The 266,822-nt window shown below is 40.6% G+C and overlaps 6 protein-coding genes, 4 long non-coding RNA genes, 5 other non-coding genes and 7 pseudogenes across 71 annotated transcripts, besides 18 other annotated features; 13 read left to right on the top strand and 9 right to left on the bottom strand.

The window, feature by feature from the left end:
• The first annotated feature begins 25,010 nt into the window (after nucleotides 1-25,010).
• LOC107986586 (uncharacterized) lies at nucleotides 25,011-26,947 on the top strand. Its single transcript, XR_001744073.2, has 3 exons — nucleotides 25,011-25,096; nucleotides 25,576-25,665; nucleotides 26,808-26,947. It is a non-coding gene; the product is annotated as an uncharacterized LOC107986586 (long non-coding RNA).
• Nucleotides 25,452-26,034: an enhancer, noted in NCBI's record as "H3K27ac-H3K4me1 hESC enhancer chr6:28511751-28512333 (GRCh37/hg19 assembly coordinates)". NCBI's record gives its function as "activates a minimal SCP1, AML or CMV promoter by ChIP-STARR-seq in primed H9 embryonic stem cells {active_cell/tissue: H9 hESC(primed)}" and the evidence as "EXISTENCE:reporter gene assay evidence [ECO:0000049][PMID:30033119]".
• On the top strand, nucleotides 26,822-26,894 carry TRR-TCG5-1 (tRNA-Arg (anticodon TCG) 5-1). Its single transcript has one exon. It is a non-coding gene; the product is annotated as a tRNA-Arg (tRNA).
• A 5,377-nt stretch (nucleotides 26,948-32,324) lies between the features above and the next one.
• Nucleotides 32,325-32,418, bottom strand: TRI-TAT3-1 (tRNA-Ile (anticodon TAT) 3-1). Its single transcript has 2 exons — nucleotides 32,381-32,418; nucleotides 32,325-32,360 (listed from the first exon to the last, which is right to left on the bottom strand). It is a non-coding gene; the product is annotated as a tRNA-Ile (tRNA).
• Nucleotides 35,053-44,127, bottom strand: GPX5 (glutathione peroxidase 5). Of its 3 annotated transcripts, NM_001509.3 has the most exons (5): nucleotides 43,908-44,127; nucleotides 40,404-40,557; nucleotides 38,113-38,230; nucleotides 37,588-37,687; nucleotides 35,053-36,047 (listed from the first exon to the last, which is right to left on the bottom strand). In NM_001509.3, exons 1-5 carry the CDS (start codon nucleotides 43,992-43,994, stop codon nucleotides 35,841-35,843), a joined length of 666 nt encoding a protein of 221 aa, NP_001500.1. In that variant the 5' UTR covers nucleotides 43,995-44,127; the 3' UTR covers nucleotides 35,053-35,840. The 3 variants fall into 3 exon arrangements, 2 of the variants coding, with proteins under 2 accessions (NP_001500.1, NP_003987.2); NR_144470.2 differs by lacking the exons at nucleotides 38,113-38,230; nucleotides 43,908-44,127 and adding an exon at nucleotides 41,400-41,682; NM_003996.3 differs by lacking the exon at nucleotides 38,113-38,230 and having other exon boundaries at nucleotides 35,057-36,047; nucleotides 43,908-43,996.
• Nucleotides 54,215-66,712, top strand: GPX6 (glutathione peroxidase 6). The gene is made up of 5 exons (NM_182701.1): nucleotides 54,215-54,351; nucleotides 59,104-59,257; nucleotides 63,579-63,696; nucleotides 64,206-64,305; nucleotides 65,510-66,712. Exons 1-5 carry the CDS (start codon nucleotides 54,265-54,267, stop codon nucleotides 65,714-65,716), a joined length of 666 nt encoding a protein of 221 aa, NP_874360.1. The 5' UTR covers nucleotides 54,215-54,264; the 3' UTR covers nucleotides 65,717-66,712.
• Nucleotides 66,950-67,150: a silencer, noted in NCBI's record as "peak5745 fragment used in MPRA reporter construct". NCBI's record gives its function as "represses an SCP1 promoter by STARR-seq MPRAs in K562 erythroleukemia cells {active_cell/tissue: K562}" and the evidence as "EXISTENCE:reporter gene assay evidence [ECO:0000049][PMID:32103011]".
• Nucleotides 79,021-80,278, bottom strand: LOC124901295 (uncharacterized). Its single transcript, XR_007059538.1, has 2 exons — nucleotides 80,055-80,278; nucleotides 79,021-79,636 (listed from the first exon to the last, which is right to left on the bottom strand). It is a non-coding gene; the product is annotated as an uncharacterized LOC124901295 (long non-coding RNA).
• Nucleotides 80,279-80,517: 239 nt separating this feature from the next.
• LOC124901294 (uncharacterized) lies at nucleotides 80,518-84,579 on the top strand. Its single transcript, XR_007059537.1, has 2 exons — nucleotides 80,518-80,644; nucleotides 84,297-84,579. It is a non-coding gene; the product is annotated as an uncharacterized LOC124901294 (long non-coding RNA).
• TRT-CGT1-1 (tRNA-Thr (anticodon CGT) 1-1) lies at nucleotides 80,942-81,015 on the top strand. Its single transcript has one exon. It is a non-coding gene; the product is annotated as a tRNA-Thr (tRNA).
• On the bottom strand, nucleotides 89,210-89,282 carry TRMEP1 (tRNA methionine elongator pseudogene 1; annotated as a pseudogene).
• On the top strand, nucleotides 91,304-91,385 carry TRL-AAG4-1 (tRNA-Leu (anticodon AAG) 4-1). The gene has a single exon. It is a non-coding gene; the product is annotated as a tRNA-Leu (tRNA).
• On the bottom strand, nucleotides 91,354-91,435 carry TRNAL47P (transfer RNA leucine 47 (anticodon AAG) pseudogene; annotated as a pseudogene).
• TRT-TGT1-1 (tRNA-Thr (anticodon TGT) 1-1) lies at nucleotides 95,383-95,456 on the top strand. The gene has a single exon. It is a non-coding gene; the product is annotated as a tRNA-Thr (tRNA).
• Nucleotides 113,851-114,478, top strand: OR2E1P (olfactory receptor family 2 subfamily E member 1 pseudogene; annotated as a pseudogene).
• COX11P1 (COX11 pseudogene 1) lies at nucleotides 122,378-123,088 on the bottom strand (annotated as a pseudogene).
• Nucleotides 126,208-126,718: an enhancer, noted in NCBI's record as "H3K27ac hESC enhancer chr6:28411067-28411577 (GRCh37/hg19 assembly coordinates)". NCBI's record gives its function as "activates a minimal SCP1, AML or CMV promoter by ChIP-STARR-seq in primed H9 embryonic stem cells {active_cell/tissue: H9 hESC(primed)}" and the evidence as "EXISTENCE:reporter gene assay evidence [ECO:0000049][PMID:30033119]".
• Nucleotides 126,335-126,414: an enhancer, noted in NCBI's record as "active region_24359". NCBI's record gives its function as "activates an Ori minimal core promoter by ATAC-STARR-seq in GM12878 lymphoblastoid cells {active_cell/tissue: GM12878}" and the evidence as "EXISTENCE:reporter gene assay evidence [ECO:0000049][PMID:35858748]".
• Nucleotides 126,517-148,608, top strand: ZSCAN23 (zinc finger and SCAN domain containing 23). 6 transcript variants are annotated; one of them, XR_007059226.1, is made up of 7 exons: nucleotides 126,517-126,609; nucleotides 129,801-129,933; nucleotides 133,665-134,149; nucleotides 134,401-134,548; nucleotides 134,930-135,556; nucleotides 143,603-145,665; nucleotides 146,168-148,608. XR_007059226.1 is itself a non-coding variant. In XM_047418384.1 (5 exons), the coding sequence occupies exons 2-4, from the start codon at nucleotides 133,742-133,744 to the stop codon at nucleotides 135,541-135,543; spliced, it is 1,170 nt and encodes a 389-aa protein (XP_047274340.1). In that variant the 5' UTR covers nucleotides 126,517-129,933; nucleotides 133,665-133,741; the 3' UTR covers nucleotides 135,544-135,556; nucleotides 137,957-142,946. The 6 variants fall into 6 exon arrangements, 2 of the variants coding, with proteins under 2 accessions (XP_047274340.1, NP_001012458.1); XR_007059224.1 differs by adding an exon at nucleotides 143,293-143,404 and having other exon boundaries at nucleotides 126,517-129,933; XR_007059223.1 differs by having other exon boundaries at nucleotides 126,517-129,933.
• Nucleotides 126,585-126,634: an enhancer, noted in NCBI's record as "active region_24358". NCBI's record gives its function as "activates an Ori minimal core promoter by ATAC-STARR-seq in GM12878 lymphoblastoid cells {active_cell/tissue: GM12878}" and the evidence as "EXISTENCE:reporter gene assay evidence [ECO:0000049][PMID:35858748]".
• Nucleotides 145,632-146,831: an enhancer, noted in NCBI's record as "BRD4-independent group 4 enhancer chr6:28390954-28392153 (GRCh37/hg19 assembly coordinates)". NCBI's record gives its function as "activates an origin of replication core promoter dependent on BRD2, P300/CBP, MED14 and CDK7 cofactors, and independent of BRD4, by STARR-seq in HCT116 cells {active_cell/tissue: HCT116}" and the evidence as "EXISTENCE:reporter gene assay evidence [ECO:0000049][PMID:35650434]".
• Nucleotides 152,600-153,100: an enhancer, noted in NCBI's record as "H3K4me1 hESC enhancer chr6:28384685-28385185 (GRCh37/hg19 assembly coordinates)". NCBI's record gives its function as "activates a minimal SCP1, AML or CMV promoter by ChIP-STARR-seq in naive H9 embryonic stem cells {active_cell/tissue: H9 hESC(naive)}" and the evidence as "EXISTENCE:reporter gene assay evidence [ECO:0000049][PMID:30033119]".
• Nucleotides 153,101-153,601: an enhancer, noted in NCBI's record as "H3K4me1 hESC enhancer chr6:28384184-28384684 (GRCh37/hg19 assembly coordinates)". NCBI's record gives its function as "activates a minimal SCP1, AML or CMV promoter by ChIP-STARR-seq in naive H9 embryonic stem cells {active_cell/tissue: H9 hESC(naive)}" and the evidence as "EXISTENCE:reporter gene assay evidence [ECO:0000049][PMID:30033119]".
• Nucleotides 159,552-159,738, bottom strand: RNU2-45P (RNA, U2 small nuclear 45, pseudogene; annotated as a pseudogene).
• On the top strand, nucleotides 160,758-161,783 carry ZNF968P (zinc finger protein 968, pseudogene; annotated as a pseudogene).
• On the bottom strand, nucleotides 165,725-170,189 carry LOC105374998 (uncharacterized). The gene is made up of 2 exons (XR_926659.2): nucleotides 170,101-170,189; nucleotides 165,725-166,879 (listed from the first exon to the last, which is right to left on the bottom strand). It is a non-coding gene; the product is annotated as an uncharacterized LOC105374998 (long non-coding RNA).
• Nucleotides 169,878-170,127: an enhancer, noted in NCBI's record as "active region_24357". NCBI's record gives its function as "activates an Ori minimal core promoter by ATAC-STARR-seq in GM12878 lymphoblastoid cells {active_cell/tissue: GM12878}" and the evidence as "EXISTENCE:reporter gene assay evidence [ECO:0000049][PMID:35858748]".
• Nucleotides 170,261-191,187, top strand: ZSCAN12 (zinc finger and SCAN domain containing 12). 18 transcript variants are annotated; one of them, NR_136510.2, is made up of 7 exons: nucleotides 170,261-170,351; nucleotides 171,535-172,004; nucleotides 176,928-177,106; nucleotides 178,266-179,590; nucleotides 183,772-183,853; nucleotides 187,399-187,817; nucleotides 189,137-191,187. NR_136510.2 is itself a non-coding variant. In XM_047419596.1 (6 exons), the coding sequence occupies exons 2-5, from the start codon at nucleotides 171,603-171,605 to the stop codon at nucleotides 187,517-187,519; spliced, it is 1,815 nt and encodes a 604-aa protein (XP_047275552.1). In that variant the 5' UTR covers nucleotides 170,261-170,351; nucleotides 171,535-171,602; the 3' UTR covers nucleotides 187,520-188,040; nucleotides 189,137-191,187. The 18 variants fall into 18 exon arrangements, 8 of the variants coding, with proteins under 8 accessions (XP_047275552.1, XP_047275553.1, XP_047275555.1 ...); NR_028077.2 differs by lacking the exon at nucleotides 183,772-183,853 and having other exon boundaries at nucleotides 176,962-177,106; nucleotides 178,266-179,412; NR_136509.2 differs by lacking the exon at nucleotides 183,772-183,853 and having other exon boundaries at nucleotides 176,962-177,106.
• Nucleotides 171,139-171,208: a silencer, noted in NCBI's record as "silent region_17045". NCBI's record gives its function as "represses an Ori minimal core promoter by ATAC-STARR-seq in GM12878 lymphoblastoid cells {active_cell/tissue: GM12878}" and the evidence as "EXISTENCE:reporter gene assay evidence [ECO:0000049][PMID:35858748]".
• Nucleotides 186,338-186,437: an enhancer, noted in NCBI's record as "active region_24356". NCBI's record gives its function as "activates an Ori minimal core promoter by ATAC-STARR-seq in GM12878 lymphoblastoid cells {active_cell/tissue: GM12878}" and the evidence as "EXISTENCE:reporter gene assay evidence [ECO:0000049][PMID:35858748]".
• Nucleotides 191,188-200,835: 9,648 nt separating the features above from the next.
• ZKSCAN3 (zinc finger with KRAB and SCAN domains 3) lies at nucleotides 200,836-220,130 on the bottom strand. Of its 10 annotated transcripts, NM_001242894.2 has the most exons (7): nucleotides 219,941-220,061; nucleotides 219,620-219,736; nucleotides 210,020-210,483; nucleotides 208,537-208,684; nucleotides 206,623-206,705; nucleotides 206,193-206,316; nucleotides 200,836-204,582 (listed from the first exon to the last, which is right to left on the bottom strand). In NM_001242894.2, the coding sequence occupies exons 3-7, from the start codon at nucleotides 210,419-210,421 to the stop codon at nucleotides 203,723-203,725; spliced, it is 1,617 nt and encodes a 538-aa protein (NP_001229823.1). In that variant the 5' UTR covers nucleotides 210,422-210,483; nucleotides 219,620-219,736; nucleotides 219,941-220,061; the 3' UTR covers nucleotides 200,836-203,722. The 10 variants fall into 10 exon arrangements, with proteins under 10 accessions (NP_001229823.1, XP_006715278.1, XP_047275331.1 ...); XM_006715215.3 differs by lacking the exon at nucleotides 219,620-219,736 and having other exon boundaries at nucleotides 220,044-220,130; XM_047419375.1 differs by lacking the exon at nucleotides 219,620-219,736 and having other exon boundaries at nucleotides 210,107-210,483; nucleotides 220,044-220,130.
• Nucleotides 212,690-213,594: an enhancer, noted in NCBI's record as "H3K27ac-H3K4me1 hESC enhancer chr6:28324191-28325095 (GRCh37/hg19 assembly coordinates)". NCBI's record gives its function as "activates a minimal SCP1, AML or CMV promoter by ChIP-STARR-seq in primed H9 embryonic stem cells {active_cell/tissue: H9 hESC(primed)}" and the evidence as "EXISTENCE:reporter gene assay evidence [ECO:0000049][PMID:30033119]".
• Nucleotides 213,737-245,271, top strand: ZSCAN31 (zinc finger and SCAN domain containing 31). 24 transcript variants are annotated; one of them, NM_001135215.1, is made up of 8 exons: nucleotides 213,737-213,962; nucleotides 214,334-214,685; nucleotides 216,056-216,146; nucleotides 228,213-228,262; nucleotides 233,065-233,218; nucleotides 240,294-240,705; nucleotides 242,475-242,625; nucleotides 243,154-245,271. In NM_001135215.1, the coding sequence occupies exons 6-8, from the start codon at nucleotides 240,325-240,327 to the stop codon at nucleotides 243,840-243,842; spliced, it is 1,221 nt and encodes a 406-aa protein (NP_001128687.1). In that variant the 5' UTR covers nucleotides 213,737-213,962; nucleotides 214,334-214,685; nucleotides 216,056-216,146; nucleotides 228,213-228,262; nucleotides 233,065-233,218; nucleotides 240,294-240,324; the 3' UTR covers nucleotides 243,843-245,271. The 24 variants fall into 24 exon arrangements, 20 of the variants coding, with proteins under 20 accessions (NP_001128687.1, NP_665916.1, XP_024302289.1 ...); NM_145909.3 differs by lacking the exons at nucleotides 213,737-213,962; nucleotides 214,334-214,685 and adding exons at nucleotides 215,804-215,877; nucleotides 232,115-232,252 and having other exon boundaries at nucleotides 228,216-228,262; XM_047419255.1 differs by lacking the exons at nucleotides 213,737-213,962; nucleotides 214,334-214,685 and having other exon boundaries at nucleotides 228,216-228,262; nucleotides 240,230-240,705.
• Nucleotides 213,874-213,943: an enhancer, noted in NCBI's record as "active region_24355". NCBI's record gives its function as "activates an Ori minimal core promoter by ATAC-STARR-seq in GM12878 lymphoblastoid cells {active_cell/tissue: GM12878}" and the evidence as "EXISTENCE:reporter gene assay evidence [ECO:0000049][PMID:35858748]".
• Nucleotides 215,421-215,920: an enhancer, noted in NCBI's record as "H3K4me1 hESC enhancer chr6:28321865-28322364 (GRCh37/hg19 assembly coordinates)". NCBI's record gives its function as "activates a minimal SCP1, AML or CMV promoter by ChIP-STARR-seq in primed H9 embryonic stem cells {active_cell/tissue: H9 hESC(primed)}" and the evidence as "EXISTENCE:reporter gene assay evidence [ECO:0000049][PMID:30033119]".
• Nucleotides 219,767-220,126: an enhancer, noted in NCBI's record as "active region_24354". NCBI's record gives its function as "activates an Ori minimal core promoter by ATAC-STARR-seq in GM12878 lymphoblastoid cells {active_cell/tissue: GM12878}" and the evidence as "EXISTENCE:reporter gene assay evidence [ECO:0000049][PMID:35858748]".
• Nucleotides 234,195-234,314: an enhancer, noted in NCBI's record as "active region_24353". NCBI's record gives its function as "activates an Ori minimal core promoter by ATAC-STARR-seq in GM12878 lymphoblastoid cells {active_cell/tissue: GM12878}" and the evidence as "EXISTENCE:reporter gene assay evidence [ECO:0000049][PMID:35858748]".
• Nucleotides 250,138-250,348, top strand: SMIM15P2 (SMIM15 pseudogene 2; annotated as a pseudogene).
• Nucleotides 258,035-258,534: an enhancer, noted in NCBI's record as "H3K4me1 hESC enhancer chr6:28279251-28279750 (GRCh37/hg19 assembly coordinates)". NCBI's record gives its function as "activates a minimal SCP1, AML or CMV promoter by ChIP-STARR-seq in primed H9 embryonic stem cells {active_cell/tissue: H9 hESC(primed)}" and the evidence as "EXISTENCE:reporter gene assay evidence [ECO:0000049][PMID:30033119]".
• Nucleotides 258,535-259,036: an enhancer, noted in NCBI's record as "H3K4me1 hESC enhancer chr6:28278749-28279250 (GRCh37/hg19 assembly coordinates)". NCBI's record gives its function as "activates a minimal SCP1, AML or CMV promoter by ChIP-STARR-seq in primed H9 embryonic stem cells {active_cell/tissue: H9 hESC(primed)}" and the evidence as "EXISTENCE:reporter gene assay evidence [ECO:0000049][PMID:30033119]".

Here is a 266,822-nt window from a genome sequence, read left to right as displayed (position 1 = left end):
GGAATATTTGTCTTTCCTCCCTTACCTCCCTGTTTTATTGTCTCACTGTAAATTTTTTTAGGGCAACAGCTTTATTGAGATTTTTATTGAGATCATGAAATCTTACTGCCTATTCTTAACGTGAATTTGATGACTAGTGATTCTGTAGATAACCTGATTTTCTCTTCCTATTTTCTGCTTGTTTTGCAGCAAGTTCACATGTCTATAAACGTGGTATATGAATACAATGCAAAGGTATCTTTATTTGTGTATACTTACAACTACTGTATGCAGTACTGTTTATTTCCATCTATCATGTATATATGTGCTGGTTTTAAAAAATTGTATTTATGTATAACAGGAGGTTGTGTTGGGCTTTTCCTATTACTCAAAGAACAGCAACTAGGGAGGAGTCAAAGATGGGTCAAGGGAACGCTAAGTACTTCACTTTTTAAAGAAATCTGACAATGACTAGAATCAGAAAACCCCACCACCCACTGCCTCCATGCACACACCCAGACCTAACTTGAAGGATGATTAAGAAGTCGTAGAACTAGCTCCCAAAATTGTGCTTTCTGCCAAAGGAATCACTGGTAGTGATTGAAGATGCCTTCAGGAAGGAAAGACTTGTATTTTATTTCCAGATTGGGTGTTAATTTAGGCAGCAAACTTGTTCATCTGCTTTCTGCCTACTTTATCAGGAAAATAAAAGGGAAGGTGGGGTGGGGAGGGGAGGCGATTAGACTTGCAGTAGTTCAGTCTGTAGTCTCACAATTTGGGGTGGCAAAGATACGCAAGTTTCCTGTGGGTCAGGTGACACCAAGGAATGTAATTAATTCTGACCTCTCGGCTAGTGTCACATTCAGGAAAACTGTCCTTCAGCCTGGAGAACTCTCCAACAAAGCCTGTGGGCATTTATAGCTATGGACAGATGAAGGAGGTAAAAGCCATTATCTATCTATTTATATATTTGTGGGTAAGGCCCCCACAAATATCTTGGAGAATTCTCACATGGTCCCCATGAAAGAATGAGAAAGCTTGAATTCTGGGGCTTAGAGGGCAAATTACAAATTTACCCTTGGTACCCGTATGTGTGCGCGCGTGCACATATTTTGAAGTCTTTGGTCTAGCCCTGGTTTGAGGAAGCAGGATACAAGAGGGAATTGCAGCTAAGGGGCCTGATGGCCTTTGCAACCTTATACCCAGATTCCTCTATATTACCCCAGCCACCTGGATGAAAGACCACTTCTCCTTCAGCTCTGCTGGTGAGAAACTTGAGAAAGAACCAAAGTGAGGGGAAACCCAGGGTGGGGCTTTTATGGCAGAGAAAGGAGGGTAGAGATTACTTGAGTGATCTCAGTGGTGCAGTCAAACTCTGGGCTTTTGGAGTTTGGCTGTTCTGGTTTGGCTGGCTGCTTAGATATTTCAAAGACAAAAGAATCTTGAGTCAGGTTCTAAAAGGATCCCTGTTAGAAAGTGTCCCTTCTCTGATATATGGCTGTGTACTTTCTGCAGTGAATCTCTCCTGAATAACTCCCAGAATGTCTTTGCCAGTGTTCACCAAGATAGAAAGATTGTGAAAGTTTCAAACATTATACAATTAGAAATTATTATGATAAAGAATAAGACATTTATTTACTGGTTCAAAGAACATACTGTGTGCTTTGTATTCTGACATATGTGTGTTAAATTGAATTTATGATCAATTTGTTATGATTGAGAGAGTAATAGGAGTTATAGTTGTTTTAATAATCAAACCTTCGGCTCATTAAAATTATATAAAGGTGAAAAGCCTGAGGTTGTTATGGATTGCATGACTTCTTTTTTTTTCTTTTTTTTTTTTTTGAGATGGAATCTCACTCTGTTGCCCAGGCTGGAGTGCAATGGCATGTTCTCGGCTCACTGCAACCTCCATCTCCCGGGTTCAAGTGATTCTCTTGCCTCAGCCTCTAGAGTAGCTGGGACTACAGGCATGCGCCACCAAACAGGCTAATTTTTGTATTTTTAGTAAAGACAGGGCTTCACCATGTTGGCCAGGTTGGTCTCGAACTCCTGACCTGGTGATCTGCCCGCCTCAGCCTCCCAAAGTGTTGGGGTTACAGGCGTGAGCCACCATGCCCGGCTGGATTGCATGACTTTTAAGAGTTTATGCTGAAATAATGATGTGCTTTATTTTAGGATTTAAATGCAAATGAATTTGTGGCTGAAATCTCTTTGGGAGAGCAAATTTTTCAAATTGCCATTTTCTTCTTCCACTTGAAAGCAGAAAAACCTTCTTTCAGTTGATTTGAGGAACCAAAACTGAACTCAGAGTGACAGGAGCACAAAGAAATGCAAGATGATGTAGGTTGGAAAAAGATGGCCAGAACAGAAGCTGGTTCATAAAGATGAACCAAGTTGAGGAGTTTAGCCATAATCTTGGGGGCACTGGGAAGTCAATAAAAGATTGATAAGTAGAAGATGACTTGAGTTACATTTTAGCAAAGCTTTTCCAGGTACAATGTAAAAAATAGATTGGAATGCTGAAGGACAGCAGGACACTAGGAAGAATTTTGTAATGGAATAGATTTATGATAATGGTGTGAACTGAATAAATGGGAGTAGGGATTCAAGAAAGTGGATGTAAGGGAGGAGACCACCCCTCATATTGTCCTATGCCCAATTTCTGCCTCCAAAGAAAGAAGTAAAAACTAAAAGGCAGAAATGAAATCCACAAGCAGACAGCCCAGTGCCACGCCCTGGGCCTGGTAGTTAAAGATCAACCCCTGACCTAATCGGTTATGCTATCTATAGATTACAGAAATTGCATAGAAAAGCACTGTGAAAATCCCTGTGCTGTTCTGTTCTGTTCTAATTACCGGTGCAGGCAGCCCCCAGTCACGTACCCTCTGCTTGCTCAATCGATCATGACCCTCTCACACGCACCCCCTTAGAGCTGTGAGCCCTTGAAAGGGACAGGAATTCCTCACTCCGGGAGCTTGGTGGTTGGAGATGTGAGTCTTGCTGAAGCTCCCAGCCGAATAAAGCCTTTCCTTCTACAACTCGGTGTCTGAGGGGTTTTGTCTGCAGCTTGTCCTGCTACAGACATATCTGAAAGGCTCCATATTATAAAGGTGCCAGTTAGCAATTGTATTGAAAATACCAGTAGAGGCCAAGTGAAGTAGCTCACACCTGTAATCCCAGCACTTTGAGAGGCTGAGGCAGGAGGATCACTTGTGCCCAGGAGTTTGAGACTAGAGTGAGATATGATTGTGTCACTGTACTCCAGCTTGGGCTACAGAGCAAGATCCTGTCTATCCCTCAAATTTTTTAAATTAAAAATATTTTAAAGATAAAATAAATATGTAGTAGGATGGGTCGCAGACAAAACCTCTCAGACACCGGATTTAGGAAGTAAGAGGCTTTATTCGGCCGGAAGCATCAGCAGACTTGCGTCTCAAGAACAGAACTCCCTGAAGAAAAAGTTCCTGGCCTTTTTAAGGGCTTACAACTTTAAGGGGTCCACGTGAAAGGGTCATGATTGATTATGCAAGCGTGGGCTACCTGACTGAGGGCTATATGCATCAGTGGTGAGGGCTAGCAGAACAGAACAGAAAGTTTCACAATGCTTCTCCATACAATGTCTGGAATCGACCAGAGCTTAACCGCACATGCGGTTAGGGTGGGGGTTAATCTTTTACATTCAGGCCTGGTCAGTGGCGTCAGTCAGTCTGGCCACTGACCCTACTTCTGTTATTTTTCAGCTTTTACTTCCTCCTTTGCAACTCTACCACAGGAGGCAGAGGGAAAATCCAAGGAAAATGCTCTCTTTCCTCAAATACACCAATAGAGGTTTCATACTATGCTACAACTGTGTCTAGAATAAGAGCAAAAGTCAATACTTGCTTAGAGACATTTAAAAACAAAAACAGGAGAAAATTTGCATTATCAGATAACAAAACTTATTATAAAGCTATAGTGCTTAAGACATGATATTAAGACAGCAATTGATAAACCATTAGAACAGAATAGGGAATCCAGAAACAATCTTGTGGGTATAAGGAAACTTGGTATATAACAGAAGTTTGCTCCTCAGTGAGGAAGAGAAAAAATTGATGGTCCATTTAGAAGAAAATGAAATTGGATCCCTGCATTCTAAATATTTTAGACTTAAATGTGAAAGTCAAAGCTATAAAACTTTTTGAAGAGAAAGTGGGAGAATGCGTTTTTGAACCTGAAGAAGGAAATAGTTTCTTATGATGCAAAAACACAAACTATAAAAAAGAAATCTAGCTGTATTAAAATGATTAACTTCTGCCTACCATAAGACACCATCAAATGTGAAACCATTAATCAAAACTGGAGTGTATATCTGCAACACATATGCTTGACAAAGGATTATTATTGAGAATATAAAGAATTACTATAAATCAATGAGAAAAAACAAGCAACTAAATAGAAAAATTAGCAAAATAGGCACTTCAAAAAAGAAAAAGTCTGTATGCCCAACAGACATATAAAAATATATTTGAAACCAGGTTGGGTGTGGCGGCACATGCCTATAATCCCAGCACTTTGGGAAGCCGAGGAGGGTAGATCACCTGAGGTCAGGAGTTTGAGACCAGCGTGGCCAACATGACGAAACCCCATCTCTACTAAAAATACAAAAATTAGCCATGCGTGGTGGCACACGCCTGTAGTCCCAGCTGAGGCTGAGGCAGGAGAATCGCTTGAACCCAGGAGGTGGAGGTTGCAGTGATCCTGGGCAACAGAGTAAGACTCTATCTCAAAAAATAAAAAGATATTCAAAATAATTTGTAATCATAGAAATACATATTTAAATTACAATTACACTCACCAGACTGACCCAAATTAAAGTATCAAGTGTTGGCAAGAATGTGAATCAAACTCAAGCTCTTATACTCTGAATTTTATGTACATGTTGGTACAAGCATTTTAGGAAACAATATGACATTATCTGGTAAAGTTGAAGATGTGCATGCCCTACAATCTTTCAAATCCACTCTTATTTACATGCATTGTGAGGAGCCATGTCTTTGAGTGTTTATAACATCAATATATAACCCATATTGGGAACAACCCAAATGTTTATTCACAAGACAGTTGTAATATATTTATTCAACAACTAAAATTTGTACTATATTCAACAACTAGAATACAGTAGCAAAAATGAATGCTTACTGAGAATCTTGGGGGGTAATGAAGTGGACTATATCTTGATTAAGTAGTGGGTATATATATATGTAAATGCATATATGTTAAAAATCATCAAAGTATATAAAATGGGTGCATTTATTCTGTGTAAATTATACCTCAATAAAGTCAACTTTAAAAATAAATGACCTACATTTACATGCATCAACATGGATTAAATTTAACAATACAATATTGAGAAAGAAAACCAAGTTGCAGAAGAATCACAAATATTGTACCATTTATATTAAAAAACTTTATAAAAATTTTATATATGTGAAGAAACTAAACAGCATAAATTAGAGATGCTACGTGGTAAAACTATAAAGCAAGAGAAAGCCCACAAAATACAAAGAGAGAATTTTGGATAGGGATTATCTCTCTTGGGTGACAGAAGAAGGGAGGGATTGTGATTTTGGCAGAGCCACTAAGGTCATATTGTTTCTTAACATGAGTGGGGGGAACAAGGATGTTCAGCTTATTATTTTTTGTAAATGGCTTATAAATATGTTATAAATATTATTTTATATGTTTTTGAAGTTTAAAATATAAAAGAATTAGTTAAATATAAATCTGACAAAATTATGCTGAAAGCAGAATAGAAAGAATAAAAAATAATGAAAGAAGTAAAGTTATCAAGGAGAAACCAAAGTGTTCCAATATCTGCTCCTAAGGAGAGAACAGGGAGAAGTAATTGTCAAGATAAAGGATAAGAATATTCTAGAATTGATCAAAGTAGTTTAAACCATGAACACATATTTTATGTCACAAGATAAAGTGGTCTGAACATTATTTCAATGGCCGAGAAATGTATGTCAGCAGGGACAGAGTGTTTTTGTCCTGTTTTCTCTTCCTTCCTCCATCTGTTGGCCTTTGCCCTCAGGTTCATCATTGGAGGTCACAAGTGGGCTTTGTCACCCGCAGTGTTAGCTACTCACAAAACAGTAATTAAGAATGGGAGTGTCATGAGGCAAAAGAGCTTTTTCTTGGAACTCTCTTCCATCAATTAGGAAAAGTCTTTTTTAAAAATCTCTAGCAGATTCCCCCTTCAGCTAAGTAGCCTTAATTGCCTCACATAATTTACCCTACACATGTTTACTTAAGGGGAATAAGATTGCCATGAAAAATACCTTAGAAAAATCATGATTCACCCCCTATGCCAGGGTACTTTACCATGCAGTAGGAACCCTGTTTCCAAGAAGAGTAGAAAATAGCTCTCGGGTTGGCAACCCTCAGTGTCTGTCAACATTGATAAATATGAGGGCAAACATTTTCTGGATACTTGCTGGAAAGAGTAAATTTTTACAGCCTTTCAGGAGGATGATTTAGAAATAAGTACAGAAAAGTTTAAAAACAGTTGGCCAACTATAATTGTTAGAATTATATAATATATATACAAATCTAATTATGAGATTAAAACATTAGGATAGTTTATATTAGTCTAAGACAGAGAAGGAAACCATCTAGACAGGCCAACTTTAGAGGAACTGCTTACTCAAGTAGTGTTTCTTTCATATATTTAAATACTAAGCAATCCTAATAATAAAGATTTAGATGCATTTTCTTCCATGAGAAGCTGGTCAAAATATTGTGTTGACTGGGACAAAGAGATTATAAAACAGTTTACATAGAACAATCTTAATTTGGAAATTGTATTCTATGTGTATTAAGAATATCTGAAAAGTTATTTCCCAAAAATGACAACAGTGCAAATCAAGACTGAGATAGTAGTTTGCAAAATCATTAAGTGATGGATGGGTCTAATGAATATACATTTATAGGCTTAAAATACTCTAATTCAGCCAAGTGCTGTGGCTCACACCTGTAATCCCAGAACTTTGGGAGGCTAAGGCAGGCAGATCATGAGGTCAGGAAATCGAGACCATCCTGGTGAAACCTCGTCTCTACTAAAAATACAATATTTAGCTGGGTGTGGTGTTGTATGCCTGTAGTTCCAGCTACTTAGGAGGCTGAGGCAGGAGAATTGCTTGAACCTGGGAGGAGGAGGCTGCTGTGAGTCCAGATCACACCACTGCACTCCAGCCTGGGCAACAGGGCGAGACTCTGTCTCAAAAAAAAACAAAAAACAAAAAAAACTGTAATTCAACTTTGATTAAAATAAAATTTACTTTTAAAACTATAATTACAATGAGTTTAAAAATCTTGAAAGTGAAAGATGATTGTTGACTCAAGTGCTTTTGAAAAAACAGTCATTTATAAAAACACTCTTTGTTATAAAGAAAGGGGAGAAGTTAGGGAAATATTTATATCCTAATTGTCACAAAAGTATAGTGCATTTACCAGGTGAGGTTAAAGTCATACTTAAGTTTTATGTATATAGTCCTCATGAAATTTAATTTCTGGCTAACTTATTTGCTGAGATGAACAAGAAGTTTTTATGTAAAATTTAAAGATTTTAATATTAATTGCCTTCAGTATTTGTTAGTAAAATGTTTTATCACAGGAAACTGTTTGTTAAGGATACATGTTAAAGAATTTTGAGATTTTTCCTTAAAGTTATAAATTATGCTTTTTTCATGAATTTCCATGCTAATCCTGGTTAACTAACCTTCTACGAACTTACTGATAGTAGTATAATTAATTTTACTATATACAAAACCAAAAATTATCTTGTGGGTTAGGAAAAGTATACTGTCTAAACCCTTGACATAAATACTGATCTTTCATTTTTTAAAGGAGAAGAAAATTTTCTTTGTGTTGAAAGAGGATAAGCTGAAACAAGTGTCACAGAGATGAAAATCTACTTCACAAAGAAAATATCTGTAATTATATGTATAAGTGATCTCTTTTTAAAAGCTTCAAAATATCTGCTTTTTTAACATGGATACTTCCATCATACCAGCATAAGAATTTTGCCTCGTCCTTATGATGGCCTATATTTTACCTCAGTGCAGTTATAGTTGCTATTTCACTGATTTGGGATCAGAGAACAAGGGAGGAATTGATAGAAGACAGTAATCTTGGCCAGGAGCAGTGGCTCATTCCTGTAATCCCAGCACTTTGGGAGGCTGAGGCAGGTGGATCACAAGGTCAGGAGTTCAAGACCAGCCTGGCCAAGGTGGTGAAACCCTGTCTCTACTAAAAATACAAAAATTAGCCAGGCGTGTTTGGTGGGCGCCTATAATCCTAGCTACTCGGGAGGTTGAGGCAGAGGACTGGAATTGCTTGAACCCGGGAGGCAGAGGTTGCAGTGAGCTGAGGTCGCACCATTGCACTCCAGCCTGGGCGACATAGCAAGACAGCAAGACTCCATCTCAAAAAAAAAAAAAAAAAAAAAAAAAAAAAAGAAGAAGAAGGTAACCTTTTTCTGACTTGATGAGTTTGGAGCGTTTGCTGGGAAATTCAGGTCTCCAATCAGTCTACATCATGAGTTTGGAGCTAGGGTGAAAATTTTTGGTTAGCATGAAACTGAATAAAATAATCTAAGAGAGAATGTATGAAGTGATAGAAGAAATATTCTAGGACCAAACACTTGGTAACACCACATATAAGGTTCAGACAGAAAAAGAGGACTCAAAAAAAAAAAAAAAGATACAGAGAAGAAAATGGTAAGAAGTCAGAAGACAGCTGGGAAGTAATAATTTAATGGTAGCCACGAAATGAGAGACATGCATGTGAGTAATTGTCAACCATATAAAATCCTTGATAAGATAAAATCTTGGTAAGATGGGTCTAAAGGGAACTTGGACAGCCTCTTCAGCAATTCTCCTGCCCTTCTCCTGGGAACCCTTATTTTCTCCTACGTACCCCAGCCACATCCTCTTGGATACTTTGGCAAGTACCTTGATCTTACACAAATCCACCGACCTGACCAGAATTGATTGTTTCATGTTGCACAGCTGATATAAGCTAGGCTTGCGATGGACTTCCAAGGATTTTGGATGTGAGGGCAAATAAAAGGATCAGCATACATTCTGTCTCTTGGCTTAAGTCAAGATGTAAAGCTTGAGAGTTTCTTTTTCATGTTAAGACAGCGATTCTGTAGAGAGTACAGAATAGAGATAATTCAAGAGACAGAGTAAAGCCAACTTGCAGAAGGAAGTAGATATAATAGAAAGCCCTTGACATCACTAGAGTTCCAGGTTTCAATTGTCACCAAGAATCAGCTATATTCTTGTTCTTTCCAAAGTTCAATTATTTGAATTTTCCTTGGATTCTATCAATAGGACCTAGTAAATTCTCCTTTTTGCTTAAGCTAGTTTAGGATTTGTGCCATTTGATACCATAAGTTTTAATTAATACAGTTTATCAATTTGGTAAAAACAGAGGTCATTGATTACTCTGTTCAATTCAAAGTGGTTTCAGTGGAGTAGTAGAAATGAAAACATTACAGTGAATCGAATTATTAAGAAGTAAGAAAGAGGTAACAGCTAGTGTAGACAGATTTTAGCTTTGTTCATTTCCTTAATAAATATTTATTGAGGGCTTACTATATGACTTTACCAGGGATAAAGATGAATCAAAAGATGAGTATGATATAGTCTTCTATTCAAGAAACTCTCAGCCTTTTGAAGGAAGCTGATAAGAAGGTATTTTCAATGCAGTGTATAAGAGTATGGCTCAGAGAGGAAGGGGAGAGAGAGAGAATGACAGGAAGAGACTGGAGACAGAAATAGGGGTTACTGATGGATTTAGACTTCAAGGAGGCAAGTAAAAATAGAGTTAAAATCACAAGTGGACAGATTTACCTAGATGATGAAAAAGGACCTTCTTTTGAAAAAGGAAGTCTGAGTCTAAGATGGCATTTAAAAAAAAAAAGGAAAAAAGGAAAAGGAGGGAAGCAAGGATACTTGGAATCCACTGAGGATCACTTTAGAGACTATATTCTCTGCAAAAGTTGCTGTGGTAATTAATCCTACTTTTATGTCTTATGAAATGGCTGTTCCTCTTCCTAAATAAACTGTCCTCAATCCTGTGAGCACTTCTACCCAGGTAGCTTGCCTCGTTATGTGCAAAGGGAAGGAGAGAGCAGAAAACAAATACTTCCTAATATTCCAATACTGAAAACCAGGAATAACTTTTTCATATTCACATGACAGTATACTGTCACTAAGAGCAGAATCTCATACTTTCCTCTACACCATCTATCACATTAGTAGCAATACCATTCAGTAAGCACTCAACAAAAATTTAATCTAGTGATATCCTGTGGATTAAAAAAATTTAAGTAATACTGGTGGAATGAATGCCCCTTCTCAGAAATCCTTGTCTTTGCTGCCAACTTCCTATCCAGATGTTAGAGCTCAATTATCTGTGTGGAAATGGGTAGAGACCAAGGAATGGGGTGACGAGGGTCACAAATACACTGTTTCAATAGGATCATGATTCTCAAAGGGTGATCCCAGATCAGTAGCACTTGGAAATTTGTCACAGATACAAATTCTTGGGCCCCACCCCAGGACCTAATGAATCAGAAACTGCAATATTTGTTTTTAAAAGCCCTCCAGGTAATTCTGCAGCATACTGCCTTGTCTGTTCCGGCTGGTATAACAAAGTATCTTTGGGTAATTTATGAACAACAGGAATTTATTGCTCATATTCTGGAGGCTGGGAAGTCCAAGATCAAGAGGCCAGCAGATTTGGTGTGTGGTGAGAGCCTGTTCCTCACAGATGACACTTCCTATGTGTCCTCACGTGATGGAAGAAGCAAACAAGCTCCCTCAGGCCTCTTTTATAAGGGCACAAATCCCATTTATGAGAGTGGAGCAATCATGACCTAATCACTTCCCAAAAGCCCCATCTCATGATACCGCCACACTGGGCATTAGATTTCAATATATGAATTTTGTGGGAATGCCAACATTCAAACCATAGCACACATCAAAATGTGAGAACCACTGTTTTTGGGCAGTGATTCTTAACTGTAATGGGTGTATGAATCACCTGGGAGTTGTTGAAATGCACATTCTGATTCTTTTGGTCTGGATGGAATTCAATATTTTGCATTTCTAACGTTCTCAAATGGTGTCAACATTTATTTTCCGCAAACCATGCATTGAGTAGCAAGACATGAGGACCCGGAAGTGGGGAGGGCAGTTCAAAGCCAGGAGTAGTGACAAGGCTGCTGCTCAGCAGCAACTGAGGTACCTATTGGCTTTATGCAAAGTTGTCAAGCAAGGTCTCAGATGGGGATGCAGCTGGGTGTACATGGGACAGCTGCCAAAACAACCTTCTTTTTATTCCTCTTAGTTAACTGCAATTCCATTTTTTATCCTTTCTTCTACTCCTCATCCAAGACACATATCAACAATAGATTTTGTTGACTGAATTTCCACAGTGACTGCACTAGCCCAGTTTATCAATTTATAAAACTGATACTCATATTTTCCAAACTACAAGCTTAAAAGCCCCAAAATTGAGTATCTTTAAACACAGGGAGATGAAAAAAGGTAAAAAGAGGCTGGGCACAGTGGCTCATGCCTGTAACCAAGGCTCCACTCATTAACTAAAATGCCATGATTTCTTTTCAAACATTTTTCCCCTGGAGTATGTTGGTAAGAATTAATTACTTTGAGAACTGCCAGTGGAGAAATTTCCTAGAACTCAATTTTGATAAATGTCAGGTTGCTATTCAAGGACTTGTTTTTTCAATGACAAATTGTAGTGTTGGAAAAGAGCCCCAAATCCTCTGTTTCAAAAACGGATTTAGATTTATTTGAGCATCTCTGAGCTCACTGTGTTTGCATGGCTTTGCCCAGCTGCTGTACTTCTTGGGCCAACTATGGTTTAATAGTATTTTTTATTTATTTTATTTCATTTCTTCTTCTTTTTTTTTTTTCTGAGACGGAGTGTCGCTCTGTCGCCCAGGCTGGAGTGCAGTGGCGCGATCTCGGCTCACTGCAAGCTCCACCTCCTGGGTTCACACCATTCTCCTGCCTCAGCCTTCCGAGTAGCCGGGACTACAAACGCCCGCCACCAAGCGCGGCTAATTTTTTTTTTTTTTTTTTTTTTTTTTTTTTTTTTTTTAGTAGAGACGGGGTTTCACTGTGTTAGCCAGGATGGTCTTGATCTCCTGACCTCAGGTGATCCGCCTGCCTCGGCCTCATAAAGTGCTGGGATTACAGGCGTGAGCCACCGCGCCTGGACTTCATTTCATTTTTGAGATGGAGTCTCGCACTGTTGCCCTGGCTGGAGTGCAGTGGCGCGATCTCGGATCACTGCAACCTCCTCTTCCAGGATTAAAGTGATTCTCCTGCCTCAGCCTCCTGAGTAGCCGGGATTACAGGTGGGTGCCACCATGCCTGGCTAATTTTTTGTATATTTTAGTAGAGATGGGGTTTCACTATGTTGACCAGGCTGGTCTCAAACTCCTGACCTCGTGATCTGTCCGCTTCAGCCTCCCAAAGTGCTGGGATTACAGATGTGAGCCATCACCCCTAGCCAGCAGTATTTTAAAAATTGTCTTCTAAGATAGGCCATTGATAATATTCAGTCATATCCTGTACCTCATTTGGGTATCCAGGTGGCTGTTGTCCAACCAGATTTTAGCATTTTCCCCCAAATCTTCCATGTCATGCTCTAATCAGTTAATAAAAATAGGAACCACAATGCCACTCCCATTTGTATTGGCATCTGTGATTCTAGAGTATTATAAAAAGATCTGAGTCAAGAAGAGTCTTTGTAAAGAAAATCCTAACATCCTGTAGGATCTGGGCCTCTTCCTTTATTTCTCTGATTTCATCTTCTATCCTACACTCCTTTACTCCACCCCAACCTCAGTGTCCCTTTGGGGTTCCTTGGACACTGCAGGCTCAATTCTTGCTTCAGAGCATCCTCACTTTTCTTCCCTCTGCCTAGAATTCCCTTTTCTTAGATATCTTCATGGCTGGCTCCTCTATTTTTTTCAGTCTTTATTCAAAAAATCATCTAAATGAGGCTTTTCCTCATTTAGATAAAATTTCCTCATTTAGATAAAACCACACTAGATAAAATTTCAAACCTCTCAACATATCTTGTCCCTCTTTTCTGCCTTTTCTCTTTAGAATTTATTATTATTTAACATAATATATTTCATTTTTATCTGATTTATTTATTGTGTCTTCTCCACTAGAATATCAGCTCCACGAAGGCAGGAAATATATCATTCACTTCACCCTACTATTGTATCTTTAATGTCTAGAAAAATGTCCAGCACATAGTTGGTGCTCAATAACATTTACTACTGAATGAATATATTAAATGAAAAAGTAAGGTACAGAGAAGTGTAAATAGCACTCTACCATTTGTGTAAACGTGGGGAAAATAATATACAAGTTTGAATTTATATGCCAAAAATTGCCCTGTAAGGAGACACCTGAACCTGATACTAGTCAACTGAGGTCTTAAGAACCCAGGACTGGCAAGGGCATTGGGATGGGGGTGAGAGGAAGACATGTTACTGAATATTGTTTTACATTTAAAAAAATTGTAAACTATGTCATATTATCTATTCAAAACATTAAAGTTAAAAACAATAAGAAAGAAAATAATTTCCCTGGCCAGGTGTGGTGACTCATGCCTGTAATTCCAGCACTTTGGGAGGCTGAAGCAGGAAGACCACTTGAGCCCAGGAGTTCAAGAGCAGCCTAGGCAATACAGTGAGACTCTGTATCAACAAAAAATTTAAAAATTAGCCCAGCATGTGTAATCCCAGCACTTTGTGAGGCCGAGGCAGGTGGATTGCTTGAGGTCAGGAGTTTTCAAGACCAGCCTGACCAACATGGTGAAACCTCGTCTCTACTAAAAATGCAAAAATAAGCCCAGCACAGTGGCGGGTGCCTGTAATCCCAGCTACTCTGGAGGCTGAGGCAGGAGAATCGCTTGAACCCGGGAGGCGGAGATTGCAGTGAGCTGGTATCGTGCCACTACACTCTAGCCTGGATGACAGAGCGAGACTCCATCTCAAAGAAAAAAAAAAAAAAAGAAAAGAGAAAAAAAATAGCCCAGCATGATGGTGAGTGCCTGTGGTTCCACCTACTTAGAGGCTGTGGTAGAAGGAACGCCACTGCACTCCTGCCTGGGAGACAGAGTGAGACTCTGTCTCAAAAAAAAAAAAAGAAAAAAAAGAAAGAAAGTAATTTCCCTTTGGACTCAATATAGTACCCTTTGATATGTAAGAGAGGAAGAGATTGTAATAGATTATTTCCCTTTGAATTTTTTAAATGTATACGTAATAGATGCACCTGTTTTCAGGATACATGTGATAATTTCATGCCATTCATATAATTGGTAAAGATCAAATCAGTGTATCAATTAATTATTTTAGAAAATATGTTCCAGGAAACTTTTTAGTAATCTCATAGCAATAAGAGTGCCAGGAGCAGCACAAATGAAAAGATAAATCTAAGCAACCACATCACCTCACTTTCTATGTCTCAGGTAAGCCTCGGTTCCTGAGACATTGGCTGGAGGCTGTGGTGAGGACCTCTTTGACAGTCCTGTTTATTTACTCCCAGAGTGTGGGAGAACTAGGGTCATGCTTGCTCAGGAGGAAAAAAGAACAACACATTATCCTCATAGGGCAGGCCAGCTGATTCAGAGGTCGTTTTTACCAGCTCCTGTGTGTTTCATCTGAAAAGGGGGTGGCATATCAGCAAGACAACTCTCTTTCATGAGCTACTTTCTTTCATTTCACTCTAAAATTACTGATCACCTATTACACACAAAAAGAGGACTTCATCTCCATGGGCATCAAATAAAAGAGAAAATGATCCTATCCTTTGTAAAGTTAAGGAGCTGAACTAAGATAACTCAGATTCACACACTGTGGCTGTATTCTCAGAAGGAGGCTGAAAGATTCCTTCTACGGACTTGATTCTGATCCAAAGTCAGAACATTTTCCATCAAGCTGTATGGACCCACACTAATCACTTCAACTTTCTACTCTATTTCTTTTGCCCTCCCTTTCATTTTTCCTTTTCTCCCAGCTTCCTTCTCTGTTATCCACTACTTAATTTAATCAGTTAAGATCTAGTCAGAAGGCAGAAACCGCATGGCAATTTGAACAAGAAATGTTCAACTTAAAGAATTATTAACTAGTAGCAGGATACTGTCTAGTAAGAGTAGAGAACTCTCCAGAGCAGCCACTGCCTCTAGGCCTGAGGCAGAGCATCCAAGACAGGAACAAAGCGGAAAAAGCACTTCCCACTGCCACTGGCTGAAAAGTTCTCTGTGCCAGAGGCTGGAGCTGGCATGCAGGCAATCACCCATTATGAGAGTGTGGAATGAGCTCTCTGGGGAGCCGCCTGCTAGGGCTTGTGTAAGGTTCGTTGGAAAGTCGTCAGCCGGGAGTTTCACAAACTCGCTGGGGATGATCATCCTGGGTGTCCCACAGCCCCACCGCACACAGCAGTGTTATTGACCTGGTTTGTTCTGCCCACGCACAGAAAATCAATCACTGTGATAAGCAGTTTGTGCAAAAGAGAAAAGATTTATTCACAGGGCTGCCCAGGGAGAAGGCAGAAGAGCAGCTCTCAGATCCGTTTCCCGGAAGAGAAGTCTTAGGGATAATTACGAGTTAGGGAAGTGGGGTGGTCTAAGGTGTGGGGAAAAGTGATTGGCAGTTAGGGAAAATGAAGTAACAGGTTCGTTCTGCGCAAAAGTTCATGGTATTGCATTGGACATAATGTACAGAAAATGGCGCCGTTAGTATGATTTGAGGGTGGAGTTTTTGGCCACCTCTTGGGCACTTGCGTGGGTCCAGTTGAAAGGTCGGTAGTCTCAACCGGTTTAAACTGGACAGGAGTTGCCCCAGGTTCCTGAAAAACAACTGAAGCGACCGTTACCATGGTGACTTATAGACGTTATCTACAAGGTCGCCGGTGAGGGTTAAGTTCTAATGTTCAGCGGAGCAGCCCTCAGCTTCACAGGGGGAAAAAATCACAAAAAGACAGCGGCCAAAAGCAAGCAGGGCAGGCTAAGTTTGGCATACCCGCTCAGATTAACATCTTGGTTTCAGCAGGAACAAGCAGAAAAATCATGGGGTCCAGAGGCCCCTTCCTCTTGCAGTGTACTCCCCTAGCACAGCTTAAACATTACCATTTTGCCAAATAGAAATGTTTTCAGGGTCCACCTCCAGTATCATAGAGCAGGGCACGGAAGGGGCGATTTGGAGCTGGCAGCCAATACATTGATAACTGGGCACACTGTCTTTCCCTTTGTTCCTCTTTCCTCCCTTTTCTTTCTGTCTCATCCCTCTCGCCCTCACTTTGTTCTCCCTTTCCCTCCTTCTCTCTCTAGCTCCCCGCCTTCTCCTTCTTCTCTCCCTTGCACTCTGGCTCCAGTCATCGCTCTCACTGTCCCTCTGTGTCCTTTTCTTTCACTATCTCACCCTCTTTTCCTTTATCTCCCTCTCTCTTCGTTTTCCACTTTGATATCAAAACTTTGTGTTTCACCTTGACTCTCCTCCTCTTTTTTCTATATGAGCTTACTGAATTAAATGATAATCTATTGCGCTTCACCTTTTCAACCCTCCTCCCCTCCCCACAAACTCCTGGCAATCAAGAATCATTTAACTATCTCTGTAGTTTTGCCTTTTCAGAAGGTCAGTGGTCATATAATTGGAATCATAGTCCGTAACCTGTTCAGGCTGACTTTTTTTTTCACTTAGCAATATGCACTTAAGGTTTATCCATGCCTTTTCATGGTTTTATGGCACATTTTAAATTTCTGTATAAAATTCCAATGTATGAATGTACTACATCTTGTAAATATATTTGCCCATTGAAGGACATCTTATATGCTTCCAGTTTTTGAAGAATACTATGAATCTTATGAATAAAGCTACTATAAACATTCATGTATAGGCATTTTGTGTGGACAAGAGTTTTCAAATCAGATGGGCAAATACCTATCTAGGACTGTCCTTTTTTCCATTGAATTATATTTGCTCCTTTGTCAATGATCACGTGGCTATATTTGTGGGGGTCTATTTCTGGAGTCTCTATTCTATTGTTCTACGTGTCTATTCTTTTACCAATACCACACTGTCTTGATTACTGTAGTTTTACAGTAATTCTTGAAGTCTGGTAATGTGAGTCTTCTTACTTTTTTATTCTTCAATATTGTGCAGAATCTTTAAGAGCTAAAGAGAATGATTTACCAAACAAATCTTTGTTTCACTTATTTTCAATTTCACTTTTGAACATTGGAGTTTCTGTAAAGCTCCCAAAGATGAGACAGGAATCCACATAGGTGACTTCCTGGTGTTTACCCAACTCAGCAATAGGAGGTGTGGACAGCAGCGATGGGGAATTCAGCTCCGTGGGATAGGGCAGGGATCAGAGTGGGGAGGACAAGGGAAGCTGTCTCACTATTGTCCTATTCAAGTGGTACCTATGCATCAGGAAAAACATCTAGGACACCTTGTGCCTTAGAACTGCAACTGTTCTTCCTCTTCCTTCTCTTTGTCTTATCTCCTTGTGTCAGAAATTTTTTCTTTCTGCCCACTACCATTTCCTCAAACTGTGACAGCTTAACAAATATGACAAAGCTAGTTTATACAAGAGAAATTAATGCTCCTATACCAAAGTTCTTTAAAACATTTCAATTTGAAACCTCATCTCTTTTCTCATAAACCCAGATTCATCTTTATAACTTTGTTTGCTTATAATCAATATATTTATTGCTAGAGCGGGAAGGTGACTTATAAATCAGTTATTTTAATATCATCATTGCATAACTGATAAAACAGAGATAATGTTAACTGCTCAATGGTATCATCTCCTGTCATATTAAATGGAATATATCACTCAAAAGAATATGTGTTTGTGTGTGTGTGTGTGTGTATTACATAAGTAACACTTGCTTATTCTTCCCTAAATCCACAGCATGTCTCTCTAGGGCCACTCTTTTAAAGGCAACCATATTCAGCAGTTCCTTGGTTTTCTTTTCTGAGATTTTTAATTTATATATTAAAAAGTATCTGGGTATATATAAGCTCGTAAAAGATTCTGCTTATTGCTTAAGAAGATAAAAGTAGAAGGGCTCACACTACCTGACTTCAAAAATTATCATAAAGCTACAGGTAGAAAGTTAGGTCACTGATTTGACATCTTTCTTCTTTTTTGATACAGGCATTTACAGCTATAAATTTTCTTCCAAGCACTGCCTTATCTGCATCCTATAAGTTTTTGTATGTTGTGTCTTCCTTTTAATTCATCTCAAAATATTTTCTGGTTTCCTTTGGTATTTCTTATTTGACCCACTGGTTATACAAGAGTGTTGCTTAATTTCCACATATTTTTGTGTTTTGCACATTTTTTCCCTGCCATTGATTTATAATTCCATTACATTATGGTAAGAGAAAATGCATCGCATCATTTTTACCCTTTTAATTTTTTGAGGTTTGTTTTATGGCCTGGAATGTGGTCCTCATGGTGAATGTTTCATGTGTACTTGAGAGGAATATATCTTCTGTTCTAGGCAACTCAACAGGAGAATGTCTGTACCTGCCAAAACCAGTCTATAAGATTGGAAGAAGTTTTTCTTCCTTCAAATACACAGACACCAATGCAATGCCACACAGATCGTGAAGAATTAGTCAAACATGATTTCACTGAAGAAAACTATTAATACTTCAGTAACTGAACTGTAAGAAATAAAGATCTACATATTACCTGATAAAGAATTCAAAATAATCATCTGAAATAAGCTCAATAAGCTATAAAAGAATGTATATAGACAACTAAATAAAAATGAGGAAAACAATGCATGAACAAAAGGAGAAGTTTAATAACTAGAAACCATGAAAAGGAACCTAACAGAAATACTGCAGCTGAAGAATACAATGACAGAACAGAAAAATTAAATCAAGGATTTCAATAGCAAACTCAATCATGCAGAAGAAAGAATCAGTGAACTCAAAGACAGATTATTTGAAATTTGCCAACTAGAGGAATGTCTTAATCCATTTTGTGTTGCTATAACAGAATATCACAGACTGAGTATTTTATAAAGAAAAGAAATTTTTTTTCTTACAATTCTGGCAACTGGTAAATCCAAGATTGAGGGTGCCACATCTGGCATGGGCCATTGTGCTGCATTATCTCATGGCAGAAGGCAGAAGGGCAAAAGAGTATGCACGTGAATGACAGAGAGTCAAACTCACTTTTATAACAAATTTACTCTCACCATAATGAGCCCACTCTTGGAATAATGAGCCTACTCCTGTGATAATGACACTCATTCATTCATGAGAGCAGAACCCTCAAGACCTAATTGCCTTTTAAAGGTTCCATCTCTCAACAGTATTGCACTGGGAACTTAAGTTCCCAACATGTGAACTTTAGGGGACACACTCAAACCATAGCATTCCACCCCTGAATTTCAAAATTTATGTCCTTCTCACATGCAAAACACATTCACTCCATCCCAATAGCTCTAAGATCTTAACTCCTTCCAGCACCAACACAAAACTCCAAAGTATCATCTAAATAAGGTGTGGGTGAGACTCAAGGCATGATTCATCTTGAGGCAAATTTCCTACAGCTGTGGGCCTATGAAATCAAAACAAGTAATCTGCTTCCAAAATACAGTGGTGGCCCGGGTATAAGATAGATGTTCCCATTCCAAAAGGGAGAAATAGGCAAAAATAAAAGAATAACTAATGCCAAGTAAGCCTAAAACCCAACAGGAAGAGCACATTAAGTATTAAAGCTCCAGAATTCTTTTCCTTGACTCCATGTCCCTCCATCTGGGCACAATGGGGTGGTGGTTAGGTCCCAAGGCCTTGGGCTGCCCCACCCCTATGGTTTTGCTGGGTGCAGGCCATGTCACAGCTCTGACATGTTGGAGTCTCATGCTTGAAGCTCTCCCAGGCTGGAGTTACATGCTGGTTGCTCTACACCTCTAGGGTTTTGGAGGCAGTCCTGATCCCACAGCTCCACTAGGTTTGATCTAGTGGGAACTCTCTTTGGTGGCTCTAACCCTACAACAAGCTTCTGTCTGGGCCCCCAGGCTGTCCATTTGAAATCTAGGTGGAGGCCCCACATCTCTTGTACTATGCATGTCTGCAGAATCAGCAACATGTAGACATCACCGAGGTTTACCATTGTGCCCTCCAGAGCCATGGCTGGAGCATCCAAGGAGCTCTGTGCCAGAGTGTGGCAAGCAGCTTCCTGAAGCAGCCCTGGGCAGCAAATGCTGAAGTCTCCAGAGCACCTCTCTGGAAATTTTGCCCTCAAGGCCCTGCTCTGGGCCTACAATGGGAGGACAGACTCTTCCACATGTTGGGAAGATAGCACATCCCAACTTCATGGGAAGGAAAGCTCTTGTGCTCTGGACCCTTTCAGATCACACCCTGTTTATCTCTTTATCTGGCTGTTCGTTTGCATCCTTTATTATATCCTTAATAATCAACCTGTAAACATAAGTGTTTCCTTGAGTTCTGTGAGCTGCTCTAGCAAATTAATCAAACTCAAAGAGGGGGTCATGGGAACCCTAATTTGAAGCTGGTTGGTCAGGAGTTCTGGAGGCCCAGACTTGTGGCTTGTGTCTGAAGTGGGGGCAGTTTTGTGAAACTGAGCTCTCAACCTGTGGGATGTGAAACTATTTCCAGGTGGATAATGTCAGAATTGAACTGGGTTGGAGGATGCTGAGTTGGTTTCTGCTACAAAATTGATTGCTTGTTTGGTGTGTGGGGTACACCCCCCTACACAGAAACATTTGGTCACAAAAGACGTTGGTTGGTGTTGAGGCTGCTGGGTGAGAGAATAGAAAAAAACAACACTTTGAGTGTGTTTTTTTTCCACTGACAAATATGAAGGATTGTAATACACTTTCAATAATTATATGCCAACAAATTGGATAACTTAGAAGAAATGGATAATTCTTAGAAACATACATTCTGCCAAGACTGAACCATGAAAAAATAGAAAATTTGAACAAACCAATAACAAGTAAAGAGGTTGAAGCAGCAATCAAAACCTCCCAACACAGAAAATCCCAAGACCTTATGGCTGCACTGCTGAATCCTACCAAACATTTAAAGAACTGGTAACAATCCTTCTCAAACTCTTCCAAAAACTCAAGGAGGGGGAAATACTTCCAAACTGTTTCTATGAGGTCAGCATTGCCCTGATACCAAAGCCAGACAAGGACATTACAAGATAATTGCAGGCCAATATCCTTGATGAAAATAGATGCCAAAATCCTCAATAAAATAGTAGCAAACTGAATCCAACAGTACATTAAAAGGATCATGCGCCATGATCAAGTGGAATTTATCCCTGGAGTGCAAAGGTAGTTAAACATATACAAATCAATAAATGTGATATATCACATTAATGGAATAAAGGATAAAATAATATGATAATGTCAATAAATGTAGAAAAAGTATTTCACAAGATTCAACAACTTGCATGATAAAAACTCTCAGTAAGTTAGGTATAGAAGGAATGTACCTCACAATAACAAAGGCTATATAAGATAAGCCCAGAGCTAACAAACTCAATAGTGAAAACCTGATTTTCCTCTAACATCAGGAACAAGCTGAGGAGGCCCACTCTCACCATTTCTATTCAATATAGTACTGGAAGTCCTAGCCAAAACAATTGGGCAAGAAAAAAGAAATAAGATATCCAAATCTGAAAGGAAGAAGTTAAGTTTATCGGCAGATGACATGATCTTAGTATTTTTTTTTATTTCAATAGGTTTTTGGGGAACAGATGGTCTTTGGTTACATGGATAAGTTCTTTAGTGATGATTTCTGAGATTTTGGTGCATCCATAACTCAAGCAGTGTACACTGTACCCAATGTGTAGACTTTTATCCCTTACCCTCCCCCCACACCTCCTGAGTCCCCAAAGTCCATTATATCATTCTTATGCTTTTGCGTCTCCACTTAGCTCCCACTTATAAGTGACAACACATGATGTTTGGTTTTCCATTCCTGAGTTACTTCACTTAGAATAATGGTCTCCAACTTAATCCAGGTTGCTGCAAATGCCATTATTTCATTCCTTTTTATGGCTGAGTAGTATTCCATGGTGTATATTTAATACATAACACATTTTCTTTATCCACTTGTTGATTGATGGGCATTTGGGCTGGTTCCATATTTTTGCAATTGCAAATTGGGTGGCTATAAACATGTGTATGCAAGTGTCTTATTCATATAATGACTTACTTTCCTCTGGGTAGATACCCAGTAGTGGGATTACTGGATCAAATGATAGATCTACTTTTAGTTCTTTAAAGAATTTGCATACTGTTTTCCATATTGGCTGTACTAGTTTACATTCCCACCAGCAGTGCAAAAGTATTCCCTTTTCACCATATCCACGTCAACATATATTATTTTTTAATTTTTTTATTATGGCCATTCTTGTAGCAGTAAGGTGGTATCACATTGTGGTTTTGATTTGCATTTCCCTGATTACCAGTGATGCTGAGCATTTTTCACATTTGTTGGCCATTTGTATATCTTCTTTTGAAAATTGTCTATTCATGTCCTTAGCCCGCTTTTTGATGGGATTATTTGTTTCTTTCTTGCTGATTTGTTTGAGTTCCTCATAGATTCTGGATATTAGTCCTTTGTCGGATATATAGTTTGCAAAGATTTTCTCCCACTCTATGGGTTGTTGGTTTACTCTGCTGATTACTTATCTTGCTGTGCAGAAGCTTTTTAGTTTATTTTACTCTGCTGATTACTTATCTTGCTGTGCAGAAGCTTTTTAGTTTATTTATCTTTGTTTTTGTTGCATTTGCTTTTGGATTCTTGGTGATGAACTCTTTGCCTAAGCCAATGTCTAGGAGAGTTTCTCCGATGCTGTCTTGTAGCATTTTCATGGTTTCCAGTCTTAGAGTTAAGCTTTTGATTCATCTTGAGTTGATTTTTGTATACATGATCTTATATATAGAAAACCCTAAATACCCCACCAAAAAACTGTTAGAACAATTCAGTAAAGTTGCAGAGTACAAAATCAACATGCAAAAATCAGTTGCATTTCTATACGCCAACAATGAACACTATCCAAAAAGGAAATTAAGAATCCCATTTACAATAGCATCAACAAGAATAAATGCTTAGGAACAAATTTAACCAACTATTGACATTGATGAAATTAATTGGTGAAGACACAAATACATGAAAAGATATTTCATGTCCATGGATTGGAATAATTAATAATGTTAAAATGTCCACACTACCAAAAGTGATCCATAGATTAAATACACTTTCTTATAGGCTGACCTAAATGTGAGGCAGATAGATCAAAGAGAATAATGGGTTTTGAAAGCTGTCAGCAAACATTAAAAATCGATTTATTCTCTTTATTTTAATACCCAGTAAAACTTGTGCACATATATGCCAAAAAAAAAAAGCAAGTCCAAGAGTTTTCCTACAGGTACGGTTTATAATATCCCCAAACTGGAAACAACCCAAACATCCATCACCAGCAGAATGGGTAAACAAACATAAAAAATTGGTATATTCATATTGCGGAATATATACACAGCAGTGAGAAAGAACAATTGTTAAATGCAACAACATGGATGAATTTCACATATTCCTGCATAAAAGAAGCCAGGCATAAGAGAGTATTTATTATATAATCCTATTTATATGGAGTATGAAAATATGCAAAATTCAAAGATGATATTAGATGTCAAGAAAATGGTTATCCTTATGGAGAATGTGATTAAGAGGGGGCATGAGGGTGGCTTCTGGAGGGACTGATAATTTTCTATCTCTTGACACAGCTCAAGTGACAAAACTTAGTTCTGGGATCTTATTTGATGGAAACAGTGGCAATACATTGAAACAGAAGATCTGGGTGGGAGTTCAAAGATACATTCTCTTCATATACATTCAATGATCTATATATACTTGTATTTGGGCACTTTTCTGTATGTTTCTTATACTGCAATTAAAAATTTTCTTAAAAAATATGAAGTCACATTAAGAAAGACAGCATTACCATTATTTTAGAAACTCCATTTACCCCACTCTATAGTATATCTCTCTCATTCTCATGCTGATATAACCACTATAATAATGTTTGAAATAATCATTCTCTTGCTCTTATTTGTTAGCTTTACTAATTATATTTGTATCCATAAACAATAGATATTTTAGGATGCTTAGTTTGTAGTTTCTATAAATGAAATTATGCCATATTTTTGTGTTTTTTTAATTGAAATATCAAAATATCTCATTTCCTGTGACTTCTAGGTTTTTCTGCATTGCATGTCATTGCTTTCATAAATTGTTACAGCTATCAAGGGAAAATGTGTTAAGACTCTTAATAATATAATAATTTAATTTTAAATTTGTTAATTTTGCACACAAACAATCTGTTAAAGAAAAAACAGAAAGAAAAGATAGTTCTGTTTCTTCCTTTCTAAGAATTATAACTTTTTAACTTTCCTTTTGTCTGGGAAGGAATGGAAGTCGCAATTCCTGGTATACCACTTGTAGTCCCAATCTCAAGTAAAGTGTTTTAAACTTTTTACCTTTAAGAGTTGTTTTTTGTAGATTATTTTTATCTTTTAAAAATTAAGTAAAAGAAATTTCCTTCTATTTCTAGATTGTTAACAGTTGCATTGTGAGCAGACAGTGAAATTTATCCAATGTTTTTCTGCCTCTTTTGAGGTGAACTTATTTTTTTCCTTTAATTTCTTAATGTACTGAATCATAACACTGTTCTTCTCACGTTAAATTGACATCCTGCTTTTGGTATAAATCTGGATTTGTTATGATTTTTAAACATTGGTGGATTCAGCTTTTTTTTATTATTATTATTTCTGATTTTATGTTCGTTAATGAGATTGACCTGTGATTTTTCTTTCTCTCATTGTCTTTTTCTGGTTTGGTATTAGGATGAAGGTGAAAATGAGGTGAAAAGTCTTCCCTCTGTCACTACGTTTGGAAAAGTTTGTATCCAATTGAAATTATTCTCCCTGGATTGTTTTGAAGAACTTTCAGGTGAAAATATCTGGGTTTAGGACTTTCTCTGTAGGACAATTTTTGACTATTCAATTTATGTAACAGTTACTTGCTATTTCCTCTTGAATCGAATTTCATAACTGATAACTTTTGCAGAATTTACTGTTTTAATTTTCAAATTAATTGGGCAAAATTTTTTATACCATTGCACATACTGATCCATCTGCTGGATCATCTATTTGGCTTTTTTTTTTTTAAGAGAGAAGAGAGAGAGAAGTTTCGCTATGTTGCCCAGGATGGTCTCAAACTCCTGGCCTTAGGCAATCCCCCCCCGCCCCCCGCCAATTCCCCCCTCCAACTCCCCCCTCCAACTTCCCCCTCCAACTCTCCCCTCCACTCCCCCACCCCCCTACCGCGTCTTGGCCTCCCAAAGTGTTGGGATTACGGGCGTGAGCCACAACGTGCAGCCTCTTTCTGCACTTTTTTTCTTTTGAAACTAATTCTTTCTTATCTTTTAGGTCTCAAGAGTAAGTTTGGTTCCTAGGTGTTCACTGAACCCCTTCAGGCTGGGTTAAGAACAGATCCCTGCAAGCTGACACTTTGACCAGGTGGGTGAGAGAATCCGGGTGGTGCTTTCGTGGAGGGCAAGAGAAAGAGAGCGCAGCCTCCTCAGGATGCAGTTGCTGAATAGAAGAGCTTTTCAGTAAATATATGTTTCTCCAGCCCTTCTGGAATATGAAAAATCTGTGTAACAGACTTTGAGAGAGCCGGAAGCCAGGATGAAGAGGGAGGTCCCATAAAGACTCAAATCAGGCTCTCAAAGAGTTCCCAGTAATGGGGAATGAGACCACCAAATGCACCCCGTTGCTTTCACCACGCCTCCGGCACTCACAGGAGGGTGTCCACGCAGGCGTCGTTCGTTCCGGGGGCAGGCCTCGCGCGCGCCTTTCCTTCCTGTGTGTTTCCCACCGGCACATCACTAGTGGGAGGTCAGAATGCTGCCAGTCAAGGATGGCTGGGTCAAATGAAGAACTGAAATGAAAACAACCACTACGAAGTGGTTCGAACTGCAACTTTCCGGGCCTAAAGCCTGGCTCCTGCCCCCTCTACCACTCAGCGCCACCACCGAGTGGTTGCACAAGATGATACGCATTTTCTACATTATTCTCTAAGTGCCCGCTATACTCTTGGGCTTTTAACAAACGTCTCACTAGAGACTATTCAGCAGGGCCTAGTTTTGGTTACCAAGCGGAGCCAGGCCTAGGAAGATGCCTCTATTTAATGCTAATTGCAGCTGTTGCAGCTGAATTGGACGCCAAGCTGAGAAGGTCGCCTGAGGGGGTCTTTCTCGTTCACCTGGTGATTTTCATTTATTTCCAGAGGGTCTCAATGCTGAATGCAAACTGATCATGTGTAGTAGTGATTATAGAGAGACATTCAATGCTTTTCTTTTTCCCTTTCTTTACAACTTTTTGTCACCAGCTGAGAGAAGCAACGTGGTGCATGTGCAAAATTTGGTGTAACATTTGGTGTCAAGTTAAGGGTAGGAGTTTGGAGAAAATCCAAATACTCACTTTGCATTACCTTGTTATTGTGTGACACTGGCAAGTTATTTAGCTTTTGTATAATTTACACTATCTTTGAAATTAGGTTAACAACAGAAATCATGTCATATAAGTAGAACCATACAATATATATATAAAATCCAGGTTAATAGCCAATCTTACAACATTTCTCATATTTTTTGCAGTTGCTAAGCCATGGGACCACGTGGCCTAATGGATAAGGCGTCTGACTTCGGATCAGAAGATTGAGGGTTCGAATCCCTTCGTGGTTGATTCTCCCTTTTTCACTCTAAAACAAGACTGCACAACCTCCCACACCACAAAATTATAGCATCCAATTAATTTCCGAAAGTGAACGTGAATTCTCTGCAGTCCTTTCCCGTGGAAATGGGAAGTTGCATCACACACCTCTTTGGAGTTGCGAGTGATTCAGGTGGGGCCAGCACACCACCTTTCAGCTGTTTGTACTTTGGAGGAAACGCTTGGCCAGGCTGGCACACAGGTGCCTGGAGTCCGGGGTGGGATGGAGAAAGCGTGAGCCCTGGTCCGGGAGTATCCTCTTCCCGCCTGTTGAATGGGCTCAGGGAACTCAGTTGAATGCATCTTAAGGAGCTTTATTCACCTGGTCCCGCAGGGGGCGACCATCACGTTTCCACTGGTCCCCAGTAGGCGCTACAAGTTTGACTCGCAGACACACAAAAGAGTGTAACTTGAGAGCCTTGTCTTTTTGAGGTCAGTTTAAATATCGCCCCCTTTCTAAAATTTAGAGGAGCTGAAGAAACACACGCCTTAAAACCTGCTCATGATTCAGGTGGATGTGGTCGTTGACCGGAAGCTTCTTTCTCTACCGGAGCCCGCTCCTGGGTTCTCCCTCACGTCGCGGGGCGAATTAGACTGTCCGCAATATCTGAGGAACCAAGGTGTTAACAGAGACCTGAAAACAGGAGAAGAGGCGAGCCAGGAAAAGATCTTGAAGAAGAGGAAGCAGTTTCTCCAAAAGGCGAAAGAGAGCCTTTGTAATGCCCTTTATAATAAACCAGTGAAAGTCAAAACAATTGTCTGGTCAGGAAGATATAAAAAATAGAACAACAAAAAAAATTAAACCAGTAAACGTTAAAACAAAACAAAAGGGGAAAGAATCTGGCCAAATACATTTGAATACTTTTATGAAATGGAGAAATTATTAGGACGACATGACTATTAAGTACGATTCAAGAAGGAATAGCAATAATGAATAGTTAAACTACGAAATAAATTGAAAAAGTTGTCAAACATCTTCCTACTGAGAAAACCCCATGTCCCATCACTTACCCAGGGTTTACGAGGTCAGGAAACTGAGACCATCCCGGCCAATATGGTGAAACCCTTTCTCTACTAAAAATAGAAAAAATTAGCTAGCTGGACGTGGTGGCGGGCGCCTGTAATCTCAGCTACTGGGGAGGCTGAGGCAGGAGAATCGCTTGAACCCGGGAGGCGGAGGTTGCAGTGAGCCGAGATCGCACCACTACACTTCAGCCTGGCGACAGACTGAGACCCCTTCTCAAAACAAAAACAAACAAACAAGAAATCCAACAAGACACGATCTCCTCCATAGTATAGAAAAAAGAAAAAAGAGGGAAAAGACCCACAACTATACTTGCAGAATGGCTTCATGATATTTTTCCAGACAATGTACTCTAAACAGTTTTATTGAGGCATAATTCCCATGCAATAAACTGCACAAGTTTAAACTATGTGTAAGTTTTACACATATATGCAATCATATATGTATAACATGTGTAATCATGAAACGACCAGTACAATAAAGATAATGAACATAGACATCACCCCCAAAAGCTTCCTCCTGCCCTCTTGTAAGCCCTGTTCCCCTCTTACAACCAGATATGCTTTCCATCATTACATGTTCATAGTTTTCAGAATTTCATGTGAGTGGGATCATACAGTATGGACTCTTAAAAAAATTCTTTCATTCATTATCATTATTTTGAGGTTCAAGCAATTCTCTTGCCTCAGCCTCCTGAATAGCTGGGACTACAGGCACCCACCACCGTGCCCAGATAAGTTTGTATTTTTAGTAGAGACAGGGTTTCACCATGCTGGCCAGGCTCGCTTCGAACTCCTGACCTCGTGATCCACCCGCCTCAGCCTCCCAAAGTGCTGGGATTACAGGCGTGAGCTACTACGGCCAGCACTTTGCCAGAGACTTTTAAATGGTTGATTTGAAAAAAATAATTTTCACCAGTTTCACTTGGAAGCTGGTCTGCAGAGCTCTTTTCACTTCATGTTGAAAGTCAATCTCTGGAGGTACCTCTCATACATTACTCATCCCTGCATATATATTTCCCCTCCCTCATCCTTCCTACTTAATTTCATCATAATTCTAAATTCAGGGTTTATTGGTTATAAAAAATTATTCACAGCTGTGCTATATAGTACTATGATTATATTTCTTATGTGCCTTTTAGTTTTCTGCAAAGTTATTAACTGCCTTTTACTTTTTCTTTATCTTTTATGATCATGTAACCAATTCATTCTCAACTGATTTTCCTTGAATTTAAGCAACTCTCAATATAGTGAAATACCTCAAAGAACCTATCAATTTTAATATTTTCCTTAGTGGTCTCCTCTCTGGAGCCTTTGTATCCCTGCTTCAATCTGGACTGGTTGTTCTCTAGGCATGTTACACAGGTGTCTTCTTGGGGCTTTTCTTCCACCGACCTGGGATATACTTTGCCTTCTTCCTGTTTTGGACCCTTATGTTTTCCTTTTTTTAGTGTTGTATCATTTTGATGGAGAATAACCTCTAGGAATTTTCTGAGAGGGTGACTCTGTCTACAAATGGCTTTATAACATACTCAGTTTTGATTGATAGTTTGACTAATAAATTAGACAGGAAATTCTTTCTGTCATAATTTATGACATTGTTCAATTGTCATTTTCAACTCTTCCTTCTATCAAAGGAAACATTTCTAAATAAAATACACAGATGCTGCTTTCTGTTCAGATTTAGTTTAAAATCCAAAGCAAAAAAGAAAATTTTTTTTGCCTGATTCTGGTATCTTGCCTGGTGGGAAGCTACTCAGGAATTTCTGGAAAACAGAACTGTATACTCTGCTTCTAGCCACCATGATGACAAGTATGTGACACATAAGAATTGTCCGTTATGGAATTTTCTTGAAAAAAATATTAGGCAAACTGGAAACAAGCTACCAAGTATGACTGTCTGGCATCTCTAAACTACTACAATTATTTAAAAATAAATATTCAAATGTCTCTCAATATGGATATCAAACCCTTTTCTCCTTGTCACGGGTGACAAGGCAAATCAGCACACCTACCAAAAGAACAGCCAGCACTAGGAAAATGCAGCTAGAAAGGACTGTGGACTCTGCAGTTTAGTTTACAAAATCAGGCAAGGACTGTAGGACACCTCTATCCATTCATACCTCAACTCACTCTAGAGATCTGGAAGCTCTAGGTCTTTCAGAGCAGGAACTCTGAGCTTGGTGCAAGGACACAAGGAGTCAGAAGCTTACTCCAAGGATCAATTTGAACAACCCAGGATTCCAAACAATTCTGGAGTTTCCGTGTTGTGGCAAGAGGAGAGAAGACCCACTTCTTGGGGCAATGAGAAGATCCCCAAAAGTCATAAACTCCTAACTTACCCTAGGCTCTTACTTTGTGCTCAGAACTGTGCTTAGTGCTTATATCCATCATTTATATCTGTGTAACAAACCTTACTCAAATTTAGTGGCTTAAAACAACAATTGTTTCTTCTGTTTATAATTCTTCAGGTCAATGATTGGAGCTGTGTTTAGCTGGGCAATTCTTTTGTTGATTTTGTCTTGGGTCACTCATATGACTGTAGTCATCTGGCAGCTTGACTGAGATTGGATGGTCCAAGATGGTCCCACTAACATGTGTGGGGTGTCAGCTGGACTGCCTGGGATGGCTGAGATAGCTGAGACTCTTTCTCCATGTGGTCTTCCACCTAAGATGCTTGATGAGGTTTCCAGCATCTTGTACCAACTTGGTATGAAGGTTCTAAGAGGTGAGTGACAAGGTTTCTTGAGGCCTAATTTTAGAACTCCTACACCACCATTTCTACATCATTTCACAGAATTCTGTTGGTCAAAGCAAATCACAAAGTCAACTCACATACAACAGGGAGGGAAACAGACTTGGCCTCTTGATGAAAGCTGCTGCCAAATCACATTACAGACCTGGTGTGCTGGCTCACGCCTGTAATCGCAGCACTTTGGGAGGCTGAGGCAGGCGGACCACTTGAGCTCAGGAGTTCAAGAACAGCCTGGGCAATATGGCGAAACCCTGACTCTACTACTATAAAAATACAAACATTAGCCATGCATGGTGGCGCATGCTTGTAATCCCAGCTACTTGAGCAGCTGAGGCACAAGAATCGCTTGAACCCAGGAGGTGGAGGTTGCAATGAGCCAAGATTGCACCACTGCACTCCAGCCTGGGGGACAGAGCAAAACCCTGTCTTGAAAAAACAAAACAAAACAAACACACATACGCACACACATTACAGAGGGATATGCATACAGGGATGGGAGGAACTTGCAGCTGTTAATCAATTGTTAATTTATTATCAAACAACACGGTGAATAGCCCTCCTATTGATATGTTCATTGTACATCTTGTTTAAGTAAATTATCCACTATCACTTTTTTTTTTAAACAAGTGTTAATTCAAGTTGGTCTGTAGGTCTTGTTTTGAACCCACTTTTACCTGGTGGGCAGCTCAGGATGGGACCAGGGAGAATGTAAACATTTCAAAATGCAGCAGCAGCTAGAAAAGAACAGGTAGTGCTGAGCATTTGCACATGGGCAGTCATAAATCTGTGAAGAGGGAGAGCTGTATTGTGTCTCCAGGATGTCACAGATGTTTAAGATCCAGAGGGTGAGATTAGTGGCCCACATGTAGGCTTCCTGCTCAGCTCGGAGGCTGTAATGGTTTGGTTTATTTTTTGAGACTCAATACCTGTGTCTCTGTCATAACTGCAGACATCATAGGCTCATTAAGAATCCCAGAGGAATGAAGAAACTGAGGTAGGGAAAGCAGATTCAGAGACAAGAAAATTCCCACTAATACAGTGATTTTAAAAACCTAAGATCGTCCTTGTTTCACAGAGTTGAAAAGTCACACAGAAGTACTAGTTATGAATTTTTATATATGCCTGATCTATCTGGGCCTGAGACTGTGAAGGTCAGGTTTCTTTGTTTGAGACAGGGTCTCACTCTGTCACCCAGGAACCACAGGCACGCGCCACCACGCCTGGCTAAATTGCATTTTTTTGTAGAGACAAGGTTTCATCATGTTGCCCATGCCTGGTCTTGACCTCCGGGCTCAAGAGACCAGCTCTCCTCAGCCTCTCAAAGTGCTGTGATTATAGGTGTGAGTCACCACACCCGGTCAGTTTCTTATTGAAATGAATACTGTGAAGAGCTGTTTTAGCGACTGTCATACACTTGTTGCCGAGGTATTGGACAAAGGCAAGCATCAAAAAGGACCGTGTGACGACGTTTATCACCCATGACCTTAACCAGGGAATTTTAAGTCAAATCACGCGAGGGTTCTGAGTGCAGTCTAAATCTGAGTACATACATCGCTGAAAGAAATCTCAGGCGCAATAAGCTCTCCCTGTTTTTGAATTTCTACAGGTCGGAGAATAGTAAAACTGCTCCAGGTGAGGCTTGAACTCACAACCTCGGCATTGCTCACAGGTGCACTGTCTTATAAGTACCGCGCGCTAACCGATTGCGCCACTGGAGCCACAGAAATAATAAGGATTTGGAAAGGTATAAGAGAAGATGCTCTTACAGATTGACGATGAACTCTTTAAACATTGTTTTTTAAGGTATTAAATAATATGAACTTTAGGCACCTTCTAATACAGGACTTCCACGAATGGGATGAAAAGCAACAATCAAGAGAACCCTGGAATTAGCTGATCCGGAGCCCTTTTCCTTCCAACTCAGAGATGCCCTAGGGACTCAGGGTTGACGTCACCGGTACCTTGAATTTCTGCTCAGATTTTCCCACGGCTTCTCTAAAGTCAGACAATAATTTAAAAACATTTGAATGAAAGTCACATCGGTTCACCAAAAGCAGGAAGCTAAGATGGCTGCATGTAAAATAGACGTGTCAATCACTACATTCGGAGTGAAGTTTCCACCAAGAAGCGCGTATTCCGCCTGCACAAAACCAGCGAGAGCATTTTCCATTGTTTCGGAATCCCGCGGGCTTTTCATTTTCGCCATTCTACTTCCTGTCTCTCCACTCTGCGTTCGGCTACACTATTTGCTGCTTTACATGAAATGCCAACCTCCCACTCCCATCCAGACACTCGCTGATTTTAAATCTAATAATGTTAAAATACTTTGCTACTCGGAAACACTCAGAGAGCGAATATTTCCTTTACAAAAATCACTGTTTTCGACGTATAGATGCAACGCAGGCTAAGTAAATGCAGAAAAACAGTAATATAATTATTTAAAAATTTGCCAAAGTCTCATATCTTGAGAAATCCATTGTTTACATTTGTTATATTTCATGTCGGGCTTTTTCTATGAAGGTTTAACAGAGAAAGATTAAATATTTTTAAAATTTTTGTTAAAGTAATTGAACAACATAACAAAATGGCCCCTCTCACCAGCACATTCCTTTTTTGTTTTTTCAAACTGAATGTCCTTTGGCCTTCCTGTGATGTACAGTTATCTAGTGGGGTTCCCAGCACTGCATGGTAAACCACTTGAACCTGCCCACTTTTCTGAACTTTTGATCCCCTATTTCTACCACCTGCTGAAACAGTTCTGGTGTTTCTACCACATTGAGAGAGAGACATTTTTCTTTTTTTCCGAATAGGAGCCATCCGAACAGTGTGTTGGTTTCTTGACAGAGTGTAAAAATTCTGTATTCAGGGAGAGCGCTCCCATATCAGTGAAGTCTCCTTATCTAACTTTAGGTTGCACTCCCCTTCTTCACGAACTCTGAGAACCTAGTTTGACATGAGGCAGATTCTGAGTGGGAGCAGAGGCACATAATATTTGGCCAGACAGAGTCATCTGCATTGTTTTCAAGCAAGAAGGATATGCTAACCCTCAATAAGAAGGGATGGGCCACTTCTAAAAGTTTTGGGGGTCCTGGAAAATTTGGAGATTTGGATATTCTAATACATCAAACCAGATGTCTCCATGTTGAGATCTCAGCTCACTGCAGCAGCCTTGACTTCTGGGCCGAAGTGGTCCTCTTACCTCAGCCTCCCTAGCAGCTGGGATCATGGGTGTGTGTGCCTCTATGCCTGGTTCTGTTTCTTATTTTGCAGAGATGGGCTTTCCCTATGTTACCCAGGCTGATTTTGAACTCCTGGACCCAAGAGATCCTCCCGCCTCTGCCTCCAAAAGTGCTGGGATTACAGAAGTGAACCACCGTGACAGCTGGAAGCTAACTTCTTTTAGAGTTGTACATACTATTCCTATGATTAAGTCTTGAGCCTGAACTTTCGGTTTTGCTGCTGTTAAGTTGCAGATAGGAGAGGTCCTTTATACATCCCATGGAGAAACACTTTCACAGTTAGCCTTAATTTAATAATATATCATCCTCAGTCTTTAATTATCTCTCTCCAAAACATCAATTTCCTCTGGCAACGACCATCCAATTCTATTACGTTATAATTACCATTCCCCTCATGTTTCTCAAGCACCTAAAACTTCATGTCTGCTAGTGCATATTCTTCCACCAGTTTACCATGCCAGTTCAGGTTTGGCAAAAGTTTTGACAACTGCACTGCTACTTGTGCCAGTAGTTGTTTGTGCTCCACCCATCTTCTCATCATCAACCAGACGGTGAATAATTCAGCTTCAAAAATCTCCTCTTAGTATCTTCTTTCTCAGATCATATTTGGTACCAATAATTACTGGTTGGATTCTCTAGACAGTAGACTCTAAGATGGATATTTGCATTCAGAAAGTTTACTAGGGCATTAACTGACAATCAGTGTGGAGGGTTGGGGGGGGTGGCAAAGAAGAGGAGCAGAATTTGTCAGAGGGAAAAACTGGGGTGCAGTGCAAGCACAAAATGCCACCGGCCTACCCCTTGTGCATGTCTAGAGCTAGTATGGCCCTTCAAAGTTGTGCTAAGTTGAGCAGTCAGGGTTTGGCCTCTATGCCTCTCAGGGATGAGTAACTGGATACAGGCTGCCCTGGAAAGGGGAAAAACTTAGGCTGAGGCAATTCCTGAAGAGGAATGACAACTGAGAGGCATTAGGTGACAACCTTCCAAACATAAATCTTTCTGTCTGGGGGGCTCAGGTCATGTGGGCAATACATCATTTGTGACAGAGTAAGAAGGAGGAGGGAGATAAAATGAGTTCAAGCACCAGACAGGATTTTAAAACCACCATAGAGATTGTCGATGCTGCAGAAAACATTTTATTGGAGACAGTGGCAGGGCTCGTTCTGAAGGTGAGGAATCCAGGGTTGAGATGGGAAATCCCATCCTTCAAAAGATAAAGGGCATTCCTCTCCAGGTGCCATAACCTGAATGCACTAAAGATCAGACAATTAGGAAAACTTTTGTAGGGCCAGAGATAGGTTTTGGGTCCCACAAGCATGGAGATGCCCTCTCTTCTTTTGAAGCAATGTTCTTGCTCCCACAGGAGAATGGCTGGTAGGGGGAGGTGTCATGGATGAAAACTGAGCCAAAACAGTTGGAAACTGATGATACACGTTTGTCCTAGGAGACAAAAAATGTTATGAAGTGGAACCTAAATTGTGTGACTGTGACCCCATTGCTATTTCTACACCTCCAGGGTAGAGAGAGATGGAAGAGTCAGAATGTCTAGGAATGTTCTTCAGGATGTGATGGCCGACTGAACCATTGTCGTGGAAGGATGATTTCCCTCTGGTGGATATGAATGATTCAACCTGTAACAGAGGTCTGGGGATTTTAGGTTTCCATTTGTTTCAGTCTTCACCCACATACTCTTGAGAGGCAAAAGAGCAGTAGCCTTCCAAATATAAATCTAGTTTGTGGAGAGTGGGAATTCTGGCAGTATGTGGCGGTGATTTACTCAGGTGGAGCCCATGCAGGAAGAGAGTGTGGTGAGAAGATGGGTATTCCTTTTTTTTGGAGGGGTGGGGAGAGCAAGTCATTAGGTGAGAAGTAGGGTTGCTCCTGCCCTTAACTCCACCTTCCTATTTGGTTTTGAATTGCTTCAAGTACGCCAGGATGTCTGTCTTGACTGAGCTGACCGTAGCCCGGTGGGACCAGCGCATGACAGGGATTCCATCAGGCCCCACCAGGAACTTTTCAAAGTTCCAACGGATGTCATGGACCTTTACAGGGTCCCAGGATATAGATTTGAATGTGCCCAAAATCTCAGAGGGATGAGGACAGGAGTGCTAAACCAGAGAGATGGAAAAGAGAAACAATGTTATTTCTGCTCCTGGATGATCCAGGCTATTTTTACCCACAGGTAATCCACCCCCTCCTATACCTAGATATTTTAACTTCCTGATATTCCTAAAAAACTCCATAAATTCTTGAATCACCACTATGCCAACTACCAAGAATATTATAGATATTATAGCAAAATCTGCTCTCTTTCGGTTTCTCCCCATAGCCCCATAACAAAATTTTGCTGCCATGGATAAGACATGTTACCTTTTATGCTTTTGGTTTCCTTTTCTTCAAAGTAAATAGCTTGGATTGGAATGTGGTTTTCCAGGTCTTAGGGTTCCATGGGCCACTAATATTTCAATAATTGTCTTTTGGGACCAACACTGAATTACTAATATTTTGTCAAATAACAAAAATTTTTAAAACACCATCATTTTGTCACTTAATTTAAAAAGACCATTGGAAGAATAAACTGCGTGTGGGTCATAATTTGTGAATAAAGGGAAGTCCTATAAGTTAGACGAGTTGAGTTTATAAAAAACTTCCCACACTGTTCTTTTTTGTTTTTGTTTTTGAGACAGAGTCTCGCTGTGTCGCCCAGGCTGGGGTGCAGAGGCATGATACACTGTTCTATTGTCTTCAATTTATTGAGGATATATAAAGTCTTAACATGGACTGGTCTTGGTTCACAGTCCAGCATTTAGGAACAATTCACTTTGGTAATCTTTAGGGTTGTTTCAGCTCTGGCATTCTCTATGTCTAAAAATCAGTGTTTCATAAAAGGTACCTACTACACTGTATCATACCTGTTGGTTTGTTACTTTTTTTGTTTTTGTTTTTTTGAGACAGTGTCTTGCTTGGTTGCCTAGTGTGGAATGCAGTGGCACAATCATAGCTCACTTCAGCCTCCAGCTCCGGAGCTCAAGCAATCCTCTGGCCTCAGCCTCCCGAGTAGTTGAGACTACAGGTACGTGCCACCACACCCAGCTAATTTTTTGATTTGTTTTGTAGAGACAGGGTCTCACTATGTTGCTCAGGCTAGTCTTGAACTCCTGGCCTCAAGCAATTCTCCTGTCCTGCCTCAGTCTTCCAAAGTGCTGGGATTATAGGCATGAACCACCACCCCAGCTACATAGCTAATGGTTTCTAACTCTCTCTCCATTATAAACTCATCAAGAGTACAGACTATGCCTTATTCATCTTTATATCCTTATTATTTAGATTGCTTTATAAGTAGCGGGCATTCATCAAGTGTACCTGGAATGAATTAATGAATGAATGTCAATGAGCAAAAGAGGGTGGTCCTAGTAAAAGTTGCCATTCCACACAACTTTCTTCACCACACAGAGTTAGAGCCCCATAGATACTCACAGATTAATCTCCAGATCAGCATGTGCAATGTGGAATGCTGATCTGGAGATTTTTCTCCACAAAGACCAATCCCACCTCTGGGCATGAGCCCTTGGATCCATTTCTGCCACACCAACTCTATGTTAGCAATATTAGAAAAGAGGAGGAGGCTTATGCCAGGAATTTACTCACCTTCAAGAAACTGAAGACTTTCTGTTCTTTTTCACCATTCACATCCCCTTTCTCAAAAAGCTGGAAACTAGGTACAAATCCTCCCCCTGGACGGACATACCTGCAACAAGCCATAATGTTCCCAGGAAGCTCCAGGATATGCAAGTAAAGATTATAATGGGACACTAGGATTTGAAGTCATGAGAAAGGGGAGAAAGAGGGAAGTATCGTTGTGGGTGGGGAGGAATATGGCCATGTTTTGACTTTGGGCTCTCTGACTCACTTTATTTCTCTCTATCCCATGACTTGTCTCTTTTCCTCCATCCCTTCTGTCCTCCATAGTCCATCCAAGTCTCAGCCAGGGATGGAGAGAGAGTCTGGAAACTGCCAGACGCTCATCACGGTAGGCCAAAGTTAAACTCTGCTTGTAATGCCCCTGAGCCTATTAATCCATACCTCCCCAGAAAGTTCCTGAGCTGGAAGGGCCTCTGGAGACTGAGGAAAGGTACACAGGCGCCTCCTATTGGATTTCAAGAAGACACGTACTTGAGCCCAGGAAGAATCTCTTTGTTATCTCCTGGTTCTTGCTTTCCAAATTGGTTGCAGGGAAAGCCCAACACAACTAGACCATAGGGCTTCAGCTCCTCCTGGAGTGCATTTAGTTCTGCAGTTAGAGGAGGAACAATTTTGGTCTAGGTAGAGGTTCTGCCTTGTGCAAGGATGATTCCCTGGGGTTACCCATTTTACAGAGAAGGAAACAGAGGCCCAGGGAGGGAAACAGCTCTGCATCAGAAGGGCTGTTAGTAGCATAGCTGAAGTTAGAGGCCGGATCTTCAGACGTGCGCTCAAAAGCCCTTTGTCATGGTGCAGTGTTTTCCATACCTGCAGCACATCAGAATCAGCTGAAGGCCCTTTCCTAAAAATAGGGATGCCCAGGTCCCATTTCAGAGAGTTTTCTGTTCCTCTGAAATGGGGCTTAGTCTTCTTTATTATTCAAAAGTTCAACAGGTGACTTTTCTTTTCTTTTCTTTTCTTTTCTTTTCTTTTCTTTTTTTTTTTTTTTTTTTTTTTGAGACAGATTCTCACTCTGTCGCCCAGGCTGGAGTGCAGTGGCGCGATCTCGGCTCACTGCAACCTCCGTCTCCCAGATCCAAGTGATTCTCCTGCCTTAGACTCCCGAGTAGCTGGGACTACAGGCACTTGCTACCATGCCCAGCTAATATTTCTGTATTTTTAGTAGAGACGGGGTTTCGCCATGTTAGCCAGGACTGAGCTTCTCTCCTCTGTGCAGCCTGGCTCACCCTGAGTGGAGTGGAAGTAAAACTGACAAAGGCAAAGACAAACAGAGAAATCTGAAATCAACAATCCTAACATTTTTCAACAGTCCTTAAGATGCTGAAGATGCATTCTTACTAAAAATCCTCAGTAATATGCTGAAAAACAAGCTTCAGCTGCCTTCGTCCACTACCAGGAAGTTTTCCAACTTGTCTGCTCAGACTTTTATAATCATCTTCTTTGTTAACCCTTTCTGAGCCAGATGCCTTTAGTCCCTTGACAAACACTAACCAGTCCCACTCAGATTCAGCTCAGCCAACTGGTACCTCCTCTAGGCCTTTTTAAAAAACAGAGATTGCCTTCCTGTTTTCACAGGGTTCCTCAGTACCCCTCCCTATGTCCTTCTGTTATCTGTTATTTGCAGGGTGGAAACTGAATAAATCGATTCTTAAAGTCCCTATAAACTGGGAAAATAAATTGTGGTCCAATAAATATTATTCAGTCTTAAGAAAGAATGAGGAAATGATCTGAACTCAAATGTATTTTATTAATTAAAAAATCAAGGCAGCAAATAGTATTTATTGTGTGTTATCAGCTGGGGAGGGGGGAGCAGAAACAAGAATATCTATGTATTCTGTAAACAAGATAATATTGGTCTACTGAAGGGAGGGGAAGAAGGTGGAAACCTTTGGTTCTAAAGTTTTTTTCTTTTGAACTTTGAGACTTGTGAATATAATGCTTATTCAAAACATAATTAAAAACAAAAAATGAAGGTCTTATTACTTCAAATATAAGAAGTACATTTGTCTCTGGTATAATCCATCCTGATTGTTATTCACTGATTTTTAAACCACATGCCCTAAAATATGAGAAAATTCTTCCCTGAATAATGTACAAAAAGGGAGGAAAAACTACATCCTAAAAAGGGGTTGAGGTTGGAGAGGGAGTATTTGCTTCTATTACAGCCTCATCCGCCAGCCCTCACTCTAATCAAATGCAGTTCCAGGTATAAAACTCCTTTTTCTTGTCATTGTAAGTTACCTGTAAAACCTTGCAAAAGTCTCAAAAACATGGGTCTTCTGTCCTGTATTTATCAAGAAGACTTCTGGAATCTTCTGAGAGGCTCCTAGTTCTCAAGTATATATTGATTCCCCTGGAAATCTCAGGAAAAAGCAGAGGCAGGGCATGGGGAGGGGGTTAGCACATTTTTTCTGTAAAGGGCCAGATAGGAAATATTTCAGACTTTGTGGGCCACATGGTTTCCATCATCACTACTCCTACAACTACTAACCTCTATTTTACAGCATGAAAGCAGCCATAGGTGATGTGTAAATGAACGGGGACGGCTGCATTCCAATAAAACTTTGTTAACAAAGCCAGGCTGACCAAATTTGGCCTGTCCACCCAAGCTTGCTGACTTCTGATATGGAGGATGAAGTCACTTGATTATGAGTATTTATTTTGGTACATAATTATAATTAAAATATAATTCCAAGTATAATTTAGAATATGATCAGCTGGAAAATTTAGTCCCAAAGAGAAGTAACTATGAATTCTCTTACCAGGATATTGCGCTGTCAGACCACAGTAGGTGGCCACGTTGACGAAGAGGATGTGCTTGCCCACATACTGCTTGAAGGAAACATATTCATTCTTATTAAGTGCGATGGCCTCATAGTCATAGATGGTGCCTTTCTCGTCTTTGTGGCAATCCATCTGGAAGATTTTTTTTAAGTGATAATACTGGTAACAATAATTCCTGGCATCTGTGTAATCTTTCAAAGAAGTCAAAGAATAGTTATGTTCTAACCAAGATCTAGAAAACAAATAAGAGTTGTCTAAAGTGTCAATGACAAGACTGAAACTTGGTTCTTGTAACTTGGAAATAAAAAATCAAGTCTCATAAGCCAGGCAGAGAAAGACAAGCATTGCATGTTCTCACTTATTTGTGGGATCTAAAAATCAAAACAATTGAACTCACGGAGATAGAGAGTAGAAGGATGGTTACCAGAGGCTGGGAAAGATACTAGGAGGGTGGAAGGGAGGTTGGGATGATTAATGAGAAAAAAAAAAGATAGTTAGAAAGAATAAATAAGACCTAGTATTTGATAGCACAACAGGGTGACTATAGTCAATAATAACTTAATTGTACATTTTAAAATAACTAAAAGCATATAATTGGATTGTTTGTAGCACAAAGGAGAAATCCTTGAGGGGATGGATACCCCATTTTCCATAATGTGATTATAACACATTGCATGTCTGTATCAAAACATCTCTTGTACCATATATATATATATATATATATATATATATATATATATATATATATATATATATATATATATATATACACACATATATATATATACACATATATATACACACTTACTATGTACACTCCCCCCTCCACACACACACATAAGAATCAAGTTTCCTATTATTTTGAAAGCTGTGAGATACCAGGAAATACACGGATAATGGAAAAGGATATTGATTCATAAGCTGGGATGGTAGGAGCTGGAAGTAAGTGGGGCCGAAGAGAAAAGCACACTTGCCTTACATGCTTCTGTAAAAAACAGGCTACTCCTTGGCTCTGGATTGAAGGCCTCCTGTCTGGACTCTCTGAGAAGGGAGGGTTTTAAATTGCTGAACTATTTTTAGGATATCTTAGTTGCTTATCTTTCCCCAGGTCTTCTGACCTCTTACTCCACTCATCAGCAGGTAGAGTAGAAAGAACACTGCCCTGGGAATCAGAAGCCAGCTCCATTGTTAAATTCCTTTGTGAACCTGGGCAATTCCCATCCCTGGCCTTCAGTTTCCCCATGAGTAAAATGAAGATATTTATCTAGATTCTTACTAGAACTCCAAGTGGGCTTCCATGTTTAACATTCTAGAATCTAATATTATCCCCACCTTGAATAAATTTCTCCTGTCACTCTCTTACTAACATGGTGGTCATGTAAGCCAATACTCTGAAATCCCAGCTTTTGGTAGCTCTCAAGAAAGGAGATGGAGAACCCTAAAGTCCATCTGCAAGTGAGTCCCTGAAATCTGTTGGGCAGCATCACCCAGCTCATCAGCCCATTGTGCTCTAGGTGTCTAATATCCACTTTCATATTCCATTCCACCTATCCCATTCCTTCTCAAATCTCATGAACATATTAATATTTGAGCAGACTTCCATGCAACATTTGTTAAGTTCCACTTAATATAAATTAGCCCTGCCTGAAATTCTCATTGCATGTTCTTTTATTAAATTCCTCTACAAGGCAGGTCTCATCTTACTCCTCCTCTGTCTCTACCCTTACAGTGTTCATGCAGTACCCCAAGTGTACCGATGCCACAGTGCTCACCAGCACATGCTGATCCCTTTTCTTATACTGGGGAAGCTGCCACAAATTGCTCATGGAATACAGAATATATATGACAGGAATATGAAAAGGAAGCTCTATGTCCAAACCATCCGGTGAGAAAAAGGTGGAAAGGAACTGGCTGGAGAAAAGAGAGAAGGGCATTATTTGATAAGGAATGTCCAGACAAACTAGGATTAAACTAGACTTCCTGGAAATGCAGTAGTCTAGTAAGGATTTTGGTTGAACATCATCTGCCCCCCATTCAGAGAAGGAGTAATGCAAAACAAAGCAAAACAAAACACAACTTTTTTCTAGTCCTGTTATCCCACTGATTTTATCACCAGCATACTAGGTTGTAGCTACTCACTTCTTACTCTTGAGGAAAAAGATATTTTTCTATGCAGGTTTTTACACCTTTCCCTAAATTTATACATATATACATGCACCAGCAAAATTGAGGGATCTATAAAGAGAATATTGTGTAAAAGTATCTGTTTCTATCTCCATGTTACCTAGTTTCAAGTTAAACATTTGCAAGAATTTGCCTTTTTTTTTTCTTTTGCTACTGCAATGACAATCACTCACAGTCATGTTGGGTACCAGTATGCAAAAGCTTAGAGAGACTCTCAATTTGAAGACTTCCTTTAGTCCAGTTTACTTCTGATATTGACTGCTGTTTCAAATTTATTGAAGTCCATATAACGTGTCTCAATTATCTCTAGACGCAGCTTTTATTAAGCAAATTCTGCAGCCCAGAGTCTCCACACTCAATTAAGCACCACAGGTAACATAAAAACCATATCAATTCTCAAAATAGAAGTTCACCCAGGATGTTATCTAGTTAATTTTAGAGGCGAGGGATGGGGAGATGTTATTAGAACTGCATTTTGTAGAATGTATTATATGCATAATAATTGTTATTCACCCACCCATAAGGTAGTTACTGTTACCCATAAATTTACAATGAGATAACAGAGGTTAATTTGTCCAAAGTCAAAAGTGGTAACCCATTATGTAAATGAAAGTTTGCCTTTACCTAACTTCATGATTATTTTCTGCCTCCAAGTTATCGCATTCATTATTATCCTTTCCTAAACTGCCCCTTCTGCTGCCAGACACATGTGTCTTATCAATAAGGTAACGAGCCATGAATTGGGCATAGAACTGAGGCCAGAATCCAAGATGCCTGACTCCAAATCCAGTTGTTTTAGGGCTCTGATTTTTTTTTTCATGTTTTATGTTTCTCTGATAACTCTCTGATTTTATCCATCCTTAAAACTTCCACATTCGTTTTTTCCTCCTCTTCAAGGGGTTGTTGCTGAGCTGTGTCTGAGACAAGTCCACTCAGCTTCTCCTCCAAACCCCAGTCCCCACCTACTCTAAAGCCCATCGCTGTCCCAGCCTCAGACCCAGCTCTGAAGCAGAGACTGATGTGGCCAGAGAGGTCTCCAGGGGACCTCCACCTGAAGAAGGTATGGAGACCCTTTCTTCCCTAGTCATATGGAGACCCTTTCTTCCCTAGTCATATTCAACGCAAGGAATACCCATCCATAGGAATGAAGAAGATTCAAGGAGAAAAAAAAGCAAGGTTTAGGGGAACTGGCAAAGAAGAAGAAAGCAGGAGTTGGAGTCTTACAAGAAGGAGTGGAGGGCAGGGTCTAGAAGTAGGACAGAAGAGTAACTACCATGCCCTCTCTGAAGCTCACTCACCTTCATCTTCTCCTGCTTGGGACTTGTTTGCACAAAGCAGGCTAGGAGAAGGGGAAGCAGATGGACGACCCTTAACTGTGTAGTCATGACTAGTGTTTGTAGATTGCTAGTCTGGGGGCCTGAGGTCTTTGCCCACCTCTGCAGTCTTTTGGTATCTTGGCAGGGACTTAGCCCAAGCCCCCACAGGCCAGTCACAGGGCTGCAAGGATTCCCGACGCATGAGGTCGGGGTGAGGATCACAGAACTCAAACCACATCCTGTCCCACACACACCCCCGTGAGCACTCAGCGCTTACCACTGCAATGAGGACCTGGGACTCATAAGTTCTGGGAAAATTATAAATGGGTGATAGCAAGCCCTCTGAGGTCCTTAAACACGGCTGTCTGTTTTTCCTCAATGTATGGAAGTGTCTAGATGCTGATGCAACCTCCCAGTAAAGTCACTGCAAAAGGGTTGGTCTAGACATTTCAAATGTTATTTCTAATATTATTTGAGCTTAAAAATAAATCAAAGAATGGGCCGGCCATCTAGGATCTCTCAAAAAGAGTTAGGAGGAAACTGGCTCGAGGAGGGGAAATAGTCACAATGTATGCGAAGGACAGCAAATTAATACAAATCCTTAGAAATGATTTCAAGTGCTTATATATCAGTAAGAAAAAACTACCAGACCAACAGAAAAAAATGGGCATGAGGCAGAAAATCAAATGGCATCTGTGGTAGGATACAGTGTTCTCTCTCACCAATAATCAAAGAAGTATAAATACGAAAAGACACATTCCACACTTATCAGATTGGCAAAAGTTAAAAGGAATGGTGATTCCCAGCCTGGGCTCCGTCTGGTATAGGAGTCTCTTACACGATGGGTGGGGGAATGGCGAATACTAATGTTGCCAACTTTCTGGACAATAATCTGACATTCTGAATGCAGTGCTTTAAAAAAGTAAATAACTTTTAAAAAATAATATATTTACAAAAATTGCAAGCATTCCTCTTTTTTTTCTATTTTTTTTAACTTTTATTTTAAGTTCAGGGGTACATGTGCAGGTGTGTTATATAGGTAAACTTGTGTCATAGGGGTTTGTTCTACAAATTATTTCATCACCCAGGTATTAAGCCTAGTGCCCAGTAGTTATTTTTCCTGATCCCCTCCCTCCTTCCACCCTCCACCCTCTAATAGGCCCCAGTGTGTGTTGTTCCCCTCTATGTGTCCAGGTGCTCTCATCATTTATCCTCCACTTATAAGTGAGAACATGTGGTATTTGGTTTTCTGTTCCTTCATTAGTTTGCTAAGGATAATGCCCTCTAGCTCCATCCATGTCCCTGCAAAGGACATGATCTTGTTTTTTTTTATGACTGCATAGTATTCCATGGTGCATATGTACCATATTTTATCTAGTCTATTATTGGTGGGCATTTAGGTTGATTCCATGTCTTTGCTATTGTGAATAGATAGTGGCAAGTACTACTCTTAATAGCCTGGAAGCCCAGAGCCCAAGAAGAATCATGGAAATGAGACACAAGTCCCTCTAAAAATAAAGTTGCTTTGCCTTTCAACTGGTATACAAGCCCCATTCATTCAGCAACAGTTTCCAATGACCTCTCAGTAGTCTTGGCTAAAATTTTAGACTATATGAATTGATGAATGCAGGCCTGGAGCCCCGGGAATTTCTGGGTTTCTCACATAAATAACATAGTTAATCACTGCTGACTTCACAGGAGATGGACCAAGACATTCTTCCCTTTTGTCTACCATACAGTTTTAATTTTTGGACCCCTAGCACTAATATTTAATTAATCATGCTCCTAAGTTCACAATCATTTGTCCTTGCAAGTCCCCTCTCTTGTTTTATTTATTATTTATATCCTTTGCTTCCCAAACTCCACTTTCCTTCCCCTCACTATCATAAGTGTATTTAATATGTTTAATATGCATATTATTTGTATTCTTGAACAATTTATATATTCCTCATTAGATTATTAGCTCTTTAAAATTAAAAAAAATTAGTTACTCATTTTTTCCCCCTATTTGGACCTGAGTTTCAAAGGGTTGAATTATACTCTTAAATTTATGGCATTTGTCGTCATTAGGCTGTGCAGGGATTCTCTCACATTAATTAAAAAAATTTTTTTGTCCCCAATCCACTGGCATTTTCCTACCTTTTAGAGAGAAGGAGTGGCAAAGGAACAGATATTACAGACTGGAAAGTGTTGGTGCGTTGGCTGTTTCTAATGCTTTGAAACTACAAGAAAGGAGTGAATTCAGGAACTTAATGGGCTCTAATGAGATAAAGAAATGCTGAAAAATCTGTGGATTAGTGAAAAGGCTCAGGGTTGTTTCCCTCACTGCTCTTCCCACACATCTCCCCTCCTCCCATAAGATTGGCACTGCCAGCCCAGCTTTGCTGAACTTTCATGTTTAGGAAATGATAAATTCTTCCTCTCCAGTTCTAAGTTTGTTTCCAACCAGCCCCCTCCACCAGCCCTGCCTCTTCCAGGTTCACACAAAATCCTGCCTCCACCTCCTTGTAACTGAAGTCTAAGTGAGGTTTAATTCTTGAAGTCTCACTGGGTTTAATTTTCCACCAGTCTCGGGGAGTCTGGGCATTCAAGAGCTCTCTTGGAAAACAGAAGCTTTTGGTTATCTCAGATTTCTGATCTCTTCTTAGAGCCCTTTAATCTAAGAGCCCTCTAATCTAAGGGGAGGAGCCCATGCAATGCCTCACCCTGCCACAAAACACCCCAAGCCCTTCAGGTTTCCTGCTTTGTGGTACCTCCTGGCCCCAGATGCTGACTCGCCTGCCCGTCTCCCCTCTATCACAGTTCAAAGAACTGTGGAGATCAAAATATCAAACCTCATTCCTTCCCAAGTTATGTGACTTTGGGCAAGCTGCTCTCTGTGCCTCTGGCCCTCATCTGTAAAACTGCTAGAATAATATGAACTTCATAGGGCTAATTTTAGGGGAAAAAAAGAGATTAGTTTAAACTTACCACTGGACCCAGCCCAAGAAAAACACCCAGAGTTAATTCAACAGATGAACAAACAGGTGCTCAAATAGAAAATCTGATTTACCCAAAGCCTGTGTTTAGAGATGGCTGCTCCTCCCTTGCTATTATAAATTCCTTACTTTCCTCACCACTTTATCTTTGCTTGTCACACAATAACTAACTTCTAGAGCAGAAGAGAAACTTTCATCATAAACTATGCCTCAATGGTCAGATCAAATGGCCTTCTCAAGCCCCTTGTTCCATTGTTTCAGTTTCCCTGGAGGCAAGATCTCTGTTCAGGGAGCTCATGCTCAGCAGGAGGCCACATGGAGGGACTTCTTGTCATCATCCCCTGATTGTCTCACATAGTAGCTGCCTCCCAGCCAGAGCCACATATCAAATCCCTGTTGCCTCTTTTCTGGAATGCTGAAATCATCTCCTACTTGTCTTCTCTCTTCCAGACTCTTCCTTTCTACAGTTTTTCCTTTACCCTATTGCCACTGGAAACTCTAAACACCTATCTGATATCTTTCCCCCTAAAAAGAGCCAGCGATGCTAACCAGTTTATTATAGCATCAAATCCAGAATCTCCAGCAAGGTATTCGAAGCTCTCCTGATGTGCTCTTAACCTCCTTCTAGTTTTCACTCCCAGTAGCTCCCTATGTGCATCTCTCAGACAGCTACAGTCTTTCCATTCTTCAAAACACACCTCCTTGGATTTAGATTTTTGACCTTGGAGGTCAATGGTGCTGAGAACATTGAGATCCCACCTCCCCTGGTCCAAATTATATACATTACGCAAATTATACATACATATAAGTAATTTGACAGGAGAAGGAATTCCCACTGAAAGACAGGAAATACAATTTTATCAAATTTTACCTATCAAGATTTTTTTTTTTTTTGAGACACAGTTTTGCTTTTGTTACCCAAGCTGAAGTGCAATGGCTTGATCTCGGCTCACTGCAACCTCTGCCTCCCGGGTTCAAGAGATTCTCCTGCCTCAGCCTCCTGAGTAGCTGGAATTACAGGTGTCCACCACCATGCCTGGCTAATTTTTTGTATTTTTAGTAGAGACAGGGTTTCACTATGTTGGCCAGGCTGGTCTCAAACTCCTGACTTCAGGTGATCCACTTGCCTCGGCCTCCCAGAGTGCTGGGATTATAGGTGTGAGCCACCACGCCCGGCCTACCTATCAAGATTTTAGGTGAAAATGTTTGTAGCCTGAGCCATAGATTAAGGCTGAAAAGCCAATCCAGGCCTAAATTAAGCTATAAGGTCTGTCACTTCCTGACTTTAAAAATCCTATAATTACAAGCAGTTCATGATCTTAAACGTGGTGGGACACCTGGGTGGGAAAAATCAATGTCTCAATTGCTGCCTAGTTTTCTCAACCAGACTCCAATTTTTCCTTGAGGTCGTATTCTTATGAGAATAAGTTTTCTGCCCAAGGTCACGTAGTTAGTGAGTGGCAGTTTACAAATTGAAATGAGGGCTTTCAGACTCCCTGTCCTAGTTTCTGGTAATGACTTAATCCTACCTGAAAGTCAACATCAAGTTTTTTGTTTTTAGTTCCTTTGATTAGAAAGGAAATAGGTTTGATTCTTTCTCAGGGACAGTACACCTCTTTATTCAGATTCAAACCATAGCCTCTGAAACCACCCAAGTCTAACTTAGAGAACTCTGTCCACCCTTTGGTTTTACTTGACTATTTTCCGTGAATTAGAAAATCTCCCTTGGCATCTGGCATCTCCATTCAGGCCTCCAGGATTTTTCTTACTCTAGTTTTGTAAGCATGAAGCATAGGATCTACTCCAAGTCTGCCATTTTAAGTTACTATTACTTAAGTTTATACAGAATTTATAGTTTACGAGCCTCTTTCACATCCATAATTTCATTTAGCCCTCACAATCAGCCAGTTACAGAGGTAGCATGGGCATCTTCAGCTCAAATTCGCAATGGAAAAGTAAGTTCAGAAAGGAAAGGCGACTTGGCCAAAGATTCACAATAGTGTAAATGTAGACCATAAACTTGAGTTTCAATTTCAAATCCGCTAGTTGCTTCACCCTCAAGGCTCAATTATTCATAATGTATGTGTTTGGAAATGGAAGCAAATTCTAGAGAGATCACTAAATGTCCTTTGGCATTTAATTTTCATTCTCACGTGTTCTTAACTTTCTGATCTTCCCCAAACATGATGAAGTTTGGGACTCACCTATGGTTGAAGCTGGCTCTGGCCCTAAACCTGAGCCTTCACTGAGGCAGCTGGCCCTGACACGCAGACTTCCTGAAGGGTCTCTTGTTTATGCCAAGCTTTCCTCCTCCAACATGCTCCAGGAAGAACTCTGCTTCTTGGAGGCTGGGGTGGGGAGGTGGTGAGAGAAATAATGTGCACTCCCCTAGATGGTGTTCCTATTACTCCTGCTTTAATGGATCCGGAAGGACGTTGGGGAGAGAGCACTGTGTCCTTGCCCACACACAGGAATTTGAGTGACCCACACCATTCCAAACCAGATGCCCTCACACCTGGAAATTCTGCAGTCTATGACTCAGATCCTTACTGCTCCCCAAGAAAGAATAAATATGCCTCACATCACCAGCACACACTGCAGACCATCACCAACAACTCAATAGAACTGTGGAACATGGAGAATGCCGCTCCTCTACAGGCCTGAATTTACCTATTTGCACAAAGCGGGAGTTGGATCAGAAAAATCACCAAATTCCCTTTTAAGGCAGACAGTTTATTTTCTCAGCTTTTCAGAGATTCTCATCATTGGCACTTATCTGACCAATTCTTACTCCTAGAAGACTGGGAAACACGAGTAACAATCAATACATTTTGAATTCAAACATTCGCCTTATAGGTCATGTTTTTCAGGCCACAACAATATACATAAGAAGCACATGCTCAGTAAAGTTTAGAGATTGTCTCATCCAAGTCACAAGGCCTAGGCAGATAATCTACAACTGTGTCCCCATAACAGTTGCAATCAGAATCTGATTTAGAACAAATTAAAGGCTGAGACAATTTGGCTTCTCCTTTCTCGCTCTGCAATCCCTCAGCCTGTGGCAACTTGTGAAAGGCATCAAAGCCAGTAATAAAACACCAGGTTTTGATATAGAAACACCCTGTAGACATCCCAGAAATATCCCAGGGACAAATGTTGGCTGTCTTCCTGGCTATGATCAGAAGGGGCAGACAATATTTACAGGTGAAGTGATATGTTGTTTGGAATTTAGTTCGGAATAATTCAGTGAGTATGGGTATGTGTGCAAGGGTGGGGGCTGTGGTAACAAGCTTTTTCAGATGTAGGTAAAATGAAATTAGCGGAGAGTTGTATTGATTATAGATGCAGTGGGTAACAGGTATGTGAGCTTAATTATACTCCTCTCTACTTTTTATATATGTTTGAAATTTTCCTTAATAAAAAAGTTGAATTAAAACCTAACAAGCTGGGAGCTTCAAGGTTGGGACCTTCTTTAACTGATGGATAGAAAAGGAATAGAGCAGATAAGAATATATATAAGAGATAAATGGAGCAGGAAGGAAAATGAAAAAAGAAAGAAGAAAAAGAAATAATGGGAACTTATATCAGCATTTATTGAGTTGTTACTGTGTATGCCAGGCATTTCCAGATATAAATTCTTACTTAATCTTTAAAAGTCACACTGTTATGTTCTTTCACAAAAAAAAAGAACTTGATACACTGAAAAATTAAATAACTTGCCCAAAATTGTGTAGCAAGAAACAACTTAAAGCCAGGATTGTTTAAATCCTGAATCCAAACTCTTTTTCTCGTACACAATGAGGAGAGAGAAAAGGAGAAAGTAATGAGAGGTGGCAAAGGGTAAAAAGTGTAGAAGAGAAAAAAAAAAAAAAAGAAAAAAGTGAGATTCAGTGAATTCAGAATCAGGGAAGCAGTTAAGAAGCCTTCCAAAGCTATCACTGGAATAGAAGGTAACTAGGGCTGGCATTACTCAAACCTTGACCCTTCTGAGGGATGATTAATCTTTCATTTTAGGCAAGTTAGCAGAAAATTCATTACCTGCCTTCTGCTGCACTTGCTACTGGGAAACAAGAAATTTTATAGTCTTCAAACAGTGGCAACAACCAGGAGGATCCATGATCTCCCAAATGTTTGTGCCTCCCCTCTGATGGCCCTGCACTGACTTCTTGTGTCTGTGTGTGTGTGTGTGTGTGTGTGTGTGTGTGTGCTCAAGCTAAATTATAACAGAACAGGAATAAGGAAGAGGTAATACAGAATTTGAGTAAAATGATAGAGTGTTACGCCTTGACAATGATAAAAAGCTACTCTCTTTAACACATCCTTTGCTTCTTTCTTCTCCAGTAAGAAAAATGCATTTTTTAAATTTAAAAGAAGAAAAAAATGTAGAACAAAGAGGAAATATAAAGTTAAACCTGAGATATTAATAAAAGTCACCTACTTGTTCTATGTGAATTTGTTGACACAGCACAGACAAGCAGATCTCAAGATAAAAAATTAAAACCTTACATTGCCTGTATTGGTTCTGCAATCAAAGCTGATATTAAAATATTTAGCAGGGCTGGGTTGGATGGCTCATGCCTGTAATCCCAGCACTTTGGGATGCCTAGGTGGGTGGATCATTTAAGATCACCACTTCGAGACCACCCTGGGAAACATGACAAAATCCCATCTCTACCAAAAATACAAAAATTAGCTGGGTTTGGTGGCATGCGACTGTAGTCCCAGCTACTCAGGGGGCTGAGGTGGGAGGATGGCTTGAGCCTTGGAGTCAAAGGTTACAAGTTAGCTGAGATCACACCACTGCACTCCAGCCTGGGTGACAGAGCCAGACCTTGTCCCAAAATGTGTGTGTGTACATATATATTTAGAAGTATGCCATGGGCACAACCAATCAGAACAAATCCTGGGCTCCAACAACTGCCGTGCATATTCCTGTGTATACACACTGAGGACCATCCCTGCCTGCAAGCATGAATGCTAGATGTCTTGGTAGACATGCAAATGTTTTGACTTTCCAAAGCAGGGGAAATGAACTTCAGAACCTAAGAAAAAGCTCCACTTGGCGCTTCTACTACTTTTTAAGACAAATTTTAAACAAGTGAGTTATGAACATATGTGAGTGCTGATCACTGAATGGGAACATAGCTTAACCAAAAATCAACCACAAGCATCTTGATTAAGAAATAAGGAGTAAGTTAAACTCTAGTCCTGGGCAGAAACTTCTTCACTTGGCTTCTTTCTATCCTATAAACTTTAATGTATTTGGTGGAAGACACAAAAGGTATGCTGATCAAATGTGTAGATCATTGATAGATGATAAATATAGCTAGTCTGATAGATGATAGAATTCAGATTTAAAAGATCAATTGCTTGGGTGGATAGACAATAATAGGCACCAGCATTGCAGGGGCAATTCATATAAACTTTGATGTTTATTTGACCTTAAGTTAAAAGTGAACCAATAAAAATTAAAAACTAAAATAAGTGAACCAATAATGTTTCAAAGATACTAGAGAAAATAATGCCATCTTGGACTCTACTGATTAGTATCTAAAGAGTATGCTCTTGATTGATGAAATCAGACCTGAAATAATGTTTCTATCTGTGGACAGAATAGGTTTTAAAATGTAAATTAATAAATCAAGCCAAATTCTAAGGAGGAGGGTGAGGATGTGAACTGGCTCCTAATATATATTAAGGCGTGGTCAAGCTCACCAGAACCCTGATTTGTGACTCAAGTCTCAGAAAGTTACCTCAGAAGTCTTGTTTGATAAAGCTATATCCATCATTTTGAATAAAAATATGTAATTTGTATATCATAAAATATCTCAGGAATGATCCCAAAGTACTTGCCAAGATTTGATCTAGAGTCAACCCCAGATAGGTGGACTCTGGTGATGAAGACAGTTCTATCTACCAGAATCAGAACATTTCTGGAGGGAAGGTTACATCAGGGAAATCTGGCCGATGTCAAATCAGAAAGGACCTTGAGTGCTTCATGGGAGAATTTCAAACTAAAAGTGTAAGAATTTAGGAGGAATTGGGGCACTTTAACATAAGTGATATCAACAAACCTGACCTTTAGAAAAGTCATAGAGGCAGAGTGTGAAGGAAACAGGGACTGGAGAAGATCCTGGAAGTGAGGAGATAGCTAAGGGATGAAAGCAAAATTCCTGGAAGGAGATAACAGGGAACTAAGGCTCCAAAGAAGGATGGGTGAAGGGCAATTGCAGCCCCATGATACCTTCAGGTGCACCAGGGACATGAAATGTTCCTTGTTTCCTCCTGTTCCATGTGTGCTCCTGTACCTTCACTTCTCATTGCTGGAGGCAAGGACCCAAGGTACTCAAAAGTCTATCAAGAATGTGGGAACACCAAAACCTATGAAGTTGGGGTTTTAGGCCATTTGACCTACTGATGAGGTCCATAATGAAATGTCTCCTTACCTCTCAAGGGCTCATTACTACAAGGTGAGCAAATGTAAATTGTCCCAGATAGTAAAGATTTCATCACAGTAATTATGATCCAAATGGAACCAGAGCAAGAGCTCTGGAGTAGGACGCAGAAGTTGCCTTCATTTCACTGTTACCCACCTTGTGACTTTTTATATGTTATCTCTCTCTCTGAGCTTCAGTTTTCTCATACATGAAACTATGTGAATACAGTTCTAGTTGTTTACCATTGTCAGGCCATGTGGTAAGTGCTTTATAGTTATTATCACATTTAATTGTTACAGCAGCCCTACAAGGTAGATAATATTATTATTCTGATTTCACAGATGAGAAAACTGGGGACAGACACATTAACTTTGATTTCAGATTCAAGGAGCTAGTCAGTGGCACTGACAGGTATTGAATTCAATGGTCTTTATAGCCTCGTAGTCAAAGTTTCAGCCATTTTTTTGAGCTAAAAGCAGGAGAAGGGTAAAGAACTTGGGAATGTGTGTAGGTCTGTTCCATAAGAGGCAAGCATCTGACCTGCTGCCTTAAGGAGCTGCATAGCTGGATCAGGTATCAGTGATCAGGACATAGATTATAGGCTTTTGAAAAGAGTTCAGAAATCTGAGATAACTAAAAGCTTGTCTTTCAAGAGAGTTCATAAGAACTCAACCCCACCCAGACTTTAGTTTCAAGAGGCAGAGAATGCCTTTTGTGTGAAGCTGGCAGAGGCAACGCAGGTGGAGCAGGCTCGATGGTGAGGGGTTTACAACTGAAGAGGAAGGGGGTGTGTGTAGGGAGTGGAGGTGGGTGTGTATGAATGCCACTCTGCGATTGGAGGGTGCTTCTTCAAATTGGTCCCTGCCAGGGGCTCAAAAGGGGCTGAAATCCTGGGGACCTCAGAGTCGTCTAAAACTCCTAGCCATGTTCCAGCAGTTCCAGGCCTCCTGTCTTGTCCTGTTTTTCCTGGTTGGCTTTGCTCAGCAGACCCTAAAGCCTCAAAATAGGAAGGTGAGCATGGGGCAGGGGATCCGAGCTGATTCCAGCACGTGATGACCAACCTGGCTGCCAGAGTTGCAAGGAGTTCTCTACTCTCCCCTTTCGAAGGACAAGATCTGCATTCCCAGCCCTTCTTCACAAATCCTGACATTGCTATCCTTAGCAGGCTCTCCCTAAATCCACTGTCTCTTACTTGCATCTTTTCCTCTGCACCTAGTAGCTCTTTGAACTGAATGTATGTGGAGTGGGGTTGGGGGGCTGCCTCAGCACATTCCCCTTTGCCACTTCCCCCTGGTGGCCCCTTGATAGCCTAGAGCCTGTCCCCTTCATGCTGGTCCATAACTTGGAGTAGCGCTGTGGATCCCAACAAATGAGGCATGAAGTCGCAAATGGATTGACAGGGAGGCTGCCCTGGTTACTCCTGGAGAGGCTGCTCAGCCAGAAACCCAGAGGGAGAGGTGAGAGAATCTGGGCTTGCGATCTGCACTAGGAGTTTCTAGGTCACAGAAAGAGGAGCTCCCCACCACCACACCCCTAGAAAAATAAAATGCATAAGGCCAATATGGTTGTCCACTAATATTAATTTTAGGGAAGGTCATGAGGTGAGGTAGAGACAAAGCTCAGCTCAGAGTAGGCTTTGTTCTCAGATCTTGGTGTTGCTCCCAAATCTCCTGATGCCATTTAGAAAAGTCCCCCCACTGGATGTCCATAGTCACCCCTGTGAAAGATGTGTATATATGTCTTAGGATGCGGACTGAGCAGATCACCTGAGGCACCCGCAAATTTTAACTTTAAAATCAGATGAATTTATTCAAAAGCAGCCTCAGTGGTGGCCATATGCCAATTATATATCTTTTGTTAGTTCCTTTCTGTCCTCTATAAAAGGTGGCGTACAATGCCTATCATATAATGCAGTGATTCCCAGACTTGAGCTTACCTAAGAGATAGCTGGTTAAAGCACAATTGCTGGGCCCCACCCAAGACTTTCTGATTCAGTAAGTTTTAGGGGGAGCCCAGGAATTTGCATTTCTAAAATGCTTCCGGTTGATACTCATGCAGGTCTCCACACCTGAAGCTTTGAGCTTTAATCTCTGTTACTGGATTCATATGAAGTGTAAGATGGTGCCTATTACAAGCCATAAGACAGCTTACTTACTTACTTTCCAGAAAGGTAACAGATCACTTGAACGGACAACCTCCAAGGGTCATCAGATCTATGTCAGCCACTGCTGCCTGGTTGGGTGTGGAATTCTCGATGTAAAATAGCATCTTGTGAATTAAAAGCTGTGTTCTAGGGTATTCTGTCTTCTTCAAACAGATGTAAGCAAACTAGAGCAGAACTGAAAACTGGGTAGGAAGGATTGAGCTCTTCGAGTCTGCAGTTTTCGTGGGATTCTGCATCTCATTTCACAGAGTGACATCCTCATGAGAACCAAATCTTTGGAAGTTGTTGCACCCAGAGCTAAGGTAGCACAAAGGCAAGAAAATGGAGGCATACAAATGACAGCTCACATGGTGATTTCCGTGTGACTTTTTATTATAGTAGCAAGAAAGACAAATGCTGGAAATTATTTAGCTCAGACGTAAGGTGTCATGAAGGCAAAACGAATGCAGGCATATAGATGATAACTCCATCATAGTGGGTTTCTTAGGCTAATGTTCCCAAATATTGTGACTAATGTATATGCACAGATGTGTACAGAAATATGGACTTGAAAGGGCTTGCCCCTTGGTCAAGCCTCCTTCTCTCCAAGGATAATGAAGGAGAAGCTGTGGCCTTGTGTCGTGGTAACAGACTCAGAAGATGATAAAGAGTTTCTTGCCCCACTCTGCCCACAGTAGCTCACCCACAGGCAATTCCTTCCCTGCATGGGGTATGCTTTTATGGACTGAGATCCTGTGAAGCCCAGTTTAAATTACTCTAAAATTCTATGATTTTTCTTCATATGGCCAGGACTTATAGCCTCTCTTACCACATAACATGTTAGCCTTTTGTTCCAGGTTCTGTATGCCTTTTATTCTTGGCATGCTTGTGGGTAGAAAAGTTTTTCCGCTCTGTGCTATTTTATGAACTTTAATTCATGAGCAGTTCAGGCTGTTTCACCACAATATAAAGAAGTGGGTGCCAAGGATGAGTTTTCAAGGTACCAGCGAAACCGGAAAAGTTCCCTTGTCCCTCTCACAAGGCATGCGACGGGGCGTGTGGCTCGCTGCTTCAGTTCCCCGCCGCTCAAACCTGTACGGGAGCAGAGGGGGAGCATACAAACTAGCAGATTGTGGAGCTCCAACCTTAAGGCAGTGTCTAGGAGTGAATGTTTACAACTGAAGCCCCAGTGGGCGTGTGTTACAGGGTGCTCTTAGTTCAGCCACCCATAGGCAGCTTGTGTTAGCTCCATTAGACCCCTGCCTTATCACAAAGACAGAGGACTTTCTGTATCCCAGGGATCTTGCCTTGGTTTACGAGAAGAATCGGATCACACGTGGGCATGGAGAATAAGTGCAAGGTTTTATTAAGTGGAAGTAGCTCTCATCAGATGGGGGAGCCAAAAGAGAGATGGTTTTTCCCTGGAGCCCGGCCAAACTCCATGTCCTTCCGCTGTCAATGGCCTTCCAGTGTGCTCCTACTGTGTTCAAAATTGGTGGGTTTTTGGCCTCACTGACTTCAAGAATGAAACCCAGTTCTTTAAGGCAGCGTGTCCAGAATTTGTTCCTTCTGATGTTCGGATGTGTTCAGAGTTTGTTCCTTCTGGCGGGTTTGTGGTCTTGCTGGCTCAAGAGTGAAGCTGCAGAGGCTCAAGAGTGAAGCTGCAAAGCCTCGCGGTCAGTGTTACAGCTCTTAAGGCAGCGCGTCTGGAGTTGTTCATTCCTCCCGGTGGGTTCGTGGTCTCGCTGGCTTCAGGAGTGAAGCTGTAGACCTTCACGGTGAGTGTTACAGCTTGTAAAGGCAGTGTGGACCCCAAGAATGAGCAGCAGCAAGACTTATTGCAAAGAGCGAAAGAACAAAGCTCCCACAGTGTGGAAGGGGACCCACGGGGGCTGCCACTGCTGGCTCCGGCAGCCGCCTTTTATTCTTATCTGGCCACACCCACATCCTGCTGATTGGTCCATTTTACAGAGAGCCGAGTGGTCTGTTTTGACAGGGTGCGGATTGGTGCCTTTACAATCCCTGAGCTAGACACAAAAGTGCTCCACTTCCCCACTAGATTAGCTAGATACAGAGTGTCCACACAAAGGTTCTCCATGTCCCCACCAGAGCAGCTAGATACAGAGTGTCAACTGGTGCATTCACAAACCCTGAGCTAGACACAGGGTGCTGATTGGTGTGTTTACAAACCTTGAGCTAGATACAGAGTGCCGATTGGTGTATTTACAATCCCTTAGCTAGACATAAAGGTTCTCCCAGTCCCCACCAGACTCAGGAGCCCAGCTGGCTTCAGCCAGTGGATGCCGCACCACGGCCGCAGGCCGAGCTGCCTGCCAGTCCCGCGCCCTGCGCCCGCACTCCTCAGCCCTTGGGTGGCCGATGGGACTGGGCGGCGTGGAGCAGGGGGCGGTGCTCGTCGGGGAGGCTCGGGCCGCGCAGGAGCCCACGGAGCGGGAGGAGGCTCAGGCATGGCGGGCTGCAGGTCCCAAGCCCTGCCCCGCGGGGTGGCAGCTAAGGCCCAGCGAGAAGTCGAGCACAGCAGCTGCTGGCCTTGGTGCTAAGCTCCTCAGTGCCCGGGGCCGGCTGGCCGCTCCGAGTGCGGGGCCCGCTGAGCCCACTCCCACGTGGAATTCGCGCTGGCCCGCAAGTGCCACGCGCAGCCCTGGTTCCCTCCAGCGCCTCTCCCTCCACAACTCCTCGGAAGCTGAGGGGGCCGGCTCCGGCCTTGGCCAGCCCAGAAGGGGGCTCCCACAGTGCAGCCGCGGGCTGAAGGGCCTCTTAAGCGCGACCAGAGTGGGCGCCAAGGCCGAGGAGGCGCGGAGAGCGAGCAAAGGCTGTGAGGGCTGCTAGCATGTTGTCACCTCTCACCACGATGGTGCATTGCTCTCCACGTCCAGCCAGTTGAGTGTGTTCCTCCGCTGATGTGCTTCTCTCCACATCCAGCGCCAGTGCCTCTGGCTGCTAGGGTCTCAGAGTTTTTATAGGCACAGACCCATTTGAGTGAGAAGGCAGGAGTGCCTGTCCTCATGTAGGTCCGTAGGCACAGGCCCGAGGGTGGAGCCCTAGTTAGGTACCCGCCTTTCTCTACCCAGCACTTCCCGGCCGCCCCTCCCCCATCACCAGTGATTACCCCATTGGCAAGCCTGGAAAGGCCCTTCAGTGGCATCTGGAGAAGTTATGGGCCTGATTTTGGGGGACAGGAATTACAATATAAGAACATGTAGATGAGAAGTTTGTGCAAAACTTACTTATGAGAAATCCTGCAAAATCTGTTAAGAGTATCTGAGAGAGGACGGCATGACTTGAACGGAGTGTTAGGATGTCGGGGGAGAATGCAGTGTCAGGGAACAGAGGTAAATGTTATTAATCTTCTGGAAACGGGAAGAATATTATGAAATGCTTGTCTTGCCACACACACAAAAAAATGGCTTGTAATTTAGAAGACATAAATTCTAGCTATGGCATCAGCTCTAACTAAAAATTTTACTTGGAAAGATCCCTTCAGTTCTTAGAATTTCAAGATATTACATGAAGGGTCTTCGAGTGTTTTGAAAAAGTCCACAAATGTTGGGAATTATTTTTTATCTTATATCGTTATGGTTATTTTTGTAAAATTCCAGGTGGATTGCAACAAAGGGGTAACAGGCACCATCTATGAGTATGGAGCCCTCACCCTCAACGGCGAGGAGTACATCCAATTCAAGCAGTTTGCAGGCAAGCACGTCCTGTTTGTCAATGTGGCCGCCTATTGAGGCTTGGCAGCTCAGTATCCTGGTAAGAACTCACGTTTCAACTCTTTTGGAAGCAGCATTGCCAGATAGCCATATTCTAATTCCAGAAGGTTTTACCAATGTGTTATTGGAGGATGCGATGGGAGAACTGATCAGGTGACTCTACCTCCCTAAATGCTGCTCCTGCTCTGCTCCTTAGAATATCAGGATAATTATTTCCAGATTTGAGAACTAAGACCTTCCCAAAGACTTAAAGACCACCAGGAGCACACTTGCAGTTGAACAAGTTGAATGTGTTACTCGGTACCCTGAAGGAGAACATGTTCTATAGAGAACCATGGGGTTTCTTAATAAGAAAGTATTAGAAAGGACTTACTATAGAATCTGAACTTTTGTTACGTGATTTGGAGACGAGTTCAAGGAATTGAAGTTCTGTTCTGGATTGGATGCCATCAAGAACTGTGAGCAATTATATGATTTGGTGTCTTAATCAATCATATCTACATGGGGAGAGAAACGAAGACTAAAGCTGTAACTGGTAAAGAAGCAGCAGTCACTCATATTGGCAAGAATAGGGTGGTACCTGGTCATTGTTGCGATTTGGACAATGTTCGTGCTTTGTCTATGTTCAGTTACAATTATGCAGTGGCCTTGTTTTTGCCTTGATTCATCATGATCACATGTTATGTGATATTGTTTGTATGAAACTGTTCTATGAAGTTGTTTATGTTTCCTAGCAGAGTGCTAAAGCCTAGCTGTGACTCCCAGGCCAGATACCTGGCTTTCAAGGACTGATTTTATGCTTCTCATCGGTTACTTCTGATAAAAACAGGAGAGATGAGTGATCTTTGATATTCTGGAAAATGCCCTTGGGTTCTGTAGGCACCTGCAAATGACCAAGAGGGAAATGAAGTTTTCTGTCTGGGCAGCCTTTGATTGGTACAAGGGCTGTGTAGTGTGACTGGCAATGTAGAAGAATGCTCCATCTCGCCAACCTTGGCCTAACCTTCTGTGGTAGCTGAGGTGTGTTTCCATTTTCTTTGTGCCCTTATTGGAGAAGAGTTTTGCATTACTGTTGGTCCAGAAAAGGTTATTTAAAATTTTAGATCAATTATACTAGAGATAGATACAGCTTTGGACGGGCCAAGAACTTTATTTTATGCTTTTAAAAAATGGCTCAAGATAAATTTAAAAGATTTATTGCACCAAATGCCACAGAGAAGTGGATCAAAATAATACATGAACAAATTTTGTTTTGTTTTGAGACAGTCTCGCTCTGTCGCCCAGGCTGGAGTGCAGTGGTGTGATCTCAGCTCACTGCAACCTCTGCCTCCTAGGTTCAAGTGATTCTTGTGCCTCAGCCTCCCGAGTAGCTGTGATTACAGGCATGCACCACTATATCTAGCTAATTTTTTTTTTTTTTTTTTTGCATTTTTAGCAGAGGCAGTGTTTTGCCATGTTGGCCAGGCTGGTCTCGAACTCCTGACCTCAAATGATCCACAAGTCTTGGCCTCCCAAAGTGCTGGGATTACAGGCATGAGCCACCGCACCTGGTCTATACAAAAACAAGTTTTAAGAAAAATTTTCCACACATTGACACTATTATCTGTTCAGCTGATCAAAAATATATAAACCCTATCAATTTTTCTTAATGGATTTTCAGTAATAAAAATCCCAGAATTTTAGCCCTTTTAAGTAACACTTAAAGTCAAGCATATTGTAATCTCATGTCTAAAAGATCTGGCTCACCAAATTTTGACATTTTAAAATTAACATTCAGAGGATGCTACATGATTTAAGCCAAAATTCTAATAAAATTCCGGCTCCTCCAAAGTACAAATGGCTCACATTTACCAAGAGTAGCTGAATACTTTTCCAATTTAATGGTAAAATTATGCATAAAAAGATGCTCTCAAAAGTACAGATTAGGATAAGAATCACACATTTAAAATAATTTGGGGGTCCCTTTGTTATTACTATTATTTTTGAGACAGGGTCTTGCTCTGTCGCCCAGGCTGGAGTGCAGGGGCACAATCTTGGCTCACTGTAACCTCTGCCTCTGGGATTCAAGCTATTCTCTTGCCTCAGCCTCCCAAATAGCTGGGACTACAGGTGCATATCACCTCGCCCAGCTAATTTTTTTTTTTTTTAATAGAGACTGGGTTTCACTATGTTGGTCAGGCTGCTCTCGAACTCCTGGCCTCAAGTGATCCAACTGCTTCAATCTCCCAAAGTGCTGGGATTATAGGCATGAGCCACCACACCCGGCCTCAATTTTTTTATTTTTATGTACACTCAAGTCTAGGGAAAACCTGAAAAGCTACAGACTAAATTTTTATTATAAGAGCCCAAACAACAATTTAGTATCATTTAGTAAGTGAGAAAGTTAAAAGAACTTGCCAAAGGAATAGAATCAAGTTCTGCCAATTGTGTCTACTATAGGACCTCAGGACCTAGGTATTAGAGCCCAAACGACAGTTTTGTATCATTTAGCAGGCAAGAATTCTCCTCCCTTCAAAAAGTTAAATTTGAAAAATATGGTAAATTTTAAAAGTTGTGATGTGTAAACGCAGTTCCATGGAATGTGAAGCTGCTCTTAAATTTGTTTTAATTTAATTTAATTTTAACTTAAATTTGCTACATATTGAATAGGCAATATACTTCCAACATTCAAAATTCAAGAGATATAAAAAGGTTTAACAGTGGCACTTGCCATGTTCCCTTCTCTTTAGGCAACCATTATTATCAGTTTATGGTGTATATTTCCAGAAATCTGTTATGCATATACAAGCAAACATTTCTCTCTCACTTTCTTTCTCTCAAGCACATACACATACACAAACATACACACAGAAATGATTATGCACATTGCTTTTTCACATATATCACATACAGTGGGGACAGGAGTGGTGGCTCACACCTATAATCCCAGCACTTTGGGAGACCAAGGTAATCCCAGCACTTTGGGAGACCAAGGTGGCCGGATCACTCTTGAACATCAGGAGTTTCAGACCAGCCTTGCCAACATGGTGAAACCCTGTCTGTACTAAAATTACAAAAAATTAGCTGGGCATGGTGGCACATGCCTGTAATCCCAACTACTCAGGAGGCTAAAGCATGAGAATCTCTTGAACCTGGGAGGCGGAGATTGCAGTGAGCTGAAATCCTGCCACTGCACTCCAGCCTGGGTGACAGAGAGACTCTGTCTAAAAACAAAACAAAAAAACATGGTGAGCTTCCTCATTCATTTTAAGGCATAGTATTCCATTGTGTTGCTGTGATATAATTTATTAAATTAGTTCATGAGAATTTTAAAGAGCACCTCATTCAAATTTTACTCCAGATGAGAAAATTGAGAGAATTAAAGAAACTTGCCAAAGGAATAGAATCAAGGTCTGTTAAGTGTGTCTGCTATAGAAAGGAAATATTCTTGATGGCCAAAGATAAGAGAGAGATGAGTTTCGATAGCAACCGAAGAACTATAGAAAAACAGGAAGGCACTCTCTATTTAAGAGGAGGTTCTTAGGGGACATTCCAGCAGGCAGAGCTGAATCTGAATGACAATGGCCAGTACAAGTTCTGAGGTCTGAATAAATCTTACCTGAAAATAGCTGAAGATGGAAATTATGATTCAAGTCTAAACAGACAAGCTGGAAGGTTCCTGACAGTAGTAAAGAGCAATTTGGAGTTTATGGCCTGGCGTCCCAGGGAGTGTTCCAGGGCATGTTGCAGCATCAGTTAGGTCACTGGAATTGAGGAGAGGGTACAGAATACTGTAGAGGATAGCCTTGGAATTTCTCTTTCTCTACCACTCCCAGGGTGGAGCACCAAGGAGTACTCCTGGGAATGGGACTGGAACTGGAGTGTCTGGTTGTGTCACCATGGGACATTGTATGAGTGGGGCCGGGGGGATGCAGGGATAGGTGGGTAGGATTTCCATTTTGTTTGCTTTTTCCTTACAATTTTTTTTGATCAATTCATCAACTAAGGAAGACAGTGGCATTCAAATCTGACTTCTCTTTAGAGTCAAACAGGACTCCCACACAAGGCTACCAACGTGTGTGTGTGTGTGTGTGTGTGTGTGTGTTTAAAAAAAAAAATAAGAGTTCTCATTGGATGGTAAAGTGTAGCCAGGCATGGGAGCTACTGTATAAGAAAAACAGCAGCCATTCAGATGCATTTCTGGAAACGTGTGCTCTAGTCTTTTTTTTTTTTCTCTACTCCTTTGATCTCTGTAACCTTGAATCTTTCCCTTCTTAGTCCTCGGTTTATTCATGTGATAAATGGATACATTCAGTGATCTTTCACTGCTTGAGGTAGGCCTCCTGACCAGCCCACCCCTGCTATTCATTGTCCACTTACAGAACTGAATGCACTACAGGAGGAGCTGAAGAATTTTGGTGTCATTGTGTTGGCCTTTCCCTGCAACCAGTTTGGAAAACAAGAACCAGGAACAAACTCAGAAATACTTCTTGGTCTCAAGTGAGTGCTTGCATGGGACCCTGCAGATGCCCTGTCGGGATTTCCATTCCTCATTCCACCTAGATGCCTGCCTATTCTGGAAACTTCTGGGATAGGCCATAGATACATGGGTTGAAGCATATCCTTATGATGTTTTGAATTCAATCTATTCTATTCACAGTGCTCAAATATTCTCTTTACTTTTGAATTATTTGATGGTGAGGCTAAGGGAAGATTGAATGGAAAAGAAGCATAGAGAAAAGAAGGGAGTATAAGAAATAAGAAATGGAAGTGAAGCAGGAAACCTAAGCTCAAAATATTGCCTTCCAATTTTCTTAGAATTCTCTATTGGCGCCATAAAGCCTATTGCATAAAATCCTGCTTCCCACAGACTATCTTTTCTTATCTTCCCTGTGCACAGCCTCTTCCCTTTATCTTGAATTTCCTGTGGTAGTGAATTGGTGGTGGCCATTATTTTCCATCCATGTCTTAATTTGTATCTTGCTGGGAACAACTTTGGTTCACTGCAGGTATGTGTGTCCAGGTAGTGGCTTTGTCCCCAGTTTCCAGCTCTTTGAGAAAGGGGATGTGAATGGAGAAAAAGAACAGAAGGTCTTTACTTTCCTGAAGGTGCATGAGTATAAACCTGGCATGGATGGGTTAGCTAGAAATGCTCTGAAAGCAGTGGGGCTCATGTCTAGGGTTGTGGTTGGACTCCTTGGAAAAGAGATGCTCAGATAAGTTCAAGGCTCATGGCAATATCTGCTGTGATGCTTTAGCTTTAAGTAGAGGAAACCCATGATGGACAATAGCTCTGACATGGACTACCCTCCTGTATTGAATGGAATGATTCATTCATTCAGCAATCATTTATCAGATCTCCAGTATGTGCTATATGAGTTAACAAACATTAATAGCGCATAGTCTGTTCCCTGAAGGAACTCACATTTAATCAGGAGACAGACATGGATGATACAGAATACCATGTGGTAAATGCTTTTAGAGTCACAGAGTGGTAAAAATACAGAATACCAGGATAGAAGGACCCCCGAGGGTCTCTTTGTCTACTCAGCCCGAAATGCTGGTCTGCAGAACAATGCTGGTCCTGCTGAAATTTTCACTCATCCACAGCAAACAAGGGAAAAAAGACAATGCAGAATTTTTCATAAAGCTCAACTTATTGAATATAAGACCAACATTTATTCTGACATTAAATTACTATTACGTTTACCCATATAAATTGCCCTTTACTTACTCAAAAATGGTGCTATAATCAATTTTATGTGGTACAACTGAGTATTTAAAAATCCCTTAATTTTTAAATGTGTGCTTACAGTAGACTTTTAATTTTTCTTATTGGCAAAATGAGTATTAGTGATTCTACGTTAATATCCAAGGAAATAGTTATTGAAATTTTACTGGCTTATGAAGCCTATGAAGCCCCAAACTCTGCGAGCCACTACTCTAAATCAATCTCTTTTTTTTTCTGCTAAGGAAACGAACTGTAGAAATGATATGACTTGCCCAAGGAAACAGAAAATAGTCTTTTACTGAATCATCGTGATAAAACCATGGAAATAGAGGAAAGACAGGGAAAGGAGGAATGCTTTCTATTTACCATTATACTCTCTAACTCTCGGTTATTTGGTAGTTGGTGTATTGGTATTGATACATTGCAGTGTCTGTGGTTGATTGGAAGCATGCAAAGTAGTTAATATATTAAAATACATAATGGTGAGTAGACTCTCTAGTCTGGAGATAAAACTGTACCACACAGAAGTAGAAATAAAGTAGAAATAAATGTATATCTCTACTTTCTATATCTCTGCTCCAGAACTCCTGCCCTCCGACCTCTGATCTTTTGGGCTCATCAAGCCAACTCTTCTGGGAGCCCATGAAGGTCCATGATATCCGCTGGAACTTTGAGAAATTTCTGGTGGGGCCCGATGGAGTCCCTGTCATGCATTGGTTCCACCAGGCTCCAGTCAGCACAGTCAAGTCAGACATCCTGGAGTACCTAAAGCAGTTCAATACCCACTAGGAAGGGCTAGCGACTGACAGAAATAACTACCCTGTCTCCCACCTGCAGGAATGTCTAACAAAGCATCCATCTTCCTCCTTCTTTGCTCCACACTCGTGCCTACCCAGCCTCCTGATGACCAAACCATCCTGTACTACCCAAGCACCTGCTTAGCATGTGTGTGTAGCTGTGTGTGTGTGTGTGTGTGTGTGTATGGATATGTAGAATTGTATTTGTTGGTATATGCATAGGTGTATGTATGGTGTGTGTGTGTGTGTGTGTGTGTGTGTTTGAAGATTAAGGAAAAGAACACCTATCTCTCCAACTCTCTGATCCTGAAATATCTATTCCAAAGGAAAATCATATTTTAGGGTAGATGAATCAGACTATCCTGTGTCCCTAAAAAAGCAATCCCGAGAAGTTGTGACATCTATCCCTTCCCCTTCCTGAAAGTTTTAAAGAAAGCAGGAGCTGGCCGCAAGACTCTAGGCCTCCTTCATAGCCTCTCTCCTCTAAGATAGGCATGCATTGTTAAACTCTTTTCTCCTTAATTCTCCTTTATTCCCCTGCCACCCAGTAGTTCTCATGTAGGACCTCTGAAGGCAGAGTGAGAGCAGAAACCCCACCTCACATGAAGGGAAGGGCATCTCCATGATGGTGGATCCCAAAACCCCTCTGGGTCGCACCCTGCCAGAGCCTTCCTTGGTGCCTGTCCCTTAGTGCATTCAGGTCATGGCACCTGGGCAGGGGTGTCCCTGTATTCTGAATGATGGGCTTTCTCCTCACCCTGAGCCTCCTCAACTTTAAGCTTATTTTGATCACTGTCTCAAATTTAAAAATTCTGCAGCAACCTGGCTCTGTGTGGTGTTTTCCCAGTCCCATATTATGTCCAGTCATACTTCTTCTTTCTCTGTCACTTTGTCCCTGCTTTCTTGATTCCCTTGTCTTGTTCTTCAGTATTTTGTTTTTCTCAAAAATGCTCTAGAACTTTCCTTGGCACATATAAAAGCACGGCTGGAACTGGTTGCTCAGAGCTGCTGTGACCGTGAGCACAGATCTCTTCGTGTCAGGTCCCTCTGCACCCTCCCGTTCAGGTCTCTTGACCAGGCCCCTACATGACAGGAATCCTTGCCTCTCAAAGAATCCTCTCTCTCTCTCTACAACAAATATGCATATGTTTGTTTTTTTTTTTAAGTATTTATTGATCATTCTTGGGTGTTTCTCAGAGAGGGGGATTTGGCAGGGTCATAGGACAATAGTGGAGGGAAGGTCAGCAGACAAACATGTGAACAAAGGTCTCTGGTTTTCCTAGGCAGAGGGCCCTGCTGCCTTCTGCACTGTTTTTGTCGCTGGGTAGTTGAGATTAGGGAGTGGTGATGACTCTTAACCAGTATGCTGCCTTCAAGCATCTGTTTAACAAAGCACATCGTGCACCGCCCTTAATCCATTTAACCCTTAGTGGACACAGCACATGTTTCAGAGAGCACAGGGTTGGGGGTAAGGTTATAGATTAACAGCATCCCAAGGCAGAAGAATTTTTCCTAGTACAGAACAAAATGGAGTCTCCTATGTCTACTTCTGTCTACACAGACACAATAACAATCTGATCTCTCTTTCTTTTCCCCACATTTCCCCCTTTTCTATTCGACAAAACCGCCATTGTCATCATGGCCCGTTCTCAATGAGCTGTTGGGTACACCTCCCAGACGGCGTGGCGGCCGAGCAGAGGGGCTCCTCACTTCCCAGACAGGGCTGCCGGGCAGAGGGGCCCCCCCACCTCCCAGACGGGGCGGCGGCCGGGCAGAGGGGCTCCCCACTTCCCAGACCGGGCAGCTGGGCAGAGGCGCCCCCCACCTCCCGGACTGGGCGGCTGGCCGGGCAGAGGCTGCCCCCCACCTCCCGGACGGGGCGGCTGCCGGGCGGAGACACTCCTCACTTCCCAGACGGGGCGGCTGCCGGGCGGAGGGGCTCCCCACTTCCCAGACCAGGCGGCTGCTGGGCGGAGGGGGTCCTCACTTCTCGGACGGGGCGGCCGGTCAGAGACGCTCCTCACCTCCCAGACGGGGTGGCGGCGGGGCAGAGACACTCCTCAGTTCCCAGATGGGGTCGCGGCCGGGCAGAGGCACTCTTCACATCTCAGACGGGGCGGCGGGGCAGAGGCGCTCCCCACATCCCAGATGATGGGCGGCCGGGCAGAGACCTCCTCACTTCCTAGACGGGATGACGGCCGGGAAGAGGCGCTCCTCACTTCTCAGACTCGGCGGCCGGGCAGAGGGGCTCCTCACATCCCAGACGATGGGCGGCCAGGCAGAGACGCTCCTCACTTCCTAGACGGGGTGGCGGCCGGGCAGAGGCTGCAATCTCAGCACTTTGGGAGGCCAAGGCAGGCGGCTGGGAGGTGGAGGTTGTAGCGATCCGAGATCACGCCACTGCACTCCAGCCTGGGAAACGTTGAGCACTGAGTGAGGGAGACTCCGTCTGCAATCCCGGCACCTCAGGAGGCCGAGGCTGGCAGACCACTCGCGGTCAGGAGCTGGAGACCAGCCCGGCCAACACGGCGAAACCCCGTCTCCACCAAAAAATACGAAAACCAGTCAGGTGTGGTGGCCCGCGCCTGCAATCCCAGGCACTCGGCAGGCTGAGGCAGGAGAATCAGGCAGAGAGGCTACAGTGAGCCCAGATGGCGGCAGTACAGTCCAGCCTCGGCCCGGCATCAGAGGTAGACAGTGCAAAGGGGAGAGGAGGACCGTGCAAAAGGGAGGGGGAGGGGGAGGTGGAGGGGGAGAGGGAGAGGGAGACGGAGAGGGAGAGGGCATATATTTCTGTTTATAAAATTAATTCATGCTCACTGTTAAAATCTGAAAGCACATAAAAGTAAAAAAGCATAACAAAACAAAGTGGAACAAAACCCACTCCTAATCAGAGGTGCAAAGGACCTGCTAGGAAGCCCTATCTGCCCCGTGCTGTTTTATAGTTAAAATACAGTGTTTTATAATTCAAGCAGATTTCAGAAAACCAGATATTAAGGAAAGAAATTAGATGAGGAAGTAAAATAAAATCACTGTTTTTCTTTCTCTTTTTACAAATTACTTGGAACATAGGTATTAGCACTTAAAAATATTTTTTGCACTTAAAAAATGCAGGAAATTTAAATCAGTGAGTAATTTCAAACATTATGGGGATCGTAATCCTGCTGTGTACCTAAATAGAAATATGGGCTGGGCACAGTGGTGCACACCTGTAATGCCAGCACTTTGGGAGGCCAAGGAGGGTGGATCACCTGAGGTCAGGAGTTCGCGACCAGCCTGACTAACATGGTGAAACCCCGTCTCTACTAAATACAAAAAATTTAGCCGGGCATGATGGCATATGCCTGTAATCCAAGCTACTTGGGAGACCGAGACAGGAGAATTGCTTGTTCCCTGGAGGTGGAGGTTGCAATGAGCCAAGATCGCGCCATTGCTCTCCAGCCTGGGTAACAAGAGCAAAACTCCATCTCAAAAAAAAAAAAAAAAGGAAGAAAGAAGAAATGTGATCCATGACTTAATCTTTATTCAGCAACATGAAAATTGACTAAACCAAAAACTGTTAGGAAAATGATTTTTAAGACCTTAAAATTCATAAATGGTGGATATTTGATACATGAAAAATGGGAAATATTATCAAAATATTTGGATGTTTTCTCTTCTTAAACTTAACATCTAGTAAGAAAAAATGAGTTAAAAAAATCGGGCTTTCCTTGGCTGTAAACCATAGGATTTGAGATTTCCATAAATCTTTTACTAACCGCTATGGCGGTTGTGAGAGCAGTGAGGAGATTACAGAACCAGCTACCAGTGGTGTTAAGAAATATGTTTCATTTTTTAGCTTCTTTTAAATCTCTGAAGTGGTTAAGTACCTCTGGGACCTTAATAGTCTTCAGAAGGGTTCCAGACCTGGTAAGATCTGGATAACCAAGGTCCAGAAAGTAGGTGGAGAGGATGAGCTGACACAATGTATAAAATTCTCTCCAGTTACTGGTTCAGCCTAACCCAGGAACCTGCAGTTGCTCCAGGTGACCAACATTCCTATAGTAATGAAGAAAGAGGACTGCAGCCTTCAGCCTGAATGCTTTGTGCCTGAGTATGCGGGAAAGGTCTTCATCCTGCCACTGCTCTGAAAATCCAGGTTCTATCCTCCTAATGCCTTCCAGTGGCTGTCCCTGAAGAGAAAATAAACATTTTTCTGGAGAGAGCCAAGACCATAGAAATGAGAAACAGAAATGTCCTTGCAGTGGGAGGTGGGCATAGGTGAGGGGCAGGTTTGGGGGCCAGAAGTCCAGATCAGAATGTCACAAATGATGACAATGATGATAATGATGGCAATAATAATAATGTAAAATATAATAATAATGTAAAATGTCTTTATAAAGAGAGGATCAAGACATAAAAATTTCCACTTCTCTCCTCCTCAACCAATCCCAATAGCAGAGCTTAGTCCCCAACGAAAGTTACACTTAGAACCTTCTGGAAGTGGGTCGACTTCTCAGGAGTGTCTAAGGAGCTCCAGTCTGTCATAGTAGTTAAAAGGTTACTATCAGGTGATTATCATCATTACCATCACAGGCACTATTATTGCTGTGGAACTTTTTTCTTCTAACCAGAAGTTCCCACAACTTATTACGCAAATCAGGTACACTAGAGCTAATTGGGTCCATAAATCCACTACCCCACAAACAACCTACCAGGCATCTAGAATCATTAAGGCTCCACTGATCACAAAACTTTTGGAGAGAGTTCTCAGGCAGGACGGGAAGGTTCTAAGGTCCTAGAAAACCAGGACTCAGACCCTCTCTAATCAACCTATTCCCAGATTTGCAAAGCAGCCCATAGCAGGAGGTAATAAACCACTGTGGTCTCCCCTGTGGCAGTTAGTCTGTGGATGTAATATATTTTCTGTGGACTGTGTGGACACAGGTGGCTCTTAGCCTTGGAGAGTACCCGTGTTAATTCTGGGAGGTGAATTCTCAAAATATGAGAAGTAGGACACAGTCTATCCCAGAGCACATCAAATATTGCTTCTGTGGTCTTATGAACACCTCTTGACTTGGCTTCTGTTCTCCATAAACAGAATCTGAGACAAGAATTGAGGCACATATAGCTTATTGAAAGAATGGTCTCAGAAGAAGGGAATCTGTGAAGCAGGATAAGGCCAGGAAAAGAGAGAATTAAAATGCAATTTCTGCTGGAGCTTAGCTTCAGAAAAAATCACACTATAATCAGTCCCATCTTGAAGGATGAGACATAGCCTCTTGTAGCCCATGTGAGTCAGTCATTGGCTTATGGGCCCACCCTTGAACTCTAGAGGCATAAACTCCCAGGCGAGGTGGCTCCCTTTGGCTGAAGAAAATTCTTTGGAGAAGGTGGCCACTGAGAGTTAATACCCTGGAGAAGGAGCAGCTCTGAGCCATTAGCAGCCAAAACTCACAGCAAGTGGAGATGCAGGCACTAGCCCAGTAAAGCCCATCTGGGTAAGGCTGTGGAGACCACCTATTACCCTCCACAAATGAGTCATTATTGAGGGAAATCTCGAGTAGAGGCCCTGAGAAAAGGACCTTGACAATCAGTCATCATTTTCCCTTTCTTGACTTCTGTCTCTAGGAAATTGATTCTCAAAGCATAGTCCTCTGGCCAGCAGCAGTAGCATCACTTGAGAACTTAGAAATGCAGTTTTCATATCTCTCCTGGGCTCACTGACCCAGAAGCCCTGGGGTAGGTCCAGCAGTCTGTTTTCAAAAGGCTTCCAGTTGATCCTAATACATGCTAAAGTTTGAGGACCACTGCTCTAAGGAATGGAGAATTTGCAGAAAATATTGTCATTTTGACATAGGATGAGTAAGGAGAACTTCTCTTGTACTTCATGTGGCTACTGACTGCTCTGCACAATCAAGCCACACTGCCTCCCACTCAGTCCTTAGGTGCCCCCAGGGTTAACATGGACAATCCAGCCATGCCCTTGGTTTATTAGTTTCCTCAGTCTCTGATCCACATCATCTTCATTTAGGTCCAAATTCAATATGTGTTATCTGACAAAGACTCCCTCCTTGACCCAACTTTAGTCAGGGTTCTCTGAGCCTTTGTGACATCATAAGAAATATGTTTATTTGGTCTTTCCTCCCAACTCGTGGCACAGAGCTTCTAAAATCCTTGTAACTTCCTGAGTGATAGGGATGATAAGAGGTTCTTTTGTTACATTTGGTCTTAGTCCCTGGTTCCCAACACAAGAGCTTTTAAGACCCGTGGAATCTCCTAAATAATAACTGTCTTTGTGTATGTTAATGAGATGACTGGTGGCTGAAAGTCCCCAGATAGCTTCAGAGTGAGGTCTGGTTGCCAGAGAAACCATCCATGGCGATTAAAGATTTGGAACTTTCAGCACCCCAGCCCACTTCTGAGGAGGGCAGAGGAGCTGATAATTGACCCAGTCATCAAAAGCCAATGATTTAATCCATCATGCTTGTGTAATGAAATCTCCATAAAACTCCTAAACAACAGAACTCATAGAGCTTCTGGGCTAGTGAACACACGGAGTTATTGGGAGTGTGGTGCCCCCAGAGAAGACACGAAAGCTCTATATTCCTCCCCATACCTTGCCAAGTGTATCTCTTCATCTATATCCTTTGTCATATCCTTTATAATAAACTGATGAACGTAAGTAAATGTTTCCCTGAGTCTTGTGAGTTGTTATAACAAATTGTCAAACTTCAGGGGGAGGTCATAGGAACCCTCAATTTACAGCAGTTGGTCAGAAATATGAGTGACAACCTGGGACTTATGATTGACATGTGAAGTGGGGGGCAGTCTTGTGGAACTGAGCCCTTCACCTATAGGGTCTGCACTAATTACAGGTAGTTAGTGTCAGAATTGAGTTGCAGTGTCAACACCCAGTTTGTGTCTGCAGAATTGGAGAATTGCTTGGAGTGGAAAACCCACACATATGGTGTCAGAAGTATTGTGAGAGTATAGAAACACAGTCTTTTCTTTTAGCCTTCTCAAGTAGGCCTTGGCTTTTGACTACCTTCAGCAAGACTCCTTCTATCAGTTTACTGAGAATCTCCCCAAGTCTGGTATCTGCACAGATTATTAATCCTCTACCCTTAATTTCTAAGTCCTTAGCCTACCATTAGCAAGAATCCTGTTAGGCCAGTTTAGCAAGACTCTTCCTCCTTTTGATATCTGTGCTTAGTAATTTTCCATCATCTACGACACCTTCACTCTGCCTGTTGGCTTTAAATCCCCATTTGTCCCCATTGAGTTCAGTCTCTCTCGCTAATTGCAGTAGTCTTAGTCTTTACTAGCACTTTATCAAGTGCCAAAATAATCTTTCTTTAATATATATTTTCAAATACATTGTGATTTGGAGTAAAATAAAAAGTTCTCATTTTCTCTTCTTTCTTTACCGCTTCCCTTCCTGACCTCCAGCTGGCATTGCTCTGATTGCAAGTTTTCTCTTGCTCTTTCAAGTGTTAGTTTACAAACTTTCTTTTCTTTGAATCTCTGTGAAGTTCCTGGATAGGGATTCCATGCCCCTCTAAAATTTTCCTTATGAAACCATATTGACTGTCTACCTTTTCTTGATTCCTTGTAAAGGGAAAAGAAAACCAGTTTTAATTCTTTTGGACTCCTTTTGGCCTTTGAAATACAGTGGGGTCAGGAGTGGTGGCTCATGCCTGTTATCCCAACACGTTGGGAGGCCAAGGCAGGAGTTTGAGACTGAGCAACATAGTGAGACCCCATCCCTACAAAAAATAAAATTAGCCAGGTGTGGTGGCACACACCTATAGTCCCAGCTACTAAGGAGGCTGAGGTGGGAGGATTACTTGAACTCAGGAGGTCGAGGCTCCATTGACCAGAGATTGCACCATGTACTCCAGCCTGGGTGACAGAGTGAGACCCTGTCTCAAAATAAAATAAAATAAAATGAAACAAAACACAGTGGCCTCAACTCACCATATGAACCATTTTATAACCTCAGAGTGCCACCTAGAGTGTATGTAGAGCTTATACCAATTTTTAGATTATAACTTCAGAGGAACTAAGGCAAAGATAACTCAAGGATCTTCCCTTTTTCCAGGTCTTTATTCTTTTCTCTCTTTCCAATTTCCTCTGTATTTCTTTGCCTCCAGCCAGACAAGTTAATAGAAATGGAATTATCACCTAATAAGTTATGTTTGAAGACACTCTACACCTGGCAAAGAGAGCTTTATCTTTATCTGTAGAGCCTCAGAGTCATTTCTATTCAGAATACTGACTTTCTAGGGCTCCCCTTCCAAAAACAAAGAGTTCTAAGTTCAATGGCTCCTGAAATATGAGTTTGCTGTATGATTTTATTATATTCAGATATAGGAAATAGGAAAACAAATTGGATGGATAAAACCAATATAGATAGTACGTAAGCTAATAGCTTACAAGATAAGGCAAAATTCAGAAGATGTGTTAACTATACATAAATTAATAAGTAGCTTGTGAGACAGAAGCAGAATTCATAAGTTGTGTTAAATACACATACAAGTACATTAGTAACATGGAAGATATGTTACAGATAGAATAAATAGAATATATGATGGAACAAACAATAGTGTTATTTGGAAAGGAGCAGAAAGATGAATGGTAATCAAAACTAAATGACATTCAATTTTTCTATCCTCTTATTAGAGAAAAATTGAGTCCTCAGACTGTAACTTCCCACCAAAGGAGGAGAGGAATTATTAATGGCTTTAATAATCTATTTTAAAAGCCTAATATAAAGTTTAAAAAATTGGCCAGGCATGGTGGCTCATGCCTGCAATCCCAGCGCTTTAGGAGGCCGGGGCAGGCAGATCACCTGAGGTCAGGAGTTTGAGACCAGCCTGGCCAACATGGCGAAACCCCGTCTCCACTAAAAAATACAAAAATTAGCCAGGTATGTTGGCAGGTGCCTGTAATCCCTGCTACTTGGGAAGCTGAGGCAGGAGACTCTCTTGAACTCGGGAGGTGGAGGTTGCAGTGAGCCGAGATTGCGCCACTGCACTCCAGCCTGGCTGACAGAGCGAGACTCTGTTAAAAAAAAAAAAAAAAGTTGAAAAAGTAAATTTGCATAAATCACTGTATTTTAAGAGTTATAAGGGCACATGAGTACCTTCTGGCTTCAATCTATATTCATAATTTGCAACATTATGTAAAAACCAAGCTCTCAATGTCTGCTGTCAAGGAATTCTGAAACCAGCCACTTCATGCCTTCCTAAACCAGCACTGCATTTTCACAGACCCTATCTAAGTCCCAAATATAAACAAACTTTCAACGCTTTTTTCTAACTTGTCTTCTCTCAATTTAAGAGTGAATGGATAACTGATGTGGGCCTTGCATTATATGTATGGGGTATAAGGCCCAGGGGGAAAAAAAGACTTCCAGATCCTCCATAACTGGGTCCTTTGTTAAGAACCAAAGCTCAAACCCATCCTACATTTTAAGGGGCCCCATTAGTTGGGGGACAGAAGGGACAGAAAACAGTATTCATGTGGGGGATGAAAAGCTTGTCTCAGGATTTTGAGGTGCTGTGGGGATTATGGTTCAACTCTGCTCTTGACAGTCCAAACTAATCAGGTCAATTTCCACAATTCCCTTCATGCAAAAAAAAATAAATTTGGCATAATATATGCCATCATTTATGATTATTTCTCATAAGTATTTTGGCAAATTTAAGTATCTCTTTATGCCAAACTTGATTCAGATTTTTTAATGTGTGCATCAAAACATCAGATTTGTATCTCTCTGTTTAGAATAAAAGCTTCTCGAGAGACAAAACAAATATTAAATTAAAAATAGAACTTTACATTTGGCATATTTGACTCACTAAGAGTTTAACTGAATAGCAAAAACTCTCAATTCCATCAAATTATGTTTTCACAACAGCAGGTTCTGCTTAGAATATCATACTAATTGCCATGGCTAGTTAGGGAAGGATCACTATTTGAATCTAAACAGCAGTTACATCATATTCACCTGATGAAAAAAATGCATGAGGGGACAAAGAGAGTCATCTACAGTAATCACACAGTTTTCACTTTAACAGACTAGGTTGTGGTGCTACTCAAAAAGAAAAGCAATAATAGGAGGAACTTGATGAGTCCACGGTGTCTATGAGATACTAAGGTGGAAATGTCTTGTAGGCAGTTGGCTATAATCATATGGCATTCTAAAAAGTTTTATGCAAGATATTTGGAAGTTATCAGTATTCCAAATATGCAAGATATTTGGAAGTATTTTGAAAGGTTCAAAGATATGAGTGTGTGGAATATTCCTTTGAATACCATCTCAGAAAAAAGGGCAACCAAATATGGAACCTAGAAAACATCAACATTAAAAGATTGAATCTTCTACTTGCACTAGATTTTCAAGTTGGGAACATTTTACTCATGCCTCTGGGAAGTTCTTGGCTAGAATCAGAGATTCCAGTGCCACAATTTCTCCACAGAGCTACACATTTGCTATATTCAATATCTCAACTGTAATTTTCACTATGACCACATAAACCAGTGGAAGATTAAGTATCTCTTAATTAGGGTCATTGGCTTTTAAAATGCTGTGAAAATAAAAAAACTAGTCTCTCTGAGCTCTTTGTTTCCTGCATATACCTTGTCACACTGCCTCCCCACAGCTTGCTACTTACCCACAGGCTTGGAAACAATCAGGAAGTTTGAAAATAAAGAACAGACAAAAATATCAGGCAAACTCACAAAAAGAAAGGACTCAAGGATTTAAAATCATGTGAGGTGGGATTTTGGACAACACTCATTAAATAAAACAAAGAAGGGTACTGCAAAATGCTAAAAATTACAGTTTAAGTGGAGGTAAAGATTTTTGGTTTTTTTGATATTCATGCTCAAAATAAAGCAGCAACTTTCATTCAGCAGAAATTCAGTGGAGACACAAGTAGAAAGGCAGAGACAATTTAGTAATTGACTTCAATTTATTGCTCTAAGTTCAAGAAATATCAGTGGACAAAGAAATAAGTAATATTATAAAAGACAAATAAGAATAAAACATTGACCTGATAGATATCATAAAATTCTTTATAGAGAAAACACAATTTTTAAATTGCCCAAAGAAATTAAAGAATTGACTATACAATGATCTAATAAGAAAATATCAAAATACTTTTTAATTTAGAAAATTAATACTGTGCTAGAAAATAGAGATAGAAATCAGCATCAAAATATAATCAGAAAAGTATAAAATGTTATACTTAATGTCAAATGCTTCTAAAAATATCTTTGCTCAAAGAGAAAATCAAAACTAAAATTACAGGCCAGGTATAATAGAATGTCAATAAGACAACATATATCATTACTGTGGAATGCTACAAAAGCAGGTCAGAGGGGAACATTTGTAACTTAAGTGCATTTTTTAAGTAAATGAGAAAGACTTTAAATGACTGAAATGCTGGTGAGTATTTCTCTTCAGAAGCAAGTAAAAGACCAACAAAACATACCAAATGAAAGCAGAAGAAAGGAATCAACAGAGAAAATCTGTTTACATGCTAGGAGAGCTAAGAAAGTTTTTTTTGTAAATAAAACTGAAATACAAATCTGTGGAATGTCTAAGGGAAAATATAAACTTAGAATTCAAAATTAGTGAAGAAGACACATTTACAAATAGAGATGAGATGTGTATCTCAAATAAAAAGCATTTTTTTACAACTTTCTACCTCTGTATCTGATAATCCCTGATAATCTAAGCATAGTGAATGAGATAGGATTTAGGACAATATAAATTACCAATATTGATGTGATAATAATAAATAACATTGATTGAAGGCTTGCATGGCCCAGGCATCATACTAGAATTTTAAAAGCAGTAAGTCATTTAATATTCAGTATCATTATCTCTCAACAAATAAGCAACTGAGAATCAGAGGCACTATATGACACACTCAAATGACACATCCTCACAGAATAATAACCACGGTAATAGATGAAGAGGCTGTCAAAAGTCTCTTTCCATTTCTAAGCCCCATGAAAAGGCCCCATTCTCTTAGGCCAAGTGCTGTCAAATTGTCAAGGATCAGGTAACTCTTCTGGGTTGAAAAGTTTCAGGGCATAAGAAGTGGAAAACTGCCTAATCCATTCATTAAGGTTACCAAAACCTGACATAAATAGAACCCAAAGTAAAAACAAAACAAATCAAATGAGAACAATCAAATTCATACATCCAAAGATCAACATATCAAATAAAATGTTAATAAGTGTACGGACCAGCCCCACAGGGTCAGTGGGTCTCTCCCTGTGTGCAGCGACGAGAAAGTGTAGAAATAAAGACGCAAGACAGATAAAAGAAAAGACAGCTGGGCCCGGAGGACCACTACCACCAATGCGCGGAGACCGGTAGTGGCCCCGAATGTCTGGCTGCGCTGTTACTTATTGGATACAAGGCAGAAGGGGCAGGGTAAAGAATGTGAGTCATCTCCAATGATAGGTAAGGTCACGTGGGTCACGTGTCCACTGGACAGGGGGCCCTTCCCTGCCTGGCAGCTGAGGCAAAGAGGGAGAGGAGACAGAGAGAAAGACAGCTTACGCCATTATTTCTGCATATCAGGGACTATTAGTACTTTCACTAATTTACTTCTGCTATCTAGAAGGCAGAGCCAGGTGTACAGGATGGAACATGAAGGCGGACTAGGAGTGTGACCACTGAAGCACAGCATCACAGGGAGACGGTTAGGCCTCCGGATAACTGCGGGCGAGCCTGACTAATGTCAGGCCCTCCACAAGAAGTGGAAGAGCAGAGTCTTCTCTAAACTCCCCCGGGGAGAGGGAGACTCCCTTTTCCGGTCTGCTAAGCAGCCGGTGTTTTTTCTTGACACTGAGGCTTCTGCTAGACCACCGTCCGCTCGGCAACGGGCGTCTTCCCAGACGCTGGCGTTACCGCTAGACCAAGGAGCCCTTCTGCTGGCCCTGTCCGGGCATAACAGAAGGCTCGCACTCTTGTCTTCTGGTCACACCTCACTATGTTCCCTCAACTCCTATCTCTGTAAGGCCTGGTTTTTCCTAGGCTATGATTATAGAGCGAGGATTATTATAATATTGGAATAAAAAGTAATTGCTACAAACTAATGATTAATGATTTTCATATATAATCATATCTAAGATCTATATTTGGTATAACTATTCTTGTTTTATATTTTATTATACTGGAACAGCTCGTGTCCTCTGTCTCTTGCCTCGGTGCCTGGGTGGCTTGCCGCCCACAAATAAGTAGAATCTGGCTAGTGTGTGTAAGAATAACAAATTCAACAGAACCAAACAAAATTCACTCCAATAATTCCATTTTATTTTAAGTATCAAAACTCATTATTTAACAAATACCACATAGTGGTTTCATGACTTCTGTGGCTAAACAGGCTAGAACCTCCACACCCCAAGAGATTAGAGCCTTCATCCAGCGCTTTGGACTGCTTAGCCACTTTGCCTCCACGAAAAGCAATTATTTTAGAACGTTGTGTATATTACCTTCTCTATTCCCTTTTAACATACACTCATCAGGAATTTCATGTCCTCCAAACTGGCAAAAGTAGAGTTAAAATTGTGTGCACAGACCGTCTCAAAGATTCCCACCTGCCAAACATCCATCCTGATTATCTACCCTGTTATGAGTCCTCCCAGATATTGAGAAAAGACAGAATTCTTTTCGGGACGTTCATTGCCCCTCTCTCCAGCCAACCAGGACCCAGGAGACCCGAGTTTCGGTCCCAGCGCTGTCTTTTATGTTACCCGGGTGTGAAGCAGGAGGTAGCCTTTACACCTGGGAGAATAAAATCCATTCGCTTCTAGAAAAATCAGTCATCGAGAAAACGCTTGAAAACCCCCATGGACGACCTGGCTCTGGGACTGAAACGGCGCTTAGTTGACGTCTCATTTTTGCCGGCTGCGTTTAGGAGTAGGCAGCAGAGAGTTATTTTTAATGTGCACAACCAGAAAACAGAGGACGTCCCCATCCCCAGCCCCAGCCTCCCATCTACCCACCTAGGATTCGAGTGCCTGCTTTTTAATAAAGTCCTTACTATGAAAGACGTGGAAAGAAACGTCTGTACAGACAGATCTACTTTTTGCTCAATGTGTTCAGGGCCTTAATTCCCAAAGTCCAGGACGGGAATCCTTTTGCGTTATGCGTGTCTTCGCATACTACCGGGCCCAGAGAGGCTGTGTCCTGCCCTCTCCAACCCCACGAAAGCGTTCTGGGCGGGTCCCGGGTCTCCCCTCCCCAGTCCCAACCTCCTTGTCCCTCAACCCTCAGTCGTCTCAGTCCCCGCCTGCCCTGGGTGCCCTGGGCCCCGCAGACGCACCTGAATTCCCCCGGCCCTACGTAGGGCCTGCTCCTGGACGCGGAGCCGAAATCGGTTCAAAGCCTGCGGGCGGGGCTCCTTGCAGGTCCCCGAAAGAATGAGAACCGGGACCCCCCCCCCCACCACCGGGACGTGGAAGGACGGGTTACAGAGGAGAACGCGTTATCTCCTCTGGGAGGCGATTTTCAGAACTTACTGCGGGAAAAAAAAAAAAAAAAGAAAAGAAAAAAGAAAGAACCCCCCCCCCCAAAAAAAAAACAAGCCCAAGAGGAGCAGAAGAAAACAAAGGGTGGGAGAAAACTGGGACAAATTACTTTTTCTTGGTCAGTCTTCAAGTGTCGACCAAACTCCTTGAGGCCAAAGCAGTGGAGTCCTGCTCCCCGCCCCTCCCCCACCTCCGCACCCCTCCTGAGAGGCCCCACGTGACACAGAACTTTACTGGCCTCTTGAAAATGACATCACAAGACCTTAAGAAGAGCTAAACGGGCTGCCACCTGTAGCTGAAGAGTGCCTTAACGCCGAGGCCCACGGCTCCATGCGAGAGATGCCTGTTCCTTCTCTGATAAATTTGGCAGCTTCACGTACCCTAAGTGAGTGACTTTCAAGATTCAAAGGTTTTTTAAAATTATGTATAGATATATTCCTTTTAATCGTCTTCACGTATTGTATAGCTTTCTGTAATGCTCTTTCTTGGATTAATAGAAAAATCCTTTGACACTGTAGACTGCCGAATACGTTTCCCCGTGTATTCGTATGTCTTCAAAAGATACTGAGGAAATGAAGTGTTTCTCGAGTTGACATATTTTTTGAAGACAGCAGATAACTAACTAAACTCATTTTGTCAAAGTAAAATGAGATAGATTCACCTCTAAAGAGTGCTTCCGCGTGGCTCTATGGCTTAGTTGGTTAAAGCGCCTGTCTCGTAAACAGGAGATCCTGGGTTCGACTCCCAGTGGGGCCTGATGTTTTCCAGAGAAAATCAGCTGTTTCTGAAAATTGTTTTCTTGACGAAGAACTGCGTCCTCCCACTAATTGCCAAACATTCTCACCAAACTTAACAGCAGTAGAACACAACTGGATAAATCCCAAGTTGTTTAACTGCATCCTGCTCAGATTCCTTACTTTTAAAAAGTAAATTTTTAGGAGGAAGACAATGCAAATGCAAAAAGTGCGAAAGAATAATGCATGTGACCCACCTCAATCAATTTCGTATGTCTTGCTTTAAACTGTGGTAAAATGTTTTTGAGCACTTACAATGTGTTACAGTTTAAAGCATGTAGATAACTGTTGTAGGCATGCAGATAAATAAAATCTCTCTAGATTCTAAAAATCTCCAGCTCTATAATTGAATTCATAAGATAAGAAATTAATGAACAACAAACCCATTAGTAGCTACAAACAAAAATTAGGACATTTGCAGGGGCATGCTTGCCTTTTTTTTTTTTTTTTTTGAGATGGAATCTCGCTCTGTCACCCAGGCTCCAGTGCAGTAGCGATTCTCATGCCTCAGCCTCCAGAATTGCTGGGATTACAGGTGTGCACCACCACGCCCAGCTAATTTTTGTATTTTCATTAGAGACAGGGTTTCACCATGTTGGCCCGGCTGGTCTCCAATTCCTGCCTCAAGTGATCCGCCTGCCTCAGCCTCCCAAAGTGCTGGGATTACAGGTGTGAGCCACCGCGCTTGGCCTGTTTTTTTACTTTTTAATGAGAAATATTCACAATGTGGCTACTATGTTACTCTAAGTATCATAAGTAGCAACGTAAAACATTGGAAAATTGTCCCTATGTTTGGACCTCACTGCTGTTCATTTTGATTGGGACCTTGTTGAACTAGGTCACATCGGCTGTATTCAAACCTCAGCTGCTACATTTGATGGCTAAGGGACCTTTAGCAAATTGCTCTAGCTCCATGGGCATCACTTTCTTCACATGTGGAATGGAAATAGTAATAAGCCTACCTAATATAGTTGATGGGAGAGCTTGTTGAGTAAGTATACAAAATATTTTAGAAGGATATTTGGCACCTAAACAAGCAATAAAGTTCACTATATTGTTGCTTTTTATAATTTTTCTTATTTATTGAACAATTAGGGACAAGTGTTTAATCCTTTTACTCTGAAACTGCCTTTGCAAACCTATGACAGTAGCATAAATCTGACATGGCTGTGGCTGACTCCATCTTGCTTCTAGCCTCATGGGCTGGCTGTCTTCTCTCATTTCTGGGCATGGACCAAGTTAACTGTGGAGTCCTAATTGGGAAAAGGAGTCAGACTGGCGGGACCAAGGGAAAGCAAGAACAGAAAGCAGATAAGCTATAAGTCTGCCTTTCTTCATGGTCCAGGACACATAGCCCTCTTGTACAAACAACTCACAATCTTCCTGTGCTCAACTATCACCACACACCTGCAAGGCAGTTCATTTCAACTTTGGCATTATCAGTACTGCACAAAGCCCTCTTCAGTTTACAGCATAAACCCTATTCTGTAAAGTCTCCAGCAAGCCTTTGTTTCTTTGCAGTCAGCTTCTCTCATGCTGATTTAGCCATTGCTTTCTTGCAACCTATTTTCATACTTTCTCTAATAAATCTGCCTTTCTAGGGTCTTTGCAGAAGTAATCAAGTTATGATGAGGTCATTCTGGATTAGGGTGGGGCATAATCCAGTGACTGGGATCTTTACTCGAAGAGAGGGAGGTTTGGACACAGAGACACAGACATAGTGGGAAGACGGCCCTGTGAAGATGGAGGCAGAGATTGCAGTTACTGGCCACAAGCCAAGGAGTGAGACTGCCATTGCAAAATTATAACTGAGAAAATTATTACAGTAAAAGAGATCTGACCTAACTGACTCCATCTTGCTTCTAACCTCCAAGCTGTCCTTGTTCATTCCTGGGTGTAAGCTGCAGTAACTTTGGGAGGAACTTAGTTTATAGTTTAACTTTGAAACAGGATGATAACAGCCCTTTCCCAAAGCAAACCCCCTTCCTGCCTAGGGACTAGACTGCTTTTGTAGGACTAACAAATTAGCCACAAGATTAGAAATTATGGTTTAGGAGTCATGCGGCTGGAGGCTACAAGATTCTGACACTCCCCAAATTGCTACTGGGGATAACATCACTATTCTATTGTAAACCCTACACTCAATGGATCAGCTGTACCACCCAGGTCAGTAAACTGGCTCATCTGATCTTGTGGCCCCACCTAGGAACTGACTCAGCACAAGAAGACAGCTTCAACTCACTATGCTTTCATCTCTGACCCAACCAATCAGCACTCCCAACTCACTAAACCCTACCCACCAAATTATCCTTAAAAACCCCAATCCCCATGTTTTGGGGGAGACTGATTTAAGGAATAATAAAACTCCAGTCTCCTGTACTCCTCTGCATGAATTAAACTCTTTCTCTATTGCAGTTCCCCTGTCTTGATAAGTTGGTTGTGTCTAGGCAGCAGGCAAGGGGAACCTGTTAGGTGGTTACAGGAACACCAAGGATCTCTGGCAATCATCACAGTTGAAAGAGGCAAGGAAGGGTTCTTCCCAAGAGCTTTTAAAGGAGCATGACGCTGTCCACATCTTGATTTTAGACTTCTGGCTTCCAGAACTGTGAGAAAGTAATTTCCTATCACTTTAAGCCACCCAGTTTGTGGTAATTTGTTATGACAACCCTAGGAAACTAACACAAAACATTAAAACAAAATTAGTGATTTATACTAGCAAGTAAATGAAATCTATTATTTTTCCTAAATAACAGATGACATCTGGGATATTCACACCTCAACTTAAAATTACAAACCTAGGGTATTCCACTTCTTTAGTTGTTTTACAGTAGCACAGAATCTTGGAAACCCTCTCAATTCTTTTTCTTCTTCCTAGTTTGTTTTTTACAGGCCACTACACCTGAAACAGCCATTGCAAAATTATGACAGTAAGAGAAATCTGGCATGCTGACTTCATCTTGTTCCCAGCCTCACTGGTTGGTTGTCTTTGCTCATTCCTGGGCATGGGCCAAACTAATTTTTGGAGAAATTTAGTTTATAATTTAAATGGTAATACCCCTTCCCAAAGACTAAACTGTTCTTATAAAACTAATGAAAGGCCACCAAGTTAGAGGATGAGAAGGGTCTGAATTCTAAATAACTACCAGCCATTATTCTGGAGGTAATATGATTTGCAACTTCCCCAATTACTCTTGCAGATAACATCACTATTGCACAACCTACAATATGGTGATGTCTTTTCAGGTTTTTGCATTTCTGACAACCACGTGTCCTCACCTGGACCCGCCAACCCATCCTGTGGCCTCCACCCAGGAACTGACTCAGCATGAGAGGACAGCCTCAATTCCCCATGATTTCATCTCCAACCCAACCAATCAGCTTGCCCCCTACCCTGGTCCCCTGCCCACCAAACTGTCTTTGAAAAACCCATAACCTCCATGCCTTCAGGGAGATAATTTGAGTACTAACGCCATCTCCCATGGGGCATGGCCGACCTCGTGTCTATTAAACTCTTTCTTTACTGCAATGTTGTGGTCTTTCTGGGTGCAGTGGACAGGAAGGACTCCTTGGGAAGTTACACACCTATCCCCACAATGGTGTAACTCTGTGAAGTTGTCCCATGAATCGCCCTTGGCTGTTTGGAGACATCTAGTAGATTACACCACCATTCCATTCCCAGCAGCTAATAACTGACGGATGGGGGAAGGAGTATAAAAGTCAAGTCCCTTGACTCAGTGACCACTCTGCTATGCAATTTATATTCCAGAGCCCCTGTCTCATGGGTCAGGCCAAAGCTAGACTTTATGTGAGACCACATCTTTGTTTTGTTACTTGTTCTTCCCCATCCAGAGGATCATTTCCTCAATAAATCACATACTCATTAAGGCACATCCTTTGTCTTGGGGTATGCTTTAGAGAGTCTGACTTTGCTTCCCAGGCTGGAGTGCAGTGGTGTGATCTCAGCTCACAGCAACCTCCACCCCCCAGCCTCAAGCGATCCTCCCACCTCAGCCTCCCAAGTAACTGGGGACTATAGACGCAGGACACCATGTCCAGCCAACAAGTCCGGCCTAAAAAGACTTTCAAAGTAAATTTCTGGCCAGGCATAGTGGCTCACGCCTGTAATCCCAGCACTTTGGGAGGCCGAGGCGGGCGGATCACGAGGTCAGGAGATCGAGACCATCCCGGCTAAAACGGTGAAACCCCGTCTCTACTAAAAATACAAAAAATTAGCCGGGCGTAGTGGCGGGCGCCTGTAGTCCCAGCTACTTGGGAGGCTGAGGCAGGAGAATGGCGTGAACCCGGGAGGCGGAGCTTGCAGTGAGCCGAGATCCCGCCACTGCACTCCAGCCTGGGCGACAGAGCGAGACTCCGTCTCAAAAAAAAAAAAAAGAAAAAGTTCAGGCATGTTTTAAAACTATGAAGTCCACATCTTTATCTGAGTGACTGCACACATATATGATAACATAGAAGACAATATATATATATACACATTCTTTCAATGTGTGTATGTGTGTGTATATATATATATATGCATAATCATTGAAAGGATTAAAATCACAGAGAGTTTTTTCTTGTACACAGCAAAATAACCTGAACATCAATAACATTTGGAGATATTTGAGAAAGCCACACATATCTGGAGATTAAACCATGGAGTTCTAATAACCCATAAGTCAAAGAAGAAATCACAGAGAAATTAGAAAACACTTTAAACTGAATAAAACTGAAAATACAACATATCAAAATTTGTGGGATGCAACAAAAACCATACTTAGTGGGATAATTTTAGCATTAAACATTTATATTAGAAAGGAAGAAATGTCTCTAATCAATGTTCTCATCTTCTGCCTTAGAAACTTAGTAAAAAAGATAAGCAAATTAAATCCAAAGCAGGCAGAAGAGGAAAATACTAGAGTAAATGCCAATGAAATAGAAAACTGAAAAACAATAAGGAAAAACAATAACGTCAAAAGCTGGTTCTTTGAAAAGATTAACAAAATTGATACATTTCTAGCCATACTCTTCAGGAAAAAAAGAGAGAAGAGACACAAATATCACAAATGACAGTAGCCTGGGCATGGTGGCTCACGAACTAATTCCTGAGCAACATACCGAGACCCCATCTCTATATTTAAAAAATAAAAAATATATTAACAGAGAAAAACAAAAGAAACAAATGAAGGAGTAGATATCACTAGAGCTTCTACAAATAACAAAAGGACACAAGGAAATGTTATGAATGTATTTTACCAATAACTTTGACATCATAGATGAAATGGAAAAACTCCTTGAAAGACACAAAAAGTGTATTCAAGAAGAAATAGATAACCTAAATAGACCTACATCGATTAACTAAATTAAATCCATGCTTTATAACATTCTTACAAAGAAACAAAATCTGGCCCAGATGGCTCCAAAGTAAATTCTACCAACTTTTTAAGCAATAAATAATATCAATTTTACACAAATTATTTCAGAAAGCAAAAAAGGAGGCCACACATCTGAACTCACTTATCAGGCCAGCATTACCCTAATACCAAAACCAGACAAAGCCATACAAGGAACGAAACTGCAAACCAGTGTTCCTCCTAAGAAGAAAAAAAATCCTTAAAAATTCAGCAAATCAAATTCAACCATTTATAAAATGATAACACATCATGACAAAGCAGGACATTCCTGGGATTAAACTCCAAGAATCCAAAGTTAGTGAAACATTCAAAGGAAAGACAAATTGGATGTTTAAAACAAAAAGATACCGTTTACAAGAGCTTCAAAACTATCAAATACTTAAAGGTAAGTTAAAAAATGTGTGCAAGACCTGCACACTGAAAAACTACAAAAGATAACTGAGAGGAAGTAAAGAAGACTTAAACAAATGAGAGAAATACCATTGTCACTGGGTGGAGGATAACAAAGAGTGTAACACAGTCTACCACCAGAAGCAATAGTCCAGGATGTCAACCTACTGCATAGATTGTTTTAGTTTTTTGTTTGTTTGTTTTTGTTGTTGTTGCTTGCTTGTTTTTTTTGAGACAGGGTCTCGCTCTGTCACCCAGGCTGGAGTGCAGTGGCTCAATTGTGGCTCCCTACAGCCTTGACCTCCAAACACTGTGGTTGGATATACTGAGATAGGGATTCCTCAGGCGTAGACACGTCAGGCAACCATGCTTCCAAAGTCAGCATTGCCCAGCAGGCATTGCAATGCCATGTTTCCCTTTCACTGGAGGGCACAATTTAAGGTCCAAATACTTTCATTAAGCAGGAGTACCACCCTTCGTTGAGTTGTCCTTCCTGATGGTCCTTTTTGTAGTTGTTGCTTGAGTTATTCATTCTAGTGCTTTAACACCACCCCTCCCACTCTGGGTGCCTGGAAGTGATGGAGCAAATCAAGGTCATTGTACGCCATAGGAACATGCCCATTGCTGCATTATCTGGGCTGTGAAGAAGGTGCCTTGGTCAGATTAGAGTCTGAATAGATATCTGAACACATGGCAGAGGTGTTTCTCCAGTATTTCAATTTTGTTCTTCTTTAATGTTGTGTAGTTATTCTGCATCTTTTGCCTTTCCATATATACTTCAGGATCTATTTGTCAATATCCACAAATAACTGGCTGAGATGTTGATTGGGATTATGTTGTATCTATAGATCAAATTGGGAAAAATTGACATCTTGATAATATTGAGTCCTCCTAACCATGCAAAGGGAATATCTCTCTATTAGTATATTTCCTTTGATTTCACCATGTTGGCCTGGCTGCTTAATTATCTGTCCAACAGTCACTGGACCATATGGCTAGCCCATTTATAACAGCCCATGAGTCTATAAATAAATAGCAGGGAGTTGCTGTTGGAGTAGCCTGCACGGCCATCAGTACCTCACAGAGTTCAGCACATTGGGCAGAGGGTCCTCATCCACTCTTAGTCAAAGCGTGGCCACCCTTGGGGTGGAGGACCACTCTTCTTGCATGTGTCCTGACTTTACTCCCTCCAGAAAGAACAATTAGGGGTAGGGCCACGGTCTCCTGGTTTTTGCTATGGTCAAGTGACCCTACATACCAGCAAGGGTAGAAGGGGAGAAAGGAGTGGGGGTTCAGATGTGTATGGGGTTTTTGGACACTGAGGTTTAAAAGACAAGAATCCTGATTTCTCGCAAGGGTAGAGGTAAGCCGATAGCATTGGAGGGCTTCAGGAGTGACACCATGATCCATGGCAGGCAGGTGCTCATGCGCTATGGGTGGGGCCCTTTGGTCCATTTCTGACGGGGCAGGAGGACCTGCCTTTGAGGAGGATCTTGTCTCATAAAAGCCTCCAAGGTCACTGGGACGGGACCACGTTGTCCACATCTTGTCGGGGAGCAGGATCCTATTTCTACCTGTCTATTGCCTTCCCACGCAAGACAGTTATGACTTCATGGACAGTTTTCTAGAGGGTTCTTCCTCTTGGGGAAGCCTCCTGCAGTAGGGAATACAGCCCTCTTGTTCCTATCAACACAAACTAAGAATGGGATAGGTTTATCTCGATCCCTGTCCTGCTGGTTCTGTCATTGGGTGAAGGCAAAACTAGAGCTGCAACACCAGAGTTATGGTCAGTTTTCTCAAACTGCGCCAGTCGGGTGACATTGAGTTTGCACTCCCCGTCACCAAACAGATGCATCAACCAGGCTGCATGAGACTCCCCAGAGTTGGAGAAGATGTAACAGCAGAAGCAGAGATCAATGATGCAGCCATGAGCCGAGCAATGTGGCAAGGAATGGATTCTTCCCTAGAACCTCCAGAAGGAAATCAGCTCTGCCACATGTTGATTATAGCTCCCTAAGACCCATTTTAAACTTCTGTCCCCCAAAAATTTAAGATAATGCATTTGTATTATTTTAAGCCACAAAATTCATGGTAATTTTCAAAAGCTGCCATAGGCAACTGATACAGATTTATGGTATTTGGTGTAGATTGTGGTATTGTATAATACTGCAGTCAGGGCATTAAAATAGCATCTAGCTCACAAAGGAAGTTGGTAGGGTTCTTGAGGGACTGCAGCCTCATTTTTCAGTTGTGTTGTCTGTCAGTGATCCAGGAATCCAGATTTCATACCGAAAAGTTTAATGGGTGGGATATTTCTTTCTCAAGCAAAAGTATATGGAAAGTACAAAATCACCATGCCCTCTCTGAGGTTCAAGCTCGGGACCTTCAGATTATGAGACTGATGTGCTGCCTCCAGGGCTAAGAAGGCACTGCTGTCTTAGCAAATCCGTTAATTATACTCTTTCAAGTTTATGTGAACTTTCTGAAAAGTTAGATTTTAAAAATAGAGTGTAAAATGAGAATGTATGCTATGTCATGTGTTTACTGTCCTTCCAAGTATGTCGTATGACTTGCAAAAATCATCTCGGGACTTTCCCCTTGTTTAAATAAATGTACAACACAGTGGATTTTCCCACTGTGCCTTAAACACCACTTTCTCCTGGGAGATGTTAGACTTCATTAGATTGCACACTACCCCCCAGCACAACATGTGTAAATTATGTAACTAGAAGGTGACATATAGACGCAAGGGGACTGAGCTGGGTCCACAGCCTGAAGATTCGCAGCCGGAAGCAATGACAGACGCAGAAAGCAGATAAGTTCTAATGAGATCATAGCTGCAGGTTTACCTGGGTCTGAAGCTACACCTCCTTGCCTGCCAAAGTTCTCCTTAAAATCAGTGTCCCTAACCATGTCACCTGAAGGATCTTTACAGGTCTAGAGCCCCAGAATAGTGTAAATAGAGGTGAGACAAGGGGGAAGAGATGAGGTGAAATGATTGAGAAGGGAGAAACAATATACAAGGTAAAGCGATCTGACAAAGTGAAAATTGTCCGACGTTTGAAATTGTAGGGTTGAGGTGTAAATTTTCCACGTGCCATCTTAACTTAAGAAAAATAATTCACTCGACTGTCTTGTAAATATGTTACTTTAAAAAACTTCACTAACTGTAAAATGAGAGATCTCACTGTCATTCATGAGACTGAGCACTTGATATAAAAAGTTCAGTAAATGCTAATAAATGATACCAATACTGATAGTAAACTTCACTGAGTGCTTATTATGAGCCAGGTGCTGTTTTAAGCAATTTACATGCATTTGCTAAAAATAAAAATTCTGCTATAGTTTTTTAACTCTTTTATTTCAATAGGTTTTGGGGGGAACGGTGGTGTTTGGTTACATGAGTAGGTTATTTAGCGGTGATTGCTGAGACTTTGGTGCATCTGTCACCAGAGCAGTGTACATTGTACCCAATGTGTAGTCTTTTATCCCTCAACCCTCCCCCACCCTTTCCCCCGAGTCCCCAAAATCCATTGTATCAAAACATTCTGCTGTAATTTTTAAAGGCAAGTTTTATTGTCTCGGTTTTACATATGAGGAAAGTGAGATCCAGTGAGCTTAAGTGACTTGCCAATGACCCTGCAGCTATTAAGTGGAGCTGCTGGCATTTGAAATATTCCAACTGTGGCTCTTTTAAAAAGGGTCAGCATCTAATGGGACAGGTGGGACTAAATAAGAAGATGAGCGGCGTTGGGGCTGCAACAGGGAAGAAGAAGTCGGAGTGCCAGCCCAGACGGCGTTTGTGGGGTTGGAGCGAGCAGGCGACACATCCTGTTAGGGTCCGGAGAGGATGTGATACTCCGCACCAAATACAAACTGGTCCTCGCCCTGAACTTTAAAAACTAAGGTCATGAACACATTCAGCTAAAAAAGCAGGTCTGTTTGCATAGTTCTTTCCACCTCTTTCACAAGAGGGAATCACGCACAGACACATAAACCAAGACGCGAGTTCCGGGTGGATGGGGATGACAGCTCCTCTGTTTTCTGGTTGCAAACATCAAAAATAACATCTTGCTCCAGACCCCCAAACGCAGCTGACAAACTGGAGACTCGATCTCAGAGTCCTCAGAGTCCCCGTGCTGCGTCGGCCTAGGCGTGGGATTTCTAATCATGTTCTTAAGAACCGATTCTCTTGGGATTTGTTGGATATTAGGTACTGGCTTCCTGTCCCTTTACTCTCAGGTATTAGAAACAGCATGGGAGACAAATGCAAATCTCAGCTGCAGGACAAAGGACTGGGACTAGGAACCTATTTGTAGATTTTATCGGTAGTTGAGACCGCTACGGAATCATTTGTGTAGAAATGCTCTGAGAAAAAAAAATAGTAAGACGCAGAATAATCTTGTGTCTTTTAAATCATTAAGATGAGTCCTAATACTGGACTAGCGTGGTAGCGTGGCCGAGTGGTCTAAGACGCTGGATTAAGGCTCCAGTCTCTTCGGGGGCGTGGGTTTGAATCCCACCGCTGCCAGGTTTATTGCAAAATTAGTAGGGATATCTAAAGCTCATTGAGATTTGCAAGAAAAACATTTTCCACTGCGAGCACAAGGTAGGTATTTAATCCTGATAATGGTAGGTTGAAAACCAAATAGCAGCTGCAAAATCAGACTGCCATCAGTTATTTCTAAGACCTCCTCTCCAAGGGAGTATGTTCCTTTTTATGTTTTAAAAATGCTCATACAAAAAGTACAACTCACATGATTCAAAATTACAAAAATTCAAGAATACATACATAATGACAGTCTATTTGTGCCCCCACCCCATCCTGCCGGACACCCAATTCTGGACCCTCAGGCAACCAACCATATTAAAATCTGGAGTTCTATTAAAGGCATATTCTTTGCATATAGTTTTTTCACTATAAATACGCTTTCCAAACCCATTCTATTACACCTTGCCTTTTTCACTTTATGTATGTTGCAGCAATTTCCATGTCAACAAAGAAAGAGCCTCTTCCCTCTTTGTTTTGTCTGTATAGCATTTAGTTTTATAAATGTATCTGAATTTATTTCAGCAGCCATTTTTAACAATATAAATAATGTTGCAATAAATTAACTTGTATATCCGCATTTAATAAGTGCCTGGGATTAGAAAACGTTCTAAGAATGCAATCGCTAAATCAAATCATATGTATGTGATGATGATTTTGGTGGCTCTTGCCTTATTCTCCTTCCCTAAATATTACTAATTTATTCTCCTATAGGGCCCAGAAAGGACCTGTTTCCTCAACACCCTGACCAGCACAGAACATTGTAATAATGACAATTATCAGTCATTTAGCTCCAACTAAGCCCCAGATATTGTCATAAATTCTTTACATATATTGAGTCATAGAATAATCTCAATAATATATAAGGATGTTCATATAATCCACATTTTACAGAAAAGAAAATTGGAGTTGTGACCGATTAATCACATAATCACAGTCGTCTAAATCACATAGATTGTAGATGGAGGAATAAGAATGTCAGTGCCTGTGATTGAATGAAAAATGCCCCAAAAGATATCCATGCTCTAATTCTTGGAATCTCTGAATATTACCTTACTTTGCACAGACCCCCAAAAGGGGGGTCTTCGGAGAAAAAGTTAAAGATGAAGAAATTATCCTGGATTATCCAAGTGGAGCTCAAATACCATCACAAGTGCCTTTAATAGGGAGAGGCACAGGGAGATTATACAGTTACAGAAGAGAAGAAGACAATGTGACCACACGGACACAGATAGAAGCAATGCCACCACCAGCCAAGGAATGCGAGCAGCCACCAGAGGCTGGGAAAAGGTAAGGACATATTCTTCCCTAGAGCCTCCGGAGGGAGCATAGCCCTGCCAACACCTTGATTTCAAACCAGTGATACTGAGTTTGGACTTTTGGCCTCCAGAACTGTGAGAAAAGAAGTCACTTATTTTAGGCCATCAAGTTTGTGGTACTGTAATTTGTTACAGAAGCTACAGAAAACTAATTCAACATCTTTAAGTGCTATTCGGCACACTACCACAAACAACTGTTTTTGTTTTGCTGTTGTTTGCCAATCTGATATGTTAAAGACATTATCTCACTGTATTTCTATAGTTTCATTTTTTAAACTTCTTTTACTTCTTACTTCTATATTGCTTTTATTATTAAATTGGTTGCACCAACTGGGAACAACAGATTTTATTGTGTCTGCTATCAACCTTATCTCAGGCAACAGATAGAAATGAATAAAATTAACTCTTTAAAACATAAGTTACAAATATTTTCCCCCCCAGTTTTACTTGATGTTTTGTCACTGTGTTTATGCCTTTTTTGAGGGGATGAGGGTACATCCCAGTGGAATTTTTTAAATGTTGTTTAATGCAGTGAATTATGTTAAACTCTCATTGTCTCTGAATTTTGTGTAAAAAATTAGTTTTCTGTACCAAAGTTATATAAAATTTCTGTCTTGGAATTTCTAGTAATTATAACTGTGGGTTTGTTTCATTCTTTACTTTTACAATTTGCTTGTATTTGGAATTTATTTTAGTCTCATAGCTTTAAGCTTTTCTTTTCCTAAGTGGCTGTCCAATTAGCCCAACACATGTTTTGAATAATCTGCCTATTTCTATTGATTTAAGTTGCCAATGATTACAGTCTTAACCATTTTTTTCTCTCAACTTTTGAGTGTTTCCATTGGAGAAAAAAAACTATTTTGGTGGCCTAACAATGGTTTGTTCACTCTCTCATAATACCTGAGCATGTCATTTACTCAAGGCATACATTGACAGAAGATTCAAGTGTGGGAATTCAGTATGTCTGTTGTTTACTATTCTATTTATGAAGCAGCAGAGTCAGCCTCAAACATATTAGCAATCCCTGTTAATGTTTTTATAAATACAAATATTTGTTATTTTTAATTTTCTAAAAGTAATACAAAGTTGTAACTAATTTAAGCTTTTATTATTAAATTAGTTGCACTGACTGGTGACAACAGATTTTATTGTGTCTGCTGTCAACCTCATTTCAGGCATAGATAGAAATGAAGGTGATTTCCTTTATTTTTAAAATCTAATAAATGTAATCCTTTATTAAAATTGTGTCTGTGGAAGATTCAAAATCTACAAACTATTAGAATTAATAACTAAATTTAATAAGGTGTCTTTATGCAGGGTAAATATAAAAATGAATTGTACTTTTAAACACCAGCTGTAAACAAGGGCTGGGCGCGGTGGCTCACGCCTGTAATCCTAGCACTATGGGAGGCCAAGGCGGGCGGATCACTTGAGGTCAGGAGTTCGAGACCGGCCTGAGCAGCATGGTGAAACTCCGTCTCTACCAAAAAATACAAAAAAATTAGCTGGGCGTGGTGGCATGTGCCTGTAATCCCAGCTACTCGGGAGGCTGAGGCACAAGAATCTCTTGAACCTGGGAGGCAGAGGTTGCAGTGAGCCGAGATCGCGCTATTGCACTCCAGCCTGGGTGACAGAGTAAGATCTTGTCTCCAAAAAAAAAAAAAAAAGTAGAAATAAAAAATTTTAAAGTATAATTTATAATAACATAAACATCAAATTTATAGGAATAAATTTAATAAAAGAATAAATTGAATGTTATGCCATATGTATGGATTAAAAGTTTATCAGTTCTCCCTAAAATTTATCTAGCAATCCAAAGGAATTCCCATCTAAATCCCAGGATAATTTTCCTTATTGCTTTTGTGGCAAAGAAATGAAGGTGATTTCTGATTTTCGCCCTGAGCTCTGTAATTATAAATCTTGGTAGAAACTTCAGAATTAATTGCTCAAATAATTCATTTTGGAAACAAGACTGAGATTCCAGAGAACGTTCGGAAGTTTCCTTTAATCAGCTCTAAATGTATTAACCTTTCCTAACCCAGAGACACATTCAAACCGATTCCCCTGTCTTGCCAAGTGCAGCCCAGAGAAGTAAGATATTATAAAATAGAACCTGACTGGTCCTGAGAGCGAGCTGAGATCAAGTCTAAAGAAAAATAAGCCCAGAAGACAATCTCTAGAGCGATGCTCACATTGGGAAGGGGTTGACGCTCCGGTCCTCCAAATAGCTGCCTCCTGAGTGCAAATGACTGTCAGAACACCATACGCCCAACTCGGTAGCCTACGAGTCTCTTGTGGACTTCTTTTGTTAGAGGTTTTCCCTTAGGACATTGGAACGACGAATCATTAAAATGATAAAGAGTAGCACCTGCAAAATTTAATTTTAGGAAACTTTATCACATTTGGACAAACTAAGTAGCCTTGACTTTTACTTGTGGTTATCCTTGGACTAGCTGAAGCATTAATGGTCCTAACATTTAAGCTGCCCGAAAATTTTTTCGTTTGTATTAGTTCCGCAGTGCATCTAAGTAAGCAAAACGTATTTTTGGAGTTTGCCCCTTCTCTCACGGCAAACTGTTGCAGACTGTAGAGACGCTATGCCAAGAATCTTTTACTTAAAAGCAGGAATAGATTCAATAGGCAACTTCACTGCACATGTAGGCTCTATGGCTTAGTTGGTTAAAGCGCCTGTCTTGTAAACAGGAGATCCTGGGTTCGAATCCCAGTAGAGCCTTAAGGTTTTCATTTTCACTAGAAAGCCAGTTCTTCATTAACCTCGACTGTACCTAAATCTTCCACTGTATTCACTATACTGCAAGTTCTAATGCAATCAATTATAGGTTATGTGAAGGCAAAATTCCCAGGCTCAAAGAAGAAAATGAGAACTTTGTGAAGTTTTGAATTAAATTCTGGCAGCAGATCTTTTTTTCCAACAAATATTTATTGAGCTTCTCTGTGTATGCACAGATTCAAAACCTATGTAGATGTAGATTATGTCATCCCTAGAATCCAATAATGTCCAGCTCTTTGGCTGATTTCAGAAGAGTTCATATAAATTAATATACTACCATAAATTAATAAGTCTACCATAAAACAGATGGGAAATTAGCATATTTGCAGGGTCCTACTTGCCTTTTGAAGAGAACAGGAGGAAAATAATTTTTAAAACCCTGTTAACCCTCTTATAAAATGAACTAGGAACACTTTATAGTGACAGCCAGTTAGAAGCTATATTTGCCAGAGGCTGGTGCATCTCTGGGGCTGGAACAAAAGTGCTGAAGGAATAGAGCAAATCAAAGAAAATTTTCAAACATCCAAAGCTAATAAGGGCCAACCTTACTTGATTAGTTTCATTTGCATGTGTTTGCATATCTCATTATTTTGACCGTTAATTCAACACAGACGTATTGACTGCCTTCTATGTGCAAGGTACTGCTCCAAGTGCCAGGGGTAAGGCAGTTTAATAAATGCCAACCCCTCACCATCCCTCCACCCCAAAAAAATCTTACCCTCATGGACCTTATTATCTAGAAGAGTATGGAAGATAATGAATAGATAAAAACATAAAATAAATATTATGTCAGATTGTGGTGAATTCTATGGAGAAAAATTAAGCAAACAAAGAAGACGAGGAGTGTATGAGTAGAAACCAAGATTTCTATGCCCTTCTTATAAGGCACTAGCAGATCTATTTTTTGTTTTCCTTTATCTTTTATGAGAAGTGATCTTAGGATGACTCTGATCGCCATGTTATTCTAACAACCCTAGGTAACATCCTTAAACAGTGAATTGACTTTCAACTTTACCTTTGCTGCACCCTATTACATGCTGCCCCTCATTAGATCCCGACCCTGGACAGGGATCCATTCGAAGTCATATCAGAATGCCTGCGTACATCCCTCAGCTGTCCTCTTTAATAACTATGTAGTTTTGGCAAACTACATAACTTCACTGGGCTTCACTTCCCTTGTTTGTTTAATGATAATGGAATTGTTATAAGAATGTTTTCAAGAATAAATACAAATAAATTACTTTTTAACAAAAATGCTTTCAATAAGGGTCAGCATTATTATTATTATTTGAACAAACTTTTTTGGGGCCAAGTGTTTCGTTCTTTAAACCACACTTTAAGCTCTTATTTCATTTTATGATAAAAATCCCAAAGCTTAACAATTTACTAACTTCTACTAGCAAGTAAAAAAAAACTATCTTTTTTTCTATTCATATATGTACAGAAACAATACAGAATTTTAAAATAATTAGGGAAATAGATCAACAGTTAAATAAAATATTTAAGAGAGTGCATAAAAATGTTAGCCTCATATATTCTAATTGAGGTAGCAAACATATATAGAAATTTACACAATAATAAAAATCAGGATCATCATGATTAAATTACATGCCTAAAAGCTCTTCTCTGAATTAAATTATGCTATGCACAAAAAATTTGGTTCATAAATATGCATTTTGGTGCATTCAGTGTGCTTTTGATTATGGCCACCAAGTATTTGGATATGTAGAAACACCTCAAAGCATTTCTAAGTTTAGCAACATATCTGTTTAACAGATAGAATTATGCTTCTGTTTTATTTGCTTTTTGTGAAATTTCTGAATCTCAAACTGCTATCAAAAGACTACATCTGGATAATAAATTATTTGTAGAATAGAAAAACAATGAAGAAAACATCAAACAACTGTCATTGACAGTGGAACACTGTGTATTCAGAAAATAATTGTAGCACATCATAATGTAATAGATTCTGGCTGCATATGATCATAGTGGCCAATTTCATTATTTTTATTTATTCAAAAACGCAGTAGACAATCCACACGATTTTGCAACTGTTTTCTTTTTTTTGTACTTTTTTTTGTTTTTTTAGTAGAGATGGGGTCTCACCGTGTTAGCCAGGATGGTCTCAATCTCCTGACCTCGTGATCCACCCGCCTCGGCCTCCCAAAGTGCTGGGATTACAGGCATGAGACACTGCGCCCGGCCACAGCTGTTTTCTTATACAGTTGTAATGATTTTACATACTATGGAATAGTTGACCTAACATATTTTAAAAGTTGCATCCGATAGTCTCAATACTTCAAAACTTACTGATAATCACAAATTATTTGCCCCAAAACTAGACATATGCTGGAACTTGCTGAAAAAGTAACCAAAATAATAGGCCTTGGGAGCAAACGGTTTTCTTATACATCACCTATTAAAAAGATTCTCCTATCAGCATCCCAGGATGGAACTCATACTGTGACAAAAGAATATACCTGTGTTACAAATCTATAAAACAACTTCATTGAAGGAAGTAGAGTAGAAAGCTGCTGAACTAAGTAAATTTGGAAATATAGTAGAGTCTGCAAGACTAAAGTCAAAAAGAACTGTATATAACATTGTACTCTAGTTGATTAAGTCGTTTACCAGGGGAGTATGGATTAAAAATTCTGAAACCCCTCTACATGGGTACTGGAATTGAACAACTAAATAAATGAATGCTAGATGGTGAGAGCCAGGCTTCTCACTTTGGGAGGGAAATTTTATAGACAAGCAAGGGAAGAAGGCTAGAATGATACAGGTGGTAATGGATTAAAATTGGAGATATCAGTATGAACTCAAATTTAGCTTAATATAGATACAAATGGATATATATTTATAGATATTTGTGTGTATATAATATGTATACATATTATGTATGTACACATGAAACACACATGCATGTATTTTGTTGGTCTGTCAGCTGAGAGGGCCTAAAGGCAACAATATCCCATTACCAATAAGGACATCTATTGCCCAGATCTTGGTTTCTAAAACTGTTTTCCAATAAAAGGAACCAGGGCTCCTTGGAGAAGTGGTGAATTGTAGGACTGGGTAGGAAATATACAAGATGAGCCTGGAGAATCTTGTAGTGCCAGAAAGTATGAAAGTGCTCAGAAACAACACGATGATGAGGGTATGTCAAGGGACATAGAACTCAACTAAAAGTCTTTCTAATTGCCAAAGAACCTCTGCAGATCTTCAGAACTCTCCCTCTCTGTAGCCCTCTTCTCCTTGGTACTTTGCCCGTGAATTTTAGTTACTTTGGCTTCCTTGAATGCTAACTCCCCAACTCTAGAAGATAGTTGGGCTCTGTTTAGGTTCCTGTGACTAAATGAGTAGTACTTTTTATTTACTGATACTGGATTAAATTTATAAATTTAATATAATTTATATTAATTTATAAAGAAAAGTGATATATTTATGATGACCAATCCAAGAGCATAGAATGAATGTCCATTTATTTAGGTCTACTTTTACGTCTTTTTTCTTTGTTCTTAGTTGTTTAATGTGAATGTGGGATTGTTTTGTTTTTTGAGATGGAGTCTCTCTCTGTTGCCCAGGCTGGAGTGCAGTGGCGCTGTCTCGGCTCACTGCAGCCTCTGCCTCTCTGGTTCAAGTGCTTCTCCTGCCTCAGCCTCCCGAGTAGCTGGGATTACAGGTGCGCACCACCACTCCTGGCTAATTTTTGTATTTTAGTAGAGACGGGGTTTCACCATGTTGGCCAGGCTGGTCTAGAACTCCTACCTCAAGTGATCTGCCCACCTCAGCCTCCCAAAGTGCTGGGATTACAGGCCTGAGCCCCTGTGCCCTGCCATGGTGTGGGTTTTTACTACAGAAAATTCCTTCATTTCAAGGGTTCACAGGGCCCAGACAACCTGGGCTCCTTGCACTTACTTATGAATCAGAACCTGTAAAGACTCTCCCTTTTAGCCACTGTAATTAGATCAATTTGCTGAGCTTCTATTCTTAGGTGGAGCCCTCTCCTCCTTTTAGCAGGCGAATTTCTGGATTTTCCAGTTCTGAGGGCCATCAGACGTTCATTTCCTTTCTCCTCATTTCCTCTCTTACAGTTGTTGTACCTTGCATTTGTTGGTGAGTAGTTCCTACTCAGTCATATTTGACAGTTTGTGAGAATACTTAATTACCTCATTTTGTTGAGGATATTGCTGATGGGATTTTGTTTGGTTGGTTTTCTATCCTAATTGTTATGCTTTTTTAATGGAGTGATTCAGAAAGACTCAGCAGGTATATTACAGCAATCATCTTGCCACAAATCTTCTATTATTTTATACTTAACCAAAGTACTCTTTCTTCCTAATCAACATATTTAAGTGTATGTTTTTAAAAGGCAGGATTATTTTCTACTGTTTTAATGTGGACAATCATATCACTCATTCCAAGTATCACAGAAGAAATCTGCTTGTCTTCCAGAGTTAGTGTCTATAGTGTTTCCTCTTCAAATCACTTATTCTGAGCTCCTCTCCTGCTTGATCCAGTCAAGTCTCTGAAACGAGCTCACAAGCTCATAGCAGTCACTTCAACCAGATATAGTGAGAGGTGACAGCGTGCTGGCAGTCCTCAGAGCCCTCGCTCGCTCTCGGCGCCGCCTCTGCCTGGGCTCCCACTTTGGCGGCACTTGACGAGCCCTTCAGCCCACCGCTGCACTGTGGGAGCCCCTTTCGGGGCTGGCCAAGGCCGGAGCCCACTCCCTCAGCTTGCAGGGAGGTGTGGAGGGAGAGGCGTGAGCGGGAACCGGGGCTGCGTGCGGCGCTTGCGGGCCAGCTGGAGTTCCGGGGAGACGTGGGCTTGGCGGGCCCCGCACTCGGAGCAACCGGCCGGCCCTGCCGGCCCCGGACAATGAGGGACTTAGCACCCGGGCCAGCGGCTGCGGAGGGTGTACTGGGTTCCCCAGCAGTGCCAGCTCACCGGTGCTGCGCTCGATTTCTCGCCGGGCCTTAGCTGCCTTCCCGCGGGACAGGCCTCGGGACTGCAGCCCGCCATGCCTGAGCCTTCCCCCGCCTCCGTGGGCTCCTGTGCAGCCCGAGCCTCCCCGACGAGCGCCGCCCGCTGCTCCACGGCGCCCAGTCCCATCCATCACCCAAAGGCTGAGAAGTGCGAGCGCATGGCGCGGGACTGGCAGGCAACTCCACCTGCAGCCCCAGTGCGGGATCCACTGGGTGAAGCCAGTTGGACTCCTGAGTCTGGTGGGGACGTGGAGAACCTTTATGTCTAGCTCAGGGATTGTAAATACACCAATCGGCACTCTGTATCTAGCTCAAGGTTTGTAAACACACCAATCAGCACCCTGTGTCTAGCTCAGGGTTTGTGAATGCACCAATCGACACTCTGTATCTAGCTACTCTGGTGGGGCCTTGGAGAACCTTTGTGTGAATACTCTGTATCTAGCTAATCTAAGTGGGGACATGGAGAACCTTTGTGTCTAGCTCAGGGATTGTAAACGCACCAATCAGCGCCCTGTCAAAACAGACCACTCGGCTCTACCAATCAGCAGGATGTGGGTGGAGCCAGATAAGACAATAAAAGCAGGCTGCCCGAGCCAACAGTGGCAACCCGCTCAGGTCTCCTTCCGCTACGTGGGAGTCTTGTTGTTTTGTTTTTTGCGATAAATCTTGTTGTTCGTTTCTTGAGTCCACACTATCTTTATGAGCTGTAACACTCACGGGGAAGGTCTGCAAGTTCACTCCTGAAGCCAGTGAGACCACGAGCCCACCAGGAGGAACAAACAACGCCCAATGCGCAGCCTTAAGAGCTGTAACACTCACCGCGAAGGTCTGCAGCTTCACTCCTGAACCAGCAAGACCACAAACCCACCAGAAAGAAACTCTGGACACATTTGAGTATAAGAAGGAACAAACTCCAGATGTGCCACCTTAGGAGGTGTAACACTCACCATGAGGGTCTGTGGCTTCCTTCTTGAAGTCAGTGAGACCAAGAACTCTTAAAATTCCAGACCCAATAGCATTCCACCTCATACCTTCACATATGCTCTGCTGTTATGTACTTCGTTCATATTCTTTAGTATTAGATAAATGATATTTTTCCCAGGAAAACAACTCTCAGCAAAATACCTCTGAGGATAGGAACTTGTTTTTGTTTATTGTATTCCCAGAACATGGAAAGCCCTGGCATGTTATAGGTTTTTTTCTGAAATATGACTGCTTCCGTAGCGCTCTGTATTTCACCAGTCAGAATTTGTGACTTTTATGTTTAGTGTATTTTTTAATTGCGTTTAGAGATGGGGTTTTGCTATGTTGTCAACGTTGGTCTCAAACTCCCACCTCGACTTCCCAAAGTGCTGGGATTACAAGTGTGAGCCACCCGTATAAAGCCTGCTATTTTACTAGAGTCAAGAGTGAAGTTTCTGGCCACACAGCTAAACAAAATTAAGCTATTTAGACTGCTCTCAAACCTTAGCCCTGTGGGTTAGGAAACCTGAGTTAACTTTCCATTTTCTGTGAGGAGAAGTTAGCAGCCTAATAAACAGCTATTTAGCCATTTTAGTATTGGAGAAGTTAAATAGAAAATAAAATGTTAGATATCTATGTAGGAGGTTCTCCATGAAGAATGAACAGGCCATACGAACAAGCTGTATATGCATCTTGTCTATCTCTTGGGCTGTGTATATCTGCTTCTGTTTTGGATTCATACTCCGTTCATCTTGATTGTTTAGATTTACAAGTAGGAAGAAGGGGGAACTGTGTGACATAGCTCTGAACAACTTAGTGACAGCATCTAACAGCTTCTGAAGGGCAACTTAGAAAGGGAGCTTTGTGGATGAAAAATGTTGAGGTAAAAGTATTGTCAATTAAACAAGGATTTGGCCTTTAAAGCACTGTTTAAATTGCTTCTGTTCTACCTTGTCCAAAGGAGTGATTCACTTTGAGATATTCTTCATGTGATGGAATGAGTTAAAATTAAACCAGCCTGCTTAAGAAATAAAAGTAGGACCTTAATTTGATTGGCATTGTGCATAAGCCAGTTGAAAAAGATCATGAATCTTTTTTTTTTTTTTTTTGGAGACAGTCTTGTTCTGTCGCCCAGGCTGGAGTGACGTGATCTCAGCTCACTGCAACCTCCGCCTCCCGGGTTCAAGCTATTCTTCTGCCTCAGCCTCCCAAGTATCTGGGACTACAGGCAAATAACACCACGCCCAGTTAATTTTTTTGTATTTTTAGTAGAGATGGAGTTCACTATGTTGGCCAGGCTGGTCTCAAATTCCTGATCTCAAGTGATCCACCTGCTGTGGCTTCCCAAAGTTCTGGGATTACAGGCATGAGCCATTGCACCTGACCAAAAGAACATGAATCTTGTCCTCAAGAAGCTTTTAATATGATTGAAAAGACCAAATAAGCACATACCCCAAATACTATAGACATAAGAAAAACAATTGTTTACTCATAACGTGTGCAAAGCACTCAGTGTTTGAATTCTGGAAATGTGTGAGCCTTGCAAACCTTGGACAAATTACTTACCTTCTTTAAGTTTCAAATACCTCAATGAAAAAGACAATTAATAGTGTCCACCTCAAGGAGTTGTTAGAAAGCATTACATAATTCATGTAAAGTGTCTAGGATATATTAAGCTATTATTATCATTATTATTATTAACACAATATTTATTTGCTTTCTGAAAATTGATGGGGCAAATCTGCCTTCCCTTGCTATTAAGATGAGATTAATGAGTGGAAAAACTGATGCAATCTATAATCATAACCAAAATGGTAAATTCAAGACTGGGTTAAATGTTTCTCCAGGGAGATTCACTCACAGTGACAGTCTCTAAGGGATCACTTATATACTGGGTAAGAACTGGTTTTAACTGCCTTTAATCAGACTTGGAGTGAGAGAATGTTCTCTGCCTTCAGAATTACATTCACCCTACCTGCTGTATTAAGACCTTTTGTGGCTCTTATTTAAGCCTTGGCCTGATCGTACCTGCTCCCATCTCTCAGGACTTTCTCCTGAGACTTTTCTCCTATCTAGACTTCAATAGCCGACAATGCCTGCTTAATACAAGCTCAAATGGAAGAGGTATGCTCTAGTGATGTCTCTTTCTACTCACACCAGCCTAAATAGCCTTGGATTTAGTTTTATTTTATTTTATTTTATTTTGAGAGAGAAAATGAAGGTTCTGAATGCTGGATAAAATCAGCAAAGGTAAGATGCCTCAGTGAAGCATTATGCCAAATCAATGACTGTCACTTGTTCATCTCAATCCCAAGTTATGTCCAAAAGATCCAGTTGTCTAGGAAAAAGGAAGGCATGAGAGAGCAAGTCAAGTCACTAAACATCAATTCTCTAAAAGCCAACACTCTGAAGGTCAATCTGAGAATCAAACAATATAAACAATGAATAATAAGCAAAATATGGAGAATATTTTTGAGCGGGAAGGATCTTGTTTTGCTTTTCTCCTCTGCCATTCTATATGTTAATGCATTTACTTTCTGTCAAATGTAGCTTATTGTCTTCTCTGTTTGTGGAGGCATATTCCTTTGCCACTGCCTCTGCCTCTATATTTGTCCTGGTCCCTGCCCTTGGTCATTCACCAGCGGCAACAAACCATTCCTAGCCATGAATTCAGGTAGTTGTATGACATTTTGCAGATGAGTGGCTGGTCAAATTGACCTAGAGGTGACTGGAAGAGGCAGGAATCCAGCCTAGGATGAATAAATCCTCAAGCTAATCCTTACAAGCCAAGCTTAAAATTTACCATGTTTAGGAGGTCTTTCTTAATTAAATCATCTATTTCAATCAGTCCACACATAGGGGCCCCTTTCTGTTAATTGCATTTCTAATCTCCCAGCATCTCAGATGAAAGCTTCAGTTTCTTTTAACTCTTTCCTTTTATACCCATGCCTTGTTCTTGATTTCCACTGTCACTAAACAGCTGATCCTCTCAGCCTCTCTCCAGTAGCCTTCCAGACTTCCAGATGACCTCCTAACTTCGTGGCTTTTATTTATTTATTTATTTATTTTTCCACAAGAAAACATCTGCAAGTACCAGGCTCTTTTTTAATTCCCCATTTTGTCGCCATAAGAAATGTTCTAAAGTGCTGCTCCAATCATTGCACATCCCTCCTAAAAAATCTTTGTTTGATCAGACTTCTTAACCTAGTATTTAAGATTTCCATATCCTGAATCCAAGTTACTTTTACAGCCTGATTTGCCATTACACCACTTTATGCATGCTGTGCTGCAATAATCAATGATGTGTGTTTTTCACCTTTCAAACAATGCATATCCCTCTAATGTTCTTCATAATCATTTATAAATATTAAGATACCTTCTATTCTTTATTTTTTATTTTTATTAAATACATATATGTTCAAGGTTAAAAAGTAAAATAATACTATGAGTTTGCAATGTGAAATAGCAGTTGTCTTCCTCATCACTCCTCACCCTCAATTCCTGTTCTCCTGAAGCAACAGGCTCTTAATATTTCAATGTTTTCTTCTATTTGCCCATTTTTCATTGTTTTTTTTTCTTTTTCTTTTATTTTCTTTTCTTTTCTTTTTTTTTTTAAAGACAGAGTCTCACTCTGTCGCCCAGGCTGGAATACAGTGGCACCATCTCAACTCACTGCAAACTCCACCTCCCCAGTTAAAGCGATTCTCCCACCTCAGCCTCCCAAGTAGGTGAGATTACAGGCGCCCGCCACCACGCCCAGCTATTTTTCTTTCTTTTTTTTTTTTTTTTTTTGTATTTTTTGTAGAGATGGAGTTTTGCCATGTTGCCCAGGCTGGTCTTAAACTCCTGACCTCAAGTGATCCGGCACCTTGGCCTCCCAAAATGCTGGGATTACAGGCATGAGCCACCATGCCTGACCTATTTGCCCATTTTTCTAATAATGAGCTTTACTCTATTTGAATTTTTCAGTTTTAAATATTATTTCTTACTTATCATAAGAAAATAAGATCTTTTTAACCCTTAATAACAGAGAGCAAGCAAGTGAGCAAAAGAGAAAAACGTATGCCTCACCTTTCAGATACTCACATATCACACTTTGGGCTAGATCAGCATTCAAGGTTTACACTTTTTTTGTTGTTGTTGTTGAGATAGTGTCTCATTCTGTTGCCTAGGCTGGTATGCAGTGGTGTGATCACAGCTCACTGCAGCCTCGACCTCCCAGGTTCAGGTGATCCTCCCACTTCAGTCGCCAGAGTAGCTGGGACTATAGGCAGATGCCACCTCAGCCGGCTAATTTTTTGTATTTCTTGTAGAGATGACGTCTTGCTATGTTGCCCAGGCAGGTCTCAAACTCCTGGACTCAAGTGATCTTTCTGCCTTGGCCTCCCAAAATGCTCGGATTATAGGTGTGAGCCACTGTGCCCGGCCCTACACTTTCAAAATGCATAAACATTAGCCATGGTGGAATCATGTAATGACCTATAGTTACCTAAAAATCTCCTCTCAGTGAGTTGTGTCATACTAAGTGTGACAGATGTTACCAATTTCATTCTTACTCTTTTCTTGGAGACATGGCTCCTGGTGCCTGTTCAATCCTGGTTGTTTTCTAGCAGTATCCAGAGCCCTGCCTTCACCATTGCCTTGGAAGTTCCTGTCATCCTCTTGTGTGGGTTTTCTGTTTCTTGTATGTTTTCCTCTTTTTCTACTTAATCCCTTATTTTGGTGACACATAACCTCTGAATAGTGGAGTTCCAGCAAGAAAGAATAAAAAAAATAGGGCAGAAAATTAGCAAAGAGATTCATAATAAAAATATTATGGCAGGATAATGAGGGGTTAAAGATTAGAAGAGTTGGAAGTTGAGGGGTCATCTGGAAGGCTACTGGAGAGAGGATTGTGGCAGTGGAAATCAAGGACAAGTCATGGGTATAAGACAGATGAAGGAGTTAAAAGTAATCGAAGCTTTAATCTGAGATGCTGGGAGATTAGAAATGCAATAAACAGAAAGGAGCCTATATGTGAAGATTGATTGAAATAGACAATTTAATCAAGAAAGACCTCCTAAAAAGTGATAAATTCTAAGCTTGGCATATGAGGATTAGCTTGAGGATTTATTTATCATAGGCTGGATTCCCGCTTCTTCCAGACACCTCTATGTCAATTTGTCCAGCTACCCAGCTGGTGTCCCCAAGCTGGTGTCTCTAATAGCTTCCTAAGAAGCTGTTTCTGGAAAATAAAAACTACCCAAAAATGTCTTATTCTAATTTGATTGATTTTTTGCAGATAGAATTCTAGGTTGGAAATTATTTTTCTTCAGAATTTTTCAATCATTACCCCTTACCTTTTAACATCTAGTGTTGCTGCTAGTCCAATATAATTTTAATTTACACACACACACACACACACACACACACACCCCTTCTGGAAGTCTTTGGGATCTTATCCTGATTAGTCTGAAAATTCAAGAATAACACAACTAGACGTTAGTCTTTTGCCTTTCATTGTGCTGAATACCTGGCCACTCACCAGGTCCTTAGTTTGTCCTTAGTTTGGGAATATTTTTTTACTGTGAATTTCTTTGCTAATTTCCTGCCCTATCTTTAAAATTCTTTCTTGGTAGAACTCCACTATTCAGATTTGAACTTTGATGAGGGAGGAGGGAACACTGATTCTCTAATGTGCATTTTTCACAGAGTACAAGCATTTTTATTACATTCACCAGGGAGGAAATGTCTGGGAACAATGTTTCTAGTTTTTCTCAACTCTGTCATTCAGTTTTGAGAAAGGAAGAGGAATTTATCAGATTGGTAAATCTGACAGATGCAACTAAGCATGTTTGACTCAGCCACTTCCCTTCTGTCTGGTTGAATCCAGTCTGTCTTCAAGATTCATTCTGCTCTGCTTCTCCATACCCCGACCTACGCACAGATCCATTTTCTGTGTGTGTGTGTGTGTGTGGGTGTGTGTGTGTGTGCATGTGTTGAGTGGGTGGCTGTCCAATTGAGTCAATGACTGACAGGTACATCCTCTCAGGGATGCAGAAAAAGCAAGATGATTTGATTGCATAACTAAAACCATGATCTTCAAACAGCACTAACAACAAGGTGAACATTTTGACCTAAGTCTTTCTGGCATCAATGTCCATTTTTCATTTTGTTCTAAATTCAGGAAGAGAAGGCAGATGTGTTATTAATTAATTCCCCTAAACTCTGACAAGTCATGTACATAATCCTTTTTAATATATTTTTATTCATTTCTATATATTTTTGTTCTACTTTCTGAAAAATTTCCACAACCTTTCAGCCTTTTAAATTTTTTAATTTATACCATATTCTTAAGTTTCAACTGCTATTTCATGTACTTTGTACCCTCCCTTTTCCAGTAATCCTGTTCATGTTTCAAGGTGTCAATATCTTTTATATGTTATCTGAGAACCTCTCCTCCCTACACTGTTTTCATTCTGTTTATTTTTTTAATTATGTATTTATTTTTGTATCTCTAATCAGAAGCTTTCCTAGGACATTCAGTTATCCTGGTCCATTCCTACTTAAGAGTGAGACGCTACCATGCTAATTGACAGCTCTGTGTTAATATGTGGAGCTTGGCGATGTGTGGGTTTTGCTGTTGGGTGATCAAGTGCAGATGCAGATTTTCATTTTAAAATCTTCATTTGAAAATGTAGGTGTTTCCAGAACTGTTTCTCAAATGATAAATCCTCAAAATTCTTATTTAGACTGTATAGGCATGACTACCAATGTTCTGGTTATTGAAAGGGGTTAAGAGTTGGGGGTCTCATAAGTCAGCAGGCAGACTGTAATTTAGTTGCCCCATTTTAATTCGGCTCCGTTACTCCTGTTCTCAGGTTTGCTGGTGTCCCCAAGCCTAGGGTGCCTTTAGTTCACCCTTACAAAGGAGCAAACCTGCTGCCTTGTGCCAGGGTAGGGGAGAAACAGGTATTTGCTATCATTGAAGAAGTTGGGCATCCAGGGCTCTAGCTGTTTTTAATACAGTCTCTCAGACAATGCTTTTGCTTTCAAGTCCATGCCACACCCCTCACCTTCAGTGATCTGGTTCCTCCAATTCTTATGCCTTTATGGGTTTCTCCCATATGAATCTATTTGCTTGTTGACTCCCAGCATTGCTGAGTAAGTTTTCTGCTTTCTCAGGTCTTCTAAGACAATTACCACTAAACCACCTAATTATCAGCTTCTACAAAGTTGTTGACATTGTGTTTCTGCTGTGATCTCCTTTCTCATCCTCTTTTTAGGAGTTTACACTTTTTTATTCTTTTACCCCCATTTTAGTAGGTATAGACAAATGCATATGTTATATATGCCATGTTTAGCCTGGAATCTGTATCTTCAAGATCTAGTTAAATAGCACTCACAGGCCGGTCACGGTGGCTCACGCCTGTAATCCCAGCACTTTGGGAGGCCGAGACGGGCAGATCACGAGGTCAAGCGATCGAGACCATCCTGGCCAACATGGGGAAACCCCGTCTCTATTAAAAATACAAAAATTAGTCGAGCATGGTGGCGAGCACCTGTAGTCCCAGCTACTTGGGAGGCTGAGGCAGAAGAATCACTTGAACCCGGGAGGCAGATGTTGCAGTGAGCTGAGATCGCGCCACTGCACTCCAGCCTGGAGACAGAGCAAGACACTATCTGAAAAAAAAAAACAAATAGCATTCACATTCATGATCCCACCATCGGCTGGATTCCTACTTACAAGTAATTTATTTCATTTTCAAACTGTCCTTGTCATCGAGGATGACACTTAGCACATTCTTGGTTGTTGTTAGTTATTTATGCACATGTAGAAAGGTCCTGGTGTATAGATTTCTTGGAACAGAGGGTGGGTATGGTTGGTTTTTCCTATCCCACACTGCATAATATGGTGCCCCATGCTTGGTAGGCACATAAGTAATATTAATTTAATGAGTGAATGTATAAATAAATGACTGAATAATCAACTAATATATTCTCTGAACTTAAACATTAAGACTACATTCTATGTTTTGGGAATTGTAAGTATGATAATTTTCTTTTGAATGTATTTCATCTTATGAAATATTTGTCTCTAAAATTAGTTTATAAGGTCTTTAAATGGAGGAGCCATGTATTTCATATCATTTCTTGCAGTTACTACTTTGCCCTTTAGATACAAAATGCTCAGAATTAATTCCTTCTGAGTGGGCGGCAGAGGAGATGCAGGGCAAATTTAGCTCTCCCATTCAAAGGGTGATCTTGAGGGATACCTGCACCATCTGAAAACTGGATTTGGAGACATGAACTTACTCTTGGTGAGTAAGGCTTATGATTTAGAAGAAATATAAAATTACCTATGACCTTTTATCCATTCTTTCTATTCTCATTTTCCTCTCTAAACAGACAGCTAAAATTTTACTTTTTCTGACAAGCAGTCCACAATTACTGAGCTCTTATTGCAGTATATTTTTGCTTCTACTCAGTCACACCCAGTACACCTCTGTTTCAAGATTTATGCTGTACCTTCTACCTGAATGCTCTTTCCCCAAATTTCACATCTCCTTCCTTCTCTTTATTCAGGTCTTTACTCAAAATGTCACTTTATCAGTGAGGACTTCGTCAACTTCTTTATATAATAAAAATCCTTTTAGCATGCCTTATATCCCTTTGTGCTGAGTTATTATTCTCTCTAGTACTTATCACTACATGACCCATTAGTTATTTATCTATGTGTCTGGCGTCTGTTCCCTCCAACTGCACTGTAAGATCTGGAAGGGCAATATCTATTTTTTCCAATTGTGTACCCCTAGCACCTAGAATAGCGAATAATCCTTAATAGGTGCTCAAATAATTCTTATCGAATAAATAATTTCCTAAAGTATAAATATTTCTAAAGCATGGTCCAAAGACCACTTGCATCATCTGAAGTAATGGTTGAAAATACAAATTCCTGGGTCCACCAATGACTTACAGAATCAATATCTATGAAGATGCAAGGCATGAATATATATTTTGAACATTTACATTAAACAATTACAACACAAAGATAAAATGGCCTAATTAAATGCATAATCCAAAACCCAGTAAGAACAAACTAACATAATAAAGAGTAGATACATTGGTTCATAGGTGGATAAAACAAGAAAAAATAAAAGAATAAGCAGATTTGCATAGAATTAATCAGAAGAATTTCTTGGGTTTGGCATAGTTATCCAAAGTGGCATAAATAATGTAATTATTGGCTTGGAGCTGGATGAAAGGCAGACCAGCTGGGTAAGGAGTATGTGATTTCTATAAAGAAAACTGCTCCAGCTTCAAGTACAAGTGCAAGATAAGAAGAGACGCAAATCTAGATCAAGCAGAAACCTCTCTCAGTGTATTCATTTCAAGAATTCTTTCTAATTATACTTGCACATAAATGTAGTTAACTTCACTGGGTGCAGTGGCTTACACCTGTAATCCCAGCACTTTGGGAGGCCAAGGTGGGAGGAGGATTACTTGAGTCCAGGAATTTGAGACCAGCCTGGGCAACATAGTGAGAACTTGTCTCTGAAAAAAAAATTTAGTTAATCATGAATTAGATGCCTATCTCTTGTTTTACGTGACACAAGCATGTATCACTATTACTCACATTTCATACAAAACATTCTCCTTCATATACTATAAAGATAGAATTGATAAAAGTCAAGGTTTCTTGTACTTTGAGTTGCTTTTTAAGGAGAGGGGTTACTTTGTGCTGACCCATCATCACATGATGTCACTCATTTAAAATAGCTTAGAATAAGGGTGTAGTCTGATTGTAGATATGGTCCTTTCCCTTTGAAACCAACTGAGCCATGTGCAATAATGATCTTGTCTTCATAACCAGTCTGTTCTTATTTATTGACTTAACTCATGTGTTACATACACCCACAATCCCTTCAGGGTTCATAGACCACACACTAAGGGAATTCTCATAAATCAACATTGTTTAGGTGGATCACTTTAAAACCAGATTTTAGTCACCCAGCAGAGAAAGAAATTAAAATCACACTTACAGATCCAGCCAGCAGACTGAAACAAGTCTGTCTGGTAGAGGTAATCATTATGATAAATAAATATGTACTTTCTTTGGTAAAGCACTCTCAGAATTCATTCTCACATCTAATCTCCAAATCTCTGCTCCAAACTAGCAAACTCCTACAATGTTTCTTATGTATTATCCTTTTGCTCAGCATTGTCTTTTAATTAGCCTTGGAAGAGCCTGCTGGGATCTAACCCTGTTTACTTGATAGGTATGGAGAGGGCCATGAGGAGACTTGGCTTCCTTTTACCCTGTGTCCGTCTCAGTAAGGAGGTACAGCATTTTGTAAATATTTCATTTTTTAGAGCAATTTTAGGTTCATAACCCTCTGCCCCCACAAATGCATAGTCTTCCTCATTATCAACATCCCCACTAGGGTAGTTCATTGGCTACAACTGATGAACCCACATTGACACATCATTATTAACCAAAGTCCATAGTTCACATTGGGATTCACTCTTGGTGTTACACATTTTATGAGTTTGTACAAAGTTATAATGACATGTGTTCACCGTTATAGTATCTTACAGAGTAGTTTCGGTGCCTTCTAAAAATCCTCTGTGCTCCACCTGTTTATTCCTCCCTCCCCCTTAATCCCTGGTGACCACTGATCTTTTTATTGTCTGTGTAGTTTTGCCTTTTCCAGAATGTCATATAGTTGAAATCATATGGTACGTAACCTTTTCTTATTGTCTTCTTTCACTTAGCAATATGCATTTAAGTTTCCTGCATGTCTTTTTATGACTTCATAGTTCATTTATCTTTAGCATTGAATAATATCTCATTGTCTGGGTGTTCCATAGTTATCTATTTACCTACTGAAGGATATCTTGGTTGCTTCCAAGTTTTGGCAATTATGAATAAAGCAGCTATAAACATCTGTGTGCACATTTTTGTGTGGACGTAAGGTTTTAACTCCTTTGAATAAATACCAAAGACTGCAACTTCTAGGTCATATGGTAAGATTATGTTTAGTTTTGTGAGAAATCACCAAAGTGTCTTCCAAGTGACTGTATCATCTTGCATTCTCTACCAGCAATGAATGAGAATTCCTGGTGCTCCACACCTGAACTGGTATTTGGTGTCATCAGTGTTCTGAATTTCAAACATTTTAGGTGTGTAGTGGTATCTCATTCTTTCAATTTGCATGTCCCTGATGACATACGATGTGGAACATCTTTTTATATGCTTATTTGCCATCTGTATATTTTTTTTGGTGAGCTGTCTGTTAAAACCTTGGCCCATGTTTTAGTTGGGTTGTCTGTTTCACTTATCATTGATTTTTTTTGGCGTTTTTGATGTATTTTTAACAGTCTTTTATCAAATATGTCTTCCGCAAATACTTTTTCTTTCAGTCTATGGATTTTCTTTTCATTCTCTTGATGGTATGGGATTTTCAAGCAAGGCAACTTTATCAGACAAAAGAGGAAGACCATCTTGTCTAGAATAGGAAGGTGGGGGTGGGGTATCATGAACACTGTGTATGTACCATATACCCTCATTCTAATTCTTGGGTCCTACTCTTTATCATCAGTGCTCTGACTTAGAAGAGACCTGCAGAATATTTTCAATTTATTATCTGGTGCCATTTTCTGTATCAGTCAGTTGTAAACAAGAAAAGCAAGTCTGATAACAAAAAGATAAGCAAAAAGAAAATATTAGAAGAGTAGTAGTTCATAGAATCAATAAGAAGGGTAAAGAATAAAACTTGGCACACACACAAAAGGCAGAAATGAGGAGAAGCAAAACAACCAAGATGCCACCCCTGGAAGAAAGCATATAGGACACATCGTTTGAAGTTGTCATTATGGGACATCAATCCAGGAAGGCAGCTTCTCTGTACTTTTGACAATCCCTTTCTCCTTCTTCATTCTTTTGCATAATTTCTACCCAGACTCAAGTCAGGGGTAGAATCATGTGATTAACCAAACTGAGGTGACATACTCCCTTTGCTGCCAGGCATCTGGGAGAATATGCAGCCCACCTTCCACTGGTTTCCTTAGTCAGACATAAAAGCCATAACAACTAAAGTCTACTAACCTATCACACATGGTTTTGAGTTGGGGGAAAAATGTGAAACCACTTTCTTTACTGAAAGAGCTTTTCAAATATTACTTCATAATGTTAATTATAGTAATTATTATATTCATTCATTCATTCACTGATTCATTATTCATTATTATTGTTATGATTTCTATTTAGGGTGTGTCCCATCTCTCCCTACTAAAACTATTTTTTCCTAGAAAAAGTTCTGTCTTCAGAACTTCTACCAACTCAGAACATTTTAAAAATCACTCTTATCTTACCTGATTTTAGCAGGTTGGTGTCACTGAGATTCAGTGAAGTACTTGAATGAAAGTTTCCCAGAGGATTTCATTCTCATGGGCTTTGTCAAATATCCATGGCTGGATTTTCTTCTCTTCTGTGTCCTCTTGACCTTCTACATGTTCACATTGTTGGGAAATAGTGCTATTATTCTGGTCTCTCAACTAGATTCCCAACTTCATAGTCCTATGTATTTCCTTCTCACCAGTCTTTCCGTCTTATATCTCTGTTTCACCACCACAACAGTACCTCAAATGCTGTTCAATTTAGGGGGCCCAACAAGAACATCACTTAAATAGGCTGTATGGCCCAGGCCTATGTATTTCACTGGCTAGCCTGTATTGAATGTGTCCTTCTTGGCATCGTGGCCTTAGACTGCTATGTGGCTGTCTGTAAGCCTCCAAGGTACACTATAATCATAGACCATAAGGTCTGCCTGCACCTGTCCAGCACTGCTTGGCTAATTGGTCTGGCCAATTCACTGCTGCAGTCAACAATCACAATTCAGTTGCCCCTGTAGAGGTGTATAGCTCAGATCTTCCTTTAGTTAGAGTCTGTCACCTAACAGTCTCTAACTGTAACAACCTTTGAGATCTGCTACAGCATTCTATCTGAGGCCAACTTCATGCTGGGGAGCTCCAAACCAAAGATTGAAGATGGTGAAGATACCAGGGCCTGCCAATTTCTCGCATACCTGGGACTTCTCTAGTGAGAAACCTTTATTCTAGAGCTCCCCATTGGCTGGCAATGGGGACGTGAAGTAAGAAGGTAGAGCTTAAACACCAGCAACCAAGGGACTGCAATTATCATAACAACCAGCAGACACATAACTAGCACAATGAGCATGTGAATGGAGTGGCCAAGGTGGCAGAGATAAAGACTACACAAGAGTGCAATAGAATAAACTCCCATTTACTAAAGCAGAAATAACAGATGCTGCCTGTAAAGGTCCAAAGTTCCAGCAATAGATACCAATGCTAAGACTTTCAATGTCTTAGCTATTCTTGGTATGGGTTTAACATTCTTGTTCATATAGCCCCAGTCAAGACCACTATATAGGGATATTTGGGTTCATATGCATGGAATCTCACAAAAGCTAGTGTGTGACCATACAAACTGGTGAGGAGACCCGCTTCCAGTAAGCCCATAATGATGGGACTCACTGGTCCTATTCCAAACCACATTATCTAGAAGCACCTGATCTGACAGAGAGTTGAACTGGCTTGCTGAAGGCACAGCTGCAGCACCAGCTCAGAGGTAATACGGCATTCTCCAGGATGCAATGTATGTACTACTGAATTAGAGCTCCTAAATGGTGCTGTGTCTCCAAAAGGAAGAAAACGTGAGTCCAGGAACCAAAACATGGAAGCAGGAGTGGCCCCATTAATCATTACTTCCAGTAGACCACTTGGGGATTTGTATTTCCCATTCCCACAATTCTGAGCTTGGCAAAATTAGACTCCTAGTCTCAAAGACAGTCCACTCTTGCCAGGGGATATAGCAAGAAGCCCATTGAAGTAAAAGCTACAACTGCCACCTAGGCATTTTGAGATCTTTGTGTCCAGGGATCAGAAGAGAAGAGAAGAGAAGAGAAGAGAAGAGAAGAGAAGGTAGAGCTGTTTTTACATAGTGAGATCAGGGTGGAATACATATGAAGCTCAGATGGTTCACTTAGTTGCCTCTTGATATACCCTTGTTCAACTGTAGTCATAGATGGACAACTAGACAAACAGAACAGAACAAAAAACCAAGAGAAAAAAATACTTTTATTCATAAATAAATGGGCCTGAGGATTAGTGAAGAAAAATGAATTATTCAATAACAAGTGTGAGACAATTGAGTATTCATGCAGAAAAATACAAATAAAATGGAATCACTGACTCATATCATACCCCTCCAAAATGTATCCTAAATGTAAAATATTACTTTATAAAAACAAAATTTTATATCATTTGAAAAAAATATAAGATCATATTTTAATCTTATAGGGTTAGAAAAATTTTTCTTAAACAATATCCAAATAGTACAATCCATATAAAAATAAAAATAAATTTAACTAAATTAACCATAAAATCTTCTGTGCCTCAGAAGACACCAATAAGCAAAACAGAGAGATAGGCCTCCAATTGGGATGTCAGAGATGGATCCAGGTTTTGTAGAACCTGAATCCTGTATAATCTGGGGGACCCTTTTCAAAAGTAGAATACAAAATTATGAATGTATAATTACTACAAATGCTCTTGCAGCCTTCAAAGCAACCCAGGCAAGTGAAGAATCCTAAATATCAAAGACGTGTAAAGAGCTTTTTATAAATCAGTAATAAAAAGACCAGCAGTCAAAGAGGAAAGCATAAAATGATATGAAACCAGTAATTAACGAATAAGGAAATACAAATTAGAAGATTCTCACTAGTAATAGAAAAATGCAAATTTTAAAAATCATATATAAAATTATACCAATAAAACCGGAATAAGTTTTAAAGTCCAGGGATATCAAAAGTCGAAGAAGCCACTGTACTCCATAGGCGACAGAGCCAGACTCTGTCTCAAAAAAAAAAAAAAAAAGGTCAAAGAGGACGTTGACCAGCAAGAACTCTCACACACTATTAGAAGGAGTATAAACTGAGAATAAGTTAGCAATATCTAGTGCACAGATTTCCAGCTAGCCCACTGTGGCACATAGTTGGGCTATGAATGTGTGACAGGTGTGCTGTTGAGATACGGATCTCCTTACAGAGGCCAGGCAAGACCATAGGAAATTAATAACTATAGTTCTGGTTGCTTCTAGCCACAAGCAGCTTTATACATCACTTCCAGTTTGTTATACAATTGTCACTTACTTATGTACCATGAGAGAAGAAGGGTTGAGAATAACTGTTTCTGTTAGAATTCTTAGTTGCAAGCATCAGAATCCACTCTACAGATGAAATAGTATAAGAATTTATTAAGAATATCAGTTGACTTAGAGTCTCCTGAAAGGCCAGAGAAACACTAGAATTATGCAGTCAGGAAAAAAAATGCCCAAATTTCACTCCCAGACTGCTCATACAAGCAATCCCACAACAGTGGATAATTATCATCACTTTCAATATGAACACGAAACACAGGACACTACAGCATGGATCTTGGTCACTTTTGCTTCTAAAAGTTCTTAACATGACCACACTGCTACCTCATTTACAGAATTCGGCATAGCATCCCCTTCCTCACAGTGCTCTCTTCTAAATTGAAGTTTTTCATGAATGCATCTTATTGGCAAAACCTATGTTACATGCCTGCTCACTACCTGCAGAAGAAGTTAAAAAATGGGTTTTTCTAGCACCTACCTTAAAAAGGTAGAAGTTATAATGGGGGAAAGTCATAGCTATAGGAAGGGTGCTCCAAGTATTCTGGGTAGCCACAAATATGTCAAATATTCACAACATCCAATACAATAAAGAGAAACATATCCCCTTCAGCAATTTCACTATTGGGTAAATGTCATTTTAAAAAAGCTAAATGCACTAGTGATGTCCTCACACATGCACAAAAGAAGATGTACAAGAATGTTCATGACAACATTGTTTGTAAACAATTTAATTCACACCAATAGGAGAATGATGAGTAAATTGGGGTACATTTATAATCTGGAATAGTGTACAGTAGTGAAAACGACCAGGCGTGGTGGCTCACGCCTATAATCCCAGCACTTTGGGAGGCCAAGGTGGGCAGATCACAAAGCCAGGAAGGAGTTCGAGACCAGCCTGACCAAAATGGTGAAACCCCCGTCTCTACTGAAATACAAAAATTAGCTGGGCATGGTGGCACATGCCTGTAATCCCAGCTACTCAGGAGGCTGAGGCAGTAGAATCGCTTGAACCCAGGAGGCGGGGGTCACAGTGAGCCAAGATTGCGCCACTGCACTCCAGCCTGGGTGACACAGCGAGACTCCTTCTCAAACAAAACAAAACAAAACACAAAACATGTAAAGCGTTAAGCAAAACAGATTAGTAAAGAAATAGTTTTAAAATATATATATATATAGACACACACACACACACACCACTTACGGATATTTTTAAAGTTATAGATAGATGCACAATCTAAAATGCACAAAAATGAAAGCCATCAAATTCTGGGATGATGGTTGCCATTTCTTTTTTGTCTTTCTCTCTTTCTTTTCTTTACTTTTTCAGACAGGGTCTTATTCTGTTGCTCAGCTGGAGTGGAGTGCAGTGGCACAATCACAGCTCACTGAGGCCTCTACTTCCTGGCCTCAAGCGATCCTCCCATCTCAGCCTCCTGAGTAGCTGGGACTGCAGGCATGCACCACCTCAACATTACTAATCATCAGGGAAATGCAAATCAAACTACAATGAGGTATCATATGATTCCAGTTAGAATGGCTATTATCAAAAGATGAAAAAAAAACATGCTAATGAGGATGCAGAGAAAGGGGAACTTTCATACACTGTTGGTGGGAGTGTAAATTGTATAGCCATTATGGAAAACACTATGGAGTTTCTCACAAACTAAAAATAGAACTATCAATCCAACAATCCCACTCCTGGTATTTATCAAAAGGAAAGGAAATCAATATATCAAAGAGGTCCATGGACCCCCATGTTTATTGCAGTATTATTCACAATAGCAAAGATACCAGATCAATGTACATGTCCATCAGTGGATGAATGGATAAAGAAAATGTGGTACATTTAAGTAATGAAATATTATTCCACCATTAAAAAAGAAGAAAATCATATCATTTGCAGCAACGTGAATAGAACTGGAGATTATTATGCTACGTGAAATAAGCCAGACACAGAAAGACAAGTATCACATATACTCACATGCGGGAACTAAAAAAGTTGATCTAATGAAGGCAGACAGTAGAATGATAGTTATTAGAGGCTGGGAAGGATGTAGGTGTGGGGGTGAAGAGAGGTTGGTTAATGGATACAAACATACGGTTACATTAAAGGAATAAATTCTAATGTTAGTTGAGTAGGGTGACTATAGTTAACGATTTATCATACATTTTAAAATAGCTAGAAGTGAGGACTTGAAATGTTCTCAACAGATAGAAGTGATAAATGCTTGTAGTGATGGATATCCTAAATACCCTGACTTGAGCATTACACATTCTATGCATGCAACAAAATATCACCTGTACCCCATAAATACGTACAAATATTATGCATCAATAAAATAAATAAGTACATAAATATTTTGAAGATAAATTTGATAGGAGTTTGATGGATTTTATGTGAGGGTTAAAAAACAGAAATGCCCAAGTTTCTGATTTGGACAAGTGAACAAAAGGGATGTTGGAAGAAGATCAGATTTGGGTGCAGAGATTACAAGTTTGGCTTTGAACATGTTTTGTTTGAGATGCCTTTAAGGCACTTAAACATAGAAGGAAAAACAATCATGACATTCAATCATGGATTCAAATCAAATCTGGAGATGTGAATTTGAGACACATCCACAAATAAAATGAGATACCAGTAAACTGACCAAAAATTTAGAAAAGTTGTAACACTTGTTGCTCTTTGAAGTGTGAGGTGGTTACAGCCTTTTGGAAAGCAAACTAACAGCATCTATTGCTAAAAATACATATGTTTTTCCATCTATCAATACTATTTATGAGAACCTATGTCCTATAAATAAAATTGTCTGTGCAAAACAGGCGTGCATAAGAATGTATATTGCTGGATAACGAGGTTAGGAGATGGAGACCATCCTGGCTAACATGGTGAAACTATTTTGTATTTTAGTCTCTACTAAAAATACAAAAAATTAGCCGGGTGCGGTGGCAGGTGCCTGTAGTCCCAGCTACTTGGGAGGTTGAGGCAGGAGAATGGCGTGAACCCGGGAGGCGGAGCTTGCACCACTGCACTCCAGCCTGGGTGACAGAGCGAGACTCCATCTCAAAAAAAAAAAAGTGTATATTGCTAACTTGTTCATGATGATACAAACTGGAATAGTATGACTGTTAATAAATTAGCTATTAAAATAAACACGTTGGGGCCATTTTAAATAATGCTTAATAATCATTCCAGATGACTCACAACACTTTCTAGTAGGATTCTAGAGGTATAAAGAAAATATGGCCAGGTGCGGTGGCTCACACCTGTAATCCCAACACTTTGGGAGGCCAAGGTGGGTGGATCACCCGAGGTCAGGAGTTCGAAACCAGCCTGGCTAACATGGCGAAACCTCGTCTCTAATAAAAACACAAAAATTCGCCAGGCATGGTGGTGGGCGCCTGTAATCCTAGCTATCGGGAGGCTGAGGCAGGAGAATCGCTTGAACCTGGGAGGTGGAGGTTGCGGCGAGTTGAGATTATGCCATTGCGCTCCAGCCTGGGCAACAAGAGCAAGACTCCATCTCAGAAAAAAAAAAAAAAAAAAAAAAGATCCACATGTAAGGGTACCTAGTTAACTAACCCCTCAAAGCCAAGGGAGCTAGCGGATCAGGAAAACTGGATATGAGTCCTGGGTCTGTTGAGCTCAGCAACACACTTCATGTATCTGAGCTCTGGTTCTTTCAGCTTTAAAATGAGTAGTTTGCATATTTTTAAAAAAATTATTGAAATATGCATATACTTAGAAATACATAGCAATATGTGCACAGTGAAATGAAATACTGCAAAGTAAAACCATTCATATAACCACTACCAAGGTCAAGAAATAGAACCGTTACCTGTGCCCCACAAGGCCCAGTTGTGCTCCCTGCTAAACTTTGTTCCTTTCCTTCTCCCTGTTGTGACTTCTAACATCAGATATTGGTTTATTCTGTTCTGAACCTTATAGAAATGAAATCATGAAGGGTGTGTTTTTCATCTTTTTTTTTTTTTTTCATTTTCTTCTCTTTATTTTAGAAGAAAGTAGATGATCAGCTCACTAGCCACATCAAAGGTGCCAATTCTCTAAAGGGTAGACTCTGTGCAGCTTTGAAGCCTGGAAGACAATACCTACCAACATGTCAAAGCCACAGTGGAGCATTTCTGCTATGATGAAGATTAAATAGAAGAATAACAGTTCCAGGATAACATTGATTCCTGACAACAGCGTGAGATTTCAACAGAACTTGTTTGGAACAAATACTCACTTAAAACTTCAGCAGAAGAAAAATTACTTAGTCCTTAGGCCAACAAATTTAACTGCAGTGTCATATGTTTCACAGGCCTTCCTACATTTAGAAATCGTCACACAGCTGTGATAAGAGTAGATTATTTTACTACAAAATAATTGGAACAGATGAAAACATAAAATGTGAGAAACTGAATGTATTATTCAGGAAGAATATTGAGTGCCTTCATTTAACTAAAGTTGAATGTAAAAGTCAATTTGCACTTCTTTATAATCCTCTGGTTTGGAATTATAAATTGTTAAAACCTTGATGTTGTCATTTAATTATATTTCAGGTGTCCTGAACAGGTCACTAGACTCTACATTGGGCAGCCTTTAAATATGATTCTTTGTAATTCTAAATAGTCTTTTTTTCTCTTTTTACTGCAACTTAACATTTCTGTTTGGAACACAGAAAATGAAAATATTCAGAATAAGTTGTACATTTGATGACAAATAAATCACTATTAAAATAATTTACACTTTTTTTTTTACAAAGGTTTGTTTCCAGAAGAACTTTTGATGTCAGTAAATCTTCACAATCCCACTTGTACATTTTAGCATTCATGGACTTGTAATGATGATGCTTTGGCTAGCAGCCTAGTAGATGTATTTTATTTCAATTTCATGATACTACAATTTCAAAGTAATTATTCAGAACTCTGAATATAAAATAGCCCTAAATCTTAAAGGACAAATCAAATTTGAAATAAGAATTTAAATCTTTGGACAAGCTGTTAGGGCTTGGTGACTCCTCTTCTACTTTGAGCTTTTAAAATACTGACTGTTTATAATGAAGGAAAATAGCAACCAACTCTTTTAGACATAATAAACATGGTCAGAAGTTCTGGCCTATGACTTGAAACAAATAACCCTGAGCATTCATTTTTGAAAAACATTGTCAGATTCTTTGCTATAAGTATGAAGAGTTAATAATCTGGAAGGGAATTATAGAATTAAGCTGAACCCATGCCTGCATATTTAAAAAACAAAGCGGCTTATTTTAATGCTATCAAACTCTTCAGTATGGTATTGAATAGTCACTCATATATTCTAGCTAGGCATGTGGGTTTGTTATGATAAAAGCTGAACTTGTTCTCTCAATTTTAAGTGAAATAAATTAGTTGAGAAAAAATAATTATTTAAAATATAAGTCTTCATATTATTGTACAATATTTCTCCTTTGAGAAGATAGGATACATGATTTTCCCAAAAATCACAACTTTGAAGGAAGACTTAGTTGCTGACTTCAGTTATATCCTGGAACTGGCAAATTGTGCCCTTCCTTTGCTTCAAAAAAAGTGTAAGAAAGAGTGATAAGATCAACATTAATCATTCTTGGGTCTTTAGCAAATTCAGGATCAATGTAGAAAAACACTGGCATATCTACTTCCTCTTGGGGATTAAGCCTTTGTTCTTCAAAACAGAAGCACTGTATTTTATTGAAATACTGTCCAGCTTCAAATGGAACAACATTGTATGTAGAAATTCCAATTAGTGGTTTGTCAGCAGGATTCTTAGCTCTGTAAAACCCCAGTGCAGTGTCTCCTGGCACCACATATATTTCTGTTTGCTGAAGTCTAAAGTTCCACTGAAGACTTGCATGCACATCTGCATCAAAGTTAATTTTAATGATTCGATCCTTAACAGGCACCATGTTTTCAATCTGGTCTGAGGCATGACCTGAAACTGCTGATCCTCCAAGTCCAGTAGTCTGGCAATAGAGCCGATAAAGGGGAACGGCAGCGTAGGACGCCCCCAGCATGCCCACGGCGACAGCGGCCACGTTAAGTGAGGGTCGTCTTGTTCCGCCGCCCCCGCCGCTCCTCCTCCTGCGCGCGCCTGAAAGGGTTTGAGCTCTTAGACCGCCGCGGCGGCTGCAATGCTGGATACTGGGCTCAAAGGCTGCAGCGCTTCCATGTCTCAAGCCACCACAGTCGTCTCTGGGCACCTCCTGTCCCACTCCACTCTGGCCTAAGAAACCGCGCTACCCTCTCTGCAGCCGTGGCTGGAGACCCAGGGTGGATCCAGCGCCAGCCACAGAAAGCGACGCGCCTCCATCCCGGATGCCAGAGCCCTCCCATAACCCCCTGAACTAACAACCACCCGCCTCTCAGGGACGAGAGGTCAAATGTCGTGTTTTTTGTCTTCTTTTACTCACTATTCTGGCTCCTTTTACTATTATGTTTGTGAAATTTATCAACGTGGTTTGTAGCTGTAGTTCATTCATTTTCGTTGTTACATAGTATTCAGTTGTCTGAATAAACTTTTTTTTAAAACCCATCCTACTGTTAATGGACATTAGGGTTGTTTCCAGTTTAAAGCAATCACCAAAAAATGCTTCTAAGACATGTCTTTAGATGCAAGCACATATGCGTTTCTGGTGGCTGGGTCACAGAATACGCATACATTCAACTTTAGTAGATATGCCAGAGTTTCCCCAAAATGGTTTCACCAATGTACACTCTCATGAAAAATATGTGAAAATTCCCATTGTTCCATAATCCTTGCTGAAATTTGGCACTGTGAATCCATTTCTAGCAGGGATTTCAGCATTGCGTTTGTGATTCCTTAAGAAATATCAAAGGACCTATCATACTGGCAATATGTAAAAGCCTGAAAACATACAGATCATGAGGCTGTGTGAAGACAGGCACTCTCACACTTTGCTGTTGAGAGTACAAAATAACACAACCTCTACAAAAGTCTCTCTCTTATTGTTCATTGCAGCATTATTTGTTAAAGCAAAATATTGGAAGTAATCCAAATACCCACCCCCAAGAAACTGGTTAAAAAAATTATGGTACATCCACAGAATGAGTTATTATGCAGGTGTGAAAAAAGAGGACTACTTCAAAAACAGGACATTTCTAGGCTTTTCTGTTAGATGATAAAGCAAGGCATGAAAGAATGTATATAACATAACTTATGGGGTACAGAAGATAAATACTCATTTTTGCAAGAAAAAAGAGAAAAAGTAGGGAAGGGAGGAGGGAATGAAGAAGGAAGGAAGGAGAGGATAAATAAATAATGAAAATTGGGTATGAGTATATGTGGTAAAGGGACTGGGGATGGAAGCAGAACTCCTCTAAACATACCTTTTTATATAGTGTGGATTTTGAACTAAGTAAATGTTTTGAATTGTCAAAAAAATTAAAAAGGGATGAAAGCAAACCCTGAAATGGAATATAAACAGAAACAAATGCTCCTAACCATATATCGTTTAAAATATAACCACAGAGAAAATAATTAATTCAAATAAGGTATTTATACAGCTATACTCCCTTAATGGGATATAATTCAAAAACAAAACAAGCAAAGAAATTTTGAATTCTACATAGTAGATATGTTATTGCTAGTGATGTATTGGTATTATAATCTTGAAACTATTTTGTTTATAAGAAACTATTTTGTTTGAGTGAATTTATTTATGCTGTTGGGAGCCAGAGTTTTCACTGTGGGTGAAAAGAAAAAAAACAAATGTGCAACGGTGAAAAATGTAAAAGAATTCTGTGGAGTTGTTTTTGAACAGAAAGTATCTTATAAAATCCTCCATATATATATTATATATGTATATGGAGGATTTTATATCTGTATATAATATATATTATGTACATAATATATAGTATATAATATATTATATATGTTATATATAATACACATATATATAATATAAAATCCTCCGTATATAATATATAATATATAGGATAATATGTAATATGTATTATATATAATATATAATATATGATATATAGGATAATATATAATACGTATTATATATAATATATTATATATATAACATATTCATATATTCTAGCTCTTGTACACTGAAGGAGCCTAGAGGCAATAATATGTCCTAGTAGTGAGAGGTGAAGCTGGCTGGGCTTCCGGTTAGGGTGGGGACATGGAGAACTTTTCTGTCTAGCTAAAGGATTGTAAACACACCAATCAGCACTGTGTCTAGCTGAAGATTTGTAAATGCACCAATCAGCACTCTGTGTCTAGCTGAAGATTTGTAAATGCACCAATCAGCACTCTGTAAAAATGCACCAATCAGCACTCTGTGTCTAGCTAAAGGTTTGTAAACACACCAAGCGGCACTCTGTAAAGATGGACCAATCAGCACTCTGTAAAATGGGCCAATCAGCAGGATGTGGGCGGGGCTGAATAAGGGAATAAAAGCTGGCTACCACCCCCGCCCCAGTCAGCAGTGACAACCTGCTAGCATTGATTTTTGTGCTGTGGGATCTTTGTTCTTTCCCTTTTCACAATAAAACCTTACCACTTTTCAGTTTTTGGGTCTGCACTACTTTTAAGCATTGTAATGCTCACTACGATGGTCTGCAGCTTCAGTCCTTAAGTCAGCGAGACCACGAACCCACCAGAAGGAAGAAGCAACTGCAGGCACGCCACCCTTAGGAGTTGTAACACTCACTGCAAAGGTTTACGACCTCACTCCTGAAGTCAAGTGAGACCACGAACCCACCGGAAGGAAGAAACTCTGGACGCATCTGAACAGCAGAAGGAACAAAGTCCAGACACACCATCTTTAAGAACTGTAATGCTCACCGTGAGTATCCGCGGCTTCATTCTTGAAGTCAGAGCAGGAACCCACTGGAAGGAGCCAATTCTGGACACAGTAGACTGGCAGGAACCAATGCCAGACACAGTAGCAATGAGGTTATTCATTGCCCGAAATCCAGATCTTGGTTTCTATATACCATTTTTCACTGATGTACTGTAGCTTCATGAAGCAATGGTGATTCTAGGTTTAGGGTAGGAATAGTATAAAATGGGACTGAAATATCTTTTGTGAGAAAGTGAAGTGCACAAAAACTGTTGGGAACTTATCAAAGGACATAGAAACCTGTTTGTGGCCGGGTGCGGTGGCTCACTTCTGTAATCCCAGCCCTTTCGGAGGCCGAGGGAGCGGATCACTTGAGGGACAGGAGTTCAAGACCAGCCTCACTAAGGCATAGTGGTGTGTTCTTGTAATCCCAGATACTCAGGAGGCCGAGACAGGAGGATCACTTGAACCCGGAATGCGGAGGTTGCAGTGAGCTGAGATCGCATCCACTGCACTCCAGCCTGGAGACTTTGTCAAAAAAAGAAAAGAGAGGGAGCAGTGTGAAAGGGCTCCAACTGACCAAATTTTAAATAATTTGAGCATCAACATAATAATAACAGTAATTATTTGTAAAGGAATCCATGAGTTCATCGTGATAAAATGAGACGGCAGGGAAAAGAAAGGGTATTCTTTGCAGGAAATGGCAACTAATAAATGTAGAAATGTGCTTCAGTTTCCTCACCTGTTAAATGGAGATAATTGTACCTAACTCACAGGGTTGTTATGCGGGGTAATGAATTAATACGTGTTAAAACACTATGTTGGCCGTTATTATATTGCCGCGTGGAAGACAATGTGTCACCTAGTATCTCACTTAAGACTACAGACGGGATTCAGAGTGACGACCACAGAGGTGTGGAAACCTCCGGCCTTCCTAGAAGGAACACAGCCGGAACCGCTGTTTCGCGGAGAGCGGGCCGCGGTGACGCATTTCCGGCCTTTGTAGTTTATCATTCTTTGGGCTGCGGTTGTCAAGGATTCAGAGCAGATGTGATCTGCGCTAGGTGGCATCTCCTCTCACGGATGCCTCGGTGAGCTTCGGAGTCGGGCTACCGCTGAGGGGCTTCGGAAGGGCCAGTCTGTGCACTGCGACCTGGACTGGGTGTGGGGATTTGGCGGCAGGGTCTTCTTGGCCAGAGATGGGCCGGGCAGGTGAAGGGCAGAGGAGGTTGCTCCGCAGCCTGGAAGGGCTTTGTTAACCAAAAGTCAGCGTCGTTGCCCCTACCCCTTTCCCCCACCCTATGTCTGTTCCTGAGCTCTTCAACCTCTCTGCCCTGTACTGATGGCACTCTGAACTCTCCGTATCTGCATCTTAGGATTCAAATAGATTCGGATATGAAGAAATGTTTGTATTTTCCGATGTCTTATTCTCTACTGTGGACTTATTTTAAAGAATGAGCAGGGATAGTTTTAAACTATGCCACAGCCTTTCTTAGTCTAACTCACATAGTATAAAGGCTCTTGCTGCTATCGAATTTTTTAAAAGAATAAATAGCATCTACTATGTGCCAGCCCAGCACTGTTCTAAGCACTTTACAAATATTATCTGCTTCTCATAACTCTATGAGATAGACACTATTATTATGTAGACTACACCCCACCTCTCTGTCCCGCCCCTTTTTAAAATTAACATACAAGAAGAAAATGAAGTTAGTAACTTGCCCAAGGTCGTAGAGCGAGTAAGGGGTGTAGGCAGGATTCAAATACAGGCAATTTGGCTCCAGACTCCATTTTCTTAAAACCTTTGCTATGCTAACTCCACTCTGTTCCTATATTAGCTTTACAGCTATAACCCGGGAAGTTACTTCGCTCATTTGAATCCCGTCCTTCTTTTGTACCTCAGTAGTCCTGGGCTTCTAGTTAGGATTTGATTGGAGAGAATATATCTGAAGACGTATATCTTTCAGTGTTTCTGCAAACCTGATGAAACAGCCGTTTTATTGGTTTGTGTGCATGTTTTCACCCACTCATCTTGTTCTTTGAGCAATAGAAAAAGATTACAGTCTTGGCCCTAAGGGAAAGTAGCAACTATTAATTAAACTACCATTGTACCAAAATTGTACATTATCTTATTAAAAGATTAATTTGCATGTTTATATGCCAGGTTTTGTGCAAAAACACTTTGTATGCATTATCTCATTTAATATTCTCAACAAGTTGGCAAGGCAGTTGTTGACCTCATTTCATATATGAGCTTGAGGCTTAGAAAAATCAACTAACTTGCCCAAGATCACTGCGTTAAAATTCACAGATGGCCTGGCACTATGGTTCATGCCTGTAATCCCAGCACTTTGGGAGGCCGAGGTGGGCAGATCACGTGAGGTCGGGAGTTCGAGACCAGCCTGACCCATATGGTGAAACTCCATCCTACTAAAAATGCAAAAATGAGCCAGGAGTGGTGGTGGGTCCCTGTAATCCCAGCTACTCCGGAAGCTGAGGCAGGAGGATTGCTTGAACCTGGGAGGCAGAGGTTGCAAGTGAGCCGAGATCGCACCACTGCACTCCCGCCTGGGCAACAAAAGCAAGACTCTGTCTCAAAAAAAAAAAAAAAAAAATTAACAACCAGATCTGCCTGTGTTCTCTGCTATCTCATACTACCTTCTGCTTGTCTAAGGTAAATAAAATATATGGGCTTATATCAACTCTATGTGTGCACATGTGTATACATGTGTATATACGATTGCAAATGCATAGAAAAGGACACATTCCAGTATTTAAGACTGTTTATTTCAGGGTAATAGAACTTGGTGAAAGAATTCTATATTCCTCTCTACTTTTTGGATTTAAAAAAGGTTCTGAAGAGAAGTAATGGTACAAGATAAATTGTGACTGAGGGTGAAAGGTGGGACTCATACAGTACATGACATATGAGTGGGCAGTTGGAAGAGGGTGAGCTGAAATGGGTAAAGAAGACTTCAGAGAGGATGTGAGATTTGAATCAAGCTGCAGAGATTGGGTAAGGTTCGAATAAGGGAAGAAGGCAAGACCAAGCTCATGGCGCAGGGATGAGAAACGCCTGATTAGAATAATGAGAAGAAAAACCTGACTGGAGCTGAGAGTTTTTGCTTGTGGAATAGAGGAAACCAAGAGTGGAGCCAGACAACAGAAGCTAAAGGTCTGACTGGTTTTAAACTGTGCTTGAGAGTTTGGGAATTCATCCAATTAGTGAGGAGCCATAGATGGTGTCAGCGGAGGTGAGGGTCGTGGGATATATGATGATAAAGGCACATTTGTATTACATGCTGCTTAGTCTTCACCTACGTGCATGTCCTTGGTTAACAGCATCCTTCCATGAGGATGATGGTAGATTTGGGGGTGTTCAGCTTGCTGAGGCTCTAGGAGGAACCAACTTTAAAATGCAGATGTATTTTTTAAGGTAAGACTTATTATGCTAATTATATACCTGGCATATACATTGAGGTTGTGATCCTGAATGGAAGATTAGGAACTCTATGTTTGTGACGAGGAGGGCAGTATTACAAAAAACTGGGGAAGCCTTTTGGAGACACCAGGTTCAAAGAAGAACTCAGGTATGCTGGTGCAAGGATCTGGGTATTAAGGCCACCAGATAAAAGCAAAATCAGGTGAAGGAAAGCAAAAATGAACCCAGAGTATACAGAGAAAATAGGGAAATTTGTATTTGGGAAACTGTATAAAGATTTGAAACACCACATCCCAGAAATGAATTTTTCTGGGCAGAGCTCTAAGCTTCAGCTGCATTGCCTTTGAATAGAAAAACTTTGACTTGAAACCAAGCGGCACAGGTGGTAAATAAGAAAAAGACATTTTCGGACCCTAAAAGATTGAAAAAACAAGAAAGCATAAGTGGCTGTTTCATCCTTTGAATCCATGGTACGTTTATTGAGTAATGTGAGAGTACATATTCTGGATTTAGCTATTTGATATTTCTACCACAAAACTTTCTTACCCTAGAACCAATTCAGCAGATCATGTTTCAAGCCATGATGATCTCTTCCCTGGATGATTATCATAGCATCCCTCTCTGCCTCCACTTAACCCCAAGGTCATTGACACAGCGGCTAGAGTTATGCTTTTGTGTTAAATGGAAGTAAAATTTTGTTACCCCTTGGCTCAAAAATCCCCAGTGGTTTCCATATCTCATAGAATACAAGTTAGAGCCCTTACCACTGCCTTTCATGATCAGTTCCCAAGCTCCCTGCTTTATCTCCTGTTACTTTCCCTTTTGTTTTCTTTGTTCCAGCCATTGTTCAACTAGCTATTACCTGAAGAATCCAGGTGTGTTCCCACCTGCAAAAATTTGCACTTGGCAGTTACCTTTGCATGGAACAGTCTTTCTCCAGATAGCCATGTGACTTGCTCCTCACTTCCTTCAGGTCTGTTCAACCATTACCTTATCAAGGCCTTCCCTGACTCTATAAAATAGCAACCTTTCTTTCCCCTTACTCTCTCTCTCCTTACCTTTATTTTCTCTATAGCATTTATCACTACTTCACAAATACTTAATTATTATCTGTTTCCTCTGACCCGTTTTCCTCATCCTGGCCCCTCTTTTCCCCAACAGAAGTTAGTGTTGTAGCAGTGGAGACTGTAAATTCTGATGTCAGATTTGTTGGGTTTGAATTGCAGCTTCACTGCTTACTATCTGTAACTGACTTGAACTTTGGACTAGTAACTTAAACTTTTCATATCTCAGTTTTCTCATCTGTGATATGGGGGTAATAATAGCACCTTATTCATGGTTGTTTTGAGGATTAAATGGGTTAATATATATAAAGCATCTGTAACAATACCTGGCACGTTAAAAGCACTATAAATGTCCGCTATTATTAATACTGTTATTAGGATGTAAATTCCATGAGACTAGGGACTTCGTTATAATTGCAGCTGTATCCCCAGTGCCTAGAACAGTACATGGAATATGGTAGGCTCTGAATATATATTTGCTGGTAGGCTCTGAATAAATATCTGCCAAGTGAATGAATGGTGTATGAAAAGTTATGACAGAAAAAGATAGTATGGTAGTCACAGTGGTGGTGAGTCGCACCAAGAAAAGTGGAGGAAGGCTGGGCGTGGTGGCTCACACCTGTAATCCCAGCAGTTTGGGAGGCTGAGGCAGGCAGATCACGAGGTCAGGAGTTCGAAACCAGCCTGGCCAACATGGTGAAACCCTGTCTCTACCAAAAAAATACAAAAATTAGCTAGGCATGGTAGCGGGTGCCTGTAATCCCAGCTACTCAGGAGGCTGAGGGGAGAATCATTTGAACCTGGGAAGCAGTGAGCTGAGATCGTGCTGTTGCACTCCAGCCTGGGCGACAGGGTGAGATTCCGTCTCAAAAAAAAAAAAAGTGGGGGAAAACATGAATTTGCAGATTCTGTCTTTAGAGGAAAAAAATCCTCTGTACATTTCCTGGGGTAGTGATTACAGAAGGTAACCAAACCAAAGATGTCAGAACTTTATGGAGAGGATTATGTGTGCAGGTTATCCGGAAGGATGCTGTCCCATGCCAGTAGTTTGTTTCCCCTTTGATAAATATAACCAATAATCACAATATGAATCTAATTTTTCTTCGGGTTGTAATGTGATCAGTGTTCACTTGTAATTTAAATACCTGATATGGTTTGGCTGTGTCCCCATCCAAATCTCATCTTGAATTATAGTTCCCAATTTCTCATAATCCCCATGTGTCGTGGGAGGGACCCGGTAGGAGACAATTTAATTATGGGGGCAGGTACCTTCATGCTATTCTGGTGACAGTGCGTTCTCATGAGATCTGACGGTTTTATAAGGGGCTTTTCCCCCTTTTGCTCGGCACTTCTCCTGCTGCTGCATGTGAAGAAGGACATGTTTGCTTCCCCTTCCACCATGATTGTAAGTTTCCTGAGGCCTCCCCAGCCATGCTGAACTGTGGGTCAATTAAACCTCTTTCCTTTATAAATTACCCAGTCTTGGGTATGTCTTTAGTAGCAGCTTGAGAACAGACTAATAAAATACCCTATTCTTAGTTATTTAATTTCACAATGCATGTCAACACCTTAAGAATAGTGTAGGGTTGCTGGGCGCGGTGGCTAATGCCTGTAATCCCAGCACATTGGGAGGCCAAGGCGGGTGGATCATCTGCGGTCAGGAGTTCGAGACCAGCCTGGCCAACATGGTACAACCCTGTCTCTACTAAAAATACAAAAATTAGCCTGGCATGGTAGTGGGTGCCTGTAATACCAGCTACTCAGGAGGCTGAGGCAGGAGAATTGCTTGAACCCAGGAGGCGGAGGTTGCAGTGAGCTGAGATTGTGCCACTGTACTCCAGCCTGGGCAACAGAGCAAGACTCCTTCTCAAAAAAACAAAAACAAAAACAAAAAACAACAAACAGAATAGAGTAGGGTTATTTTTGCAATGGATTACAACAATTTTACTTAAAACAAAAATATTTTATTCTACAGGTTATTATTCATTTGTGGGTCATAAAATCTATGTGGTGTGTCACAACCCACCACATAGATTTTATAACCCACAAAATCTGTTCCCAGGCTTTTTTGTTTTGTCTTTTAATGAAATAGGTTTAAAAATAATTGTATGTCACTATATAGAGCAAGGATACATAGTGTTTTGTGAAATTATTATTTTAGGTATTTGTGTATCTCATAAATGCACAAACATATATACATATGCATGTGTGTTCTGGGTTATAATATAAAATATTTCTTAATAAGAGTCCTGGTCAAAAAAGTTTGAAAGTCTCTACTCGAAGATGGTGCTTAGAAATCACTGGGTCATATAATTGTTTTTCTTTCAGAAAATTTTCTTCATTAATTACTATCCTGGTAAAGATTGCTCATAAGTTTGTTTGTTTTTGTTTTTGTTTTTTTGAGACAGAGTCTTGCTCTGTCGCCCAGGCTAGAGTGCAGTAGTGTGATCTCAGTCCACTGCAACCTCTGCCTCCCGGGTTCAAGCGATTCTCCAGCCTCAGCCTCCTGAGTAGCTGGGATAACAGGCGTGTGCCACCAAGCCCAGCTAATTTTTGTATTTTTTAGCAGAGACGGGGTTTCATCATGTTGGCCAGGCTATTCTCGAACTCCTGACCTCAGGAGTCATAGACATTTGTCTTTTTATTAGCAGTAATTTTATTTTACATAAAATTGCCTACTCTCCACCTTCAAGTAGCTTCAAAGAGAAAAAGTTTCAAAGAAATTAAAGGGCAAGAGAAAGGTCAAATTCTACTCCTGTTTTAAAGTACTGGAACCAATATTTCCGTCATTTTAGTATCTCTGAGCCTAGACCACTGCAGTCAACTACTTTCTGATTCTTTTGCCTTAGCCTTAAACCACTAGGATATTCATTTAATCATACAATAACATAAGAAAAATAAGTGTTACCACTTTGGAGTTTACTAAGTAGCCAACTTCTTTGTGCTCATTATCCTCGTTTTATCTTTGTATCAACCTAGAAAGATAGGCAGTGTTGGTTTTAGGATTCCTGTTTTATAGATTGAAGAGACCAAGGCTCAAAACATGAAGCCCAAGACTCTGGAGGGAATACCTGCAGGTTGATGTCTCAGTCCAAGACCTTACACACTTTAAACCTAGATCTCCCTCCTCCATACCTCCTATGGCTGGAGGGACTCTACCTTCTATGGCTGGAGGGACTCTGCCTCCTCTCTCCAAGTGCATTTCTTACGGTTCTTATTCTTTTTATATTCTTTACTTTCCCTCCATCCTCCATTTGTTTCCCTTTTCTTCTTGATTCTTGGTGTCATCTGTGACCACTTGGGCCCAAAGTGTTTTTTTACCTTCATACAGCTAAAATTTACCCTGAATTTAGTATCTTGCTATTCAAATGGAAACCCAATATACTCAAGCTGATTTGAGCTGTTTCGGTCAGGATGATTGAAACAGTACCTTCCTTCAGAAAACTGTAGGCGTTTTTGTTCCATTTCTTTTTTCTTCCTATATTATCTGGATTTGTATTTCTAAAGTATCTATCATTAATCAGGTTTTGGTGTTCCTTCATGAGACAGAGTGACTGATTTTAGTGTAAATACTCCAGTCCCTCCTTGTCCTGAGGTTTTCTGCATTTTTATATTTTTTTCTTCGTAAATTATTGTCTAGATCTCGGGGTTTCCAGAAGAAAAGATCAAGGGAGAATTATCAAGAATAGATTATTTTTCTGAATAGTTAAACCTTTGATGGCCATAACCTTGACCCTTCAGACTGCAGAGATGCAGGAAGGACTTCTGGCAGTGAAGGTAAAGGAGGAAGAGGAGGAACATTCCTGTGGGCCAGAATCAGGCCTGTCAAGAAATAACCCTCATACCAGAGAGATCTTTCGTAGACGCTTCAGGCAGTTCTGCTATCAGGAGTCCCCTGGGCCCCGGGAGGCTCTTCAAAGACTCCAGGAGCTCTGCCATCAGTGGCTGAGACCAGAGATGCACACCAAGGAGCAGATCCTAGAGCTGCTGGTGCTGGAGCAGTTCCTGACTATCCTGCCTGAGGAGCTCCAGGCCTGGGTCAGACAGCACCGTCCTGTGAGTGGAGAGGAGGCAGTGACTGTGCTGGAGGATTTGGAGAGAGAGCTGGATGACCCAGGAGAGCAGGTGAGAAGATGGGAGAACAGGGATTTGTACCTATAAGAACAAGTATGGGGTTTCAGTGCAACAAGAAAAGGTAGAGGAGGAGGATTTTTTTTTTATGCCAGACTTGATCTTCTGTAGGCTTTTAGTCTCTCTGCCTCTGTTTTTTCTTTGCCAGCTTCTTGGTCCTTCTTTTCTATCCAGCGGCCCTGAGGAGGCCTCCTTGCCATGTTCTCTCTGATATTGGGTTCCCAACTGTCCTTGATTTCCACCAGGTCCTGAGCCATGCTCATGAACAGGAAGAGTTTGTAAAGGAGAAGGCAACTCCAGGAGCAGCTCAGGAGTCATCAAATGACCAATTCCAAACCTTGGAAGAGCAACTTGGGTATAATTTGCGAGAGGTGTGCCCAGTTCAAGAGATTGGTGAGGATCAGGATTTCCTCAGACAGCCTACCTCATTCCCTGAATATTTATCAATTCAACCCATTTATTTAGTGTCTGCTGTATGCCAGGCACTGTGCCAGGTACCAGGGATACAGTGATAAACAAGGCAGATGTGGTCCCCACTCTCACGAAGTTTACAGTCTAGTGGGAGAGGCAGACAATTAAGTAAGCAGTTATAATACCATGCATCTTTTCCCTGAGGTCTGGGTATAATAGCTTTAGAGTGGAAAAATAAACAGAAAAAGTGGCTACTTGTCCCCTTCCACCCATTCTCCTGGCCACTTTTTTTCTTTTGTCTTTGGAAAGATAATCTGTTATTTTTCATACTTCATGTTATCTTTCATGTTATCGTTATTTTAGATGGCAAGGCTGGGACTTGGAATGTGGAGTTAGCCCCAAAGAGGGAGATTTCTCAGGAAGTGAAATCTCTTATACAAGTTCTTGGAAAACAGAATGGTAATATTACTCAGATTCCTGAGTATGGAGATACCTGTGACCGTGAGGGCAGATTGGAAAAGCAAAGGGTGAGCTCTTCAGTGGAGAGACCCTATATCTGTAGTGAATGTGGAAAAAGCTTCACCCAGAATTCCATCCTTATCGAGCACCAGAGAACACACACAGGTGAGAAGCCTTATGAATGTGATGAGTGTGGGCGGGCCTTCAGCCAGAGGTCAGGCCTATTCCAGCACCAGAGACTCCACACTGGGGAGAAGCGCTACCAGTGCAGTGTTTGTGGCAAAGCCTTCAGCCAGAATGCCGGGCTTTTCCATCACCTCAGAATTCACACTGGGGAGAAGCCTTACCAGTGCAATCAGTGCAATAAGAGTTTTAGTCGACGTTCAGTCCTCATTAAGCATCAGAGAATTCACACTGGAGAGAGACCTTATGAATGTGAAGAATGTGGCAAGAACTTCATTTACCATTGCAACCTAATCCAGCATCGGAAAGTCCACCCAGTGGCTGAATCAAGCTAGCTCCTTGGAACAGGTAGGGGATAATATTTCTTACTTTGTCCCTGCTGTGTCCTCTAGCATAGAAAAGTTCAAGGGAAAGCCAGTAAAAATTCCCTTACTTTTATGCAGAGAGAAGCATAATATCTTAAATACATCTGCCGAGTTCTCTGATCAGTGACATCCACAGCTTTGCAATACTGAATGTTGCCTCTTGTGTTGATTTCATCATGTATGCTGTAGACCTAGTTTCACACACATCTGTGCAAGAAGTTTTCTATTTCAGGAAAACTTCTTCATCCTAGTTTTTAAAAACTTTTTTTAAAAGTTTAAAATAGTTATATGTAGGCTGAGTACAAAATAATCTCAAATGCAGTTCACCGAGTATTTAAAAATTAACTTAAAAATAATTGTAATAAAATTCATAATATAGGTTTCCTGACTTCTTTCCATTCACATAAAATATGATAATTTGTTTTGTAACCTACAAAAAGGGGCAGATGAATCCTCCTATATAAATGTAGATTTATAGTAAGTTAGATTTCTATAGATTTTTTAGTTAGCCTTTAGGAACCAAGGAACTGAAGCAGCCATATGTTATTAGCAGCTCAGTGGCTCCTCATAACAAATATTGCTCATGATTTTAAATTTACGCAGAGGCTAAGAAACTTAGCTAAAAATCTGATATCTCACCTCAGATTTCTTATTGGAAAATACAGGCCTCTTTGTATTTTTCCCGTAACATATAATGAGCATTTTTTTGTTTTTGCCTTTTTCTCCTTTATTCAATATTTTGTATGGAAAATTTGAAACATATTCAAGATTGAAGAGAAGAGTATGATCACTCTTTCATGTTGATTGTTTTTATAACCTCCACATTTTCTCAGCATTTACTATTGATTACCACCAAGATCATAAATAAAAAAATTTATTTCCCTTAACATTGACTTAGTAACTCTTTACAAAGCTTTACACAAGGTCCAGGAGACAAAGAAATGGAAAACCTATGGTGAAAACAATCTGGTTTGGAATACACCCAAATACCCAATACATAGCAAGTAACTTTAGAATAACAGAATCACTCTAAGGGACCTTAGAGATCACTTCTGCTTGCTCTTATTTGACAGATAAGAGAAAAGGAAGTTCTGGGAAGTAACTAAGATCATACAGCCAGTTAAAAGCAGAGCTGGAACTAGAACCCTGTCTCCTACTTCCTAGTGTAACATTCTATTAAGCCACTGGAGGCATTATATCACCAAATAAAAATTACAAGTATATGGAATTTATAGGATTTATAAGTCACTGAAGTTGCTCAACAAACCCACCCATTTATATGTTTCAATAAAGCACAACTCCTCTATTTAATTTACAGTGGAGTCCAGGAAAGACTCTTCTCATTTATTCCTCATTGAAAGCATTTTATTTTTGTAATTATTATTTTTAGCTTTTAAAATTTAATTTACTCAGTAGGACTTTTTTAAAAAGATAATTCATTCTTCACCTGGTTCAAAAATCAAAATAATACAAAAAGGTCTACTTTCCCTTTATAAGTAGCCATTGTACTAGTTTCTTATGTATCTTTCAGTGTTTCTTTATGTAAATATAGGCAAATATGAATGTATAATCTTATTTCTTCCATTACTCAGGAAGATGGCATATTATTTATACTCTTCTAATACCTTGCTGTTTTCATGAAAGAATATAATCTTTAGAGATGTCCACATCATAACAGAACTTCTTCATTCTTTTTATAAGTGAATAGAATTTTATTTGTTCATACTCCATAGTTTAACAAACTCCTATAGATGAAAAATCTCACTATTTTAAAATGTTACATATTCTGTTTCATTCTTTTCCCCAGTTTAGTCCAAGTTAAATTCCTTCTGTTCAAAAGCTAACAGCTTTCATATGAGCTAGGAAACAAGGCGTGGGCAACCAGAATTGCACATAATTCTTCTACAGAGAAATGGAGAAGTGATGGGTGGTATTTTTCAGTTTAGTGTATTTAGTTCTATCACATATTCTTACACCTTACATATCAAACTGTTTGTGTCACTACTTAAGGCTTATTGCGGGTATTATAAAAAACTTATATTTCCTGAAAAGTATTTTTTATTGTGTCTTGAGGTTAAATTATTTCCAAGATAAATAGCTACAGATTTTTGAGTGAAGTTAAGAAAAATATAGTAGACTCGATTTTGAAGTAAAATCAACTTCTTAAGTAAATATGTATTCCATAAAGTGATGTAATACATATTCTATAGTATTCTGAGTTTATAAATATCTTAAATGCTTCTCCATTTAAGATAATGAGAAAAGTGAAGTCCAAAGTGCTTAAGCACTTGTAGTAATCTTTCTGTCTTTTATTGCCTTAAAAATTTTGTAAAGGAAACCAATTATGAACAAAGATAATTGTGAATTATATATGGTTTCATAGACACTTACACTTGGAGCCCTGAGACCCACTGTAGGCATCTGCAAACAACAGCAACAACAAAGTGGGATGGAAAGAAAAAAGAACAAAATATAAGAACATAAAAAAGAATCAGACAGAAGGTAAAATTAGATGCTAAAACTCTAGATTGGGCAAAAAATGTTGACCAAAGGAAAAATAAAAAGATAGATGCAGAGACAGAGTGTTGCCAAGAAACATGCTTCATCTTCATAATAATTATTAGAAATCTCTCTTATTTATCAACTGGTCCAAGTTTTTAGATACTATTGTCTTAAGCAGTGAAAATCTCACTGCCTTTTACTCCTCACACTTTTTATTACTTTCCATAAAATGGAGGACAGGGAGAAAAGCAGTCTATAAACCACTGTGATTTTTAGATCTCCTTGAACCTATCCCCATTTTTCTATGCCAACTGCCAATGGGCAGTGTTGAAAGCACTATTTCTTGATGATAGCTGCACTAGAATCACCTGGGTTGTTGGTTTGAAGTGCAGTTTTCTCAGCCCCACCCCAGACCTACTGAATCAGTTTCTGAGGCAGAGCCTGAAAATCTGTATCTAATTAGCATATTAGTGGTCCACACACATAAGGTAACTATATAATTTATTGTCCAATCTGGGACACTTGAAAATGAAAAGGAGTGCTGTTAATAATTACACCAAGACAACAGGTATAAACCAGGAGGTACGGTCCCCATACTAATAATTTTTGCAATAGGCAGTATTTTTTCAACCAAGCATATAGAAAAGACAGAGAATCAGAAAGATTACAATGTTCTGTCATGAAAGCTAAGGCAGAATATATATGAAAAAGGCTGTTGGAGACTTAGGTGTAGCCACCTAGCCTGGTAACCCCCAGTAATAGATCTATTGGATTAGGAAAGAAAGGATGGGATAATATGTCTGCACAAACAAAACAGAGGGCCCCCCCATCCCGCCCCTAATTAAGACAAACCCATTGTTAACATAACTAGTTACCTAAGATTAACCTATTGAGTGAATGGTTTACCAGACAAGATGGACAACATCCTGGAAGCACAGGAGTGTTTCAGTGGTATAGGGACCGATGGAGTACAGTGTTCAACCTTATACTGTAGAAGAAAGTGAGAAGATAGAGTACTGGATCAGAGCTTGCAGTGTTAAGGCAAACAGTGAGCCATTTTAAGCAGGTAGTCGGATGAAGGGGAAGGGGGCAGATATTGTACCAAGTAGTTTCATAATTTATCACATTCACTCCACATCATTTGTTGGCTGTGGAGGAGTCCTCTTGCCACTTGATGGTACCAAAGACAGCTGACCCTGCCTTAAGTGTGTCAATAGATCTTCATAGCTATTCAGCAATTGACTCAAGATCATTGACTGCAGGGGTGGGGGTGGTGGTGGCCTCCCCTCATCACCCCTGACTTCTGCTAATTCATTGTAGAGGGGTATGTAGTCAGGGATCTATAAGCCCCAAACTTGCTAGTGGTTAAGTTACTCGGGGGGACCTGATTTATTTAAACAGGTTTAAAACAATGGAGAACAAGCCAACATCTTCCCCGTTTTCCTCAGGTGGGTGTTGATTATTGCATTTGACCCTTGGGGGCAGAGTGAAGGTAATTGGACAATTTGTGTGGTACAGATAATACCAGACCTGGGGTTGGTTGGTTGGTTGGTTGTTTTGTTTGGAAAGCCCTTTATCTTCTGAGAGACATGACTAGGGCTGTGGGAGGAGCTCTGAGTGTGCCTGTGCCTAGACTCCTACACCCCCATCAGCCATCCCAGGATCTTGGTTGGGCTCTAAGGTGCTCGTTGGGGCCGAATTGAGGAATCTCCCTGAGGATAGAGGGAAAGACCCTGATGCCTGAGACCCTGGAGGACCCGGGACCTAGGGAACGGAGGACACGGAGGATCCAGTGCGAGCAGTCAAGTGTCTTCAGCAGGGGAGAGAGAGAAGTCAGCCCAGACTGAGTGGCTGCTGGACACAAGAGGTTACGACCCCTGTCGGCCTCAGCCTTTTTGAGGCGGCTTCTGCGCTCACAAAGGTGAGCCAGGTGGTGTGCACAAATGAACCACTGAGATTGATGGATCCTCCAAGAATCCTAGAGAGGCGGCAGAGGAGCCGGCCGAAGTGCGTCCTTTCTCCTAGAGAGGTGTTCAGGTTTTAGTGTCCTGGGACTGTGTGTGTAGGCGGTGTCCTGGTCTCTTCTACCCATGCAAGATGCTTTATACTTTCTCAGCGATCCAGAGATAACGGTACTCGGAGGGGGTGCTGTTGCCCCCTTTTCCAGGGCTTGCTCGAGTTCCCCTCTTTTACGTAGATCTCTCAGGATCAGGATTTTGTGTTTTGTGTCTGCTCCATCAGACATTTCAGAGATACAGAGAACTGAACAAAGCGCTGTACAGAGCTAGGTCTGTATGGATCACCCCCTTCTGAGATGAGGGCACAGACTTACCAGCAAGGAGGCCTCACCGGAATCCATCAGCTGACAGGTCCTTATGGCCAAAAGCTGGCTTCCGTATACGTTTTCTGAATCCTACGGCCGTTTTAACCTGAACAGTTTTTTCAGAGTTTTCATAAAAATCCCCTATGCTAATGGTCACGATATTGTGTATCTGTAAAGGCTTAGTACTTAAAGAAAAATACTTTACATGGTCCCCACAATTCTGCAAAACAGAGGGAAGTGGTACGTGAATTTCTCTGGGTAAGAAAACATTCAGAAGTTAGAACATTCAAGCAAGCATTTATTGAGTGCCACATAATGGGCCAGGCTTTATGTTGCAAAAATGGGAATAAGCCAGATAAAAGGCATTTCTTACTGTATAGTGTAATGGGAAAGACATGTTGCCTTGAGGAAAATAAACTTCGTACATAGGGACTTTGGAGGTGGAACGTTAAAGATAACTTCCCTGAGTAGGCAATAGCAGAGCTGTCTCTGTGGACTCTCAGAAGTTGGATAGCAAAGAGGAAATGGACCTTGAGGGATAGTTATAGTATGTGAAGGAGGGATCAGAAAACCATTTCAGAAAACCACAAGTAAATGAAGGTGGGTGCATTCCAGCCTGGGCAACAAGAGTGGCAGAGGTGGGGCAAAGAGAGTAGAGAGTAACTGAAATATGCTGAGGAATTTAAAGTTTATAGGGTGGTGTGCTTTTCCATTTTCTTAATGTCACAGCACATAAAGAAAATTTGTATGCACACTTCCTGGCCACCCCGGTAGCTGAAGAGATCAGTATGCTGGTGGTACTCCTATAAGCCATTTGAAGCACCCAGTAAACTGTGGCAATGCACAGTAGTTGGGCAGTTATATGCTCTGTCTGGATTTAAGCAGAGGAGTAATGTAATCTTACTAGCTTTCTAGAAATATTCTAGAAGTGGTGTGGTGAATGAATTGGAAAGGGGCAAAACTGAAAGCAAGGGAGATAAGAGACTTGTAGTTGTTAAAGAAAGAACCAAAACCATAAGTTGGTGAAAGTAAGTCACTGGCTATAGAAATAAAGAGGGCACCAAGTGGAACTGTGTTAAAGATTACAGATTTAACTAGACCTGATAACTAATTAGATTGATGAAAGTGAGAAAGAAAAGGTACTGAGAGAACTGCCTGTCACACACTAAGTGTATTCTTTAAATAAAATAAATGTAGCCAGGGATAAATAGGCAGGTTTTTGGATTAAATTATTAGGTAAGTGTGGCACAATTTTATAAGAGATGGCTAATATTGGAGAATAAATTGGTCACAAGGGGAAAATGATGAATTTTTGGTGGTGAGTTGAAGATGCTTGTAAGACATACAAGTGAAAAGGTCTAATGCACCACTGGACTGTAAGGGCCTGGAGCTCCAAAGAAAGATTGGTATGAGAGAATCAGGCTTAGGAGTTTTCAGGTGAAAGCTGATGTCATCAAATGGTTGAGATTGCCCAGAATAAATATGGGATGAGAATAAGGCTGGATTTCAATTTAGGATACTAAACATTTTTTTTTGATGGAGTTTTGCTCTTGTTGCCCATGCTGGAGTGCAATGGCTCAACCTCAGCTCACCACAACCTCCGCCTCCTGGGTTCAAGTAATTCTGCCTCAGCCTCCCAAATAGCTAGGATTACAGGCACGCGCCATCACACCCGGCTAATTTTGTATTTTTAGTAGAGATGGGGTTTCTCCATGTTGGTCAAGCTGGTGTCGAACTCCTGACCTCAGGTGATCCACCCGCCTCAGCCTCCCAAAGTGTTGGGATTACAGGTTGGAGCCACCGTGCCCAGCTGGATACTAGACATTTTTGACAGGCAGAATAAGAGCTACGAAGTAGACTAAATAATAGTCATTAGAAACGTATTTAACAGGTACTTGTATAATACAGTCATGTGCCATATAGCGATGTTTCAGTAAACAGCAGACCACGTGTACAATAATAGTTCCATAAGATTATAATAACATATTTTTACTATACCTTTTCTGTGTTTAGATATGTTTAGATATACAAATACTTGGCTTTGTGTTATAGCTGCCTACAATATTCAATACAGAAACGTGCTGTACAGGTTTGTAGCCTAGGAGCATTAGGTTATACACTATAGCCTAGGTGTATAGTAGGCTCTACCATCTAGGTTTGTGGAAGTACAGTCTATGATATTCTCACAATGATGAAATTGCCTAAAGACACATTTCTCAGAACATAACCATGTGATTAAGCAATGCATAACTGTTCTTCCTGAGTGCCAAGCATTAGGCTAAACGCTACAAAAACCAACTTATGGAAGAACAACCAGAAGAGTATAGTGTTTCTTAGAAGATTGGGAGTAGTTAGCAGTGTTAGGTGCTGCAGGGGCATCTGGTAGGAAAAGGATTGAAAAATACCCACTGGGTTTGTGTACCAAGGGGGCCCTGTTTGTTTAACTTGGGACTGATAAGTCAGATGTGAGGTCCCCTGACTGACATGCACACTATTCTAAAATTAAAAATACTTTTGGGCCAGGCGCGGTGGCTCATGCCTGTAATCCCAGCACTTTGGGAGGCCGAGGCGGGTGGATCACCTGAGGTCAGGAGTTTGAGACCAGCCTGACCAACATGGTGAAACCCCGTCTCTACTAAAAATACAAAATTAGCTGAGTGTGGTGGCACATGCCTGTAATCTCAGCTACTTGGGAGGCTTGAACCCGGGAGGCAGAGGCTGCAGTGAGCCGAGATCGCGCCATTGCATTCCAGCCTGGGCAATGAGAGAAAAAACTCTGTCTCAAACAAACAGACAAACTTTTGAAATCATCTAGCACAATTCTTGGCACAGAGAAGTTGACTTATACAGGCATATGTCATTTTACTTGCACTTTGCTTTATTGCACTTCACAGATACTGTGTTTTCTGCAAATTGAAAGTTTGTGGCAACCCTGCATCAAGCAAGTCTGTCAACACCATTTTTCCAACATCATGTGCACACTTCGTGTTTCTGTGTCACATTTTGGTAAATGAGTATTTCAAAATTTAAAATTATTATTATATCTATTATGGTGATCTGTGATCAGTGATCTTTGATGTAATTTGCAATTGTTTTGGGGCACCGCTAACCACACCCATATAAGATGCCTAACTTAACTGATAAATGTGGTGTGTGTTCTGACTCTTCCACCAACCAACCATTCCCCCATTTCTCTCTCCTCAGGCCTCCCTATTCCCTGAGACACACAGTGTTGAAATGAAACCAGTTAATAACACTACAGTGGCCTCTCAGTGTTCACGTGAAAGGAAGAGTCTCACATCTCTCTCTTTAAATTAAAAGCTAGAAATGATTAAGCTTAGTGAGGAAGACATGTTGAAAGCTGAGATAGGTTGAAAGCTAGGCCTCTTGTACCAAACAGCCAGTTGTGAATGCAAAGGAAAAGTTCTTGAAGGAAGTAAAACCACTCCACTGAACACATGAGTGATAAGAAACCAAAACAGCTTTATTGCTGATACGGAGAAAGTTTGAGTGATCTGGAAAGAAGATCAAACCAGCCACAACATGCCTTTAAGCCACAGCCTAATCCACAGCAGGGTCCTAACTTTCTTCAATTCTGTGACGGCTGAGAGAGATGAGGAAGCTGCAGAAGAAAAGTTAGAAGCTAGCAGAGGTTGCTTCATGAGGTTTAAGGAAAGAAGCTGTCTCCACAACATAACAGTGCAAAGTGAAGCAGCAAATGTTAGTGTAGACACTGCAGCAAGTTATTCAGAAAACCTAGCTAAGATAGTGGATGAAGGTGGCTATACTAAACAACATATTTTTAATGTAGATGAAACACTTTATATTGGAAGAAGATACCATCTTGGACTTCCATAACTAGAGAGAAGTCAGTGCCTGGCTTCAAAGGACAGTCTGCCTTTCTTGATAGGAGCTAATGGAGCTGGTGACTTGAAGTTGAAGCCAATGCTCATTTACTAAGCTGAAAATCCTAGAGTCCTTAAGGATCATGCTGGCTGGGCATGCTGTAATCCTAGCACATTGAGAGGCCAAGTCAGGAGGATTGCTGAGCCCAGGAGTTTGAGACTAGCCTGGGCAACATGGAAAAACCCTGTCTCTACAAAAAAATACAAAAATTAGCTGGGTGTGGTGGTACACACCTGTGGTCCCAGCTACTAGGGAGGCTAAGGTGGGTAGATTGCTTGAGCCTGGGAAGCAGAGGTTGCAGTGAGCCAAGATTGTGCCACTGCACTCCAGCCTGGGTAACAGAGAAAGACCCTGTCTCAAACAAACACACAAACAAACAAAAAGAATCATGCTAAATCTACTCTGCCTGTGCTCTAGAAATGGAACAACAAAGCCTGGACGATAGCACATTTATTTACAGCATGGTTTACTGAATATTTTAAGCCCACTGTTGAGACCTACTGCTCAGAAGAAAAAAAGATTCCTTTCGAAATATTACTGCTCATTGACAATGCACCGAGTCACTGAAGAGCTCTGAGGGAGATGTGCAAAAAGGTTAATATTGTTTTCATGCCTGCTAACACAGCTAACCATTCCACAGCCCACAGATCAAGGAGTAATTTCAACTTTCAAGTCTTATTATTTAAGAAATACATTTTGTAAGGGTATAGCTGCCATAGATAGTGATTCCTCTGATGGATCTGAGCAAAGTACATTGAAAACCTTCTGGAGAGGATTCACATTCTAGATGCAATTAAGAACATTTGTGATTCATGGGAGGAGATCAAAATATCAACATGAACAGGAGTTTGGAAGAAGTTGATTCCCATCCTCATGGATGACTTTCACAGGTTCAAGACTTCAGTGGAGGAAATAACTGTAGATATAGTGGAAATAGCAAGAGAACTAGAATTAGAAGTGTAGCCTGAAGATGTGACAGAATTGCTGCATTCTTATGATAAAATTTGAATGGATGAGAAGTTGCTTCTTATGGATGAGTAAAGAAAGTGGTTTCTTAGGATGAAATCTACTCCTGGGGAAGATGCTGTGAAATTGTTGAAATAACAGCAAAGAATTTAGAATGTCACATAAACTTGACTGATAAAGCAGTGGCAGAGTTTGAGAGGATTGACTCCAACTTTGAGAGTTCTGTGGGTAAAATGCTATTAAACAGCATCACATACCACAGAGAAATAGTTCATGAAAGGAAGAATCAACTGATGCAGCAAACTTCAGTGTTGTCATGTTTTAAGAAATTGCCACAGCCACCTGAGCCTTCAGCAGTTATCACCCTAATCAGCCATGAGTCAGCAGACATTAAGGTAAGACTCTGCAGCCTCAAAGATTATGACTCAGTGAAGAGTCCTGCATTTTTTAGCAATAAAGTATCTTTTAATTAAGGTATATGCATTTTTTAGACATGCTACTGCACACTTAATAGACTGTCATGTAGTATAAACATAACTTTTATATGCACTGGAAAGGCAAAAAAATTGTGTAACTCACTTTATTGCAATATTTGCTTTTTTGCAGTGGTCTAGAACCAAATCTGCAATATGTCCAATGTATGCCTGTAAATGTTAATTGACCCATCTGACATGCAATATAAGCATACCAAGTTGTGTGCATTACTTTTTGCACCTATTGTTTTTGATAATCATCTGAATATTTCACTGAATTTTCTAGATCTAAAAGCTAATAGTGTCTTATTCTTCACTCTTGAAGTAACTGAAATGTCTTTTAGTTAATTTTATGTCATTTTTTGCTTATTTATCTTTCACAGAAATTTTTTTTTTTACCTTCACACTTTTTGCCTTGATACAGCCATTCACTCAGTAAATATGTTCCAGTTTGGAGCTGATCTCAACAATGATGTGTTATGCCTTAGCATCAGCCTGAAGCATACGCACTGCTGCAGTGAGCCAGTCTTCTGAGCTGTTTCACCCAGGAATGCATTCAGACCAACTGCAGAAGAATGAAAGAAGTGTCAAATAGTTAAAGAATCTAGCCCACACAGAAAGGGAGCTTCTGGTCAGGAGTTCTTCAGAGAGGATATGGTGGGTATTTACTTGGGCCTCAAGGGTCCAGCTTCAGGTTCTTTGCCATCAGTGGTGGAGACCAGTGATACACAGCAAGGAACACGTCTTGGAACTACTGATCCTGACCATCCTGCCCAAGAACTCCAGGCCTGGGTATAGGAGCATCCCAGAGTATAGGAAAGAGGCTGTCTGTACTGAAGAACTTGGAGAGGAAGCTGAATGATCTGAGAGGAAAGGTAAAATGAAGAAATGTCTTATCAGATAGCAGATATTATCTCCAGAGAGAGATAAGAGAGTTGAGATAACTTCTCTAGCGTAGTTAGAGAAAATGGCTAACATGTTATTGGCCAGAGTTATTTATTTTTGTTCTAGTTTGGTGAGTTTTTTTTAACTTGTAGGCCCTGTGTATTTTCCCCTCTTTGTCTGTGTATCCCTGCCCTTGCAGATGACAGAAAACTGCTTTCTGCCCTCCCATCGTGTGTTCCACAGTAATAATGGGATTTTAAGCTCTAACTTTCAGCAAATGTCACCCTCATTAAACTCCATCTAATTGTGCCCAGTTCCCCACCCTCCTACAGGGGACAAGAAGTGTCCCAACGCAAATAGTGTATCTGGCAGCCTCATAGGACTCAACTGGAGTCCGGCTCCAGCCAGTAAAGGGTCAACTCAGCTCTGAATGTTGGGAGTTTCACACTGTTAAGGAGAACGCTGAGGAGGAGATAGCAAAGAAGAAGTTAGGAAATGTTGGTGTCTTTTTGCATTTTTCCAAATGAACCTTGTCACTAAAATCTCTGCATACCTTTCATTTAATCTCTATTGCCTATTCCACTTTTAACCTGTTCCTCTAAGCATACCACTTTAGCCTGGATTATGATTCTTTTCTTTCTTCACTTCTTTGCCTTAAAATTGTTTTTTTTAAAAAATCCTGCTACTCATGTTACCTTGCATGGTTCAGTTTCTCCCTTCTAATACTGCCAACTTCCTTAACCCAGACCTCTTATCGCAAAGACAGGAGAATGTTTTTCTATATTGAAGCCAATAGAAAACTACTAAAAGGCTACATGCAATTAGTAAATTTTTAAATGTACATTTTTTAAATGAGTGTAGGAAACATAAAACTTTAGTAGGTGCATGCTTACTGGGAAAGCACGCATGCATGCTAAAATGTCATTGTACAGTACATATTGTTTACCACTTGTTTTTTAGTTTAATATTACATTATGGATATCTTTTCAAGTTACATATAATACCTATATGTAGCTGACATACATTTCACTGCAAGGGTATTGAATTATTTTGTAACTGGCCTTAGAGGGTTTTTACATTGCTGCTTTTTTCTTTTTTTAAATACTACCAACTAAAAGCCATAAACTCTTTTCTTTTTCTTTTTTTCTTCACTCTGTACTATGAAAAAAGTTTAAGCATATATAAAAGTACAATTGTACTACTTCTAATAAATCCCCACAAACCTGTCACCCAGCTTCAACATTATCAGATTATGGCCAAACTTGTTTCACTTACAACTCTACTCATATCCCATGCTTTTATATATATATAATTTTAAAGCATATCTGAGCTAGCATAGTCTTTCAAATGTAAATATTTCAATATTTGCTGTAAAAGATATGAATTTTAAAAATGTAAACATAATACTATTTTCATACCTAAACAATTAACAGTAATTCCTTAATATCAATTTTCCAGTTTTCTCAAAGATGTCATAAACTTTTTTTTGTTCATTTTGTTTTTTAACTTATTTGAATCAAGATCCAAGGAAGAAAACACATTGTGATGGGTTGATATGTCTCCTAAGTTTCTTTTAATATATGGGTACCCTCTCCTGTTTTCTCTTCCAACTCACTTGTTAAAGAAAATGAAGTTGTTTGTCCTGTAGAGTTGCACACAGCATGGGTTTTGCTGTCTGCATCATGTGCTATAGTCTAAGATGTTCTGTTGTCCTCTGTATTTTCTGTAAATTGTAGTAATGTACAGGCTTGATCAAAATCAAGTTTTAAGTTTTTTTGACCAGATAAATTTAATGATTTTGGCAAGATGGTGTGTTCTATTTGAAGCCTATTATTTTCTGTTTGTCTCTTTTTCTGTGGTGTTAGCAGCTATTGATCCTCAATACCTATAGCCAGTAATCCATTACGGGTCCCAAAATGGTGACATTCTAATTGCATCCTTCTTTCTTCATTTAATAAAGCTGGAATAGTTATATAAAGAGACATTTCCCCTGATTTTTTGTTTAGTTATTCAATGGTTTGTTTAGGAAAGGCAAGATAATTGCTTAAGTCACTCCCCACTACTTTGCTTTTTAAATCAGTTTTCAAAACAATGAATTAGTTTGTAGTCATCCTTTAAAACAGTGACCAGTTGTTAGTAATAGTATCATTAGGAACTTTTGGATTGAAGCGTTATTTGATGTTTTTCAGTCCATAATACTATCCTTACTAAAGCTCATTTGTCTCCTCTTTGAGCAGTAGAAACCTTTTCAGTTTGGCATGTGAATCCTTATGACATGAACCTAGTCATCTTTGATAGTTTTCTTGCTGACCTGTATGATAAGATGTACGAGGCCCATCTTATAGTTTTCCTTACATAGTCCTAGAATTAATACTTTTTCCAAGGACCCCCCATTCTGCCTAATGGGAAATGGTATTTCAAAACCAAAAATAGGGCATTAGGAGTGCTTATGGCTTAGTCATTGGTCCTAGGCCTTTCCAGTACTCAGAGTTAGGAAAAAATTTAAAAGAAAGTGTGTATCATGAGTTCACATTGATAGTTCTAATTCACATTTACTACTTCGGGGTCTTAATCTCTTATCTTCATCTGTATCTCCTTTTAGAGGATTCTCAAAGACACCAGGAATGATAGAACATCAAATAATTACTCATTTGCTGTCCCACAATATATACACAATAGCCTCATAATAAAAAACATCGCATTACCCACAAATATGATTACTGTAAATAGCTTAATGGTGGCGTGTGTGTGTATACACATGTTTTCTGTTCTTTTTGTTCTTAAGATATATCTCACTTGGGCTATACAAAAAAAAAATTTACTGCTTTAAGGACATATGAAATAATTATTCTTTTATATGGTTATGCCACCAGTGGATATACACATAAGTTCCTTCTGTTATCTCTTCTGGCATGTAGTTCTAAAAAGTGCTTATTTCGTGAGCAAGTGATTGAGTAAAGTATATGTGAATGAGTGAATTATGCTGACATTTTCAGTCTCTTCTTTCAGATGATTTGATCAAAATGAAGAATGAGAATGTTCTTCCCAAACAAAAGAAATGAAATAACATGCCAACAGGAAAACACTGTCAGATTTGATGGCAGTATTCCTGAGAACTTTGTGTAGATGTCCAAATGTATGAGGAAAGACTAGGAAAATATCCAGAAAATACCACAGTGATGAATGTGGAATAATTTTTGCTCAGAACTCTGTCCTAATTCAGCATCAGAAATTCACACTGGTGAGGATTCCTATGAATGTAACAAGTATGGGAAAGCCTTTACTCAGGAGTGTAGGCTTCATGCAAATAAGATAATTCACACTGGAGTTAGATATATAAATGAGAAGAATATGGGAAAGCTTTCAGTGCAAACACTGGACTCATTCATCGTTAAGAGAATCCATACTGGAGAGAGACCCTATAATAAATGTGACAAGTGCAACAAAGCCTTTGGCCAGTGGTCAGTCCTCAACCAGCACCAGAGGCTTCACACCAGGGAGATATGTTACTACCAGTGTAACAAGTGTGGTAAAGTTCACAGTCAGAATTCAGCTTTTTCATCATATCAGAATCCATGTTGGAAAGAAACCCTTTCAGTGTAATCAGTATAGTAAAATTTCTCTTTAACGTTCATTCCTTATTCAACACCAGAGAATCCACTCAAAAGAGAACTTAGGAAGTTGATAAATATGGATGGAAAAGGCTTTGCATAATAGCTTCTCACCTGACATTGAAATTTTGTGAGTGTCCAGCATCTGAAATTGGCAAGGCAGAATTTCTTCCCACCAGACCTTGAACTTGGTTTGGATGAGAACTGGCCCTTCAAAATGGTCCCCACCAAAATCCTGTCATTTAACAGAACAAGCCACTTACTTTTCCCCTAACCGCTAATCAAATAAAACACTTTTGTGATTCAGAGTGGCCTGTGGACCACCAGTTCAGTTTCCAGATGTTTTACTAGTTGTTCCAAATTACAGTTCTCACAAAAGCTTAGACTGTTGTTTAATAATACTTTTTAGTGAAAACTTAAGTTGTACATAAAATGCAAATAAGAATATTAGATGATTAATGTATTTTAAATGTAGCTGCAGTGGTGATAATTTGTCAAGTCAAACATGTTTAGCATCCTTTTACGGACAGCACAGTGAATTCTTGGGCCTTCCATTCCTACCTAAGTTCTGATGTATAACATGTACCTCCCAGCCAAGACTCCAAACAAGAAAGATGCTTTTTTTTTTCCTCTCTCTCTCTCTTAGAGACAGGATCTTGTTATGTCACCCAGGCTACAGTGCAGTGGTACAATCATATAGCTCAGTGTAACCTCGAACTCCTGAGCTCAAGCAGTTCTCCTTCCTCAGCCTCTTGACTAGGTAGGACTACAAGTGTATGCCAACATGCCCAGCTAATTTAAAAAAATTTTTTTAGATGGAAACTCACTGTGTTGCCCAGGCTGGTCTTGAACTCCTGGCCTCAAGCAATCCTCTCACCTCAGCCTCCCAAAGCTCTGGTATTATAGGCATGAGTCACTGCACCTAGCTGCATCTTTTTTTTTTTTTTAATAGAGGTGTGTTAATTTTAATTTGCATTAGGAAAACACTGGAGATACCCAAGCTGGTCTTCAAAGGAAGGGAATAAGCAGACTCAGATTTTGTTTATGGGCCAGGCAGGTAAATGAGTAAAGTAGTCCTAGAGTCAAAAAAAAAAAAAAAGTGAAAACAAAACAAGTTTTATTGATTTATTATTATTATTAATACATTTTATTAGGGGTTCAGGAAAATTGCCAAAATCCTCCTTATTGATTTTGAGTTCTACTGCAGGAGAAAGATGATCAAGTTAATTGTTCATTTTGACCACCATAAACATAATGATCTTTTTATACTTTTGAGTATAGTGTAGAAAAGCTTACTACGTTTTACTGCTGAATCATTTAAATAATCAACTAATAGTCTTTGAACCATCATTAATTTTAATACCAGTCTGTAAATTATGTCATATGTATCCAGATGTGGTGGCTCATGCCTGTAATCCCAGCTACTTCGAAGGCTGATGTGGGAGGGTCGCTTAAGGTCAGGAGTTAGAGGCTGCAGTGAGCTACATTTGTGCTGCTGCACTCCAGCCTGGGTGACAGAGTGAGATCCTGTATCTAAAAATAAATAAATAAATTGGCCGGGCATGGTGGCTCATGCCTGTAATCCCAGCACTTTGGGAGGCCAAGGCAGGCAGATCACAAGGTCAGGAGATTGAGACCATCCTGGCTAACACGGTGAAACCCCGTCTCTACTAAAAATACAAAAAATTAGCTGGGTGTGGTGGCGGGCACCTGTAGTCCCAGCTACTCGGCAGGCTGAGGCAGGAGAATGGCGTGAACCCGGGAGGCAGAGCTTGCAGTGAGCCGAGATGGCTCCACTGCACTCTAGCCTGGGAGACAGAGTGAAACTCTATCTCAAAAAAATAAATAAATAAATAAATTATGGATATCCCATTCTCCATTATGTGCTTATTTCACATTGCATGCCTGTATCAAAAGATCTCATGTACCTTATAAATATATATACCTACAGTGTACTCACAAAAATTAAAAAATTAAAAATAAATAACATAATCATACAGTGTTTCACAACTTGAAGTCAACTTCACAGGGGTCTTACTGTGTTGCCTAGGCTGATCTCAAACTCCTGCCTCAAACTATCCACCCATTTTGGCTTCCCAAAATGCTGGGATTACAGGCATGAGCCACTGCACCTGGCCTTAATATTCTTTATCATGAATATAATCTGTATTCTTATGTGAATGCAAAATAATAAATGGGAAGCTCTGGAGAAATAATTTGTCTTTTATCTTTGATACTCAAAATCACTTAGTAAGAAATTTTCCTGAATGGTCATCAGTATAAATTCCTCCAGAGGCATTTGTTTATTCCTCAGTCTAGTTTTGAAATGAAACCAGAAGAAGGTAAATAATACACAGCTATAAAGAAGTGAAGCTGGTCTGACTCCAGAGTCTGCATTCTTTACCATTATACCACCTCACACTTCTAACAGCCTTGAAGAAATATTTTTACATATATTACCTTTTGATTCACATAGTCACCCTATGAAGTTGTCAGGACCAGTTATTCCCGTTTTGCTGATAGGAAGTTGAGACAGTTAAAAACAAAATATGTACGTACATACCCAATGCTAGGAAGCAAATTAATAAATACTAGGGCTCTGTATCCCAGTCCATTGTTCTTTCCACTAGATGTCCATGGACTTCAATATCAGAAGCCCCCAGATTAAGATGATCTGGCTCCTATGTAAACTTTATCTTAGCCGGGCGCGGTGGCTCAAGCCTGTAATCCCAGCACTTTGGAAGGCCAAGGCGGGTGGATCACGAGGTCAGGAGACCGAGACCATCCCTAACACGGTGAAACCCCGTCTCTACTAAAAATACAAAAAAATTAGCCGGGCGCGGTGGCAGGCGCCTGTAGTCCCAGCTATTCGGGAGGCTGGGGCAGGAGAATGGCGTGAACCCGGGAGGCGGAGCTTGCAGTGAGCCGAGATCGCGCCACTGCACTCTAGCCTGGGCGACAGAGCGAGACTCCGTCTCAAAAAAAAAAAAAAAAAAAACAACTTTATCTTAAAGCAATTGTTTTCCCTTTCAGGAGTTGCACAGGGAAGAAAATTATCTCTTACAAGCCCTCAGAAGTGCTTCCTTCTTAAGCTTTTAGCCTCCAACTCTTAGAAAAATTGTTACATTTTCAGCAATTGTTCCAAGTGTCATGAATTCACAACTGAACGTAGAGTTTTTAAAAATTACCTAGCCTACCTACTAGTTATCTGCGTAGGAAAACAGCTTACTTGGATGCTATCTTTAATCATAAGCATGAACAAGATGATTGTTTACTATCTTTCTTCAATAGGTTTAGACTCTTTACTCAAAGTGGTCAGAAGATCAGCAGCCTTGGCATCACCCCAGACCAACTGAATCAGAATCTGCATTTTAACAAGATCCCCAGTTGATTGTTATATACCTTAAACCTTGGAAAACACTGCTCAGCCCTATTTTCCAGATTTCCCCATGAAAAACCTCACAAATATACTGTTTTTAATTGCCAAAAGTATGTGAACTATTGAACAAAACCTCTTAGGTTGGTTAAAGAACAAATAAATTGTTCTATTTCATGAAACTTTTTTTGAGGCACAGGGAGAAAAAGTTTATCAAGTTAGTTCCCAATAACAAACGTGCCTAGCACTAAAACCTATTGTGAACAATTTGGAATTTACATCTTTATCGTTTTTTCTAAAGCTTATAAAATGTTTTCAGATGTTCTCCATTAATCATTACAACTCTGTGAACTAGTTATTGTCTGTTTTCTACAGATAAAGAGGCTAAGAAAGGTAAAGATTTATTTAATGTTAGAAAGTAATAAGCCAGAGAACTGGTTTAAGTTCAGTGGATTCCAGGTCAGTGTTCTGCAGTCCAGATCAAACAATTCAGCAGCGTCTATAAATTCCTAGAACATAGGCTGTGAGCAACTGAAGACATGTAAAAAAAGTTGAGTGCCTATTGTATGCACAATACTACGCAAAATGCAATAATATCTTGCTAAATTTTGAAAGCAATGTGAATTGGGTATTTCAAAGCCATGAAGGAGGGGCACCAAATAATTTGGTTTCTCTTGCCATTTAAAGTGGATTTTTCCTCCCAGAATCATGAGAGTGTATACATTTTACCTACTGAGTGAACACTGATAAGTAGCACAGGAAGTTGAACTTTTGTTTTATTTAATCAGTTACTGACTAGAATAAAGTGATTGATTTATGATTAAATTGACTAATTTCTATTCATATTTGAGTATTTCTGTATCTCCCAAGTTGTTTTATTAGTTGTGCATTTCAAAGTTCTTGTTAATTGATGAAAACGTTTTGCCTTCTAGAGTAATTCTCCAAACTACCACTTTTCCTGTTACTTCCACACCTAATTAGGTACTACTCATTTGAGTTAAATGAAAATGATTTGAACACCTATGTGTAGTACAATGTAAGCTGCTACAGGATTGCAAAGATAAACATGGTGTCATGCCTGCATTTCAGGAAATCTAAGTTATAGTATATGAGAGTCAATATTAATAATTACATTTGCTTTGAAAGTCCTTTCAATTATATTAACTAATCCGATCTGTCATGACAGTGCATTGGTAGTTATATCTCCTAGCCTAGGAGTAGGTCTCAGTCTATGCCACGTGGGATGACTGAAAAAGGACTGGAAAATCCGCAGTCTTACTGGTTTGAAGAACCAAAGGACAGAGTTTAGGGGATCCCAGCAACTGTAAAGGGAGTGGGGTGGGAATCCTAGGAAGGCAAAAAACAGATAAGGGCAGCCCCAAGTTCTATATATAAAATCCACCCAAATTTCCCCATGGTTCCTGAACCATGCATCACAGAGTAGATTTCAAGTAGTTCAGCTATGGCTAAAATGTCAACTTAGGTTTCAGTTGCCATCCAGTACGGGAGTGACAATTTAAAGTTATCTACCTGCGGCCAGTCGCGGTGGCTCACGCCTATAATCCCAGCACTTTGGGAGGCCGAGGCGGGCGGATCACCTGGGTCAGGAGTTCGAGACCAGCCTGGCCAACATGGTGAAACCCTGTTTCTACTAAAACTACAAAAATTAGCCAGGTGCCTGTAATCCCAGCTACTCAGGAGGCTGAGGCAGGAGAACAGCTTGAACCCGGGAGGCAGAGGTTGTGGTGAGCTGAGATTACACCACTGCACTCCAGCCTGGGAAACAAGAGCAAGACTCCGTCTCAAAAAATAAATAAATAAATAAATAATAAAGTTATCTACTGCTTAAAAATACAAAACTCAATACTTTGGAAGAACATAACAGAATCCAGAGAGCCTACAACATAGTCCCTTTTCCAGGGCTGCATCCAAAATTAGTTTATTAAAATTAGTAAATTGTGGTTAATTTTCAAGAGAAAGTAGAAACCACCCATAAGATGACCAAGTTTTAACATGTGAAGTGTAAAAATCCACATGGAAACTTATGTTTCTGAAATCCTTAGGTGACAAATATATTGAGCACATATTGGATGCCATCATCTCATTATTAATCCCTTTTAGATTAGGGAATCCCTTTCCTCAAGGAATACACATTCTAGGGACAGAGAACCGACAAACACAGAAGTATTGATAATTTTAGGTACTGATAAATGCTATAAAGAAAATAAAATAGGATGTTGTCATGGTGACTGGAGTGTGGTTAAAGGCTACTCTACCGTAATCAGGAAAGGCCTCTATTAAGAGCTTAATAATTGACTGTATACTGTTTTTAAACCTCACAAATTTATTTTTTTAATGTTCCCAGACAATGATAAGCAAGTTTATTTTTTAACCTACAGACACTTTAAGCATATTAAAGGCCTATAAAAGGCCTTTAAAAATCAGCACAATCATTGGCTTTCAAACTGTTCTCCAGAACCTTAGGTGACTCCTCAGATGTTACTTGGCAGTCAGCCATGGGCAGGATCAGGTCAGTCAAGCAGGGTTCTGGCATCCAGCCCCCTTTGCTTCACCTGAGAAAAGGCTCTGCTTTATTTTTAGGAATTTATTCAAATTCCTAAAACTGGTTTTTGCCAAATGCAGTAGCTCACACCTGTGATCCTGGCATTTTGGGAGGCCAAGACAGAAGGATCACTTGAGTCTAGAAGTTCTAGACCAGTGTTGCAACATAGTAAGACCTCGTCTCTAAAGAAAATTTAAAAATTAGCTGGTCATGGTGGCGCATGTCTATAGTCCCAGCTACTCTGCAGGTTTAGGTGGGATCACTGGAGCCCAGAAGGTGAGGCTGCAGTAAGCTGTGATCGTACCACTGCACTCCAGCCTGGGTGACAGAGCAAATTCCTATTTAAAAAAAAAAGAAAAAAGAAAAAAGAAAAAAAAAATTCCTTTTACTGGTCTGTAAAAAGGAAGGGGGAATGGGATTAAAATCTAATGGCCTAATTTCTTGTTTCATAGGTTACAAAATAGACGCAGAGTTTATGTTACTTGCTCGAGGTCAATTTTTTAGTTGGAGACAAAATGAGGCCAAAATAATTGAGACCCCAGTCTGGTGCATATTCCTTGGCAACCCTGTCTCCATATTTATCAACCATGGCTAGTGAGTCTTCTCATTTTTGAGCCTGATTGGGTTTCTATTGTCTTTTTTTTTTTTTTTTTTTTTTTTTTTTTTAAAGACGGAGTCTTACTCTCTCACCCAGGCTGGAGTGCAGTCGAGCAATCTCTGCTCACTGCAACCTCCATCTCCCAGGTTCAAGTGATCCTCCTGCCTCAGCCTCCCAAGTAGCTGGGATTACAGGCAAGTACCAGCATGCCCAGCTAATTTTTGTATTTTTAGTAGAGACACGGTTTCACCCATGTTGGCTAGGCTGGTCTCAAACTCCGAGGCCACCCAAAGTGCTGGGATACAGGCATGAGCCACAGCACCCAGCCAGGTTTCCATTGCCTTTCATATATTATTTCACTTCCTTTTCCTTAAAAATTCCTTATTTCGGTGAAATTACTACTTTTTTAAAAAAAATTTGCTTTATCAGAATGTATACTGCTGCTATGGTCTGAATGTTTGTGTGTCCCCAGAATTCATATATTGAAACCTAATCAGTCATCACTGTGATGGTATTAGGAAGTGAGGCCCTTTGGAGATACCCTCTTATATAAGATTAGTGCCCTTATAAAAAAATGGCCACAGAGAGCTGCCATACCCTTCCACTGTGTGACGACATAGCAAGAAGTCACCATCATTGACCCTCACCAGACACCAGATCTGCTGGTGCCTTCATCTTGTACTTCTCAACTTCCAGAACTGTGAGAAATAAATGTTTGTTGTTTATACATCACCGAGTTTATGGTGTTTTTGTTATAATATACTGAACAGATTAAGACACATGTACACTTTTTTCTCTCTTCCTTTTTTTAAGAGACAGGGTCTCACTCTGTTGCCCAGGCTGGAGTGCAGCAGTGCAACCATAGCTCATTGCAGCTTCAGACTCCTGAGTTCAAGGCTCAAGGGATCCTCCCACCTCAGCCTCCTGAGTAGCTAAAACTACAGACATGTGTCAACATGCCCAGCTAACTTTTAAATTTTTTGTAGAGACAGGATCTGACTATATTGCCCAGGCTGGTTTTGAACTCCTGGCCTCAAACGATCCTCCCTCCTTGGCCTCCCAAAGTACTCAGACTATAGGCATGAGCCACCACACCCAGCCACATGTATACTTTGCTTTCATTCCTCCTTTCCTTCCTCCTTTCTTTCTTCCTTTTTCAACTGAACCATCTAAAAGCAAGTTGTATGCAATCCCATTTACAATAGATACAAAAAAATAAAATACCTAGGAATATATCTAACCAAGCTTCAAAGACCTCTACAAAAAGAACTACAAAACACTGCTGAAAGAAATCATAGATGACACAAACAAAGGGAAAAGCATTTCCTGCTCATGGATTGGAAGAGTCAATATCACTAAAATGACCATACTGGACAAAGCAATCTATAGATTCAACACTATTCCTATCAAATTACCAATGTCATTTTCACACAATTAGAAAAAACTATTCTAAAATTCATATGGAACCAAAAATAACCCAAATAGCCAAAGCAACCTTAAGCAAAAAGAGCAAACCTGAGGGCATCACATTAGTTGACTTCAAACTATGCTGTAAGACTACAGTAACCAAACGGTACTGATACAAAAACAGACGCAGAGACCAATGGATCAAAATAGCCCAGAAATAAGGCTGCATACCTACAGTCAATTGATCTTTGACAAAGAACAAAAACAAGCAACAGGGAAAGGGGCTCCCTATTCAATAAATGGTGCTGAGATAGCTGGCCAGCCATATGCAGAAGAATGAAACTGGATTCCTACCTTTCACCATATAGAAAAATTAACTCAAGATGGATTAAAGATTTAAAAGTAAGACCACAAACTATAAGAATCCTAGAAAAGCATGAACCCGGGAGGCAGAGCTTGCAGTGAGCCAAGATTGCACCACTGCACTCCAGCCTGGGTGACACAGCGAGACTCCATCTCAAAAAAAAAAAAAAAAAAAAAAATCCTAGAAGAAAACCTAGGAAATGGCATTCTGGACATCAGCCTTGGGAAAGAATTTATGATAAAGTCCTTAAAAGCAATCTCAACAAAAATGAAAATTGATAAGTGGGACCTAATTAAACTAAAAAGCTTCTTCACAGTAAAAGAAATTATTAACAGGTAAATAGACTACAAAATGAAAAAAAAATACTTGCAATCTGCATCCAGCAAAGATCTGATATCCAGAATTTATAAGGAAAACAAACAATTCAACATGCAAAAAACAACCCCATTAAAAAATGGGCAAATCACATGAACAGACGCATCTCAAAAGAAGACATACAAGCATCCAACAAACATATGAAAAAATGTGCAACATCACTAATCATCAGAGAAGTGCAAATAAAAACCACAATGAGAACCATCTTACACCAGTCAGAATGGTTGTTATTAAAAAGTCAAACAATAAGAGATGCTGGTGAGGCTGAGGAGAAAAAGGAATGCTTATACACAGTTCGGCCACTGTGGAAAGCAGTTTGGCGACTTCTCAAAGAACTACCATTCAACCCAGCAATCCCACTACTGGGTTATGTACCCAGAGGAAAATAAAGCATTCTACCAAAAATATATATGCACTTACATGTTCATCACAGCACTATACACAATAGCAAAAATGGAAGTAAAGGCTCCCCCATGTACCCCATGCTCCATGGAATCAACCTAGATGGCCATCAGTGGTGGAATAAAGAAAATGTGGCAAATATACACTGTGGAATACAGGTAGGCGCCACCACGCCTGGCTAATTTTTTTGTATTTTTTGTAGAGACGAGGTCTCGCTATATTGCCCAGGTTGGTCTCGAACTCCTGGGTTCAAGCGATCTGCCCACCATGGCCTCCCAAAGGGCTAGGATTACAGGAATGAACCACTGCCCCTGGCCAAATTACATATTCTTTATGTTTTTTATACATTTAAATAAATGTGTAAATGTTTTTATACATTTACACTTGATCTTAGCCAAAAGGCCGAGAAGCAATGTTTTTATACATTTAAATAAATGTGTACATGTTTTTATACATTTAAATAAATGTGTACATGTTTTTATACATTTAAATAAATGCCAAAACCACAGTATACTTTTATTGGACATATTTAACTTCCTTTCTTATACTAAGTAGCAGAGAAGGATCTATTTAAGAAGTCTTAGATAAAAAGAGACTCCAGGGCACCATCAGTTGTTGACTTAGGATAATAAGTATCCCAAATGGAGCAAGACTTCCACTAAACCTTGACTTGCTTATTTCTAGAGTGTCTCTGTCACATACTCTCATATTTACTGTGATCCCCTTTTTATGGTTGTCCATTATTAGTGAGTATAAATCAACCTCAGAATCATCATCTTTAACGGTCCTTTCCTGCTCCTTACCACTGGCTACTTTTCCAAAGATTTTATACACTTAGTCCATATTTCTACACTTACCCATATGCATCACTTTACCACTGCAAAAGTTTCAGACAATGTCTCCTTACTCTCAAATATTGTCCCTTCTACACATCTTGATTGGCTTCCTATTGTGCTTTGCATTTTTTCAGTGACCTTCATCAGTCTTCTTGCTAACTACTTCCCTCTCCTACATGCAGAAGCCCTGTTACCCTCATCCTAAAATACTTGCCTCATAAATCTGAATTGTACTCATTGAATTTATGTTCTTCCTTGGATAGTTCGTCTATTTGTAGCTTCAGATGGTGATTCTAGAAACAAATACAGAAATATGTGTCCAAAGCAAGAAACATGAAGAAAGGGAACCACATAGGGAACTATCTGGCAGACCCAAAGGAAAATTTTGCAGAATCTCAAGGAGCAGTTAGGTACACTCCACGATTAAGAAACAAGTCAAACTCAATGACTCCAAAACGAACGTTATCCAGAATTTAGTACATAATCAGCATCAGAGGCTCATCTGAACACAGAAAGTCTTGCAGCATGGGGTACATGGGGGAGCCTTTACTCCAAATACAGACCTCGCTGAGCAGCAAAGAAAGCAAACTCTGAGCCCACCCACTGTTATGTGAAGAGTGTGGGAAGACCCTTAGATCAAAAAATGGCCTTATTCGTCAAGTGGGAATCCAGGTGGAAAGAAAAACCCTGTAATGTGATGGGTGTGGAAAAACTGTTAAAGATCAGTTTTTAGTCGACATTGGAGACTTAATACAAGTGAAAAACACTTGTTGAAAAGGCTTTACTCAGAATGCAAGAGTTTTTGATGATCTTGAAAAACATTCGGAAGAGAAATGCTTTGGCTGGAATCAGTGTAGTAAAACCTTGATTCATCGGTCTGCCTTGATTCAGCATCAGGTAGTTTATATAGCAGAGAAAACTTGTAAGTGCCATGACGGCAGAAAAGCTTCTGTACACAACTTATCCCTCTTCAGGAGATCCACTAGATGAAAACATTCTTTAAATGTATTCAGTGTTAGCCTTCAGTTAGAGAGCAGGCCACACTCAGCAGCAGAGATCCACTACGAAGATCCATTATGAGGTCCTATTTGCAGGATTTCTCCTGCGAATAGGACCGGCATGGGCAACCCAACATCTGTACTAAGAATGCTCACTCAGAGGAGAAAGAAGATACCCAGTAGGAAAGTGAGAGTCACAATGGAGGCCTTCCTGGAAATGATTTTCTGAAAAACAAGCTCTGTGAGCATAATGAGATTGAGACTAGTGACTCAGTAAAAGTCTTGTGAAACATCAGAACATACACTCTTCAAGGGAGAAATACCTCGAAGGTACTGACTGTGGGAAGCACTTAAGCCCAGGGTTTACTGAACTTTAGAAAACTTATGCAGGAGACCAATCCTACAATCTTCATTTTACATGAAGAATGTAAAAAGACTTTAAGTGCAAATGGTAGCTGTATTAGACATTTTTTTAAAAAAACACACTGGAGAGAGGCCCTACAAATGTAATGAATGTCAGAAAGCATCCTGCCAGTTGTTAGCCCTTAACCAGCACCAGTTTTTCCATGCTGGAGAGGAGCACTGTTATTGCAATGAGTGTGGCGAACATTTCAGAACACAGGCCTGTTTTACCATCTCTGAGTACAAACTGGAGGAAAACCCTTTTCAGTGTAAACTATGTAGTAAGTTTAGTAAACTATCTTTTAATTTGAGACTATCATAAAACAGCATAGTAAACAATATTGATTAAACATCAGGACAGATTTTATGATTGCTTTTAAAGTGGGAAATCTGCCTTTACTGTAAATACCTTATTTATCTCCCAGATTATTGACAAAGAAATGGAATAAACTGGTGTCAGACATCAAAGCAAGTTGTCTATATTATTGTAAATTCCATTTATTGTGAATGTATTATAACTAGGTACTAGTAGTAGAAGATACTTCACACATGGAAATTTTTTAGAGGTGAGGCAACTGAAGCTCAATGGAGTGGTCGTGTGCTCAAGGTCACTGTGACATATTTCACAAATGCTGTCTTGACCCAGTTTGTAAGTTATGGCTAACAAATCTTCAATTCCCCTTTGCAGATAGTTTGCTAACCCCTATCCCAGTCTCTTTACTTATTGGTCCTCCACTCTCTGAAGCCACTGTGCACACACCACAGCTGCCTCCCTTATTAGGGCCTCATTCTCTGAGGACAGGTACTAGACAACTAGGGACAGCCCCTATGACCCAGAGGCTATGAAATTAACCAGTCCACATGGAGCCCCTGAAACCGAGCTAACTCCACCTCCTTGCCATATATACACTGCCTTCTGCAACTCCAGCTTGCCGTTACTCTGTCCCTGGGTCCAACTCTGTGTAGCCCTGCATGGCAGCTTCTCTCTTTTGGAGTTGTAAGTAACAAAGTTCTAATTTTCATCATCAGTATGTTGTGTCCCTTCATCAACCAATCTTTAAATTTTATAAAACAGTCACTCGGTTATTAAGTGCCAGAAGTGAGGTTCAGACCTATATCAAAATCTCTTAGATTCAGACTCTTTCTCTTAAATTGATGCTCTGCTTCTGTGTCACACTGACTCTCTCCTCGTGCTATCAAAATTACCTACTGTTGCAGCTCCCAACAGTGTTTCTTTTAGTGTTTGTGGAAGATATAGATTGCAGCCTTCCTCTTTTCCTTTATTCATACTCATATTCTTAATGCTTTGATTCAATCCTAGATGGAACTCAACAGTCTTCAATGTGGGAGTAATTTCCTACAGGGTCTCTAAGAGGTCATACAAAAATATCAGTTTTATCAAAAGATCAAAGTCTATGTTACACATACACACACACGCAGCAGATATTGTAGATGGGCCATGATATCTTAGTGATCTGTGAATTTCAAAACCTAAGGACCTGTAACTCAGAGGACAATCTAGCCCTCCCAAAGAAACCATTTGTATTAAACAACAGAACTGCCTAGATGATGCTTCTAGGATAGGTACATTTTACTATTTTGTTAATATGTTCATATTGTTCACCTTGGGTATTGTTCGCCTTGGGCAGTAGCATCCGCATTTTGACAAATACTCAAAATGTTAATTTTCCTTTTTCGGGGATGGAGTCTCATTCTGTCACCCAGGCTGCAGTGCAGTGGTGCAGTCATGGCTTACTGCAAGCCTCAACTTCCTGGCCTCAAGTGATCTTATCACCTCGGCCTCCCAAAGTGCTGGGATTACAGGCATGCACCACTGCCCTTTAATTTTTCTTTTGCTGTTGTCTTTTTCTTCTCTCTTTTTTTTTAAAACATGAAAACTGCCAACATGCTGTTGTCTTTTTCTTTAATCAAAGTTAGATAGGCTTATAATTTTTATCGACCACTTTGCACTGAAAGGTTTATAATATTTAAAAAATCAAACAGCAAACCAGGTTTTATGATGAAAAGCAGCAGACCTACTTTATCATTTGACACACTCCCTGGTAGTCCTGAGGGGTACCTTTTCTATCTCTGGTTCTCCTAATGGTCACCTCCATATCACTAAGCAATTTAGTTCTATTACTTGTTGTTGTTAATTTTGTTTATTTACTCTTAACACTGCCTATTGAATATTTGCTATGTTCAATTAGAACTTAAGTCACAATCTTCAATATATGATTATGTTACTATTCTCAGTTTCTACTTTTGTCTCCTTGGGATGAAGGGCAGCTTAAATTTTTACTCACTTTTTACTTTTTTACTCACTCACTTTTTAAAACAAGGTTTTATTCAATTTATGCCCAGTTATATGGCTCAGTATCTGCTTACCAGCATGGACCTATTGAAATAGTTTTCAGACTTCTTCTCAATCTGTCGCACATTTCTTAAAGGTAGATGAGAGATGACCAGCAAAAAACAAATGGTATCAATGGTTCATCAATTAGATACAATTTGATTTTTTTTAAACAGCTAGTTATGGACTCTCCCATTAGAGCTGTAGATAGGAAACAAAACATTCTATTATATCCATGTGAACCCTGAAAGTTCTTCCTTTATTGACATATTTACCTGTGTTCTTAACTATATGCTTTCTCTGAAGTACCTGTTTTCTCAACTATATACTTTCTGAAGCTCACAGAATTCACATCACAAAACTTTGTTTTGCTTTTGGCTTCTGTTTTCAAATCTGTAAATGAAATACTTCCTTTATTATCACTAATGATGATTTAGAGTTAAGAAATTAGTTTTTTGTTTTGTTTTGTTTTGTTTTGTTTTTGAGATGGAGTCTCACTCTGTCGCCCAGGCTGGAGTGCAGTGGCGTGATCTTGGCTCACTGCAACCTCCGCCTCCCAGGTTCAAGCAGTTCTCCTGCCTCAGCCTCCCAAGTAGCTGGAATTACAGGTGCCCACCACCATGCCCAGCTAATTTTTGTATTTTTAGTAGAGACAGGGTTTTACCATATTGGCCAGGCTGGTCTTGAACTCCTGACCTCAGGTGATCCTCCCCTGTCAGCCTCCTAAAGTGCTGGGATTACACGCATGAGCCACCACGCCTGGCCAGAAATTAGTATTTTTTAATAAATATGAGAATTTAAAATTTGGCAATATGTTAAATGTTTATATATTGAGTTTAAATACTAACATTTTTCCAGGTGAGAAATATGGATTTAAAATACAAAAATGTGATTTGACAACAACTGTTTTAGTATAGTTACCACAGGATCCCACAGTTTGATTTTTTAAAAAGGTTTCAGGTCTAACCCTGATTTGGTTTAGTGTCTAATGTGATTAAGAAATTGGTTAGTAACAAGAAATGGGGAAAGGATTCCCTATTTAATAAATGGTGCTGGGAAAACTGGCTAGCCATATGTAGAAAGCTGAAACTGGATCCCTTCCTTACACCTTATACAAAAATTAATTCAAGATGGATTAAACACTTAAATGTTAGACCTAAAACTATAAAAACCCTAGAAGAAAACCTAGGCAATACCATTCAGGACATAGGTATGGGCAAGGACTTCATGACTAAAACACCAAAAGCAATGGCAACAAAAGCCAAAACAGATGAAGGGGATCTAATTAAACTAAAGAGCTTCTGCACAGCAAAAGAAACTACCATCAGAGTGAACAGGCAACCTACAGAATGGGAGAAAAATTTTGCAATCTACCCATCAGACAAAGGGCTAATATCCAGAATCTACAAAGAACTTAAACAAATTTACAAGAAAAAATCAAACGACCCCATCAAAAAGTGGGCAAAGGATAGGAACAGACATTTTTCAAAAGAAGACATTTATGCAGACAACAGACAAATGAAAAAATGCTCATCATCACTGGTCATCAGAGAAATGCAAATCAAAACCACCATGAGATGCCATCTCACACCAATTAGAATGGCAATCATTAAAATGTCAGGAAACAACAGGTGCTGGAGAGGATGTGGAGAAATAGGAACACTTTTACACTGTTGGTGGGAGTGTAAACTAGTTCAACCATTGTGGAAGACAGTGTGGCGATTCCTCAAGGATCTAGAACTACAAATACCATTTGACCCAGTGATCCCATTACTGGGTATATACCCAAAGGATTATAAATCATGCTACTATAAAGACACATGCACACGTATGTTTATTGTAGCACTATTCACAATAGCAAAGACTTGGAACCAACCCAAATGTCCATCAGTGATAGACTAGATAAAGAAAATGTGGCACATATATACCATGGAATACTATGCAGCCATAAAAAAGGATGAGTTCATGTCCTTTGTAGTGACATGGATGAAGCAGGAAACCATCATTCTGAGCAAACTATGGCAAGGACAGAAAATCAAACACCACATGTTCTCACTCATAGGTGGGAACTGAACAACGAGAACACTTGGACACAGGGCGGGGTACATCACACACCGGGGCCTGTCGTGGGGTGGGGGGATAGGGGAAAGCATTAGGAGAAATACCTAATGTAAATGATGAATTAGTGGGTGCAGCAAACCAACATGGCACATGTATACATATGTAACAAACCTGCACGTTGTGCACATGTACCCTAGAACTTAAAGTATAATAAAAAATAAATAAATAATAAAAAAAGATAAAAAAGAAATTGTTAACTATAGCCTATAAAAAATTACCTTATACTGTATACATAATAATTTCCATAAAAATTGGAGCTATACCTGGCCTAAAATTTAGTGCAAGTCCTCAACATCAAGCTTTTTCCTAACTGGAAATTTAAATATCAACTACAAATTGAAAATTGCATGTTGACTATGTCATTGAAACGAAGGAAAGTTAATATTCTTAGGAAATAGTCTAATCAAACTGTTACAATCTGGTAAACATCTGATCTTGTTATCTATTGCTGCATAAATAGTTACTCCAAAACAGTGGACAAAAACACACCATCATGTTTTGGGCCAGGAATTTGGGGAGGACTTAGCTGAGAAATTCTTCTGTTTCATGTGGTGTCAACTAAGATCACATGCTGGTATTCATCTGGCAGTATAATTTGTCTGGAAAATCCAAGACAGCTTCACTGCCATGCCAAGTGCCTTGGCAGGGACAGCCAGAAAAGTGGGCTTAGCCGGGCTGATCTTCTCCATGTGGTCTCAGAGCTTCTTTATGTGGTCTCGGAGACACACAAAGCTCACTTTGGGGTCATCTTTTTGGCATCTTGAAGGATTCTTGCAACTCAGTCACTGGAAAGCAGGGTTGGCAGACTTCTTCCATGGTGGCTCAGGACTTCAAGAGCAATTGTTCTAAAAGACAAAAAGTGAAAGCTGCTGCTCTCCAAAGGCTCAGGCCAGAAACCACAGCATCACTTTTGCAGTATTTTATTGGTCAAATTAATGATTAACCCCACTCAGATTCAAGGGAAAGTGACATAGACCCCACATCTTGATGAGAAATGCCAAATAATTTGTAGTCATCTTTAATTTTCCACAATACCTTTATCCACCTCAGATTTAAAGTCTGAAGGAAAAATAAGCCTTTTTTTGAAATCTTTTCCCAAATAACTTTTTTCTCAATTGTCTCCATCCCCTTTCAACCTCACTAAATAAACCTGGCACAATTATGAGCTAATCAAGTTTATACATGCTTTCATTTTCACAAAGTAACAAAGTGAGCTTCCAATATTACAGTTTTACCTTTTCTCTTAGTCTTTGAGTCCTAGATCTCAACATCTGCTTTTTTTCCCTTTTAAGTGCAGTTAGAAGGCTTATCAATATATCACAGGAAGCTTTCTCCTTTTTAAATGTTAGAGTTATTTTGTTAGTAAAATGGCCAAAAAGTGTTAGTAATAATGTTAGACAAAAATTGTTTAAAATAAAGGTATTCTGGAGATCCATTTTGTCTGCTCTTTGTCTCTATATCCTTGTGTTTCTCTAGTGTCAAAAGACGGAGATTGGTTTTACTCGGAGTTCTGTCTTAAGCTCTCTTTGTGCTTAGATGCTCTTTTCTTCTGGCTACATTGCATCTGTGACAAAAAGTTGACTGTTTCACCTAGGTCCCTGGGAACTATGCCAAGTCAATCATCCTTGGTGCAAGCTGACTTTTTAAGTGAGACTTTCATATCAGCTTCTTACAGTAAGTCATGCCAAGTGGAACTTGGAAAACAACTGCATTGCAAAAATCCTTCAAGATGCCTGGAAAAGGACCCCAAAGTGAGCTTGAGGGACACTTCCAGGTTGAATTCAAGTTGTTGTCCAATAATTTCTCTGTCTGTTGTTTTCTGAGATGTTCTACGGCTTCAGGTGAGATTTGAGCCCTGGCACGGTGTGAGGAGGGATCTCTCTCTCCCTTCTCCGCAGACGCCCTGAAAGAAGAATCTATAGGGCTGGCAGTAGGGGGCAAAGGGCACTCCAGAAATCTGTCCTAGGCTGTTTTTTAGCACCACACACTTCATGAGATATCTTAATCATTTTAACCATTACTGAAAGGTGGAAGGCTCCAAAATATGGATCTCAAGCTAACTCTCTTCTCATGACTCCTAGACCCACAAATCCCTAAACCAATCCATTAACAAATAGCAACATCTACAGTGTAATGCTTCCTAGGATTTCGAACTTAACATGGCCAAGCTGTGCTCATAAATTTCTTCTCAAAATGCTACTTGTCATTTAGTGTCCCCTGTCTTGGTGGAGGGACCACCATCCTCTGACGATACCAGGCTTTTTTTTTTTTTTTTTTTGGTTCTCTTATCCCCCACATAATCAATGATGAAGCCCTGATCCATTTTTCCTCCTGAGAATTTCTCAATTTCATCCCCTCATATTTGGCATTTTAAAAATCAGGCCTCTCCTGATCTCATTTAATCTTGTGTGTGTGTCACTTCATATTTTTGTCAAAGTATCTTTGAGATGGATTTCTAGAAGTGGTATTGCAGGAACAAAGGGTAAACTTACATATATAATTTTGCTGTATAGTATTATCTTTCATACCTATGGGTTGTACCATTTTGCATTCCCACTAGAATGTTAAGAGTTTCTCCTTCCTCATGAGTAGAGCATGCTGTCAAACTTTTGTACCATTGCCAATCTGATGACTAACGGTGCCTCAGTCAGCATAGTTTTTAATTTGTATGTTCATATTTTGAGTGAAGTTGAACATATTTACAGATGTTTGAGGGCTGCTAGCATTTCTTATTCTGTCAACTATTTATTTCTTTTGGCCATTTTCTCTATTGGGTTATTGGTTATTCTCAACTTTTAGGAGCTCTTTAGGTATTTGGAAAACTAGCCCTTGCCTGTGATATGTTGCAAGCCTTTTTCTTTCCTTATTTTTTTTTGACAAGCAATACATTTTATTTTCATGTAGCCAGATTTATTATTTTTATGGGTTTTAGATTTTGAGTCATATGGTTAGATAATGTTTCCCTATTCCCACGTGTTAGAATTATTATTCATGTTTTCTTCTAATACATGTATAGGTGGATTTTTTATATTTAGATCTCAGATCCATTTAGAATTTATCTCTATTGTGATGTGTGGTGGGAAATACAAATCCAGTTTTACCTTTGCCAAACGGTTATCATCCCAGCACAACTTCTAAGTTCTTCATTTCCCTGTTGATATGTGGTGTCACCTTCATCATTTACTCAATATCCTTACATACCTGGATCCATTTCTGGTCTATTCTTTCTCTCTGTTAATACACTAAAATTATATGGGTATGTTCCAGTATCTGATAAGGTTGACCCTCACCATTTTTCTTTTTCATGGGTTTCCTGGCTATTCTTATTTCCCCACATGAATTTTATAATCAGTTTATCTAATTCCAGAACAATATTTGTTGATATTTTTGTTGGAATACTACAGTTGCATACGTATTTAGGGAGGACTGACCTCTTTGAGTCTTTCCAAGAACCTCATATCGCTTTCTGTTTGTTTAAATGTATACTTGGCCTTTTAGGAATGTTTTAAAGCTTTCCCCATAGAAGTTTTGTTCATTTCTTGTTAAGTTTATTCCTAGTTTCACTTTTTTGCTGCTCTTGTAAATATGGTCTTCTCTTCCATTATATCTCGTAACTCGTTATCATTGATTATTCACATATATGAAGGTCGTTGATTTTAGTGTGTTAACTTTATATCTTGCTATTTTACTAAATTATCCTTTTTTTATAGTTTTTCCATTGAACCGGGTTTTCTGACATATAATCATACATCAGCACATAAAAGAGAACATCAAAAGAATCGTGGATGGCGAAAGAGCCGGCAGAAACCAGCCGGCTGGCCCTTGAGAAGTCTGTGTGGAAGAAGTCCCTTCGCCACCGCTAAGCGCGGATTTGGGAAGGTCCCCCGGAGAACATCCCTTTGAGGCATCTCTAACCTCAGAGACACAGAATCCCAAAGTGAATGGAGACGCAAGGGATTTCCCTGTCTTAAGATCAGTTCTACAAGCCTCGACCACCCATCGGGTCGGGGGAAGTGTGGACAATGGCTGGGTAAAGAAGAGGAGAAGATAAACCCGTTCCATTTACCAGCGGGCCTGAAAGCCATCAACCTTCCTCTCACGTAGACGCGCGGAAACACTACCGAGTTGAAAGCCCCTTTCGCTCCCTTCCTAGAGCGGCCGCGGAAGTGCGCCCCGCGCGGGCTGGTTCTTAGACCCCCCGTGGCCGCTTCCGGCCTTTGTGGGTCACTTTTGATGGGTTCCGGGTCCCAAAAGGGTTCGAGGCCTCTTGCCTTCGCTCCGTAGGAGGGAGTTCTCTTCTGGCCCTGGGGGCCGCAGGTGAGCGATGTTGTGCTCTGTACGCTGCGAGCAGGTGGGCGGGAGATTGCTGTATTCCAGCTGCTGGGCCCCTCAGGCCCTGGCCGGTGCAGAGTGGACCCCGGTCCTCCCAAACCCAGGCGGATCCGCGGGAAGCTCTCCCTCCCCAAAGTGCGTTGGGACATTAGGATGAGGGTTTGGCTCCCAGTCTCTGCAGCAATTCCAGGCTGTAAGGCCCATACCTTCCGCGTTTGCTTCGGGCTGTGTATCCTTGGGTTCAGCGCTTACCGACATTTCTGGACAGTGGTGGGTCACAGACGCTCGCCGGCGTCCTAGGGACCCTTTCCTGGGCCTTCCTCACTTCAGATTATAATCACAGACCACGAGGTTAGAGGGAAGCCTTAAAGAGTAACCTCTTCAGCCTTCTCACTTTATAAATGAAGAATGAGGAGCAGAAAGATTAAGTCCCTGAAGAAATAAATTTACATGACTGTAGCTTTTGTGATTTCATGGTTTCCACCAGACATCTGGACATTCAAAAGATAAAAGTAACTAATCAAGGATGTCCTAACCTTTTGTTATTATTATTTACTTGATCTAAATGTTAGTTTTATTCCATTTGTCTTTCATTTAGGACCAAATGAGAATAAGTTTACCAACAAGTCTTACTCTTAAGTCCTGAAACAACTTGGCACCTTTCCTCAGTCTTTCTCTTTAAATTAGTCTAATCTTTTTTTTTTTTTTTGAGACGGAGTCTCGCTCTGTCGCCCAGGCTGGAGTGCAGTGGCGCGATCTCGGCTCACTGCAAGCTCCGCCTCCCGGGTTCACGCCATTCCCCTGCCTCAGCCTCCTGAGTAGCTGGGACTACAGGCGCCCGCCGTCACGCCCGGCTAATTTTTTTTTTTTTTTTTTTTTTGTATTTTTAGTAGAGACGGGGTTTCACCATGTTAGCCAGGATGGTCTCGATCTCCTGACCTCGTGATCCGCCCGACTCGGCCTCCCAAAGTGCTGGGATTACAGGCGTGAGCCACTGTGCCCGGCCTAAATCGGTCTAATCTTAAGTCTTTTCTATCAGAGTATTTTTCTGAGTAAGTATTGTACATTAATCCGGAGGTCAGATTTCAAAGGTCATAGTTAAGTTCTCAGAATTTGCAGTTTTACTTTATGGTGGAGTTTGTATTAATAATGATGGCTTATTCTTCAGGACTGTCCAGGAATACAGTTTCCAGGTGAGATCTTACTTGAAACACCGGTAGTTCTAGCACAGCTAAAATGGCATCTACTTGGGCTATCCAGGCCCACATGGACCAGGATGAACCTTTGGAAGTAAAGATAGAGGAAGAGAAATATACCACCAGACAGGATTGGGACCTGCGTAAAAACAACACCCATAGCAGAGAGGTCTTCCGTCAGTACTTCAGACAGTTCTGCTACCAGGAGACATCTGGTCCCCGTGAGGCTTTGAGCCGACTCCGAGAACTTTGCCATCAGTGGCTGAGGCCAGAGACCCACACCAAAGAACAGATTCTGGAGCTGCTGGTGCTGGAGCAGTTCCTGACCATCCTACCTGAGGAGCTCCAGGCCTGGGTGCAGGAGCAGCATCCAGAGAGTGGGGAGGAGGTGGTGACTGTGCTGGAGGATTTAGAGAGAGAACTGGATGAACCAGGAGAGCAGGTGAGAAAAAAGATGTGACTTCTGCTTGAGAAAACATAAATTGTGGATTTCTAGGCCAGAGTGAAGAACAGCCATTTTTTCACAAAGCATGTTTTTGACAGTTTGGTGCATCAGAAAGGGGCATGAGTTTCACGGAAAGTTGGCTAATGTGGTCCCAACTTATTTATAACTTTTCTGTGGAAGGATTTTATATTTCTCTATTAAGCTACAAAATTCTGTTTGATAAACATGCTGCTCATCTTAGAAAACTTCTAAGACAAGAGAAAGTATCAAAGAGATGACAGTAGCAGGATGGGAAGCAGTCTCTTGGAGGGGCATCACTCTGTTGCACAATACAAATAATTAAGAATTAAGGTTTTGCAGATATATCCATTGCTCTGACTCCATTACAGGGTTTTAAAATGAAGACATTAACTATTTCAGGGGAATGAGATGTGGGAGTACAATGGAAAGTTAGTGAGGAGAGCAGGGTGGGGAATCTGTGTTTCTTTGAGTAGCAGAAAGCCCAGTTAGGTTGGAAAGGTGAATTCCAAATAGCAGAGTTGAGATAGTGTCCAGGACCTTGAATCTCAACCTCTGGAATTGAGATTTTATTCTGTAGGACAGATGCCCCTAACCTTTTCTCCTTGAGTCTAAATGAGCTTTACTAATTGTAAGATGTAAAAGAGAACCAAATTATGTAGAACGTTTTTGTTTTGTTTTTAATACTAAAATGAGACAGTGGTTCTCAACCAGTGCCAATTTTGTGCACCAGAGGGCATTTGGCAATGTCTTGGGACATTTTTGGTTGTTATAACTTGGGGAGGTGCTGCTAGTATCTAGTGGATCACTCGGGGAGGTGCTGCTAGTATCTAGTGGGTAGAGAGGGCAAGGCTAATGCTAAACCTCTTAAAACACACAGGACAGCCCCAGACAACAAAGTCAGTAGAGCCAATGCTAGGAACATGTCAGTAGAGCCAATGCTGGGAAACCCCGGTATAAAGAGTTTGAAACTTAGGGAAATAATGAAACAGAAGTATAATCTAGCACTGTGATACAAAATGCAATAGAGAGGGTAGGAACATGTGGCAAAAATATCTAAGTTTGAAATAGGATCATGAGGCCAGGCACGGTGACTCATGCCTGTAATCCTAGCGCTTGGGAGGCCAAGGGAGGTGGATCACCTGAGGTCAGGAGTTCAACGCCAGCCTGGGCAACATGGTGAAACCCCGTCTCTACTAAAAATACAAAAGTCAGCCGGGTGTGGCAGGACATGCCTGTAATCCCAGGTACTTGGTAGGCTGAAGCAGGAGAATCACTTGAACCTAGGAGGCAGAGGTTGCAGTGAGCCGAGATTGTGCCACTGTACCCCAGCCTGGGCAACAGAGTGAGACTCCGTTTAAAAAACAAAACAAACAAACAAACAGAAAAAAGAAATAGGATCGTGAAAGTGTGATTACCAAGGATGAGGCATGTCTTAGGTAAGAACTGTTTGGAAGTGATGACAGATTAGCTCTATTAAATAAAGAAGGAAGAACCAATGGAGAACTCTTTACAGAGCAATGTATTCTAAGCTAAACACTAGGGATTTTAAGCTTGAAAGACTAGTATAATGGAGACACTCCTAACAAAGTTAAAGACTGCAGGAAACAATTAAGCACATATTTACCGAATGTCTGTTTGGACTAGGTACTGTTTTAGGCACTGTGAATGCAACAGCGAACAAAACACAGGGGTTGCTGCTCTCATGTAGGTTCTGGTCCACTGAGACAGATAGTAAATTAAAAATCAACAAACCAGCCTGGGCAACATAGTGAGACCCCCATCTCTATAAAAAATACAAAAATTAGCCAGGCAGGTGTGTGTAGTCCTAGCTACTTGAGAGGCTAAAGTGGGAGGATTGCTTGAGCCCAGGAGATCGAGGCTGCAGTGAACCACGATCATACCACTGCACTCCAGCCTGGGCGACACAGTGAGACCCTATCTCCAAAAAAAAAAAAAAAAATCAACAAACACCTACAAGATGTAGGTGGTAATAAATTCTGTTCAAACAACAACAACAATAAAAGCAGAGAAAAGGAATAGTGAAATAAGTGGGGATTGTGCTGTTTTCTGTAGACTTGTCAGAGAAGGTTTTTCAGATAGGTGACATTTACAGGAGAAATCTGAATGAAAAGAGCAAGCCATAAGCTATCAGGGATAACAGCATTCAGGCAGAGGGTCTTAAAGTGAGAATGTACTTATCATGGTGGAGATGTGGTTGTCAAGGAGGAGATGAAATAAAATGCTTATAAGATTATATTATGTCAGAACTTGTAGGCCATTATAAGAATTTCGAATTGTATTCTGAGATGGAAAGTCATTGGAGAATTTTGAACAGAAGCGAGATATAATCTGACTTGAATTTTAAAATAGTCACTCTGGCTACTGTGAGAAAGTTCCACAATGGGGCTGGGGTAGCCATAGGAGTAAAAGGTAGAGGCAACGAAACCATTTTAGGAGCAATAATAATAAGCAATAATCCAGGCAAGAGATATTGGTGACTTGGACTAGAATAGTAGCAGTGGGAGTGGTAAAATGTGATTGGATTCTGGATATATTTTGGAGCTAGAGCTTGACAGGGTTTGTTTTTATATAGAATGTGGAATATGAGAGAAAGTAAGTTAAGGATTATGCCGAAGTATTTGGTCTGAACATCAGATAGAGTGGATTTGTCATTCATAGAGATGGTAAAGACTGGGAGAGAAGTGGGTTTGGGGTGGAAAGACAGGAATCAAAACTTAGGGTTTGGGCCAGGCACGGTGGCTCAAGCCTGCAATCCTAGCACTTTGGGAGGCCAATGTGGGCAGATCACCTGAGGTCAGGAGTTCAAGACCAGCCTGGCCAACATGATGAAAGCCTGTCTCTACTAAAAATACAAAAATTAGCTGGGTGTGGTGGCAGGCACCTATAATCCCAGCTACTCAGGAGGCTGAGGCAGGAGAATCGCTTGAACCCAGGAGTCGGAAGTTGCAGTGAACCAAGATCTTGCCACTGCACTCCAGCCTGGACGACAGAGTGAGACTCTGCCTCAAAAAAACAAAAAAAACAGGGTTTGGACATGTTAATTTTGAGATTCCTATTAGAATCCAAGCAGAAAAGTTGAGCAAACAACTAGATATAATAAACTGGAATTCAGTGGAAGGGTCTGTGCTAGAACTACAGAATTGGGGCTTTTCAGAATACGCATAGTATTTAAAGCCACGAGATAGGATGAGATCATGAAGGGAGTAATGAGCAGTAGAAACAGAGTAGCTAGGGAGGTACAAAGAATGGGATTCTTAGATGCAGACAAAAGTAATTTGGTTTTAAATGTGCTGAATTTGTATTGCCAACCAGTTCTTTCTCTGAAAGCACTGCAGGGGCATATAATGGAGTTTACAGCTTGATTTCTGAGGCCTGACCAGAGATCCCAGAATAGAAGGCACAGCTCGCAGTACTGGCCTTTTCCCCCGGCTTTCTTTTTTCAAAATATGAGATATCAAAACACCGTTTTCTATACATCTGAGATAGCATTTTGCTGACTCTCGCTTTTATTCTGAAGACTGAGGCTACAAAATGAAAATGTATCAGGGAAATAGAGGCAGTATATGGTGATTTCTTAGTTATAAAATTTAACCTTTGAAGAGAATGGGGGAGTAATTTGAGAACCTGTTGTATGCCAATCCCTGTGCAAGGTGGTTTATACAAATGTTATTTATAATCTCAGAGAGAGTAAGTAACTAGCCCAAGGTCACAGAGCTACTAGACTAAGAGAGAGAGTAAGTAATCCATGTGATTCCAAATCCCTGCTTTTTACAATACCTTGCTGAAGAAACCTGTTATTTTTAAATGCAAGAGGAAATAAGCCCATGGAAGAATGGGAGCCACCCAGTGGCTGAAATTGAATAAATGAGTTAACTGAGGGAGCAAGGGTCAGAGAGAAGCCAAAAGTGATGGGATTGAAGGCAAAAGTAGAGACGTAAGCCTTGAAAAAGAGAAGACATCATCCTAAGATAGAAGAAATGGAGAGGAGTATGAGGGTGGAGATAGATAAAATGAAGAGTAGATGATTTTTGAGATGATTGTGATCTTGGATAAATAGAAAATAAGATAATCTTCCCAGAGAGAAGTGGGACGGGCACCTCAGAAGAGCAGAGACTATTGGGAACAGCTTAGGGAATGAATATGGAAGAGATTTCTCTCCTTCCCTTCTTTTCCCTTTCTTTCTCCTCATTTGTTCCCTTCAACCTTTTTTTTTTTTTTTTTTGGAGCTACAGTGTCTCTGTCACCCAGGCTGGAGTTCAGTAGTGTAATCATAGTTCACTATAACCTTGAACTGGGCTCAAGCAGTCCTCCTGCCTTAGTCCCCTGAGTAGTTAGGACTACAGATGTGCACCACCATGCCCAGATCATTTTTAATTTTTTTGGAGAGATGGGGTCTTGCTATATTGCCTAGGCTGGTCTCAAACTCCTGGCCTCAAGCAATCCTCCCACCATGGCATCCCAAGGGTGCCTTTTTTTTTTTTTTTTTATCATTTCTCTACATTATTTACCTTTACATATCCCCTTTCCTTTTCCTCTTTCTCTCTTAATGTTTTATTTTACCCTAAGTTCTATCTTATTTCCTCCTTTCTGCCTCTTTTCACCTTTTTCTTCTCTCCTTTGTTTTGTCTTTCTCCCTTTCCTTTCTCCACTTCTTTAAGCATAAGATAAAGAGGTAACAGTGGCACAACCAACATACTTTAGCGGTAACAACAGGAGAAATTACATCTGGGTGGAGAAGGGAAGATTCCCCAGAGGAGGCGACATTTATATTGGCCTTGAAGAATGGGTAGGGTTATGGCAGGCTTATATCTGGGAAAAAGGTCATTTCAGGGTTCAGCCACTGCCACAAATAGTATACTTTTTGTTTTCTGTTATCAGAGTGAGTCTGTCAGCTACATCTCATTTTCCTCAGGTCTCAGTCCACACTGGGGAACAGGAAATGTTCTTGCAGGAGACGGTACGTCTACGAAAAGAAGGAGAACCCAGTATGTCCCTCCAGTCCATGAAAGCCCAGCCAAAGTATGAATCTCCAGAACTTGAATCCCAACAGGAGCAAGGTAAAGAAGAAAGACCCATCTTGGGAGGAAGGGGAAGATGGGTAACATAGGACATTGGGGCTTTTTTGTACTTGCTACTGTTTCTGATCATTAAAGTCAAAAAGGCCGTCTCAGAATCTGATGGCTCATATATAGACTCTCAGACAGCCTAGTTTGTCACTCTTCAACCCTTACTTTTTTGTATATTCATATTCTTCTAAATTCTGGCTTTACCACTTAATTTAGTCCTTCTGATATTTATCTCTCTTTATACTGACCTCCTTGCTATTTTTAGCCTTTATCCTATCAGACAATACCTCTATCTTCCACTTGCACTATATCCTTTCTGCTTCACTAAATAAGCCTTTGCTCCATTATGTCTGCAACTAACTTTCAGATGGTTCAAGAAAAAAAAAATTTGTATACTTACAAAGAAAAGGAGTAACAGGCTGGGTGCGGTGGCTCACGCCTATAATCCCAACACTTTGGGAGGCCAAGGTGGGTGGATCACGAGGTCAGGAGTTCGAGACCAGCCTGACCAACATGGTGAAACCCCGTGTCTACTAAAAATACAAAAATTAGCTGGGCATGGTGGCGCGTGCCTGTAATCCCAGCTACTCAGGAGGCTGAGGCAGGAGAATCGCTTGAACCTAGGAGGCGGAGGTTGCAGTGAGCTGACATCACCCCACTGCACTCCAGCCTGAGCAACAGAGCAAGACTGTCTCAAAAAAAAAAAAAAGAAAAAGAAAAAATAATAAAACAAATGTTGCAAAATATTAAAAGTTGGTGAATGTGTGAAAGATCCGCTACCTTATTTCTACTTTCTCTGCATCCTTTTCATTTTCATTTAATTTTTTAAGTAGGTAAAAATGTACATGGCTCAAAAACAAAAATTTTTTAAGTTATTTAATGAAAAGTTTCTATTCTACTCGATTTTCCCAGCCACCTAGTCTCTTCCTCCTACTCTGAAATAGGTTGTAACTGTTACTAATTTTTCGTGTGTCCTTCCAGATATTTTTTTGATGCATATGTTTTCCATATTGAAACAAATATATTTTGCTCTCTTTATCACTAAGATGGTAGACTCTTGCATTTTTTATTTCTAAACAGCTGCTTAATATTAAAATGTATGGATACATTTTAAAGGTAGAAAGAGGTAACATTTATGATCCCTTCTTAGTTTTAGATGTTGAGACTGGAAATGAGTATGGGAATTTAAAGCAAGAAGTTTCTGAAGAAATGGAACCACATGGGAAGACATCCAGTAAATTTGAAAATGATATGTCCAAGTCTGCTAGGTGTGGAGAAACTCGTGAACCTGAAGAAATAACAGAAGAGCCCTCTGCTTGCTCCAGAGAAGATAAACAACCTACCTGTGATGAAAATGGAGTAAGCCTGACTGAGAACTCTGACCATACTGAACATCAGAGAATCTGTCCAGGAGAAGAATCTTACGGATGTGATGACTGTGGAAAAGCTTTTAGTCAGCACTCACACCTCATAGAACATCAGAGGATCCATACTGGAGATAGACCCTACAAATGCGAAGAATGTGGAAAAGCTTTCCGTGGGAGAACTGTGCTTATTCGACACAAAATAATACACACTGGAGAGAAACCGTATAAGTGTAATGAATGTGGCAAAGCCTTTGGCCGGTGGTCAGCTCTTAACCAACATCAGAGACTTCACACAGGAGAAAAACACTATCACTGTAATGACTGTGGCAAAGCCTTTAGTCAGAAAGCAGGCCTCTTTCACCATATCAAGATCCACACAAGAGACAAACCTTATCAGTGCACTCAGTGTAATAAAAGTTTTAGTCGGCGTTCCATACTTACTCAGCATCAAGGAGTTCATACCGGCGCCAAGCCGTATGAGTGCAACGAGTGTGGAAAAGCCTTTGTTTATAACTCATCCCTTGTTTCCCATCAGGAAATCCACCACAAAGAAAAATGCTATCAGTGTAAGGAATGTGGGAAATCCTTCAGTCAGAGTGGCCTTATTCAGCATCAGAGAATTCACACTGGGGAAAAACCCTACAAATGTGACGTATGTGAAAAAGCCTTTATTCAAAGGACAAGTCTTACAGAACATCAGCGAATTCACACTGGAGAAAGACCCTATAAATGTGATAAGTGTGGGAAGGCGTTTACTCAAAGATCAGTCCTCACGGAACATCAGAGAATCCACACTGGAGAGAGGCCCTACAAGTGTGATGAGTGTGGGAATGCCTTCCGAGGAATCACCAGCCTCATTCAGCATCAGAGAATCCACACTGGGGAGAAGCCCTACCAATGTGATGAGTGTGGAAAAGCCTTCAGACAGAGGTCAGATCTTAGTAAACACCAGAGAATCCATAATAGACGTGGTACCTATGTATGTAAAGAGTGTGGGAAATCATTCAGGCAGAACTCAGCTCTTACTCAACATCAGACTATCCACAAAGGAGAAAAATCTGTTTCTGTGTGATGACTACAGGGAAGTTATCTCACAGAGTTCAGGCCGGTGAGAAATACTATTTAGCTTTACAATTATTGGGGCAAAACTTCAGTCACCATTGTTATAAGGAAACCTCAGATATTTAATAAGAATTCACTGTGTGCTGCCCATTGTACTACGTGCTGTGGAGAACAAGAAGATAACCCCAAACTCTTTTCTCAGAGAGTTTGTAGCCTAGTTTGGGATAGATAAGATCCACATATTTAGTCATATAAGACTACAGGAGAGTAGAATTGATGCACCAGATGGTGTCGAATGAAAGTGGTACTTTGTAACAGACTATAAGTGCTGTAAATTCTAAAGGACAGGTTACTTTTGCCTGGAGTGGTCAAGAAAGATTTTATTTAAAATAAGGATTTGACGGGCAGACTTAGCAGTCAAAAGGGAGAAAGCGGGTAAAACAAATGTAAGCCATCATAAGAGTGCATGTGGTTTGGAAGCATCAGGGAAAAGACTAGCCAACCTGAAGTAAAAGGTTCGTGCAAATTGGGCAATCAATAGCATTAAGTTGGAAACAGCTTGGGGACAGACACATAAGAGGGCCAGAGTGTGAATAATTTCATCTAATACTTTATAGCACTTGGACATTTACAGAGCACTTTTCTCAATTCCTAAAATACCTTGGTAAATCAAAAGCATTCTCCATTTTAAAAATGAGAATACTCTTGCCTATGGAGATGGCAACATAGCTATAATCCCACACAAAGAAAAAGACCAGTAACCTAAGTGCAGGTCTTTTGACTTCTAGTCCTGGCCATTACTCTAGTGATCCTCCAACTTTGATGAACATCAAAATCATGTTTGGAGCTTGTTTAACATCCCTGAATCCCACTCACATTCTGCTTCATTAGGCCTAGGATGGGAGTTGAGAATCTTCATTTTTATAGCTCCACAGTTACTTAATATACTTTAAAATTTGAGAAGCGTTGAGTTGAATGACAGCTGACTTCATGGCTGTCTGCGAAGTGGGGAAGCCTGAACACAGTCCTATAAACTAAAGGCCACTGCAGACTTTTAGCACAAGGAGATCCTTACAGGGAACATGTGCCATCAGCTCTTTGGAGTGAACAAGGAATTAGACCCCCATCATGCCAAAAAACTAGGATTTTTAGGTGGTCTTTCCATCCCTTCAGATTTAAGTATTCAAAGAAAGAGAGACAGACCTACATTCCAAGGGTCTTCTGAGTGCAAGGCCTTGTGTTGTTTGTTTATTTAGGGGAGGGCCTGGTGCTCTTCTCTGTTTTATGCTTTACCTTCTTTTATTTCTCAGATCTCATGTTAGCACTATGTTCTGAATTCCCTAATAATGGCTCTTGAGAACTGATTTACATTTTGTTGGTTTGTTTACTTCTTGAGCACATAAAAGGACCCCAAATTAGAGATACTATCCCTTGGGCTTCTGAAAAATGAATCAACCAAAACTGGTTGACTCTAACCTTGCCTTGCTGAGTAAAAATTCTGCTTTGGATGAGAACCTGTCTTGATTATTTTAGTGGACAACAGATAAGCCACATGGAAGTACACATGGCTCCTGATCTGTCTTTTTATTTACAGAAATCATTCTTAATCTCTACTGAGATGGCCTGTTATTTCCTTCCTTTTCTACCCTGCCACAGCAAACTCCACAGTTTCTGGGACTAACTTCCTACTACACCCCAACACAACTCCAGTCCTCTCTTCTCTTCACACTTCTAGCTGGTTAGTGGGTTTGAAGTGGTGAGACAGTGACAAAAGGGGAAGGGGAAAAATAAAAGAAGGGTAATCTGCATTCTTCCTTAGTAAGTCCCACTCCTAATTACCTTTCTACACAGCCCTGTGTCTTTGTCCCATCTTCTCTTCACTCCTGTAATATACTCCCCAGCCCCATTTTCTTAGTGCCCCTGTCTCTTGCCTCTCTAGCCATAAACCCTGTATAGAATTTCATCCCTGGGTTGGAACTAGAAGCGTCTCTGGTCCTATAGGAATATTATGTTTCTAGCTAAGTTGTAAATATGAACACATATTCCCATAGAAGTCATAATGGTATAAGTATTATAATTCAGGTATATTAGGTGTCAAATTGGCTTCTGGGATTGGAACTTACATGACTTTCTGTGTGGAAAAACCTTCTTGAGTTCACAAGAGAGAAAGGCAAATGAACAGTTGAAAAACAACTTACTCATAAGTTGAGGACTGCTTAGTTAGGCTTTTTTCATAACCCCAGCATTGGAGTTGCACACATGAGGCACTGAGGCAACTGGGATTGGAAACCTAGTTTTTTTCCTCCAGGAAACAAGGAACCCAGAGTGAGTCTGGGAGCTCTGTAGCTCTAAGTATGTGAGGCCTGTGCTCTACCTAAGTTTACCCTGCCTCCCATTTCTCACATAATGAGAATGCAAACTTGTAACCAAACCAAGGTTCAGCTGCTTGCGGCTCCAAAGCCAAAACTCGGGAGAGAAGAAAATTGGTGCGAGGAAAAGCAGATTTATTCGGAGAGCCAGCAAACTGAGACGATGGTAGACTACTGTCCTAAAGTACCATCTTAAGTCAGTACAAATGTTGGGCTCGGCTCTTTTTATGTTAAGGGCAAAGGGAAGAGGACAGAGTTGGGATGAAGAGGTGACCTATGACCACAGACATCTGGGCGCCAGCAAGAGTCCAAGGAGGTTGGGAACTTCTTTGTCATTGGTTGGGTCACAATGCTCCTGCAAATCTTCAACAAAACATAATTGTTATACATACTTCTTTAATCCCAGAGTTAGTTTTTAAAACTACATGATTGCTGTTTTTGCATATTATCTCTGCTCTAAAATTAGCCTACATGGAGGAATAGGTAAAGGGTCCTTAAACAAAAATGGAGTTAGTTATGGTAGTTCTTTTGCTGTTTCACTGTTAGAAACTCTTCTCAGTGGAGGGGACTTTACTTAGTGATGAGAACCTGTGTGAGAATGTTCTCCTTACCAAACATGCTATGCATACTCCTTATCTAATCTGATTTTATAGACTTGTTATCCAAACTGAAATTACTGTTCATAGTAACTTCAGAGCCTCTCTTTTAATCTGACTGCTCGCTGGAATGCAATCGTTGTTTTAAACTTGCCTTCTACTCCTCTGAGTGCCTTTACTTGGGGTCTTTCCAGTTCATTTTCTGCTTAATATGTTCTGTCATTGCGCACATTCCTCCATTTGCCTTTCTGCACACTACTTAATCTTTCTTATATACCTAATATTATAAAGGGACCATAAACAAAGACTCAGAACAATGGAATATGCCTATTATAGGAGGGTACAGTTCATACTTGTTTAAAAATAAATGTGGAGGCTGGGTGCAGTGGCTCACACTTATAATCCCAGCACTTTGGGAGGCCGAGGTGGGCGGATCACGAGGTCAGGAGGTTGAGACCATCTTGACAATGTGGTGAAACCCCATCTCCACTAAAAATACAAAAATTAACCAGGCGTGGTGGCACATGCCTGTAATCCCAGCTACTCGAGAGGCTGAGGCAGGAGAATCGCTTGAATCCGGGAGGTGGAGGTTGCAGTGAGCTGAGATGGCACCACTGCTCTCCCGCCTGGTGACAGAGCAAGACTCCATCTCAACAAAAATTAAAATAAAAATAAAAATACACGTGGGGGTTTTGTTCTGGTTATTTCTCATGCTTAAATACAGTTGTAGTACCAAAAAAAGGTGGAGTGACATGGAATTTCCAGGTAGGCATCAAAGAGGATTAAACTAGCTTTCCAGGATAAAGAGGAAATATAGTAGAATAAGGCTACTAATTGGAGCTAAATTGGCAATATAGGCAAATTGAAGGCCCTGAGGGGCAAATGGAGGATGTGACATGTTAGATATGGAATAGGAGTGCTACATTAGGGAATGCAGTGAAGAGAGAATGCTTTGTGATGAAGTCAGGAGTACATTTTGTGGATAACATATAGATGTGGTGTGACAGTGACAAGATCCTAGGAAACCAGAAACCTCTGAAGCATTTTATGTATGTGGATTTTGAAATAACAATAACGGGGTGGGATGGAAACGAAGAATATAAAAGCGAAGCAGGTCCAAGGTAGAAATAACGGTCATCAATTGTAGTAACAATGGCCAGATAGAAGTATCTGTTGTAAAACTTGAATGAATCATAAAGCTTGCAAATAATATTAAGAATAAGAATAAGATTGACTGGCTTGTCTTTTCTAATTGATTCAAGGTAAACAAGACATTAAGTGTTTAAGGCAAAAAGCATGGAGAGGTTGGGGAAGAGCCAAGTTTCTAAAGTAATGAAAAGTGAGGTGAGTTTCAACACGGGCTATGAATGAAAACGTAACCTGACAATCAAACTGATTCCAGAGAGTGCAGTGGGAAGTGACTGCAGAGGAAAAAAGAATGGGGCCCTCCTTCCAAAAATAAATTGTATTAAGAGGTTGCCAGAGTTTGAGGTACGAGATGAAGCTAATGAGGAAAGACAGTGGGATTGAGCAGGGCTCCAAATTGAGACATCTCAACTGTATAATGAGGTTGGTTGTAGAGACCTCTAAGATAGAAGAACTTAGACAAGTCTGCATTCCTGTATTCAGTACAGAAGTAGCCACTTTTGTTAATATACAGATTATTTGTAGAGTTGTTATAGTCAAAACAAAGCTGTTCTTATTGGCCATCTTTTGGAATTGAGAAAAGGATTTATTAATGACAATACCGCACACTTATTAGCTGCTTACTAAGGGCCAGACATTACTAAATGCTTTACTTACAACATTTCACTTTCAGCTGGGGAAACTGAAATAGATAATCTAAAGCTGCTCAAGGTCCCGAAGTTAGTATGTGGTCAGGCCAAGATTTGAACCCAAGCAGCCCAGTTCCAGAGTTCACACTTTTAACCTCTGTGATACACTTCCTCTCTTTATTTCAGTTGAACAAACCATGTGTTGCAGTGGTAATTCAGTGTCTTGAGTAATTATCTGTAAAAACTTTTTATCTCCAGTCATTATTCTGAAAAATGATTCAGAAAGTCCTGGAGTCCAAACACCTCAGGTAATAATATTATCACCCCCTCTGCATACCAAATCTTGGATGAGGTTTGGCCAGCATAAACAGCTCTACTTCTTGTTGCCTGCACAGTGAGGGTGTCACAGGAGACATTCCACTTTAAAAATGGGCTCTTTATATGAAAAGATCACCCTTCTTAGAATGATAAATCACTCTGCATTATTCTCACAGAATAAGGAATATTTGGCTGTCTAATTTAATACAGAAAGATTTAAAGATTTGTCCCCAAGTGTTGATAACCCATTATGGATCTATCTTTAATGCCAGTTTTCAAAAGTGATTTTATATTAGAAGATACTTCTTGGATTTAAAAATGCACACACACACATATATGTGATATATGATATTTTTCTTTGCTTAAGACTTACCAATTTTACAGTTCAAATGGTGACCCTCCTAACTCCACAAGGCCAGAATTTGAGCAAATGCTTGTTGTTCAACCTAGACATAATCATTCGATAGCCTTTAATTGAATCTCTTCCCAACTTTTATCCTTTAAACCGAAAAGTTATATACCACAGTCACTACAGCAGCTCATTTTATTGGAATTTCTTTGGATCCTCTCCCTCTCAAACGTTCTGTGTGCGTTTGGTAAGGAGTCCTCACACATTATTTTTTACTTGTATAGTATTTCTACATATATATATAAATGTGTAAAAAGTATGTATGAATATTTTTGTGTTGTAATTTGTATTTTACATATATATGACCTCATGTATATAATTTGATGTTGACAAAGCCAACTATGATAAGTGTTTTAAACTTTTCAGTTGATTAGCCCCCTAGCTTACATTGTAAGACCATCATTTAGAGCCAGCAGTTTTCCCTTGATTTCATCTCTTGAAGAGACAGTTGATTCTCTTCATACACGTTAAAAACACCATTTAGGTGTCAGAAACCCATCAGTCAAGGCTCCCAGAGCTTTCACCTATCATAGTTCAAGTTAATCTCTAGGGTATATGTCTGTTTGCTCCTGCCAGTCATTTTCCTAAGCCCAGTTGGCCTGCTCCTGGAAGTCCCAAGAAGGGCTCCATAGTGGAAGCCATTTGTTACTTTTGATTTATGATTACATCATCATTACTCCTCTTCAAGCTTAGTGGGCATATCTTAGTGTTTTGATCTAGTGCCTTAGTTCTGCCTACTTCAGTAACGAATTTAGGAGTAGATGTCTCCTCATTTCATCCCTGATAAAGATTGAGGCAGTTTAGGGACTCTGCAGCTTCCTCTGGCCAAATTCCCTACTTATTCCTGAGATAGGGTTTAAGAACCTGGATTCTAGAGACGGATTGCCATGGTTCGAATCTCAGTTTACTAGCTAAGTGACTTTGGGCAAGGGATTTAACCTCTCGTCCCTCAGTTTCCTCCTATGTAAAATGACAAGGATAATAGTACCAACCCAATGTAGATTAAATGAGTTTACGAAGTGTTAGAATAGTGCTTGGCACATTAGTGCTTTACAACTGCTATTTTGATTGTTGTTGTGGGCTCTCTCAAATGCATTGTCTCTAGATGCCAGTGACCCAGGTCAAAATTTACCTTTAACCAAGCTGCATGTTTCCCAGACTGCTGCACAGTCCTCCTAGCCCTGAGATAAAAGCTCCCACCCAGGTATACTTTTACTTTCCTGCTGGAGAACTGATGAGCAGTGGCCAGCAGGGGACACTTATCGCCCAAGCTGGAAAGGAGAGATTTCTTCCCTTTTGTCTCCGCCCCTGTTAGTTATCAGAGGTACCTAGCGGCCCCTGCTATCCGAAGTTTGCCTTCCGAGCTGCTCTTCCGACGTTCTGCAGCTGGAAGGCCGGCCTCGCACGGGTCTGACGCGCCCCGGCCTGGGAGCATGGGCCCCTGGGGTTACCTGACTGCTCAGCTGGAACTTGCGCTGCTCAGCTGGGGCGGGGTTCGGCCGGGCAACCACAGAGAGGAGAAAGCCTCCAGAATCCTAGAGAAGCTGAATGCTGAGACAGCCGTTGACGGCAGCGGCACGTGAAAGTACCGACCTTTCTGGCCTTTGTGACGGACCTTTGGAGGCGGGTGGTTTCAGATTCGTGCGCTCCGGCCTTTCAGTGTCTCTGGTGAGGTTGGGCCTGATAGGTTGAGAGCTGCCAGGGGAAGTTAAGGATGACTTCCAAGTTTTGAGGTATCAGGAAAACTGGCTGTTGAGAAAAAGGAGTCTGGGTTCCCCGTTTGGTGAAAGGAAAGTTGGGTTCATTTGGGGAAATTATGTGATTCATGATTTTCCCAAGATCGACGCTGAGTACAAGAAAAGACAGAATCCACCTAGCTGTTGTGTGACTTTGAGCAAATTACTTAATCTCTCTGTGCCTCAGTTTTATTCCTCTGTCAGTGAGATTATAAGTGTCTACTTAAATGGCTGCATGCATGGTGCATTTTAAATAAATATTAGCTGTTGTTATTTTTCATTTCTGATGTTCTTATCTCTGCCGTTTATACAGGATATTGCATGTATGGTGCATTTTAAATAAATATTAGCCGTTGTTATTTTTCATTTCTGATGTTCTTATCTCTGCCGTTTATATGGGTATTTTGAAGTGGGGGGGAGCCAAGGGAAGAGGGTCATGATCTTTAAAGTTTTATTAATAAAAACTTTTAGAGAGTAAAAGGCTAGCAGATGGGGCTAGCTAATAATTTGCAGTCACTTTTGCTTTCCTAATTTATTTACCTTCCTGACAGAGTTCCGTTTTCTTTCAGTGCCTTGTTCAGATAAGTGAGTTCTTGGCTAAAGAAGTAAACAAAATTTAGCTTCTGTTAACATTGTTATTTTATGCCTCAGGAAGAAGACCAGCTACAAGGAAATACTTCTGAAAAATCACTCTGAACCCCAAGCTGGAGTGAATCTTCTCCTGAGCTCTCTCATTCCAGAATGGCAATCTTGTTTCAGGAGAGATCTCTAATAGTGACTGATGGTAAAGGAAGAAGGCTGTGCCTAGAACAAAGAATCAGGCTGGCAAAGAAATCACAGGTCTTTCCTCAAACTTTAAATTGCTACTCTCTGGAGATAGCTACCTGGACTTTACAGAGCTGTCAGAAGACTTGGGAAGGTTTGCCAGCATTGGAAAAAGCCACTTGGACTTCACAGAGCTGTCAGAAGACTTAGGAAGCTTTGCCAGTAGTTCCTGAGACCAGAAATACATATTATGAAGCAGGTGCTGGAACAGGCCCTGGCCCCTACTTGTGAAGCTGCAGATATAGGTAAGATAATATCATCCAGAATGTGGAGACGAGGCAATCGATGATGCTGGAAAAGTTGAAGAGAGAGTTTGAATGAAGGACAAACCACCGATGGGAAAGCTTGGGAGGATCACTTATAGCTTGACTAGCAAAAGGCTTTGGGAATAGGATAGAAAGCAGCAAACCTGAACTTTAGGATCCACCAGATGTCTCTGGAGCCATAACCCAACATTTCCCATAAATAGTAGGTTTTAATTCTCCTGTTATTTAGGTGCATCTCTGGGACCTCCTCTTTCTATATTGGGTTTTTTGTTTGTTGGGTGTTTTAACTTAGGATTTAGCTTCAAATTCCATTTCCCAAGACCAATTTTATCACATTGCCTTTAGGTCTCAGGCTAAATGATATAACAAGATATGCTTTTGGCAAAGATAGTACCTTGGAATGAAAGGTTTCAGATCAAACCTAAGATCCTACCTTAGTTTACCTCTCAGTGTTATTGCCTTTTGATATGGAAAGCTGATGAGAGAGCATCTCTGGAGAGAAAGAAGAGGAGAGCCTCACGGGAAGCTTTTAGAACTTTTAGTAGCATCCTCTCCCCAGAAAACTTGTCTCTACTCATCTCCTTCTCATTATCTACCTGATTCGTTAAGTAGGAAATCTCAGCCATATTTGTAGGGGATTGGGGTTTTGTTTTTTTTGACCCACTTAACTCCTTTAGCTTCAGAGTGTTGCTTTCTTACATTTTAGACATGAATATTACCTAGAAAATTTATTTCCCCACTGTTAATTTTCCAGTTTATTGATTTCCCCACATCAGATTAGTGTGTATTTTGAAACTGGTTTAGCTATTGTTTCAAGTTAACTTTGATCATATCCCGTTGTTTACTGATCCACTCAACAAATATTTATTGAACATTCTGTAGGTTTATAGTAGTAGCCAAGATACTTAAAGTGAGTAGAAATAGTCCTTTTAACTGTCCTTAACAAATTAAACTTTCTCTTGGTTTCATGATATTCCTTGTTTCTCAGCTTTGGATTCAAACTGATCTTCTCTTTTTTGATTATACTTTCCTGATTTCTTTTATTGTCACATTTTTGTGAAAAGTCTTCCATGCACTTCCAGTCTCTTTCTGCCTAGCTGTCTCTTCTCACCCAAATTGGACCCCCCTACTCCTACCCTGCCACGTGCCTTCACAAAAATGAGATGCTTGTTTAGAGACTTAGAAAAGGCATGCACTTTAGGTAAAAGTGGATTTTATTTTTAATCACTGTACCCTATCATAAATCTCATTTCAGAAGAGACAACTGACATTTGAATTGTCTGTGCATTTTGTTTTAGATGGTGTTACTGAGAAGGAAACTAAGGACTTGGCTCCAAAACAAAACAAAACAAAATCTGGAGATGCTGAATTTTGTTGGGGGGAATGTCTGTAGAACTGCAACATCAATGCAGTAAGTGTAGTAAAAGCTTTAGTTTATGGTGAGTCATTACTCAGCATCATGGAGTCCACGATGAAGAGAATCTCTTTTCAATCTGTGCAATCAACAAGTTTTTGAAAGGCTTTTGTTTATAGTGGAACCCTCTTTTCCCCCTAGAAGAACCACCACAAGGAAAAATGCTGTCACCATAAGGAATGTGGGAAAGTTTTCAGCCACATGGCCTTATTTGACTTCAAAGAATCCACATGAGAGAGAGACTGCATAAATGTAATAACTGAGGAGGCCTTTGTTCAGCAAAGAAACCTTATACAAACTCGTATAAAGAATGTAGGAAGACCTTCACCCAGAAGCCAGGACTGACTGTGCACCAGAGAATCTGCACAATAAACATGATGAATGTGGAGATGCTTGCTTCAGCATTGGAGAATTCACAGTAAAGGGAAACCCTGCCAGTGTGATGAGTACGGAAAAGTCTTCAGAGGTTGGAACTTGGGAAAAATCAGTGAGTGAATTCATATTAGAGAGGCTCTTATAAATGAGAGGATTGTGGAAACTTGTATAGACAGAGATCAGACCTCAACAAGGGAGCCTCCACAGTATTGAAAAGTTAATATAATTAATGTAAGTGGGCAAGTTGTATGGGGAATGGGTAGTCTAAATTGCTCATTTTAGCCAGTAAAAACATTAAATTAGTTTCTTAGATCAAGAAAAGGAAATGTTAGAAGTTATTTTTCCCTTCCAGAGGGGTCTATATGTGTAAGCAACCAGGACTTTTGAAATAAGTTGCATCTCTGGATTTGTGATCTGTCTCCTGGATGATTATCTCTGTTTTGGGAGACAGGTATTTTTTCTTCATGCCTGCTCTAGTCTCATCTCATATCTTTAATTCATTCAGCAAGTATACACAATAGTATTATCGTCTACTGTTTGTTGTAAATATATATATATTATTTTCTTTTTGGTCTGAGTAGGCTTGTATTGGTACCCTAGGACATAAAAATCACATATATCATGTTTCAGTAAATGCAGTGAAAGGAACTATATTATTAAATTGCTGGGAATTTCTGTAAATTTGAGACTACCTTTATATTCTCCAACACAAGACCGTGTAGGTGTCCCTTCAGAGAGTATATTTTTCTAGCTTGGCTTCTTTATTTTCTTTATTTTTTTGAGATGGAGTCTTGCTCCTGTCGCCCAGGCTGGAGTGCAATGGCACGATCTCGGCTCACTGCAACCTCCGCCTCCCAGGTTCAAGTGATTCTCCTGTCTCAGTCTCCCGAGTAGCTGGGATTACAGGCACTTGCCACCATTCCCAGCTAATTTTTGTATTTTTAGTAGAGACGGGGTTTCACCATGTTGGCCAGGCTGGTCTCGAACTCCTGACCTTGTGATCTGCCCACCTTGGCCTCCCAAAGTTCAGGGATTACAGGCATGAGCCACCATGCCCGGCTGTTTTTTTAAGATAGAAAAATATACTTCATGTATAGCCTATTGACAGATAATGACTGATATTTTTTCTTATAGATAACACATAATAAACATTGTGAAGACTAATAAGTAACTTGCTTATTCTTTTCAGTTCTAAAACCTGTAGGAAAGAATCTTTAGAAGCTGTCAACAAGTTGATAATGTAGCCCAATCTCTACCCATGATAGGAGAGTAAGGCTTATATATTTTATAGTAGGGCACTAAATACAGGAACCATGTATTTAAAAACTTTTTAGTGATTATCTCAGAATTCTAGGTGTCCCTCTGCTGTACATCCCTAAATTTTTTGCATAGGTATTATTAATAAATTCATTATTTTCAAAGATGGACTGTGTTCTGTAAAAAGCTTTTCCAGTATCTGCAAATCACACAGTTTTTTTTAACTCTATTACTATTATATAAAATGATTTCTTAATATTGAACCAACCTTGCATTCCTAGAATAAACCTCACTTAGCCATGATGTGTTATTTTCTTAATATATTAATGGGTTTACTTGTTAATATTTTGCTTAGTACATTTCCTTCAATATTCATGTGAAATTGGTCCATAATTTTTATACTATATTTTTCAGGTTTAGATTTCACTCTTTTACTTGCATCATAAAAATAATTTAAGTCTGTGTTCATTTTTAATGCTCTAGAACAATTTATGAAGCATCAGAACTAGTTAATCTTTGAAGGATAGATTCTGATGTGAAACCTTCTGGGTCATATGCTTTTTTGTGGGATAATTTCTTGGTAACTTCCTCTATTCTATGAAAGTTATCTATTCAGGCTTTCTATTTATAATGGGTTCCATTTTGGTAATCTTTATTTGCCTTGGAAATTATCCATTTCATCAAGGCTTTCAAATTTATTTGCCTAGAATATGCAATGTAACCTAATGATTTTTAAAACAAATTTTATTTATTTTATTTTTTTAGAGACAGGGTCTTGTTCTTTTACCCAGGCTGGGGTGCAGTGGTGCAATCATAGCACACTGCAGCCTTGAACTCCTGGGCTCAAGGAATCCTTCACCTCAGTCTCCCAAGTAGCTGGGACTACAGGCACACACCACCACACCCAGCTAATTTTTTTGTTTGTTTTTGTAGAAACAGAGTCTCTCTTTGTTGTTCATGCTGGTCCTAAACTCCTGGCCTCAAGCAATTCTCCTGCCTCAGCCTTCCAAAGTGCTGCGATTACAGGCATGAGCTACCATATCTGGCTTCCTTATGACTTTTTAAACAGCTTTATGGAAGGAAATTGATATGTAGTGAACTGTATAAGTGTACAGCTTGATAAGTTCTAACATGTATACACCTGTGAAACAGTCACTACTATCAATATGTCACCCAAAAAAGCTTCCTCATGTCCCATGATAATTCCTCCCACCCTTACCTGCACTCTTCCCCCCTCTCCAGGCAACCTCTGTTCTGCCTTCTCTTGCTAATTTAGTTTGCATTTTCTGGAATTTTATGTAAATGGACTCATACAGAATGTTCTGTTTCCGGGGGGGTCTTGCTTGTTTTATTCAGCATAATGATTTCAACATTCATCGATATTGTTGGATGTATAAATAATTTTTTTTTTTTTTTTGAGACGCAGTCTCACTCTGTTGCCAGGCTGGAGTGCAGTGGCATAACCTTGGCTCACTGCAACCTCTGCCTCCCGGGTTCAAGCAATTCTCCTGCCTCAGCCTCCCAAGTAACTGGGACTGCAGGCATGCGCCAGCACGCCCAGTTAATTTTTGTATTTTTAGTAGAAACGGGGTTTCACTATGTTGGCCAGGATGGTCTCGATCTCTTGACCATGATCTGCCCGCCTCAGCCTCCCAAAGTGCTGGGATTACAGGCGTGAGCCACCACACCCGGCCTGCTTTTGCAATAATTTTATCAGCTAAGCACCAGGTCTCCTGCCAGGTATTTGCACTACAGAAGTGTGAAATATTTACAGTTTATTGCTTGTATTTCCTGCGTTGGTCCTTTTATTTTCTTTTGTCATGGGCTCTGAATTTATCTATTCTTAGAAGGTTTTGCATTCACCCTTAATCTAAGGTATATATCTTATTCAATCGAGTTATTTGGTCAACTTATTTTGTAATTGGAATCATTATTGAACTCCTACTTTAATGAAGGTAACACTGAAGATTCATAATAGCTACTTAGTCTAATTTTATTTAGATATTCTAATCTGTTTTTGTTTCCAGTTCAATATTATACTAGTAAGATAATCTACATAATATCTCTATGTCCTCAAATATACTGATTTTAATTTTTTCTCATGATAATTCTGTACAAGTTAGTCATTTAAGATATAAACAGTTTTCAGAAATGGTAGAAGAGTTCCCAACCATTTTACCACAGGACTGATGCTGTCTTCCACCACCCTGTTTTTGAAATATTGTGCCTGTTAAAATATAATTACTTAAGGCTGGGCTCAGTGGTTCATGCCTGTAATCCCAGCACTTTGGGAGGCCAAGGCAGGCGGATCACCTGAGGTCAGGAGTTCAAGACCAGCGTGGCCAACATGGTGAAACCCCGTCTCTACTAAAAATACAAAAATTAGTCGGGTGTGGTGGTGGGTGCCTGTAATCCCAGCTACTTTGGAGTCTGAGGCAGGAGAATCACTTGAACCCAGGAGGAGTAAGTTGCAGTGAGCCAAGATCAAGCCACTGCATTCCAGCCTGGATGACAAGAGTGAGACTCTGTCTCAAAAAAATAATAATAAAATAAAAAAAATATAATTATTTAATATCTTTAACTTACTTTCCTGTTATTAACTCTAGAAAAGCATAACTAGACAAGTTCACTCTCATTATCTGATGTATGTCTATACTAACAATCCATCAGCCACATAACAAGAATTCCTATCATTTCAGCAGCCACCCAATCTGAATTACCTGATTTACTCATTCAACAAATACTTATGTGCCAGGAAATGTAGGTATTGTTGTTAAAATGGTAAACAAAACATGCAAAATTTCTAGTTTTCACAAAGAATCTACATTCTAAGAGATGTAGGCCAGTTGACCAATGAACAAGTGAAAAATAATGTATGGGCATCCAGTTCCTGACAAGATGGAGCAGATACACTTCTCCCTATTTCTCCCACTAAGTACAGCTAAGACCCCTAGGCATTATATGTAAAACAAACAAGAAGACACTGCAAGTTGGAGGGGAAAAGGCATTTAGGACCTTCAGGATACAGAGAAAGACACAGAGGTGAATTCCTGTGGTATTTTTATTTTTATATTTTTGTTTCTGTTTCATGTATCTTCCAGTAACAGTGGAGACCGCATGAATTGGGTGCTAGAGAAGCCTACAACTCAAAAGTGCTGCAGTTGATTCTACCCAGGGAGTTATTTCAGTAATTGGATTTTTCAGTTATAAAATTTCTATTTGCTGTTCTTTGAAAATATCTTCTAGCTTTTGCTGAGACTATTTCTTTGCTGAGACTTTTTTTTCAAACATTTAACTAAATGCTTCCTGAAGCATTTTTATGGTGACTGCTTTAAAATCCTTGTCAAATAATTCCATCCAACAATAGCAGAATACATTTTTTCTTTAAGTATCCACAGAACATTCACAAAGAATGACTACATACTGGGCCATAAAACAAACCTAACCAAATTTGCAAGATGAAATCATACAGAGTATATTCTCTGGCCACAATGGAACCAAACTAAAAATAACAGACAACAGGAGAATCTCCAAACATTTGGGACTAAACAAAACAGCTCTAAATAATGCCTAAGTCAAGGAATAAGTCTCAAAGGGAAAAAAAAAATTAAACATAGGCCTGAATAAAAATACAACTTATAATATGTGAGACATAGCTAACGAATGCTGAGAGGGAAGGTTAGAGCTCTGACTGCTTGTGTTAGAAAAGAGGAATAGTCTCAAATCAATTAAGTTCCTACCTCAAGAAACTAAAAGATCAAGAGCAAAGCAAACCTAAGGCAGCAGAAAGAAGGAAATAACAAAGATAACAGAAATCAATGAAATTAACGGGATAACAATAGAGAAAATAGTTGAAGCAAGAAAACCTGTTAAAATTTATATCATAGAAGCAGAGAGCAGAACAGCAGGTTGCCAGAAACTGGAGAGGGGAGGATGGAGAGAGGTTGGTCAACAGGTACAAAGTTACGATTAGATAGGAAGAATAAACTCTGGGGTTCTATTATTGCACAGTAGGGTGACTGTGGTTAACAATAAAATACCATATATTACAAAATAGCAGGAAGAGAGGCTTTTGAGTATTCTTACCACAGAGAAGTGATAAATGCACAAAATGATGGATACACTACACTGATTGGATCATAATACAACATAGATATTTATCAAGATGTCAAATTGTACTCCATAGATATGTAAAATTACATTGTGTCAAATACATAAAACAATTTTAAATCAATAAAACAGGTAAACCTCTAGCAAGACTGGCAAAGATAAAAAGAAAGGCCAAATCACTAATAACAAGAATGAGAAAAGGGATATTATTACAGATCCTGCATTCGTTTGAAGGATCATAAAGGTAGATTTGAAAATTTGCACTCATAACTTTGACAACTTAGAAGAAATGAACCAATTCTTCAAAAAGTCCAGGTGGCCAAGATGAAACAGATAGTTTGAGTAGTCTTATAATCATTAAAGAAATTGAATTCATAATCTAAAAGTTTCCAAATCATCAGGCCCAGATGCCTTCACTGGAGAATTCTACCAAACATGTGAAGAAGAATTAGCACCAATTTTACAAAACCTGTTCCAGAAAATGGAAAGTATACGCTCCAACTCATTTTATAAGGTTAGAATTACTCTGATACCATAAGGAGACAACGGCAGCACAAAAAAGAAAACTACAGTCTAGTATCCTTCATGAACTTAGATGCAAAAGTTCTCAACAAAATATTAGCAAATTGAATCTAGGTATTTATAAAAAGAAGTATACACCATGACTAAGGGGGATTTTTTTTTCCAGTACAAAAGTTTGTTTTAATATTTAAAACTTAATCAGTGTATTTCATCACATCAACATATATATATAACAGAAATATTGTATAACCATACAATTGGCACAGAAAAAGCATTTGACAAATCCAACACCCATTCATGACAGAAACTTACAGCCCACTAGAAATAAAAACTTCCCACTTCATAAAGAACATCTGCAAAACATTTACAGATAACTTCATACTTAACAGCAAAAGACTATGCTTTAACCATAACATTGGGATGAAGACAAGAATGTCCACTCTCACCACTCTTATTCAACACAGCACTGAAAATACAAGCCAAAGCAACAGGCAAAAAATGATTAAAAGCATACAGATTGCTTGTAGATTTCATGTACACGCACAAAAGAAAACAAAATACAAATTGGAAACAAAAAAACCTGCTCCTATTTGCAGATTATATAATTGTGTGCATAGAATATTCCAAATAATCTATTACAATTTTTGAAGCTAATACAAAATGTAGCTAGAACCAGTAAATGAATTCAGCAAGGTTGCAAGATACAAATCAACATGCAAATAACAATCCTGTTGTTATGTACTAATAATGAACATTTGGACATTGACATTTAAAATGCAAAGCCATTTGTAATCACTCCAAAAATAATGTAGAAGTCTAACAAACGTACAGGATCTGTATGCTGATAAAATGCTGAAGAAAGAAATCTGAATAAATGGAGAGACATATCATGTTTGTGGATTAGAAGATACAACATGGTAAAGATATCGATTCTTCCTATGTTTAGGTTTGACACAAATCCTATCAAAATCTCAGCAAAAATTTTTGTAGATATAAATTTATTCTAAAATGTGCATGGAAAGGCAAAGGACTAATAACTAAATTTTGAAAAAGAATAAAGTGAGAGGAATCACTGTACCCGATGTCAAGGTATACTATAAACCTACAGTGATCAAGAGAGTTGGATATTATAGAAGGACAGACATATAGTTGAATGGAACAGACTGGAGAACCTAGAAATAGATCCAAACAAAAACGCCTAATTCTTGACAAAGGTGCAGAAGCCACTGAGTGGAGGAAGGATAGCTTTTTCAGACAATGGCAATAGAGCACCGAACATCCGTAAACCAAACAACAACAACAACAAACTCAAAATGGGTCATGGGCTAAAATAATACCTAAAACTTGAGACCTCTTAGAAGCATCAGAGCCTAGGGCTAGGCAAAGATTCTTAAAACTGACATCAAAAGCATAATTCATTAAATGAAATGTTTATGACTTTGTATTTATCAAAATGTAAAATTTATGCTCTGAAAGACCCTGTTAAAAAGATGAAAAGACAGCCGGGCGCAGTGGCTCATGCCTGTAATCCCAACACTTTGGAAGGCTGAGGCCGGTGGATCACGAGGTCAGGAGATCAAGACCAGCCTGGCCAACATGGTGAAACCCCTTCTCTACTAAAAATACAAAAATTAGCTGGGCATGGTGGCATGCGCCTGTAGTCCCAGCTACTTGGGAGGCTGACGCAGGAGAATCGCTTGAACCCGGGAGGCGGAGGTTGCAGTGAGCCGAGATCGTGCCGCTGCACTCCAGCCTGGTGACAAAGCGAGACTGTGTCTCAAAAAAAAAAAAAAAAAAAAAAAAAAAAAAAGATGAAAAGACAAGCTACAGATAGGGAAAAATATTTGCAAGCCAAGTCTTTGACAGAGGACTTATAACTAGAATATAAAAAGAATTCACCAAATCTCAACAGTTAAACAGCAAACAATTTAACTAGGTATGGGCAAAAATCACGAACACACATTTTGCTGTAGAGTGTCCAACAATGGGCAGCTACTTGTGTCATTCACTGGACCATTTATGCCCCAGTGAATAGCATCTTCCAGGCACCCTCACTCACAAGGTTGCTTAACTTTTTTCTTTTCATTGCAAGTTTTCCCCAAACTCTTATCAGCTGAATGTAGACACTTAAAAGAAAAAAAAAAAGCAGATAAAGAAGTTTTGTGCAGACATTTAAAAGGTTACAATAGCAACTATCAGGAGAGCACGTAGTCTGTTGGCCGGGAGCTCGCGGAGTGCCAAGTAATGTGGAGGAGTCCATCATGCAGAGTTAGCTGGAGCACCAGAGAATCTTCTTTCCTTAAAAAACTGAGGTTGCGATATAGGCCAGAGAGAAATCAAGGGAGCACAAAAAGACCTGTTCCACACTGGTAAGCACAGACTTGCACTTTCATTTTTAAGTGCAAATCATCCACTCAGTCATAACAAACTTTTTTTTTTTTTGAGACAGGGTCTCGCTCTATCGCCTAGGCTGGAATGTAGTGTCACCATCACAGCTCGGCTCACTGCAGCCTAGACTTCCTGGGCTCAAGGGATCCTCCTACCTCAGCCTCCTCCTGAGTAGCTGAGACCACAGGCATGTGCCACTATGCCCAGCTAATTTTTTTAATTCTTGAAATTTTCTGTAGAGACAAGGTCTCGTTATGTTGCCCAGGCTGGTCTCAAACTCCTTAGCTCAAGCCATACTGCTGTCTGGGCCTTCCAAAGTGTTGGGATTACAGGCATGAGCTACCATGCCTGGCCTGCAACAAACTTTTAATAACAACTAAGGCATTGGGCAACTGGGTTCAATCCTACCTAAAGTAACTTAACCTCTAAACATTCATCAGGAAGTGGCATATGATATTGGATCCTGGAGAGTCTATTCACATCCTATAATCTAGCCAATGCAGTATAGCTATTAATACAATGGGAAGACTCTTACTCCTTCCTTCTTGCCCACCACTTAGGCAAGAACATGTGCTACTAGATCCTGGGAAGTCTCATCATGTGTCCTATCCAGTCCTGTGGGAGCACATCTATCTTTCTTCTGAAAGGGCATTGTAATGTCACCAGCCCCATGTTTGGCACCAATTTGTCAAGGAAAGGCTAGCATATAGTCATGTGTCACTTAATGAAAGAGGTTATGTTTTGAGAAATGCATCATTAGACAATTTTGTCATTGTGTGAACATCGTAGAGTGTACTTACACAAACTTAGGCTGTTACTCCTAGGTTACAAACCCATAGAGCATGTTACCATACTGAATTGTAACCCAATGGTATTTGTGTATCTAAACATAGAAAAGGTACAGTAAAAATATTATAATCTTTTTTGTGTGACAGTGTTTTGCTTTGCCACCCAGGCTGGAGTGCACTGGCACAATCATAGCTCACTGTAACCTCGAATTCCTGGGCTCAAGTAATTCTCCCACCTCAGCCTCCTAAGTAGCTAGGACTACAGGTGCATGCCACCACACCCAGCTAACTTTTATTTTTGTTAGAGATGGAGTCTCGCTGTTTCCCAGGCTGGTCTCAAACTCATGGCCTCCAGAAATCCTCCCACCTTGGCCTCCCAAAGTGCTGGGATTACAAACGTGAACCACCATACGTAGCCTGTCATTATAAACTTATGGGGCCACTTTTGTAGATGTGGTCTGTTATTGACCAAATTATCATTGAGCGAAGTGTCATTATGCAGTGCATGACTGTATTTGATCAGAAAAGAAATAAGCCCTTTCTGGATTAAAACAGTTCAGCTCTCTATGTCTTTTTCTCACAAGATGGCATCAGAAGAAGCCATGTGACTGCAACACATATGGTGAAACATTTCGTTGCTGAGGAGCTGATGTTGTTCTGCAGATAAGCAGTTTATAGCTTACAGTTATACCTTAAATGGGGAGAGGTAGAAAGCCTCATTCCTCATCAGAGGAAACTGTCTCAGGACAGCCTCCATGGTAGATAGGGAGGTGTGTGAGAAATGGCATTGTATCAGCTTCTCACACAACCTACCATGCACTCATGTTCTAGGTGAGTTATAGGGCTTACATCAGCTGGTGTTAAATCCTGGTCTATGTGGCTCATATGAAGAGATGCAAGTTGCCAGGCAGCCATGGTGCAGTCATTCCTCTGAAGGAAGAACTATTAAGTCGGCACCAAAGTGAGAACAGAAATGGATAAAATACCTTGTAAGACAGAAGATGGTTTAGGTCTTAGGTTCTTTGGGGGCAGAGATAATGTCTTGTTCATCTTTGATTCCTTAGCACCTGACATAACACAATCAGGTTTGCTGAATGAATGGCTATAAACACATAATTTCTTTAGAAATAAGGGAAGACTTTTATGTCTGGAAATATGAATATGAATACTTTGGTCTCTGGCACTCAGTGTCAGGAGATTTTATGTTATGTTAATAATACAAAAGAACAAATAGAACCAGTCAATTTTCAGAATCATTCATTTATCAGGAACTCTGCTAGATGCTGAGGATACAATGGTGATCTAGTTGTTTATCTCTTGTCCCTCAGCCTGCCTCATACCAGCCGTTCCCTATCCTGATCTGTAAGCAGGGTAGGGAGGCTACAAACATTATTTCCCAGGCTCCTACTGCCAATTGGAAGAACTGACAAAAGGGGGAAGCACGGGTTAAAGGTTTTAATGCTTTACCGAAACTGTAATACTATACTGTAGTTTTAATGTTGAAACTATAGTATTGTGATGGCCAGTTTTATATGTCAACTTGACCAGGCCACAAGGTGCCCAGATATTTAGTCAAACATTATTCTGAGTGTTTGATTTTTGGATGTGATGAATCATTGCATCAGTAGACTAGGTAAGGCAGATTACCCTCCCTAATGTGGGTGGGCCCCATCTGATTAGTTGAAGGCAGGAAGAAAACAAAAAAGATAACGCTCCCTCAAAGGGTACTCCTCCTGCCCATCTTGAGGTGGGACATCAGTCTTTTCTGGCCTTCAGACTCCAACTAGAACACTGGCTCTTCCTGGGTCTTGAACCTGCTGGCCTTTGGACTGGAGCTCACACCACTGGCTCCGCTAGGTCTCTAGTTTGCAGATAGGAGAACCTAGGACTTCTCAGCCTCCATAATCATATGAACCAATTCTTTCCAATAAATAAATATATATATACAAACACATATATATTATGTATAATATACATAAACCAGTATTATAAATACAAATATATATGTATACACATACAGACATATACATACATATTTAGACACAGATCCTATTGGTTCTATTTCTCTGGAGAATCCTAATATATGTTCAGAAAGTTTGGAAATCATGCAATGCATTTTTCTCAATTTAAGAATCCACTCAAACAAAGTAACCATATGGTTTATTACTATAATACAAATAATATACATTAGGATTTGTTAGATTTGTGTCCCCTAGATCCCTGAAAACCTTGAAGGACCAAGCCTTGGAAACTAGCATAAAAACAGGGACTTGGATAGTTCTATAAAGGATTGTGGATAATGATTCAATTTCTACTAAACAAAATACATACAGCAGGAGATAATATATCACAATGCCCAAGTCATTAACTATCAAAGGTGACCAGAAAAGTCTTGTTATATTTGAATTCCAGAGTTTTTGACTGATATTATAAATATGGAAGAGATTGCTGGTGCCAGAAACCGAGTGAGAAATGTGAGTAGATGCAATAATGAAAGCATATTTCTACAATAAGTAGAAGTGATACTAACAAAAAAGGAACTGTCTTTCCACAGTTGTCACACTCATAAGGCTTCTCCCATTGAGGGTTCTCTGGTGTTTGATAAGACCTGAGCTGCGACTGAAGCCCTTGCTGCATTGTTCATTTTGTTAGTGCACTTCTCCTTATTGTAGGAATAAGGTGAAGCGCTTACACAAAAGTTTGCAGCAGAATAGTCATTCCGAAATACTTTTGTAGAAACAACTCCACTGAATGTATACATAATAAATACTACTTGTATAATGCTGACTAAAAATTTTCTCACTTGAATACACAGACTAAAATTTTGACTATCATGATGGGAAAAAAAAAAGATGGTCTACACAGTATGTTTAACAAAAAAGTAGATAGCCTGAGGAATTAAATTAATGGTTCAAACCGTCATCATGAAAAATTGAGATGCTGTTACCACACGTGATTTGGGAATCAATGTATAAGAAGACCAAGACAGTCAGACACTAATAATGGCGTTCTGAAACCATAAGTGATACTTGGGCCGGGCGCGGTGGCTCACGCCTGTAATCCCAGCATTTTGGGAGGCCGAGACAGGTGGATCACGAGGTCAGGAGATCGAGAGCATCCTGGCTAACACAGTGAAACCTCGTCTCATCATTCTCAGCAAACTATCGCCAAGAACAAAAAATCAAACACGGCATATTCTCACTCATAGGTGGGAATTGAATAAGGAGAACACTTGGACACAGGAAGGGGAACATCACACACTGGGGCCTGTTGTGGGGTGGGGGGAGGGAAAGCATTAGGAGATACACCCAATGTAAATGACGAGTTAATGGGTGCAGCACACCAACATGGCACATGTATACATATGTAACAAACCTGCACGTTGTGCACATGTACCCTAGAACTTAAAGTATAAAATAAAAAAAAAAAATAGCCCGGCGTGGAGGCGGACGCCTATAGTCCCAGCTACTCGGGAGGCTGAGGCAGGAGAATGGCAGGAACCTGGGAGGCGGAGCTTGCAGTGAGCCGAGATCGCGCCACTGCACTCCAGCCTGGGTGACAGAGAAGACTCCGTCTAAAAAAAAAAAAAAAAATTTGGTGTGAATCCATTGAGCTGGAGAAAGTATGAACTTAGCAGGAATAAGTTTTGATGCAGTTTACTATACAGTGTGTGTTGGGTGGTAGGGTGGGGCAGGATAGTATCTATTGTTTTAGGAGGCATTGGTTAGGCCCGAGAGAACTAAGATACTGAGCATTAGAATATTCATCATTTTATTCTGACTTGATGACTGATTTTCACACTGTCTGAATAGGAAAGTTTTTTCCTTAAAGAATAGCAACAGGAAAACATTAAAGAGTGAAATTTGGGCTGGGTATGGTGGCTCACGCCTGTAATTCCAGTACTTGAGAGGGTGAGGCAGGAGGATTGCCCAGGATTTCGAGACCAGCCTGGGCAACATAGTGAGACCTCATATTTACAAAAAAAAAAAAAAAAAAGCAATTCCACGGATGGCACACATTCGTAATGATTTAGTGATAAGCTTTTTAAGGCATTTGCACTAGAATAGAATTCCTAGTCTGGTAAAGAAATATGGATTCTTGGCCGGGCATGGTGGCTCATGCCTGTAATCCCAGCACTTTGGTAGGCTGAGGCAGGAGGATCATGAGGTTAGGAGATCGAGACCATCCTGGCTAACACGGTAAAATCCCGTCTCTACTAAAAACATAAAAAATTAGCCGGGCATGGTGGCACACACCTGTAATCCCAGCTACTCAGGAGGCTGAGGCAGGAGAATCGCTTGAACCCAGGAGGTGGAGGTTGCAGTGAGCCAAGATTGTGCCACTGCACTCCAGCCTGGGCGACAGAGCAAGACTACGTCTCCAAAAAAAAAATGGATTCTTTCAATCACAGTAACCCTGCTCTGCCTATGTACTTGGTAAGAAACACACTAGATTGAGTCACAATCTAGGTCAGAGAATTGGACACAAGCACAAATGGCCTTGGCGAGAAGTTCTTCAGAAACCTGGATAACATCAGATTTTCAGATCTATGAAGGTAATCTCACTGGTACATTCAATAAACATTTATTAGCACCTGCAGAAAAGGCACAGAGGGGGATATAAGACTTTATGAATCTGACCAACTGTGGAGGATTCATTACAGTCAAAAAGAATGGTCAGAGAAGCAGCCCCCAAATCACAACCATCCACCCAGTAGACATCACCAAGTGCTGGTTTAGGGCAAGTAGCCAGTCTAAACATCCATTTAATTCTAGTGGGAGAGAACAAACAGTTTCAGGTCTTACCTCTTCTAGACAACTCTCCCGTAGCCTCCTATCAAATATGTTTTGATTACAAACCCCTTCTAGAACTTAGAAGATAATTTGTCTAACCCAGTCTACATTTTCTAACACCTGATAATGTGTAGTGGTAAATAAAGCCCAGCCCACAATTTCTATAGTTGAGACTCCAGGGGGAGTGGCTTCAGATCAGTGACAAATGAGCACCAACTCTGGCATGTATGGCATGGGTCACTGTGATAGGATGTTTTTCCCTACATGGCTTCTCTGATGTTGAACAAGGTATGAAATTCGGGTGAAGCCTTTTCCACACGCATTACACTGATAGGGTTTCTCACCAGTGTGGATTTTTTGATGTTCAATGAGGCCTGTATTCTGAGTGAAACTTCTTTCACACTCATTACATTTATAAGACATGGGAGTTTCAACATTTTCCAACTGGCTTTCCATCCTACTTTTCCAGGCCTCTCCCTGCTCAGGTTCCTGAACATTTTTATCCCCAGTATGGATCCTCTGATGTCTCAGGAGATGTGAACTTCGCCTAAAGGCTTTGCCACACATACTGCACTGATACGGCTTCTCCCCAGTGTGGATTCTGTGATGTTCAAGGAGGCTGCAGCTCTGGCTGAAGGTCTTCCCACAGTCATCACACTCATAGGGCTTCTCCCCAGTGTGGGTTCTCTGATGCTTGATAAGGTCTGAGCTATGACTGAAGGCCTTACCACATTCTTCACACTCATATGGCTTCTCACCAGTGTGGACTCTCTGATGAATGACAAGGGCAGAGCTCCCAATGAAGGCTTTGCCACACTCTTCACATTCGTAGGGTTTCTCACCAGTGTGGATTCTCCTGTGTTTACTCAGGCCTGAGCTTTGAGCAAAACTCTTTCCACATTCATGGCAGATGTGCCGCCTCCCTCCTGTGGCATTTTTCTGCTTTCTTTGTAGCCTGCCCTCCTGTTCACCAGCTTCTGCACATGTAGGAATCTGGGCAATGTCTTCTCTCAGGTGGCACGATATCTTCCCATGCTCCTTTTCTGGAAGCTCCTCAGCTGGAGGCAAGTCCCTGCTCTTAGTCTGTTTTTCATCACCTGAAACAACAAATAACTGGCAACTGTGGCTTATGCCATGGAAGGAAAGCTCTGTGATGAGTACCAGGGAGGCAAGAATTACAGAGGTCTATAAATGCCTGGGATGAGGATTTAAGTGCTAGAATAAGGATGGGAATAAAAGGGGAGAACAGGAGTGCTGGGGAGGAGAGAGACCTAAGAATGGGAATGGGGCCATTGGAAAGGTACACACTGGGAGTGGAGGGAGTGGGTAGAAGACGGTGAGGATCCAGGACTATGCTGGGGATGTATGTGGTTGGATCCAGGACTATGCTGGGGATGTATGTGGTCGTTCTAAGTTCTAAGAATTGTAAGGCAGGGCCATGCACCTAGGATTAGATACTAAAACGGTTGAACAGAAAGTGACAGTAAATGGAGCATGTGGAAGGATTTCTGAAATACCTTTGAGAAACAGCGACTGGGAGGCTCAGGCTGGCAGATCACTTGAGGTCAGGAGTTCAAAACCAGCCTGGCCAACATGGTGAAACCCCATCTCTATTAAAAATACAAAAATTAGCCGGGCATGGTGGTGGGTGCCTATAATCCCAGCTACTCAGGAGGCTGAGGCAGGAGAATCACTTGAACATGAGAGGTAGAGGATGCAGTGAGCCAAGACTGCACCACTGCACTCCAGCCTGGGCGACAGAGTGAGACTCCATCTCAAAAACAAAAGAAATAAATAAACGAAACAGCGAAAGTGGAGACTCAGAAATTGGGCACTGATCAATGATACGATAAAGACAGTTGTCTCGGTTCATATCCCAGGCAGAGGCAGGGTCCCCAAACAGAACTGGATTCAGTGCTGTGAATTTTATGCCACCAATTAGCTACGTGGCCTCAGACAATCAGGCAATCTTCTCAGCCTCTGCACCTTCATCTCTGAGGTCAGGGTCTATAGTCAATGTCTAAGGACACTTCTCTCACACTCTATGGTCCCAAGGCCCATTTCCTGAAGAGGCCTCCCAGCTTTCCTCTTCGGTCAGGGATAGGAACAGGAGGACATCAACATTTAGTGGGCATCTCCTGTGAGCCAGACCTGTACTCGGGGTTGTATCGACTTCAACCCATTTAACTTAACTAGAATACTGGCACGGAGAGGAGAAAGCAAGGTCAGAAGGGATAAGCAGGCCAGGTGGAGTAGCTCATGCTCATGCCTGTAATTCCAGCATTTTGAGGGGACAAGGCAGGAAGATTGCTTGAGCCCTGGAGTCCGAGACCAGCCTAGGCAACATAGCAAAACTCTATCTCGACAAAAAATTAAAATTAAAAAATTAGCCAAGTGTGGTGGTACATGCCTTTAGTCCCAGCAGTTTGGGAGGCTGTGGTGAGAGGATCACTTTAGCCCAAAACATTGAGGCTGCAGTGAGCCATGATTGTGTCACTGCACTCTATCCTGAGTGACTGAGCAAGACCCTATCTCTCAAAAACAACAAAAAAAGAAAGGGTAAGGAGCTAGTCAGTTACAGGCTTTCAGAAATGGTGATTGTGAATCCAAACATAACAGGGCTCAACAGCTTCCAATAGCTCAACAGGTTCTAATATACAAAGAATGCCAAGAAACCTTAACAGAAATTAGTGTCCTTTAGTCTTACCCAGGGAGACCAGGCTGCCATGGTTCTCCTGCTTTTCATCTCTACAGAGATTCCCCTGAGATGAATCCTGCTGTGTCCATTCAGGGGTGAGGGTCAGGGCCACATCTTCCACTTTCAACAACCCCTAAAACAATAGGTAATCCCATTGAAGAAGGGGCTGACCAAAATGGTGGAGTGGGGAAGATCTGGGAAGCACCCCCAGGCCCCATTCCTGCCAACAGCTAGTAATAAACAGGAAAAGCCTCTTAAGTGGGCACCTAAATAAAGTTAATGATAAACAACCTCGAGATAGATGAGAAAATGCAGATCCCATTTGAGATCTGTATGGAGGATCTAGGATTGGGGTGGAGGGGAATGGGGAGTGAGGAGTCTTCACAGGAAGCTCAATAGTAGTGAGGGGCATTGGGGGAGGGATAGGGCTCCAGCTCACCTGGGACTCTGGAGTAAGCCTAGAAGCTACCACTTTATCTTCTCTGCAGCATCCTCCATGGGCAAGCACGGGGACCTGGAGAACTAAGAAGGAAAGAAGCTCTGGATGAGATGTACCCTGGCATTCAGCCTCCCTGCCCTGTGCAATCTAAGTTAAATAACTGGATTAATAGATTCCTGTCTCACTTGATTGAGCCCAGGAGTCTGAAGCTGCAATGAGCTGTGATTGAGCCACTGCACTCCAGCCTGGGCAACAAAGTAAGACCCTGTCTCTCTAAATAAATAAATTCCTGCCAAACAAGTTTATACAGAGTGTGCTCCTTTCCAAAATTCCTGGTCCCTACCAGCTCCAATCCTATGGCTAAAGATAACTGTTGTGCTCTGCAGATACACGAAAACAATGCAAAAAGGCAGGATCCTTGTGAGCAGTTGTGAAATAAAAAGAACATAAAAAACAAAAAAGCTTTCCATCTGAAGATCCTTTGAATTTTGCTAGAGATAGGAGGAAAAATCGGATTTTGGGTGAGTATGTCCTTAGTAGCCGTTAGGGTGCTTTTTGCTTTGGATTTGAAAAGCTAAAAGGAGTCAGACAAAGCTGGGCTATGAAAGGCAAAGTAAGGGTCTGGCTTTATACAACGTATGGAAATTCAAGAGAGAGAAAAGTAAAGAGCTTCAGGTTTCCTTATTATTCCTTATATAACTTCAGGAAGCATATATATATTCCTCATATATTCCTTATATATTCCTTATATAACTTCAGGAAGCATATATATTCCTCATGTATTCCTTATATAACTTCAGGAAGCAAATTTTTAAAGGGGCACAAAACAGGTGGTTTAGGCTAGAACCTCTGTTTAAAAATAAAGATCGCATGTTGGCTAGAACATCCCAGTGATGTATATCTTGGGAACTTGTACATGTGTTTAAGACACATGAAAGGACATCTCAGAACACATACAGCCATTTCCTATGCAGTGAATTTCATATTGTTTTAATAACAGACCCAGGATTTAGAAGATTTATACCCTTTAATTTGCAATAGTCCTATAATTTATGAGATTGGCTGGCTGGCTTTACAGATTCTGTTTACTTTCTGCATAAGACTTCCCACTGTCATACGAATTGTATTATTAATGTGTTTATTTACCATCTTCCTCACTTAAATGTAAGCTCCACTGGGACAAGAACAGTTTCACTCACAGTTCCATTCCCAGAGCTAACTGGCCACCACACTGGAGGCCTCCATAATTACAAGTTAAAGAAGAACAAAGACAAGTAGCTGGTATACACAAGTGTGGTAGCTTACACCTATAATCCCAGCACCTTGGGAGGCCCAGGCAGGAGGATCACTTGAGCCCAAGAGTTTGAGACCAGCCTGGGAAACATGGTGAGACCTCAAATCCACAAAAAAGTTTTTAAAACCTAGCCAGGCGTGGTGGTGCACACCTGTAGTCCCAGCTACTCAGGAGGCTGAGTTGAGAGGATCGCTTGAGCCCAGGAAGTGGAGGCTGCAGTGAGCGATCCAGAGGATCGCTTGAGCCCAGGAAGTGGAGGCTGCTTGAGCCCAGGAAGTGGAGTGCCACTGCACTCCAGCCTGGGTGAAACAACAAGACCCTGTCTCAAGAAAACAAAAACCAATACAAGAAAAAAAAAAACCAATACAACAAAACAAAACCCAAGCAAGAACCAATTCTTTCCAAACCTAAGTTTTACTAATATCTTATTTACTATGTCCAGTCTTGGTTGAAAAAGCTTTCCATCATTATGTTGGAAATACTCCTTTTAGTCTCAGTCTTAAATGAGAGTTGATCTGTGATGGGCACATAAGCCCCCTATCAATGAATTTTGTTGGCTATCCTTAAATGAAATTGGATGAAGTCTGCAGAATTCATACTGTCTAGAAAATAATCCTTACCTCTATCTTGTAAAGGCTGGGATCCCACAGATTCATGCTTGAGCAGAGCCTTCATTAGCTGAAATTGGCTACTTTGTGACCCTGGGGCTGGTGTCAATAGTGCCATCTTGCAACAGAGCAGTTCTTGCCCCTGGTCAACACCTGAAACCTAGAAATCATTTGTTCTTATTTTCATGTTTTCATCAAACACTTCCATAGAACTACCTAGGTGGCTGGCACTATTTCCAAGAGCATTATAAATGTTAACTCATTTAACGCAGAAAACAACAATCTTATAAGGGAGGTATTATTATTATACCCATTTTACTGATAGGGAAATTAAGGCACAGCCAGTTTAAATAGCTAATCAGTGGCAATGCTAGGATGGGAGCTCAGGTAGAATGATGCCAGAGCACACGTTCTTATCATTACTCTATGCTCCTTCATATATACATTTGTGCTTTTATGAAAATCCATTGGAAACTGGTGCAAAATTCTCAGAGAATATTAATACCTTTTATTATCTGAAAAGGGGATTACAATCTCTAGTTTATGGAGTTTGGGGGACCCAAACAACATCACAGTACGTGAAATCACCTAACATGGCCTGGCATACGATATGTATGCAGGTTTCCTTCCAGACATTTATAGTTATTATAAAATTACAGTTTTCAAGTTACTTTCTCATGTGCAGCTCAGAATTTCCCACATCCTTTATAAAGAATGAAGCTAAGAGACTCGCACTGACTTTCCACTGTTACAGGCCTTGGGTGCAACAGACCCAAGTCAAGAACCCTGGTATCCAGCTCACCATTTAGAAGGCTCTGGCCACACAGGTCCTCTGAGGGTGTGTGCACAGGGACACAGGATGATGCAAAGAGGACACAGTCTCATAAAACAGGGAAGAACATGGAGGTAAAAGTCGGCCCATTTTCTACCAGAGGTTCATAACCAGTGGTCCATGAACTCCTTCCCACGTAGTCCATGAACTTGAACAGGACAAAAGCTAATCTTATTTTTAACTAGTCTTTAAGAGAAAGTTAGCATTTCCTTCCAATTATGAATGGAAGCAACAAATCAATGTAGCATAAGCAGTACCCACGACTTTGTCACCAATAGAACCTGCAGATGTTTTTACATCACATTACAACCAAGCAAAGAGATACTTATCACTGCTTTGTAATTGCCAGTTATAAGCCCTGTCCGTAGGTTTTATTATTTAGTGTACTAATAAAAAAAAGTATGACTTTAATACAAAGTTAATACTTTGCAAACTGTATGTTGATATGACTGCGTTCTTTTGTAATCCTTTATGGTTTATGTATTTTAAAAAAAAAATTATTCTGAGAAGGAGTCCAGGGACTTCACCTTACTGCCAAGGAGGTTCACGGTACAAAAAAGAGATGAAGAACTCCTGGATGTTAAAGGAATGCCCCTCACTCTGATCTGGGATTTCAGGAGGAAACAGGCCACAGCGCTCAGATACTAAACCTGTTCTTTCTACCTGCGGCGCCGGCTCATCCAGCTGCCTCTCCAAATACTCCAATAGCACCACCACCTCCTCCCCGCTCTCTGGATGCTGCTCCCGCACCCAGCTCTGCAGATTCCCCGGCAGGATGGTCAGGAACTGCTCCAGCACCAGCAGCTCCAGGATCTGCTCCTTGCTGTGCATCTCAGGCTGCAGCCACTGTCGGCAGAGCTCTCGGAGCCGACTCAGCGCCTCGCGGGGGCCTGCAGCCTCCGGGTAGCGGAAGCCTCGGAAGCGCTCGCGGGAGCCCTCAGAACCCAGATCTGGGCTACTGGGAAAACCGGCTTCTTCTTCCTCCACCTTTATGACCAGAAGCTCCATCTGGTCTTCTGTAGACTGGGCATCCAGGGCTGTGCTTTCACTTAATTCTCTAGCCATCCTAGGCCAAGGCAGTACTCAGGCCTCACTCTAGCTTCCAGCGCTATTTCTGCAGAAGATCCCTGAAAGGTGGGAAATCATTATTAACCAGTAAACTTGCAAGTAGTCCCTTCTCTCCTGCCCAGGAGCCCAGAGACATCTCTGGGGAACTGCTGCAGAAATTTCTCCATGTTCAGTGGTTCTGCAGCTTAATCCTCTACACCACCCCAAACCTGAATCCCATAGTAAGGTTCCCAAAGGATGTCCTGGAGTGATCCTGGACACCCCCAAGCCCCTGACTAATCAGGAAAAAAACTGAAATTGGTGAGGATCCAGGGCACTTCCTGGACTCTCTAGGAAGCTCCTCTCAGTGACTTGCTCAGAGTTATCCCATTACCAACCAGGTCTGTGGTTGTCTAAATTCTAAGATGACCCTAATGATTTCCTGCCCTAATCCTCAGGACTTTCAATATGAGATAGCAAGTCCAGACTGACTGGACTGATCCCAAAGAGCTGAATTCTACTGACAACCTCAATGACCTCATAAGTAGATTCCTCTCAGAGCCTCCAGATAATAGCCCAGCCCTACCAACACCTTGGCTTTGGCCTGGGAAGACCCTAATATTGAACTCAGCTGAGCCTGCCTGGCCTTCTGACCTATAGAACTGGAACAAATAAGCTGATTTTTTTTTTTTTTTTTTTTTTTTTCTTATTTGTTTGTTTTGAGACAGAGTCTTGCCCTGTCACCCAGACTGGAGTGCAGTGGCATGATCTCGGCTTGCTGCAACCTCCACCTCCCATGTTCAAAAGATTCTTCTGCCTCAGCCTCCCAAGAAGCTGGGATTATAGGTGTGCACCACCATGCCCAGCTAATTTTTGTATTTTTAGTAGAGCTGGGGTTTCACCATGTTGGCCAGGCTGATCTCGAACTCCTGACCTCAAAAGATCTGCCTCGGCCTCCCAAAGTGCTGGGATTAAACACATGAGCCACTGCGCGCAGCCCAGATTTTGTTTTAAGCTGATAAATTTGAGGTAAATGTTATACAGCAATAGAAAACTAATACAGTTGATTCTATATCTGTGGGTTCTGCATTGAGAGATTCAACCAACCACAGCTGGAAAATATCTGGGAAAAAAAAATAACAAAAACAACAATTAAAAAATACAAATAAAAATACAATATAAAAAGTGTTTACAAAACATTTACATTGTATTTGGTTTATAAGTAATCTAGAGATGATTTAAAGTGTACAAGAGAAGTTGAGCCTGGTGCCGCACTACTGCAGTCCCAGCTACTCAGGAGGAAGAGGCAGGAGGATCACCTGAGCCCAGGAGTTCAAGGATGCAGTAAGCTATGATTGTGCCTCTGTACTCCAGCCTAGGCAACAGTGCAGAGACTCCATCTCTTAAAAAAAACATACAGGAGGATGTGTGTAGGTTATAGGAAAATACTATATGCCATTTTATGTAAGACTTGAGCATCCACAAATTTTGGTATCATTGGGGATCCCGGAATGAATCCCCCACAGATAGTGAAGGATGGCTGTACCAGGTCTTATCTGTGGTCAAGGTACTGTAGTAAGGGGAAGAAGAAAGAAAAGACAGAAGGCCCTGGACCAAAAGAAATAGAACTGAATTAAACCTTGGCTGCCTGCTAGTGAGACCCTCAATTATATCTGAAGTGAGGCTTGCCCAAAAAACTGGCATAACATTCACATTAAAATTCAGCTGAAAGAAGGATTTCTGCAGGCTCTTCGGATCTTTGGGCTGAAGGCCCTTCAGTTTCTCTCAGAAACATCAAGGCAGCCGAAAACATCACCAAGCCCTTCCCCTGGAGAGAGCATAGGCTGCCCCTGGTCTTTGCCACCTCCTCAATCTGCCACTTTCTTTCTTCCCCTTCAAGACTGAACTTCTTGAAAGAAAGTCCTTAGTCCCTGATTCTAGTCCTCACCTCCCACTAAGCCTTCCACACACTGTAGGCTGCAACTGCCAAGACCACTAAGATTTCGCATGCAGAAGGAACCAAAGGTGCTTCCCTCAATTCCCATTTTCCATGGCCTCTTCTCAGGCAACTGGGCTGAGGATACTGTCCACTTCCAAAAACTCACTTGTCCTTACTTCAAGGATCTTGCTTTCTCCTGCTTTCCTCCTTCCTGGTTCTTCTCAGCTCCCATCATAATCTGGTTAAGTGTTCTGAAGCCAGGTTTCCTGAGGTCGTCAAAATCCTGGCTTTACTACCTACTAGCTCTGTGCCTCCCTCTCCTTATCTGTAATAGGGATAGTGATAGCAGATAGGGCCATTGTAAGCATTAAGTAAGTGAGTGTATAAAACTCTTAGAACAGTGCCTGGTGTGTGGTTGTAAGGAACATGGCTGTGCTGCAGCGAAGCAGGCATAGGCCGAGGTAAACATCCTGCATGACTCAGCAGGATTGGAGCGCACGCACACAATTCCGTGCATTATATAATCACAGTTATGTAGCCATAATCTGGGGAGGCTCATCACCTGGCTCTAAGATACTACTGTTTGTGAGGTGTATAAATGTGGCACTGACACTGTGAAAGAGCTGCTGAGTAAAGCCATGTCCCATCTACCTGCTGTCTCTCGAGTGTTCTTCCAGCTCCCTGCCCCCCATCCACCCACTCCCCTTGGACCTCAGCTGGGGCTCTAACCTGACATTTGGCATAGTGAGCAAGATGAGGTGAGTGGGTCTTCAGCCCCCAGGCTCCCGGAGCGGCTATGCAGCCACAGCATGAGCTGTGGCACCCAGTGGCAGCCGTGCTGCAAGGATGGGCTCTGGTGGAAACATGGGCGGCAGTGGACAGGCCCTCCACGAGTGTGGAGAAGGTGCTGAAGCACCTGGAAATGCACAGGACCGAGAAGGAGTGTGCCTTTGCCAACAGAGTCAGATGGGCATTTGTGACTGTGCTGCTGGAAGGGCATGCCCAGTCCCTGCTGGACGCAGTGCAGGGAGGAGGACGAACCTCCATTACAGGCTCACCCAGTGGTCTGCCAGAAAATAGAGCATGAACAGCCACTGGGCCCCAAGGGTGGGCCTAGAGACCCCCTACCATAGTGAAGCACACTTCTTATAGTGCTTGTACCCCCCACTGAGTTGTGGGAGTTAGGCAAGCAGTGCCAGCAGCATTTGGGGGAGACTCCCTGCCTGAATTCTGTCTCTCCGGGACAAAGGAGCTGATCCATTTCCTGCTCCCCCTCTGAGATGGAAAAGCTGGCTTCTTTAATTACAGTGTGGTCTGATGCCGGTGAAATACCAGAAACTGTCAGTAGATGGCAGTTGTATATAGACTTAGTGCAAGTCATTCGGGAAAAGGACATTGCTGGGCAACTAGGTCCCGCCGGAGCGTTCCAGCTCAAAGATTACCTGCTGCAGTCAGGCAGAAATGTAAAGTCTTTCCTGTTTGATTGGGAACTGACCCAGGTGCCAGGCTTGGGGGGACACCGGACAACCAAAGGCAATATGTGGACTCGGCAAGCCACTGGTCCCTAAACCTGAATAAGTTTCCGGGCAGAGCTGCATTTATTGACGGTTATGAAAGCTGGTCAGTGAAAGTGAAACCTGTATCTTTGGACCTCGGCATCGGCCGCTTAGCTCCCTGCTTATGCACTGTGGATGTCTCTCCCATGCCTGAGGACAGGCTGTGGGTGGATGTTTTGCACGGCTTGGCAGCTGTGCCGTCTATCATGGATTTGATAGGCCACTTGACAACAGAACTGGGATGGTGCCACTGTGTGGTGGACTTGGCCAATGCATTCCTCTTAATCGACATTGCTCCAGAGAGCCAGGAACACTTTGCCTTCGTGGGAGGGTGACAATGGACTTTCACAGTATTGCTGCAGGGATATATGCATAGCCCCAACATATGTCATGATCTTATTAATGATGTTATATTAACCTCTGATTCTCTTGCAGATTTAGAAGCAGCAACGCAGCCTCTTGCCTGGAATTGGGATGATGCGGCTGAAACCACCTTCCTGGCAGCCAAACAGGCTATTCAGCAGGCACAAGCCCTATGGGTAGCTGATCGGGGCACCCATTTAAACTTGATGTGCATGTGACCAGATAGTTTTGACTGGGGCTTATGGCATCACACAGAGCTCTTTAGAATGCCAGTAGACTTTTGGTCCCAACTTTGGAAGGGAGCTGAGCTCCAGTATTCCTCGACAGAGAAGCAGTTACTAACTGCATATGCTGCCCTTTAGACTCGTGACAGCCTGGCAGGATGGGCTACAGTCGTCGCGCGCATGACTTACCCAATAGCAGGGTGGGTATGCTCATGGGTAACAACCCACACACTGGGATGGCACAGACATCCACTTTTGTAAAGTGGGGTGCTTAAGCCTACTTGGAACAGCAAAGTATGCTAACTCAAGTCCCTTAGAAGCACAATTACAGGAAGTCTTAGGACCTACAGTCCTAATGCAAGATAAGGTTATGGGACCTGAGGCACCCCTAGATCCTGAGCCTTCACCTTTTAAGGAAGGGCATTCCCGCATTCCCAATGGGGCATGGTACACAGATAGGTCTAGCCAGGGTGCTACTGCTACCTGGACTGCTGTTGCAGCCCAGCCTAGTACCAACACCCTATGGTTTGATACCAGGTGTGGACAAAGTAGCTAATAAACTGAACTCAGGGCAATGTAAATGGTGATCACCAAGAAGGTGACACGTAATCTGCACTGATAGCTGGGCAGTTTATCAAGGCTTAACCTTGTGGCTAACTACCTAGAAGTTACAGAAGTGGCTAGTCACCGACCCATGTAGGGCCAGGCCATGTGGCCAGATCTATGAGAGAAAGGATGACTTCCTCCAACCAGGTATGGGGACAAACAGTAACCTGTTGTTGCCCGCCCCAACACCCTAAAGGTAGGGAAGCAAAAACCCTGGATTAATATATAAAGCAACATTGGGGTAACATCACCATGTAGTGATTGCTCACTATAACCTGAAATTATTGCTCCCTGTATTACTGTGGCCCAAGTGCCCAGAGCTTATGTGTCAGGCTTATGTGTCAAGCCTCTATGTATACATTGGGCCTGTGTGCCCAGAGCCTATGTGTCAGACTTATGTGTCAAGCCTGTGTGTATCAGCCCTGGGTGCCCAAAGTTTATATGTCAGGCCTGTGTGCCAAACCTATATATTGGGCCTGTGTACCCAAAAACCTATGTCTCCCTCGGCCAAGGGGGTGGAGTGTAAGGTAAATGGATGTGCTTTGGTCAAGAATAGGCCGAGGCAGATATGCAGGCCAGCGTGACTCAGCGAGTTTGGAACGCAGGCGCACCACTCCACTTGTTATATAACCTGTTTGTGTAAGCTCATACTTGGCTTACAGCCACTATTGTCTGTAAATGGTATAATTGCCCTGCTGACACTGTACATAGGACTTGTGCCCAGAGAGAGAGAGAAAAACTGCTGACCCTGTAAGAGAGAACTGGCCATCTTGCAGACAGACAGAGGTGAGCCAGGAATTAACAAGCATGCCAAGGAGTACAGCTGTAAGTGTGGGAGCGGCAGGAGCCACAGAGCCGTTTGCTGAGAAGGGCTGCGGTCGGAGGAGGCAGCCGAGACAGAGGCAGACAGTGTGAGAGCTGCAGCAGCTGCTGCTGAATAAAATCATATTTTACCTGCCTACAGCCCCGAGTGTTCTTTCAACTACCTGCCACCCATCCAACAACTCCCCTCGGACCTCAGTATGGGCTGGAACCTGACACTTGGCATGACAGTGGTAAGTACCATATACATGTTGGCTAATAGTATAATTCACTGGTCTTTCTTTTTTTAAATAAGAGTAGGCCTGGTGGTTCTGTTCTTGACCTTTTCTTTTCTCTATCCACAGTCTTCCCCAGAACTATCTTTAATCACTCGCAAGGTTTTAACTTCTATTTCTAGGCTGTAGACTCCTGATCCCTATCCTGAGCTGCCTCCCAGACGGTCCTATATGGAAATCTTGCAAACAAATCCAATTCAATATGCCCCAAATCAAAGTGATTTTCTTGCTTCCTAATCTACTCCTTCCTCAGTATGGTATTATCTAGAAACAACAGCACCAGCCATCAGGTTTCGTCAGAGTCATCACTTTGTAATGGATGATTTCTGTATTTTAGGAGGGAAAAGTAAGATATTCTGAAAGAGAGCCTATCCCAGAAGCCATGAGACCTGGGCCTGATCTAAGAGGGAAGGGAAACCTGAGATTCCTGTGAACCAGCTGGGACTAGATTTTAAACTAGAAGTGAGTGACTGCAAAATTATTTGACTGGACTCGGATGTCAGTAAGTCCCTCTTTACTCAGTGGAATGGAGAGGCTAGAAAATGTAAGGCTGGGCTGGGCGCAGTGGCTCACGCCTGTAATCCCAACACTTTGGGAGGCTGAGGTGGGCACATCATGAGGTCAAGAGATCGAGACCATCCTGGCCAACATGGTGAAACCCCGTCTCTACTAAAAATACAAAAATTAGCTGGGCGTGATGGCATGCGCCTATAGTCTCAGCTACTTGGGAGGCTGAGGCAGGAGAATCGCTTGAACCCGGAAGGCGGAGGTTGCAATGAGCCAAGATCGCACCACTGCACCTGCACTCCAGCCTGGCAACAGAGCAAGACTCTGCCTCAAAAAAAAAAAAAAAAAGAAAAAGAAAAGAAAAGAAATGTAAGGCTGGTAGAGGTTACAAAGGGAAAAACAATTCCAAGTCCGTGTCTTCCTGAACCTCTATTCCTCAGTCCAACTCTCTACAGTTCAAAGGATGGTAGGGAATAGAAGGAAATTAGGAAACTGAGAGAAGCCATTGATTGTCACAAATCAAAAGTACCAGAAAATACTTCCTCCTAATAAGCTGCCACAAGAGATCTGGGGTACTCCTACATGAGCTAATAATACCAAAATAAGTGAGCCTAAATCTAATCTAGTCTTTAGATCCAAATACCAGTGTACAGGTGAAATATAGGAGCAAATTACATTAAAGGCTTTCAAACTTTGTTACATATTAGAATCACTGGGGAGCTTTTAAAACATCCTAATGCCTTGGGTACAATCAAGATCAATCAGCCTGGGTGCAGTGGCTCACACCTGTAATCCCAGCACTTTGGGAGGCTGAGGCAGATTTCCTGGGGTCAGGAGTTCAAGAACAGCCTGGCCCATATGACGAAACCCTGTCTCTACTGAAAATACAAAAATTAGCTGGGTGTGGTGGTACACACCTGTAATCCCAGCTACTTGGGAGGCTGTTGCATGAGAATCACTTGAGCCTGGGAGATGGAGATTGCAATGAAAAAAAAATCAATTAAATCACTCTCTGGGGGTGGGACTTTTAATACATCAATAACTTTTAAAACTTTCTAGGTCATTCTGATGTGCAGCTGAGTTTGAGATCTAATAAGTTAAAGATACTAAAAAGAAGCAATCGACCAAATCCAGAATGTGAGGCATTTTATAAAACAGAAGGTTCAAGTTCCTCAACAAATAAATGGCATTTTTACCAAAAGGAGTGGGAGGGAATGGGAACTGTCATAGATTAGAAGACTGAACAGACTTATCAAATAAATGCAAATGGTGAACCATATTCGGACCCCACTGAAAACAACAACTGTAAAAAGACTGTAAAAAAAAAAAACTCTAGAAATATTTGAGACAATTATTTGAAAATCAAGATAATGATATCAAGGAATTATTGTCAATTTTTTTGCGTGTGATCATGATACTATGATTATATTAAGATAAAAGTCCCTGTATATAAGAAATTGACACTGAAGTACTTGTACTTGTGAGTGAACTAAAATGTTTCCATCTGCAATTTGCTATAAAATGAAAGAGAAGAGAGGGACGAAATGAGGAAAAAAAAGAGATAAAGAGGGGGAGAGGGAGGGAAGGAAAGGAAGACAAAGAAAGGAGGGAGAGGGAAAGAAAGGAGAGAGGGAAAGAGGGAGGAAGTAAAAGGGAAGGAGGGAGACAAAAGGGAAGGAGGAGGAGAAGGGAAGGAAAGAGAGTGGAAAGGAGGGAAAAGAAGAATGAAAGAAAATGACCAAAAGATGATGGCTGAAGCTGAGTCATGGTTATATTGGTGTTCATTGTAACATTCTCTCTACAATTAAATGTGTTTAAATTTCTCTCCAAAATTTTAGAAAATTAAACAATGTCCTAACTTCTTTCCTTCCTGAATAATACAGCCAAAAAGCATTAAGGTAGGGTCAAGGAAGGCGAGAGAGAGCCACAGCCCAACCCAGAGTGAATCTGGAGCCCAAGTGGAATGAGGAGGGTGTCCACGGTGGGGAAGGGAGGAAGTCTATGGCAGGAAAACAACACTGATACATTTATATCATTTATTCCACAAACTCCATTTAGGTTTCACTACCTGGCCCCTACTTGGATCTGAGCCAAACTGATCACAGTGGGAAGGCACAAGATTGGGAAATTGGTTGCCAACACAAAGTATTTATCAAATCAGTAAATATACTGAAGATAAGGAAAGGAAAGTTTCTCATTAACAGAAAAGAGTTACAAGTCTATGAAAGAGCTAACCCTGTAAAAGTTGGGTTGAAATGAAGGGTGTTAGTATGAAGCCAGTTTCAGGCTAGGGCGTTCCTGGAAGCTCGAAAACTGGTGGATCTCCAGCACTAAGCAGGACATCAGATTTTTGCAAAAACCAGGGGTCCTAGTCCTTTTTCACTATTAAAAACTTCTATTGTTCCTCCTAATCTCCAGCCAAGGAAAAGGTACCCCCGAGTCTTAAAGCCTTTGAGAGTTTGAGTATCACAACGTCCAACACAAACCAGTTTTGGTCTTTGCTTTGGGATAGGCTCTTTTTCAGAGTATCTTATTTTTCCCTCCTAAAATATAGAAATCATCCATTACAAAGTGAATTGATGAATGACAGTAAAATTGAAAGCAACCGTACAAAAGCCAGTCACTAATGTGTCATCATAGTTATAAATAATAATAGTACCACTAATAAAAGCAAATCTTTAAATCATGCTTACTCTGCACCTTACCCATACGAATGCATTCAATCCTCACAACAACCCAGTGAGTTAGGGAATATTATCCCCATTTTACAAAATAGTAAAATGAGGCAGAGAGAGAGCTTAGGAACTAGTGAAAAGTCACACAGCCAGTAAGTGGCAGAGGCAGGATTTGAACCAGGTAATCTGACTCCAACGTTCTGGCTCTTGGCCAGTACCACAGAATAATTTAAAGACCTTGAAACTGACCTTGTTACCAGGCAGTGCAAAAATGTAACGGCTCCCATTCTCGAGGCTTGTCTATGTGACCCATGCATCCCGTCTCCAAATACCCTCAAGAACCGACCCGGACACTCGGTAACGGCCCTAAACAAGGGACACCCATATTGGGCTCTACGCAGGAACGCCGAGGACCACTTCATTCCGCCGCAGAGCGCCCTTCCCTCCCCCACGGCTTCTCGCAGGGGTCTCCCTCCTTGGGAGCCGAGGCTGCAGGAACTGGGGAGGGAAGGGCCTCTCTCCACAAACACACACACACACACACACACACACATACTCCTGCAAACGCACCTCTACCCGGGGACAAAAGAACTGCAGGACCGACAGGAGGAGAGCCGCGGGATGAGATTTAACCCCACAGTGGAAGGCCGACGCCGATTCACCCCATACTCACAAAGTGCTTGAAACTAGCAAACCACCCGCAGGGCGGGGCACAGAAGCCACTTCCGGGCCTCTCTAGCCACCTCCCTGACAGACTCTGTCGTTTGCTAGCTCGGCACCTTGTGTCCCCTCCCCTTTTGCTATTAAAGAGGCTTTTAAATTTTTATTTTTCCAGCTATAACTAAGGGAGAAAGGCAAGGTGCAGAATTATTTTCATAATTTGCTATATTTGCGAATAGAAGAGAGTAAAAAGAATCTAAATTATGTGTGCGTGTGTGGCACAAAGAAGCCCTGGAAAAATCGGAAAATTAATAATGGTGGTTACCTACGAGAGGTGAACGGTCAGAAACTGAGTGAAAACGGGGACAAGAGTGAGAAGGAAAGTGTTAGGGTGCATGTTTTAAATGTACTTTTAATTTTAGAGTTGATTGCATTGCCTAATTAGAATATGAATTCTAAATACATAAATTTTAAGGAACATGCTGCGTGGTTTACATAAAAAATCCAAGATAATCTAACACTCAAATTATGATGATTAATAAGAGAGTTTAGCAAGTTGGCTGGACTTTTTAAAATTCATGTTCACAATCACATTCTCCATCAAAATTATAAAAATAGAATTTTTAAAAGACATCTATCACAGAAGCAAATACTTACAAAAGATACCTGAATGGAAACATTAGTAACTTTATTCATTAGGGATAAGTAGTTGAAATATATACCTATATATATGAGACATATATATACACCTATATATATGAGACATATATATACACCTATATATATGAGACATATATATACACCTATATATATGAGACATATATATACACCTATATATGAGACATATATATACACCTATGTATATGAGACATGTATATACACCTATGTATATGAGACATGTATATACACCTATGTATATGAGACATGTATATACACCTATGTATATGAGACATGTATATACACCTATGTATATGAGACATGTATATACACCTATGTATATGAGACATGTATATACACCTATGTATATGAGACATGTATATACACCTATGTATAAGACATGTATATACACCTATGTATATAAGACATGTGTATACACCTGTATATGAGACATGTATATACACCTATATATATGAGAACTCAATATCATAAAGATATCATTCCTTCCTAAATTGATACACAAATCCAGTACAAAGCAAATCAAGATTCCAATTGTGCTCAGTGGAACTTGACTAGTTGATTTTAAATGTATATGGAATAATGAAAGAGTCACGAATCCGAGACATTTTTAAAACAAATGAAGGAGCTGCAGAAACTTGCCCTATATAATTTATTATAAAATTATAGCAGCTAAGACAATATAGTATTGGCACAACTACAGACAAATAGACCAATGAAACAGAACTGAGGACTGAGCAACAAACATGTATGTGTGGATGCTTGATATATGGTGGAAATTGCATTACAAATCAGTGAGGAATAAAGGAGCTACTTGACAAATAGTACTGTAATATTTGGATATCTAAATGGAAAAATGAAATAAAATTGGGTTTCTACTTTATATGTTGCACAAAAAATCAATTCCAGTCAGCTAACTTTCAGACTTTTAAAAGAAAATTTAGAATAATTGCTCTTTTTTCTATTCACAAGTTTGCTTCTATAGAATCATTTTTTTATGAGCTCAAGTAAAACAAGATTTCTTTTAAACTGCATAAACATACAAACTATAAGGAAAACAATAAATAAATTTGACCTCATTAAAAATTAAAACTATATCAAAAGATACTAGAAACTAATGGTAAAGACAATTAAATTAAAAGGTTGGGAGAAGATATTTGCAACACATATAGTCAACAAAGGATCAGTCCACTGAATATATAATAAACATCTACAAATGAATAAGAGAGAAAAAAGCCAACAATCATACAGAAAAAAAATGGCAAAAAATATGCACAGGCAATTCCCAGAGAGGAATCTCGAATGACCAATAAACATAGCATATACAGTTAATCATTAGCAATTAAATAAAGGCAAATTTTAAATCATTTTATACCAACACCTGAGTAATAACATTTGCTGATAAGAATGTGAAAATTTTGAGACTGTCATACACAGTTGCTGGGACTATAAATTGGTACACTCATCTAAAAAAGCAATTTTGAAATATATAGTAAAGTTGAAATATATGGTAAACCTGAAAATGATACACACATTGGCCCAGCAGCTTCAAAGTACTTACCCTGTAGGAGCTCTTGTACATAAACAAAAATGTTAATTGACTAGTCTAGGCCAGACATAGCTTTAGATGCTCAGGATATAACAAGGGCAATAAAAGGTAAAGACCCCTGTTCTCATAGAGCTAATGTTCCAGGGGAGACTGAGCCAAAAAAATAATAATAATAAACAAAAACAAACAAAAGAATTAAGCAGAATAAATAAATACATAAACTGGAATGGAAGTTGATAAGCACTGCGATTTTTAAAAAGGGGAAGGAGAGGAAGAAAAAGAAGAAAATCAGGGTAGAGAGATCAGAAGTCCTGGCATGAGAGGGGGCTAACTGCAATACAAATAAGATGGTGTAAGTCTAGTGACATTCTGGCCAAGATCTGAAGGAGATGAAGGGGTTAGCCCTGTGCATATCTAAGGAAGTGTTCCCGGTAGAGGAAACAGCAAGGGAGCCAGATTGGCTGAGGTGGAGTGAACAAGAGAGGGTATCAGAGATAAGGTTACTCTGGGATTTTTAAGCAAGAATTTTACTGAGCTGTGCTTTCAGGAATAACACAAGAAGTTAAAGAAATAGGGCTAGGCAGAGTAGTTGAACTGTGGTGCAGTTACAAGAGAGGCTCCAGCTGATCCTCTCAGGAGCTCAAGGGATGGGACAGTCCTTAAGAATTGCCTTGCCTTGATGTAAGGGGTATAAGGTGGAAGGAAGGTAACCTTCTGTGAGGCAACTTTTTGACCAAGGAAAATTCCCAGAGACAGGCTCAATTAAGAGACATCAGCTACCTACTCTCCTGTTCGTTTGGTATAGTAAGAAATGGAAATAACTATTCCAGAATTATTCTTTCTTTCTGAGGAAATTTATAAGAATAGATTAGTAGAAAGATTTACAGTTCCTAGTGTTGTAGCATATCTTAAAGTCATAAAGGATATTTACTGTCTCTCTCCTCTACTATCCATTCTAGATTCCCCTCATCCTTTACTATCATCTTTGTTCATTTAGGTAGTTTACCTTGTAGGTGACCAAAACACTCTGGTAACTATGTTCCTCTCAATTGTGGCTGCTGCACTTGTCCATTTAATAATAAAGACTGTACCAAGGAGGCTGAGTGCCGTGCCTCACACCTGTAATCCCAGCACTTTGAGAGGCTGAGATGGGTGGATCACTTGAGGTCAGGAGTTCAAGACTAGCCTGGACAACATGGTGAAACCCCGTCTCTACTAAAACTACAAAAATTAGCAGGTGTGGTAGTGGGTGCCTGTAATCCCAGCTACTCAGGAGGCTGAGACATGAGAATCGCTTGAACCTGGGAGGCAGAGGTTGTAGTGAGCTGAGATCACGCCATTGCACACTGCACTCCAGCCTGGGAGACAGAGAGTGAGACTCAGTTTAAAAAAAAAAAAAAAAAAAAAAAAAGATTGTACTGAGGAGAAGCAAGAAGCAAGAGAACACCTAATGGATAACTTGAGTGACAAACTTCATTTTTCCCTGTCCCCACTGTGTAACAGCAGCCTTACCTTCTCTTGATATTGGAACCATCAACTTCTGCCAGGGTGGTGACTCCTCTTCTTGTGTGCTGATGTCAGAAAAAGGAGGCAAAAAAATCTGTGTGGCAGCCCTACCTTTCCATTTACAGGGACTCCCTGTTTGTCATGGTGAAAGTGTTCTTCTAGGAATAAAGACTTTTGAACTCACGGAGCCTAGAATCAAGAGGGTACATAGAAAGCACATCTTTCCCTATGTGGGTCTCTAGGAGTGAGGGAATTCAGAGCTACTTCTACCTCTACTCCTTTGTTCCCAGGCACGCATAGTTGCATACTAGGAAACAAACACTACATAATAATTATTGTCTTAGGGTGTTTATACTTTGCTCTGGAGGATGACACCCCATTGTTTCAGGGTATCATATGTAAGTTGGCACTTTAGCTATGCTTTCAAAGGTTGTTCCATTGCTCTATCTGGCCAGCATGTTCCTGGTGGCTAAGTGTGTGATAGAACCAGTGGATCCCATGGTCATGTGCTCACTGCTACACCTCCTTTGAACCCATGTAAAGTTATGCCAGATCCTATGTCAGTGGATCAATGATTCTGTATGTTCTTGGATAATAGTACTAGCTGAGTCCTATGACCAGAAAAGGCAAACCCACACCTAGAATATGTGTTAATTCTAGTCAAAATGAATCACTTGCCACTGATGGGATTGGTCCCCTCATGATGTTGTATCATATCAATACTCAATATTAATTTTTGTTGCAAGTAAGTTGGACATTCAGTTGTAGCCAGGCACCACTGAGCGGGGAGGGACCATGCTGTTAGGCATAGATAGCCTCCATCTCTGCTGCTATGTTTACCTTGTCCATGAGTCCATCCTGCCAGCACTGGGGTAGCTAATGATGGAGGCTGGTTAATATAAACCAGCAAGGTCATTCTGTCTGCTTATTTGTTCATTGCCTTTTCCATGGTGAATATTCTATAATGAGTTTTAATGTGTACAGGGACTTTCTTCCCACTCTTATAGGTCCATCCACATGACTCTTTCCCAGACCTCTTTGTTTTCAATCTTCCAATCATTTTTCTTTTCTTTTCTTTTTCTTTTTCTTTTTTTTTTTTTTTTGAGACACAGTTTCACTGCGTTGCCTGGGTTGGAGTGCAATGGTGCAATCTCAGCTCACTGCAACCTCTGCCTCCTAGGTTCAAGCAATTCTTTTGCCTCAGCCCCCTGTGTAGCTGGGACTACAGGTACATGCCACCATGCCGGCTAATTTTTTCTTTTTTTTTTTTTTGTAGTTTTAGTAGAGAACGGGTTTTGCCATGTTGACCAGACTGATCTGGAGTTCCCGACCTCAAGTGATCCACCTGCCTTGGCATCCCAAAGTGCTGGGATTACAGGCGTGAGCCACCATGTCTGGCCCAATTTTTTTCTTCTAGTTCCCTAAAAACCAGCAAGACATTCATCATTACCCTAAATGTACTATATATATTTTTACCTGTAGCCACAAAGATAACTAAGTGCACCTAACTAGGTGTACCATTCAAAACTCTGCCCACTGGGTGGAATTCCCTTGACTACTAATGCCAGGATCACATCTGAGAGGAGTTCTAAGATAGCCACCATCCATTTTCAGCCTTTAGTAACATACCATGATACTTAATCCAAATAATCCAAACTCAGTATTTTTCCTCCTTTGTCAATTAGTCATAAGGAACCTCCACCAATCACAACTATCACACACTCAGATAGTCACAGGGATGAGCTCAAAGATAGGTGCTAGTGTGGTTGAGATGGATGACAGGAACATGTGGGCCACCCACTCAGAAAGCTTATCTGTCCTCTAGTCCTGCACATGTCCAGTGCTGAACATACCACACACATCTTATGATGCACTGTTGCTGGACCCATCCAATCTGATATCTTGGTGGATCTGATAGAACTATAATAATTCTTCATTGAATATATCATTGAAGATATATTGGAACCATCAACTCCTGCCAAGGTAGTGACTCCTTTTCTTGTCTGCTGATGTCTTAGAAAAAGGAGGCCAAAAAACCCGTGTGACAGCCCTACCTTTCCACTTACATCTTCATTGAATATATTTCCCTGCTTCTGTAGAAAATGTATCTTATCAAGGCCTCCAACATATCACATTTTGCTCATGTGGTCTGAATAATACATTATCAGTAGAGTGAACCAATATAACACCCTTAGAATTGTATCTTTAGTCCAGATCCCTTCTGACTATAATATGATAAGGGGCAGGAGAGATAACATAGCCCCTGGGAAACAACCAGAAATGGAAACCTTTGTCCATCTTTTCATGCTTTTGTTCCTCCTTTCTAAGAGGGATGGAAAAGAATGCATTTACCAAATCAATGACTACACATTATATACCTGAGGTCATATTAATCTGTTATAGAAAATATACTGCATATAGGCCAGGCACAGTGGCTCACACCTGTAATCCCAACACTTTGGGAGGCCAAGGCGGGCGGATCATGAGGTCAGGAGATCAAGACTATCCTGGCTAACACGGTGAAACCCCGTTTCTACTAAACGAAATACAAAATATTAGCCGGGCATGGTGGTGGGCGCCTGTAGTCCCAGCAGGAGAATGGCGTGAACCCGGGAGGCAGAGCTTGCAGTGAGCCGAGATCCCGCGACTGCACTCCAGCCTGGGCGACAGAGCGAGACTCCATCTCAAAAAAAAAAAAAAAAAAAGAAAGAAAAAAAAAAAGAAAAGAAAATATGCAGCATATAGCATTGTAGCTGCAACTGGGGCTACTAGTTGGTTGAGTTTGCAGTAGTTAACTGTCATTCTTTAGAGTCTGCCTGGCTTTGTAGGGGGCTGGTGAGAAAAGGTGGGGGATGATCATGTCTACCACCCTTCATTCTTTTCATCTTTAAGATTGATATTAACCTTTCCACTCCCATTGGGATGCAAAAAATTTTTTTCTGAGTACTCTTTTGTCTGGGGAATGGGTAGCAGTTTCAGAAACTACCACTTGGCTTTTTCCAGTACAATAATTCTATAATAAACCCTAGCCCAAATGATCAATATGGGGTTACTCCAACTCAAATATGTTCATTCCAGTTTTATATTCAGAAATGAGAGAAATGATCAATGCAGGCAGAGAGTGTCTGTGGACCCACTATGAGCCTTATCTGGGCCAGAACTTTATTTCTTATCTGGCCCCTATATGACCACATCCTAACAGGGGGCCACAATGACACTCTGGGTACCTAGGTATCAATGTCAACTCACACTGTGTAAAAGGTTCATCCTAAAAAGCTTTGGATATTCCCCCTTTCTCCAATATATATCTAACTAAATAAATGTCCTGACTGCAGTCTCTCTGTAGAAGAGTTGGAGAAATGTTCCATATGCTATTTGGTTTAGTGCTACATGGTCTTTCCTCTTCGGGACACAGCCAGTTCTGAGAACTAGCTGTAGTCCAAAAACTGCAGAAGGACTTGAGATGTTTTATTATGATAGTTGCCCTCAGCCTTATCACTTACCCTTGATTTTTAAAAAAGTACTGTGGATCAAACAATAGCCATCTGTATATAAGCAACATCTCCCAGGGCCCTTGCCAGAATATTAAATCATAGTAGAGTGCCTCTATCTTGATACACTCTTTCTTATCCAACTTTATATATCAGATTCCTGTTGATCCAGCTCTCTTAGGATCCAATTCTATATGTGTGTTCCTAGGTTCTGACACTACATGTTGGCTAGGTCCTACTGCAACTTTGGTAGATAGTGTTTTTACTCCCTTTGCAGACCCAGTACTTATCTAGCCAGATTTTGCTGTGATGTAACCCTAGGAACTAACGTAGTGTCCAGGTGTGGTGGTGGGGTGTGTCCTGAGCAGGCACATCATCTTCAAGCAAGTAGAGAACACTAGGGAGGAATGGGATACTTTTGAAGGTCCACAGGGTTCAGGAGAATCTGAGGAGTCGAGACTTTTTGGTGCTTTGGCCTAGATATCCCTATCCTAAATCGCAGAGTTCCATTCCTTTCCAATTAGCTCTCTGGCATTAGCTTAGCAGGCCTGCTGGATGTGACATCTTTTCTCGAGCTCTGCCACACATTCAGGTGAGCCCCAGGCCTGATCCTCAGCCTTTGCTGCCCTTCTGGCTGAAGGAGACTCTTTATATGGTGTCAGGGATGTCTCTGAATTTTTCACTTTGCCTTACATTCATAATCACCCAATTCCATTGCCTTCTTCCAATGCATCTGTGGTCCTCAAAAACAACTGTACTATTTCAAAGTCATTATAAATACGTTTTCTACCTAAATTCTAAAAAAAAAATTAGAAGAACATTCCTTCTAGGGCCTTTTGTGTTCCTACACATCTTACAGTGTATGCCAACAACGCAAAGCCCTGACCATTCTTTTGCCCACGCCATTTCTCAGGGTTGTTTATGCAGGTTGTAAGCTACCCCAACTTTTCTTTGTTTTTAGCAGACCCCAGGCATCCAAACCATGACAGTTCCATCAGCTCTCCAAATGAGGTAAGATAGAAACCAGTCCCTTGGGCCACCCTCCAAAGAGCCAGAACAGAGGATGCATGCTCCAATTTTTTCTTTCTCCCAAGGAAGAAGTCATAAGCCAAGACATTCTCTCCTAGCTCTGAGCTGTGCCCACTTGGGGGAAGGGCTGACATGAGTCCTATGGTCTGAAGTTTGTGTTCCCCCAAAATTCTTATGTTTAAACCTAGCCCCTAAGGTGATGGCATTAAAAGGTGAGGACTTGGGAGTGATTAGGTAATGAGAGTTCTGCCCTCATGAATGGGGTTAGCGCCCTATAAGAAAAGGCTAGAGGGAGCCTGTTTGCCCCATCCACCAGAAGAGGACACATAGAAGGCACCATATCTATAAAGTAGAGAGAAGCTTTCACTCTATGCCAAATCTGCTATTGCCTTGGCCTTGGACTTCTCAGCCTTCAGGACTGTGAGCAACGAATTTCTATTGTTTATAAATTACTCAGTTTAAGGTATTTTGTTACAGCAGCCTGAATAGACTAAGACATTGTGTAAAGTGAAATTTCAATGTAGCTGTTTTGGATTTGAGCTCACCTGGGGTACTGCAACTTTTTAACTTGATTCTGGAATTCTCATAAGGATATATTGATCCATATATAATTGTTAATCAGCGTTTCTGCAGGGGAACAGGGCTAATACTTCCTATTCTGCCATCTTTCTCTTGTAACTCCTAACCCAGAATTTTAAATCCAGTGGAAATGTCCTTCAAAAATAAGAGTGAAATAAAGACATTTTCTATTAAATGATAGCTGAAAAATACTTCTCCAGCAGACTTGCACCTGCACTGCAAGCCAACCAACCAAACCAAAACCAAAACCAAACCCTAAAGAAAAACAAAAAACTTCAGTCTGAAGGGAAGTGACAGCTGGAAACTCAGATCTACAAGAAGGAATTAAGAGCATCAGAATGGTGAATATGTATGTGAATATAAAAGCCTTGCTTTTTAGTTAATTTCCTTAAAAAACAAGTGATCATTTAAAGCAAAAATAATATCATTTTAAGCTGGCAGTTATAATGTACAGAGAAGTAAAATATATAAGAATACTACAAAAGATGGGTGTTTTAGTCTGTTGTCATGCTGCTATAAAGAAATACCCAAGACTGGGTAATTTATAAAGAGAGGAGGTTTAATTGACTCACAGTTCAGCATGGCTGGGGAGACCTCAGGAAACTTACAATCATGGCAGAAGGAGAAGCAACATGTTCTTCTTCACATGGCAGCAGGAGAGAGAAGAAGAGAACAGAGTGAAGGGGGAAACCCCTTATAAAACCTCAGATCTCATAAGACCTTAGTATCATGAGAATAGCAAGGAGAAAACCGCCCCCATGATTCAATTATTTCCCACTGGGCCCTTCCCACCACATGTGGGGATTATGGGAACAATTCAAGATGACATTTGGGTGGGGACACAGCAAAACCATATCAATGGGCAAGAGCAAAGGAATAATAGTGTCATAAGTTTCTGTCTATATGTGAAATGTAAATTGTTAAATATGCAACTAAGACTAAAATGTGAAGTGATACAATATTATTTCCAATTAGGCTGTGATAAATTAAAGATGGGTATTGTAATTACTGTAACAGTCATCAGATTCCTATCTATTTCCACTGCAGCACTTAACTTATTCAGAAGTGGGTTTATGATTAAGTCTATAAAGTGTAAGTGATTCTACATTTGCATGTTTCTTCAAATGCCCTGGCCTGGAATGATACCTAGCAATGTGTTTACATGGTTCATATGCTTGTAAAATTTGAGGGGAAAAAATGGATTCTACACTTGCAGTTTCTTCAAATGCCCTGGCCTGGAATGATACCTAGCAATGTGTTTACATGGTTCATATGCCTGCAAAATTTGAGGGGAAAAAATGGATATTTTAGCAACAGGTGTTTAAACCACTGTTTGTTTCCATTTCTGACTCCCCATCTCTTATTTTTCTCTTGTTGAGTGGCACTGAAATAACAATAGAGAATTTTAGCATCTGGTAAGGGGACACTATCTTAGAAATAAGTCATTTTAACTACAATTTGAAAAGATATTTTGGCATGATTTAAGCAATAAATGCTAAATTACAAAATTAAATAATTTATTAAAGAACTGAGAGCAAATTTAAATTTAAAAATTAATGGAGGCTAGGCGTGGTGGCTCATGCCTGTAATCCCAGCACATTGGAAGGCCAAGGTGGGCAGATCACCTGAGGTCAGGAGTTTGAGACCAGCCTGGCCAACACGGCGAAACCCCGTCTCTACTAAAAATACAAAATTTGCCAGGCGTGGTGGCACATGCCTGTAATCCCAGATACTCGAGGTATGAGAATCGCTTGAACCTGGGAGGCAGAAGTTGCAGTGAGCTGAGATCGAGCCACTGCACTCCATCCTGGGAAATAGAGCATGACTCCTTCCCCACTCCCCTGCCAAAAAAAATTAATGGAATGTGAGAAACAAAAGAAATAAAGATAATAAAATCAATGGAAATTATTCTGACATCAGGAAGCAAATTATAACAAAAGAAACAATGTCAAATTATATAAAATCAGCAACTCATTAAGAAAAAAAGCTAAACTTTGAATACAGTAAAAAAATATGCTCTTGGATTAATTCTCTAGTGAAGAAAAGTGAATCACTGAACACATTGAAAAGAGATTTAAATTTCTTGCACATTTTACATAAAATACTGATATTGACAAAGACATCATAATATGCCATTGACAATGAGGACATCTAAGACCAACTAGTTAATGTGTCATCAACACAGAGATTCTCAGATTAGTCCCCACATAAAAAAATTTGAATGTCCTGAAATCTTGTAGCTCATAATTGAAAGAAACTTGATAGAAGTTTACTCAAATGTCAACAATTTTAAAAAGCTTTTGATCAACCATGCTAGAGGAATGGCTACATTAACTTTTTATTCTTTCTAGAAAAATTTAAATTATGAAATTAACATACAAAGAAGCAGTCCAAGAACATAAAGCCAACAAATTAGGGGAGAGTTACTATAGAGGAGTCAGGCAGTTAAATAATAAAAATATTTTGTTATTTTTCTGATTTTTGTTTGTGATATTTGGAAGACTTTAAAATTTGTAGTATAGCTGGATGTGGTGGCAGCAGCTCACACCTTTAATCCCAGCATTTTGGGAGGCAGAAGCAAGAGGATTGCTTGAGCACAGGAGTTTAAGGTTGCAGTGATCACACCACTCCACCCCAGCTTAGTTGACAGAACGAGACCCTGTTCTGTCTCGTTTTGTAATTGTAATTATCATTACAATTACAAAAAAAATTGTAATGTGATGTAAAGAATGTATTTTCCATTCTATATTTATTTATTTATTTTTCGAGATGGGATCTCACTCTGTCAGCCACGCTGGAGTGCAGTGGCACAATCTCAGCTCACTGAAAACCCCACCTTCCAGGCTCAAGCAATCCTCCCACCTCAGACCCACAGGCATGTGCCACAATGCCTGGCTAATTTTTGTATTTTGGGTAGAGATGGGGTTTCACCACGTTGCCCAGGCTGGTCTTGAACTCCTGAGCTCATGCAATCTGCCTGCCTCAGCCTCCCAATGTGCTAGGATTATAGGCGTGAACCACCACGCCTGGCCTATTTTCCATTCTAAATCTCCATTTTTGTTTTTTTTCTTTTTCCTTCTTTATTTATTTATTTATTTAATTTTGGAGACAGGGTCTCAGTCTGTCACTCAAGCTAGAGTGCAGTGGCACGATCATGGCTACTGCAGCTGGTGATTATCCCTGCTCAGCCTCCCCAGTAGCTGAGACTAATAGCATGAGTAACTGTGCCTGGATAATATTTTTTATTTTTTGCAGAGACAGAGTCTCACTATGTCGCCCAGGCTTGTCTTGAACTCCTGGACTCAAGAGATCCTCCCATCTCGGCCTCTCAAAGTGTTGGGATTACAGGCGTGAGCTATTACACCTGACTTAAGTCTCCATTTTCATATCTATGTTTGTACTTGTAATTTTGTATTCCTTTTCTCAAATAAGGTCTCTTGAATTGTATAAGCTGGGTCTCTTTCTGTCTGTATTCCTTGTTACATTATAAACCCCATGAGGATGAGGACCTTGTGTCCTTCATTATTATTATATCCAGCAAGCCCTTGGCACAAAGATCGCATTCAATGGGAATCTATATAATTAATGAATGAGTTGTAAAAAATCAATTCAACCTCTTAACATGTATTATCTGTCTTCTCTATTTCTATTGCTACTGCCTTGATTCAGGCCCTCACTCTCTCTACCCTGGATTCTTGTAGTAGTCTCCTAGCTGGTCTCCCTGCCTGTAGTCTCATTTCCTTACAGTCCATCCCCACATGGCTGCCAAGATAACATTTCTAGATGTAAATTTGATCAGACTGCTCAAATTCCTTGGTTAGGGATCCAAAAAAAGTAAGAGCTGGTGCCCCTGCCACATATACCACTCTCCAGTCATGCTGATCAGCCCAGTTCTTTGGATGTACCAAAGGATTTCACCCCAGTTCTGCTTTTGTACATTTGATTCCCTCTCCCAGAAATTTATTTCCTTTGCTCCTTTTCCAGTGTACACTGGCAGATTCCTGCTGAGTCTTGTTTTGCCCCATTAGTTTTCCTCTCTCTTCCACGCCACGAATTCAAACTAATACATACATTTATTTCCTACATACGTACTTAGCATGTTCCAGAGGCTATTCTCATCGATTTACAAGCACTTATTTTATTTTACTTCATTTCACATGCACGTCTGTTTTACGCAGTTACTTGTTTACACGCTCTTCTTCTAGACTTTGGGATTCCAGAAGACAGAGGTTTGAGTGTAAAACACAAAATAACAAAACCACAACAAAAACAACTCTGTATTCTCGTCCCCACCATTACCATCTCTCCTTTGTGATGTCAAAGAGACCAGAGGAAGTGGACAGACTCGGGGAAGAATAGGTAAGTATTAGAGACAGAAAAAGTATGAAGTCCCTTCTGTGAGGACTAACAATAGTGATGCCATTTTACAACCTTGATGACTGTGTTCTCAAGAAACAAAGCAAATGTCAACCCCGTCCATAGCTTCAACAGAGCATAACAGCTCTAACCGCAACAGAGCCTAACGGCCCTAACCACATCTGTCCCCAGTTGGAAAGTGTCCAAACAGTTCCAACTAGCCAGCACTTCCCCAACCCCTCCCCAACAGAAACTTTATTATAAAAGCCTCAGCTTGTAAGCGATCAGGATCTCAGCCAGATTCCTAACTGGAACTCTTCGCAGGCTTTTCCTGTAAATAAACCTGTTTGGCCGTGGAATTGCCTCCTGTTACTCGCTCTCTACGTTTATATCTTCCTAACACCTTCCGGCTCTAATGTTTTGGGTCTCGATGACCATCTAACTCCTAAATGCTGGGGGCCGCTCCCCATAGAAATGCCTCGCCGGATTTCTCCGCCTCGCACCCAGTGGGACTGGGATTTTTGGCCCCGGGGTTTGCAATAAGGGAGTCACCAAGCAGCAGCCACCTCTGGAATTCCTAGAAAGGAAAGAGTTGCCTGGCTTCAGCCAGTGGGCTCAGAACGGCTGACGCATTTCCGGCCTTTGCGGTTGATCGGTCATTGGGGTGCTGCAGCCCCGCCACCTGTTCCGTAGCTTGCCGGTGCCCCGAAGGTGAGTCTTGGCCCCTTGTCGCGACCCGCCAGGTTCCCAGAAGATTTCAGGTCTGTGCCTTGGAGTAGGCGGGGAGGGAACGTCTGCGCAGGCGTGACCCCCGCCCCTACACATTCACTGGCCTGAAGCCCCCGTGGAGTAGGTGGAGGTCCCGCCCCTTATCCTGAAGATTAAACAGCCTTTCTTTGTCTGAGATAACGCCCGGAGTTCTTTGTCCTGCCTCCAAGACGATAAAGGAGCGCAGACACAAAGGTGAGGTTAGAGCGAAAGTTTAATAAGCGAAAGGAAAAAGCTCTCTGCCAGCAGAGAAGGGGTCCCGACCGGGAGTACCCATTATGGGGCCCGTTCTGGGGTTTTTATGGACTGGAAAGGAGAGGGAATGCGCTTAGTCTGCGGGCTGTCCTGGCGAACGCTTGACTCAGCTTGGTCCGGGACCAATCAGGAGCTGAAATGATGATTCATAGCTGCTGCTTAGCTTGGCCCAGGACCTATCAGAAGCCGAAGTGAAAGTTTGGCCCCGGACCAATCAGGGGCTGAGGTGATGATTCACAGAAGCTGGGCTTATAGTCCTAATAAAGGAAAGTAGAGCGCCTGCCGGAACCTACCAGAACCCACCGTGTCCATACCCACAAAAGGAGAAGAAACTTTTCCTGGGAACCTGCTGACTATACAAAGGACAAAGGCATTATGTGTCAGGCCTTGTTCCCTTATCTGAGTGAGCTGGAGGTTCTGTGCAAGTTTTTATCCAAATGGGCCCGAGGTTTTTCTATCTATGCAGCCGTGGGCATATCTCTAGGCACAACACCCTGTGCTAGTTCCCTTATCGGTGCCTGCAACCTGATTTTTTCCCCAGGCTTAGTTTTATGTTATGTGGGGATAAGACACTAAATCATGGGCGGGGGCAGGCTCTCCAGGGACCCTTCCCTTGCTATCCACCTAAGGCAAGCTAGGTAGCCCTTTCACAGGGTGGTGGGAGAGACCCCTAGAGAGGTCGGAGCTTTGCGGCGAAACCGAGGTCCAGAGGTAGAGAAGGGTCTCTCCCTGTCAAAAGCCTTATTTCCTATATACACGTAATTTTTATTTAATAAGTCAACATTATGCAATGTTTGTCGCATATGTTTTCTTTAAATATTGTAAAAACCACCAACCTCATAACTTGTCACCTCTAGTTTCTAATGCATCTCTAAAAATTGGGGACATTTCCCTACATAACCACAAGATTATTAGCACACCCAACTAAGTGTAGGCGCTTCACCTAACACCTAGTTCATGTTTAAATCCTTCCACCCCCTGTTGTCCCACAGATGTCTTTTATACCTGTTTGTACCAACTAGGATCCAATCATAGACCACTCACTGCATGTAGTTGAGTCTTAACCTAGGGCAATTTTACTCTTTGCCTCCCTTCCTCCCATCCCATTGCCTTGTTTAAAAGGAGGCTCTTCCAGTCTTCCTGTAGTGCATCCCCATTTCTGGATTTGACTGTTTCCTCATGGTATTTAAGGTCTTCTTCTGTTTTCTTGTCATCGTAATTGGTATCCTTTGGGATTTATTTTACAACACACATGATTTGTGATTTACATGATCTCTTTGTTGCTGTTGTTAATTATGCTGACGTGAATGAAAACATTCTCATGAATGAAAACATTCTCTTTTATGCTCTTTCTGCCATGTTTTTATTTCGGTGAAGGACAGTGGGGACACATCAAATTCTGCATTGTTTCACTCTTTGCTGTCTGACACCTCGTAAACACTTAGTAAATATATGTGAAATGAATTCCTTTGTGGATTACAGGCAATGCATAAAAACTTAATCTTGTATTTAGGATGAGCTCTTCCACTTCCTCCAGGGGTATACCTTGTATACATTTTTTAAATTATGGCTTTTATTTTATTGTATTGTAACTATATCCTCATGAGCTATAAACACCTCTATATTCCAAGCTCTTAGCTCAGCTCCATAAATTGATTGTCCAGTGACTGAACTGCTTTTACAAAGGTTAAGCTCTTTCTCCTTTCACTTGTACAGTAACATCTAAACTAAGTGGAAGTCTTTCTAGATTCAGTGCAATAGTCTTCACCCCCTCCACTTTACCCTTTTTTTTAACTCTTGCCTCTTCTGCTTCTACTCTTGCTTTCTGCTTCCACTTTTGCCTCTACCCTCATTCCCTCAGCTCATTCTCCATCCAGTAGCAGAGCTTCTCGGTACAGAATTCAGCCTTGTCACTCCCTTTCTTAAAGCCTTCAGTGGTTTCTCATTGCATTTATAAAATCCTAACTCCTATGCCCTACATGATCTGACTCCTGCTTGGCTTGCCAGCCTAATATTTTGCCACTCTTCTCCCACATGACTGTAGACACTCCAGCCTCCTTTCCTGTCTTTGATGGCAGCATGCACTTCCTCAGGGCCTTTGGATAGTCCAGAGTGCTCTTCCCCTCCCTCATCCCTATTCTGTATGGCTCACTTCTTTTGCACTTAAGGGCTTGGCTTAAATGTTACCTCACTTCCCACTACCCCATCTAAATAGGCTGTCCATTTATTTGGTAACTCAGTGCCTAGTTTATTATCCTCAGTAATCATCACAACTCATAATTATTTTATTTGCCTCCTTACTTATTTTTGTTGTTGCTTTTATTTTTGGTTTGTCTTCCCCGTTAAAATGTTTGCTCCAGCAAAACAGGGCCTGGTCCCGTCTTTTTCACCATTGTAGCCCTAATGCCCAGCCAAGTACCTGGTATGTTATGAGTGCTCAATGAACATTTATTGACTAAATGAGCAAATAAATAGGTTAGTTACTAGTAATGAGTCTCTCCTTGTCCCTTGCCTCCTGGGCCTTAGTTGCTGATAAAGTCATAAGCTGAGTCAGCAGTCAACTACCTTTTATTTTTCTGTCTCCCTTTCATGAGTGTGGAAGTCCACTGCAGGTCCTGGAATGAAACAGTGAGCCTGGTTCCCTACAACCTGAGACACACCACATTTAATCCCCCAGGAGTTGAATTCTAGGATGTCTTTGACTGTTTCTGCAGTCAAGTCATCAACTCCACTAACTACTCTGTGTTTGTGTTTCTGGTCCACTGAGATTTTTGTCTTGTATTTGTAGCTGGCCATGTCTTTCTCTTTATCCCCTTTTATATATCATCTCCCAATGCCAAATGTTTGGAGTCAATTTGGTAATTAATCATAAATTGGCCTGTTTCATATCACCCTGGAAATCTAAATCCAATCTTTAATGTTGCTTTTGAGCTGTTGTTGGGATGTTCAGGGGGACACCCCTGGTGGTATCTAGAGATGGGCTTCAGTACACAAATGGGAGGTCACCACTGGTCACAGTCTGTCCTGGATTTTCTTGAATATTTCTTCTAGTATTTTCAACTGTCTACTGACTATTAACATATGAAGTCAATATTTTATTTTGTTGGGTCTATTTCCTCTATGAAATGAAGATATTCAATTTACTAATACTACTTTACTAATAATACCTGCTCATTGATATTTATGTAATGATTGCTATGGGCCAGGTACTGCGCTAAGCTTTTTATATGCGTTACCTTGTATAATCATAACACCTATAAGAGGAGTACTATGGTCATTAACACTTAGAGAGGCCACAGGATTTGAACGTTATTCACTGTACTGCAGTGCTTCAGTAAAGATCATTTTAAATAGTTTATTCCATTTAATTTGTCAGATGTCTATCAAGTATTTGTTCCCTGCTAGGATATCAGATGACACCAAATTTGCATTTAATCGAATAAATCAGGTAAACAAAACATTGAAGATGCGTTCATAATTTTGTGGTAAGTCCAGACTTCTAAGTCTTCTAGGCATTTTAAAAATAAGAAGTGTCTGTAATCTGTAGCAGTTTGGGAGAGGAGATAGGAAGAGATGGGAGGACTGGCTGGGAACACAGGGTAATGCATATACATCCTGGGAACAGGGGTGGTTTGGGGGACAAGAAGAAAGAGTGTATTTTCCCTTCTGTGTTCCTTTCCCTGTCCTTACCATGGCTTGATGAAGTGAAAGGGGATATAGGAGGGGAGAATATATTTATTTGCCCAGAAAACATTTATGGAGCACTGACAGTGGGCCAGGCACTGTGCTATGCATTAAGGATAAAGACAGTTCATGGTGGCATAAGACCAGGAGGTAAATCCTAAGCACCAATTATGGGGAGAAGAATACAATTGATGGAGAAATACTCCACCTGTGGCTTTGGGTATGTGAGAGATTGCCTGTAGTGATCAAGAAAACAAAAAACAAAAAAAGCCAACTGTATCTCCATGGTTTCTCAATAGCATTAAAGTGCAGAACGCATATTTGCAGAACAATTTTTGCCTATAAACCTAAGGCCATGAGAAGCTACATGTTTAATAATAATGGAATCCAATACAAATTCATAATTAGAAATTTTCAGACTTTCAGTCTTCTGCACTGAAGACTCAACAAACCAAATTACCAGATGCTACAGTAAGGAGTAAAAAGATATACATTTGGCATTAGACATTGACAAAGAATAAATGCCATGATCTTTGTAACTCTTCAAATTCTCAATTCTGTAACATCATTTTATGTGAATATTTTATTAAGGTCTGTCTTTCCCATGGTAAATACCATAAAGTTAGGGACCGTTCCTTTATTCCAGACACCTAGTAGACACATAATATTGGAATGAATTGAATAAATGCATTTTCACCCAATAAAGTGTAACTGAAAAACTTCCAAGTGATCTCAGACCTTAATAATTCAATTAGCATTGGGCAAAAATCATATAAAACTTAAATTACACCACTAAAGTCAACATTGTATCAGTTTAACTACCATTAAACTTCCCAACTTAAATGGCCACAACCTTGCAACATATTCTTACCATTTCCATCCTGAATCTTAATATTTTCTATAAATACAGATCTAACACCATAACAATGAAATAAAAGCCTTGATGCCTCTCAGTTTTCCATAAAGTCAAGTCTAACGTCTAAGCCTAGAGTTGAAGGCCATTTTCTATCCCATATAATGCATCTTTCTAACCTCATCTCCTCTCACAATTTTACCCACAACCCATATTCTATAGTTCAGCTTTGCCTGTCTTTATCGCCATTGTGTGTGCTCTTAAATACCTTTCCTCATGTTGTTTGCTTGATTTATGATGCCGGATACCTTCCTTTCTCTGCCTGATAAATTCCTTTTCATGATTTTAGTCTAATTCAAGTGTACTTTCCCCTAAGTCACATTCTTTCAATATTCCATACCCTGTCAGAAATTCTTTTTTCTATTCTTTACTCCCTGAATATTCTGGTGAGGCCTCTATTATAGCATTCATCATCTGATATTATAGCTGGTTTTATATATCCTGTTCTCCTCCTAGAGCTACCATATACACATATTGCCCAGGCTTTTAAATCACTTCTACAGACTGAATATCCCTTATCCAAAATGCTTGGGACCAGAGTGTTTTGGATTTCAGATTTTTCTGGATTTTGGAATATTTGCATTATACTTAACAGTTGAACATCCCTAATCTGAAAATCTGAAATATGAAATGCTCCAATGAGCATTTCCTTTTAGCATCATGTCTGTGCTCAAAAAGTAAATATCTCTTGCTTTTGTAATTCCACAGTTACCTAATTCTGCTTCCCAGAGGTTCACCCTTCTATATCAGTTATCTATTGCCATAATAATGTGGTATAATAAATAGCCACAAAACGTTGGTGGCATATAGTGATAAACTTATGTTTAGCACATAAGTATATGGGGCACAGCTTACTTGGGGTGGGCAGGCCCTATTTATACATCTGCATTCAACAGCTCTGCAGACCTCAGGCTAGGCCTGCTCACATGTCTGGCAGTTAGCTGGCTGTCAGCTAATCTAGGATGGTCTCATCTGCTCCACTGGGGTGATCTGGCTCTGTCCTGCATGTCTCTTATCATCTGAAAGATATCCTTCTTCTGGCAGTTTCAGAGGGCAAAAGTAAGCAAACCCAGTCACATAAGTACTGTTCAAACCTCTCCATGCATCACATTTGCTAATATCATTGGCAAAATCAAGTCATATTGTTGAATCCAGTGTCACAATGGAAGGGCACTGCAAAATATTAATACATGGCTATAGGGAAGGGGGAAGAATTGAGGCCATTAACATACTCTGCCATAGCCTTTTCCCAGTTGCTAAACATATGTAAGTCAGTAACTATATATACATTTTATTAACATAAATGATAGAATACCATTCATGTTTCCATACTTTGCTTTTTTCCCCACTACTTTATGATTTATTTCCATTAATATATAATGCTCTATCATCAGGTGTCTTCTCCTAAGGAAGATTAAATCAGAAAATTTTAAATCACAGTTATCCCTTTACTTAAAGCCAGAGTAAGCCTTCCAAATTAACCCCAGGAATGGCTTCAACAGAGGAACAGTACGATCTTAAGATTGTGAAAGTGGAGGAAGACCCTATCTGGGACCAAGAAACCCACCTTCGAGGGAACAACTTTTCTGGCCAAGAAGCCTCCCGACAACTTTTTAGGCAGTTTTGTTACCAAGAGACTCCTGGTCCCCGAGAAGCTCTGAGCCGGCTCCGAGAACTCTGTCATCAGTGGCTAAGGCCAGAAATCCACACCAAAGAGCAAATCTTGGAGCTGCTGGTGCTGGAGCAATTCCTGACTATCCTGCCTGAGGAGCTCCAGGCCTGGGTGCGGGAGCACCATCCGGAGAGTGGGGAGGAGGCTGTGGCTGTAGTTGAAGATCTGGAACAAGAGCTTAGTGAGCCAGGGAACCAGGTGAGAGGAGAAAGATGGACTTCTAGACATTAAATACTAAATGAAAGGTGGGGTTTGGTGACACAGGTTGGTTGGCTATAGCTATATGTATTAGTTCTCTGTTGTGTAACAAATTACCCCTAAACCTTAATGGCCAAGACTATGGTCATCTGATGACAAGACTCAGGTGGGCGGATCCACTTCCAAGATGGTTTACTGGTACAATTGTTGGTAGGGGGCCTCAGCTACTCACTGGCTGTTGGCAGGAGGTCTTAGTTCTTTACCATGTTGGTACTCTTCATGGGGCTGCTTGAGTGCCCTCACAACATGTCAGGTGGCTTCCTCCAGAGAGGAGAAGGAGAGAAAGAGAGAGAAAGGAAAAAGCCACAGTGCTTTTTTGTTGCGGGAAGTCAGGGACCCCAAATGGAGGGACCAGCTGAAGCCATAGCAGAAGAATGTAGATTGTGAAGATTTCATGGACATTTATTAGTTCCCCAAATTAATACTTTTGTAATTTCTTATGCCTGTCTTTACTGCAGTCTCTAAACATAAATTGTAAAGATTTCATGGACACTTATCACTTCCCCAATCAATACCCTTGTGATTTCCTATGCCTGTCTTTACTTTAATCTCTTAATCCTGTCAGCTGAGGAGGATGTATATTGCCTCAGGACCCTGTAATAATTGCATTAACTGTACAAATTGTACAGCGTGTGTGTTTGAGCAATATGAAATGTGGGCACCTTGAAAAAAGAACAGGATAACAGCAATTGTTCAGGGAATAAGAGAGATAACCTTAAATTCTGACTGCCAGTTAGCTGGGCGGAACAGAGCCATATTTCTCTTCTTTCAAAAGCAAATAGGAGAAATATCACTGAATTATTTTTCTCAGCAAGGAACATCCCTGAGAAAGAGAATGTGCGCCTGGGGGTAGGTCTCTGAACTGGCCCCCCTGGGCGTAGCCATCTCTTATGGTTGAGACTGCTGGGGTGAAATAGACCCCAGTCTCCCATAGCACTCCCAGGCTTATTAGGAAGAGGAAATTCCCGCCTAATAAATTTTGGTCAGACCGGTTGATCTCAAAAACCCTGTCTCCTGATAAGATGTTATCAATGACAGTGGTGCCCGAAACTTCATTAGCAATTTTAATTTCGCCTTGGTCCTGTGGTCCTGTGATCTCACCCTGCCTCCACTTGCCTTGTGATATTCTATTACCTTGTAAAGTACTTGATGTCTGTGTCCCACACCTATTCGCACACTTCCTCCCCTTTTGAAAATCCCTAATAAAAACTTGCTGGTTTTTGTGGCTTGTGGGGCATCACGGAACCTACTGACATGTGATGTCTTCCCTGGACACCCAGCTTTAAAATTTCTCTCTTTTGTACTCTGTCCCTTTATTTCTCAAGCTGGCTGACGCTTAAGGAAAATAGAAAAGAACCTACATGAATATCAGGACAGATTCTCTGATACTTTTTACGACTCAGAAGTTATATACCATCTCGTCTGCCTCACTTTCTATTCAGTAGAGTTGAGCTATCAAGTACAGCCCACATTCAGGGGGTTGGGGATGGGCAGTTAGATTCTACCTGGTGGATTTATTTTAAACCACCACACTTGATTGGGCCACTCTTCCCTGTTTTGCTTTTGGGTAATGAATTAAACTCTGGTCCTTCCACTGTGACATCTCTCTAGAAAATGTTTCATATAGTTCCATGTGATATCTTTCATTTAGTATTAGCTTGTACTCCTATAATCCCCCTCTTTAACCAAATATGCCTACCTGCCTTCAGGCTCCAGACCATGAACATGGACATTCTGAAGTGCTCTTGGAGGATGTGGAACATCTGAAGGTCAAGCAGGAACCAACAGACATACAGCTTCAGCCTATGGTGACACAGCTCAGATATGAATCTTTTTGCCTCCACCAATTTCAAGAACAAGGTAAGGATTTTGACAGGTCCCTTCAGGAGATCTCTGGTGGGTCTATATAGGGCGATAGTTAAGACTGTGGACTCTGGGGCTAAATTGCCTGGGTTGGAATTTAAACGCTGCATTTAATAGTTCTGTGACAATGGACAAGTCAGGTAACCTCCCTGTGCCTTCAGTTTATGCATATTTGAAGTGGGGATAATCATAGCACTTCAGTCACAGAGTCATTTGAGATTTAAAAAGTTAACATATGTAAAACACTTAGAACAGTGCCTGCCTTGTAATGAATATAATATAGTGCCTGCTTATGTACATCCTCACTGGGAGCCTCTGGGTGCTCCCTCCAGCCATTTTAGCAGTGCTGATGACCCCTTACTCTACTAGCCTAAACATCCCTGTTTAACCCAACCTGCTCCTTAACTGACAGTTCTTCATTCCTAGAACATGTCTGTTTGATATCGATCTTTCTATTTCCATCCTATGATTGTATTCTTTCATAAAGGAAAGAGATTACATTGTTTGGTCCATTTATTATTCCAGATGGTGAAAGTATACCTGAGAACCAGGAGTTGGCATCAAAGCAAGAAATCTTAAAAGAAATGGAACATTTGGGGGATAGCAAACTCCAAAGAGATGTATCTTTGGATTCTAAGTACAGAGAAACTTGTAAACGAGACAGCAAGGCAGAAAAGCAGCAGGCACATTCCACTGGAGAGAGACGCCACAGGTGCAATGAATGTGGGAAAAGCTTCACTAAGAGTTCAGTACTCATTGAGCACCAGAGAATCCACACTGGGGAGAAGCCATATGAATGTGAAGAATGTGGGAAGGCCTTCAGCCGGAGGTCAAGCCTGAATGAACATCGGCGGAGCCACACTGGAGAGAAACCCTATCAATGTAAGGAGTGTGGGAAAGCCTTCAGTGCCAGCAATGGCCTCACTCGACACAGAAGAATCCACACAGGGGAAAAACCATATGAATGCAAAGTGTGTGGGAAGGCTTTCCTCCTCAGCTCATGCCTTGTTCAGCATCAGAGGATACACACTGGAGAGAAGCGCTATCAGTGTCGTGAGTGTGGCAAAGCCTTCATTCAGAATGCAGGGCTTTTCCAGCATCTCCGAGTCCACACTGGTGAGAAACCCTATCAGTGCAGTCAGTGCAGTAAACTCTTTAGTAAGCGGACACTTCTTAAGAAACATCAGAAAATCCACACTGGAGAGAGACCATAAGGGTGATGAGTTTGGGAAAGCCTTCAGTCATCATTGCAACCTTATTAGGCATTTTAGAATCCATACTGTTCCAGCAGAACTGGACTAATTCTGTGGACCCTCAGACCCCTAAATGGGGCCGTCTTGGAAAGTAAGATTTTCAAGTGGCTTATTCTGTTCTTATAAAATTTATTTTGTATTGCATTGAACCACTTGTCTACAAACCAGGTGTTGGTGTCTCCTGTGTGGATGACTGTGATTGTAGGGGGTTGCTGGGTGGCCTTCTTATTCCCTAGCCTTTGGTCCATTTCTTATGATTTCCTTTAAAGGCACCAAATCTTATCTGGAAATAAATTGTTATGGAGGGGCTGTTTTTGAGCAATACTGCATATTGAACAATTCTAAAAGACCAGTATCTATGTATACTTTTAAAAAAAAGATTTGCTAAGATCAAAGGATATTCAGAGGTGCATCTTTTTCTGTAAGAGTGACATTTTAAACAAATGTAAGGTTTTGGGGAATAAGAATCGTCCACATTCCCACAGGAAATCATTGCTATGGTCTCCCCTAGGAATGTGATAGATAGCTTCTATAATTATGCAGCATTATCCATAGTATGAAACCTGTAGTTTTAATGGTTTAGAAATCTATGTCTCATTTCATATCTAACTCATGTTTTTGATACGAATCAATATATATGTTGATATCATGAGTTAATATGAGTTTGACATGAATCATCAACATAGTATATACATATCAACATAACTATGTTGATGATTCATATCAAATTCTCAATGCAGGTCATTACTGTAAGTTTTCCATTTTTGTTACAAATAATAAGTAAGATGATACTTTAAAATCTCTGTTCTTCACAAGGTACCTCTTTAATTCATAGCCTTTTATGTCAGCATTATTCTTCTTTTGGGGGTTGGTCAGCAACTTTGAGTGCCATTGCAAGCAGCATCATTTAAGTAGTTTTATAAAGAAAAGAAGTCTGATATCTTGGGCAGCTTGCTGCTTACTGGGGAGACCAGCATGCTTAGACACTTATTGCCAGGGTTAAACATATGCTCTGGCACCAAGTTCAAATCTTTCCTCCCCATTTGTGAGCTGTGGGACTTTAGGCAAGTTATCTAAATGCTGCTATGCTATAGTCTCCCCACCTGTAAAACAGAGGATGATACCAATACCTTCCTCATAGGGTACATAAGATTAAATAAATACAAACTTGTACTTAAAATGTAGCTCTCAATAAATATGCATTATGATTTACATACGAAATAATAGCATTTAACAAATGTAGGTAGAATTTTAAGTATCATGTTAAAATTAGGATACGAAATGCCTCTGCTGACATTCTTGTTACTCTTTTCTCCACAGTCAAAACCTGAATCAGAATATTTCAAAAGAGAGGAAATAAAAGTTCAGCTTAAAACTGTTCTGCCCTAAACCTTTGGCTTTGAAGTTTATTTTTAAAGCGTTAAAGAATACATACATATGTGTGTGTGTTATTTTTTTCCTCATGGCTTAGGAACCATAAACAATTCTTTAAAAGTCACTTACTATTTTATTTGTCAATAGAACATTAGCAATTAGCTGAATTCAGATTTTCTGGAATAGTGTTTGTGAAATTTTATAATACCTACAAATCACTTGAGATCTTGTTAAAATGCAGATTCCTACTTCAAAAGGTCAGAAGGGGGCCCAGGAATCTCCATTTTAAATGAGCAATGCACTCCTAGGTGCCTCAGATGCTGCTGGTTCATGGAGTGCACTTTGAGTATCAAGGTCCCAGACTACCCTGAGGATTAGTATGGTCCTTTTAATATGCTACAGGCACCAAGCACATAATAGCTTCCTTTCCATCCTTCCACTTGCAACCTCTACATCAGTAGGTAGTCCCTAAACCTGTGCTCCCCTCACTGACCCACTGCCTGTCCCACCCTAAGAGGACTGAGATGCCTGTGAAGTGCAATGGGCAGGTGGGTTGAGGTGAGTTTGTAGAGCAAGGCAGTGTCCTTTGCTCTGGAATAGGCAAATAGAGCTAAATGTTTACCCAGGCAGTCTAAACAGGACCCATAAATGTTTACTTTAGGAAAAAGCTACTTCTACAGAGCTTCTGCTCCTCTTGCATGAGCTCACAGGGTGAAGGGAAAGGGGCTGTTTGTTGCATGTTTACCAGCACCTTGCAGACCTGCCAGTCCACACCCCCAGTCCTCTCTTGGGCTCTCCAAACTGCTTGGGCCACAGGAACAAGGTCCCAGCTGAGGTTTCCTTATCTATGGTGCTATGGCATGCCACACTTACCTTCAACACTGAAGCCTTGCGTGGTCCTTCTGTGACTCCAACCCCAGTGCTCAGATAGTCCCTTTCTCTCTCACCTATTCAGAAAAGCAAAGTAAAGCTGACAGAGGAAAAAGCCACAAAATAGAAGACATAAGGGTGAAGGAGGAACATTAAGGGCATGAGATACATCCCAAATGAGTAAGAGAGGAGGAGGGGAGAGATAGGGACGTAAAAAAGGGCCCGAATGGGCATGCCTGTAGTAAAGAGAAAATTGAAGGGAGAATTTGGGAATGTTTCTGGTTTTTTTTTTTTTTTTCCTAATTCTGTTTCATTGATCTGGTCCAAAGTGTTGTAGTAGTTGATGCCACTACTTCCTGCATTTGGCCTCATTGACAGTAACAAGAAGGATTTTCAGTGCCCCTGTTATTAGAGGAACATCAAGAGACCTAGAGAAGAAGGAAGGCTCAGACTGTGGATGGGGGCACTCTGTCAATCAGCAAACATCCACGGGGCACTTGTTAGGCCAGTGGGTACCATTGTAGGAACTTGGGATGCATCAGTAGATCAGACAAAGTTTCCTGCCCTCATAAAGTTTACATTCTAGCAGCAGAGAAAAATAATAGACAATAATCATAATAACTATGTAGTATATTAGAAGGTGATGAAGTGCTTTTGAAACAGAAGAAAGTGGAGCAGCATGAGGAGTAAGATTTCCTTATATAGGGCGGGGGATGGGGGTCAGGGATGCTTCATTGAGGAGGAGACATTTGAGCTAAGATGCGGAAGCAAAGAGGGAGACAGCTTGATGCTATCTAGAAGGAGGATGTTCCAGGAAGAGAGATCAGCCAGTGCAAAGGCTAAGTCATGGAATAAAAATTGTTTTCCCACTGAGGTTGTCAAGTGATCCTCACAATCATCCTAGAAGAGGAAGGCACAGGTGTTTGCCATACGTGTTTATTGTGTAAACTGAGCACAGTGAAATAAAAGTGATTGCTCAATGTCACATGCCTGTGAGGCGGCAAAGGTCTGCATTCAAGACTGACTGATTCCCATCTAGTGTTCTTTCCTATTAGGTATTGAGTAATTATTTTGAATGAGTAGCTGCACCCTGAAAGCACTGGAGGGAGGGGATGCGGGAGATAACCTGTTGGTATACAAGAGGAAGAAATGAGTAGAATTCTGGTAGGTCAGCTGCATTAATGCAGATGAGGTACAAGAGGCTGGGGAGTGATTGGGAAAGTGCAGCATCCTGGGAAGGAAGGGCTGGGAAAGTGAAGACATATTTAAGTTTGCTGCTTGGTAGCATAGCGTAGCTGTAGTTTGTTACTACCTAGCTGTGCGACTTCTGCACAAGTTACTTCACCTCTCTGTGCTCTTGTGGAAAGACATGAAGGTTAGGTGGGTGAGGAGAGAGCTCTCAGGAGGTAAAGCAATACAGGTAAAGCCTGTAAATCCATCTGTGGGGCAAGTGGTGTACAGGGGTGGGGTGGGATCCAGAGTGGTTAAGAACTGGAAAAGAAGAACTAAACAGACGGTCCCAGGATGTTTGAGGAGTAAGGAAAAGAGTCTCCTACTTGCCTCTTTGCCCTAGATGGGCCCAAAGTGAGGAAGTTAATGACATGAAATATTCTCCAAACCACCTAAGGAGGCAGCAGAAGGTGGGTCAGTGGTGCAGGGCTTGCCCAGGCTTTTCCAAAGCCTTTTCAAGGTCCCCAAAGGCTTTGGAAAAGTCTCTGTTAAAGATCGGCTCAGCTCAGGGTGAGTCCCAGGGTGAGTCCCAGGGTGAGTGGGGTGATGCAGGGTGGGGATGTGCACTGGGCTCCAGGCTAAAGCCCAGGAGTGACTGGGGGTGCATGGTGCAAGGGGTGCCAAGAACTGTGGTTGGATAAATGCCAGCATTTTAAGAATAAATATAATAATGATAATAGACACTTCTGAAACACCATATGCCTGGCACTGTTCTAGTTGCTTGACATGTATTAATTCATTTAATCCCCATATATAATCTAAATGTGTAGTCAACTCCATTTTAAAGAGGGGGAAACTGAGGCACAAGGAGGTTAAGTCACTCACCCAAGGTCACACAGCTTGTAGGCAGCAGAGGCACCCTGCTGTATATGTAATGTTTCTGTAACAAACTTTTAATACATTACAAAAAACTTTTCCTTATCATCTATGTGGTTACCAAGTGGTACAGTTCCTATGGAAAAGGCAGGATAAATACTTGTTTCCCTTTATTTACCTGTTTTCAAAATACATGGCTCCCTAGCATTCTCCAATGGTGACCATTTTCTTTTTTTTAAGAATAATTACAAACTCATGGATATAAACATACTTGAAGTGTTTCAACTCATTGCTGTCATTATCTTTACTGGTCCTCAAATTTTCCCATCTTCAAGTGGGAAGGTCTTCAACTTGGCACCTGAGTACTTCTGACTCAAGACCCTTGCTTTATGGTATGACAAGATGTTTCAGGCTCATGCCATACATTTCTTGCCTCTGATCTGGATTCAGTCATGTCTCCCAGGAATCCTGATTTCTTTTTGGGGATATGGAATTTCAAGATGACACATTCGATGCTAGCAAAGGCTCATTGTTTGGCTGGTTATTGTTTCCAAGCCTTTTCAATAGAAAGACCTAGGAGACATATATCTGTGTATGCCTGTTTGTTTTTCTTTCTAATTCAGAACTACAGGGTTTTTACTTCTCTTTACATTTGTATCTCCCCTTGTATTATTATCATGTATTGCTGTATAATGAATTAACTAAAAACTTAGTAGTATAAAACAACGTACATTATCCTTTCCATGGGTCAGGAATCCAGGTATGGCTCAGCAGGGTCCTATGCTTCAGAGTCTCTCAAGACTGAAATCAAGGTGTTGGTCAGAGTTGGCGTCTCATCTGAAGGCTTAACTGGGGAGGGATCAGCTCTAAGTTCACATGACTGTTGTCAGAAATCAACAAACCCTTTGAGGGTTTTTGGACTGAGGGCCTCAGTTACATGCTGACTGTTAGCAACAGGCAATCCTCAGTTCCTTGTCATATAGGCTTCTTTAACATGACAACTTGCTTCGTCAAAACCCCCAAGGGAGAGCATCTGCTAGCAAGACAGAAGTCACCGTTTTCTTTGTAACCTAATCACAGAAGTAACATCCTCTCAACATTGCTGTATTCTATTAATTAGAAGCAAGTTATTTAAAAGGAGTGTGTTGGGGGTAATAAAGGGGAGGCTGGTGGCTGTCGCTGCCGCAGTTTTCTCCCGGTGCCCAGCAGAAATGGTGGCCGTGCAAGGTGTGATGGGGCCGACCCAGTATCCCCTGGGACCCTCCTTTCTGTGCAATAAGGGCCCTGCACTTGCCAAGGCCGAGGGGCAGGGGTGAACGTAGCCCCTGTGGCTCTGTAGCCTGATAGGAATTTAAACCATCTCTCAGATGTCTATGGTAGAACTAAAAAAGACAGACTGCCAAGGGTCATCTGAAATTGTGATTGGGTCACTGATAATAACAGGACAAAGTTAGAGATCACTACTCAAGCATAAGCCCCGGGTTCGTTCTCTTCTCTTTTTTCTTTTCTTTTCCTTTTATTTTCTTTCTTTCCTTTCTTTCTTTCTCTTCTTTCTTCTCTCTTTTTTTCTTTCTCTCTTTCTCCCTCCCCTCCCCTCTCCTCCCCTTCCCTTCCCTTCTTCGCTCCCTCCCTTCTTTTCTTCTTCTTTTTTTTTTTTTTGAGGGAGTCTTGCTCTGTTGCCCAGGCCAGAGTGCGGTGCCACAATCTCTGCTCGCTGTAACCTCCACCTCGCAGGTTCAAGTGATTCTCCTGCCTCAGCCTCCCTAGTAGCTGGGATTACAGGCATGCACCACCATGCTCAGCTAATTTTTGTATTTTTAGTAGAGATGGTGTTTCGCCATGTTGGCCAGGCTGGTCTTGAACTCCTGACCTCAGGTGACCTGCCCACCTTGGCCTCCCAAAGTACTGGGATTACAGGTGTCAGCCACTGCGCCCAGCCCCCAGTTTTCATAAGACTGCTATGAAGATGTTTGATATAAAGGCTTGTGGAATGGGCTGCAAAGGACCCATATGACTTCCTTACAACTGTTATTTTGGCCCTTACTCCACTGTTCCTAGCAAGTGTTGTATTGTGTTGGAAATTGGCCAAGATGATTGAGGCCAGGGGTAAGGAGCAAAAGAAGAAACAAAAACGCCTAGAAAACATTGCAAAAGCTAAACAACTATGAAAGGATTGAAGGACTGAACAGGCTCTGCAACCAGAGGAAATAATCTGGAAAATTATGCAGCTTTGGAAGGACCTACTAAGGTTTCTTCTTTGGATTTCTTGACAGTATTCTTTAGTAAATGAAATTTGACCAAATGGAAGAATCATGTTAGTTCCGACCTCAATACTGTAGTAACTTTTAGGCTTGGGTGTAGGCATTTATAGGTTTCTATTGACAGTTATTGTAAATTAGCATTTATTATAGTACAAATTCTTTATAACTGACCTAGTCATTTGCTGTTTAGCAGTTTACGTACTGAAATGAAAACATCCTGTGGGGAAAAATGACTTTATATTATGAACCCTACTCAAATGAACTCTATTTAAAATGGCGTCCCGTTTTGGACAAAGGAAATCAAGAATGTAAAAGTCAGAACTGTCCTGTCTGAGATGAAAAATGTGCTTTGGCTTAAAAGAGATATAATGTATTAATTACATCTTTTATTACTTCTTAGAATCATTTCTGGCTTTCTCAAAATAATGTTAATCAACGAGTACTTCTATTTGCTGCATTTTTCTTACTTTAGCCTTTGAGACAACTGGTAATTATCAAGACATTTTACATTATTATTATTATTTTTTGAGATGGAGTCTCACTCTGTCGCCAGGCTGGAGTGCAGTGGTGGGATCTCGGCTTACTGCAACCTTCGCCTCCCAGGTTCAAGCTATTCTCCTGCCTCAGCCTCTTGAGTAGCTGTGACTACAGGTGCACACCACCACACCCAGCTAATTTTTGTATTTTTAGTAGAGACAGGGTTTCACCATGTTGGCCAGGATGGTCTTCATCTCTTGACCTTGTGATCCGCCCGCCTCAGCCTCCCAAAGTGCTGGGATTATCGGCGTGAGCCACCATGCCCTGCCGCATTTTTTAAAATGTAATTTTATAAAAAGATTCCTCTTACCTTGACTATGTAAAATACCACCTATTGGATAGAACACTTTTTGTGCTTTCAAACACTGCCATTTTCTTAGAGATGGCTTGTTAAGAGGAGTAACACTATAGTTTAGAGCTTGCAGTAAAAATGCCAAACACTGTAGTACCTTGGAACCAGTTTATTCTTGTGCTAAGCAGAACTGTAAAATAGTTAAAATGTCCTATCAAGTAATTCACTGATAACATAGACACCACTTTTGTTTTTTATTCCATTTTTTGTTTTAACTCATGTGGTAGTGATATTTAATACTTTCTGATCAAACAGGTTCAAAGTGTATCTTTAAATTTCAAATTTCTTTTAAAGCTTTTTTTTTTTTTTGAGATGGAGTTTCACTCTATTGGTAGGCTGGAGTGCAGTGGTGTGATCTCAGCTCACTGTAACCTCTGCCTCCCGGATTCAAGCAATTCTCCTGCCTCAGCCTCCCGAGTAGCTGGGACTACAGGTGCGTGCCACCACGCCCGGCTAATTTTTGTTTTTTCAGTAGAGACGGAGTTTCACCATGTTGGCCAGGATGGTCTCGATCTCTTGACCTCGTGATCCACCCGCCTTGGCCTCCCAAAGTGCTGGGATTACAGGGGTGAGCCACAGCATCCGGCCAAAGAACTCTTCATGAGTAACAGTGAAGTCATACTTCATAAGTGGTAAAGAAAAGTACAACATTTGGAAACATTTTGTTGGGCATAGTAGTAATTGGGTGAAAAAGGATAAATGATCTCAAAATAAGAATGTGCTGTAATTGGAAGGAGCTAAAGGATGTTTCTTTCAGTTAAGAAGTATAACTGGGATGTTTTACTATTAAACATGGCTTTTATAAATGCATGGTCCAGTAATTTTATTCACTGTTAGTATCTAATTCACTGTCAGCTTATTAGTGTTTTCTGTACCCCGATAATGAATTTTAAATTACAAAAATTGTCCAGCAGCTACAGTTTAAAAATGAAACTAGATATTGTAATAAACTTGATGATTTTTTATAAAGAGGTCCTGGGTCTTATTTTTTTTGGAGAGACTAACATTTTAAGTTACATTATGTTATGCAGGTTAGAATTTCAATTACAACTAAGCATACTTGTAAACTTTTAGGACTATGTTCCTCAAATTTGAGAACCTAAGAACCACTGAGAATGTTTATGGACCAGTTTGAATAACACTTAATGCTATTCTTTTAGATTATCAGTCTCCACTTGGTGCCAGTGTGAGCAACACATTGTAACTGAAGGCACTGAAATAGTTCAGTATTTAGTCAAGATATATCTAAAATATGTTTGGTTTTCTGGAATCAAGCTGTTCATGGAAAGAATTTATGTACATATGTTTTACTTATGGTCATATTTTAGAGCAAAAGTATTGAAGCAAAGGATATAGTCATAATTCTCAGTTATCTACGAAAGTTATGGTTTCATCAGTTCTGTTGTAACAACGTAAAGGTATTTAACTAAAAGTGTTTTTCTATAATTTCTGTTAAAGTCGTAACACATGCCTATTTTGTATTTCTTTGACATATGCTGTTATTTTTTCACTTTTTCCTGTCATTTATAGAGCCTTTCTATATATGTGAGATCAAGATTTTACATTTGTGTGTGTGTGTGTGTGTGTGTGTGTAAGGGGCTGGGAAATATAGAGAATATTGTGAGGTTTGGGATTCTTCAGAAAAATCATCTCTCACTGCAACAGAGTACTATTGTTGAAAGAATCCCATTTACTGTTATCTAGAATACTTCTTTTAAGAACTTGTTTACCTATTATGTTGCTTCTGAAGTTCTGAGAACTAAGTACAATCAATTACCTTTCTATAGCTGGTTTGAGGGGAAAAAGAAAGCTATTCCCAGGTTGCCTGTAACAAACATTTAATCAAAAACAAGCAAATAAATAAAAGTTTGTGTGTCAGAACTTGAAAAAAAAAGGAGGGGATTATGCAAGGCCTTGAATACTGGGAAGTGGGAGTACTGGGGGACATTTTAGAGGCTGTCACCCATACTTAGCTTCCATGTCAAGTATCCTAGTTCTCAAAGACAGTGGAGAATGACAGAATGAAAACATGATATCATATGTGCATTTAAAATTTTAATACCACTAAAGTGCCACCAAATTGGCTGTATATATATATATTGCCACCAATTGCCAATATATATTCCCACTAGCACAGTATGGTTGTTATTCTGTATCCTTGCCCATTATCAAACTTTTAAACATTTACCAAGCTGTTAAATGTGTAATGGTATCTCACTTCTATTTTTAATCCTTGAATACTAATGACACTGCATCTTTTTATACCATTTATTGGCCATTTGCATTTCCTCCTTTGTGAATTCCTTATTCATATCCTTTGTCTGGTTTTCTGGTGAACATTTTAACTTTTTCTTATCAGAGGGTAGAAATTCTTTATATTTTAGATATTAATCCCTTGTATGTGTGTGTGTGTATTTATATATAGAATATATGTAGATATACATATATATTTATTATATAATTTCATTTTTTATAAAAAGTAGGACTAACTCTGAAGATAAAATGCTGAATGGGAATCTTCCTGAATTCCAAAATTCTAGGCAGAGTGAACCTGCTACAAATTTTCAAGGCTCAACCTATCTGGAGAACAAGAGAAGTCCTAGTTGTGGCCATGCCAGTTCCCTGAGGTACAGAAAACAGCTGTGCAAGTCAAGGTGGAAAAAAACAGTCGTGTATGCTTCTTTAACATGACAGCTTGCCTGGCCTATTTTCTGTCCTTTCTTATCATAAACTTCCTACTGCCTGCTCCTGGTTTGCACTAGTCATTAGACATGGAATCAGGAATACAGACTTCCAGGAAAGAGTCCTTCATATCATGAAATCTGCAGATGACACTTCAGGCACCTCTGCTATCAGGATTCCCCTGGGCCTTGAGCGACTCTGAGACATCTCTGGGAGACTTGCCAACAGAGACTGCAGCCAGAGCACCCACACCAGGGAGCAGATTCTGAAGCTTCTGTTGCTGGAGCAGTTCCTGACCATCCTGCCTAAGAAGCCCCAGGCCTCAGTGAGAGAGCATCATCCAGAAAGCGGAAAAGAGGCTGTGACCTGCTTGGCCATGTAGAAGAGAAAGACTGATGGATCAAGACAGCAGGTAAGAAGGTAGAAGGCTTGGAGGTATAAAGCCAGAATGAGGGGCACTGACAGGTTGGCAGTGAGGAGATTATTTCTGAGCAACTTCAGTCTTTACTGAGCCAAGCTAAAGTTATTAGTTATTTGCATTTTTCTTTTCAACTTTCAAACATCACCCTTGCAGCCCTTGGTCTAATGAAACACTAATTTTTCTATGTCCTGCAATCTCTTCTCTAAGGATTTAGCCCTAATTCTCGTAATAAACCTACTGATTCAGGGTCCAGCCCATCTCCATAAAAAGGACAAAATCTTGAGGGAAAAATTATCTTTGAGGGCATAGAAGGCATACTTAGTCATCCATCTGCAGCCCATAAAGACCCAGGTAAATGAGAACCTCCAAAACCATGTACCTTTCCAAAGACTGGTGAGAAGCGGAGTTTCTTCTGAGATGGAAGTATTGCCAGCTAAAGACATAGAAGTAATGTTCGGCCCGTTTTTTATTCATTTCCCCTTTCAATAAAACTCTACTCTATCCATCTTCTTATGCCCAGTTGATGCATACAAAAAATGTATTAGCTAAATGAATGAAGATATGTGGGCAGAACCAACATCTACCCATTCCTTTTGGAAACCAAGTGTGTTTGGCCTCTTGTTTGTCCTATCATTTGAGTGGCCTGTGTTTAGTCTGTGTCTCAGCATAGACAAGAGAGAACTGACTATAGCCTTTACCATAAGAGTGTTGACGTGACCTTTTGAGAATGTGTGATCAGTGCTTAAGACACCTTCACATTAGCATGTAAATGTGTACCCACGATTACATAGCCATACACACAATTCTAGACTCAACCATGGCTCTAGGACCATGTGAAGAACCTTGTGTACTGCCCCTCACAGTTGGATGGCTGCCAGGTTAATTAACTCTGGCCTTTCTTGGCTTAGTCTCTCTCTCTGTGCTACAGGTACCTCCCTAAAGGAAAATAGCAAGTATAGAAAATATAAGCATCAAAGAAAGAAAAGAACATTAAAAGACTTCCTGGTGGCTGTTTCTTCCTATGAACTGGGGAGAAAATAACTAGGACCTACTCTGTAGAATCTCCTTCGTTAATTACAACTTCACCTCTCACATCTGCCTAATTTTGTTATACTCCTTTTCCTGGCTATAATATTTCACTTACTCCCAGTCCTCTGGCCCTAGAATAAAAATGTGAGCCACCTTTAGCTCTCATGCCTGCATTGACAAATCCCAGGTTTCACCTGGATATCCTTACCTCCCCACCAAGCTTGTTTTAGTTTCAGACTTGCCGATCTGCACCTCAAACCCCAAATTCTCATAAATGATAGCTTTTCTGCCTGCTTTTCTTTTGATGCTTTTCCTTGACCCCAGGTGAGACTATATAAACTATATTATTTCCCTTTCAACCAACCAGCTCCCCTCTCCAACTCTTGGGCTTCCTTAAGTCCAGGATGTGAAGAAGAAGAATTATCAGCAAACTATATCCATATTTTTAAAAATTCCTTTTTGTCCATGCCATAGGTTCAACATATATTTGGTTGAGGCAATATATGGTTTTCTGGTTTCAGTTCATTGATGATTTGTCCTAGCACCTGTGCTGAAGGGAATTACTTAATGTGCCTCAGTTAGTCACGGATATCTAGATAACATTCAGCAGTCAACATGACAGTTGGGAATAGTGATTCCTAAATCTTAGAATTTAAATTTTATATATACATGTTATCGTTCAGGGATTAAAAAGTCAATTTTGTTAACTCTAACAAAACCTTAAGCAAAGAATGAAAGCAAGGGGTCCAGAGAGTCAGGATCCAGAGTGGCTCCTCATGATTCAGTGTTCGGCTTCAACAGAATATTTTCTGTCCTTTCTTTTTTCTTTTCTTTCTTTCTTTTCTTTTTTTTTTTTTTTTTTTTTTTTTTGAGACAGATTCTCGCTCTGTCCCCTTCCTTCAGTTTTTGGCAGTGATCCCTTGCACACCTTTACCAACCCTCAAGCTTACTACACTTTTGTTTCACTTGATTCATCCTGTTCTCCCCCAAGATGGGGACCGGTTCACAAATTTCTTTTATATTTTCAGATCAGAATCTAAGGTTGAAGATATGGAGACTAAGAACAACAACAACAACAACAACAAGTGAAATAGCCTTAAAGCAAGAAACACCTGAATAAGTGAAACCCCCTAAAGCAATCCTATGCAGACCTCGAATCAAAGTTTTTCAGTCCTAAATGAGACAGAAGCAGTGAATGGGCAAACCCACAAGGGAAAAAAGGTTCACGTGACCTCCAGATCCACCCGAGGATGCATTTCCTTGCAAGGGAAAGACCATAAGAGTGCGCCAAGGGGAAGTCGGCGTGGGAGCAGCACTCCAACCAGACCCAGCACCTGCGTGGGCCTAGGGACTTCGGCCACTCCCCCAGCAAGCACTTAGCACCACCGCTGTGCGCATGCCTCCGGCAGTTAACCGTCTTCTTCCTCAGCGTCTATCTGGTACTCCACGCAGGCCCTACGCAAGCAAACGCTGCCGCAAGCGCTTCCTAAGGAGCTTAACCCGCTTGCAGCACCCGCAGGTACACACACAGGTGAGAGGCCTGATCACTGCAGCGGCTGCCACGAAACTTTCAGCCAGAGTTCCTGCCACATCCCGCACCAGCGGGTCCACATGGGCGAGAGGCCCTATCAGTGTGTATGTGGCAATGCGTTTGGGCAGATCTCAACACTTCTTGGGCATAAGAACCCTCTATTTAAAAAAAAAAAAAAAAAAAAAAAGCCCAGAAAAGATGCTAATTGGTAGTGTGATGGAAAGAAAACCTTCGAGTAGAACTTGAATAAGTTTGGATTAATCAATATATGAACATTAAGAGAAGAAATGAAGAGCTTAATTCTTATACCAGAACTGCATCTATTACAGCATAAACCAATTATATCTTTGACCAGAACCTATACTTTACTAATAGCGGTACTGTCACCTATTTCTGAGAGTGTATCAAGCTGGAGCAGGAGCATGGAAAATAAAACAGAGCTGGAGCTTGAATTGACACTGACATCATCCCTACCTTAGAAGACAAATATATGTATGTGTATACACACACACACACACACACACACACAGAGCAGAGCCACAGATATAGTCAATCTGAATACTTTGGTAAATTTGTCCTGGAGAGAAAACTTATCAGACAGTTGAATTTGGTGCTATCTTCCTTCTTCATTCTGACTTCCAACATCAGAAACTCCATGTGCGCAAGAAGTCCCACTTTCATTTTGCTCTGAATGACAGGGGAGTGAAACCTCAGTAAAGAATGAATTTTACGGGACAAGACAGGAAAATGGTGAATAGGAAGCAGGACTAAATTGCAGCTCCCACTCAGATGGACAGAGCAGTGTGTGGAGACTAACATCGTGAACTTTTGCTCCAAGAACTACCACAAGAACATACCAGGAAAGCCAAGAGAACCCATAGAACCTTTGAAGGAGTGGATTGCTCCTGCAGGCCCCAGGAGACAGCTGAAAAACTGTGGGTGCCCAAAGTATGAAAGGGGGATCATCTGCCCCTGAACACCCACCGTCACTAGGGAACCTGAAGGTCCAAATCACAAGAGAAGGATTTGACTTTACTTGGAGCTGAAACAAAATTAGAGAGCTAAGTGAAACACAGGGGTAGAAGCAGCAGCGGGAAGAGCCCTATGGGCGCTTGGTCAGGGAAGGGAAAAAGTCCAGGGACAAAGTCCAGGGAAGCCATTTCTGACTTTGTCTCAAAGAGGTCTTTGGGGAAGGTTGCTAGAGGAACTGAGAAAAGACCACAGAGAGAAGGAAACGTCCAGCTGAACTTTGTAAGAATTTTGACCAAATTCAAAATTTCTTGTACAGAACTCCCGGGAGGGGGTGAATCGGGAGTGCAGACACAACACAGAAACCACATCAGGTGGGGTGGCACAAAACCTGAAAGCACTGCTTGCTTTCTCAGCTAGGAGGTTGGTAGGCTGGGGCAAGTTCTCAGCCCTGCTCACCTGCTGCCTGGAAATAAACTCAGTGCAGCTGGGGGAGTACAGTGGGCGTAAGACCAGTCTTTTGGGCTGTGTGGGAGCTGGGTGAGGCCTGGCCTATAACTGCCAGCTTTCCCCAACTTCCCTAGCCACTCGCGTGACTCAGCAGAGGCAGCTATAATCCCCCTGGGAACATGTAACTCCATTGGCCTAGGAACCATAATCCCATTCCTCAGCGGCCACAGCAAGCCCTGCCCAAGGGGAGTCTGAGTTCAGACATGCCTGACCCTGCCCCATCCTGATGGTCTTTACCCACCATGCTAGCTGAAGACAAACGACATAATCTCTTGGGAGACCTAGGGCCCCACCCACTGTCTGATCCTCCGTACACTACCACAGCTGATGCTGTCTTGAAAGTACCACCTCCTGGCAGGAGGCCAACCAACACAAAACTAGTGCAATAAACAAAACTACAACTAAGGATCCTCACAAGAGCCCATTTCACTCCCCTGCCACCTCCACAACAGCAGGTGCTTGTATCCATGGCTGAGAGACCTGAAGACTTTCACATTACAGGACTCTATGCAGACTCCCCCAGTACCAGCCCGAGCTGCATGGCTAGATCCAGAAGAGAAGACAATCACTGCAGTTCAGCTCTCAGGAAGCCACATCCATAGGGGAAGAGGGAGAGCACAACATCAAGTAGTCCCCGTGGGACAAAAGAATCTGAACAGCATCCCTAAGCCCCAGATCTTCACTATGACATAGTCTACCCAAATGATAAAGAACCAGGAAAACAATTCTGATAATACAAAAGGTTCTTTAATGTCCCCCAAAAGATGATACCAGCTCACCAGCAATGTATCCAAACCAAGAAGAAATCCCTGAATTGCCAGAGAAAGAATTCAGGTTGATTATTAAGCTAATCAAGGAGGCACCAGAGAAAGGCAAAGTCCAACTTAATGAAATTAAAAAAAAATGAAACAAGCTACGAAAGGAAAAATCTTCAGTGAAATAGATAGCCTAAATAAAAATCACAACTTCTGGAAATGAGGACACTCTTAGAGAAATGCACAACACACTGAAAAATCTCAGCAATAGAATTAAACAAGCAGAAGAAAGAACTTCAGAGCTTGAAGACAAGGTTTTTGAATTAACCCAATCCAAAAAAGACAAAGAAAAAAGAATTTTAAAAAATGAAGAAAGCCTCCAAGAAGTTTGGGATTATGTTAACCAAATGCAAGAATAATTGGTGTTCCTGAGGAAGAAGAGAAATCTAAAAATTTGAAAAATACATTTGAGGAAATAATTGTGGAAAAATTCCCTGGCTCTGCTAGAAATCTAGACATCCAAATACAAGAAGCTCAAAGAACACCTGGGAAATTTATCACAAAAAGATCATCATCTAGGCACACAGTCATCAGGTTATCTAAAGTCAAGACAAAGGAAAGAATCTTAAAAGCTGTGAGGCAAAAGTGCCAGGTAATCTATAGAGGAAAACCTATCAGATTAACAGCAGATTTTGCAGCAGAATCCCTACAAGCTAGAAGGATTGGGGCCCCATGTTCAGCCTACTTAAACAAAAGAATTATCAGCCAAGAATTTTGTATCCAGCGAAAATAAGCGTCATAAATGAAGGAAAGATAGTCTTTTTCAGACAAACAAATGCTGAGAGAATTAGCCACTAACAAGCCAGCACTACAAGAATTGCTAAAAGGAACTCTAAATCTTGAAACAAATCCTTGAAATACACCAAAATAGAACCTCCTTAAAGCACAAATCTCACAGGACCTACAAAACAAAAACACAGTAAATAAAAAACAAAACAAGGTATTCAGGCAACAAATAGCATGATGAATAGACTAGTACCTCACATCTAAATACTAATGGTGAATGTAAATGGCCTGAAAGCTCCACTTAAAAGATACAGAATGGCAGAATGGATAAGAATTCACCAAAGAAGTATCTGCTGTCTTCAATTGACTCACCTGACACATAAGGAGTCACATAAACTTAAGGTAAAGGGGTGGAAAAAGATATTCCATGCAAATGGACACCAAAAGTGAGCAAGAGTAGCTATCCCTGTATCAGACAAAACAAACTTTAAAGCAACAGCAGTTAAAAAAGAAAAAGAAGGACATTATATAATGATAAAAGGACTTGTCCAACAGGAAAATATCACAATCCTAAATACATATGCATCTAACACTGGAGCTCCCAAATTTATAAAACAATTACTATTAGAACTAAGAAATGAGATAGACAGCAACACAATAATAGTGAAGGACTCCAATACTCCATTAACAGCATTAGACAGGTCATCAAGACAGAAAGTCAACAAAGAAATGATGAATTTAAACTATACCCTAGAACAAACAGACTTAACAGATACTTAGAGAACATTCTTTCCAACAACTGCAGAATATACATTCTATTCATCAGCACATGGAACATTCTCCAAGACAGACCATATGATAGGCCACAAAGCAAGTCTCAATAAATTTAAGAAAATTGAAATTATATCAAGTACTCTTAGACCACAGTGGAATACAACTGGAAATCAACCCCAAAAGGAACTCTCAAAACCATGCAAAGACAGGAAATCAAATAACCTGCTCTTGAATGATCATTGGGTCAACAATGAAATCAAGACGGAAATTTAAAAATTCTTTGAACTGAATGATAATAGTGACACAACCTATCAAAACCTCGGGGTTACAGGAAAGGTGGTCCTAAGAGGAAAGTTCATAGCCTTAAATATCTATATCAAAAAGTCTGAAAGAGCACAAATAGACAATCTAAGGTCACACCTCAAGGAACTAGAGAAATAAGAACAAACCAAACCCAAAGCCAGCAGAAGAAAAGAAATAACAAAGATCAGAGCAGAACCAAATGAAATTGAAACAACAAAAAACAATACAAAAGATAAGTGAAACAAAAAGCTGGTTCTTTGAAAAGATAAATAAAATTGATAGACCATTAGCAAGATTAACCGAGAAGAGAGATCTAAATAAGCTCAATTAGAAACCAAACGGGAGATATTACAACTGATACCATAGAAGTACAAAAGATCACTCAAGGCTACTATGAACACCTTTACATGCATAAACTAGAAAATCTAGAGGAGATGGATAAATTATTGGAAATATACAACCCTCCTAGATTAAACCAGGAAGAAATAGAAACTCTGAACAGACTGATAACAAGCAGCAAGACTGAAACGGTAATTTTAAAAAAGTCCAGGACTAGATGGATTCACAGCTGAATTCTATCAGACATTCAAAAAATTGGTACCAATCCTATTAACACTATTCCACAAGACAGAGAAAGAGGGAATTCTCCCTAAATTAATCTATGAAGCCAATATCACCCTGATACCAAAACTAGAAAAGGACATAACAAAAAAGGAAACTATAGACCCTGATGAATATAGATGCAAAAATCCCTAACAAAATACTAGCTAAGTAAATCCAACAGCATATCAAAAAGATAATCCACCATGATCAAGTGGGTTTCATACCAGGGATGCAGGGATGGTTTAACATATGCAAGTCAATAAATGGGAATTAAAGCAAAAATCACATGATCATCTCAATAGACACAGAAAAAGCATTTGACAAAATCCAGCATCCCTTTATGATTAAACCTCTCAGCAAAATCAGCATAGAAGGGACATACCTTAATGTAAGAAAAGCCATCTATGACAAACCCACAGCCAACATAATACTGAATGGGGAAAAGTTGAAAGCATTCCCCCTGAGAAATGGAACAAGACAATGGTGTCCACTCTCACCACTTCTATTCAATATAGTACTGAAAGTCCTAGCCAGAGCAATTGGACAAGATAAAGAAATAAAGGGCGTCCAAATTGATAAAGAGGAAGTCAAACTGTTGCTGTTTGCTGATAATATGATCATATACCTAGAAAACCCTAAAGCCTCCTCCAAAAAGCTCCTAGAACTGATAAATGAATTCACCAAAGTTTCAGGATATAAAATTAATGTACACAAATCAGTAGCTCTGCTATACACCAACAGCCACCAAGCTGAGAATCAAATCAAGAACTCAACCCCCTTTACAATAGCTGCAAAATAAAATAAAATACTTAGGAATATATCTAGCCAAGGTGAAAGACCCGTACAAGGAAAACTACAAAACACTGAATAAAGAAATCATACACACCACCAACAAATGGAAAGACATCCCATGCTCGTGGATGGGTAGAATCAATATTGTGAAAATGACCATACTGCCAAAAGCAATATACAAATTTAATGCAATTCTTATGCAAATACCACCATCATTCTTCAGAGAGCTAGAAAAAAATCCTAAAATTCATATGAAACCAAAAAAAAGCTCATATAGCCAATGCAAGACTAAGTAAAAAGAACAAATCTGGAGGCATCACATTACCTGACTTCAAATTATAAGGCCATAGTCACAGAAACAGTATGGTACTGGTATAAAAATAGGCACATAGAGCAATGGAACAAAATAGAGAACGCAGAAATAAAGCCAAATACTTACAGCCAATTGATCTACAACAGAGCAAACAAAAACATAAAGTGGGGAAAGGACATCTTATTCAAAAAATGGTGCCGGGATAATTGGCAAGGCACATGTAGAAGAACAAAATTGGATCCTCATCTCTAACCTTATACAAAAATCATCTCAAGACGGATCAAGGACTTAAACCTAAGACCTGAAACCATAAAAACTCTATATTTAAAAAGCCCTTCTAGACATTGGCTTAGGCAAAGAGTTCATGACCAAGAACCCCAAAGCAAATGCAGCAGAAACAAAGATAAATAGATGGGACCTAAACCAAAAAGCTTCTGCAAAGCAAAAGAAACAATCAGCAGAGTAAACAAACAACCCAAAGCATGGGAGAAAATCTTCACAATCTATACATCTGACAAAGGACTAATGTCCAGAATCTACAAGGAACTCAAACAAATCAGCAAGAAAAAAAACAATCCCATCAAAAAGTGGGCTAAGGACATCAATAGGCAATTCTCAAAAGAAGATATACAAATGGCCAACAAACACATAAAAAAATGCTCAACATCACTCATTATCAGGGAAATGCAAATCAAAACCACAATGCAATAACTTACTCCTGCAAGAATGGCCATAATAACAAAATAATAGATGTTGGCATGGATGTGGTGAAGAAGGAACACTTTTACACTGCTGGTGGATGAATGTAAACTAGTACAACCACTATGGAAAACAGTGTGGAGATTCCTTAAAGAACTAAAAGTAGAATTCCATTTGATCCAGCAATCCCAATACTGGGTATGTACCCGGAAGAAAATAAATCATTGTATGAAAAAGATACTTACACACTTATGTTTATAGCAGCATAATACACAATTGTAAAAATATGAAACCAGCCCAAATGCCCATCAATCAACAGTGGATAAAGAAATTGTGGTATATATACAACATAGAATACTACTCAGCCATTAAAAAGGAAGAAGATAATGGCATTTGCAGCAACCTGGATGGAATTGGAGACCACTATTCTAAGTGAAGTAACTCAGGAATGGAAAACCAAACAACGTGTGTTCTCACTAATAAGTGGGAGCTAAGCTATGAGGATGCAAGGGCATAGGAATGACACAATGGACTTTGGGGACTTGGGGGGAAAAGATGGGAGCAGGGGTGAGGGATAAAAGACTATACATTGGGTACAGTGTTCACTGTTCTGAGATTTTGGGTGCACCAAAATCTCAGAAATCACCACTAAAGAACTTATTCATGTAACCAAACACTACCTTTTCCCCAAAAACCTATTGAAATACATAAAATAAAATTTTAAAAGAATGAACTTTATAGTATAAAATAAGGAAATAGTTCAGTCTGAGCCTGGGGGTTAAGTCAGAATGTTTAGGCACAAATGCAAGTCAGACTGATGTTAATTTGGTATCCAGTTATTAAAAAGCGGACAATCCCTAATTAGATACCTCAGTGTAAGGACTACAGGAGAACTTAATCATGAGGTTTGTCCTGCCTTGAAGAATTGTCCTGCCTTAAAAAGTCACTGTCCTGTGACTTAGTTGGAAACTGTTCCTTGAAGCAAGCCAGATTAGTAAAGGATGCTGGGGCCTCTCCTAAGGTATAAATTTACCTAATAATGTTTTAAAGTCACCATTTGTCTTCATTATCTCTCACTCCAAATTATTCTGTATTGTTTCCAAGGTTACTCTCATATTCCATTGTTCTATAGTACACTTTAAAGATAAAGCTATGTATTTGGATAGCCAAATTTTCCCATCAAATTGCAATGTATTCTAAGTATGCTGAGTAATATAGCAAATTTCAGGTCTTGTTTTGGTTGCAAGGAGGGTTGCAAAAGAGATTCCCTGTAAATTTGTTGTCTAATAAAGGATATGCCCTGAACAAAAACAACTACCATGTAAGGCAGCAGTATTTAAGGAGCACCATGAACACGGTGTGTGCAGAAGTACCATAGATGTTCAGTACAATGGTGTGGTAGACAGTCATTCTCTTGGTACAGATCTCCAGGAACCTTTGTAATGTCTTTTCCTAACCCTTTCACAATGACAAAGGTGTTGACCTCTCCTGCAGTGTGATCTTTTTTGGGTTTTTTAAAGAGAAGACCAAAAGGAATAAAAACTAGAAGCAAAAACCATAAAACAAATTGGCACTCAATATTGGCTGCAAGGATTATACCACTTACTAGCTATATGACTTTTAAAATGCTACTTATGTTTTTCTCATCCATAGAATGGGGATATTAATAACTTAATATTTGTAAAACTCTTAGAACAGTCATATGTAGCAAATGCTAAAAGTTTTTGTTCAATTTTTTTGTGGGTGTGAATTAGGAGTCATCCAAAGTTGTTCTCCTGTATCCAACTTCATCTAACCTAGGAGACCTGATATGGATCAGTGACTGTCACTTAGAATTATGTTCAGCTGAGAATAACAAATACCCCCACCCCACCCCCAGTAACAATGAGTTCACCAAGATAGAAGTTTTTTGCCCTCACATGTAAATCTCAGCCGTAGGCAATTTTCAAGACTCTATTCCAGTCTTCAGGGAACCAGGTTCCTTCCAGCTTACTTCACTTCCTGGGCAGGTACTGGTGTGTACAGCATGGGCCAGTTCTGCTCCAGTCTTAGGGTGTCACTCCCCATTTTCCTTGGGCTCCACATTTGCTTCTCAACTGTAGAGTGGTATATTGAGTGCCATGGAGAGTGTGGGTTAGGCTCAGAGAGTTAATCTGCCCAAGGTTACATGGCTGAAACTCAAAGGCTTTCTGGTGCCAAGACCCACATACAGTCCACTATTTATGCTTTTTCATAACATACTGTTTCTATCTGCTGCATAGCTGATGCTCAGATTTGCTCTTCAGAACTTTCACAGTCATTGTTTGGAGACAGGTTTGGGGAGGGGGAGGGTCAAGGAAGGGTCTGGTGAGCAGTCAAGCAACATCACAGAACTGTGGTCTGAATGATGGCAAAGAGGTAGAATGGTGTGAATGGATTCAAGAGATATTAGAGGTGAGTGGTAGAAGAGGGTCACAGGTAACATTTAGGTGTCTTGTTTGATAACCTGGGTGTTCAGTGATATTATTTACATAATTATGGAACCCTGGAGAAGAGAAAAGCAGATTTAGAATGTGGGAGATATAAAGTGCAGCCTTTGATAACTTCCAAGTGGGGATGGCTAGAGGGCTCTAAACATCAGGGCAGACATGAAAGTGAAATACGAAGTTATTCTGTAACTATTTCCTGCCTATATTAGCAATTACTATCTGCACCACTCATCATTTAACTAAAACCTGCATTCTATTAATACCCTTTTGTGGGGAGATACTTAGACACCAGACACTTCATCATTTAAAAGTGAAACCAACCCACGCTGGTGATGTATTTCACAAAGAATATCAGATCAATTACAGGAAATAATGAACTTATATTTTCTTTGAACATCTTGCATGGAATAGGTGAATCTGTGACTACATTACACGCAGCTTACACTTTCACCAGTCATCCACATAAGAAACATACCTGTTGAAAGAATTCAAACCTGACCACCTGCCTTCCAGCCAGGAAAGGGACTGTAAATATTAGGATATGAAAGAAAGGCAAAGAGCTGTTGTGGCTACAACTCACAGAAATGAGGTGGAGCCTGTCTTCTCTACCCTCCAGACTAATCCACCAATGCTAGACTTCAACACTAAGGAGTCACAGTCCGTATCATTCACTTTTCCAAGTGTTTCTCCTTCAGTTACCTATCACTGATGGCCTTAAGCCTAGACATCTCCTCAGGTGATTTCAACTTGGCCTTTATGTTGACTTTATGCCTATCTTTTCCTTCACTCTCCTGGTTACTTGTTACCCTGATTTGCCTGTTTCCTTGGTTTTCTTTACTCTTCTGACTTCTGCTGCCAACTCACAC

This window comes from Homo sapiens, chromosome 6, assembly GCF_000001405.40.
Source record: "Homo sapiens chromosome 6, GRCh38.p14 Primary Assembly".
NCBI classification, from domain to species: Eukaryota; Metazoa; Chordata; class Mammalia; order Primates; family Hominidae; genus Homo; species Homo sapiens.
This window is presented reverse-complemented; position numbering and strand designations above follow the sequence as displayed.

What these genes read in the sequence shown, in the direction of transcription:
- GPX5 (NM_001509.3), bottom strand. Translation starts at nt 43,994, where the DNA reads ATGACTACACAGTTAAGGGTCGTCCATCTGCTTCCCCTTCTCCTAGCC. An exon ending in GAGATTCTTCCTGGGCTCAA is followed by an intron (nt 37,688 to 38,112) that starts GTACGTGTCTTC and finishes GGCTTGTTGCAG; the next exon opens with GTATGTCCGTCCAGGGGGAG. An exon ending in AAGTCTTCAGTTTCTTGAAG is followed by an intron (nt 36,048 to 37,587) that starts GTGAGTAAATTC and finishes TCTCTGGTTTAG; the next exon opens with CACTCCTGTCCTCATCCCTC.
- ZSCAN12 (XM_047419595.1), top strand. Translation starts at nt 171,603, where the DNA reads ATGGCATCTACTTGGGCTATCCAGGCCCACATGGACCAGGATGAACCT. An exon ending in TGGATGAACCAGGAGAGCAG is followed by an intron (nt 172,005 to 176,961) that starts GTGAGAAAAAAG and finishes CATTTTCCTCAG; the next exon opens with GTCTCAGTCCACACTGGGGA. An exon ending in TGAATCCCAACAGGAGCAAG is followed by an intron (nt 177,107 to 178,265) that starts GTAAAGAAGAAA and finishes ATCCCTTCTTAG; the next exon opens with TTTTAGATGTTGAGACTGGA.
- ZSCAN23 (XM_047418384.1), top strand. Translation starts at nt 133,742, where the DNA reads ATGGCCATAACCTTGACCCTTCAGACTGCAGAGATGCAGGAAGGACTT. An exon ending in TGGATGACCCAGGAGAGCAG is followed by an intron (nt 134,150 to 134,400) that starts GTGAGAAGATGG and finishes GATTTCCACCAG; the next exon opens with GTCCTGAGCCATGCTCATGA. An exon ending in GTGCCCAGTTCAAGAGATTG is followed by an intron (nt 134,549 to 134,929) that starts GTGAGGATCAGG and finishes TCGTTATTTTAG; the next exon opens with ATGGCAAGGCTGGGACTTGG.
- ZSCAN31 (NM_001135215.1), top strand. Translation starts at nt 240,325, where the DNA reads ATGGCTTCAACAGAGGAACAGTACGATCTTAAGATTGTGAAAGTGGAG. An exon ending in TTAGTGAGCCAGGGAACCAG is followed by an intron (nt 240,706 to 242,474) that starts GTGAGAGGAGAA and finishes ACCTGCCTTCAG; the next exon opens with GCTCCAGACCATGAACATGG. An exon ending in CCACCAATTTCAAGAACAAG is followed by an intron (nt 242,626 to 243,153) that starts GTAAGGATTTTG and finishes TTATTATTCCAG; the next exon opens with ATGGTGAAAGTATACCTGAG.
- ZKSCAN3 (XM_006715215.3), bottom strand. Translation starts at nt 210,421, where the DNA reads ATGGCTAGAGAATTAAGTGAAAGCACAGCCCTGGATGCCCAGTCTACA. An exon ending in GGCTTACTCCAGAGTCCCAG is followed by an intron (nt 206,317 to 206,622) that starts GTGAGCTGGAGC and finishes CTATTGTTTTAG; the next exon opens with GGGTTGTTGAAAGTGGAAGA. An exon ending in TGGCAGCCTGGTCTCCCTGG is followed by an intron (nt 204,583 to 206,192) that starts GTAAGACTAAAG and finishes TTGTTGTTTCAG; the next exon opens with GTGATGAAAAACAGACTAAG.